The 260,348-nt window shown below is 42.3% G+C and overlaps 1 protein-coding gene across 1 annotated transcript; it reads left to right on the top strand.

Moving 5' to 3' along the window:
• The first annotated feature begins 44,325 nt into the window (after positions 1 to 44,325).
• On the top strand, positions 44,326 to 194,246 carry KCNH5 (potassium voltage-gated channel subfamily H member 5). The gene is made up of 11 exons (XM_066321624.1): positions 44,326 to 44,449; positions 56,765 to 56,888; positions 63,062 to 63,168; positions 67,447 to 67,575; positions 83,317 to 83,432; positions 87,460 to 87,852; positions 102,398 to 102,827; positions 142,539 to 142,738; positions 154,161 to 154,413; positions 164,979 to 165,175; positions 192,090 to 194,246. The coding sequence occupies exons 1-11, from the start codon at positions 44,377 to 44,379 to the stop codon at positions 193,035 to 193,037; spliced, it is 2,970 nt and encodes a 989-aa protein (XP_066177721.1). The 5' UTR covers positions 44,326 to 44,376; the 3' UTR covers positions 193,038 to 194,246.
• The last annotated feature ends 66,102 nt before the right edge of the window (positions 194,247 to 260,348 follow it).

Below are 260,348 nucleotides of genomic sequence, written 5' to 3'. Positions count from 1 at the left end.
TTAAATACGCAACGATCTAAATGTACACGAAGGGCAAAACTTCCCGATCTTTGTGCAGGAAAGATTTTGCAATTTCCAGCAGAAACGAGCCAGACATTGACACAAACCCCAGCGCAGCAGCCCAGCACATCCTGCTGGCTGCATTTCCTTCCAAGGGGTTGGAAGGCTTTGAGAGGGGGAAGCACCCCCCTGCTGGCACTCCACAGGTGATAAAGGCTTCCCCTGCCCCGCTCACACCTGGTGAGATGTAAATGCCCAAAAGTACACACAAGCTCGGGGTAGTGCAGACCTGGAAGTGCAAAGACCAGCACAGACTTAGAAAGGAAGTCTTTCAGCCCCAAACTGCACGAGTAAAGACAAACGCAGCCATAACGATGTAACTCTGTAGTCCCAAAATACGTGTCTTTCAATTTTTTGTGGTGTAGGGGCATGGCAGGCTTACCTGCAACCTCCCCTGGACAGGCTAAGTCTGTCAGGGCTCTTCAATGATCTGTCTGTGCTGGATCAGCTCTGGACACCTTCCCCAAGAGGTGGTAGAATTATAGAATCCTGTAATAGTTTGGGTTAGATGGGATCTCCAAGATCATCTAGTACTAATCCCCCTGCCACGGGACACCTTCCACTAGACCAGGTTGCTCCCAGCCCCATCCAACCTGGTCTGGAACATTTCAAGGGATGGGAGATAGGTAAACCATGTGAACAAGGTTTGTCTGTTCACCTGGAGGGCCCCAGGGAGCTCTGTTTGCTGTCTCTAACCACGAGCCTTGGTCATTCAATAATTTGTGTCCTGTGGCCTTCACCTCCTTCATGCCCCTCCCTGCTGACAACAGGGATCTGAGCAGGCAGTGTCAGGCCCAGCATCACACCTGCTATCAGAGGCATCACTAAAATGTTTCCCAGAATCAGGAGATCAGGTGCATCCTCCTAGCTTCAAACTGCATCCCAAGGATGAGCTTCATCCAAGAAAACCTGTGAGCTCTGGGCATCAGAACCCCATTCTCCAAGCATTTGCTCTGCTGATCATTTCCCCCGTCAGCAACCTGGCTGGATCATGCTGAGGTGCAGCACATGTTACAGGGATTTATTTTATAAGCTTATTTCTAATTGTAATCGAGGTCAAACTCCAAGCCTGTGCTCTGTTTAGTGGCTGTGCAGCTGAGTAGGTACCAGCATCCTGATCCTCTCTCTGCCTTTGCTCACCAGCCTTGGTGACCTTGTGGGGAACATTTGCCAAATATGTAGGTGCATGCTGTCTCAAGGTAATTGCAGAGCTTGAGGAAGAAAAAACATTCCAACAATTCATGGTTCAGCTCCCCACTGCCTCTACCAGGCAAAAACAAAAGCTGTCTTGCTTCCCATTTTGCACTGGCATAATCTGTCTGCAAGCTTTTCTCAACATCAGACATACTCCAGTGAAGGCAAGATTTAATAATACTTGGGCCAGATTTAGGCCTGCAACAAAATCCCTGTGGCTCATTCCTCTCTGATCATAAAGCTGGGCAAGTCTCAGCAGAACTCTGCCCACCTCCACTTCTTTCGCAAGAGTTAAATGATGAAATTTCCTTGCTGTTTTTTTCCAGAGGATTAAAGTGACTTTATTCTCTTTTCACCTTAAAAAAAAAAAAAAGGATCTTCCAAAATTTAAAGGTTTTCTCGTGCTATCAAGGGGTTGAACTAGAGGAGCATAGAATCAGAAAATCCCAGAATCATTAAGGTTGGAAAAAATGTCCAAGATCATCGAGTCCAACCTTTGCTCCCTTATCACATGTCAACTAAATCACAGCACTGAGTGCCACATCCAATAATTTCTTGAGCACTTCCCTGGATGGTGACTATACCACCTCCCTGGGCAGGCAATTCCAATGCTGGGCCATTTTTTCAGGGAAGAAATTCTTCCTGAACTCCTTAGGTCTTTGAAGACCCTTCCAATTGAAAGCTCTGATGCATGGGACACTTTGTGGGGAACCAGTTTTAGTTAAAAATGCATCAATAAAAGGCCTTATATCCCTCAGTATGAATAATGGAAGTGCAGCCCTGAAGCCAGAGCCTAAATAGTGGATGGTCTGGAATAAACCAACAGGAGGAGTTTTTTTGGAAGGTGAGGAAGACTGACATCTGACTTGCAAAACTCAGTGCTACAAGTTTGCTTCACCTAAATAGGTGGCATGTGCAGCTTTAAAGGAGTTATGATAAAGTTATAAAATAAGAATTGTATCCAGACTAAAAACACATGTTCTTTTTAATCTCATGACGTTAACTCAGTTTGGCACCATTTCCATCAGCGGGATCAAAACATTTTCAGAGCTGGTTTATTTCCAGCAAAGTTTGATCACGTTCTTTTACACAACTTTACTCAGGGGACTGAGAGAGCATTTACCCATCTTCTGCTCTGGGGTTGCTGTTCTACTTATCAAGTTGGCCCTGACTTGGCTGTGTGAATTAATAGGCCAGAGCTGTCATCTAGCAGTCTGGCAAAGTTCGAGGCAATCCCACTGCATTTTACAGAAGATTTGTTAACCTGCAAATGGCAAGTGGCAATTCTATAGGTTAAACTGACCCTTCTGCACTGCTGTACAAGTTTCAGCTCCCCTAAGAGCTCTTCTGAACAAAGGAGCTGCCTTCAAGCCCCAGCCTGGAAGCCACGGGGTTATTGGTAATCATTAGCAAATGTCAGAAGGTTTAATGATTTAGTATAGATCCAGGGCTTTTTTTTCCCTGTTTCACTAATCAGGTTAGAAATGGTCAGATTTTTGCACAAGATTTCAGTCATTACTATCTCACAACCTAATAAGAGCAGGCTGGTTACAAGCCACAGTTTGGGAAGAGGTGTCTGAAGAAAGAAAGGAAAGGAATGGAAAGGAATGGAAAGGAATGGAAAGGAATGGAAAGGAAAGGAAAGGAAAGGAAAGGAAAGGAAAGGAAAGGAAAGAAAGGAAAGGAAAGGAAAGGAAAGGAAAAGGAAAGGAAAGGAAAGGAAAGGAAAGGAAAGGAAGGAAAGGAAAGGAAAGGAAAGGAAAGGAAAGGAAAGGGAAGGAAAGGGAAGGAAAGGGAAGGAAAGGGAAGGAAAGGGAAGGAAAGGGAAGGAAAGGGAAGGAAAGGGAAGGAAAGGGAAGGGAAAGGGAAGGAAAGGGAAGGAAAGGGAAGGAAGGGAAGGAAAGGGAAGGAAAGGGAAGGAAAGGGAAGGAAAGGGAAGGAAAGGGAAGGAAAGGGAAGGAAAGGGAAGGAAAGGGAAGGAAAGGAAAGGAAAGGAAAGGAAAGGAAAGGAAAGGAAAGGAAAGGAAAGGAAAGGAAAGGAAAGGAAAGGAAAGGAAAGGAAAGGAAGGAAAGGAAAGGAAAGGAAAGGAAAGGAAAGGAAGAAAGAAAAGAAAAGAAAGAAAGAAAGAAAGAAAGAAAGAAAGAAAGAAATGAAGAAAGTAAGAAAGAAAGAAAGGAAGGAAGAAAGAAAGGAAGAAAGGAAGAAAGGGAGAGAAAGAAAGAAAGAAAGAAAGAAAGAAAGAAAGAAAGAAAGAAAAAGAAATTAAGAAAGAAAGAAAGAAAGAAAGAAAGAAAGAAAGAAAGAGAAAGAAAGAAAGGAAGTAAGAAAGAAAGAAAGAAACCCTAACCAGTCTGAATGCTTGAAAATCTTGTTTAAGTGTGTGTAGTTTTCAGGTATCCAGCCTAGTTTGTTTCTCACTGATTTTACAAGTTTCTAGCCAAGGGCACCAGAGCACAAACAGATAAGGGCAGGTGCTGTGAGCACCATGGAATGAAGATGTCACCTGAGGCACTTTCTGGTGTTTCTCAGGCAATCTCTAGTCTAGATGGAGTGCCTCTGACCTTTTGTTAATTAATGAATCTACTGGCAGCAGACCTATTCCTAAGACTGCAGAGTATCTCCAGCTCCCATGTGCTGTGGGGATGTATCACCTTCATCTTCATCAGCAGAGGTCAGACAGGGGAGCCTGGGACTGCTTCCCTGGGGATTAGCAAGTTCAAGGCTGGTGCAAAAAATTTAGGCGAGAAGATCTGCAGGACACGACGGACTTGCAAATTTTTAAATTAGCTCTTCAATTAGCAGTATCTTGGCCAATTAACTCTATCCTGCATTTCTGTGCAGGCTTACCGGAGGAAAAAAAGGGATATAATGCTCTGTCATGCTCTCCCTGCTCTCTTCCCCAGGCCAACCTGCCACCCTCACATTTCTTCAGTGCCTCCTGAAATGCAGTGGTCTAACTTTGTGCAATGTTATGAGTTTAAAACCTGACGGAGCAATGTTCTGCATTAGCTCTTTTCCTCACCAGACCTGACTGATTTTAAGGGGGTCTTATTCTTCCTTAGGTCTTGTTCTCCTAAATCCTCTCCTGGCTTAAACCAAGCAGATCTGTCTCTACATTCTCACCCTTAAGAAGCGCCCCAGGGTGGGGGATTTTGAAGGTGACAACGCTGCTGTGAAGCTTTTCTCCCCCTGTCTTGCTGCTAGAAATAGACACATTCAGCCACTCTCCTTCCACCTACCAGTGTTGATGAGGAAATGAAGTTTCTGGCACTACTACTGAACTGTAAATTGATTTCAGGCAAATCTTCTCACATTTTTCCTTATCCTTTGTCTAATCTTTTAGATTTTGAGTTTTTTAGAGCAGGGATTGTGTTGATATTGGACTGAACATAGCAGAACTATATTAAGCTTAACTATCACTGTGCTGTTCAAAACCAAGTTTCCCTGGCCATCAAATTCAGGACCTTGCCTGGACTGTGTTGTTGTAAGAGCCAGCCTTTTGCAGCAAAAAACATCTTTGGGACTTTTAGACATCTCCATAGTCACCATATCTCTCACCTCCAATCTTAGATATTGGGGTGGCTCCTGTTTGTTCAAGGATTGCCTGGATGGCCCTCCACCTTCAGCTAAGACTTAATCAAATGAGAGCATTTTAGTCTTATTCCCTCCATCCTCTCTTCCCCTTTCTTTCTGTCAGCCCCATTCATCAGCCTCCCACCCCAGTGGAGTGCTCACTGAGACCTCAAGTGAATTTGATATATTGAAAAGCAGAAGCAACAAATTCAGGGGGGAAAAAAAAGACAGTTTAACAGTGACCACAGGTGGGTTGGAAGTGCTCTGCGTGAAGCCTTTTTAGAGGCATCTTGCTGATGGGCAGGTGCTGCGAGTCAGCTATGAGGCTTGTTGAGAGAGAGCAAGCCTGTCTCCAGCCATCCCACCCCATCAGGCAGCTGCCACCAGCGCCACCACCGTGGTGGTCCATGCCAGCAGTGGGGGGTTCCCAGCAGCTTCAAGCTGCTGCCACGGATATAATTAGTGCCATTGGGTTTCTCTTTGCAAAGATGAGCTAATAAAACAAGAGGCTTCTGGGAGAGGAGGTCAAGCAAAGGAAGTTTCATGTCCTGTCCAGCAGAGAACTCTCTTGCTTCGCAGAGAGAGGGTTGCTGTAAAATGAGAGCTGCACACGTTGTATTTGTGTGTTTGTGAATGCGGAGGGCAGTTTTCAGCCTGGGCAGGCAGTGCTACCTGTTACCTTACAGTTAATTCTCCATCCCTGCTCTGCATGTGTCACCCACCCCACAGCTCGTGGTACTTATCCAGAACCTGCGTTTCCAGCTGTTTTCTGTTCACAGGTATTTGAATTTGGACTTTGAGGGTGAGTTTTCTTTGGATGTGTGAAAGTTCCCTCTGGATAGTGGAATATCTGCACCTGGTGCATACTCTCCCTGTTTGCATCAGAATTCTCTCATTTCCGTCCAGAAAATCACTGGCTGTTGCCTCTGCCTTCTCTGCTTTCTGGTTTTGTTCTTGCATGGCTATCCCATCCCTCTCCCTTTCCCTCTCCTCTCCTCCTGACAAAAGCTGTTTACCTCTCCCTATCACAGCGGGGAGAAGTGGACTTAGGTAAGAATTCAGCCTGGGATTAGCATAGCAGAAAAAAAAAAATCAGGCAATTTCTTTCTCCTTACCTATGATGTTTTCCGTAGAGATTTTTCTCTTAAATTACGTTTATTTTAGATTGAGCAGTACAGCAGGAGGTTAAACAAAGAGAAAACTCATCTATGCCTCTTCTGCATCTCGAAGTGGCATTTTCCTCCGCAGATGGTGGACTGCTGGGAATGTAAAAGGGCTGCAATCAGGAAATCAAGCAGCACTGAAGGCCCCGACATTGTCATCAATTAGCGCCGTGTGTGAAGGTACTCAGTGAAGTCATTACAGGGACAAATCTGTTTTGTTCACCTCTGAGTAATGCTTGGGACATAATCTGCAATTTCTTTAAAAGCAGAGAAGGTTCCCCAAGTTAGATGGGTCCAAATGTAATATTTCCAAAGAGGGGAAGAGGTTCGTGTCTCAAAACATGCCAGCTGGAATCTGCAGGTTTTCAGCTTCCCCCTTTCCAGCCCAAATTGCCAAGCTGGCTTTATCGTTGAAATGAACACACGTCTGATTCATAAAACATTCATGCAGAGTTTTTACTCTCTTGGAAAGGAGGGAGCAGGCTGCTTCCAGGAAGGGAATGTGCTTTTTTGCTTCATGTGATCTTTCTGCCTCCGCTCAAAAATAAGCAGAAGGCTGCTGCTGCCTCCACATTCCAGGAGCAGGCAGACGGGAGGAGGACCAAGGTGGCAAGCAAAGGGATGTCACGGTTTTTATGCCGTGTCTCCTTGCTGAGCCTATTCTCAGCGCAGCCCTGTGCCAAAGCGCTGCAATGAGACCCAGGAGCACCATTTCCAAACCTGCTGCTCAGACTGGCACAAGCAGAGTGCATCATCCAAGCAAAGCCCTTATCTCATGAGTGATATAGGAATGAGGAATGCTTCCTTTTTTCTCTCTATTTATATTGAGTGCTGATCTTCAGGGAAGGAACCAGCTCCTGCCTTGTTTGAAGGGTGTGGGCCCATGACACAACTAAACCAATTTGCTGATTGCCACCCAGAAAGTGCTTGGTCTAACCTGAAAACGAACTTTTTAAAGGACAAAATGCATTTTTTTTTCCCTCTTTGCATTGGTTTTCTGTAGGCTGACATCCCCCAGCTCACTGTAGGGAGAGCTTGATTTTCCACAGGGATGACAATTATGGGAGACATGCTGGCAGCAGCGGGTTACTCTGCTCCTTTTGTAGGAATTGTAGGTTTTATTTGCACTGCCAATCATGCTCTTGCTTTAAATGTGTCTGGGTGTGGTGGTAAAACGAGTGAGGAAGGTGGACACCCTAACCTAGGCTGCTGAAATGCCCAAAAATCACATGAGGCTTAAGGTTAAGGCCTTAGGTCAAAGCCTCAGGACCCACAAATAGCTGAACGTACAATGGAAGGAGGAGGGAGAAGTGGAAAATAGTCAGCAACAGAGGTTTTGCTGCAGGTAATGCAGCTGTCAGTGTACCTGTGGTGCTGTGTATGCTTTGTGTGTGGCAGGAGCTGCAGTCACAGCCCTGCAGACGCACCATGGTGGGCATCCACACGCTCTGGCTGATTTAGGAACTCTTCACCCATCTGTGCCTCCTCTTTCTCGTCACTGTCTGGCTCATTCCTTCTCTGAGAGGGCACTGACATCTCTCGAGGGGAAGCTCTGCTTATTTAGCAGTGGCCTTTTGTGAAATTCAGGAATTATGTGTCCTGGGGCATCTGTGGCTGCTGAATCCTGCAGAGTGGTGCTGTGCTCTGCACTGGGCTGCAATCAGCTGAGGCAGCCCCACAAAGTTTTCAAGGGCCAGGGCTCCCTTTCCCTGCTCCCTGTTCTCCCACAATGGCCCATTTATGTCAAATGAGGCTGGCTGAACATCAGAAACCATGTCAGAGCTCTCTGGGTTGCTCCCAGTGCCTGCCATTGAATGGCAGGAATCCCTGTGGGTTATTTTCCTTAGTTTGGGAGCGGTTGAGACCACCCTGTCTTCATGGCAATGTATTTTGCATTGGTGACATCATCAGCTGAGCCAGGAAACCCTCGTGGCAGATGCTGTTCATGTGCACAACAGCAGAGAAAGCAGATGGCTCCCAAGAGCATTTCAGTCCTTCCTGTCCTCTCTGCAGGCGTCTCAGCCATATCTCAGCCCTACCTGAGGAGGGAAAGGGCTGGAATCCTGGAATATGTTGTGATTTTCCCTCTGTCATGGGTGACAGCCCTATGCCTTGTTTGCAAATGAACAGCAGCAATAAGAGGCTTCATTTCAGCCTGTTGCTGTCACTGTTTGAAATCCTCCAGTGGCTTTTTGTCCTTCCTGTAGCTCATCTTCAGAGCTTCATCCACTTTGCAGATGCTCATTGAGACCAGTTTTCCTATTTTAGTTAGTGGTTAACCATTACAAATGACAATCCCCATTTAAAGCCATTCATTAAATAGCTGAATACTGGTGTGACATCTGAATAATGGCATGGTGCTTACATACATCTCACCCCTTTCTTAGATGTCTTGAGCACTGTTAATTTTTTAACCAGTTTGGAAATACCACATACATTGCTACTATTTCAATTCCTCTTTCAATTTCACCAAGATAATTCTGGGCTACCTTTTAATTTTTGGTGAAAAAGAGAGAGAGAAAAAAAAGAGAAATACATGGAATAACACAAATAAGCTTTATAGGTTTTCCCAGAAAAGGAGCTGTCAAGCTCTTCAGAAATCTGTCCTCATGAGATTTCCCAACTTTTTTTGACCAGGTTCTGTTAACAATCCTTTCCCAAATTTGTGCTGAGGTAAGGAGGACTGGAAAACAGTCCATTGGGAAATCATCTGAGAGTGGGTTCATGTGACAGCTCTTTCTGCGACTTGTCATGCCGTGAATAGCAGAGCAACAGCCTTTCAGCACTCAACCATGTCACTGCCTGCCTTGCTTCTGATGGAACTGGGGTGAGTGCGTGCTTGTGGAAACCAGGGAAAACTTAACCAGTGCTTTTTCATTTCCCTAAAAGGCCTGATTTGTGTTCCAGTTCAATGTTTGCATAACATCCTGATTTCAATGCCCTCCTGTCACCGTGGCCCCTGCTCTGATGGCTCTGTGCAGGGTTCGCACCCAGCAGAGCTTTGAGGATGGCAGTGGGACTGTCACACAGCACTGTGCAGAGGGACAGGGACACTCCCAGCCTCTTGCAGGCCAAAGGTGCAAGTGACAGGAGGGGAACCAGATGGGGAAGTGTTGTCCAGCTGACGTGTGAAGTTCTGGGGTTGCCAGAAATAGCAGCCCATGCCCTTGACCCATGACCACTGGTTATCTCTGGCTGAGATAAACGCCTCTGAGTCATGTACTGTGCCTAAAGCAGGTTGCTCTGAGTGCAAGCTGGGGGCCAGAGTAGCTGTTTATGGGATTTTCCTGCTGTGGGACCTGCTACTCTGCAGCACTTGGGAAGGACTGACTGTAAGGTGCTGAAATTGAAAGATACAGAGCTGTTGGAGCAAGGCCAGAGGAGGCCATGAAGATGATCAGGGGGATGGAGCTCTTCTGCTACAAGGAAAGGCTGAGAGAGTTGGGGCTGTTCAGCCTGGAGAAAGGAAGGCTCTGGAGTGACTATATTGTGACCTTTCAGTACCAAAAAAGACTCCAGGAGAGCTGGAGAGGAACTATTTATATGGGCACAGCAAGATAGGACAAGGAAGAATGGCTTCAAACTGAAAGAGGGTAGATTCAGATTAGATACTAGGAAGGAGTTGTTTTCTATGAGAGTGCTGAGGCCATGGCTCAGGTTGCCCACAGAAGCTGTGGCTGCTCCATCCCTGGAAATGTTCAAGGCCAAATTGGATGTGGGTTTGACCAACCTGGTCTGGTGGAAGGTGTCCTTGCCCATGGCAGGGAGGTTGGAACTAGATGGTGTTTGAGGTCCCTTCCAACACAAACTATTCTGTGCTTTCTGTGTAACTTGTCCTCCAGATGTCACTCAAGCAGAGCAGATAATTCTCAGGTCGGGGCTCCTCTGCTACTCTGATACTACTGGGTATGGAGAAGGAATGAACTTTCCTTAAGGACATTTCTAGGCAAACATCTCTGCTGTAACAAAGACTGCAAAGACATCAGCAATGAACACTTGATGACACTGGGGCCTTTCCTAAATTCAGCTCTTTCATTCTCCTGTTGTTGCTTCTCCCTGTTGAGACCATCCCATTGACTGGGCTTGAATTTGCACTTGAACTTGTTGCATCACACAGCTCCTACCAGCTGCCACCATTCTGCCTCAAGAGGCAAAATCCAAGTCTGGACACTTCCTGTGACTAAATTTCTTTGGCTGGCAAGTCTCTTAGTTCCCAGCCAACACAAATCAGTTTGGGAACCAACAAGCTGGCAGATTTTGGGGTTTTAGAAGTCTGGGTTCAAAATGGGCTTGGAGTACAAAAAGATATGACTATATAGATATGAGATCTTCTCAGGTGCACAATCACAATCACATCCCACCTTTTCTTCCTTCCGGAGTGTAGAAAACACATTTACATCTGAGCAGGAGGGATCTGTTGGGGGCAAGCAATTTCCCATAACCACGAGGTTACTTCTCACAGCAGGCAGCTGCTCACAGCTGCTCTTTCCCACTGTGGATACACACAGCTTTGCTGTTCAGGTGCAGGGGGAGAATTTGAGCTTTCAAAACCCTAACAAGCTATTTGCTTCTCCTTCTCTCTCTCTTCCCACAGCTGACCTCCGTGTCCAGCCGCGAAGGCATTTTCTGTTTTACGAGTAGCGGTGAGCAGAGTGCCAGCAGGTGAAATCCCAGCCCCTCCTGTCCCTCTGTAATTAGCAGCCCCAAATATGGAGCAGTGTCTGACCCTGTGACATTTTTTCCTAAAGCTTTTATTAATTTGACACCGGTTTTCATAGCAACTCACCAGGGAGCTGTAACAAACACTCAGCTGTACCTGACAGAAAATGGGGGGTTTATCTGCTCAAAAGGTTATTCCAAGCGTCAGAGGCCAACTGTGGTTTGGATCCTGGGGATCTGCTCCAACCGTTTGATGGAAAAAACATGGAGCACTAAAGTGGGAACATTATAGTTTGAAAACAGGGTTTGTGTCACCTTGAGCTACTGAGCTCTGTTATTGTGGTCTGTCCAAATTCTCACTCCCTGTGGAGCAGGCAGATAGGGGACTTCTAACACCCTTAATGCCACTGTTCCTAAGGGGACACTGCCTTGTCATCTTCAAAATAATTTAAAATAAAGGTTTTGTTTATTAATTTGTTAGCTGCTGAGGAATTTTTTCATTGTCTGAAGTAGGCTTTTCTGTTGTTTCTATAAAAAAACTGTTCTCAGTGGTCTTGAGATCACTTTGCTCCAGCTCTGCCCATTTCTGGTGGGAGCACAGTAATTCTTGGACACCTCAAATTGCCTGTGTTTTTAGGCCAGACACTGTGACAAAGGCCATGGTATATGCAAGGTGGGGCTCTTTTGGTGTGTTTTTGTTAATTTTTTCCTCCCCAGTGGACCCAAACTTCTGGTTTCATCTGGTGTTTTGTCTCAGGGCCCTTTATCCTAATAAATTTGATGGCAGTGCTCCCCCAGTGTATGCTCTACCTGGACAGGGGTATTTCCTTTCATCCTTTCTTTGAATAACCTGAAGTGCTCTGTTGGAAGATACTTCTTCATATGGAGTATCTTGACTTTACCCCAAATTCCAGTCATGATCTGGTTGCTACAGTCAAGGGCTCTGTCCTCTCCTTATTGGTACCTCATTCTTCAGTAATTTACAGTCTATTCTGTCTTTTCTCCTGTTGTTGCACATCTTGCAGACACCCCCTTCAGCGAGGAAGGATGTGGTGCTCAACACAAAGTCATCATTCAGTGCTCTCTGGTGGCTTGGGCTATGGTTCAGTGGTGACAGGGTGCTGCTAGGCTACCAACTGGACTCAGTAATCTCAGAGATCTTTCCCAGCCTTAATGGTTCTGTGATTATAGAATATGAACCAATTTGTTTCACATATCCCTTGCAAGGCTCATTTCTCCCATCTCTAAGGTGGCTTTAAAGGTATCATTGCATTACTGACATTTTCACCTTTTCTTAGCCCATACCTTGGTTCTTCTGCCTAAGAGTTTCTCCTCCAGCATAAATGAAAATCTCTAATTATTTTACTGTTAGGCATTGCTCTGGGATGTTTATCCCATGAGTCTTTTGTAAAATCCAGATTGTTTCTGAAAAGATTTGAATGCACTGGACAGTTGAGTGACGGACCAGTCAGCCATCAGTGTAGAACGAGACAATCACAGAATATGCTAGGCTGGAAGAGACCCATCAGGATCATGGAGTCCAACTCCTGGGCTTGCACAGGGCACCCCAAGAATCACACCATGTGCCTGAGAGCGCTGCGTAAATGCTTCTTGAGCTCTGTCAGCCTCGGTGCTGTGACCACTTCCCTGGGGTGCCTGTTCCAGTGCCCAAGAAACCTCTGAGGGAAAAACTTTTCCCTAAACCTCCCTCTACTCAGGTTCATGCACTTTCCTCTGTGTTTAAGCAGCACTGTAATTATTAATATTGCCTTCCCCCTCTGCAGGTGATGGCCTGAGACCTGTACACCCTAAATTTTTACTATTGTTAAACAGATAAATCTGACATTTAAATTCCCTTGAAAACTCATTATTTTCTGTCTCAGATTCACTTCAATTCTCAGCAAAGCTTCTATAAAATGGCCTGTGATCAAGACAGGAGTTCTTTCCTCTCTTCCCTTGTACGGGGTCAGCATATGTGGTGAAGTGTGCCTGTTAACTGCAGGTGGGGTGTTAAATCCACCAACACCTGCTGCTAATTCTGCTGAGTGGGTAAATACGCCCGTGCTGTTGTTCTTCCCTAGCTGCTTCCACCTGTAGTGAGGTGAAATTTGAGGGACTGCATCTTGCATTCGTTTGCAAAGCAAGCTCGTTCCTAGGTGTAGGCAGTTTCGGGAAGAAGGAAAGGACAAAGAACATCCAGACATCACAAAGCAGCAGTCTGTGTCCAAAGCATACCCCAATGCAGTTTCACAGCTGCCAGCAGAGAGGGGCAGCCAGCCATGCAGACAACAGCTGCATTGCCAAGGAACAAAATTACAGAGCCAGATGTTCCTCTTGAAAGTACATTACACTGAACTTGGTAAGTGAGTGCAGTAGCTGCCAAGTGCTTCTCTTATTTGGTCATAGGTAATGATTCCTCTATCAGGGAATGTGGAGGAAAAAAGACCACACAAAATATCCTCCTCAAAATGCTGTAGTTGAAACATTAACTTCTCTCGGACCAGGAAGATTTGGGAGCTCCATGGCAACCTTCACATCTTATTTGAAGGATAATGTTGTTTACTACCAGGCACGAAGTGAGAAACTTCCAGCTACTGAAGCCAAATGCTTTCAAGGTATTTGCTACTGAAAGGTGACTAAGAGACAATTTTTATAGCAACCACAGTTGTTTGTGGGCGCTGTTGTAGTTCTCAGCTCAGGCTGCAAGTGAGGAGAGCTGCTGGTTCTGTCTCTAAAGCAAATACCAGGAGGTCGGGTTTCTGAGGACGTGTCTGTACTGCAGACCCAGCCTAGGTTTAAAGAAGCCAGCTGAGGGTGAGTAGAGCCTGGCCACAGCAGTGCTGAGCACCTTCACCAGCTGCGTCTGTGTCTGCACAGGAAAATGGTGAAGAATGTATCTCTGTCTAGAGCTAACACTGCCAGTGTCCGTGGTGCTCTGCAGGGCAGCATTTAGGCACACAGCCTCAGATTCATGCCAGACAGTCGAATGCAGCTCAAAAAGTGGCTGATTTGAGGCTTCTGATTGCCAAGAGAGGATTGATGATTCTTTAGGGAGATCCACCCCTCCACAGACCCCAAGCACCCCTGTAAGTACTCATCTAGTGAGAACTTAGCTGACTGAGTCTTTGGAAAGAGGGACTATTGGCATCTCTGAGATAACTGGAGAGATAATTCACGGCTTGTATCTCTTCAGTCATCTTTCTTAAACTGTCTGAATCTGCTCATTCTCTCCTAGGACTCACAAGTTGCAAACCCAGTTCTTTTTAAAAGTACCTTTTATTTAATAATCAAAGAAATGCACGATAGTCCAAATCTCTCTGCCAAATAAATCTGTCGGTAAGGAACCCAACCCTAAAAATTACTTTGGCCCAACATTTCCTGTGCATATTAAACTTACTCCTGCACCATCAACAAATTTAAGATTCTATATCTCAGGGATTGCAACAGAGTCCAGAAGAGCTACAGATCATAAATGAAGCCTGCAAATCATACTGAGATGTTTTTTCTTTCTCCTAATCACATCGAGTTCACGGCCCCACTACTCCTCTGGGAAGGGAGGGAAAAGGTCAGGTTAAACGCTGAGGGTTTGGAGTGAGAGCTCACCGTGCTGCCTGCGCATTTTCCATGGGATTTAAGGACAATAAGTTTCTCTCCCCACCTAGTGGTCACTAAGAGCCCTTTAGCAGAACAGCAGCCTCAAACCAGGATGCTCAGCAGCAGATCCATTTTCTGATTTTTCGACAAAATGGGAAAATCAGGGAGGAGACGGTTGCTCCCTTTGCTGTAAGTTAGCTAGCTCAGATGAAAGCAGAGAGGAGGATCCCTGGGGGATTCCCTTTTTTCCCCAAAACACTCTTAAAATACAGCAAGGGAAAGAAACTGAACTGATGGTAGGAAATGACTGTGAACCAATAATTGGGCTGTGGCTGCTGATTTTTCCTTCTGCTGTAATTCTCCTTCTGTGGGTTTTGTGGTGAGTGAGAGCAAGTTTGAAATGTGACAGGCACAGAAACATCTTCATTACTCACCAGTGTGTTTGGCCTGGCTGTGGTTAATTCTTTCTGCAAATAGAGTGGCATCGGGTGAGGGGAGAGGAAGGTGAAATTAAAATGAATATGGATGTTAAACAAAGCTGATGCTGACTCACCTAAATATGAATAAGGAAGTCAGGAGAATAAGCAGTGAAAGCAAAGTTTGAATTCTTCCAATTCCAATGCCCTAAGTTATCAGTAATATGAAGAAAAATATATGTGAGGCAAAAACATGGTCATAGTACACAAGATATTCCACTACCCTCCCTAAGACAACTCACCACACATATCCTGTGGGGAGTGCTCCTTTCTGGGAAAAGGGCTTTTAATTTTTTGCTACCCCTCTTTTAGAGCAGGTCACAAGACCTCACAGAGAGGAGCTCTGGTGGCACTTTCTGCTGACTCTGGGTTACCCAGGGATGTCTCCCTGCCTCAGAACTAGATGATCTCCTGCTGTGTTTCCCAGAACTTCACTGCAGTTTTGTTAATCTGTAGCTGTGAAATGAGGGTAATGATTTTTTTTTTTGCTGTGAATAAAACTTGGAAAATGAAAGTCGAAAACTGTAATTAAAGACTGTAGCTATGCCAAAAGTGCTGACAGAGGCTTATCATTTATAGGGCAGCTCGAGTGTCTTTCTCTCCAGCTAGAAAAGGGAGCCTCTGTCCTGTCCCACCTGTGGAGGCAGGGCCAAGGCAGGGGTCTGGATCGTCAGCTCATGCCCCAACAGATAGGCTTCCCAGAAGAATTTTGTAGAAAATGCCTGGAACTTAAGGCTATACTGAGCTCTTTGTCCCCCACCTCTGCAGATCCAGGTGATCTGTGGAGACACTAGGCAGAGGAGGGACTCAGAGGTTGCTTGTTCACAGTGCTCCATCTCACCCTGGAATACCCAATTCAGTGCTGGCTGATGAGCTTTCCCCTCCTGCACACTAATCAAGTCTTTTAACTGAGATTTGAACTGCTCTCAGCTCTAGCAAATTGGGCCAAGCTTCCCTGGAGAGAAGACAGACATCTCCCCTCAGACTTCCCACCACTTGTCTCAGGTGTCAGACTGACTTTGTCTTTAATAATTACCTAAGCCAGGAAGAGAATCTGAAAGCTCATGGGAAGGGATCAAATTATCCTATGGCTCAGGTGAGAAGGAGAAAAAAAGGCCTGCCAGAAGGCTTCCATGTGTGACACCACGTTTCTGCAAGGTACAGTGGCATCAGTTTGGGATGGAGGAAGTGCAAGTTAAATTCCTTCTCGTCTAAAACCTAGTTATTATTTTCTCCACTTGACTCTACAGAGACCTTCATGCTGTGCCTTACAGTGGTATAATAAAGCAGATGGAGAGAAATGTGCATCCTCCCTCTAGCTCTCTTATCAATACCTCTGCTGAACAGTAAATAACAGGGAAATGGAGCTCACTTGTCAATGTTCCCAGCTGCCGCCGCTTTCTCTAAACATACAGGCAGGTATTTATTGCTAACTGTTCTGAAATATATAACAGCATGGGACAAGGCCGTGGACACATTGGCTGTCAGTAATATCTTATTTAAGCAAGACAATGTTAGATACCTCAGGGGTTTTATGTTCTCATTTTCAGTACATGTTTCCCTTACAGAGGGTGCCAGAGAAGCTGTCAAGGCAGTGAAGGGTAGATTAACTGACTAATTTCAAATTAGGTTAGGTAGACAGCTAACCCTAATTTACACCTTGAACACCTGAAGGGTGTGTTTGTAGGGCTATGTGGCTGATGATGCATCACGCAGCTCTGTAAGCCTGCAGGGGGAGTGCATCCCTTTCCCCACCAGCAGCCTGTCTCTTGGCCCTGCCTGGTCACACCCGGTTCTGGTCTCTCTGTGGGCATGTCCTGCCCTCCTTGGTGGCTAGGATCCTCTTTAACTGAGGCCACCTGCATGTTTCTGAAGCTTTAGGTCATTAACATGATGAATGGAAATACTGAGTGCAACTGAGCAGGACAGACCACTTCAGGAGCCCCGTGGCAATGTGTGCTCTCAGTCTGAGGACAGATTGTTGGGACACCTTTTTGCAAGCTCCTGGAAATTACACTTCCCATGTTTCTCATCACTGAAATCAAGACATCCAACATCTACCACCTCCTGCGTTCCCACTAATCCTGTCAAAGAGGAAAATGAGTTTGGGTTGCGTACAACATGTTCTTGACATTCACTCTAGCTTTTTAAAAGTCACTTTATAGTTCTCCTGGTGTTTATAAACAGATTGTTTAATAATTTGTGCTATTCTTTTTCCAGACTGATGGTTTTTTTGGTTCCCCAGACCCTCATTTTCCACCGTTAAAAGTGAGAGGTACTCTCTTTACTCTCCTGGTGCGCAGCACAAAACATTTTATGCAAAGAAACAGCAAACTAATATTGCATTGTAGCAACTATTCTGAGTCATCCTGAGGATTAAGCAGGAACAACAGCAGTGGTAGGACCTGAATGTTCAGAGAGATAACAAGGCAGCAGGGAAAGGCTGTGCCAGCAGCAGCATCCCACCTCTGCAGAGGGTGGGTGACAGCTCATTCAGGATGGGCTGCAGGGAGAAAAGCATCTGCCAGACAAGAATTGCACATGCTGGGGCATCACCAGAATCCAAACATTTGGGTATTTGGCTGCTGGTATTTTGATATTTTGGCAGAGGTACGTTGCTGTCCATCTCCCAGTGCAGAAAAGCCAAACTTGCCTTTTCCAGAATGCACTGATGGACTGAAAGAACTGACAGGCCAAAGTCAGACTTCTATCCACATTAATCCCTGGTGTTGAAAAAAATGAAAGAACCCTGCAGTTTAATAAAAAGTGAACCAAGTTCTCAAACAGTTTATTTTTAAAAAAAGTTTCTTTTTCTTCGGCAATGCTTGATTGACTTATTTTGGTGGATTAGGTACTGGGACATGATGCTTATATAAACTTTCTTAATAAGCTATGCTAGACACAAACATCCCTTACGAAAACTATTATCTTCCTGCTGTATTGTTTTTATTGTGCAGAACATAAGACAAGGCAAAAGTACAGAGACTTCAGAAGACACTTTTATCATTAATAACGTCATAATTTTTCCTTTGCCTGTCTTTCTATTAAGGAAAGTAAATGCTTAAATCCAAGTGTACTATTGCTATCTTGGATGTGTGCTTGTAATTTCTGTTCCTCACAGCTTAAAAAATGAAAATTTGGGGAAATTTCATCATTCTGGCATAATGAATTTCAGTTTCTAACACTCTTGATGTGTACCATCACATGGAATATATTTTTTTATTTAACATTAAGAAAGAGTCGTGATGGGATTGCAGTGGTTCCTGGGGTTCCCTCTTTACAGTGCAGGATTGTGTCTCAACCTTAGCCCTTTGCTATGAAATGTGAGTCCTGTGCATGGCCACACAAGTCAACACTCTGAAGGAGGCAAGGGGATGACTGAATTCCTGAAGGTGAGGAAATATTGTAGCCCAAAAATGAACCCAGGATTTGAGGTGAGGCCTTGCCAGTGCCCAGTGCAGGGGACTACTTCCCTGGTCCTGCTGGCCACACTTGCTGATACAGAGCAAGTGCCACTGGCATCCTTGGCCACCTGGGCACAGCTGGCTCATGATAAAAGTTGCCAAATGAGGTCTCTCTTTGAGTTCTACCATAGTGTTCTTTCCTTCACACCCCATTTTCAGTAACCTTTGCTGATGGCAAGTAGCTTTCTTTTCCAAGTGCTTTTCTGCAGTGCTTTCCCACGTGACAGACAAAATAATTTTTAAGTCATTATTTTTTTCTTAGTAGTAAAGCATCATGTACCTAAGTCAAATATCCTCATTATTTAAAACAGATCTCTTCTTCATTCCTTCAGTATTTGGTCAGAAGAAATTAAATCAGCAGAAAAAATGGTCACAAAGCCTAGTTGCCAAATATTTCCATTACAGAGAGCTCTCAGTCAAGTGTCTGCAGACTTAATGAACAGGAACTGCAGCCAAGTTCACAGCACATTGGGGACAATTTAATGGGAAACTCACAGGACAGACTGCAGCTCACTTACGTAGGTATACCCCTTCTCTCCCTAAAAGAGTACTTAAAATGTGGAAGATTTGACTTGTAGGGTCACTAGCACAATAAAGGAAAGTCCTTCAGAAAAACCTGTCAGTACAGTGGTGTGCAATAAATGTTTGGGATCAGCTGCAAAGTATACGCTCTACTCACCTTGATTCTTGGGGAAGTGACCCAAGGGTTGCTAAGGACAATTGATCCTTTGCTTTCAGTGAGATCAGGGGTACTGGCTTCAGTACTCGTGTCCTGGTGTTCCCTGGTGATGGAGAAACCTGTGGGACCCCATGGTTAGGAAGGACTGTGGTCACAACAAGACCTACTTTAAATTTTAACAAACCGTAGCTGGGGAGACATCTCACAAGACAAACATAATCTTTTTTTTCTTTCTTTTGCAGCTGACAAAATGACCCTGACTAAGGAAACAACATCTTGCATCCTAAGAATATATCTAAATAAAAGTGAGGTGAAAGTGGGCAGTGACAACAACATTACCCCAGTAGCACTGGTGAGGCTGGGTATTTAGGAATACTCTGGAGCTGTTGAACAGCCTTTGGTGCAAACACTCCTCTATTTTGGTAAAAACCTCACTGGCTTAGTGGTGAAACACTTCTAAAGCAAGTCAGGAGAGCATCTGTCCCTGTCAATATGAAACATTAAATAAATAAATAGCAGAAATCAACCATGGAGTGTTACTTGAAGATGATGAATTGACACTGATCACACAGAAAGAGCAGAGACGGAGCAAATTACACTTTATGAAGCAGGGTGTTGAAAAAGCTGGAATATATGTAACCTTTTAAAAATGGTAGAGAATCTGGGCACACATCATAAGTCAGTGAAAGGGACATGAGGAAAAGGTACACATTTCTTTTTCTCCTGGTTAATTGGCTGGCTTGCTCTATCTCATGGGGTTATCTTTTTTTTAAATAAAACCTAGTTAAGTGATATTTGAGCAGTCAGGCCATCCATAATTCAGGCTGGCAAGTTGCTGGCCCTCCGAATCTGGCTCTGAAGGTGGAGAGGACAGAGCAGTGATAATCTGCTGAGGAAACAGGAGATGTTTTTCTTTGGCTTTGGGTAGACAAAGAAATGCGCAGCTCCACAATACCCTACAAAACATAAAAGCTGAAGCCTTCTCTTTTGCCAGGGAATGGAAATTCATTAGATAGCTCCTGAATACAGGCAGCAAGATGTTTGCTGGGATTAAGGTTTTGCTTCATTTTTGCTCTCTTGGAAAGAGCTGATGGTGCAACAAAGACCAAGGGAGGCTGTTGGATGGAGAAAAAAAAATAAAAAAGAATTCTAGGATGTATTTAAATGTTAAATAATGTTTAATGTGTGGTGTCTGAGACAGAATGTGCTTAATTAGGGGAAACGGGAAATCTGTCTAAGAAAATAAATGAGTATTGACTGAAGATTTGAGGGGAGGCGACTGAACTGACCCAGGGTGTCATCTTTGTGTGGCTCTTGGGATGAGTTTGGCACCAACTCTATAAATGTCAAAAACAGGTAAAAAGATAATTGTTGGTATTATTTGCACTTAGCCTTGCTCATGGTGGTTGCTGTTCACAGCTGAGTCTCCTGAGAGGATTAGTAATACAGCTAATGAAGACTAATAATGCAGGTAAATTAGTTTGTATCTGATGTAATGGACTATTTTTGAAACTCTAATGATGTAACTGGGAAATCTGTACTCATTTTTGAGTTCCAGATGGTTTTAGAGCTAAGTCTGATTTTCTGAAAAAATGCCTCAGATGCATCATCTTCAGAACATCTGTATATAAATTATGTCTGTCTTGTCCTGTTGTGATAAGAAAGGTATGCCTTTTCCTCTTCCAGGAATTGTGATTTATGGTTTTATATTGTACAGCAGGAATAGCAAAATGAGCATCCAAATTAAGTGAGGAAGAGGCAAGTGTGGGTGCTGTGCAGGGATGGAGTGCAGATTTGGTTAATTACTTCACACTGAAGGAACAACCACGTAAGAAGTGAAATCTCTGCCCTGTCTGTGATTTGGCAACTCTTCTAACAATCGGTTCATACCCTGAACTGAAGTTTTGACACTGCTTGTCCATCTATGACGGCACAGTAAGATTTTTCCCTCCCAGTCCCTGTCTTCCACACGCACATGGTGTTCTTGGCTGGTGTCTGGGAGTTTGGTAAGACTCAGGCTGAACTTGCTTCCAGCTGAGTTTGGATAGTTCATCCCCCTGGGAAGTGGGGGGGGGGCAGGTGAGCAGAAGAGATGAGATGGCAGAGCAACACACTCTCATCTTCCTTCCTTCTTCACACCAAATCTGGGATTTGGTAGCAGAAGGTTGATATGGAGACAGGGAACACTCCCACATTGTTTTTCAAGAACAGGGTTTTTTCAGCACTTTTCATAGCCAGGTATCTCTATTTTTTTTTCTGTAAAGGTGCACTTGAATGCTCTGATGTTAGTCTTTTTCTCTCATTTGTGACCCCTTAAAAATGAATCTGCAGGCCCTTGGCAGCAAACTGAAAACCACCAGCTGGAAGATATCCCATACCACACCTTGAGGCAGCCAACACAGTGTCTGCAAGCTTGGGATGTCCTTCCCTCCTCTGAGCACCTTGCAACAGCACAGCAAATAAACCAGCTCTTGTGTGTGTTTAGATTGTATTCTTGGCTTCTCTTTGGGTAGAAAAAGTGTGGGCAGAGCAGTGTTTTGTTCAGGTGGGGTTTTTTTGAATGTGTACACGTGATGTCTTTATGAAAAACTCTTCTCCAACAGCCAGCAGCATGTGTGTGTGTGACACACATCCACAAAGGAACTTGGAACAGATTTCCTGGAGCTCTTGCTCATGCCAGATACCCTAGTACTGAAAGAAGGCTTCAGTGGGAACTCTGCCTTGCAAAATTCCTGCATGCTTTTTTGCCCTCCTGACTTCAGTTCACAGGAAAGCTTGTTGTGGCCCTCTGCAACATTAGTGTTTTGATTTGAAAAGACAGGTGTCTGCTAAGGAAGGCAGGAGACTCTTTTGAAAAGGAAAATGTAACCCCTCTCTTTCTGAATTATTATGCTTTTGAAATGAAAGGGCTTTCAGGCAGAGATAGGGGAATAGGAATAACAGCTTTTTACTAGGAAAATTAAAATAAAAATGCAGTAGTATATAAAAAAAAACAACCCAAAACCACTGACCAGAGGCAGACTATGACATGACACCCTGTTGGTCAGGGTGTTGGGAGCAGTCCAATTAAGTCCTTCTGGAGAAACAGATGTGGCTCTGTTGGAGCAATGATTCTGGAAAAGGGTGTAGTTTTCCTCTGAAAGTTCAGTGGTGGTGAGATGGGTTTGATCTTCCTCTGGGAATCCAGTGGAAACAGCCTACTGTGGTGGTTCGCATCTCAGATTTTATCCTAGTAGGAATTCTTTCCTCCTCCCTCTGGGTGGAGCATCTCCCAATGGGATGATGTAATTTTATCAGTCATGCAGTGAGCCCTGATGGTCCATTAACAGCAGATATCCCCCAGAGGGAAGATGTGTTGTGGAAGAGATAAAGAACGCTGTCCCACCTGGTTTTAACAGCTGGTAATAGAATAAATACTTTTGGTTGCATCTTCCATTGCAACCTGAGACAATTGGGAAGTTGTGGTGATTAATATGAGTTACCTGTGTGTTACCTCCAGTTTAATTTCTATCCCTGGCTGAAAACCAGAACAAATTATTGCAAGGAAACTGGTAAACTCCTGTGGTGTCACAGAACTGCAGCCAGCAGGTCACAGAGACTTTAAAGCCAGAGTTGTGATGATCAGAAGGTGAAACCTCACATGGAATAGCAAGAAAAAGTTCTCAGTGTTATGCTGTAGAATAATCCATGTAAGGAGTGCCAAAAGTCCAGTAAAAGGGGTATTTGATGGGCAAGAGGAACCTTGGTGAGTGAGTGGACACCAGGGACCAGCTGGGTACATGAAGATGTAACATGGCTTGTGCCCCTTTCTAGTGTGTCTGATCTTGTTCATGAACAATGACTACCAAACATCTTAATCTATTCTTAATTTTGGTTATTGTTAAATGCTTTCTTCTCTGTTGTTTCTCCAGGGAAATGTTGAATTATCCTTTTTTTCCCCCCTTCCCCATCTGTCTACTGCTGTTTATCTCTTCTTGGAAGAAATCCAAGTTTAATAATTAAGGTGCTGGAACAGTCAGAGGTTGGATCAGTAGATAAAATGTAATTATAATAGATCTATGAATCTCTCTGCAGTAAATATTTTAACACCTTAGGCCAAATCCTCCATGAATACAAACAGAGTTTTTGGAGATCACGCTGTACTACACCTACTGGGGATTGGTGTAAAACTGTACTGACACCTCCATTGTGGTTGTGTGGAGAAACTTTAAAAAAAAATTACCTTAGGAAGGTGATGAGGCGCAATACCCTGCCCAACAGGAAGTTCAAATGAAATCTGTGATATTTTTTTTTCACATCCTGGGATATATGCTTACTTATCTTTTTCCCTTGGCAGTTTTCATATACCCTGAAATACAATTATATCTATATTGGTAAAATCTTCAGTTCCAGTGGTGAGCAATTGGATTATGTATACTAACTAGACAAGGGTTGTAACTTATTTTCTAATTTGTGTGCTTTGTGGTGAGGCTTTGTGGTAGAAACATTCCACAGAAAATAAAACCACAAAAAGATCATTTTGGAGAACAGCAGCAAATTGCCTGAAAATCCCTCCATTTCTGGGCATCTTGTTTACCCTTCTGCTGAAGTCTGGAGTGGGTTTCCATGCCACAGCTAATGGCAGTCACTATTTCTGTCCTCTCTGCCTTCAGAAAAGGCTCCCGTAGGACATTGGCCTTGATGTCTTCCTCAGCTGTGAGCCTGTGGGAAACTGAGGTCAAGTGGTTATCCACTGAACCTGCAAAGTACCAGATGTTGTTCTGTGACCTCCTGGTGTGGATGAAAGGCTGCAGAGGGACAGTGAGGAAGTTGCTGGCCAGGGACATGGCAAGAGAAGGACTTTTGAGTGAGCAACAGCCCTCTAGGTGATCAAAAGTTTTTCAAGAGACTGTATGGATGAACCCCAACAGAAGACGAAAAATCAAAAAGTAATTGAGTATTAAGGTAATGGAAACCTGGTGGCAATTCCTGTTTGCCAAAACTGATGGGCACAGGTCCTGCAGGAGCAAATGCAGCAGCAGTTAGATGGGAGCAGAGAGCTTATTGCATAATGAAAGTAATTAATCCCTCAGTGTGTTTTCTTTCACAAACAGAACCAATAACCTCATGTATTTTAAGCAATGACAGTTCCACTAACTCAATAGAGAGTTTAAAGAAAGCATTGAATAAGAATGCAGTATTATTACAATAGGAAGAAAAACAGTCTCATTGAAATGCTAGGTATGCGCTCCATCTTTTAAGAAACAGATTTCAGGGACCTGAGAGCAGAATTTGAGTCTGTAAATCTTCCTGTATTAGTGTATAACATTAGGTAACATAACACAAAGTATAACATAATATAGTGATACAATATAAAAAATCTAAAAGGCATCTGTTCTTCAAAACCAGGGTCCAAGGCTCACCTGGGTGGCCACTTTCCTTATGCGGAATTGATATGAAAACTCTTACCTCAAGCTTGTGTTTGCACTGTGTGTGTGATTAAAGGAGAAATCACAACAATCTTTAAAGTCACCAGAAAGCTGCATGTCTATCAGAGACATATTTCATTATGATTCAGGGATGCCAAAAGCATCTTTTTCCTTCAAGGTTTGCCAATTCATCTGGAAGAAGACGTAAAGGATGCATCTGTGCAAAGGCTTGCAGTTACACAGCTGGAAAAAGGGGAAACCAGTTGTTTATCCCTTCAGAAGCCTTGCATTTGAACAAGTAAACACTGCACAGGCTGGAAAGGATGTGCCCCACGCCGTGTCTATGTCTAGCTGTGAGTGCTCAGAGAGGAAAAGCTGTGCCTGGCTCTGACCAGAAGCCTTTGGAAGCAATAATGAGCAGAGCTTGTGGCAGCAGCAACACATCTCTAAAACATTGTGATGTTCCCATAGAAATATGCTACTGTGGTTAAGTACACACCAAGAGAAAATATACCCCATGCAGATTTCTTGGTCAGTTGGTTTCTGGCAGGAGAAGACAATTAGAAGAGTTTTCAGGCATAAATCAGCCTTGTTTGGGCTGAGCAGCATTTGTGATGTAAGAAATGTAGGCCCCAGCAATGGCAGATGCTTGGTTGTCCTTGGCTCTTTCACTGTATTTCAGAGTTGAAGGGGCTGTCCCAGGAGGAGTCAGGAGTTGGGGGTTACTTGGGTTTTAGGGAACTACACCAAATTATTTTATTTTGGGAAAATGTATTTTGCAAACAGTAAATAAAGATCAAAACCCATGAAGTGACATTATCTCTGACAATCTTCATTTCTGTAGGATATTTTTGTCCTCTGAAGCAGAACTTGGTAGCGATGATTGAAACAGGGTGCTTTTGTTGTTGTTGAAACTAAAAAAACGTAAATACTGTCTGCAAGTAGAATTTTCAGTTGGGGTGTGGGTTTTTGACTATTTTTTCCCAGTAGGCTCAAGGATGTTTATTGGAAATTACCAGTAGGAGCTGCAAAAAATTGTCTTGCTATGTACAACTTTTCATTTATATGTGTAAAAGCTAGCTCTTTGAGAAATGCTTGTTGTTTAGGTCTGTTCATTTTGGTTTTGTTCTCCTGGAAGCCAAGTCCACGAATAAAGAATCACAGAATGGTTTGAAAGGGACCTTGAAGACCATCTTGTTCCATCTGCTGCTGTGAGCAGGAACACCTTCCACTTATCCCTGGTTGCTCCAAGCCCCATCCAAGACTGTCCAGCCTTGGACAGTCCCAAGGATCCAGGGGCAAACACAGCTTCTGTGGACACCCTGTACCAGTGCCTCACCCTCACAATCAAGAATTTATTTCTAGTCTAAACCTGTCCTCAGATTGCCCTGACCCATGTGCAGGATGTTGCACTTGGCCTTGTTGAATAATCAACCTTTGTGAGGTTTATTATACTTTTTGTATGGGACTTTTTTTTTCCTCAGAATCAGTCCTGATGGCAGCTGCTGCCCTCAGATTTCCTATTACAAAGAAAAATCCAGAACTTTTGGTTCAAATATTTGTGTCACTGTTCAAAGAGCAGCTAGATTAACTTAGAGAGGAAGAAGCTGCCTGTTAAATACAAAGGAAATACCTCTGGCTTAGGAAACTCCTGGAGTGCAAAATATCCAGTTTGGAGAGTAAGCGTGGACTGTACCTTCACTGCCAGTTACTTGTATTCCTTCCCATACACCTGTTCTCAGTCACTGCTGGGAACAGGACGATGTGTCTTTTATCTGCAGCAGTACCTCAGGTGTTTGTCCTTGGTTTTTTATTCCATTTCATGAAACCACAAAAAATTTGTTGCTTCAAAAATGTTTTTCAGCAGCAACACTCCTGCTTTTTGGAGCTACTTTGGCTGCATATCACAGCAGAAAATAAACCACCTTGTTGATATGGTGATCTGTGTTGTGAAGTTTGCATATGAAACAAAAAAACCCTGAATGTATTGAAACAGGAAGGTGCTGCAGTTCAGTGTACCCCAGGTACCTCTGGAAACTGTCACTTTTTGAAAGTAACCACTAAAAATTAAAAAGACCTGAAAAAACCTCATGAAAATCCCTTAAAAGCTTAATAGAAGCTTCATTAAACAACAATCAGAGCAGTAAATTATTTGTGGTTTGCTCTGGTCATATGAGCTCATTTGTGGCTTGACGTTCTCTTGATGAAATTCTTTGTGAGGCCTGCTCTCAAAAGCAGAAAAACAACGGGTTAGTTTCATATACTTGATTTAATCAGATTGCCCAAATTATCATATTTCACTGCTGCCAGAGAATCAGAAACAGCCTCATGTTCTTCTCCTCAGTTCTAGTCATTTTGGCATCCACAAAATGGACCAGGGAAGTGTGAAAGAAACACGTGGTAGCACTAGTCCAGTGGAAGGTTTCAAAAGGTGGTTCAGGCCACTGCAGCATTTACATGGGGTCATCTGGATGTAGAAGTCTTGGACAACTTTACACTAGAAATAATCAGTGGACCCCCAAGATGTTGTGACCTTCAGTTGTGACTTCTTGGTACAGCCACTGTCAGGACAAAGTGGGAGTTCTTTTGTGGGCTTCAATTTGGTTAAAGAAGAAATGACCTCTGCAAATGCCTAAATAATCTGGTTGATCTGTGCTGAGTGCCTCTTGCCCTCACCTGATGTCATTTGGATTAGCTCTGGTCACACTGATGCACCTGGAGGGGTGTATCTGCACCTTGTCTTTGTGGTAGCCTAAAAATAAACCTATACATCATTCCCTTTGTGGTGGTTTTTTTTTTTTTTTTGGGTCTCCTAAATTTTATACTCAAGACTTCAAGTTTGATAAGTGAAAAACTATTTAATCAAAACACCTTTCAAAAAAGGAAACAACAAATTAAGAGGACATGTTGCCTTAACAAATGTCTTCAGTTAATTTGAACCGGACAGCTGCTTGAGGAATCCCAGAAGGATGTAACATAAGGCTATGCCTATTTTTCACCAGCAGACTCCAAGTAAATTTACCGATTTTTCTATTATTTATTAAGGTCTTCTGTGTTCTTTTATAGAAATCTGCCCAGAAGGAAGCAGGACTCAGCTTCTGCCTCTGATGGCCCAGGCGGAATCGCGTGCTGTGTTTGACAAGCTGGTCCCTCAGAGCCTGGAAAACATGAAGAAATATGAGATGTCCTGCAGGAATGTGGAAGACATCATGTGCCTTGGAGCTTGGTGAATTTCCAGCAAAACTTACTTTTGCTCCAGATTCACATTAATTCCTCAAAATCTGCCAGTTGAGATACTCTTAGCTAAGAAAACTGAAGGAAATTGAAAATCAGGGTAGACCAGAGTCACCCTTGCACACAGGGTCTGAGTTACTTGAAAAGAATAGCTTTAGGTATTCCTGTGAAAAATGTTTCCACAATGCAAAGCAGCTGTGAAAGGCCAAGAGCATGATGGAAGCTGTGTTAACAAGGGAATAGGGAGTAATACAGAAAGTCCAGGGGCTTGACAAGTTAATCAGAGTTGGGCAGCAGTTTAAGAAACCTCACAAGGATATAAACCAGAGCTGCTCAAATGATTTCCACCAAGAGCTGCTGGATGGATGTAAACACTGCAAGGGGTTGGGTGGTTTCACTTCCAGAGGGATCTCAGGTTACACAGGAGCGCTGGGGAGAGAGAGTGGGATTTGCAGAACCGAGGGGAAGCCAGGGGTGATGCTCTGGGGGAGGAGAGTGACACAGAGCTCCTGTGTGCAGGGCACTGAGGGCATGGAGAGGGATTGGATCATGTGGGGAGATGGACAAGGAGGAATGGCTTTAGGATGAAGGAAGATAGATTTAGATTTTCTATGAAATTCTTCTCTGTGAGGGGGGTGAGGCCCTCACACAGGCTGCTCAGTGAAGCTGTGGCTGCCCCATCCCTGGAAGTATTCAAGGTCAGTTTGGATGGGGTTTTGAACAACCTGTCTAGTGGAAGGTGTCTCTGTCCACGGCAGGAAGGTGCAGTGAGATGATCTTTGAGGTCCCTTCCAATCCAAACCATTCTGTGATTTATGGGGCTGAAACAGGATTCAGAACATAAGGGCAACCTGAAGCTGCAGAATTTGAGAAATAAACTAGTAGGTGGAGTAAGTTAAAACATAGAAGATTTTAATAAAAGAATTTCAGGTAGTATTTTCTACACTGAGTCTCTGTTCAGACTGCACAATATAGGATTAGTAAATCTTATTAATTAAAAGCATAATTGTGCTATTTAATTTCCAATTAATAGGTGTATTTCAGCCTCCTAGGCAAAGACAAGAGTAAACTGAAGACAGACATGTTCATCCTGCAGATCAAATTGCTTTAATCTCTTTTAAGGGTGTTCCTTACTGAACAGCTTCTTGTTCCTCTGTCTGCTTATGCCAGCTCACAGATCACCACAGCATATTCCCCTTTCTGAAGTACATAATGCTTTGCCTGAAACCTTTTTAAAATTGGTGATGGGAAAAGATCATCATTAGATCCTGATCATTATTACTCATCCTGTGGAACATGAAAGAGGGGAGTGTTCTTTTCCCTTTGCAAAAACATCTTATCCTTGGGTAAGTTTGGTGGTTCATTCCGTTGCAGTGCTCTTCCCTGAATCAGTCGTGTTTGTTCTGAATCTGTTCCACCATTGGAGGAGGTAAGTGCGAGAAGAGGATTTTAAGAGATCAGGGTCATGAAAAGGAGGAAAATGGAGAGTGGTGACTAGAAGGAAGGATGAAGTAGAGGGAGAAAGGAAAGGCTGGAAGAGGAGGGAAAGTCACAGACAATCAGTGTGAGCTGGGGGGATGGGGGAGCCAGTGGAGCTGGCAGAGGACCCAGTACTGAGCCTAAAATGCAGGGCACAGGGAGTCTGCAGAGTCTGTGATTTGAACCATCAAGTGCATCCAACTTTCTTCTGCTCAAGGGACTGGGCTTGGGCATCACCTGGAAGGAGGTTGGAATCATGGAAACACTTTTATGTCAGGAGGTGATACTACCAGGCCAAAATAAAGGTTTTGAAGAGGCAGGCAGTTTTGCTTCACAGCAGAGATAATTCTGATTGTATTATGTTTTCTGGTTTTGTTGGCAAAAATCTGACAGCATGAGACAACAAATGGCTTTTAACTTATTGTTTTCTCTAAGGAAAGCATTATTTTTTAAAGATCTCCCCATTAAATCTGCATATACTTGGAGCCTGAAGAAAACAATCTGATGGAGCAAGGAGGGAGGAAGGGGATGGAACAGCTGAAGATCTATTTGCTAAGTCCTGCAATGGAGAATATATATTTTAATGTTAAACAGTGATGACAAGGGAAGCTTTAGACAGCTTCAAAGCAAAAGCATCTGGGCAGGCAGTCCTGCAGGACTTCAAAACCCTGCGTGGAGACAAAGGTTTTTGTACATCAGAGCTTGAAATTCAAATCAAGCAGAGAGCGAGCCAAGCCACTTTGAGCATTTTGCATTTCACTTGATGTCCTTAAAGGCTGCAAGAGTTTCTTTATCATTTTCTTGCATCACATGCCATTTTCAGCTCTGTTCTGCAGGTGTTTCTTTGCTCCTTTTCTTCCAGTTTCCTTGAGTGGTTACACAGATTTGTAGTGTATCACATGTGTTTTTCAAAGCTTTTGTTCAGCTGGATTCTCCTTCCCTCCCTTCAGCCTCAAAGGCAGATTTACAGGAATCTTTCAGAGATATGACACTGCATTATTTTAAAAACCTTGCTCTTCTTATCTTCATGGCCTTGCAGGTCACAAAGGACTACATGTGAGGATAAGCATCAGGTTCCCCAGCATGGAATAAAGTCAGACTGGATTGCACAAAACACTTTAACACATAAATCCAGATACTTTTTGCAGTGTCTCTCCTCTCTTCTAACACTGATGAGATTTCTTGAATTTGTTTAGAAAAAGACAGGAGGGGAGAGTGCCAGGAAGAGCAAAAATATCCCCAAACCGCTATCAAAGGACCTGAAATAACATTTTAGTTTCCATCCAAATAATGCTGCTTCAAGAGTGGCTCAGTAAAGATATTTTATGACAAAAGCAACAAAATAATTCTGTTGCCTAACTACTGATAGGGTTGATATTTCAATAATGAATATCCAAAATATCTAATGTAGAATGTTTTCAAAATAAGGCAGAGAGGAAATTACATTTGCTTTTGTTGAAGGAGCAACTGGATATTGGAAAATTGTTGCAGGCTTTGCTGGATTTGATTCAAATAAATGCTTACAGCGTGGTTCTCTATTGCCTGTGTTTTATGCTGTAATTTCAGCCATGCTGTCTTTCTCCATGTGCTGCTGAAATTAAGGAACCTGGAAGTTTTATAATGATAGTTCTGGTTCAGCTCAGCTGTGCCAGAGATGAGGAACTGGGAGACTTTGGGTATGAAAACTAAGGTTTGGCCACATCCAGAGACAGCTGAGGTGACTGGAGGGGTGGCACCCCAAATCTTGGCTCCCAGGATGCAATATCAAAACCTGCACCAGCTACCTCCTGATTTCAGTAGGATGAGAGCCAGGTGGTTGAATTAGCACCAACTCACCCTCTGCCTGGGACAAATAATAAAAACTGAATAAACAAACCTGTTTTTGCCAGTGGCATTTGTTACCCTGCAGGGCACCAAGGGGCTGGGTGGCACCTGGGGGGCTCATGGGCTCCCATTCTGGGTCCCCAGGGATTTCAGCACCCCTGCAGTGAGTGGGTGCCACTTACAGCCTGGCAGGGAGTGAGGAGAGGGGCTTGAGGAAAGCTGTGCCCAGCCAGGTGTGGAGGGTTGAGGCAGGCAGCAAGACAAAGGAGTGGTGCTGGTTTTGGCTGTGCCTGTTCTGTCTGAGGGAGATGAGGTTCATTTGGCCAGCAGTCACAAAATATCTCCTCGTGCTCCCCTGCATTTCAGTGTTCTGTCTACAGAGAGTTCAGTTGGTCCCTTTTGCTCCTAGCCCTGATATCACTGGCATGCTTTTAATCTGAAGACAGAAATTAGGCTGTTCTAAGGCAGCTACTCCAGGAGCTTAGGTAAGGGAATGAAGTGGGATTTAAGAGGCAATGGTTTCAAACTGAGAGAGGGCTTTCTTAGATTAGATATTAGGAAGAATTTCTGGACTGTGAGGGTGCTGAGGGCCTGGCACAGGTTGCTCAGAGTAGTTGTGGAAGCCTCATCCCTGGAAATGTTTGAGGCCAGGTTGGATGGGACTTCGAGCAACTTGGTCTGGTGGAAGGTGTCCCTGTCCATGGCAAGGGGTTGGGAATAGATGATCTTTAAGGTCCCTTCCAACCCAAATAATTCTGTGATTCTGTTACATTGACAGTCATGTCAGCTCTGAACAGTTTGTCCATCTCTCTGATGGACATCAGATGTGTCCCTGGGAAGTAGCTGCTATTGCAGATACCTATCCCTTGCCCTCCTTTCTCTGAGGAATCCTGGAGTCTGCTGCATCACAGGCTCAAACAAGAGGCGGTGGCAGAGGAATCCTCACAAATGTAACAGCCTTAATGGTGGCATTTGCAGTAAAATGCGAGAGGATGGAAATTCCTGCTGTGTGCCTCCAATTCTGATGCTATTTCCAGGTGAGGACAAGAGGATGATCTTTGCATTTTTGCTCTGCTGCATAGGTCTGAGCTATTTGTTGCTTCCATAACCTTAAAGCTGAAATGGTTCTGTGATTCCATGCTGAGTGGTGTCTTTCTGAGGGATAAGGTGCTCAGCCAGCCATAGAGGACTGGTCCAGCATCTCCTCTGGGGATGTGTCTGCCAAGTAGGAGAGACAGGGAGTTTTCAGCCATGGCTGGCAGAGGTTCTTGCTGAAAAGCAAAGGTACAGAAAGGGGTACAAGCAACCTCCTGGCACTCACAGGAGTGATTCCTGCCTCTGAAGATATTAGTCTTTACTGCTCCCGAGACCACAGGTAGCAGGAGTCTCTCAGCATCTTCTGCTGTGCAGAACCAGGTGCTCAACATTCACTCAAGAGAAAAAGTGCTGTTGGCCAAAGGAATTTTAGTAAAAACCCCCTTCACTTAATTTTGTGTATATTTGTTTAATTGTTCCTAAGACGTTTTTCAAGGAAGGGCAATTCCAAATTTAGGTTAAATTGACTACAGAATACACACCCAGATGGAGATGCTGAGTTTTCAGTTTTGAGGTCTTGTCAGAAGCCAGTGAAATATGTTGTGGAAAAGCTAAAAAACTGAGTAATTTAAGTATCAAACACCTGACCAGCAATTTGCATTTTGCCTTTTTCTGACAGGTAACACAGAAGCCCCAGGCTGTATGACTGCAGCTTGTTTAGTCAGGAGAAGAGGAGACTCCGGGTTCCTTGCTGCCCTCTACAACTCCCTGAAAGGAGGCTGTAGCCAGGTGGGAATTGTTCTCTTCTCCCAGGTGACAAGTGATAGGACAAGTGGAAATGGCCTCAAGCAGTGCCAGGGGAGGTTTAGATTGGATATTAGGAATAGTTTTGTTGCTGAAGGGGTGCCAAGCATTGGACCAGGCTGCCCAGGGAAGTGGTGGATTCACCATTCCTGGATGGATTTGAAAGATGTGTAAATGTGACACTCGGGGATATGGTTTTGGGCTTGGCAGTGCTGGATTAATAGCTGGCCTTAGGGCTCTTGGAGGTGTTTTATTCTGCAATTTCCATGTGCAGTGATTGAGGACAGGATATTGCAGAGCACTCTGATGGTATGGGCTGGTTTTGTAGGTACAAAAGCACCTTCTGCACCAGAATGTGTCTTTGAGCCTGTGAGGGAGGAGAGAAATTAATTCAGGAGAATCTGGAGCATAATCTCTGTGCCCATGTAAAACCTTAAATGTTCTGTGGGATGCTTTAGTCAGCAGTAGGAGATGAGGAGTCCTCGTGTGCACAGGCGAGGGTTTAAACTGTATATAACCAACAGGGGGCATTAGGTTTATGCTTATTAAATGTGTATTTCTATTCCTAGCAGAGAAAAATCTCCGAGTAGTTTGATTGAAAACAGCAGGATGTGAATCTTCTACCCTATAAAAGATGCAGGATTCTGGTTTTGTTTTTTTCTTTTTTTTTCTTTTTTTTTTCTTTTTTTTTTTTTCATATATTTTTTCCCCAGAAGATTTAGTAACCATATAAATCTGCTTTTCTTTAGGTCTATCCTGTGTCTATTCTGAAACAAAGATAAGTGAGATAGATGTAATTAACAATCAGATGATTTTTGCATGATTTGCAGCTCAAAAAGCACTCAAAAGATATAAGTGTTTCTGGTCCAAATTTGTTTGTATTGATAATTCCTAGTTTTCCAACCAGAAATTAATGTAAGGCTGCAATTATATCTTTCTGATGGAAATGAGATTCAGCAGTGCACAGTCAGCTGCTGCCCTTTATTTTGGAGAAATCCTTGCCCTGAATTATTTGATTACTGAATGCAAAGGACTTCAGTGAGGAGCTACAGTGGAAGCACAAATTGTGGTCTTTGGAAATGAAAGTAATATTTATTACAGAGATAATTATTATGGGTACAACCACTCATACTCATGTGCATGGCACTATTAATATCCATGTTACTTTTATATTTATATTCTGTATTCACAGCACTGACTGTAGGAGCAACCTTTTTCTCTTCACACATGAAGTGGAAAACTGTACGCTGCTCTGCACTCCTGTCACACCCCAGCAGCTGGAAAACTGTTTTAAGGAAAGTGATTTCTACAATCTATAGTTAACTTCAGCTGCATTTGGAAACATGGAAATAGATTAAGGAATTAGATGTCAAATAGTTAGGTGGTACAACTGTGACCTGCTTTCATAAAGCAATGCCAAAACAAATTATTGTCCCAAAGGGTCAGATGCTCTGTGTTTCAGTAAGTTGATTTAATTACCTGTCTTATGTTAAAATGGGTTTTACACCACCTAATAATTTCTTCCAAAGGAAAGTAAAAGCTAGGATTTTGAAATAAAGAAATGATCAACCTCCAGCAGTTGCAGAGTTTTTGCCTGGGATACTCTCAGCAACTCTTGTTCCCCCACCGTCAGAGAAGAGACATTCTAATGGATCATTGGCACAGTAACTCCTTTTCCCTGAGCCCTCTTTAAACCGCTGTCATAAAAAGGAAAAAAAAGGCAAGATGAACTCGATTCATTTTTATTCAGTAAGAAGTTGTTTGGAGGGAGGGTTGGATTCAATTAATCAGTGGCTTAACTCTGAGGGACACCTGATCTAAGACTTTTTCCACAGTCCAAACGTGCTGCAGGCAGTACAAGGTTTGTAGGCTTCAGGCTGGTCACCACTATAAACAAAGTGTATTTTATCTTACACTCTTTACCTGGCATGTTTGCAAACACAGGGAAAGGAACCAGATCACCTACAACGATTTTTTTTTTTAAATTGCTTGGCCAATGCCCTGGCATATCATTCCTTCTCACGAAGCAGAATTTAGTGTCCTTCAAAACTTAACTCAAGCTGAACAGCATTTTAAACAGGATCTCATCTGCTGGGCCAGTTTGTGTTAGTGAAGAGTGGTGTTACTCTGTGTATCCGACAGAACAGCAAATTAGGGGCACCTTTTCCATGCTAATCAATTAGTCATGTAAGATGTTCCTGCTTTGCAAAGAAGTGCTGGAGTAGCAGCTGTGTGACTTGTTATGAAAGGTCTGTGTGTCAGCAGATTCTGCCTCTGTGTTGTGTTTTTCTGCAGACCTAGCAGCAAATCCTAATAAAACTTAATGTGAGAAAACATTGCCAGTGAGGTGATAGGTTGAGATTAACTGCACTAAAAAGAGGCAATTCCATGCTAAGTCTTTTTAACTTCTCCGAAGAGTTGCTGTTATAAACATACCAATTTAAGGGCTTCTCTCGTCTTCTGTGAAAATCAATATGAAAACTCACACAGAATTAATCTAAAAAAGAAAAAGCAGCCAGCCAGCCACCACTCATCCTAAACCTGGACAGCTAAACTTTCTGGCTTTCCAGTAACGCAAGTTCCAACAAGTATGTTTAAACTCAGAATTAGACCCATGCTGAGCTCTAATGACAGTTTCTAAAAAAAACAAAAAGAAATTAAATTGCAGTCAAGGTAAACTCTGATGCAAGAAATTTCTTTCTCAAAGATAATTTTTATAAACAAGTGTATATAAATAAGTTTAAAATTGAAAAAAAATCCCCAACAGCTTGTTCTTAACTGCATCACTGTTATTATAACATATTCCCCCAAATATATAAAAAATCTTAACTTAGGTTGCAGGTGTTAGAAGCAAATGTTGTGTTTAACACTTTTTTTCTGGTGTTTGGGTTTTTAGGTACATAAGTTCCAGGACAATTTAATGTCACCCACTTATGTCCATCCTTCAGCTGCCAGAAAGTCTTGAGATTTTCTAGTGTACTTGAGGCACAACCCCCAGGCTCTCCCTGCAACATAAAATGTGGTGAGCACAGTGGACTTGTAGTTCTGGGGAAGTTTTTTCCTGCTGATTCCAGAAAAGGCTCCAAAACTGGCACGATTCTCACATGGAGAAGGGTCCAGAAGAGGTGTCAAATGTGGGAATAACCTGGACCACCTTGTGGTGGTTTAGCATGAATGTGGAAGGGTTTTTTCCTAAGGAAGTTCTAGCATGGATTGACAGCTTGGCTGACGAATAAGAGTATGTCTATGCCTCTGGAAACCAGTCTTAAATCAAAAGTCCCAGGTGACTTGGCCTTTTCCTTTTCCGGCTGGCAAGGAGCTAACATCACCTCGTGAGTCAGGAGTTTGGGCTGGTTCCCTCGGGGCCAGGCTGCCGGGCCTCGGGGGGTGTCCTGCCCATGGGACAGTGGCCGAGGCTGGCCGTGTCCCCTCTGTCCCCTCTGTCCCCTCCGATGGGAGAGGAGGAGGAGGGCTGCAGACCAGAGTCTGGCCCTGTGCCAGCACCACGGTGGCCGTGCTCTGGGCCTTGGCTGCCAGAGCCGCTGGGCCGAAGGAGGAGAGACTTTTGAGAACTTTTCTCCAGAGCCCCAGGGAGCTGATCTGAGTTTGAGTTGCTTGAGATCTGACCAGGGGTGGAGGAGATTTTGTCCATCAGTGTTCCTGAGCAGCTCCCTCTCCCCCTTCCTCCCCACCCATCACCTGCAGCCTTGAAGTTCCAGGAGTCCACTGGAGAGGAGAAAAAAAAAACCTCTGGACAAAGACTTTAACCATTTTCCCTCCTCCATGGAAGACAGAGTGATTTAGAATGTAGAGAGACAGCATTGAGACAAAGTCAGTGAAAGAACTGAGAAAGACTATTTTGGAAGATGGGATGGAGGAAGTGAACATTTTTGACCAGACTTCTCTAGATGTGAATTATGGGGGAATGGATTATTTTTGTAATATCCCAATGTTGCTTGGGGAAATGCAAGTTCTAGCCAAAGGGCTGTGTGTATTGATATACATGGGTTTAAATTGAGAATTTTGATTAGAATATGTCCCCGGCTCCTGGGAAAGAATAAGGAGGTTTCTATTTCTTTTGAGATATAGGTGATTTTAGAGATGGAAGAGAATCCCTGTTTTGTACTAGAAAAGCATTCTTAAAACTATACCCCAAACATGCGGAGGCCCATAAGCAGCTTGGTAAACTGTTATATGGGTGAGACTGCACAGAATCTGCAGAAATTCCGGGCGGGTGCAGATCTGTGAAAGCCACCAGACCTTTTCTTGTGGTGTATTCTCCATAACCCTAGAGAGGCTCCTCTCCCAAGGTAATGTAGGATTGTGTTTAAATGGTGGCAACTGACTGAAAATCATAGTTTTCTCTCTGTGTTGAGTGGGAAAGTGAACAGAAGGAGGTGGGGGGGGGGGAAAGGTGTTTGAATGTCTCATTTTTTTCTCTCTCTCCTTTTCTTTAGCGTATGTTAATAAAATCTATCTGTTTTTACTTTTTAGTTGTGCCTGTTTCGCCTTTTTCTCCCAAAATCATATCTCTCAGTTGGTAAACGAAATTTGGTGAATGTGGAATCACAACATAAATGGTGCATTGGCTGGGAAATGCAAACTGGAACCACAACACACCTCTTCTGAGGAAAATGAAGTGTCTCACTTTGCCATAGGTAGCTGTGATGACTGACTGGTCTGTCCCCCTTCCTGCCAGGGCAGCTTTCCTCTCTGCTTCCCGCATGTGTGTGCTACCACCTGTGAAAGGACAAAAATATTCATCATCCAAAAAAAAAAAAAAGAGTCATGATCAGAACTAGAGCTCCAGATCATTGAGTCATAGGACCAGGGACTCTCTGCTTGTCCTTCTTTAACAAAGAAAATGTCTTCACTTTGGATTCCCCCAGCAAGCCTGGAAACCCTGTCAGACCACAGCCTGTGGAGCAATTCGTGTCTTGGAGTCTGCAGGAAACCTGAAAAACAACTCTGATGCAGAAAATGGCTCTATTCTCCAGCAGGGTGCTTGCTCTCATCTCCCATGTGTGGCCATGGCTCCAGAACAGTGGGGGCTGTTTGCTGCTGCTCCTTTCACACTCTCCAGTTCCCCTGTGCTGGGATTGTGACCTTTGAGGTGCAAGAGGGGATGTCATGCTGTTTGGGGCTTCTATCAGACTTAATCCAGACTATTATCTGCTCCTGCCTGAAAAAAAATCATCCCTTTCTTCTACTAGGATAGCATTTATGTCTGAATTTCCTGCCTCTTTGGGGCCAAGGATTTATGGCTGGTTTAAGTAGCCCAAGGAGTCCCCAAAATATGGAACTCTAGAGCCAAGGGTAAGGTTTTTAAAGTGTGTTTCAAACTGCACCTAGGAAGGACCTGTGAGCCTGTGCAGTCCTTGCCTCTGTCACAGATGTCCTCTGAGCAGCATGCTCACAAGGATGATTTTGGGGTAAAAATCCAGGATTAGTCAAAAAAGCCAAGGAGAAGCAAAACGTGCTTCTGTGATGTGTTCTTAGATGGACACTACTTTAAATGCAAAATGCTTCTTCTAAGATAAACCAGTGGATTGCTTCCAATTCTGAATCTTTTCTGTGATGATTCAGCTATTGGCAAAAATAAGCTGAAGAGTATGATGTTGAAGCACTGTCATCCCATCTTCACATGATTATTATTTCAAGCATTACCTGTTCAGGGTAAAAATATTTTCCTCTTAAAAAGAAAATGAAAAAATCCCAAACAACCAAAAAAACCACCCCAAAACAACAGCAAGAAGAAAAGGGCATGAGTACATTTTCTTGGTCTTCTGTAATTAATACAGTGATTTATCTCTGTAAAGCCTGCCAGTAAGTTACTGGCTGCTTTCAACTTATTTCTCAGGATGAAACCCTTGGAGAGGAAGTTGCCATAGACTCATTAGAGCCCCCAGAAATTAATGTGGGTGCTGATATTGGCTGTCCTTACAATGGAAGAACATTTCCACCCCTTATTCCACTTTCCCCTTTGAATACTGAACATCAACCATTTCCTTTTCACATCTGGCTCTGTGATTTACCCTTGTCCCAAACATTGTTTCCTGGGCACCTGCAAGCTGCCATCCTGTGTTAGTGGTCATACTGAGGTTTTAGGTTAAATCAGAGGACTCTTCTTTCCGAGTAGGAGTTTGATATTTCTGTCTCTTCTCTCCTGAAAAGTCTTGAAGACATGAAAACTTTCACTCTTAGCAGTGTATGCTTCCCTACCCACAAATGTGCTGCAGCACGTGTCAGGATTTCCTTTCAGGGTCAAATTGTGAGCTCTGTACCCTTGAAAATGAGGGATGTCCCTTCTTCCAGGGAGAAAGTACACATGAATCTTGGCTTGGACATTACAGCACTTGCCAGATGCTGTGATAATGGACTTTGAAAGTTTTGATGCTGTTCAATCCAAGGTGTTATTTTAGGTCATTTCAGAAGCTTTAATGGCTCCCTGTGACTGCACAGCTGGACTCATGATAACTGAAGCACAGACCTTGCAGGTGAAGGAATATGGAAAACAACATTAATAAAGTGATAATGTTTTAAAGGCTCTTTTCCCAAGTGTGATTCTGGCTTAAGAAAAGGCTGTGGAAAAGAAAAATTGGATTTCTAGGCACTCCAAAGGGACCCAATGCCTATTTAATGGCTTGGTTGCATCTGCCCTTATGCCTGTACATTGCAACACAGTCTTCAGCTACATTCCCCACAATATTTCATATATGTGTGTGTGTATAAACCTATTCCACTGACTTCTTCTGACTCGTGTGCAACTTACGCCTGTAATATCTTTGGTGTGCCCACAAAGAGAAAATGAAAGCTATGAAATAATAAGGCAAAGGCTATAAAAAGTGTCATGTTAAAAGCAAGCAAGAGCAGTTATTTTAAAATCTGTTAAACAGGGATCTTCCATGAACCTGTGCAAGTTGTTCAAACCTAGGGTCTCCCACTGCCCATTCTTCCTATAATTTGCATAAGCTCATGGGGCATGCAGAAGCTGTGATCAGGAGAAGTGCTTTGCTCTCCCAGCTGTAACCAAAGCTTCCAGACACCAAATATGTAAACTTCTGCTGAACTGGGACCCCACTGCTAAAGGATCCTGGATGTCTCAAGTTGGACACTGTGATTTCCCTGACCATTTTGACCTTAATCTCCCTGTGCCCCAGTTTCCTGTCTGATCCTGGTATGACGAGGTAAAATGCAGAAGATATTCAATGGTGCCTACAAAGCACCAGCAGATTAGTGATGAGCACCACACAAAAAAAGAAAAATTAATCATGCCATACTTGAGCAGAGGTTGGCTGGGGTCCCAGGAACGTGGCACAGGGCCATGTTGAATGAGAAGTGTAAAAGGGAAAGGCTTAGGCATTATCCATGCTCTGAGCCATCCTCAGTGCATCCCAAGTGCAGGATACACAGGGAGCCTTAATTCTTCCTAATTCCTGTGTGCTTGACTCAGCTGAATGCTGTTGCCTCCCATAAGTTCTGCATTCCTTTGCTTTGTTCTGCCAAAGGGACTGAGGGACGGGAGATTTATAACCTCCAGGTCTAGTTGTCCAGACTTAACTTGCCCAATACAACAGAGAATAAAGAATTCTCACCGGTGCCAAATTAGAATCCAGCGAATACTTTAGGTCTGAGGTTTCATCAATACTTTCCATCAATTTTTATACCAAAAGCAGTGACTTTTGTCAAGTTTTTATTGATTTCCTGCCTGCCAAAGTGCTTTTTCAAATTTGTAATGGGGTAAGAAGCAAAATCCACCCAAACAGGAAAGGAAAGAAACTGCAATTTTTTATTTTTAGGAAAGAAACAGCAATTTATTTCCTCCCCCTCTTTATTTTTTGTCATCTAAGTTTTTTGTTGGTTTTTTTTTTTTTTTTTATATTAGCAGCTGCTCCTATGAGCAGAGCTCATTTCTTCCTTTCTCAAGGCTACTGTCTGAAGGCAATACAGAAATGCAGATCTGAAGCCATCCCCTCAGTAATTTTCAGACTCAGATTCCACCTTTATGGTGAGTAGGATGGTGGGCTCAGAGATGCTGCTTTGCTTCCTGCAGATTTCTGACAACCCCTGCCACAGTTCTTGTGTAGTGTTTCTGGAGCCAGCAAAAAACCCCCTGACCTTATAGTTCCCCCTGCTGAGGAGAAAAAGTTGCAGTATAAGCTCCTCTGTTGCCCCACTCCAGTATCTGACAACAGATGTAATTTACTCATGGAGAAAGATTTATTGAGGGTTTCATGCCTCTTAGCAGAAAAGTCTCTTCTGTCACCTTCTTTGGTGCAGATTCTTGGAACTTAAGGAGAAAACTCTATCTGCTTTTCCATCATTGAAAATCCTTCAAATGTCTGTCTCTGGCATCTGTTTCCCACTTGAGCTGTTGTTACAGTAATACCTGAAGGTCATTGGAAATCAAATATTGCTAATTTGGAGTTCGTATGTACAAATCACATTGTTTATAACAAAAATCCCATCTTGATGATGGTTTATAGAATGGGAAGTCTTCTGTGTGGACCTGGGGCAGAAAACAGCTCTGAGCCTTGCCACGGGTATTCCATGACTCAGTTCTGCTCACAATATTTTCAGATCTATGCGGGTGAGTCTCACTGGGTCCCCAGGGTGGTCCCAGGGAACCTGACTCACCTTGTTACACACAGCACTGAGAGCACAGGAAATGTGGATCTGTTCAGCAGCTTGGATGTTCCAATGACTCAGGCTATTGCATTGGATCAGTGCCTGACCTGCTTATGCCGGTCTGTGTCTCCCTCCTCTTCCAGGAGCCCTGGGAGCGATGATTCTTCAATTCATAAATTCACAGAAGACACATTTAAAGCTCTGTGCTGTGAATAAGAACCAGTTCTGAAATGTTTAATAGTCCCTGAAGTAATATAAGCCTCTCCTGTAGGTTTAGATTCCAAGGGTCAGCTCTTCACCACATGCAGCTGAACTTCATAGTGTGTGCTCTCTCCGCTTACTGTGGGAGCTACTGCTGGGTGGATTTGGGGTATTGTGCCTTTTGAAGGAATTACCAGAAAAAAGGTAAATCACCCTGAGTTGGTGCTTCAAATTTCAGAAGAAAGGAAATGGTGCAGCAAAGGGGAGGGAATTGGGATTACTTTTACTCTGGTACAGCGATGTGCTCATTCACTCAAAGTTTTGCCTTTTTCCTTTTAGGAAAGGAAAACTCGTTTCTTCCCTTAAAGAAATAAAGTTTGCAAGCCAGGAAGAAAGAGAAACTAGGAATGCTCTGATCATCCATCAGGAATGTTGTTACATTTAGCTTAGACCTTCTTTTTTCTTTTTAACGTTTTAACAATTAATTAATTCCTTAAATTTGAAACTGTTTTGACTTACCTATTCTAGGGGAAAGAAAAGAAAGCATTTTGAATCACAGTGGGTTTTCTGCCACACTTAAGAACAGCTGGTTGAGACTGGGGTATTTTTGCTGTAGAAAGAAGCTATCTAGTTGTCTTTTTCCTGCTTAGTCTGACCTTTCTGACAGTTTCCTGTGTGGTGGCTTGATGCCATTTCCAAGCGCAATTCGAAGATTCCCAAAAGAAGACAAGAGTCTCTTTGCAGTTCCCAGTTTGCTTTCTTTGTCACACTCTTCTTTTCAAGGTTATCTTTAGCCTTATCCAGCATTCCAGGAAAAGAAAGAAGTGTCCTCTGGAGTTTTTTGCAGCCTTGGTATAGAAACATCCCCCCATGTCTTGCCGTTTCTAGCTGACGTCTGTGACATTTAAAGATATGTTTCTGGAGCTTGTCCCTCTCCATAACCTCTTGTTTAATTAGTGCCACTGGAAATACAGCAACAGAACTCAAAGGAGGGATCTGAAGTTGAGGAGATGGAGCAGAGAGGATGGAATGACTCTTGGGCATGGCTGCCACATCAGAACAGAAAAGCTTGTTGGAAAGGGTGAAAAAGAAGGGGTTTGATGAAAAGGGGTGTGGGAGGGCAAGTAGCAAGTCTAGGTTTCAAAATGAGGTTGGGAAATCAGTAGAAAAATTCAGATTGGTTGGGAGGGAGCGAACTGGGGAGCAGAGGTCCTGGCAGCACTGTCCAGACAGATCAATCACACAGTATTTGCCTATGCACAACTGGTTAAGGTGAGCTACAGCTCACTTGAAACAAACAAATGTGTTGTCCTCCACTCTCCAATTACCTGGAGCGAAATTTCCCTGTACCTCGGGGCAGTGCTCAGCAGGAACATCTTTTTAACCATACCACTCTAAGGAAAGCCCTGAAGATGCCAGAGCAGGGGAGAAACGATGAATGTTTGACAAATCGGGTGTGGTTTACACCTCAAACTTGTTTTCTGCCAGAATTCTCAAGCTTTTTGTAATTGAGCTTCTTCCTGATTTGCATTTGTTTCAATGAAATGAAATACAGACATTTTCCAGGGACAGCAGTACTGGTACCCAGGAGAGAGCTGCTCCAGCAACAGCTCCTGAGTGGCAGAGATTTTAAACTTTAAGCCGTGGAGTGCAGGCGACTTCAGTGTGACTTGCTACACCAAGACTCAAGCACAGGAAGGCGCAGGTGCTGCAAGCAGGATGAAAAAATAAATAAATTGATTTTTCCACAGTGGAATGATGTCCTCTGGGAGAAGTACTGCTGCTTGTGCCAACCAGGGCAGGAGTGTGCGGCGCACGGGGATGTGCTCTGCAGAGCACGCTCCTGCTCTGGACAAACACTGATTTTCCATGTCTTCGTTCCTTCTAAAATCCTCCCCTGTCTGCAGCAGCACGCAAAACTAGCAGAGGCAGAAGCAGTAGCTGGAGAAATTCCTCCCAGGATTTTACTGTCCACAGCTTTAAAAAATACTGTCCTAGTCAAGAAACGGCTGGAGGGAGGACGGCGGCTGGGTCAGGAACAGGGCAAAGCTCAGCCAGAGAACCGCGGGTGTGGCGGCACTGACTCACCTGCTCCTCTGGGGCTCAGCGCAGCAGCGCCTGCTCCTTCAATACGCGGAGAAAAGAGGTTTCCAGCCCCAACCCCGCCTCCTGTTGCCTCGCACGGAGAGAGGGGGGAATCCTCCAAGAAATATCTTGATGGCTTCAAGCGAGGCTAGTGGCATTTAACACTGTACGTCGCACTTGGCGTTTATCTTTTTGCGGGCAAAGTGCGGCCGCCTTCCCGTGCGCCACACACAAGCATGCCCGGGCGTTTTCCCTCGAACCCAACCTCTGGGGAAAAAACCCACAATACCAAACCACCAAAAAACCCAAAACAAATAAAAACAACCACAAACAAAACAATGTCTAGATGCAAAACCGGGGGGTTGGGTGAGTTTCGCTCAGGGCAGAACTTCGCAGGGGATTAGAGGAGGGCGGGGAGGGGGTGATGCTCGGGGGATGCTCGTGGACTCCGCGCCGCGCCCCACCCGCATCCTCCCCATCCCCTGCGGTCCCCCGCCGTCCCCGCTGTCCCCCGCCGTCCCCGCTGTCCCCCCCCGTCCCCGCTGTCCCCCCCCGTCCCCGCTGTCCCCCGGCCCGGCGGGGCGGTCGCGCAGGCGCAGGGGGGGCGGGCGCGGCGCTGGGAGCGCGGAGCGCGGCGCGGCCCCAGATCCGCGCTGCAGCCGCCGCGGGGGCGCCTCTACCATGAGCGGCCGCGGCCGCCCCTGCGCGACTCACGGGCACCGGGCGCTGCCGCCGCCGCCGCCGGTCCCCCCCCGCCGCCGCCGCCGCCGCCGCTGCCGCCGCGCACCCCCGGCCCCCGAGCCCGGCGCTGCAGGATGCCGGGGGGCAAGAGAGGGCTGGTGGCACCGCAGAACACCTTCCTGGAGAACATCGTCCGGCGCTCCAGCGGTGAGAGGTTCTCCCCCGCCCCGTCATGCATCCATCCGCCCGTCTATCCATCTATCCATCCGTCCCTCCGTCTCTCCGGCTTCTCGCCCCTGCGTTTGCCACGCTGGTGGGTCCGTGCCAAAGCGGTGCCTTCAAGGAACGGGATCCGCTCATCCCCTCCGGAGCATCTCCTCGCGGTCCTCACCCTGTCTCCCCGCGCTTCTTACATCTCAAAAGCCAATTTGAACCTTCTTCTATTTTATGAGACAATAAATTGTCATCCTCTCCGCTTTTTTCCGGGTCTTTTCTTTTCCTCCCCCCATTTTTCTTGTTCTTTAGTTTTTGTAATAATTAGGATTTGCAACCCTTTGCATTCATGGGGAGGGTGGTTCAAAGTTTTTTTGCAATTCCGTGACACTTTAAAGTCTGTGGTGATGGTGCCGGGAAAGCGGTGAGGGAGTGACTGTGGTTTGGATGATGGTAAATCCTGTGGCTGAGCAAATGGGTAAAGAACTGTCCGCACTTGGTCATTTACGGCTCCTCCGTTGGGTGAATATTTACAGGGCTAGTTCAGGACTGTGTGGCATCCAGTTATTCCTTGCTGCTGGAGTTAATTTCACCCTTTCTAGTGCAAAGCACTGATGAAGAGCACTGTACACAGCTCCACTAAAGTTACATTGTGTTTGCAGCCCACTGTCTCCTTGAGTGTGCTGATGTAGATGCTGCTTTAGGCAAGTCCTGTGCTACTTATATTAATTTTTTAATGTAGTTTTTGCACTGGCTCATAACTACTGAGACATAGGAGTGCTTGCAGGAATGTAGGAGAGCTCGGCTTTGGGTTTGCTGAAAGATAACTCCTTGGTCAGCTCAAGGAGGGTGACGCTGCCGTGGGGAAGCACTGCTGTGCCAGTGTGCACAGGGGACAGGAGTGGGAAAGGTGAGCAGAGCATTGAGAAGAGTTACTACATTTGATGTTAATCGAGGTACCAATGGGTTGTGAAATGATGCTGAAATGCTCCTTTCCACCTTTCCATACTGCACAGTGCTGGATGTACTGTCGCACCAGTGTGGTGCGGTGCGCTGGCTTGGGGTGGATTTTGACAGCAGGTAGTGAATTGGTGATTCATGGATTTTCCTCAGGAGCTGAAGTTGGATGAGGAGTTGGAATTTGTTTTAAAACGTTGTCTGTTAAAATGGCAGCTTTGTACTGAGCTGGTTTTGGGGGGCTTCCTCCCTCTGGTGTTGCCTCTGTCACTTCTGTGGTCAGCAGCTGACTCCCTGTCGAGCCCTGTAGCTGCACCATCTCCAAGAGCTGGTTCTCCGCAACAGTGTATTTATTTCCCAGAATATTAAATGCAGGCTTAATTAATAGGCATTTATATAGCACTTTCCCTCTGACAATTTCGAAGTGTTGGGTGGAATTTAATTACACTTCACGGCTCCTTGTGGAAGAGGACAATACAGAGGCTTTCTCAACCTGTTCATCAAATTGTGGCATAAATGAGGGCTTGGGGCATCACAGCTGATTTCCCCAGGCCATGCAGCATGTTGGTGGCAGGGCTGGGAGCATGGTTTGAGAATGCCATGGGTTTGTGTCCTGCTCTAATTAAATCACACATCCTCCCTGGTGAAAGCTCAGTAAAGCTTCGAGGTACCAAAAATTGGAAAAGCTCAGGAGGCTTTTGAACATTTTACTTTAAAAGCATGTATCCCCTCCAGTTTTTAACCTGGTATATTTTAGGAGCATAAATCATGCTGATCTGGTCATTCATTCTGCTTTTTCGGTGCCACTGATGATGTCTAAGCATGGTGCTAGCTAGAGAGGTAAATCTTCCCTGTTGGACACCAAGAGGAAAATAGATTGGGAATTTGTGTTTAACTCATGTAAGTTGTCAGTGTTGTGAGCTGAAACATGATTTAGTTCTTATTTTTGTCATCCAGGACATAGCCTTATTTATCATTTATAGAAAGAGTAATTTTCATTGGATTCAGTACTATTTAATCCAAACTAGATAGTATACAGTGGAGCAAATCTGGTTCAAGTATCTCCTGCCAGTGCTCAGTAGAAGACAAGGATTTGGTCTGCTGACTGACTGCTGGGCTTGTTTTTAGACTTGGATTTACCAGGATCCAAGGGATTTTTCATTGACAATTTGAGGAATAGGATGGCTGAAAGACTGATGAAGGAATCACTGACAAGTGATTGTTTTTTAAAGTAGATCTTCAGCCTTTCTATCACTGTTCCTGGTTCAGGAACATTCTCCTTTGAGCTTTGTCACGTTAATGCAATCCCATTGCACTTCTTGATCATAAACCTTTTCTTAACAACCAAGAGAAGGTTTGTAGATGCAGGTAATAGCTTCTGTTAGGGTATGGGTACTGCCGAAAAAAATCAGGCAGGTATCTCAGCAGATAGGCTCTCCTTCACGTGAAGTAGAAGCAATGGCTTCAAAATGAGGTGTTGATGGAGACAAATTACTCAGAGTTACAGGAGATGGATCCTAATAGCAAAACTTATAGAGAAAACTGTAATAATTTTAAAATGTGTAAGTCAGGACTGGGAGCGGGTGTAGTGGGAACACTATGTGCAGGCTTGGTGTGGTGTCTAGCCTGGTGTTAAAAGCAATCATATATTGAATTTTCAGCATTCTTTGGGCACTTTCTCTTTAGGAATGTTGTGAAGCCTTCCTTTTTACCTCAGCTCTGGCTCCTCATCATGTTAAAATTGTGAGAGAAGTGCTCACAGTGTGCAGCCATGATTAAAGCACCAAGGAGCTGAACAGAAAGGAACGGGGTGGCTGTGACCAAGGTGACTGTGAAACAAGGTGATTGTGGCTCTTTGCCCTCTGTGTTGGAGAGTGGGAGAGCTGGGCTGCCCTGCTGGATGCCCCTCTCCATGTCAGTGTGGTTGGGAAGGACAGAGCAGTTTGGGAGGCGATGGAGAGGTCCCACAGTGCTGCCTTGCCTGCGGAGCGTCCCTTTTGGAGATGAATTTACACCTTGGAGCTTCTGAGGTGTTTTAGGTCAGTGTTGAACTTCGGTGTTTGGCAGCATCACAGGTGGCAGGTGCTTCCCAAGGCATGAGGTGGTGCATGGCAGCCTCTGCTTTGCAGGGTCTTTGCCCTCACCACAGCTGACTTCCACTTCAGAAGTGCCAAAGCCCATGGGGTCTGATCTTAGGGCTGCTGTGGCTGGTGAAAGGGACAAGCAGACTACTCTTCAGGGTAATCTCAGTGCACTCTCTGCCATCTCTTTTTTTTTTTTTCCCTTTCTTTTAAAGCGCAGTGAAAATACATTGAGGCTTATCTGAGGCTCACAAAGATTGATACAATCTCGCTACAGCCTTGGCTGTGTCCTAGATCTTAAGAGCACCAGGTGTTTTGCTGAGCTGAAAGGTGTTTTGTAAGAGCACTGGGCTAAATCACATTAAGGTGACTGCCTTTTCCTGCCATTAGTATTTGGGACGTTTAATAAGGACCATCCTAAGGGCAATGTTCTCTCCCAAGATGTTCTCAGCAGGCTGTGCCTGTTATTAGTGATATTATTGTTCACTTATTGAGTGCATTCAGAGCTCCTACTGATACTGACCTGTGCTCAGCATTGTGGAAGGGCAAAGGGTACAGAATTGAGCAAGTGTCTAGTCAGGACTGGGATTTATGGACCTGTCCCATGGGCAGAGTCATCCAGTGAGTTGAGCTAGGCAAGTCTGTTTTGCCTTCACAAATTCTATCAGCAGACAAATTATGTATATGTTAATGGCATAATCTGCTTTTATGGTAGAGCATGAATTTGTGGAAAAGGTGGCTCTGGGACTTGGCACCAATCTTCAATTAAGACTGCTAACAGTTTGGAAGAGAGGATGAATTTAGTGAAAAGCTGTATATAATCTTATCTATGTGATAAGAGTCATCATTATTGGATATTGTTTCTGTTGCAATAACTCTTAGAAGCTTTCTCATGAAAGTGGATCTTTCACAAATGCGTTTTGACACCGAGATGAAATCTTAGCTCTGTAAGGCTTACATGGGAATTCCAGCATGACTTTTAATGAAGCTAGCATTTAATTCCTGGCCTTTTTCAGCTTTATTCCATGTTCCTGAAAAGCAGTTCCTTCACACAGACCTTTATGCCCTGCTGGGTCCCTTTGACTGCTGGGTGAAAGGATCAGCCCTGTTCACAGGTGATTTTTGTCAAGGCAGTTTACTTTGAAAGGGAGTGGAAACAATTGTCACATTTGTAGCAGTACAACACCTTTTTAATTTTTATTCCACTGGTATATTACAGATAAAATAAGTAATAAGTCTCTTGTCTCTTCTGTTCCTACTAGTTTGTGTAGGTTCCTGTCTTCCAAGCAGGGATATGGGATGTGATATGTGTGGGCTTCTCTCCCCTATATTAACACAAGCTGCATTTTTCATCTGGCACCAATGAAATCACACATGCTGTGCAGAGAAAGTTCTTTAAAGCAAAGTACTTCAGGTTTAGTAGATGCCTGTCACTTGAGATCCTCCGAGAAAAATGCAGAGCTCAGCAGTTCCCTAAGTCTGCATAAAAGCACCATGGGCTGGAAGTTTCCATCCTCCAGTTCAGCTCAGGAGTCAACGAAGGAGTCACTAAGGTGCTCATATCATTAGGGCTTTCTTTGGCATTTGAAGGCAGAGGGCTCCTTCTGCAGTTTCTGTGACTGCAGGGCACTTGCTGACACGTAAATCAATGCAAAGTGGATTTTTACACTGACAAGCATTACTAGATGACATATGTGAGGGGTTTGCAGTTGCAGACATCCGGTTTTCCTTGCTTTTCAAGTGGGCTGCTGAGCACAGATGGATTAGGAATCTCTGACTGCTGCTGAAATTGGGGGAGCTCTGCATGGTCTAAAATGTTTATTTTTACTTTAAAAAATAGTTAGGGAAGCTCTGTGCCATTTTATTAATTTAGAAAATAAAGAATGCCATGTTGTTGGTGAAAGGAAAAGCCGGATTTCCTTGACATATGATCGGCTACTTTGGGGTCTTATTTCTAATTGTGGCTCTGCTTTCCCTTCCTTCCTTCTTCATTTATCTTTTTATTATTATGTTTAATTTTCCTCTTATTTTTTTCTCCTCTCTTTCGTTCTGTGGTTGGTGGGAGAGGTATCCATCCTCTCACTTTGGAGAAATTTTGAGCGCTGCTGAGGACTTGCCACAAGAGGTCACTGCAAGAGTTGCTGCATTCCCAGGTTAATGTTGAAACCTGAGAGAAGGAAAAAAATTAAATGGATTTTTTAAGGAAACATTCAGGTTTTCTTATTGCAGTTAGAAGGAGTATACAGCCAAAGAATAATATCAGGAAGTGGAAATACGTTTAATTAGCCGGTTTTACAGGGTGAACTGGGTCTGGTGGTGAACTGGGATTTTAAGTTATTCTCTTGGATAGCTGACGGAAATAGGATTTTCTGATTTGATAACATTAAATAATAGAAGATTTTGGAGTTGGTGCTCTAATAATCTGCTTTCCAGATAAAAAAAGTGCACAATGCTTGTTCAATCAGCACACTCAGGGGACTAGATATTGTAACTGCTAAGCCCTGGGTATCCCAAGTGGCCAGGGCCTGACTCCACACCCGGGAGGGGTTCTGGAATCAGTCCTGTTGGAAGCTTTGCTTCAGCCACTGGCACAGAGAGGAGAGCACAGGGGATGAAGCCGATTTTCTCCCCAAACAGGTTTTTTTTGAGAAGCTGCCAGGCTCTGTGGAACTGCAGCCAGGACTCGCTGTGGGCTCAGTGTTTGCAAGAGGAGCCCCGTGCCTGAAGAGCTCTTGTTACCACAATATTCTCCTCTGGGAATGTGAAGGCAGCACTCTCGTTTGTATAAAGCTGGAAATCTGGATTCTGGTTCTCCCTGAGGGTGCCTGTGTGTCTTGAGTGAAGGCTACAGTGTGCTCCAGTTTAAATTTAGTCTCAGTACATCTGTGTTGTGTTCTGCATCATTTTAATAGAGAGCAGATTCAGCAGTGGCATTTAGATGATAACTGGGATAGGTGAAGGTTAGTTTAATTCTAGGATAAATAGATGTGTGAGGGAGAAACTATGATCAGAATTGCATGAAATGTCATTTTTTCAGGTAACTTTATTGCCTCAGAGCTCTTCCTGGGGTCAGTGATGTGTCACAGTAAAGGCAGGGGCTGTTCATGGGCTTCCACATTCCAAATGATTGCAGTTTATTTTCTAAGTTTAGAGAGGTAAATTTCAGGCAGACTCTAATTTTTCTTCTTGAACTCACTTGCTAAATTGCTAAAAGCTGGGTGGCTTACCTGTGAATTTAATATTTCAGAAATATTTAATATTTCAATGCTGGATTATTCTTCTTCTGTTTTATTTGGGGAGCATGTTTGGGGCAGGAAGTGGATAATTCAGCATAGTCAGTGTGATGACACCTTGCTCTGGGTTTAGCCCTCGCTGCATCTTCATGATATGAGTATTAAATAAAGACAACACTGGCACAGAAAGGTGATGTAAAGAGCCAGTCCTTTGAGAGTTTATGTTTTTTTTTCAAGCAAGCAAGGCTTAATGTACTGGGTAAATTGGATGACACTGATGTTTTGCATGCTTTAAAGACACTGGGGAAATTATAGCTTTGTTAGAAAACAGCACAGTGGTTTCACAGACAGGAGCACAAAGTGCTGGTGGAGGTTGCTGCTTCAAGAACAGAGGTTTGTCTGCAGCCAGCCCCAGAGTTGGAGGGATGCTGGTGCCTCTTGAGGCAGATTTCAGAGGTCTGTGCCCTCCAACAGGATCTTCCTCTATGTTCCATGAGGATGCAGCACATTTTGAGCCCGTGGTTGGAGTCACCACAGACAACACTGAGTATTGACAGGGCCAAGACTTACTCAGGAAAGTTAAGAAAATTAAAAAAGAGAACTTTTTTTAGCACACCCCTCCCAAGGACACCCACAGAGGTGCACCACCACTTTTCCAAGATGCTCTAAACAAGTCTGAAGCAATATGCTGACCCTGCATAGTTCTAAGGACAATCAACTGACAGCAGTTGAAATGATTTGGAGCTTTTATATTAGCAAAAAAAGGGTAAATTCCAGATATTTCCCAGCCCCCATGAGGCCTGAGCTGCCTGTGCTGTGCAGTGGAAGGGTGGTAGTTCTGAAGGACAGCTCTGTGTAAAGTTGACAGAGGTAGGGATTTCTTCCTAGATGGAAACATGGCTTCTTTTTGTTATTATAATTATCATTGTTGATTATGTTCTGCTACTACTTTATTTTCTCTAGAACATCTTTTCAGTCTTTCTAAAAAAAGGTCAGTTGCAATTTCCTTGAGAAGAGAGGGAATTCTCAAAAATGGTGATTTAAACAATTTTGGTTGCAAGTGGTATCCAAGCATTCTTGAGAAAAGATGATTAGAGACAGTGTTTCTCACTTGGTTAAGCATATCTCCGGGAATGATTTAGCTGTTCTTGCTCTCCTGTCATTACATAATGTGAATTTTACACAGCTTTAGGCATTTTGTTAGTTAAAAAATTGCTTGCACACTGTGGTCTTTTTATTTAGTTTTAATAACAAACACAAGGCTCAGCTCTGTGTTGAGTGCTAGCTACTGCAGGATAGAGTAAGATTAAAGGTTTGCTGCTCTACAGCATAGGCTGCCTTTATACAAAAGAGCATTTCTACAAAATAGAAGCGTGGTAACAGCGAATACAGTGCCTTTTAAAAAGTTGTTTTCCTCAACTGTGTTTTCCAACACAGTTTTGCTGACTGTATGCCTCTAACACCCTGTTTCCTTGCCATCAGCATTAAACCTTGTAAGCAGGAGAGTTATGTTAGCTAATAAAAAGCCTGCTGCCTTCCTGAGAGGAGTCTGGCAACTCTGAGACAGACGAGTCTGCTGGCAGATCCTGCTTTCCTTAGACAGACACTGGTGTGTAGAGATGTTTGGTCAAGGAGCATGCACAACCTATAGAGCTGTCATTTGGATTCCCTACAGTGCATCAGAAAGGGGAATGGGTGGAGAAGATGGTTGTTGGAGGCAAAGACATCAAGACAAGCCTAGAAATAATAAAAATTGACCTTTTATCTGTAAGGAAACAGGGAGTGGACTTGCACTTTCAGTGCATCGGAAAAATCCAAGAAGGATGAACACATCACCAGAGATTTCAGTGTAATCATTGAGTGAGTTTTGAAATTAAAGTTTTCAGAGCACAAGATACCACACCATGGTCATCTGGATCCCAGTTTCCTGGAGTTTCACTATATGCTGGGTCAGACGAGAGTCTGTCAGAGTTCCTGTCCTGCTTCCAGCAGTGACCAGTGTCTCGCTGACCAGTGGGAAAGTCCCCAGCTTTTCTAGAAAAATACTTGTGAGATTGAGAGCTTCACAGAGAAAGATTTTCCTTTCTGGGCCACATCACGGATATGGCACAAGTTTCATTTTACAGCACCTTACAGCTAAAGTCAGCTGTGTTAATTTTCTACCAGTCATAACTTTGGCTATCCTTGGCAATCCCTGTTGTGATCTTTCCATGAAGTTGTGACATAATTATAAGTTAAATTCATGTTCTGGTGTAGCCGTAGTGGCTGGATTCAGTGATGCCCAGTTAGTAGTAACTAAACTCTATTAAGAAACACTTGTTATTGTTATTATTATTATTATAATTATAATTATACCTCCAACAGAACATATCCTTTCAAAAGACTAGCTTGCAGAATATAGTTCTTCTCTATTAGATCTGATAGGAATATGGCTATGGGGATCCCAGTGCTGCTGTCCTTGCCATGCCCATCAACCTGCCATTTCCAGACCTTTTGTTGGCTCCTTATCTTTTTCTTCTAAAGAAGGCACAAAACACCCCTTTTATCTGTTAAAGACTTGAGCAGGGAAGGGGAGGTTGCCTCTGCCATGAAGGCCGCCTGAACACTCCCATTCTTGGCTGCCCTTTGGAAACCGGAGATGGAGATAAAATGAGTTTTTTTCCAGCCCTTATCTCTTACACCTGGTTCAGGCAGCCAGCTGGAAATTGGACAGAATTTGCCTTAGACTCATGGAAATTGTAAGCAAAGATACAACTGTGGTGAACTTTCTTAGCCAGGAAATCATGAATCTGAACTGTAGGAATACGAAAGTCAGTCATGCAGGTGGATATAGTCCAGAACTGGCTATGGATCCATCCTCATTGGAGGGAACTGCAGAAATGGACTCTCAATGAGTAGTCAGTGGTGATAACCAGATTTTATAAAATTATGGTCGAAAACATTGAAAGATATTCTCTCAAAGTGTCCTGTCACTTAGTACACAGTTTGGGTTTTTCCAGCTAGGTATGGACTGGTTCACGTAGAATTAAATCTGCCTGGAGTTATGATTTGTAACTGTAGAAATAGGGAAGAATTAATTGTGTCTTGGTTGAAGAGAATAACGACTCCTGATAAAATATAAGGCAGGTTAAATACAGAGTTCTGTGAATACTGGGATTTGGGAACCCAATAAAACTGGAGGGTCAGACACTGACCTGTTCTTCCTTCAATTTTTTCGAGTTGCTCAGTGAGCAGCAGCATTAATGAAACATGGATTCCTGTGGCTTTGTGCCTGGAGATGGATTTACTGGTCTCTAACAAGAGGCAAACATTGATTCAAGATTTTCCTTTGGCTGGAGTTGGACACACACACACAGACACACACGGAGATATTGGTAGTGGACCTGACAGTGCTGGGTTTGCAGTTGGATTCAATCATCTTGGAGATCTTTTCCAACCTAAAAGATTCTATGATTCATATTCCTGCGCTGACCATGGATGAAGGAGATTTGCTTGCTTAGGAGACAAGAGTAAAAAGAAGTCAAGTAAAGGAAAATTCAAGGGGACAAAAGAAAACACCTTCTAATAAGTGGTAAAGTTTCTAATATGAATATTATGGATCTGATCTAACCTTAAAAATTAAAAATACTAATATCTGCCAAGATGTTTCTGATGTCTTTTTTGTTTCAAATTTTGTGGGATTTAAAAGAAAAAACAAACCCACAACAATTTGTCAACAGCTTGGCTTTACGTTTTGTCCCTTCCTCTCAAGTTTCTTGTGGATTTGGTCAGTTTGGTGAATGCCTTATGAAATATTTTGAGACTCTCAGGTGCAAAGAAGTATAAAATCCACAGAAGTCAACCATTAAATGATATTTATCTGGCTGCACCACGTATCTTCTGCTCTGTGTCCTGAAACAGTGATGTGGTGGGAATACACAATACAGCTCATGTCTGTGGATGGGGAGGCTTTGCAGGAGGGTTATCTGCTTTTGGACTGTGTCTCTCTGGGGAGCTCAGGGATGTGCAGAGCATCCCTGAGTGCATCCATGACCAGGCTGTGCCCTTGGTGTCAAGATGTGTGAGCAGAATTTCAGCCAGAGATTGTTCTATAAAGACAGTCTTTCCAAATTTTACTTGAAACCTTGGGTTGTTTCCTTCTGGGATAGGAAATTCAGAATTGCTCATGCTCCCAGCATCTCCAGCTTCTGGAGTGTGGTGGTGATGGGGTGGCAGCCTAATGACAAAAGGAAAAAACCTTCCAATAGTGTTGAAGTTGTAAGACAAAAAACAATTCTTTAATGAAAGCTTTCAGGTAGGTGCACAAATGTGGCTATGTGCACACGTGAAAAAAGATTTTCACAATTTTTATTAGATTAATTAATTAGTATACCTAGCTAGTACATCCAATAGGAAATCAGTTACTCCAGTAACTCATCCTTGTGTCAGCCTTTTGGAGTAGGACCCAGGACTTCTTTGCCCTATTTTCTTGTTATGTCTGTTAAGTACTGGTGGAAACCAAAACGTCTTTATGAGAAATTCTCTCCTCAAGTATAAGATTAAACAGAATTTCAAGGAAGTGGTAGAAAAGGGTTAGCTTATTATGAGAAAGGGCAGGAAAAGTACTAGGAAGTATACAACAATGTAATAAAAATCTACAAGGCTACAAATATATGAGAATATGTAAAAAGCTAAAAAGTCTTTAGGCATCAGAGGAGATACAGGTTTGGGGGGAACTCCAGTAGAGTGAGATGAGCTCCAGCAAACCCTTTGGTCCCCAGAGGCTTAGTATGTCCCCTGAGCTGGGCTGAGTCCCAGCAGAAAGGGGCTGGTGGAATCCAGGGATATTTTATCTAATGCTCAGTCTTTATTCCATGTCTCCTGCTGCTTGTAGCAATGGTATTTCCTGTGGGCAGGAAAGGAAATTTTTAAAGTTGACATTCAGGCTTAAAGAATATTTGTGATGGATCTGAATAAATGCCTTGAGTGTAATGTTAGATTTCACAAAAGCTAAACTTCTATTTCTCCCATTGGGTGGCTTTAAAATATTTTAAAATCTGCTTTTCTCTAGAAAATGCAATAATCTCCAGATTATTTTTTTCAAAATTCATGCTTATAAAAAAAAAGATAGAAATACTATATTTTTTAGTACATGCTCTCTATTCAATAGAATAATATTCTCAGAATGTACAATCCAGTCACAGTCATAAACACTCTGAGTAGGGCATGTGTAGCTTATGTAAACTCAGTGTTACTTTTATGTTAAAATCAGTATGCACACCTGAGTAAATGCCTGTTGTTGTCATAACCATTCTTTGGCTATTATGAGGAAAATTTATAAAAATATACTATTTTTCCCCCACAAGAACTGCTGAAAGGAACAATTTCTATAGTTTTTATGCAGAGATGATTGTTAATAGTTACATTTTAATAGCTTTTTAACACCAGTGAATGGGACCATATAGTTCCATAGCTGTAGTAAAAATGAAATTAAAAACTAAGAGTAAAAATAAAGAAAACACTTAAGATTACCATGGACTAAAATTTTAAAACATTTGCTTTCCCCAGTGTCACCTGGCACTCTGTCCCTCATCCCAGGGATCTTGGCTGTGTCCTGCAAAATGGACTTACACCTGCCAGGAAGAAAAAATTACTTCTCTCAAGCAGAGGAGTCACTATCAGTTTTGGGCAGGCATACAATTCAGCATTTAAAACTCAGTTTGCATGTTAATTTAATGTTGCTTTCAAGATATATTTAAAACAAAACCAAAACCTGTTATCTTGCCCAGATGTTGTGAATAAATTAATGCTTTCTAAATTGTTAAAGCACTGGGGCTTATATTGGTGTTTTGTTTTGTAGGAAGCTACTTGCATTACCAGGAGTTATCCTGTTTTATCACAAATTCTTTTCAGATGTGTGTTTGGGTATCCCTCTGAAACGTCTAGATAGAAGTTACTGTCACAAATAACTCTGTGTCTGCTGTGTAACACAAGGAGGATTTCATTGCACTTTGCCACTGACAGCAGCCCTTTTTTTCTTTTGCTCTTTTTCCTTTCAGAATCCAGCTTTCTGTTGGGAAACGCCCAGATTGTGGACTGGCCCGTAGTTTATAGTAATGACGGATTTTGTAAACTCTCTGGATACCACCGAGCTGACGTCATGCAGAAGAGTAGCACTTGCAGGTATGTCCATTGCCTTTTTGCTTCCACCTGGTGTACTTGAAAACTTATAATCTACTGGGAAGAATGGTGAGGTTTTGGGTTTAGAAGAAGGAAATGCGGGTGACATTGCCCCTGATAAGTAACAGCTATATCCAATAAAGATAAGTGTGATAAAAGGTAGTGGGTTAGCTGGTGAGGAGAGGACCATGAATGGGAGAGGATGAAAAAGAAGGATTCTGAGGAGAGAGGATCACTGCTCTGGGGGGTCAGTCTGGGTCTGCAGTTAGAGCCTGTTGTTGGAACCTACAGTCACAGTCTATCTAGGTGAAAGCCTGCAGTCAGAGTCTGCAAACTAATACCCACAGTCAGAGTTTAGCAGGAAACAACCAGCAGTCAGAGGCTGCAACGGAAACCCACAACAGGAGCTTGCTGCAGCCAGAGTCAGTGAATGGTTGGAGTCAGGATGGCTGAGCTTTAAAGAGGAATAAACCAGGACCTTTTTCATGCTGTGATAAAGAAGAAGTCTGTGTCTCGGGTGATTTCTATCCTCCAACAAGAGGGCTGCTGCAACATTTTGGGAGAAAGGATTGAGGTAAGAAGGGCATTGTTTTGCAGATGTTAATGTCTTAAAACAGGCTTAAAATGAAACCAGCAACTTAGAATATGGTAAAGCACCTTGAAATTTATCCTGGCTAGAATTGGTGAGAATATACTCTAGCTAATGATCCAGTAAAGAGAGTGGGGCTTTAGGTAATGTAGTTCAAAGGCACTTTTGCTAGATTGTTCTGAGTTCTGCTGTTACCATGCCATGAGGCAGGAGCTCTTCTGTAGCCCTTTTTATTAAGCATACACAGAGCCCAGTAATGTACAAAGTGTATCTTTATTCCCAAGAGAGTGATTAGGCTGCTGATATATTTACTCTAAGCATTGCAGCTTTATGGCTTTTTTCTTTTATTGGTAGTCTTTCAGGAGCGAGCAGCTGTGATTTGTGGCTGGATGTGCATTTGAGCCTTGCCTGCTGCATCCTTTAGAAAGAAGTGCTTTTGGCTCTCTGATGTGAAGAGAATGTGTGTGTGAGCAGAGCAAAGGAGGGACAGAGGCAAGAAGGGAGGGCTGAGATACAAATTTGTGTAGATTTTCCATTTCTGCCTTCAGGGAGCAACCCATTCTAGGCACTGGGGACAGAGGATGGAAGTGTTCAAGGCCAGGCTGGATGGAGATTGGAACAACCTGGTCTGGTGGAAGGTGTCTCTGCCCATGGCAGGGGGTTGGAACAACATGATCTGTAAGGTCCCTTCCAACCCAAACCATTTGGGGATTCTGTGAGTTACATGCACAGAGTGATGTTTCTAACTTGTTAGGAGACATTCCAGACCCGTGAGAGTTTGACAGGTTTCAGATTAAGTGAGAGCTTGACAGGTTTGCAGTGTAGGTAATGTGGAACATGCAGTCTTCCAGAGCAGTTGGAGCTGCTTTCTGATTAGAGATACGGAGACGATTTGTCTTAAAGGCCAATGGTGCCTGCTTACACTACTCAGCAAATTGTCATTGGAGGGTTTTTTTTATATCTGGGGCTATTATTTACAGTATTTTCTGAGTCACACTCCCAGTCCAGTTTTTCTTTATTATGCCAAGATTATGTTATGTTATATATAAAATTTTCTCTATATGTAGGGTTTGTTTTATTGCTCTAAGACAAGTGCTTTGGACTAAGAGTGCTGTGGTGCCACTTCCTAATTGCATGTTTTGGAAGGGTCTGCTTTTCAATACCAAAAATACAATCAAATTAAATATACAAATGATGTAAATCTAGCCCCTGATTCAAGTTGTTTTTATTACTCATCATGAGTGTGATAAAGGACAATTTATAAATATTGCAATGTTTGGTCAATTTGCCTCAGGCTATAAGTGTTGCAAAATCATCTTTCATCCATACTTTTCTCCTGGTAGTCCAGTGAGAATTCAATTTATTCTCTTTCCCACCCCAGCCCCTACACTGGGACTGTTCATATGCTGTGTACCTGTGGCACTCATGGACATGGTTTAGTGATGGACTTGGCAGTGTTTGGTTAGCAGTTGGATTTGATGATCTTAAAGGTCTTTTCCAACCTAAATAATTCTGTGGTTCTGTGATTTTAAGTCCCAGCTGGTCTTGCCTGATACAGATCACAGGGAGGGGTGGATCAACTGAAGGCACTGGAGGTATGAGTGACTTTTGTTCCTGCTCAGGCAATGAGTTAGTCCAGTGACAGGCTGGTAATTCCTTTGATTTTGCACCTCTCTCATCTTTTTAATCAGCAACAATATGCCTGCTGGCAGGAAAATCACTTAGAAATCCCTCAGTATGAGTGTCAGTCTCCTTAGTTTCACAGGCACTATATAAATAGCACATTGTACATAGGAGTCAGGCTATACTGGGTGATGGGAGTTGATATGTGTTCTTTCTGAGCTCACGTGGCACTCAAAATTGCATGTGTAGCTTGGGCTGATATATAGAATAATTGGTATAAGTGAGTCTGAAATGCATAGAATTTTTAGGTGGAAGAACTTTGATCTGCTGTGATGAAAGTGAAAGTGAGCTGGCAGTCCAGGAGGAATGGGGTAGGTGTGATTGAGACACCTCTAACCTCCATTTAACCAAAAAATACCCCTGCCTGGAGGTGTATCAGTAGGTGAGCCAGAATCCAGGAAAATCACTGGTTTCATGCCCAGTTGTCCACAGACATGACCATATGTGTCTTGATGCCCACATTGAAAGAATAAACAGTTGTTAAATACTAAAATGGAGTTTAATGTTGCAAGTTATATCAGTGTTTTCTAAATACTGCTGCTTATCATCTAAGCTCTGTGATTTAATCATGCCTTTGGAAAAATAGGCATCCTTTAATTGACCTACCCTGGCATTCACTCCAGGCTTTGCTTGACATTTGGCATTCACTCCAGGCTTTACTTTGCTTGCCTTTCCTTGCATATGAGATTTTCAGAGCCACATTCCCACTGGAACACTTGGTCAGCATCTCTGCTCTGCCTTGTTTTGATTTACTGCCCTGACAAGTGGGACTAAAAAACAGTCTGCAAGGGAAATCCTGGCTCTAGTGAAGCCAATGGCAAAATTCCTACTGTGCTCAAGAAATGGGATTATGCATGGTGGGTATAGCTGGACTTGAAAAAGGTCGGATTTGGTGCTGGGATGGCACCCCTGAGGCCTTAGTTTTGTGTGTGCTTGCAATGCAAGGAAGCCCCACTGAGGATGCCCATGGGAATTCACAAAGCTGCACCTCAGAAATAGTGTCTGCTCTTCACCTTGCAGGGTTTTGAAAGCTATTGATGTGTATCTGTATTTGCTGTTCCTCCTGGTTGGATGTTTGTCTCTTGCAATTGATGCCCTGACTTGATGCTTTTGGGTGAAGAGAGCTGTAAATTTGGTGCAGAGTTGGATGTCTTCTGTGCTTCACTTTTCCTCTGTCCTGGATAATTTCTCTCAAATAGCTGTTACTGCCCTGCAAACACAGACCTGCTCTGATGCTGCTGCTCTGCATCCTGGCAGAGGACAGAGGAGCACAATTTGAAACTTAAGATGAGGTTTTTCTGTGCCAAGAGATGCTTTAAGAGGGAGTGGGAGCCCAGGCATCTTAAATGACAACTAGTCTGTTTTAGAGGTGGAGAAAATATTTAAGAGTCTGCCTCTTTCTGTGCATTTCAGCATTTGATAAGTGTGTTTTCTATGTAGTAAGATTCCCAGTAGCAGAGTGGTTTTGATATTTATGTCTTGTACAGCACTGAAGACATTTGACAAATACTAAATAACAACAACAAAAAAGGCAGAAAAAGACAGTGATTGACTAAAGAAGTAGGAGTCCCTCCATGTGTACAAAATAGGACAGACTAAATTAAATTAAACTTGTGATAAGCAAAAATCTTATATAACTCATGCAGCAAAGGCTCTGAGGTTCCTTTGGTACTGTTAAAAATTGCCTTCTGAAAAATGCTTTTATTGTTCCAAAAGCCTTTAAAATGTCTCTTTATGTGTGAATATAATATGAGATTTAAGCATTACAGGTTTACTGCAACAATAAGCTGCCTGTAATTTAAAACATAAAGTTGATTGATCATGTTCTGCGGCACTAATGGTATAGTCCACCTCTCATCATCAAGTGGGATTTGTCATTTTAACACTAATTAATGATGATTTTCTGCATTATAAGTCGTGTAAAATCAAGCACTTCAACAAATTCTTGCTACTTTTTCCTTCAGGATGATGAGAAATATTGTTTTGAGTCTCAATAAAACAAAAAAAGAGATGCATCATAGCATTAAAAAAGGCATAGATTAAAAAAAAAATTTAAAAATTGACTCTTTTTTGTTGTCATCTCATGTAAAAAAGGTTATCAGGTGAAATGGGGAGAGAAAGGCAGGTCATTTGAAAACGAGCAGTAGGCTGTGTTCTGCATGTCCTTGAGACAGCTGTGCATGTTGATGTGAAAAAGGACATTAATGGAGCCTTGTGCCTGGGTAAAAGCATTTCCTGCTGTCGGCTGCTGTGGTGGCACCTCCTTTGCTGTCCCAAAGGTGACAGTTTTGCCATTTAGAGACTCACAGAATCATTTGGGTTGAGAAAGACCTCTGAGATCATGGGGACCGGCAGTGCCACCTTTACCACAAAGCCACGTTCCCAAGTGCCACATCCACGTGTTTTCTGAGCACTTCCAGGGGTGGAGATTCCACAGCATTCCTGGGCAGCCTGTTCCAGTGCCTGACCACCCTTTCAGTGATGTTTTTCCTAATACCAAATCTAGTCAATGTCTGTGCCTGTGTTAGCTGTGAAGAGGCAGCTGTGGTGACACTCAGATGTTGCAGCCGCTCTGATGCCTCCATCACCCAGAGCAGGCAGCACCTTGTTGTGAGAGCAGCTCCACTGCCTCCCTGGGCTGGCTGTGGGGAGAGAAGATTCATGGGCTGGCCTTCACTGAGTACTTTAATGCTTGCCGAGCCTCTAACCACTGTGTTGTTTTATTGTTTCTTTCAGAGCAGTAGACATAAAATAAATGTTTATTGAACCTTTGGAGGTCTGTTGATCAATAAGAGAAGCTGCACCGAAACCACAGAGGCACTGATAGCTTTTCTCTTTCATATTCTCAGGGTTTTGTGCTGGAGGGCTCAGCTAAGGCTCAAACTGTTTGTGAACTAAGAGAAAGAGGGGGAGGGGAAAGTCTGATCAATTAAAAGTGTATTCATCCAAGTGTCTGAAAGCTTTTATCTGATGTACCATTTTCTTTCAGTTCTGTAATTGGGAATTTGCACAGAGCAGTCTTCACTTATTTTTAATCCAGGGGAGAATGACAATAAAAGCCTGGCTGTTTCCTTACAAAGGATGTCAAAAGTAAGGTCAGCGGATTGGGTTTGCTTACACCACCTGGAGGTCTGACCTGGAAAAGAATGCAAAGATGAGATGGTTAAGTGGCAAGAAATAGCAGAGTTCAAATTAATTTTTTATATTCTCAGCCTGGAGAGGGAAGAGTCTCCAAAAGCTTTTTAGTATTTTCCACTGAACTATTAAGGAAATGCAGTATACAGTAAGGGAAAGGAGGATGAATTTGGTTGTTTGGTAGTAGGGCAGACATAGCTACACACTGCAGTCATTGCTCCTCACTGTTTAAATCCTACCTCTATTTGTATTGGTATTTAGTAAAAGAATTCCAATTATCTTATTGTCCCAGATGCATCTTGGCAAGATTAGACTTGCAGCCATCAGTTCAGCCAACAGCCTTTACCTGTAACAGCTAACATCCCTCATCCAGAACGATTTTCAGGAAGATCGAACAAAATTTGGGAGATTATAGAGGTTTTGTTCAGTTTTCTCTGTTTTGACAGCAATGCTACCGTGGCCTGCAGCTGTGGTGATAATGGTTTCATAAGCTGTCAGCTCTTTTTCCAACCATATATCCTTAAAGATATACTCAGTAAAGCACTTAATGAAGCATTATGTTGGATTTATTTGCAGTCATTTACAGTAAGAAGGTGGTCATGGTTACTTGATACTGTAGGTGTCCTTGTGACACTCTAAATATTTAAATGGAGTATAAATCATAATTAAACCTTGGTAAATGACAGTTCATAGCATCTTCAATGCTTTTGCTATTTAAGATGGCTGTAACAGTGTTGTTGCTTGTCTCAAAAAAAAATTTTTTTTTCAGTTTTATGTATGGTGAACTGACAGACAAGAAGACCATTGAAAAAGTCAGACAAACTTTTGACAACTATGAGTCAAACTGCTTTGAAATTCTCCTCTACAAGAAAAACAGTATGTATACATTTGTGTGTGGTGCTGGGAGTGAAAAAGCATATTTAAAGTGTGTAATAGACTGAAAGAAATTTTCATTCTGACATATGGGTAAATTGGGGGCAAGATTTGGAGAAGAAACAGGTATTTTGGTTACCACAGCTCAGGAAGAGAGCTCTCTTTTCAGGCCAAGCATTCAGATTGCCAAGAATAGTAGTTCTTCCCTGCTGTCTCTAGTCTGACTCCTTCTTTCAAAAATAAATTTAGTTTTGAGGATTGTTTCCCTGCAGGGAAAACTGACTGGGTTAAGTGAAAAGAAATGCAGAATGAGGTTCCCCCACATCCCTCAGGAAACTCCCCCATGTCTCCACAAGTGAGAACCCAGGCCCTGGCTGCCGTGAGTGGCTGCTCCCGGCGGTGTCGAGATGCCTCCGTGGTTGTAAACCAACACATACAAGCTCTGGGGAGAGTACTAGGCCTGGCACATAGCCCAGGGATTAGTTAGAAAACCAGGGGCTTCCACAGCTTAATGAGATTCAGGGCCTGTGTTCTTTCTTTCTCATGGCATTGGGTTTGCAGGAAGTTGCCAGAACTGGAGATTTTCTTTGTTTTGCCTTAACCACGAGCCTTTCCAGTCACATTTTCTGTCCTGGGCAGTCCTGGCTTGTTGATCTTAGATCACACTGTCAACACAGGCCATGCTGTTTTGTGGCCTCATGCTGGACTTATGCATGGTGGACAGATCTGCTGAGCTGCAATTCCTGTTGTTGTCAGTGGAATGTCCCTCACTAGCACAGGCCATCTTCCTAAGGTAGAAAGCCAAAACTCAGATTAAACAAGCTCCAAAAAAGCTGGTCTTCTACTCTGCCCAGAATAAGTCTAGTTGACTGGGTTGGTGGCCAAGAGCAGTCCAAGACCAATCCTGATGGGAATGTTCTCTTCAGCTTGGCTCTCAGTGCCCTGTGCAGGGTGCAGGTACTGTGGGGCTGGGGATCTTTCTCCCTGGTTCACCTGCCTGGAGCCCAGAATTTGAGGCCATGCTTCCCCTGGGTGGGCTTTGATGCTGGCATGGGATTACCACAGCTTTTCCCTGCATGGTGGGGCTGAGGGAAGGGAATGTTGTGCCTCAGGAAGGAGCTCCCTGTGCCTGACTGCCCCATTTCACTGCAAACTCACTTAAACTTTTCATGACATTGAAGGGAGTGTCCTGGACATCTCCTCTTATGCTTTACCTCTGTTTTCCCTTTTTAGACTAAATCTTCCTGTGTGGGCACTAAAATAGCAGGAAATACCTGCAGAGTTCTCCAATTCTGCCTGCATCAAGGCATTTTAGCCAAAATGTTAATTAAGGAGAGATGCCAGAGCAGCTCTGAAGTCCACCTGTTCTTGCAGGTGCCCAGGGGAGCCCTCCAAATGACCTTTTCTTGGTCCCTAAGCATATGGGTGTGTCTGTTCCACAGATTTTCTGCTTCTCTTCCCATTTCCTGTGCAGGTCATCTGGATGCCCCCTCACATCAGGGGAATTTCCTGGGACAGTCTCATATTGGGTGTCTTTGCTGGTGGTGGTGCCCAGCACTGTCATACCCTGTGTCCATGTGATTTGCAAAGTGAATCCCAGAGACCCTGTGCTCTCCCCAACCCTGGCTTCTCTTAGTAAATGCTGGAGCATCTCTTGGTCTACAATGGGCCTGAATTAAATTCCTTTCTATTTTATAGATGTATAAAAAAAAGTGTTCTCTTGGTGACTTTCCTGTAACAAGGCAGACACTTTTGCTTTGGGTTGTGGATTGTCTGCTGGAGCTTGATGATGCTGCAGAGATTTATTGAGCTGCAGTTGCCTTAATAAAATCTTCACCTTTGCCCAGATCCCCAAGCCTACACTTTCCATAAGTTATGCAGGATTACAGAAGGATTTTATGGAAAATTACTCAATGTTCCTCTTTGGGCTTGAGTCACTTCCCATCCATAACATCTGTTTTCAGCTTTCTTCTCCATCACCCAAAGCCCAGAACCTCAACCTCTCACTCATGCTAACAGGCTCACCTCTTGGCTCCAGCTCAGCAGCTGCTGTGCTCAGGTTTTTGCTTCCATTTGCCATCCTCTGAGCCTTGTGGGAGATAAGCCTTGTGGGAGGTCCTTCAAGACCCTGCCTGCTTATCCTCCAGGCTGAAAACTGGAGCAGAGAAGGAAATAAAGATTATCTGTTGGTATGAATGCACTTCTGCAGAGTGTAGGTGTTTGCTCTGTGGAAGGACTTGTGTTTATCACCCACATGAGGCTTGCAGTGCCTTCAGAGCACTCTCACACCCACATTTTCAAACTGTAGGTCCAGGTGTCCTGTGTATTTTGAAAATGGGGCACAGTGTGGGTTGTTTTTTTTTTTTTCTTTCCATTTACCCATTCCCTTTTTCTTCTGGCAGAGGGAGATTTTGAGGTTTTCAGGTTATTTTCCCATCCTTCTCTGCTGTGCTAGAGATGGTCTTTAAGGGACTGATGTTCTCCAGCAGCATCTGTTTGACTGCTGCATTCACACTCCCCTTGGTGTTCCAACCCCGCTTGCAGGTTCCAGCTTCAAGAAAGCTTGAAAGCCTGCTACAACTCTCTTCTGCTTTGCTGCATTCCCTTATTATTTAGTCCTTATCTCTGCCCACACAACTCATTAGGCATGCCTGCATATATATATATATATATATATATATATATGTCTTTGCATGCCTCTCTCTATATATGGTAACACTCAGGAAACCTATATGGTAATATTCAGGAAATCCCTTTAACTGCTTTTCCTCATTTTGCTGCTTCTACAGCAGTAGCCACCTTGCCTCTGGCTTTGATTTTTGTCAGCACCCTTGTACAAGGTGTTTTGCCTACTTGCTTTCATCTCAAGGGGTACAATGGATTCCCAGGTGTAAGTGCAAGTTACTTCTCCAGAAAGCTGCAGCACTCTGTTTTGGTGCTTATGAGAAGTCTTTTGTCCTGGGTTAGCAACTGGGAATTATGATCATCAAGTAATCAGCATAATGGCTTTGGAATTATTGCAGAAAGCAGTCCCACATCTCTCCCACTTCTCCAGTTTACTGGTAGTGAGTTACTGGTTTAATCCTAGTTGAATTTCAGTAAACGCTTGTGGGTTTTAATCTTCCCCACTGTAGTCCTAGCCCAAATGGTTTTCTCTGCCCTCTGGGGTCTATGCTGCAGTTCCTGGCACAGCTCCCAGACCTGGTGCATCAGAGGAGATTTGAGGGGTAAGCAGTGCCCGTGTGGGATAACAGTGGGCAAGAGGCTCATGTCAATGTGTCAGCTCCCAGGCAGCTCAGGAGAAAAGCCTTTCTGTCAACTGGCCTAAAGCACATCAAATCCCAGAGGTAATTAGCTGGCTGTGAAGGCATTTATGGTGCAGTGTGTGTAGGTGCTCTTTTAGGAGGGAGGGACACGGAGCTTTGCTGGATGGAGAATGTCTGACATTCACAGCCCTGCAGGGGAACAGGGTGTTTCTAGGAAAATTCCTCCAGGTGTTCTGGGGTTTCACCCTTTGTGGAGCACACCTGCTTGTGTGTAGGGACTGCCACGTGTTGCGTCAGCCTGGCTGACCAGCTTCAGCTCCTGAGCACCTTCAGGAGTCCTCTGCAAACAGGGAGGATTTACCAAAGGCCAACCTGACCTCTCCAAAAGCAAGGGCTGTTTTTGGCTGTTTATTTGATGGGTAGTAGGATTTGAAAAACACTTGGCTTCATTTCAGAAGTTAAATAGAGATAACTGTGCTGGGAGAGTGCTGCACTGGACAGGGCAGTAAGGAGGTGTGACCTGAAACACAAAAAAGAAATCGAATCAGATCTGTCCTGATAGGACATTGAGAGTCCAACTCAGGTCGTCTAAAATATAAAATTTGGAGCAATTCACAGTATAGCCCATCATTTTTGGATTTGATAGTTCCATATTATGTAAAGAGGGAATAAAAGATGCCACCCATCTGGGTTTTTTCTCACCTTTCTACCTTTCAGACCTAAGTTTGTGTGACATGCTGGGAAAAAAAAGCAAGAGAGGAAGAACAATGTATTTCAGAATGAATTTTTATATAGCTTCCTGTCTCTGTTTATCATCTAGTTAGATTAATGAAACTGTAAAAAATGGGAATATGTTGTTTTACTTGGAGGAAGTAAAATTAAAAACTCTGGAAGATGCAGAAATACTGAGATATACATCTAAACTACACGTGTGTTTTAATAATGGATAAATATTATGGGTTGGGGGTAGTTTGTGTTACACCACATACCAATGTAATTTTTTTCTCTGCTCCAGGAACCCCAGTTTGGTTCTACATGCAAATTGCACCTATAAGAAATGAGCATGAAAAAGTGGTTTTGTTCTTGTGCACTTTTAAGGATATCACTTTATTCAAGCAACCGATCGAAGATGATTCAACGAAAGGTAAACTTTAAATACATTCCTATTTTTTGTGAATGATAGAAGTAAATGCTTGAGCTCAGACCTGTCACAGGGATGTGTCATGTCTGTGATCTGTGTCTTGAACTGAGGAAATGTTTCATGACCTGTCAGGGTTTCAATACCACTGTCCTAATTTATTAAAAAAATAAAAAAATAGGATAAATCACCATGAGTGGAAATTCCCTACCAATGTTTTTCTAGAATCCCAAGCCTTCCTTTTTCTTTGTAATTCACTTCTTCGTCACTACAGCTGGCACTTTCTAAAAATTACACAGTTTTCAGTCGTTTGAATGCTGTGCTGTTTTGGGAAATCTTTCTGTTATGGGACAGGTGTTATCTTTTCAGGAAAAAATAATTCCAGCTCCTTGTGATGAGATGCTGATATTTCTTCCCATTCTTCCTCTTGGAGGTGAAATGTGAAAGAAACAGCTTGCCTGAGTCATTTATTGCTACTCAGGAGTGATGACTGCATGGCAGTGGGCATCGTGCTTGTTACTTATCAGCTGCAGGGCAGGATTTTGTTGGAACGCTCTTGTCACTGAACAGCTCATGGCCAGACCTGCAGCCTTGCAGCAGAAATTTGTGGGGAAAGGTACAGAGGATCTGGCAGCATCATCCTCTGCTTTAGTCACAAAACACGTGTCTTGCGTCAGGTTTACATGTGTATTGCTCTGGGTGAAACAATGCGTGCTTACATAAGGAAGGATATTATCCACATCTCTTGGAAGTTGCCTCCTGGTGATTAATCCTTTACTATGTTTTTCCCTTCATGCTGGAAGAGGGCTTCATACCTTACTTGGAGCTGGTGTGCTCTGAGCCATCTTCTTTAGGATAAAGGTGGTGTCATTTGAATGCAAACAGCATTTAAAGTAATTTCTTAATATCTAGATAGCACTTATACAAGTGTTTGGATAACTGAAAAGTCAGTTTATAAAGGCAAACTTAAAATGAAAAACTCTCCTCCCAGCTAACACTAAATATGACTTTTTTTTTTTTTTTTTTTTTTTTTTTGCCTAGAGGGTATTATCCATAAAATTATAAGATCCTGATATAGGAATACCTCCTCAGACATCATAAACTTTATTGCCTCTACAATTTAGCTAGCAACCTGCACATGTTCTTTATTTCACTTTCAGCTCCATAATGTGGAATTCTTCTGCCTGGAAGTAATCTGAGTTTTTTTAGGGTAAATGACAATTAATTAAAAGGGCTTTATAGGTATCTAAAGGCATGGGACCGGCTCCTTGCTGCAGTGCATGTGATACACAGGATGAGCTCATCAAGGAAAAAGCCAGTCTTTGCAAGAATCCTTTTGTAAAGTTTCCTATTTGATGCTTTTTGGGGCAACCAAAATGTATCTCATATGGAACCAGCTCCCAAATCCCCCCTTTTTCCCTGCTCTGCCCCACTTCCTGCAGGACTGAGTCACACTGAGAAGTGTTGGACTGCAGCACAACAGAGAAAACGTACTGAAGGTGGCTCTCAAATGCAGAAATGATGAATGTTGCTTCCTTTGGATTTTCAGCCAGAGAGATTCAAACTCTGCTGCCTTCCCTGGGGAGGCAGGGATGTGATCCAGGGGCTGAGCTCTTCCCCTCCCCATCTTGTGGCTGAGGAGGAGCAGAACCCGTGTGGAATCCAGAACAGGAGGAACAGAACCCATGTGGAATCCAGAACAGGAATATCTGTTCCTATGGGAAAGAGCAATAGCAGTGAAATGCAAGACTTGTGTGCTGCTGCACTGCACTGAAGGGCACCATTAGTTAAAATGTCAGGTATTAGTGGTGGACATCACAAAATGTCGCATTCAGCAGCCAAAGAGGTTTGGCTCTATGTCTAAAGAGCCCTTAATTCTGTCAAAGTCATACTCTAAAGCCCCCAAAACTCAAACAGAACATCACAGAGGCAGTGCAGCCATAGAATGTTTCCCACATTCTATGCCTTTAAAGCATAGAACTGTAGCCCTAAGAATCTGCTCAGGGTGCTTTGATTAGAGCATTGAAGAGCATTGATCTGTGCCTCCAACAAACCTCATCCTTACAAACCACCAACCCGAGTTTTCTTCTGCTTCTGTATAAATTAAAGCTCGTCTTTTGCATCCTTGATATAAGGAAAACATATTCAAATATTTGCAGCGTTTTACTACAGGGGTGGGAAAACAGCCCTGTTGCATTACCCTGTGGGTCTCTGGGATCCCACAGCACTGGGATCATAGTGTTTTTGTGTCAGACATGGTGCTATGAGAGATACATAATTCATTGTCCCTGCAGATAACATTACAACGTGCTTAGAAGCTGCCAGGCCACTTTCTTTTTGAATTATGAGATTGGTAAACATATACATTAAAATGTAGTGGAGAATTTTTAAAGTCTTGTGGAAAAGAGTTTCGATAAAATACTGCTGTTGAGTGCTGGGATTTGCCATTGAAAGGACTATATATTTTTCTTTTTAAAGAAGGATATTTTTTGAGAAATTCTGCCAGGACCATGCAATACATAATACATAACTGGTGCAGATGAGTTACTGTGTGTTACTTATGGGAGCAGTAAATCTGAGATAAAAAATTCAGCAGGAATAAAATATTGATGTCATTATGCAATAATCTTTCCATACCAAAAAATGTCCTGCACTGTTCAAAGGTGTGTTGCTTTGTTGTGATGCTTCAGTATATCACACTTCTGTGAAGTATTTAAGTCATGCCACTGATTGTATCTACAATGCAGAGTGTCTGTGTCCCCCCACTCCTGGAAATTCCTGGTTGGGTTGGCCAGATCTGGCATCTTGTGGGGACCTTGCCAGGGAACAGCAGGTTTGGGGGACAGGGAGTGGTGCTGAGGATGCAGATCTGCCCAAAAGTGTCGAGCAGATTGTGGGGTTTCTGAAACCAGGACAGGCAAATGAAACAGTTGTGTCACATTGCCAGAGTGAGGTGGGAATTTTTTTTTTCCTGATGTGGACTTAAAAACATGTTTGTTGAGTGCAAAAAAATGCAGTTGACTTCACAGCGACAAGCGCCGTGTGAGCAGGGGGAGTCAGAGAGGTCTGGGACACTGTGACAGATGGTGTGTGTCTCTGCTTACCTGTGTGCTCACCACTTCCCCTGTTAATGCTGAAAGGAGGAGGATGAGGAGGAGGAAGAAGGAGCTTTGGTGCCAGAGGCAGTAACAGTAATGAAAATTTTTCCTGGGCTCACCCAGGAGGCTGTAAATTTGCTGCAGACCAGCAGGCTGTTGAAACTTACTGGACTGTAAGCAAGACTGGAGAAAAGGGATATTTAAAAGCCACCTTCCTCTCATAAAATGCAGTGACAGAGATCAAAACCCTTGTTTTCTGAGAGGGTACAGGCAGTGGATGCTAAAGATTGGGCTGACTTGTTTTCTTGTTACTTGTGCTCCAATCTATTATTGCTGAGTGATGCGTGGGAGACCTATGATGTATGGCAATGTAACAATGACCAGAAAGTGCTGTAAAGCCATTCCTTGTAAATGGAAAATTCCTTTAAAAAGTGTCTAACCAGTCAAAAGTGTCAAAACCCCCCAGCAACTCCACCAGAAGCAGCGAAAACGATAATGGGAGGAAGGATCATCCTCCTGGTTGATGTGTTCTCTCCTGGGTGAAGGACCCAACAGCAGCTGTGTGGGTCTGGAGGATAGAGAGAACACCCTCCATTGGTTTGGTCTTTGATTTATAGTGTCCCAGCTCCTGAGCCAGGGGCTGATGGGCTGTGCATGAGGGCAGAAGAAGAAGATGTGTGAGAATTTGTGGTGAGGCAGGAGGCAAAGCCTGCACTTGGTGGTCACTGGGCCAGTGCCTTATTTTCTGGTGAAGGAGCTGTGCTGTGTTTGTCTGATCTTTCCTTTCCTTTTCCTGCTCCTCTTAGCTAATAAGAACATTTGTCTGGATTCAGAGGCAAGCAGCAGGTCCCACCTGTGGTGGCAGAGGGCCAGATCCCCAGGTGTCCTGGCTCGAGGCCCTGCACAGCAGAGGTGGAAGGCCATTACAAGCATATGAAAGATCCTATTATGTATTTTCTTCAAGCGAATAAAACCCAAAGAATCTTTTTTTTTTAAATGTTTGTACCATTGTCGGGTCACAGTTGGATGCTTTTATCGGCTTGCTGAGCTTTTATTCTGTCTTTACCCAATGGCCTTTTAAAAACATCTGAAGACTTTCAATTCCTCCAAAGACACACAGTGGTAATAATCTTCTGTTTATTTGTCAGGAAAAAAAATGAAACCTTTTTTTTTCTGGGCCTTAACTATTAGAAGGGTGAATGGAGCCACTTAAAATGTTAACACCATTTGAAACCAGGAGTGCTGTAGATTCTATTGAAAAGAAGGTTTAAGTTCAGAAAAATTAAAAAAGACCAGCATTTTTGGTTAATAGTGGGGTTTCACCTAGTTGTGCAATGTTTTTATTCCCTTTGTTATCATCAGTGAAGAAAAAACATGACCTTTGTGTAAACCTAGAATATTTTTTGGCTAGGATTCTCTGGTTATCTGGACTCTCTGTGGAGTGAACTATCAGCTTGTCACGTCTCTAGTGATGGGGAATTCTAGTGAATAACGATGGGATGTTAAATCAGGATGCAAAGTTGTGTTAACGAGCCCCTTACAACTCAGGACTGTGTGCTGTTAACAGATGGGATCAGGAAATAGCACAGCAGGATCCTGAAGTTGCCTTTTTTTTTTTTTTTTTTTTTTTTTTTTTTTTTTTTTTTTTTTTTTTTTTTTTTTTTTCTTTACTTGATAGAGCCAGACTCTGATGATCAAGTCTGTCTGGGACAATGCTGTAATGCTTTCAGTGATATAACTCTTTATGATTATATAACTCCATATAATGATACAACTCTATCTCAGAGTGTGACAGGGCTATAAAAAGTGTAGTAGTTGCAGAAATACTCACTTATGGTTTGCTAATCCTTGCTAAGCCTATAATTCTGATCCTTTTTTATCTTTAATAGGTGCAAGTTATTAAGCATATATAACTAGTTGCACATGGGAACCTTTTTTTCCTCGAGGGGGTATCAATCCTGGTGATAATAGAAGAAGTGGGTGGAGGGATTAGAGCATGAAAATAAGGTTTCTACCTTTAGCTGAAGCACAGTGTACCCTGTTGAGTACATCGCCTTGACAGTAATCCATCACAGTAATTTCATAAGTTACAAATTGTATATCCTTAACATGTTTTTATTGCACTTTTCTGTGGCTGTAATAACAAGGGGCTCACTGCAATAGAGACCCACTTGTCCTCATGCTGTTTCCTTTTGCTGGGATCTGCAGTTTCACTCCCTTCCAGGCAGCAAGATCAGCTCCATTTCTCCATTCTCCCCTGGGTCTAGAGGGCAGCATCCAGGGACTCCTTGGCTAGGGGAAAGGATTTTGGTGGGAGGGGGGAATGACAAGAATGGGCATTTGCCAGGACACCAGGTGGGTTTTCAGTGCCAGGAGCAGACAACTCCATGCAATGATGCTGAGAGATAATCTCTTCCAGTATTTAAATAGTTAGATAATATTTAGATAACATACTGTTTTAGATAGTATTTTAAACGGTCCATTTGGGATGGGCACCACCTGCCAGTAACCTGGAGAACCTTCCAAGGCTGGTTTTTCCCGTTCCTGCACTACAAACATCCCTGTTACTCATCCCAGTTATGTCTTCAGTGACATGCCGTTGGCACTTCCTGCAGACACTGCACAGGCTGAATAGTCACAGAGAGAGTTGTTTCCTCACTTTTAGGCATGATGCTCCAAGGCTTTATTTTTCACTCCCCCTTCCCGCTCTGTCTCCTTTTTTGCTTTACTGCTGCTGGAGACCCACCGTGGTGAAGAAGAGGGAATTTTCATATCCAGAGTTGATTAGTTTCTTCCACAGAAATGAAGTACTTTTTTTTCTGAATCTGATACAGCCTTTGGAGCCCTTTGTGTGTTCCATCAGCAACCCATCAATGCACATTAACTGTCTGCAATTTTCTGGAAGTTTAATGTGCAATGAAAATGAAATCCCATTGAAATGAAATCTAACCCTGTGAGAGAATGAATTAAACTGGAAGCTGATCTTTGAAGCAGCAGCTGTTCGTAGATGGATACACTTTGTATGTAGAAAACTGAACACTCATCAGCCAAATCTAGAATAAAAAGTATAAATGTAGTGGAGTTTAAAAATCTGATCTGTGTAACATAAGGCATTCCACTTCACTAAGTTGCTTCTCTGCTGAACCCATGAACTTGTGTGTAACTAAATCATTCTCTCCAGGGAGGCATCCAGTATTGATTTAGAAGAGGCTGAGCATCCACTACATTACTTAATATTTTTTGTGCTTCTCCATTACGCTTCTGGCATTAAAGAAGTGTCAAATTAGCCTGGCTTCAACTTCTTTCAGTGGCATCTTCTTATGTCTTATTTTCCAGTGTATTAAGAAAGTCCCACTAAGGCATTTACACATATAATCAGCTCATCACTGCGCCTTCATTTGATAAAGTAAATGAGTTCTGCTCCTTAAACCTCTGTCTAGACTGAATTTGGAGGTCTGGTGATGGCAGATACGTGGATGTTTTAGCTGCCCTTTAATCCATCTCATTGGCAGCAGTAGGGATAGAGCCGTGGTGTCCTGGATTTCAGCCTCACAGGTCCCCAGTGAGGTTCTGCAGCAATTATTGTGGCTGGGAGGGTTTTCAGCTAATTCCTCATTACTGCCCATCCTCCAAGCCCAGTTCTTACTGTTATGTATCCAAGGGGCAGGTGACTATTTGCCAAAGCCAATTACATGCTGAACTGCTCATCTACCAAGACCTGTGGATCCTTTCCATAACTGTTTTTTGCTTGGGACATTTCCCACTCCTGTGCTGGAGTTACACTTTTCGTTGCTTTTCTCTGTTTTCCATTTTAATAGCATGTGCCCAGTTATCAAGCACACCATCCTGTTTGACTGTCCTCAGTGCTGCTTAACATTCTTCTAATCCTCCTGTCATTTGACACTTCTATCAGTCATTTTATAAGGACTTTCACACCCTGGAGACAAGCACTGAATAGGACGCCTGGTCACTGGTGTCCAGAAGGCTCCCAGTATAAATTTCTATTTTTACCGCTGCTCCTTGTTTGATACTTGCCAAGTAACAATTGTACATTTACAAAAATTTCATTTAACCTGTAATTTACTGAACTGTGTGGCCTCAAAAGCTTGTTGAGAGTGTCACACACAAGGGTCAGTTTGGTGAAGATTGCTGTGCAAAAGGCTTTGGCCTCTGTGTCTCTGGGTTGATTCATATGCAGAACCAGGATGAGGTGATGTGATGAGATGAGCACTTTCCTATATGACCAACTCCTAAAACCCAGTTGACTGACATTTACCGTAATTAGTATTTTCTTTTCCCCCCCTTCTTCTTCCCCAAATTTGCACCTTTTCTTTTCTGAGAAGAAATTCCGCAGTGGCCCTGTGTTTGTGTACAAAGTTTAGCCTTATTTGAGAAAAGTGAAATGTAAGAAGTTTGGCACAGTACATTTAAGGGTATTTCAGAATTCAATTAAAAAAAATATTGTAATTTTAAAATGTGCACCTAGTGTAGTCTACAGTTATATAAATCTTAGCTCTTCTTATCAGTAGATCTCAAAATGGATTGCAAATTAGGTAATTAGCATTATCTTCATTTTAAGGAGGAGAAACTGAAGCTCAGAAAGATAAAATGATACGCCCAAGATTACCCATTAGTTCTTCATCCATACTGAACTCCCCAGCAGCTGCAGTGGGTGGATGGTAACTGGGAAGACAACACTGAGCAAGAAGGGAGGTTGGATGTAAAAATTATCCCAAGAGTACAGTGCATTATCAGACAGTGAAACACATAGAGTTTCAATTCTGAAAATGTATCCCAATATTTTGAACTTCATTTTAATAGACTCTAAGTCCAGAAATATTTTTACTGCACCATGGGAATGGTTGAACATTTTTAACTCTTAATCTGTTAATCTGTTTATTCAGGAATCCTGTTTATTCCTCTCTTTCTTTAAAAACCCAATACTGGGATTAATAAGTTTTTCAAAGAGACAGTGAGCTCTTTCAGACATACTTTGCCTGCAGTAAAGAACAAACATCCAGCCATTGTCATGATTTTACTGCTTGAAAGTCTAGAAATAGTTGGGATTTATACGTGCTAACTATTTATGCCAAAAGATGATCCGTGTTACCAACTGAATTCCACACCTCCTAACTCTGAGCAGTGCTTGCTCTTGTGGGTAAGTCATGAATGATATATTATTTAAGCATTCTGCATGTTAACTGCTTTGTGCTTCACAATGAGATCAGAACAATCTTTCCATGGTTGGGATCTGTTTCTTGTGCTTCTGCAGGCAGGAATCAACACAAACACTGCTGGAATTGTCCTCTGCAGTTATTTTTTTCACACATAATATAATTCTTAACCCAAGTGTATTCTCGGCAGTCTAAGGTAGGGGATAATTCCCTGTTATACTGGTTTAAAAGTCATCATTATTTAAGACCAGACAAACCCTGACAAAAAGGTTAATTGCAACCCAGTAGAACTACACTGATGCTTTATTAGGGGGAGCTAGTCATGTCTAGGTTTTTCAGAGCAAGTGCACCATAAAGGACATTAACTTTTCACCTTGAGACTTTAAACTCTTCATAAACTCTGATGTATGAATTCAGCTTTAAAATAAGGTAATATAGTTCAGGAACTAATTTTCTTTTTCAGTGTGGCTGCTAGCTGGGTGGTTAAAACTGCACTTGGAACTGTACACAAACCCAGTCAGAGAGACTGCAAATTTTCAACTCCTAATTAAATTATGGTGAGAGTTCTAAAAGTTTTATCCCTTTACAATATTTATCCCATTGAGTTATATTTGAAAATACTTTCTGTTTTGTGAGCTTGGAAATCTTTCTGATTCCAAGGTATTGTCTCCACATAACCTTTAGGGAGGAGCTTTAGATGTCTTTTCCAACCCAAAGGATTCAATGATTTTGTCTCATCCGTTCCAGCATCACTTCTGCTTGGGAAAGCCTCCCTTGCTGTGCTTTCTTTGGACAGATTTTGCCCTAGTTCTTTTTTTGCCCTGCCATAATATCTTGGACCTGGCTGGCATTTCTCCTCACCCAGGGAAAGCAGCAGAGACGAGGAGGGGTGCTGGAGATGGGTGGGGGTGTTTGTGTGCTGCATCCATCTGCAGGGTGTGTTGTTGGGAAGGAGGCTGGTGACCCAGAAGGACAGAGACAGGTCTCTGTGGCAGTGCAAGGGCCCAGCTGGCAGAAATGTGACAATGTGAAGTCTCTAAAAGAGTCTGGAAAGGATTTTGCACACAGAGGAAGCAGTGAGCGTGGCAGTGGAGGGGAGGTCAGTGGAGAGCTGCTGCCACAGAGCTGAGCCCATCCCAGGTGTCCAGCGTAAAACAGAGTGATGGATTCGGGATCTCAGGGACAAAGATGTGTGGGCATACTGCTCTTGTTGGAAGAGTAGCTGATGAAAAGGCACCTGCTGTTGTGAGTGGGATAGTTTGGACTTAATGCTGGTGGAGGGACCAAAGGTTTGAATTCTAACCTTGAAATACCATTTCCCCCTCAGGAACCGTGTAGTTTCTTTAGTGGTGTGTGAATCTATACATTCATAGACCACTGAGTGGCTAAATGAGGAGGTGTTTGGGTGCTCTGTCTGCTTCACCTGACTACTGCCTACCTCCCCCCTGTGCTCCTGCACTCCCCCAGGCATCCTGTCACAACATCAACAGCTTCAACCAGTGTCACAGCATGTAAGGTTTAGAAAAAAATACCTTTTTAAAATAATTTGGTATTCCTGTTTTTTATTTCTCTTCAGAGAAACCTCTGCCTCAGCTGTTGTGTGAAGGATGTCACAAAGTCATCTCTGTCTCAGTTAGACCCACAGTCAGAGGACTGTCAAATTTGCAGTCTTGTTTTGGGCAAGAGATGTGGAAAATAGTGGATGTAAAATATTTAATTGTGTCTAAAATGCATGGAGGAAGAAGGAAGTTGCCTGCTTGGAAGGGCAGCCTTACAGCCGGGCCATATCTATCAGCATGTTTGCCTTCTTCATGTCCTGTTCTTGTTAAATGTCCAGTTTACTGAGAATGCAGTAATTTTACTTTGAATAATGTATAGTAACAGGCAAATATTTTGCTAGGTTCCTTTTTAAGAAATCATTGTTTTGGATTCGGAGAATGAGTGCAGATCATGAGGATTTTTTTTTTTAAAGCAGAGGAATAAATACTTCTTATTTCATCTCTGGATAAGAAAGTAATTAAGAAGAACCAGGGGAAACAATCATTATTTTTTATATGCTATTCCAGAATTTTCCATTTGAGGTGGCTCACATCTTCATGTGGAACACCCAGTTTAACTGCTTGTAAGGAGAAGCAGCCTGATCTGGTGTGTGATCTGATGATGATGCTTTTTTTCCCAGGAATCTGAGTGCCATGGTGCAAGTTCAGGGTGCTATTTTTCAGGCAGAGCTCTGGACAAAAGATGCAATCCAGCTGAGCTGAAGAGAGCATCAAGAGTGTTGCATTTTCTCACAAGTACATTTTTGGTTTTGCTCCCCTTGCACCTGCTATTTGTGCATCTCCTTTACTCCTTCCAGACCGAAAATATCTGTGAGGACAGGCGGTCACTAATACTTGGGATAAAATTACCATTCTTTTCAAGTGTCTGTCTGTAGAGGAAAAGAACGGAGAGAATCGTTTGAAGAACCATTGACAGCAGTAGGCAGCTATGCAAATTTCCCCTGGTCTATTTAAACATACACATTGGTTTTAAATATAATTCTGAACTTGTCTACTCTACAACAAGGTCAAGAAAGAGAGAAATGTACCCTGTGCAGATTATTTCAGACACGAGGCAGCCTGTATACATTTTCACCTTCCCACTCATAACCCAGCATCTTGCTGTTGCTGTGTTTTTAATTCTCTTGGGTTGTAAACAGGAGACAAAAGATCCTGGTACTTTTTTCACACTATTGCAGGTGGATAGATTGGGGCAGGTAAAATAATGCTGGACTTGGTGCTGAATTGGAGAAAAAAGTCATGTTAGTGTATTCTATGCTTCCAGTGTCCAGAATCATGGGCTTCACAAGGCTGAAAGAAATGTGAAAATGTGAAGCCTCTAAATGAGGCTGGAAGGGTTTTGTAGAAGGTCTGCTCTGGTGCAAAGCAAAGCTTTGGTCTTGGTGGAGAAAGGACACAATGAAATGGTTTGTCCTGTGAAAAGAAGAGGTCAGAGCAGATGAGCAAAGTGGTAACCTTGAATGCTAAAATGTGTGTCTTCTTCCTTTCACATGCCATTGATGATCTCACATGGTGGTAAAGAAGGATTTGAAAGAAATTGTAGTTTTTTCTTTCTTTTTATTTTTTGCAGCAAAAGGGTTGCTGTTGTCTGGTATGCAACTTACTGCTCCATCTTCCCTAACTTCCCCAGGAATTCTGCATTTGTGGTTAATGCAGGACAGATGCTTTTCTTACCTAAATCACTGACAAGGGATTTCTCACCAGTTCTGCTGTTATAAGAGAGGTATTTTAACCTCCCTATTTTTATGAGTGGGATCTCCCAACCTGCAAAGCACCATGACAAAGGATTTCTAGAGAGTACACAAAGTCACCTCCTGTCATTGCCAGCCTCTGACTCTTCTCCAAATCCTCCTCTAACTGGACACAGCACTGCAGGAACTGGCCTCAGAAGTGAGGAGGAGATGGGAGGGATCACCTTCCTGGACCTGCTGGCAGTTCTGTGTCTCATTCAGCCAAGGATGCCCACCATGGACAAATTCAACTAGATCCTCTGGGAATCCCCAAAGCATTTATGACCTTATCACTCCCTTCAACTCCCTGAAAGGTGGTTGTATCACGTGGGCACCAACTGACAGAATGAGAGGACACAGTCTCAAGCTGTGTCAAGGGAAATACAGGTTAGATATAAGGAAAAAGATTTTTACAGAGAGGGTGATAAAGAACTGGAATGGCCTGCCTGGGGAGGTGGTGGAGTCACCATCCCTGGATGTGTTTAAAGAGAGACTGGATGTGGCACTGGGTGCCATGGTTTAGTTGAGGTGGACTTGATCTTGAAGGTCTCTTCCAACCCAGTGATTCTATGATTTTCTGCCAAACCATTTCCCAGCATGTATTGGTGCATGGCATTGCACCTTCTTAGGCACAGGGCTTTGCACTTCTCCTGCTGGACCTCCTCACATTCCTGTCAGGAGCTGGAGTAGCTGACAATGCGGAGACATAACAGGAGAGAGCAGCTGAGACCATATCCAGCAGTTTGTCTACAGTGGTTTTGTTTTTGCTGAGCACTTTTCCAACACTCTCCTATCAGTTGTGAGGCAGGATGACAAAATAAAGGTGGGGACTGGCCTATATTTGTCCTTATGTGCCACAGGAGAATATTTTTCCAGGGGAAGAGGAGCATAACTGAGCACCTGCCCAGGTCTGGAAGTGGATGAACACCTTTCTGGAGGAGAGCTACTTCTTTTCCCTGGTTCTTGCTATGTGTTTGCAGTTACCCAAAATAAATTACCTGGGTGCAATGTGGCCTCCAGCAATTACTAGAAATGCTGGGGCACAGCTGTCACAATGCTGTTACCAGGCTCACTTGGTCTTTGAAATTGCTGGTTTAGAAAGACAAAGAACAGTTCTGACTTCTGTCTTAAAGCTGTCTTCTTCCTGCAGTTTTGTAGACAATTAGGAAAAGGAAAAGCTCAAGGGTTTTTTCCTAGCAATTAATAGTTCATAGATCACTGTAGTCTGCCTTGACCTTCTTTAATAGAGAAAGTGCATATTCCTAATTGAATATCCCTGTAAGCTTCAGAAGCATGAGACATATCCAAAGCTCACACTGAAAGTTTACATTTGAAAAGTTATAAAATGCTTAATAAAATGCTTCTATTTTTTACCTTTTCCCAGTGAATTTTTTATGTGCATTTTTGAGGTCATGTATAAATAGCCAGACACAAATGTTTGTGCAGTGCTGGTGGCATGTCATGATATTTTAAGCTGTTCTCTTGTTAAATGATGAACAATGGATTTACATTTCTGTGGATGCACTATGTATGTGGTAAATGGCAGAGCCAAGTTTGTACATAATTTTTTTCTTGAGGTTTTACTGTATTTTCTGTTCCCTGCTTGTTATTTTGTCTCCCTCGGGGCTTCCCTTTACATTCCAAGTCCCTGACTCCTATCACAAAAGGCATTTAAAAATAAGCCTAACAGTGGCACAGGTTGCCCAGAGAAGCTGTGGAAGCCCCATCCCTGGGAGTGTTCAGGGCCAGGCTGAATGGGGCTTCAGACACCCTGGTCTGGTGGAAGATGTCCCTGTCCATGGCAGGAGGTTGGAATGAGATGATCTGTAGGGTCTCTTCCAACCCAAACCATTCTGTGACTCTGTGATTGTAGAAATGCTATGTTATGGGATATGAATATTTTCCCTAATTTTCAAACTCAACAAACTCAGCACTCAAATTAAATGAAAGTTAAACCTTTTCCTGAACCCCTTTTCTGTCTGTTACTTGTTTGATATTTTATCCATAACTCTCTGGTAAAAAAAAAATTACATTACATTATACCTGGCTAAACTGAATGCTCAGCATCTCCTTCCGTGTCCTTAGGATTGTTTCCATCCTAAAGATCCTTGGATTTTCAATTTTCCTTTTCAGTAATGAGGTGCTACAGTGCTGAAAATCCTGGTGTTTTCTTTGCTGCACTGATCTACCCCATCCAATGATGCATCCACACCATCACAAACACTGGGGTGTTTTTCCAGCAGGAATGATTTGCTGACATGTTCCTGGGTTGGTGCTACTGTCAGGAACAAACTGCTCCTTGCGGGGTGCTGCAGGAAAATGTTCCTCAGGGACAGCGCAGTGTGTGGGTCCCAGGCTGCAATTAAAGCAGCTGTTTATCATGAGTATAATAGCTAAATGTATTTCTTGATGCCGTTTAAAATCAAGTTCCTAATCCGACTTTAAATTCTTTATGATTTTTTTTTTTTTTTAGTTTGAAGATGGTGCAGGTTTTTTTTTTTTTTTTTTTTTGATGGGGGGCGGTTGGTGGGTTTGGTTGGTTGGTTTTGGTTTGTTTTTTTCCCCAGTTTTCTATTTTTGTCCCTGAAGTTTAGTTGGGGCAAAACCCAGTAAAGACTTAAGGATCAGACTTCCAGGGCTGCTCCAGTGGTCCTGAATCAGCAGGACTCTCTGTATCTGGGAAGGATTTTCCCTCAGCAGGATTTGCAGACTTGAGAAGCTTTTGCATGAACTTCAGTGGCTTAGAACTAGATTTCAGCAGCAGTGTATGTCCCCAAAAGGCTGAAAACAGAATATCATCCTTCTAACACAATGTCTCTAGAAGGCAGAAGAAAGCCAGTTTTGGTTCCTTTCACATTTACTTGTGTTGCCTTGAAGCAGCAGTATTTTTCCTCTTTTGCAAGGTCTTCAAGCCCGGAACCTGAAGCTGCTCTGTGCAGCAAGTTGGAGAAACCACTCAGGTCTGAGACAGGATATCACTGAGCAGAAAGGAGATTTACTTATGGGTTTTTTCCATAACCTCTGAGGGTCCAGCCTTTGCAGAGAAGTGGCTAAAATAAATTAGTGAGACGGCATGATCGAGTGTGTCTTGAAAAATCAGAAAGGTTTTAATAAAGAAAGAAAATAATACAAAAACAAAGGCAAAGCTGAACACAGTATAGAGACAAGTCTCCTACTTGCTACAACACCTCGAAAAGCCTGGAACTTCTTTGTTCTTTCTCTTTAGTACTTTATAGTTTAGGTGGGCTCTTTGGCTCTTGGCCCAATGAAATTAATAACAGGCTTTGAGTTACACTCAGAGCCCAATGCATGCTCCTGTGCTGGCGCTGAGCCAATTATAATGAGAAAAACACAGCACTTTCTAGTTAAACTTCCTAAAATGTCTAAAGGTACACTGAAACTCTTTCCCTATTTGGATACACCTGCTGGGGGTGTGGGATGCTTTACCACACTTACTAGTGAATTGTGAAAAACTGATATGATCACAGACAAAGACTCTCTAACTAGTTAAAGTTGGAAAGTGATGTGTTTTAGTAATCTCCTAAAGTTGTGCCCGCAAATTACAAGGCTCTTTGCCCTCTATTTACTTCCCAAAGTCTTACATGCACAAAATGCTTATACATATGCATCATCGCAGCACCACCTACTCCCTGCTTTGTATTAAAAAGAGGTTAAAAGTCCTTCACATGTGCACAATTCTTCTCTTGAATTGGGTTGGTGGTCTTGAATTGGATCAGTTGTCTTGAAGAATGAAGACAGAAAAGTCTTCATCATAATGACCTTTCTACCTTCTTGCTGCTGGCAGGCCTTCATGACCTTTTGGCATGATCCAATCCCTCCTGCTTCATGATCAATTAGTATTGAATCCAGGTGCAAGTCACGTCCTGTTGGTTTCCATTTGTCATTATGATGGTCCATCTATTTAATTGTCTTCTGTATGCACAACTTAAAACAAGCAATAATAGCAACATAATACCAAGCAATGCATCATCTAACTCTAACTCAAGATCTAATAGTCATTAACCTTTTTTTATTTTTTTCCTAACTTGCATCCTAATCAATATAAATTGCTCTTAACCCTTGGCTAAAAATTTATCCCTTTAAAATCACGATTCAAACTAGCACTGGATGAGGCCTGAGTGGTTCTGAGGTGATTTCTGACACTGTTTTCCTTCCTTTCCTGCAGGCTGGACCAAGTTTGCCCGGCTGACACGGGCGCTGACCAACAGCCGGAGCGTCCTGCAGCAGCTGACGCCCATGAACAAGGCTGAGGTGGTGCACAAGCACTCCCGCCTGGCAGAGGTAAGTGGGGTGGACACCAGCCTGCTCCCTTCCTAGGGCAAGGGGGAGGGAAGAAAACCCACCCTAATTCCCATTGGTGAAGGATGTTCTTAGAGGAAAATATTTCCCGGCTCTGATTTTTTCAGCCTCGCCTTCTACTTGTCCTAAAGCTGCACCATGTGGCACGCCCACATTTTTAGGACATGTCATAAAAGCACTTTCTGTAGGTCACTTTTACTAGAATAACCCCATCTCTGTGCACACAGTCCTCAGCTTCCTGGTTTTCCTTAACTTCAGGTGCACAGTTTGTTTCTCTGCTGTGCTGTTTCACAGTAATATGGAACAAGGATTGATGTCCTTGAATCCCTCTCCCAGGAAAATAGGATTGTTTGAGAAACCTCTTTGAAAGCATCTCTGTCTGAGTTCCCATGGACTGCAAATATATCCTGATCTTGACTTTCTCTTGCAAAGCCATTCCTACAATATTTCTCTCATCGTTTTTATCTTCAGAACTGATGAAATGAACTCTTTGGCAGGTTGCAAATATCTCCTTAACAGTGCAGGTGGTGCACCAAGTGAATACCTTCAGGTTAACTGATGAAACAGAGGTACTGCTTTCATCTTCATGTCCTCTGGTAATGAAAAATAAGTGGGTCAAAAGTACAGGGTCAAAATATATGAGCTACTGGAAAAGACAGCCCTTGTGCCAGAGAACTTGTCCTGTAAAACTGACAGTGATTTAAATGTTTGGTTTTTTTTCTTTCTTTTTTTTTTTTTTTTTTTTTTTTTTCACTCCCTCTCTGGTTTTAGTGAATTTTGATAATTAAAAGATCAAATTAAATTATGAGAATGGAACCCAGAGTTTTCAGGATTTAGCAGCGTTATGTTTTCCCTTGAATGATCCCATACTAATAGCTTGAAAAAATGCTGGATTACTGACACCTCACACTTTTCAAATGAATGATGTTTCAGTGTCCTGTAAATCCAGTTATACCCATTCTTGGTTTAGTCTGGGGAAGGGAAGGCTGGAGAAGATATGGCAACAATATTCAAAAAAGTCCAAAGCAGCGTGGAATAAAGGAGGAAGTTGTTCACCAGGACCACTACAGCTAGAGGAAAAAGAAATGGCATTAGGTCACAGCAAGGGAAATTTAGATCAGGCAGCAACAAAAGCTCAGGTAAGGGAGTAGGTATGCTCAGAAATAGGTGGGATAAGGTTATACTCAGGAATTGTTCCTTGCAGGGTGTGAAATCTCCTCTTTTACAAGCAGTTTATGGGTGGAAAATGCTTTGTAGGCAAAGTGCTGTGAGGAAGGCACTCTGAGGGGAGGTTCACCGTTGCTGTACAGGTCCCATTCTCCATATTTCTGTATCTGAGGAGGAGCATTATCTTCATAGCTCATCCTTTGCAGAATGTGCTGCTCACCTTATCAGACTTAACAGTTACCAGTCATTTTCATTAGCTGTACACAGGAATAATGCAGACAGTCTGTGGTAAATGCAGCTGACTATCAAAGTATTGTGTATTCTTTGGCGATTTAAAATTAAAAATCCATGCAGCATGAAAGAAATAATCATTATAGTTCAGTGGTCTCCACAGCCACTTGCCACCCACTCACCATGTCAAACTCAGCATGATATTATGTTAAGAATAATAATTATGCTTTTGCAGTATCGTGGGAGCTTCCAAGCACTCCACCACCAGAGGCACAGGGAACCATCAAGCACATGTTAATAGCATTCTGCTTGAGCCCTAAGTAGCTTATTTTTCCATCTCTAGTGAGGACGTTTCCAGCTCCTGCCCCAGTGAACAAGGCAGGGAGCAAACAGGCCTGAAGAAACCAAGGAAAGAAGTCTCAGTGCTGATTTATCAGCGAAGTGTTGGGCACTGATGTGTCCAAAGAGATATCTGGAGATAACAACCAAATTAGGAGGCAAAGCCAAAATGGTGTGTTAAGTGCAGGTGAAAATTTTCTCTTTGAAAGAAATTTTCACAAGGCTGCTGTGAGGAAATGGTTGTATTGGTGTCTGCTTTAATTCCAGGGAAAACCTCATAGACCCACCAGCAAGTTCAGTGTGCTGCAGTGGTTACAGGAGCATAGAAGTGCTGATAGTGAGTCTGTCCTGGGCACTGGGGGGAGGAATGCCTGGAGTTTGATGTTTTTGTAAGTGTCACCAGGGGTTTGCATCTGTGGGTGTCTCTGACAAGTGCCATTGGGACCACACTGTTCCGCAAGGGTTCTGTGTTACCCTGGAGCTGGTACGACACCAGGGTTGAGGCAGAGGGAGCAGCCATGGGCTCCTGGAGGTCTCTGCTACTCTCTCACTGCAGCCTGTGTAGTGGGTCCAGTGCTTTTCTGTTCATGGCATAAATCTGTGCAGTTCACCTGACTCTGTAGAAAACAAATGGCCAATTAATGTAACAAATTAGTTTTTTGTTGTGTCAGCTCAACTGACTTTTCTCATGGGTTGTGATTGCCAAATATGACCTTAGGGAGGGTAGGAACAGGTAGGCAGAAGCAGGTTTGCATTCCTTCAGCCTGACATTGGCCCAGATATGGCATCTTGGGAAGCCACATCCCCCATCACAGAATGAGGGAGGCTGCTTTTATTGTCCCTTGGTGATTCCTGGAGAACAGATTTTCAGCAGAGCCAGACATTTGCTGTCCGATCTCAGTAACAGCTTTCCCTTAAAAACATCTAAGAGACAAGACTGCAAAGAATTAATGGAGAATCTCTATCTGTGGTACTTAAGTTCACGTTCTTAGCTATTGTACACTTTATTCAGAGCCATTTACTCCTCTACATTGAGGAACCATCCTGTGTTTGATGAATTTTACACATCTGAGGCTGCTGTTTTCCAACTGTCCCTGGAAATATGGTACATCAGCCCCAGTTCGGACAGGTGTAGGGCTGAAATGAGTTTTAAATTTGCTGTAATTATTTATTTTATCCCATATGGACTTGAGATCCCCAAGTGTATCCCCAAATGGATCTTTCAGTTGTCAGTGCAATAAATTCCTTTGTGCCTTTGTTTCTTGTGTTGGACTGAGATAAGAGGTAATTAGATTAGCTGGGAATGCCTTAAGTGACTTTGGCTTGGTTTTTGCAGTGCTTCCAGTTCCACAATTTTACAATACTGAGCATGCAGGAGATTATATTCCTATGGAAAAAAAAAAAAAAAAAAAAAAAAAAAAAAAGGAGTAATTACGAGAAATAAAAGAGAACCCACTAGTGATATTGAGCTTGTGGGAGCAGCAACTTTTTTGAAGAAAATGCGAAGGAAATGTGATATTGGCAGGGTTTTAGGCAGAAAGTTGTGCATACAATGCCTCATTTTAGGAGGTTGGCCAGCAAGGCTGGGGTCTTCTTCACCTTTGATAAGGTGTTGCTCTGTCTCAGCAGTGATTTAAAGAGGTTGGGCACAAAGAATTAGTCTTGTAACTATTACAACTATTACAACTATTAAATCTGAATGAGTGTTCATGATCAGATCACGTGTTCGGAAGAAATTCCTTACTGTGAGGGTGGTGAGGCACTGGAACAAGTTGCCAGAGAAGCTGTGGCTGCCCCATCCCTGAAAGTGTTCAAGGCCAGGTTGTGTAGGGCTTGGAGCAACCTGATCTAGTAGAAGATTCCCTGCCCATGGCAGGAGGGTTGGAGATAGATCATCTTTTAGGTCCCTTCCAACCTAAGCTGGTCTATGATTCTATGTTCACAACTGAAAATCATAAGCTGCTGTGTTAGTACCCAAAACTTCTTTATGGAGCCTCTCTTCCCATGCTCTTAGAGTGATTTTCCCTCAATCCATCTGCAAAGACCTCCCTTTTTGCAGGAATATCCTCAGATGCCATGCTGCTCCCATTCAGTGGGTGATAGCTGCCTCCACACATCCCAAATAAATCAGATTATTTAGAAACTGTGGATTGCGTTGCAACATCCAAGAAGCACAATCCTGTCTCTGCTGCCCCTCACAGGAATCTGTAATACCCTTCAAGTGGATCTCAGCCCCTGAAAACAGTAACATTTGCCTCTCTGCCTCTCACAGGTTCTCCAGCTGGGATCTGATATTCTTCCCCAGTACAAGCAAGAAGCTCCAAAGACCCCACCACACATTATACTCCACTATTGCGCTTTTAAGACCACCTGGGACTGGGTCATCTTAATTCTCACCTTCTACACAGCAATCATGGTTCCATACAACGTGTCCTTCAAGACAAAGCAGAACAACATTGCCTGGCTGGTGCTAGACAGCGTGGTGGACGTTATTTTTCTGGTTGACATTGTTTTGAACTTTCACACCACCTTTGTTGGCCCCGGGGGAGAGGTGATATCTGATCCCAAGCTCATACGGATGAACTACCTGAAGACCTGGTTTGTGATTGATCTTCTGTCCTGTTTACCATATGACATCATCAATGCCTTTGAGAATGTGGACGAGGTAAGTGATTGTAGTCTGTCCCTAAAGGATTGTTTTAACTAAGGATTTGTTTAGAAGCTTGTTTCCAGTGAGGCAGCTCATGCTCTGTGCAAATGCTGAGATTTATCAACAAGGCGTTCCTGTGTTGGTGGAGAGGTGTCTTAGAGTTCCAGTACCATGTGTGGGTGCTTATTTTAGTGACAGGGGGTTTAGAATGGCTTGAATGTCATCCATAAGCATTGGTGCAAGTCCCTGTCAAAGTGGGCTGGGCCAGCTGGGATGCCCCCTGTCACAGCCTCCCTTCTCAGCTCACTCTTTGGGCAGTTCTAACCCATTGTAGGGCTTGATTACACTCTTCTGTGTTTGCTCTGGCTGAAGCTGGTGACAAATTTGCCCCTTATACAAAAGTAAGGAGTGGCTCTGAATAAGCATTTATTTTAAATCCTGCCCTAGGACTCCTTTCTGAACCTGTAATTTTTTTAATGCCATTTTAAATGTTTGATTGAGAGGGAGATTTATTTCCTTTTTTTGGTACAATTCTTCAACTACTGCTAAAATTTGAGAAACTGTTTGAAGAGAGAAAACATAAATATCATAGACGGGTGCTGAATTAAAGCTTTTTAAATGCTAAGTGTGTTAACATTTATGCGGTTGAGCTTGCGGCCTAAGCTAATACAGAAAACAAGCAATAACTACAACAAATAATGCATACACGAGTCAGTGTACAGAAATTCATTATTAAAATGGAACTGTAATGGCTTTAGGACTTGTTTTAATTTTTCTCTAGAGCTTTTTATCTTCAGGGCCATAAACAGATGAAAAAGCCTCTGTTCATTTTTGAACATTTTAGCAGGTTTTTTTTCTTAGAACACCATTTAGTGGGGTTGATTGTTTGTTTGTTTGTTTTTAATTCTCAATTCTGCATATCCTCAATTACATATCCTCACTATATAAACCCTACATTGGTTTTTTTTAACACAGGCTTTGCTGCAAATTTTGTAGACCTCCTTCAAAATTCCATCCCTGCCTCTGTGTGCTGAGTTGCATCTTTTTTTTGACATTGTTCCATTTTATTTATAGCAAATATGACAGAAGTGATAATACTTGCAGCTTAAATTCAAGATCCTATGAGGGTTGCCCATCTGAAACCAGGTTGTACAGTCAGGCTGTGTAAGAAAGTGATTTTAGCAAAGTTGTAGACCTAATACCTCTTTTTAAGATAACCAGTTTCAGACTCAGAGAAACCTATTTTTTATAAAAGATGCAGCCCTATCTCCAGATTTTAATGCTTGAATATGTAAAACAGAAAATTTTGCCCAAGCAAGACAGATTTAAAGGATGAGGTGAACCTCTTTCTCTAATATATACATGGGGAAAAAAAAAAACCCCAAAACCATCGGCAATATTTGTGACAGGGAAGAGAATCTTGACACAGCACATTATAATTGAGACACACCTAAAATGACAAACTTTAATCAAAATGTAATAACAGCAGCAAGGTATCATGAACTCCAGTGATCCTAGAGAAGCTGTCATTTACTTTCAAACAAATGAAACATTGACTCCTTTTTAATAAAGGAGCCAACAGTAAGATTCCCTTAGGATGAAGTTGTCTGTTATGGCTCTGGAGCCTCCAGCAGCTACTGGTTTATATTTACTTGATTTCCACCCCCTCCAACTCCAGCTTCCCCTAGTGTCTGAAAAGAATTGAAGTGATTTTGAAAACAGGTATGTAAACAGTCAGCCTTTCCTCTCTGGGTTTGCATTTTCTCTTTTCCCTGTCCTTCAGGGGAGATATTTTTATTTTTTTGTGATATATCTTCATTTGTAACATTTAAGTCTTTTGGGCTGGTCAATGTATTCTCTGGGTGGTTGCAGTTATTAATGCTCTTTATCTTCATTTGGTTTTTAACATTTATTTTAACTGGTGCTTCTTATTCTGGGATTTAACTTTTTGGCCCCCCAGCAACAGTATGTTCAAACACAGTTCATAGGTAAAGAGTAAGTAAATCCATAATCTTAATTTGGGAGAGATGCTCTGATTAAAAACAATGTTTCTCGTTAGAAAGTGGGTGCCTTATTAAGACAAGTAGGAGAGAGAAGAGTTCTTTTAGCTCTTGATTCTGCTGGGTTTTAGCTCTCTGTCTTGGCCCTGGGTGTTGGATAAAAGCGTTAAACTTGATGATTTCAGTGGCATTTCAGATAAAGTTGCATAAAATGAGCTTAGCGGAAAAGACCTTGGGTGCAGGTCCTGGTGCTCTTTGAGTTCTTGGTATAGTGGTGAGAGATGGACCCAAATCAGAGTGAGCAGTCCTAAAAGCCAGCTGAGTGAAAGGTGACTTTCCAAATTTCACTTGTTTTTCCCCCATCTGACCCTTGTTGTCTCACATAAAGCATCAAATGCTTTTTTGCTGGTTGTTAAGGAGCTAGATGAGAAGGGAGAATGCCATTGGAGGGAATTTCTTTCCCTCCCTATGGGCAGATCTCTCACTCATGAAGAAAGAGGTTTGGGATTTTGTCTCTTTGTTGTATATGTAGACAGCTCTGTGTGATACAGGTGCTTGAACTGAATTAAGATGCCTTAAGCACTAGAGTGCTATTCATAATCCCAAAATTAAGGAGGTAAATTGAAAGATTAAAAAAAAAAAAAAAAGGTTGAAAAAAGGAAATGTGTGTTTTCTTACCAAGGGCTGTAGTTCTTCAAATGCAGCCAGTCTTGGCCAGAGCCAGATCCAGAATCTTGGAACCATATAATTTCCTTCATAGACGTTAGGTGAAGGCTGGAGCTCCCACCTGAGGCAAACATGACTGCAAATCAAAGGTATTTTGTTGTTGAGTCCACGTAGAGCCTCGGTAGAAGGATTTTATGGAGAGGATTATGAAACACAAATTGAGAATTGAGGAGGATGAAGACGATCTGAGGCAGAATTAGAGGTGTAGGTTTCCAAGTCTGGAGTTACAGAGCCAGGAGTCTGCACAGGGGGATTGGGATGTGTGAGAGGAAGGGGAAAGGTAACAATGAGAGACACCTTGTACAGCACAGAGTGATCTAAGTTGATGTGATGGATGAGGAATTATGTGGCTAAGTGCTGTTGGAAGGGAAGGAAAACAAGGTAAAATAGGTTGGAGAAAAATGAACTAATGGAGAGATAAGTGGAATCCTTAGTGAGATATTTGAAATAAGAAACTTGCTAGAAGGATAGTCCCAGAAAATCAGAAAAATACATGATATCTTTTCATCTTTTCTTTCAGGGCAGTTTATCCTGCACTGAAATATATTCTGGCTAAATCAAAACCATACAGAGAACGTTTTCTGTACAGAAGGGTGACAGGGAATAGCACAGTACACACTGGGGATTCCGGGCAGTTTTCAAGGAATAAACCAGAACAGAGTGTGTGTGCTCAGAGTCTCTGAAACTTGGCTGATTCCTTCTTTTTTAACATAAGAGTTCTCTGAAGCTTCAGATTTTGTCTAAAAGTGTCTGTCTGTCTCTTCTTTAACATTATGCAAAAAACCAAAACAAAGACACAAACTTTGGGTTAATGGGGATTATGGTATTTGGATCCAAAGATTTTGGTCCCATAAAGTTCCTGTAAGTATTAGGATGTGAAGTGTGTAGTGACTAGAAATTGGATTTTTGATTTGGAGTTACGTGTTGCTTGTAGTGCTCCTAATTTTCTTTTCCCTGAGTTATGAGCTGTATGTAACAACTCTTCCACTGCTGTATGCATCAGTTTATAAAATTTGTATAATCATGACTCCCTGCTTTTGAAGCTGAGAAATTATGTTACCTCAAGACTTAGCCTTTATTTGTGTTCTGCCTATTAGAGAGAGAAATATCTGACCTCTCTCAGTCTGAGATACCAAAAAGTTTTTTGTAACCATTTTTTCCATACAAGTCAGAATTATCAGACTCATATTGTGATGAAATTGTCAACAAATTTGCAGGTGCCCAAGGATGCTGATCAGGTATGGTCGAACCATGCTAAAATCTCCCTTTGGGACCAAATACATTGTTTGGCATCCTAGGACACCAGGATGCTGAGCAGATGTTTGACTCTTGTCTTCACATGCATTTGAGCCTCTGGAAATAAGTATTTTGAGTAAATATTCCCCAAACTAGATGGATGGACAAGCTTTTGGTCAAAAGGAAAATGTTTCCACAAAATAAGGGTTAATTTCAGCTGAAAAAGCCTCTTACTATTTTGAAAAATATGATTTTTTTTCTGGGAATTTTAAGTGAGATTCACTAATTTCTGAGTTTGTCATGAAATAAAACCCAGAAGCTGGATCTCCTCTCTGCTAGAAACATGGTCCTGAAATGACATGTCATGTACTGTGAAGAAAGGGACATGAAGTCAGGGTGGTATCCAGATGCTTTTCAGATGAGTTGTATAAAACCTCATCCTTCTGCAGAAGTAAATTTTTGCAAGCCAGTGGCTGGAAGTGAAAGCAGAGAAATTTAAATGACCTAAACCAAAGTTCTGGGCCTGTTGTTTAATAATGTAAGACTACATGACCCAGTGGCCTTTAAAATTAAGTGATCTATGCAGGGCAAATTAAAGCATGGACTCCTTATAATTGTAATTTGATTTAAATTACTATTATCGATCTATTTCAGCCCTGTCAGAAACTTCTTTGTATCACTGCAACTAATAGAAACTAAAATTGTAGTGTCTGTAAATTGAAAGCAAATAAAAGCTGATTAAGGTGGTGTAGCCATGTTCACACCTGCAGTGCTTCACTGCAGACATTCCCTTTGTGGGAGGTATTTGAAGGAGGGTTTTGGGCACTGGGCTAAGTGGTGTACGCAAGGTGAAGATAAATTGCTGTGTTATAACAGTGTGACTTTGGCTCTGAAGTACACTCTATGGCTAGCTACCCTTTTTAAATCTAGGTGGCTGACATGGAGAATAATTCCCAGAACTAACACTTGGCTGCAACCAAGTGTTAAACCACGATGCAAATTCCTAGCAAATAATGACAGAAGCACTAACACTGGGACCTGTCTTTTCCCCCCTTGTTATGCACATATTAAATATGAAGAGTCATACTGTTGCAGTGTGTGAAAACCCACAATAGAACAGTACAGTTGCATGGGTATGGTATTAAGTTATAAATGTGTCCACTGGAGGCATATATTTTGTAGATTTTCAATCATTTTCACCCCTTTCACTTATTCCCCTCTATCACCCGTTGCACTGACTTGCAGAATGACACCTCTTCTCTTTGGCTTTTATTCTAAGGTTTTATTAAAGTTCTGCCACTGTTTAATTAATCAGCTTTTAGTTCTCTTTTCTTAATTAATTAACCATCTACTTTTATGCTGTACAAGGTCTGCAGGTTTCCCTGTGGAGACACCTGAATGTCTCAATGATGTGAGGGGCAACTTGTGAAAGGAAAGAGCTGAGCCAGTGCAGGGGGTGGTGGGTGACCACCTCGTACAGCTCTCTGATGTGTGTTATGGCATGCTGAACCAAAATTAGATGTCCCAGTGGTCTTTTTTCCCCCCCCCCCCTTTTTTTTTTTTTTTTTTTTTTTTTTTTTTTTAAATAATGTGATGTATATATTACTGGGAAGCAGATGTTGGGTACAAGCCATTAAAATCGAATCTTCAGTCAGAGCCATATAAGCTGATACAGAGGCCAGCAGGGGAAATTTGTTTGTGGAGCACTTCCATGGGAAGGTTGGAGTCCTGTGTGATCCCTGTTGCTCACGAAGGAAGGAAAGGCTTACTAAGGAGATGAAGAAGTGAAATAATCTGATCAGATGCTCGCTGAAGTGATGCTGATGGGAGTAGGACAAACTCCCATTTTGTCCTCTACCTACCTTCCCTTCATGAGTGAAAATTATCATATTTCATGATATTGTCTTTTTTCCCCTTTTCTGGGCACTAAAATATAAACAGTGCACTAACTGATGCAGTAACAAGTAAATAGTGGAAGATGCCACATCCCCCATTATCTCGCATCTAGAAGAAATACTTTGAAATCACCCTTCTCTTTATAACCTCAATTATTTACTGTTTGAAATGTGCTGCACTGTATAGTTGTGCCATAAACAGTTCACTGGAAGTTTATTTATAATGTTACAGCTTATTGACATTTGTGTTAGAGGAAAAAAGAGGAAAGTTTCTCCATCCTCCTGGTAAAAATCCAGAAGATAAATTCCAAGCAATAAATTTAGGAGTACTTTCAGAAAACATACAAAGAAACCTACTTGCTAACGTTTTGCTGTAAAAACTCAAAGTTTTGCTCACTGAAGCCACTACTCCCTTTGCTTCCATTGGTATAGGACAAAGTATTGATTGGGCTTTGCTTGTATCTGGACGTGGGATGTAGATAGCTGGTGCAGAAAAAGCAAAGCCCTTTACTCCTGTGTGTATCTACATAATTGAATACAACTCTAAATTTTGCTCTTAAAGTGGTGATAAATCAGAAATATCACTGTTTTATTTTTGTCATTGGCTCATTTTGATTTGTAACTATGCATCATGATTATATTAATTGTTTGCCGAGAAATAAGTATTTCTGCTACACGTTGGAAGATTTATTTCAACATTAACTCCAGTAAAGCAGCATTAAGGAGCTAACCAGGGATTTTGGAGCTAAGCTGTATTTAAGTAACTAAGCTTGAAAATTTCTTTTGGGAATGATTTGCTGGTTGCATTTCAAACAGCCTTTACCTCCTCCAGGATACTCCTCCTGCACTGCACAGAATAGGAGTTTTTGGTTGTGTGCCTGCAGGCTCACCTGCTCGTGTTGGCAGGGCTCACCATTTCAGTCATCCCCAAAATCTGCAGGCACTTTGTTTTCTCTTACATTGTATGCCATCACTTAACAACTGTTTGGTGGAGATTGCCCGAGGTTTACAAAAATCTTGCCTCTTTCACTGCTTCAGTACTAAACTATGAAGAATCAACTATGTGATATATATATTTATTTTATTTTATTTTATTTTATTTTTTATTTACTTCTGGTAAAAGAAGTAAATAAAAAATAATTTCTTTCTGGTGAGAGAAAGGTAAGGAAAATTTTGCCCACACATCATTTAAAGTGTTTGGACTGTATTTCAAAATGTGATAAATATGGGATTCACCTGATGAAACACGGGGCCAGGCATTGTCCACAAGAAGGTAGAGGCACATTTGGGGCATGGCTCCCCATGTTGTAAGATGCACCTCCAGAGTAGGTCTGAGGAGTCATTCTGCCCTAAAACTTCTATTTCTCACCCTTGAATGTAGTGACACTAGTGTGGCTAGATCAGATGCAAACTCCTCTGTGGTCTAGTTTAGGCTGGGGTGAAATATATCTCCCCTTGAGACTGTATTTGCCTCACTTCGATTTTTCAAAGGGTAAAAACAAAAGCAGAAGAAAAATAGGTGTAAAAATCTTGGGGTCTTTTTTGAGTCTCTGAGTCATCAGCTTTGGTGAGCAGGTTCATCATACCACCCATCCTATAAACCAGTCTAAATCCACCTTTCTTCATGATATCTTAATAAATCTCTCTTGATTTGCAGTCTGTGCATTCCTCTCTGTGCCAACCTCCTTGGTTAAATATTTCTTTTCCCTCCCTCATGTTTATCTCCTCGATGTGCTTAGAAAGAAGAGTCATCTCTCCCCTGCATAAACACGCCTGCTTTCCTTTCCTTGGTTTAAGCAAACTGATCTTGTCTAGACACCTCATTTATGAAATTTTATGAACATATTTGTGGCTGATCCAACTGCCTCCCTCTGCAGGAAATGAAGTTCAAATACATCTCTTTAGGGCAGGGCTTTACAGATTATTCCAGGTGGAGAATTCATCTTCACTTTGCAACTGGAGTTTGGCTTTTCCTGTTGATGGTGGAAGCGCTCAGCTGATCTGTCCTGGAGCTGGATTAACCTCTTCAGTGAGTGCAGCTCACTGATTGCTCTGACTCATGTGGGATGGGTATGTGGGATTAACCCACATACCCAAATATTTCTTTTTCTAAGTAATCTCCATTTAAAGATCCTTGTAGCTGTAGACATTTTTGTTAATTTGTGCTGTAATGGACGCCTTGGAACTCTGTATAAGCTTTATCACATTTTCCTTTATTCCCACATGGTTATTCTCTGTACCTGACAGTGTGTTACAAAGGTGGCATTAGCAGATTCTGTGACCATACACTATTCCTGTTTATGCCACTAAGAAACCATCAAAACGACTCGTAACCCCTGCTAGACTCCCTTTTTATGATTTCTGTTTTTCTACCCTGGCCACAAGTTCTTCAGTCACCCCAGCATCCCAGTGGTGGTCCCTAATTTCCATGTGTTTCATAATAATTTCACCTATCATGTTACTGAAATAACAATATAGTAAGAGGTGAAAACACTGCATTTCTTCTATTTAGAAAATGGGCTGTGTTATCAGAGAATGCTATCAGGAAACCTTGGATAGATCCTAGCTAGCCTAAGCTTAGCTAACCTACTGCTCCACTGATTGTATTTTGATTTATCTCAAAGTTTCTAATTATACTTTCCCTTAACATTTGTTCAAGTAATATATCTGTTTGTTTCCTTCTTGATGCATTAGATTTTCTGGGAAATATCAGCATCGTTTTTGGAAACTAATGGTCAGAATTAATTTAATTTTTAGCCTAAGCCTAGATTAATTTTACTTCATTGCAATTTTATCACTTAAGGTTGTTGTTGTTGGTTGTTGTGTTGGGGTTTTTTTGTTTGTTTAGATTTTTTTGTAGGGTTTTTTTTTTCAATTTTGAATTTGAAGGATCTTTGGGTAGTCGTTTTAGTATCTCTACTTCCTCTCTAAGGTGTAGTTTTCTGTTGATCAAATTTTTATATCTTATATACTGTCTGTTCTCTGTTTCTGTTTTCTTCCACTGGGTGACTATTTACTCATTTATAACTGATGCCCAGCTTTACCAGTTTTCCCCCTTGTTTTAGTTACACTCTTTTGTGCCTGTTGATGTAAGGGCATTCCAGGTGTCCTCTGCTGCCAGGTGTCTGACTCTTCTACCTCTCGTAGTCCACCTGTCTTCACTTATTACTATCTTTAGTTCAATATTTATAATTTACCAGCTCTTGCCCTTTTGAGAGCAAAAACCCCCAGTCCAGTTTACTTTGTGATTGTTCACTTTTTTATGAACTGATTCAACTCAAAGTCCCCCAGTGGGGACTTCTGCAAAACCCTGCCAGAGCTGAGGGTAGTGTAGCATCACATTATGTGAAGTAATTGGCTGTTGAATGAAGAAATAAGCATGCTGTTGCATCTGCAGAGCATCTCAGCCTCCTGTTATTAATAGCATTTATTCCCCAAGCTCCTCTGGAGCAGGATCAGTCTCACATTGGGAGGCAGTATCTGTTTCTCTGATAACACAATACAGATTGGGTTGCTCTGCAGATCCGTCTCTCTGGGTTTCTAAGGATGGGTTGGATTTCTCCCCACAGCAGCTGTGCAAGCCACAGCCCTCAGCTTCTGTGTGCCCAGTGGGAGGGGAGGGAGCTGATTCATCCCCTCCCTGACTGTCAGAGATGGATCGGGTCAGTCACTCCCCTGACAATCCCCACTCCTCGTCTCCAGGGAGGAAGAATGGACTCTCCAAATGGAGAGCCCATTTTGCTCTTGCACAGATGTGAGCCCTGGCTGCAAACTCCTCTAGGGATTTTATCCCTTTTATGGCAGTTTTGCTGTAACTGCTTGTGTCCAGCATAAAGATACCAGCTTAAATTTAGTTTAACATTTGTATATGGTGCAATTGCCCTTTGACTGCAGTGGCAGCATACCCTCCCAACATTTCATAGCTCCAGTTCTTGGCCACCTGTGCTGGTTTTGTAATCTCAAATTAGCAAACAAAACCACTACACTCTCCCATAAATTCTTCAAAACCACAGTGTGCTGAACTGTGGTTTTAAAATTGAGTGAAAAGTCATTCCTTTTTTCCTCTGACCTTTTATGAGGCAGTATTTCCTATTAAATGATGCAGTACCGATCGCTATTTTCAAAGCTTAGAGTTTTTCAGTTTTAGAACACATTTAAAATGCGTGTTTAGTTTCTTTTTGTTGTTGCTGTTGCGTGCATACCCAGAGCTAGCAACAAATAAATAAAAAAATCATGGAGTGAAATCTAATTGAAAAAGTGCCTAGAGTTAAAAACACATTGTTCCGTAGTAGAAAGAAAAAGTTATGCATGATTTACCATTTCAGCATACTGGGATTTAATTTCAAGGTTTAAGCAGATTTTTGTATATTTAGAGGGTTGAAATGAATGGCTGTTTTTGTTTTTATTTTACTTTTAAAAGAAGATTTATGCAATAATTTCCAACTCCAGGAAAGATTAATTACATTAGCAAGTAACCAGCTATTCTTTTTCAGATTTTAGAAACATGCAGCTCTGCTATTCTGCTGCTCCTTTAGTGTAGAACAGGCTCCACTCTCTCTTCCCTCCTTGAGGAGGTTTTAGTCATTGCGGACTCAGATGATATCCTGCCATTGTTAACCTTCATTTTCCTTTGGTGACAGTGTTCCCTTCATCCTCTTGCATGTTTGGCTCTTGACCCCTGCATCACACAACTTTATCAGCTTCGTTCTTCCTATTGCCTGGCTTATCAGGGATTCATTAAGTGCAAGAGAAATTTGCTCCCTGTTCTTCCTGGAGGTGCACAGATCTGTTCCCATGGTGTGCATGGCAATTTTGGGAACCATCTGTCTCAGTCCTGTGGCTGGAAAAGTTCAGCTGGATGCAGGCACACAGCTTAGACACTGCTTTTGTCTTGGGAGATGGCAGTTTGACAGTGTGGTAAACATCTTGGGTCTGAAATGGCAAGAGTCAGGTAGTTTTATAAGAAAGGATTGGTCCCTCTGCATGTCAGACTGAGTGCTGTTATCAGCTGTGCCTCCACTATCAAATTTAATTTCCCTTCTTAGTGTATCAAGAGAATTTGAGAACACAGACTTTGCAACGTGCTTGTGTCAGGAAACTTGGGCTTTGTTTAATCATGAATGTCTGATTTAATTCCAAAGTTAAACATCCATCCCTCAAAAATATCTTTCTGGATAAATTTGACAGTGTCTACATCCTTTGTATGGCCTCAGCTGTCTCCTAAATTGAAGTGGTGATTCAAAAATGGCTGGTTCAGAGCCACTGCTCTTTCCTCTCCTGATGCAATCAATGGCCTTAGAAGTTTCCTGGGAAGGACTCCTGTGACTCACATTTGGAAGAATTAAGTTGATAATATGTATCAGATGAGAATTTGGTTTCAAACCTATCACCCAAAATGCAGCTTTGAAGTAGGTGGTTTTTCAGTGTAAAGATTTCTGCAGCTGAGATGATGGATGATGAGCAAGCTGAGTGTCCTCATCTGATTAGGATGTGATAAAATACATTAGCCAAAACTCCAAGGGGCTGGAAAGGATGGCTGATAACATAAGGAGATATTCTCAGTTAGGGAACACAGTCCAGCAGCTGTTACAGACAGTTGGCCCAGTTGAAATGGCAACGGAGCCACAAATGCTCCTCCCAGAAGGTTGGATCTCCAGTATCCAAAATGTGCTTTATTTACACCATGCCAGTGCCAAACTGGATTACATACCCCATTCACAATTCCTAATCACCTCTCTGTTCCTTGAGTGCTGAAGTTACTTCTGTTAGAGCAGATGCTCATCCTGGAGCAGAAAGGATTCATTACAGAGCATAAATATAGTTAAAAGAAAAATGAAATTAAAGGCAGCCTGCAATCAATCGAGTTTAGAAAACTGAATTTCTTAATTGCCCAAACGTAATTCAAGGCAGTTAGTCTTTCACATAGCTTCTATCACAGACATTGTTACTGAATCTGAGGCAGAGCTTTGCATATTAACAATTGTGTATTCATTGCTGGCAATTTTATAAGTATGAAGGTACCAACTTGACCCAACCAGTACTTAGTGCATGTGATTGATACATGCATATATATATATATCTGATGTACTCTGATATATCACATATTCATTTAGCATTTGTTTATTTGCTCTCTCCTATATAGTGCTTTATGGAAGAGGCTTTTGAAGCTTCCAGTATTGTCTTTCTATTTTACAGAATACAGGAATATTAGATATGAAATGTGAATGTTCAATGCATCTCTTGATTTTTTGGCCTTAAGGAAGGGGTCAAACTGAACTGGCTTTAAGGTTTATCATGAAACTTACTTAAGTTAATTACTCTTTGGAAATAATACATTTCAATGGCAGCTAAAATGAAACATTTCTCTTTGTTTTATACATAAAGATGTGATTGTTACCTGTGATTAGGGAAAAGATGACAGCACAAATTTTCTCCCAGACTTTGAAATAAATGCTGTATTTTTAATTGTTTGTATAACTGCTAAATTGTCCCTGTATCTTAGAGAAGATGAAGTGTGGATGGCGGATGGAGGTCACGCTATAAACTCTTCTGTTCAAGGGTTATTTGTGCAGTAAACAGTGCAGTGTAAGCTGTGCCACTGGGACAAACTTACACAACTGGGTATAAAAAAAATGGACCCACAAATTTGAATTCCAGGTCTCTAACTCCTTCCCGAGCATTAATCCTGTAAATAATGATGAGCCTTTAATTAAAACAGAAATAATGCATTTCTGCTTGACCAATGCAAGAGGATTTGGTCCTACAAGGAAAACACCCTGCTGTTTTCTTCCTCTTTTGAAAGTTGTAAACTTTCAAAATTAAGGTTCACTCAGTGAAAGGTACTTTGGAATAGCTGTTAAACTACTCTGAAGTTCTTTTATCTTTTTTTAAATGTAGATATTGTTTCTGTGAGGTTGGACCCTCATTTGGTAGTTCATTGGCCACTGTCCATTATGTCAGGAATACTGGAAGGGGCTTCCCAGTTTATTGGAAAAGTTGGCTGTTCAAGATGTCTCCCAGCCATATATCCTAAAGCAAATAAGTATATATACATTTAGATGGAAAAAAGGACAATAAACTAGATCTCTGTCTTGTGTAAATGCAAAATGCAGAAATCGAAATGGGAAAATTCCACTTCCCTCTGTGGTATTAGTCATCATGAGAGCTTGAATGCAAATATAGAGCTTCAATTTATTAAGGATTTGGGGATCTGAAACACATTCCAACAGGATTTGAAAAGCATACAAGAACTATGCCAAACAGATTACATCTAGAAATATCAGATGTATGTTACCCTTCAAATGTTGGGCAAAGGGAAAGAAGGTGCAAAAGAAGAAGAAACAGAGATGCAAAAGAGACAAATGTTATTCTAGTATGGAAAACTCCAGAAACTCCAGTCTTTTACTGTTTGATAATATAATTAGCCAGTGTTTTGACTAGACTGATTTGATAATGATGCATAGAAAAGGGCAATTTAATCTTGGCACAGTAACTAGGAGTGTTTGCCTCATTGCTTTCTATGTCTTAATTTCTACTTTAAATTAAATGTCTTCAGCTTCTGAATGTTTTATATTAGAAGCCTTCTTTACAAACCTTCTATTTTGAGCTACTAATTAATTTAATGCACAAGTTAGCTATATCATGGGATTGCAGTAGATCAAGAGTGTATTTTTGTTCTCTTTCTGCATCTCTAAACTCCCAAACCTTTTGTGCATTGAGAAGGACATACACATTTCTTACCCTCTCTCGGATGTTTCTATTAACTTTCTGATGGTCCTTGTGCTCTTATTCCCTAAATATTTGTATTTCCATTTATTTGTATGTCATCTATCTTACGTGACAGGAAAAAAAAACAACACTGCACCAACATTTGTTTTAGGAAAATATCTGCAATATCTGTTGGTTGGAAATGAAATTTAACCCTGTATGTAAAGGCATGTGCCCTGTGTCTGTATTTCCCTGGCTCGGGAAGGTGATGTGCCCACAGTTGTTTAATTCCATGTTCAGTCAGGGTGACTTCTTGTAAATAACAAAATATCCAGAGTTACATTTGAAGGATAATAAGAGGTGGAGAGTGTTGTACTGGAGGAAGTTATTCAGCTCCTGTTTGGTGGATGAGAGTAACAGTAGGCAGATTTCTCTGAGTTTCCCACTGCAATTATGTTCTGACGTGTCTCTCAAGCATCTCTTAGAGTTGAGGGTTGTTGAAGTAGGTGCGCCCCTGTTTTGGCCAGAATAACAATCCTCTGCTTGGATTTAACAGAATGCTGTTCTCTGGGAAACTTCAGGAAGACTCCACAGGGTTGGTGGAGTTCCATCTGTGACTCCTCTTCTACCTCCTTTTATCCTCATGAGGTCAAAGCAGAGTCTCCAATTCACTTCAGACTGGTGAAGCATTGAACCACTCTTTTGTGTAATAAACTTGCTGTTTCCACTTTGGATTCTACAGAACCCTTCTGTTGCTTTGAAGGACTGAATTTGAACAAAGTAATTTATCCACCTAGTGAGTGCCAAACTCAATTTAGCCTGACGAGGACAAAAGCACTGGAGGGGGGGGAAGGGTTTGATCTTGTATTCTGTTACCTGAGGCCTGAAAAATTACATAGAAAGGTTTTAAGCAGATGTAGGAATTGCTGTACAGCCTTCTGTGCTAATCAGCAGGATGTTTCAGACCAAATAATGATTTTTTTTGTTCCTTTCCAGGGAATCAGTAGTCTCTTCAGCTCCTTAAAAGTGGTGCGCCTTCTACGGCTGGGTCGGGTGGCCAGGAAGCTGGACCATTACCTGGAATATGGTGCTGCCGTGCTGGTGCTGTTGGTGTGTGTGTTTGGGCTGGTGGCCCACTGGCTGGCCTGCATCTGGTACAGCATTGGGGACTACGAGGTCATAGATGAACTGACCAACACCATCAAGACAGACAGCTGGCTCTACCAGCTGGCCCTGAGCATCGGGACCCCATATCGCTACAACACCACGGGCTCGGGGCAGTGGGAAGGAGGGCCCAGCAAAGACTCCTTGTACATATCCTCTCTCTACTTTACCATGACAAGCCTTACAACCATAGGATTTGGGAACATAGCCCCGACCACTGATGGGGAGAAGATTTTTTCGGTGGCCATGATGATGGTTGGCTGTAAGTAAAATCTGATTTTTTCATGTTTAAGGGAAGTTCTGTGGCAAGTGCCGTGCTTGCAGAGTGCACTTGCTTTAAGCTTTCTTGACATCCTAAAAAAAGCCTGTGAAACTTGTGGTACCTGCAAATAATCATGACATGAACTTGGAATCCTTGAAAACAGATATTGAAATTATACAGTTGCTGTATCTTTTAAATTGCTTGCAAGGCTAAGTGGTCTGGGTAGCTAAGTGTGCCCAATGGCAAGTTTATATCTGGGGCCTCATCTCTACACTTTAAAGATGGCTTTTATCATTTTTGTAACGTCTTTGCTAGAATTTGGTTTAAAGTTACAAAGTGTATTTGAATTCAGGTAGTCTGAGTTTTGCTTATAAATTTACACAAGCCTGGAATCTTTTGATGTGGTTTTATCCAATTCTTGAAACATTTAGTGATTCCATAAATTGATTGGTTACTTTATGGCACTGCTTTGAGGTATAAATCTTGATTTTATCTTTTAAATGTTGTGGCCTTTGTCACCAGCAAAGCTAGAAGTGAAGGAAATGATCAGACAATATATCGCACCTTTTTTCCTGCTTCCTACTGTTTCATAGCTCTGCTGAAATAATCCAAAATCAGGAGTGGTAAGGCATAACTCTCATTTCATGTGCTGCCAAGATTACATCACTGAGGGGCTCTAGGGATAACCAGGAACCTTCAGAATATAGTAGAGACAACTTAAAATGTTAATACCATTTGGGAGAATTATTTTTCTTTTAAATCAATAGCTCCTGGTATTTCTCTGGTGCTTTCTATTTTCTGAGCACCATGCAAACACAAAGCAATTATGTAGCAAGAGAGCAAACAAAACCTTTTGATAATAAGATCTGCATAATCTCTCTGATAATTATCTCACCTAACATCTCTGAGAAATACGAACTATTAAAAGGAAGTTTTCTTGCCCGAGTATTTCTAGATCTTTAGAAGATTAAAGACATTCGTTTGGAGGTTTTAAAATGCTTATTAAAAAGAGAAGTTGCAATTTTTGGACTCTTGCAGTGTGGCACAATTTCTGCTGAGCACCATCTTTACGTGATGGGTTGATGTGTTGCAAAACATTTCTAAGTCCGTAAAAATGAATCCCCAAGCCAGAGCATTAGTGAGCTATTGCAGATAGGTCATCAAAAGCCCATAGGAGCTGATATGCTATTTGTTGACACTGATTTGTGGTATTTACAGAAGCTGGGGATTTGGAAAATAAAGTGGATATAAGACATTTTTTTAACATTGTAATATTTGCTTCCCTAGTTTGGTTTTTTGTTTGTTTGTTTGGTTGGTTTTGGTTTTTTTTTGGGTTTTTTTGTGGGAAATTCTGTTGTCCTGTTGAGAGGGATTTGTCAGGAAAAAACTAAGTGGTAAATGACTTAGGGTGTGATGAGACCCATAAAAACATAATGAATGCCACTACTGCTATTTATAATACCACCACCAACAAAATGCATGCATGGTCTCAGCAGGCAAAAAGGAAGGGGAGATTGTAACCTGCTTTGTGTCTGGTCTAGGTGGGTTGTATTCTTGCTTTTTTCATCTCTAGAACTCAAGTTAAACATGGGGAATACAGGTAGCAGGATCAAAGCTGACACTGCCAACAGCCTGTGTATGTGGCACTGGCAAAGAATTTCTATAAATGTTACCTACAAAATTAATTACTAAAAGTTCACATCAAATTTCTAAGTGGCAACTGAGAGCTTTGCACTTGGGAAACTGTGTGTAGGATTATAGGCTGTTAGAAAAAGTCAAAAGTAGTATCTAAAATTTAAGAAGCGTGGCAAAAGGACTACTGAGTTTCTTATTGCACCAAAATAATAACACCAAAATGAATGTGCCTTCTCTTGAGAGCGGGCTGAAGAACACTGTGGCAGGCAGAAAGGCTACAGACAGGAGAAACCTTTTTGGTTTATTTACAAGTAAAAATTACAAGTAAAAATGCTCAATTTTCATCAAATAGTGAATCTTTTGTAATGACACCAGTGCAGATTTGAAGATTTCTAATCCATGCACATCAGTGTGATGAGTGCTCCTGACTGAAATCCAAACCTTGGTTGATCTTTTTCCACTGGTTAGAAAATAAACCAGCTTTGGAACAAGGCCCCGGTCATTGGCTTAATATATGCAATATTTATGCAGAGAGATCAGACCTGCAGGATTGTAGAGACATGTTTTGCAGAGCTGGCTGCTGAAAGCCTGCCACTCTGAGCTCCAAAATGAAAGAGGAAAGTACAACGAATAGTTGATGGAAAATGCAATTTCCCAGGCATTCAGAGTGTCCACTGAGCTCGGGAGAAAGATTTGGCCTCATGAAAAGGTGTAACTAAGAACTGAGTTATTTTCGAACCAAGATATTTTAGTTTCTCTTTTGAAACAGTGTTTTGAGATAAACATTCAGTAAAATTCAATTACAGTTGAGTCAATAAATTTGTCTGGTCCACAGACACACTCCTGATACAAGCAGAGAGGGGCTGTGAAATACCTTTGGTAGTTCTCTTGAAGAAATTTGCTAATACCAAGAGCTGATATTGGCAGTGAGGTTTTTTTTCCTAACAGACTATGCCAAATAACTGTTTTAAACTTAGCACTGGAATCAGAGATAGTAATTCATCACAATCCCAGCTGCCTACTCATGCAAACTGCAGATAGGAAAGGAAATCTTCCCTGCCTTGTCAGTGAGCTGCGGCTTGTTCTGAAAGCCCCAAGTTTCCTATTCATGCTGGCAAAGTTATCAGGACCTGGGAGGAGTATTTGGAGAGATTTGCAAATCCTTCTGGTGGGCAGGACTGCAGGATGGTGTTCTTGTTATAAATAGGCAGATTCAGATTCTGTAGGTGCTGATAAAGCATTGCTTGGTGCGGGCAGGGGCGGGGGAAGCCCTGATGGATGGGGAGCTTTTCAGCTGGATTGGCAGTTTGTCACTTGCTTGTTCACTGAGGGCAGATCGAGTGGGATATTTAAGCTGAAATAGCATCACCTGTCTTGCAGGAAAGAGAGCTTTGAATAACTTAAACTCATCTTGTGGAGCTTGCTTCAGATTTCTTTTTAGCCTCACTTGTTTTATCTTGATGTCCAGTGCTGTTCAGCAATATTTTTTTTCTGTTGCTTCTTGACACTTGAAAAGCTAAAAATAGCAAACAAAGCATCCTATGACAAGGGAGCAAGGTTTTTACAAGTGTGATTGTTTAAATACCTATTGTGCATTTGCTGCCTAGAGTTGCTGAATATGCATTGAAAATCTGATTTTTGTAGCGCCTTTTGTGTTGATCTAGGTCATTTCATCCGCTGTCTGTGCAGAGCAGAACAAATAGGTAGGTCTGTCAGATACTTTGAATGCACCAGGAATCGTTTATCATTCAGGAAGGCCCTTTGTTGTAAACCTCCCATTATCTTCTGTCAGCTCAGAGCCTCCAAACAAAATCTCAACCTGTGCTGTTGCTCTACTTCTGTCCACAAGCAGCTTTAAGGCCCCTGCAGCACAGCCATAGATGCAGATGGAAAACTGACTGGGTCAGTGTCTTTCTCAAAAAACAAAACAAAATGAGAAAAACAAAAACAAATGTATGAAGAAGGAGAACAGAAAGAAACTTTTAGTTAATACCCCACTACCACTGTCTTGCAACTCAACACAGCCAGCCCTTTAGTGAGCAGAGAATAAAAGGGAAAAAGCATTTTGGGGAAGGTGGAAGTGTGGTTGGGTGAAACAGCTTGAAAAATTAGGGAGAGATGGGTTTTTTTGAAGGAACAAGTGTGAATGTTTAAACAACAGAAGTACAGTCATATGCTTTCTTCCTTCCTTCACTGTGAGAACAGCAGCCAGCTTCTCAAAGTCCTTGTTTAGGCAGGGATAGAGTTAATTTACTTCTCAGTAGCTGGTACAGTGCTGGGTGTTGGATTTAGAATGAGAATAATGTTGATGAAACACTGAGGTTTTAGCTCTTGCTGAGCAGTGCTCACATGAATCAAGGACTTTTCAGCTGCTCATTCCCTGCCAGCGAGGAGGCTGGGGGCCACAGGAGCCGTGAGGGGACACAGCTGGGACACAGCTGACCCAAACTGGCCAAAGGGACATTGCACACCATATGGCATCATGCTGAACAATAGAACTGGGGGGGCTGCTCAGCAAGTAGCGAGCAATAGCATTGTGCACCACTCATTTTTTGTATTCTTTTATCATTATTATTATTTTTTTCACTTCCTTTTCTGTCCTATGAAGCTGTGCTTATCTCAATGCATGAATTTTGCCTTTTTTTTCCTGATTCTTTCCCCTAATCCAGAGGGGGAGGGGAGTGAGCAGGTGGCTGGGGGAATTTTAGCTGCCTGCTCGATTTAAGCACAACAGGCAGCCTGGGGCTCAGAGGCTCTCTGACACATTTCATACTTCTGGTGTAACCTGGAGTAATGGGCTTGCCCCTGTCCATGTACAAAAGTGAAATGGCTCTGCATGGCACAGAGCAGATTGTAGCATCAGTCTGGCCCCATAAATACAGCAATTACAGGAGTTTATTTGTCCAGCTGAGTGGACCTGGCATGTACATCCAGGCAGTTGATGAAATCCTGTATATTCCACCAGTCACTGAACTGCTCCGATGATCCTTGCAGCAAGGGAAGGTCAGAACAAGATACTGGAGGCAGGAGTGTCAATGAACATTGAATAATTCACTGTTTCTCAGGCTGTGAAAAATTCAGAAGAATCTCAGTTATCCACTGGTTCCCTGAGCAATGTTGTTGTTCTTCCTTTAGGGAATTACTTTTATCTATATACATAATTACTTTGGCTTGTATTTACTCCAGTTTTATGGGGAGATGGTTGTGGGAGAAATGATATTTTTCAGTGACTGGTTTTAAATTATGGTGGAAACAGGCCTAGCAATTCACATTGTTTTTGCATGTGAGCAGAAGAATATGTTGTAGTAAATGTACAGGATATCTTCTCTGGAAACTGGGAGTAATTTCTAGACTCTTCTTTCCAAAAGTTTCTGGTTTAATGGCTCAAAGGGCTAACTTCTTGTTTTCCTCTTAAAATACCCAGGTTCATGATTTTCAGCTTTGAAAAGGAGACAGATGTAATTGCTGTCACTTTGACCCCAAGTTATTATTGTTCAGGGGAGAGATGATGAAGGAGAGTGTGGGTGGGTTCCTCCTGATATCACAGAATCATGGAATGCTTTGGGTTGGAAGGGACCTTAAAAGATCATCCAGTAACAACCCCTCTGCCACGGGCTGGGACATATTTCACCAAAAGGTGTCTGCTGGACAAATAAATACATATATAATTGATGCCTTGGTTATCTATGCTGAACACATAGATGTCCTGCCCTCCTTTTAATTTTATTGAACAGAAAGAACAGGACCTGTTCTTTCCTTTTTAAAATCAGTGAGATGCCCTAATCTGAGCTTCCTCTGGTCCTAAACTCTCCCGTATTTGGCAAACAATGCTGAAAGGCTGCTGATTGCTCATGGCAACCCCCTTGCTGCTGCTCAGCTCCTTGGGAGCTGTGACGTGGGGTGCCAGGGGCTGCCAGTCAAGCCCCCACTGATCTGTCAAACCTAATTCATTATTTTCAGTGGGTCCTTTCATTGTTGGAGCAGCATTCGTCAGTTCCCTGCCAATAATATATAGTAGTTAGCCACTTGGATGCCGTTGGGATGAATCATGGAAGTTTATCTGGCAAATTTGTGAAGCAGTGGCTGAGCCCACGCACTGACACAACAGTGTAACATTGTAGGAAAGCGCTTGTCTGGCAGGCTCCCAGACAAGCAATCCCAGGAGCCCATAGGATTTAATTTTTGATCCTGAGGAAAGTGTATGTATGTTAAGATAGCACCTTCCAGCAAAAGTCACTGCCGGCACCGTAGATTAGATTGTACTTTTCCTAGCAACAGATACTAATAGGAGAAGGGTTTGCATCTGTGGGAATTCATAGGCTTGAGTGTTTAGCTATGGTTGAAATCCAGCTCTGCCTCAAAGGGTGTCCTGAAAGAGTCAGTCCTGTGGAAGGGCAGTTTCTTTTCCTGAAGAAGTCTGGGATGTGGGAGAGACGTGGCTCTGCATCTGCAGAAGGGTTTGTTTGATCTCTTCAGCAGTAGAGGGCTGGTGCCAGTTTTTGTGCTGCTCCCAAAGTTTCTTAAAATACAGGCCAGTGAGGGGAATGTCTCTTCCAACAACAATACAGTCCTGCTAGCAAGCTCTTAATTGTTTCTCAGAATCACAAGATGATAAAATGACTTGGGTTGGAAGGGGCCTTAAATATCACCTGGTTGCAAACCCCTGCCACGTGCAGGGATCTCTTCTGCCAGGTTGCTCAGGGTCTTGTTCCTGGCCTTTAACCTTTCCAGGGATAGGACATCCACAATTTTGCTGTGCCACTGTTAGCGACACGAAAGGATGAAGCAGGCAGCAGGAGGTCAAGCAGGAAAAGCTCTCTAGTTTATTTTTCTGGCTCCATATATATACAGTTTTACAAGCAGGCCAAGACACAGGTGGCTACACAGGTAGCCACCTCTTCGACCTCATTGGTGAACATCACCATGAATCCTCTTCTCCTCCCAGAGGAGAAGTATGTAAATAAATCTAAAAATATACATAGTTTACTTGAAGCTGTGTGGGAGAAAATGTGAATGGTGAAAAGCAGGAAAACTTGAGGCAACACATGACCTGTTCTGCTACAAACAGATGTAATCCTCAGGCAATGAGAAAGGTGGTAAGTTCTTCAACATCCAAATCAGGGGAGAGTAAAACTGTTCATTCACATTTACCTATTAGTGCAAAAAGAAGAAAGTGGCACAGAAAGTTACAAGAAGTTGCCTTGCAAGTGAAAATTTCCCCTCTTGAGTGCCATTGAAAAAGCATTTTGACACTTTTGGATTGCTGAACCACAGCCTAAGTGCTATTAGCTTTACAAAAAAAGGGTATCAGGGTCTTTCTGTGATATCTTTTAGTTGTTGCTAATCTTACTTATGTCTCTCAGCTGGGGCAGATGAAGCATTTGAGCCAGGTTATTGGTGTCTGTGCAGCAGTTGAACTTGGCAATCTCAATATTATCTGAGCAGCTGCATGGAAAAGCCTTAAGAGTATAATCACATCTCAGTAGCCTACAGTAAAAAAACCCCAAATTACTCTTAGGGAGTAAAAGATGTAGCATCATCCACTTTTTAATGGAACTTGAGTGTAAGAGTGAGATCATAAAATCGTCATTTAAGATGGAAAAGACTTGTAAATTGAGCCAAACAATTACCCCACCACTGCCAGCCCACCACTAAACGTCCTCAACTACCACATCTACACGTGTTCTAAATATCTCTAGGGATGGTGACTGCACCACTGCTCTGGGCAGCCTGTTCTGGTGCTTGACACCCTTTCAATGAAGAATTTGTTCCTAATACCTGACCTAAACCTCCCCTGGTGCAACTTGAGGCTGTTTCCTCTTGTCCTGTCACTTACTACCTGGGAGAAGATACTACCACCCTCTGGCTACTACCACCCTCCCTTCGGGGAGTTGTAGTGAGCAATGAGATCCCTCTCAGCCTTCTTTTCTCCAGGATAAACACCCTCAGCTGCTCCTCATCAGATTTGTGTTTCAAACCCTTCCCCAGCTCCTTTTCCCTTCTCAGGGCATGCTCCAGCACCTGGTTGTATCCACCAGACTGGGGCCATATGTGCCTTGTTTTGCTGTAATTCTGTCAGAGCAGGAGATTTTTAGATATTCAGGTTCTACTTTATAGCAAAAACATGTGCCTTTATATAAAGAGGTTTAAAACTGTAAAACAGCCTCCTTGGGAAGCTTTATGGGATCTTTTTTTTTGTCAAGGTTATAGCTAGCATGTGTTTATATAAGATTTACTTTTATTGTCATTGGCTTGATGTGTTTAAAGGAAATTTTGGTATCAAGAGAGATAGGACAGTGAGTGGGAGAGGTAACAATGAAGGAGGAAATGTTATTTCATGCTGTTGAACTATATTATTTAAAACAACTGAAAATTGTTATTGAATAAATGATATGTAAATGTTCAAAATGAACCTTTATGCTCACACACAGAGTGCAAGCAATCACCTGAGATGGTCCCAGAGGGATTATCAGGTAGTCCTGGATTACTCACAACAACTGTATCTCTCAGGAAGCAGAAAGCTTTAATTAGCCCAGCTAGATCAGCAGATATATCTGACTGGCTAAGAACACAACACAGCCCAGTTTTATAGCATATTGTGCTAGAGGGATAAACAAGTCTGAGATAAAAGATAACCCCCAAGGTATCACACTGCTTGGATGGAAGGGGCTCAGGAGATCCTTTGTGTTTGTCTGTTCTGAAGTTTCAGAGGGCCAAGAGAGTGATCTAAGTCTGTGTCTGCACAGAGATCCTTGGTTAATTTTGTGTACCCAGGAGATAATACATCTGTGTGTTTGGCATTTAGAAGGGAGAGTTGCCTGAGTAAGTCAGTCCAGTTAACAGGTAATTCCTGCCTGATATCAGTGGAGATGTGCTCCTCACTGGGCCCTGCTTTCAGTGGGAAAAAACAAGTATTTTCTATTAAATCTCATTAGGATTGACCCAGTTTTGCTTGGAGATAACTGCTGTGTTTTATTAGCTGGAGTGAAAGTTAGGATGGGCAGTTCAGCGAGGATACAAGTTGTTTCAACAAGTGTCCTGTTGTAGAAAATTTGAATCATGCCACTGAATCAGGCCTTAAAATACTATTTTTCATGCCCAGCAAGAGATTTCCATGTCTAAAATTTGTTAGGTTGACTTTTAGAACTGGAAAAACCGTGCGACACTGTCATACATCCAGTGATGCTGGCAGAGCTTGGGGTTTTGTGTTGTTTTTGTAAAATCTATAAAAAGCCCCAGTCTCTGGGAGGTTTCATTATCACAGTGCTGCCTGTGGTGCTGTAACATGTTTGGTGGTGCTTGGGGATATCAGGTAATTAGATGAAAGATGACAGATACCAGTTTCTCATTGCTTCCTTTCTGTAGGTCTGAAGTAGTACAATGTCATGTTCCTCTTGAACATTCTGAGAGCACTAAGGACTCAGCCTGTGTGCCTCTCATCCTTGTTCGTCCTTCCTGTGGTTTTTTTTTTTGCAAGAACTTTGGAAAAACTGGGAACAATTTTCTGCTGCTGGAAGCATGCTCTGTGTGGGAGTATGACTGCGGGTTCCTTCTTAGAGAGCTTTGCTCCTTTCCCTTCCATTTTGGAATAGGACAGGAGAGCATCCAAACTGGCATCCCTCCCCTGGGTACCTGTTGTGCGTCCCTGTGAGTGCTGAGTCAAATCCAGTTGCGTTTCATTGGGAATATTTTGGTCATGAATGATTAAGACTAGTTTTCTTCCACTGGCCGGCAGCCAGTGTGGATTTGTCAAGATGAGTTCATGGCAAATTAATCTGATCTCTCTCTTTGACAAGATAACTGCCTAGAGAATAAAAGGAATTGAGTAGATGCAATATATCTGAACTTTTTAGAAGTCTTCTGACAGTTTTTGCTTAGTGGCCTCACAGCGAATGGGTGAAAGATGATCTCAACACAGTCATAACAAAAGTTGGCAATAACTGATTGAACAATCTCTCTCAAAATATAATCAAGGGCTTCACTGCCAGGCTTGGAGGGAATTGCCAGTGAGATTTTCTCCCTGCGTGTGATTCTGTTCAACACTTTCATTAGCAGAGATGAGTGACAGAACAGAGAGAGCACGCTGGGAGGGTTATGGGAAGGGTTGCAAGCAGTTTGGATGACAGCATCGGAATCCATAATGATCCCAATAAATTGGAAAGGTGTCCCCAAATGTGCAAGGTGAATGTCAAGGGAGGGAAATGCCCCACATGCAAAGAGGGCAAATCAGAGGCATAAGCACAGTCTATGGAATAACCGGGTCTACTGCTGCAAGGCTGGAGAGGATTTTGGAAGATATTGGAGGAGGAAAGGGGTAGGTGACTGCAGACTGGATGTAACAACACAGCATTGGGGTAAAACCTGTAAATTTCACTCCAGAAAGTATCAGGAGCAGTGCTACAAACTAGCTGAAAAGATATTTATCCTGCTGGGACTGGGACTGGGTAATCACCTTTTTCCTTTCTTTTTTAGATACAGCACTTTAAGGAAGCTGTAGACCAGCTGGAGGGAGAGGAGATCATAAAAATATGTTACAAGGCAGGATCTCAAGGGAACAGTTGGGAGAACTGACTTTGGCTTAATCTGATGGAAGCTTAAGGGGAAAGATTGACTTCTACCATGGAAAGAGTGTGCTTGAAAGAGAAAAAAATATTGATCTTCTATGTTTCCTGGAGGGCACTTAGGAGGGAAAGAAAGACTGATGTTGGAAACAGGGATTTCCAGCACCAGTCCACCAAAATTTTTTAGCTTGGGCAAAATTTTGCAGATCATGGGCGGAGCCAGGACCAAATTTGGTAGACTCCAGTTTATTGATGAGCTACAGGTACCCTTGCTCCTCCCTCAGGATTGCTCTCTCTTGAGGTCCCTCACAAGTTACAAATTTCTGATGCTGGAGGGAGAGTAAGGTACAGCTACAAATCCCTGTTATGTCTTAGCAAGGCCACGTTAGCAAAGCACATTTTTTCTAGGTGGTTGACCATCCCTAAATATCTAGTGATTAATTTCAGTAAAGGAGTTCTGAATTTTATTTGGCTTTAAGAATTTTTGTAACTGAAATATAGTTCTGAGCTAAAGCTTCTTGCCTCTGTGTTTTCATACTGACTTTTTCATTAATAAAGATTTACACTAAAGAAAAAAAAATGCTATAATAGAAATTTTGTTTGTCCCCCCTCCTTTTTTCCCCTTGTCTTTTTTTATTTAAAGTTTGGGTTCTTTTAAATGCTGCATTTTTTGGTATAAAATACTGGAAGTATAGTAGAGGATCTAAGTAAAATTTTCCTTAAAGACTGAGGTAAACAAGAGAAATTTGGGAGCAATTTTCTTGCTTTCAGCCATTTTTCTCTTTTTCCAGGAGTAATTAATCAAGCAGGTAAAAGGCAGAAGACCAGCAGATAGAAGAAGATACTTTTAAAAAGTTGAAAGAATAGCAAGCTTTTATCTTACTTTGTCTACATTTTTGTTGCGTAACAACATGAAGGATTTTCTAATAGAGCAGAATATTTAATTTCTTCTAAAGTGTCTCATGAAAGTTAAAGCACATTTCAAAGCTCCATTGTGAAGTGTAATCAGAATTGAAATAAGATAAAGTTGATGGAAAAGGTTTATAAATATCTGCAGCTGATTTCTGCATGGTTATGTGACAATGGGAGATGGAGTGGAGGCTGCATTCCTCTGCAGGAAAAGCCCATCTCTGTAGGAATGGCATCGTGTTGGGAGAGTTGTGTCAGTTTTTCCTCAGTGGAAGATGGTCAGTTCTGAGGTAAAAGCCCCTTAAATTGGATTTTTCCTGAAGTTGGAACACTGGGAGGAGCAGCCATATCCATGGCCCTATGAAATTTGTGGGTTTGCATGTACAATCCAACAGTAATGGTGGCAGCTACAGAAAAACCGTGGTTCTTCCATTGTATTGGCAAGGTTGAACAACCTGAACTCAGCCTCAGTGTCACACAGGCAAACACTGTCACCCTCTGAACGGGTGTTGCATCCCTTAGGTCTCATCTCACCTCGTATGGGATCAAATGATGTTAAGTTAAAGGCTAGGAGGGCAGAATGAGGTATGAGGATAGAAATCCTTTCTATTTTTAAAATTCATTTTACCCAGTCCTTCAGTGCTTCCTGAACTGGGAACTTTAAACTCCTGGTGTGTTTTTAAGCACTGGATTGGTCCCACTGACCTCAATGTTGCTTAATGAGACCTTATTTTTAAGTGTTCTCTGGCCACAAACCATGATGAAGGAACATTTCTGACATTTCAGGTTTATTGATGTATCTTAGAAATATTGGCAAGGGAATTAGGGGAGTAAGTCCCATTTGAAGGTCACTGAGGCTCATGTCTAAAATCCATGTAGGTGTATTGTAAAAACCTCAGCATCCATTTCAATGAGGTATCATGTATAGATTATTTTTTTTTTTAACATTATATGTTTGAATGGCACCAGATTGGTAAAGACATGGGAACAAATCCTCATTCCTGTGTATGGTGAAAAGACAAACTTCATTTGCCCTTCTCCCTCCCTGACCAGGAACATTTCAAAGCACAAAATTTGATGCCTGCTTCCACTCCCTAATTTTTGAATAGGAGATTGAGGCATAAAGAAGGTAACTACTGAGCTTCATTAATGCAAGCATTTCTTGCTGAAATTGATAACCCACCTTACCTACAAGAAATGGAACTTTCTAGTTAATCAAACACAATCTTTCTACATTGGCACTTGAAAGGGGGAAAAAAAGGCAAGTCAATAAGGTAAGAAAGAAGTTCAGAATAAAGCTGCTGGCATCAGTGCTGTATTGGAAACTGTTTAATAGCTGTGAGTCTGGAATGTGGGTGAAGACTGGTCATGCAAGATAGATCTTCTAATCAAATCTCCTGGTCTGAAGATAGATGAAGGAGGAAAAAAGAGGAAGACAAGTGTGAGATCCCTACAAAACCTGTGGCACAGTCACATGGAGGTTCTTGTCCAACCCCCCCCTTGCCCCATGCACGCAGGGATTTTAGCAGAGCCTGTCCAGTGAGGTGCCAGTTTTGTGTGATTCCATGGCTGTGATGCTGTGCTGAGTCCCATCACAGGTTTCACTTTCTGTCTCCTCTGGGAGCTCAAGGGGTGACACTGGCTGTTAAATGGGATGTAAAATGACACAATTGGGGAAATTTATCTGAAACATTACTCGCTTTCAAAATAATAAATCTTCATTGGCTGAACTTCTTTAATATTTTTCAGGAGTTGCAACAGATACACCTTATTTGTGTGTGTGCTTGATGAGCTTTGGAGCAGGGTTATGGTTTTACTTCATAGATCACAGGCTGTTTTGGATGTTTTTGAAGAAAGTATTTTTTTCCCAGGCTTCTGAGTGGGGCCCAGCACTGCAGCTCTTTTTTTATGTTCCACCAACTGCTAAGGGAGTAAAGCAAATGAAAGCATGAACTTAGAACATGTTTCTGTTTACCCTGGTAAAAACCCAAACAAGCCCAGGAATAGCAGAAAGTATTAATGAATTAAATCCTGAGTGCTTTGCTAAACAGAGGACTTAATGATAAATGTTGGGGCCCTCCTACTTCTTCCTGTCTTAGGAACAACTGAGATTTAAACTCCCCTGCATTACAGACAAAACAGCGAGAAAATTATTCATATGGTTTAAGCATGGGTGTGCTCTTGTTTAAATGCTTCTTATAAAAAAATAAACAAATGTTTCTAAATTTTTACAATATTACACGGGGTGATTAGAGCCTTTGGAAGGAGTTTAATGGAAGCTGCACCAGTACTGAACACCCACATGAACACCCAGAACAGGAGGGACAGGAAGCCAAACAGAGCAGATTTGATCCAGCCTAATTAGTCAGGTTGTTGTTTTTACAGTCTATTATTGATACACAAACATGCTGTTGACGAATTACTAATCTAAAACACTGCAGTTCATTAGAGTTTTTAGTGGTGCTCTAATAGCCACGCTCCATCTGGATGATAATCAGAAATAATGGGCCATAGAGAAGTTATGCATCTTCACCTTCTAATCCATTTTTAGCCAGCTGAGAAGGCAACAAAGAGGATGTTTGCTGAAATATTATAAATTCAAAGGGAGCAGAGTCCTCTGTTCTTTATCTCTGCAGAAGGCATTTATCCCTTTCTTCCTTTGTGTGCTGCTCTACTGTTTCTAACCAAATTTCTGCTGTGGATAAAGGCAGATCATTGTGTCAATATGTCACAGACATCTCTGCAGTGGCACGATAGCTTTAATATTTTTTGTGTTACTTCAATGAGAATGTCAGAATTAATCAGACTTTTTCATAAATTTGTTGTTTGTCAGGTTATAATTGCAGCAGCCGAGCATGGTCAGGTGTAATGGCTACACATGGAGGTTGTTTACTGATGCGTTTTCATGTGTACATGAAAAGGAGAAGGACTCAGCTGTCATTGCTTTTAATTGGCAGCATTTAATATAGAAACAAGAGCTTTTGGGTAGAGATATCTAAAGGTTGGAGCTTTCATCTAGGAAAGTGAAACGTTTTGGTTTCATTTCCAGATCTGACATTTGGTAGAATCGTGAACTTTGGCATTTGATAAATATTGTGGCGCTTTATTCCTCTCCAAACACATGCATGATTTGTTAAATGTTAAATGGTTGGGGGCAGGAACACCACATGTTTTTGTTAACTGCCAATCAAACCACATTCCGAGTTACAGGGAATGAAGAAAACCAAATTACAATATTCCAGGAATAAAAAAAAAAAAAAAAAAAAAAATTCTGACTCCACTGAATTAATCTGAATTTCTGTGGCTGACTCCACATAACTGGTTCAGACCTTGGGCTAGATAGGTTAAATTCCAAGAATCCAGGAGACAGTTAATTTTTGCCAATCTACAGCTTAAAAGCTGAGGTGAAGGCAAAGGTAAATGTAGGATACTGCGCATTACTCTGGCTGGTCTAATTGTTTGCAGTCAGCATATTCCGTGATAGCCAAGAGTTCATGTGGTCCTGGGCTGTAGCATTTGTGGGAATAAATCAGGTGAACCTTGTAGTTCATCCTAATTTAAAATATAATAAAATACATACATTGTTTTGCTTCAGTGGATGGAGCTAACAAGTAGGGCTGGAGGCAATTCTTTCTACCAGGAGCAGTGTGTTCCATGGTAAATAGTTCCAGGATTAATATAGCCAGGGTACATGGGAACAGTACAGATCTGTGCTGAAATTAGTCCCTGTCTCATGCTTCTCAGACAAATGTGATGAACATATGTAGGCATAAAGGCAATGGTCTGATACATCTTGATCTTTTAAATTGATAGAGTAACTTGTTTAAGGCAGAGCCAATGTTATTCAGTAGAATGGTGAGAAATACCTGGCTAACAGGGCAAAGCCACAACAGGAATCTGCTATAAATATGCCAAAGTCTCCTAATAGATACTGGAAATGGAGTTGTGTAGGATAATATACACATATTGAAAACACCAACACAGCTTTGGGGAGTTTTATGTCCCTTTCACTGTCAGAGAGATCTTGGCTTTAACATCATGTTCCTGTTTTCTGTAAGCCTTTCCAGTTGCAATCAACACAGAACATTTCAAACTGGTTTAGGATCTGCTCCTTGCTCTCCAAACTGATACAGAAATATTAGTCACAAAAAGGAAATGTGAGATAATAGCAAGGTTAAGACAAGCCATCAAGCTATCACTCAGAGGCCCCTGACCTCTGAGCATGAGGTCTTAGAGTGCTAAGCCTTAAGAGTAAATTAATACTAGACACTCCTGTTCTGTTTCATAAAGAACAGGAAACCAATTCACAGTCTCACTGGTTTTCATTTTTATATTGCTTTGCACTTTCTGCATTAGATTTTCTTGGGGTTTTTTGTTCTTTCAGCCTGTTTTTGTTTTCAGCCTTAAACATTTTGGATTAAAGTTAAAACCCCCCACAATAAATCCAGTTCTTCTGTAGATGAACAAATGTTGTTCTTGAATGATTTTCATATTAGAAGGATATTTTCAAAGTTTTTATTTGCATTTTATCCCAATGTGATCAATAAGGTGTGAGCCAATAGCTGCTGTTGCTCTTAGACATTCTTCCAAAAATTAATGAAAAAGTTTGTATTTTTCATGCAGAGCTACAACAGATGAAAATCAGCCAAAATAATTTTCCCTCAAATTTCCTGGGAACATTCACCTTGACATTGGAAAATATCAGGCCAAAACAAATTAGTCTGACAAAAGGAAGGAAGTTTAGAGTGGGAGGTGAAACTGTCTCATCTGGGGAATGCACTGTGCAGTCTGCAGATGATAGTTTAACTTCCTTACATTTCAATTAAAAAAGAAACCCCAATGCTGAATATACTTTTATGAGATATTGTATTGCCTTACTTCCATTTCCTGCCCCAAATGAAATTTGGCATTCAGCTTTATATTTTATATCCTTTTTCCTTTGTTTTATAGTTGCTTCACATTCAAGACACCTAAATAAAAATATCAAGAAAATTAATATCCTACTCAGAAGATTTGGTTGAGAGTGTCAGAAAAATGAGGACAAATTTAATTTTTTGACAAATCTATTTCTTAGGTTTTGAGTCTATTAGTTAATTTCAGAACGCAGTACTAAACAATGGACTTTAGTCAATTCCATTTAAGCAGTCTGGGTGTCTCATAGATCAGACTGAGATGTTTTGTCAGTTATTCTGTTGTTATCCTCAGAGGCTCTCTCCTCATATGCTGTTTTTCCTGAAATGGTTTCTGTGAAGATGGTAATTAATTTTTTTCCTAATCTTTCTCCCCAAAATGCTGTTGTAGCACAACTATGCATGCAGATACAGAGTTTTTGGCTATAATTGAGATCAGGCCATCTGTGTTGTCCCAGGGCAAAATCCTGATTTCCATGTTACCCCATTGTTTTTACAATGAGAGGAGACCTACAGGATCCATGGGCTCAGCTATGCAATGCTATAATAATTTCAGCTCACTTTTTGTGACAAGGTAGAGCATGGAGTGTGTTATCTTGGAGGCTGATTTGCAGGGCATCCTTTCAATAAAGCAATTAAATCCTCAATCCCCATCTTCCCTTCCCTTCCCTTCCCTTCCCTTCCCTTCCCTTCCCTTCCCTTCCCTTCCCTTCCCTTCCCTTCCCTTCCCTTCCCTTCCCTTCCCTTCCCTTCCCTTCCCTTCCCTTCCCTTCCCTTCCCTTCCCTTCCCTTCCCTTCCCTTCCCTTCCCTTCCCGTCCCTTCCCTTCCCTTCCCTTCCCTTCCCTTCCCTTCCCCTGTCAGAGTTATTTTTTATGGCTGATCTGTTCATACAGGCAGAAAGTGAAGCCTGTGTTGTGCATCACAGTAGAATATGGAATTGCATGAAAAAGACTTTTTTTGTTGTTTCTTTATGATATAATTCATGTGATCCCATCATGTAGTGGAAATAACACGGGAAATAATCGCTGCTAATTAAACCTTCCTGATTTAAAACCATTTCTGTAATCTAATTAGGCTAAGTATGTAGCTCAGTATTGTATGGATTAGTTAATGAAAATATTTTTGAACATGAATCATGATGAAAGTAGAGAAGGTTAAAATTAATTATGATCAGGAATTTTTCTTCCTCTTTTCCAACCCTAACTAGGTAAATGAACTAGGATGTGAGATTTGCTCCCTGTGTTTCTTTGTGCTAGTAGAGGAGAGAGATTCTGCTGTTGTCTGAAACATTTATTACAGCAACAGCCATAAGTATTTTCTTTCCTTTGGGAGGTGAGCACTCTGTGTTCTTTATGCAGGATAAATAAGCCTTTTCACAGAATTATGTTGTCAAAGTCTTTAAGTACAGACATTTTAAACATAAATTAAAAAGGCACTTTGGGCCCATTTCATAGCAGTCATTCTGTTTGCTTTGGCTTTAATCTTGCCCATTTTTCACTGGAAAATCTGATGCACGCTTTTCCCACACAAAGGACAGACTCCCACCTTTTTTGCAGTCAGTACCTACAGAGCTGTCCATTCATCAAGCACTTAGTAGCAAACTTACTTCAGAAACAAAAGACTCCTGCTTTTAAGGAAATACAAGTACCAAATAGCTGTGCTAAATTCTCCAAGGAGGAGGATTCAGTTTACCTCTTCCTTCCAGTGGTTGCATTGGCAGAGCTCATTTCTGTGTGTTTTGTGCAGATCCTTGGGTTTTCAGCTCTGCAGAGGATGTGCAAAACTGCAGGCAGAGATGGTCCAGGGGAAAAATGGCAGAAAAGTGTGGTTTTCCTCATCCAGACCTCATGGAGGAAGAAGAGCCCAGACTTTGGCATGTCATTAGTGACCTAGGTTCATGTTCAAACCTGGGCGAAACTGGACTGGTTATTCAGTGCAAGAGGCTTGTTTGCATTGGAAATGCCTTCATGGAAAGGACAGTGCGTTATTGTATTTATAATAAAATAAGTGCATTTCAATTCTGATATTTCTATAAATAAAACAAACAACACAGCCAGGTTGAAATGTTCTGAGCTTTTAGTTCTTTTATTGTCCTGAAAAAACAATGCAGTGGGGGAAAGAGGAAAAGAAAGGGATAACATCTTCTGCTTGGAGCATGCAGGGGGGGAATTTTAAACCATTTTCTTCTCCTCCTTGAGAAGTTTATTCCTTTACCTAGTGATCCTAATTCCATAGAAATTTTATTACTTGATCTCGTGGTTTTGATTCTACTCCAGGGCTCCAGGTTGAGTGGAGTTTTGTGTAAGCACATCTTTGAATCTGGTACAGTGGCTTCTTACCTTGATTAAAGGCTGACATGGGCGGGAAGAGAATTAGAAAAGCTTTTATGCACATACCCAAATACATTCCAAGGGACAACCAGCTATTTCTGATCCTAGAAGTTATTGTGAGACCTTTAGGGAAGGAAATGCAGACAGGCAGTGGCAGGTTACCTTGCCAGGGGTATCGTTGGCTTAGATGAACATTAAACTACTCCTGTGATGAGTCTCATAAACATGATTATCATATTATTGCACAGTGTCCTCTGGGAGGGTTTGAGTTAGGATGATTTGCAAATGAGTTGGACATTGAGGCTCAGAGAGTATTAGAAGGGTTTGGGTTCTAGTGTACTTTGCCTGTATTTGAACCCAGCCAGGAATATGGATTTACTGGCCAGCACTGAGCAGAGACTGAGGATGGAGAGATGAAAGCCTGTGTGTCCTTTAATTTCTCTCCTTTTGAGCTATTCAGCTTCCCAGGATGCATCAATTTTTAAAACGAGACTTCAATCTACAATATTTTAGCCTCTTTAATGGAGCTTTGATTTTTTCTTTACTTTTCCCTTTTTGCCAGTTATGTGAAACCATCTGGTACTTACATTTTGTCACTTTGAGTGCTCAGTCCCTTCCATTATTTTGTTTCCTTCTGTCTGTCACTCTGTGGAAATAATCATGGGATTCGGCAGGTTGATTTGGAAGTTGCTCTGTGTTTGTGGTGGGTCCAGTGGCTGGCAAGCACAGCAAGGCTTGGAGGTCCTGTGACACCCTTGTGCAGTTGATATTCAGAGTTGATTTTCCAAGGGCAGAGCGAGTGCAGGAGGCTGGGAATGGCACTGGCTCCCAGCATCCACATGAGCAGCTTTGCAGGGTTGTGCTGTTGTGCAGTTGTAGCCTGGAGCTCAGCATTGCAGTGATTTGTTTTCTGGGGCCTGTGAAGATCTGGTTTGTGTTCCTCCTTCTGTAGAAGGGAGGGAAAGGTTAATCTTAGTAAATATGGCATTTGATGTTTAACTACTGCTAAACAATTATTCCCACAAACAGCAGGAAGGCATTTTTTCAATTGCTGGTTTATGCTTTTACTCTCATTTTGCTGGAAAACCCACTGATTACTGCTTTACAACTTTTACATTTGCTTATCCCAGCTTTTGATCAGCTCTAGAGCTATATATTAAAACTGCTGACAAAATGTTCATCAAGGGTATCAAACAAAAAAGAGGAGGAAATGCATTGTCAAAATTGTTCCTCAACATCCTCTCCATCCTTTTCATCCTGATGACTGTTTCTTAGAAGCTAACTTGCCTGACTTGGGGTAAAATTCATCAGTGCAAATTATCACCACCATTATTATTTAAATAAAACTGTTTTTAATTAAAGAGAAGATTTTGTCTGCTATTCTTCCATGTCTCCTTTTTTAGTTTCCTTCCTCTTTTTAAAAAATTAAATGTCAGCTCTGTATCCACTCAACAGCCTCAGCAATTTAAACATTAAATACCTCACAGTACATTGACTTTCAGAGGTGATACATTGGAAGACCTGTAATGCAAAAAAACTCTTGGAAAAACTCCCCCAAACCAGGGATGTCAATGCACCCTACATTTTAGTGTTGGTCTTAGTTGTGTTTCATTTGTTAAATGCAGAAGCAGTGGTGGTGTGAAAGACAAGAGACCTGATGTTAGACAGCCTGGCCCTTTAACCATGTCTTGTTTTGTTGGGTGAAGCTGAGGGATCATTTAACCTCTTCCCCAAGATGATGTGATAGTGCAAAGAACGTATCCCTGTTTTATAGGAATATTCCAGTGAAAATAAGCTTTGATATTATGACAAAACCACAAATGCTGCATAACCTGATGTCAAAGTAGCTTAGATCATTTCTTAAACACAAAGAAGAATTGAAATGCACTGTGTTTGTAGTCTGATGGAAGCCATAGTTTAGTTATGCTGAATTTCTTTTTATTGCAGTTTTCCGAGGTGGTTCTCAGCCCAGAGTTTTCTTTCTGCTTTATCTTGTGGCAGACGCTTCACAGGCATTTCAATTGCTAAGGCTGCTATATTTAATGCCCGCATTATTGTTACCAACGATGGTGTTAATATCCATAATGATATTTCCTCTGAAAAAGCCAGCAGCATTTATTCTTGCTCTTCGTCTTTAAGGTGATTGTCAAGATTTCGCTAGGTCAGAGAAGGAAATTATGACATTCAAGCCACCTCAGAGTACTAATTCCATTAGAGCACTTTCAAATTCCTTAGCTATGGCCTTGGCTTCTTTAATTAGTAGAGAAATTTAATAGAGATGCATTAGAGAAAGGAAACTAGCTTTGGAGTGTTATCTGAAGACAAAAATAAATACCCACTTTCAAGGGTGAGTAAATTTGGACAGCTGAACTGGATCCACAGGATCTTCTCCAAGGATTTCTTTTGCAGGATAAACAGCAGAGGTTACAAAAACACCCCAACAGGACAAATCTTCAAAAGCACTGCCTGAAGGTACAGACCTTATAAATTCTGCCCAGGGAAAGGTTCCTTTTCCCTGCTTCCTGTATTGGAGCATGGGGCAGAACACTATGGAAATGGCCAAAGGAGTTTGCCAAAGTTTAGTGGATTCCTTGTTGAACCCAGTGGGTATTTAAACGTTGGGAATCCCATGAGCAGAGGATTATAAGGCAGGGTGGCCACCAGGGTCCTCTGCCCATCTAAGACCCAGCTTCACAAAGGCAGCTGGAGTCAGGAGTCGCTCTTTGAAAGGATCCAGGGATGATTCTCCATGGTAGAGTCACTGCCCACCCCTCTGTCCTGAAGGAGAGCTCCTCATCCATTTCCCTAGGAAAACCTCCCTGATGATCCATTGTGGTCTCAGGGATTTCAGTCCCTCATCACTCACCCTCCAGAGGTTCCAGCTCACCTTTCTAGCTTATCCCTCTTCCTGCACCCTGCCCTGGGTTCCTGCCTGTTTCTTCCTCATGTGTTCTCTCCCAGGTGAGCTCACTCATCTGTGGCCAAGCCTGGCCACTCTTCTGAGCTCTTTCTCAGAGTTTTCAGCAACCTCCACTGATTGCAGGTCCTTCTGCCTGGTCCCTCCCATATCTTTGCTGAGTCTCCCAGTCTCTGCAGAACAGCAGCATTGAAGGTGACTCGGGAATATTTAGATTAAAGAGAGAAGCAGCTGATGGTTCTGAGTAATTCCAGGGTTAGTCCTTATGGCAATGCAATGATGCAGGCATCAGAATTTTCTTAAAGTTTGTTTTCTGCTTCTGTTTTATTCTCTGGATCTGTTCCATGCTGTCCAAAGACCCTAACAATGATTCAGATTTCACTTTGCAAGGCACTCATCCAAGTGAAATTCTGTGTCCTGAATGTTTATGCTGGAATATCCTGCCATGGCAGCAAAGCTATGTGAACAGACCAGTTTTGCCTGCCCAGGCTTCTTTTTTAAAAATAATTTCTGTGACTAAGAGAATTTAATACAATTACATAATTGCATTAGTAGAAAAAGTAAATTTTTCAAATGGAATGCATTTTCCAAAATTGGTATTTTAAAAGACTTTAAAAAAATGCCTGCTTCTTGAAAAAAAATCAAATTATCAAGATGGTATTTTTTTGTGCAAATGCTTCCTACGTTTGAAGGCTTTATTTTTCAACTTTTGCAAAAACAGTTAAGTACATTAACAAGCAATGGAAAGAACATCTGAAAACATTATAGCCATTTTATACTCCTTACAAAGAAGGGAGAAAATGAATATAATGTTTTGTCTTTAAAAAGGTATACTTTTTGCATAAGTTAATAGGCTTTTATTTGTAAATTGCCTTTCACTGCATGTTTACTGCTACTTGTGGGAAAAGCAGCAGCTATGGTACATTCCTTGAAAAGAAAAGCTGAAAACAGGCAGCTTAAAATAATCATGGTCAGGTGTTTTTTGAGGATACAGGCAGAGAGAATATTGCACCTGTGTTTGCCATCCCAGTGCAGCTGACTTCTTAAAATCTTTGATCACCCAGTTGTCATTTCTTTTCTCAGTCAAAAATAGTGCTTGGCTAGCAAAGCAAAGCATTACCTAAATTCTTTTGCCTTTTCCCTTTCATTTCCCCTTTGCTTCTGCTGGTGCTAAAATCAATACTCAACTCCCAGATGTGTCTCTGGAGCTGCCTGGGGCAAAGGAGTCAGTCGGGAGGTTTGTTGTCAGAATGGTGTTAATTCAGCACCTCCAACAATGCAGATAATGTCAAACTATCAGCGTACAGGCACTTTTTTGGGTGCTCAAAATGGGTGGCAGCTTTTCTGTATTGATTTTGAATGGATCATGAAAAGTTCATGTAAACAAAGATAAAAAAAGATTCTAAACCTATTGCTATCAACAAGAGGAAAAATTATTACATATTTTTAGTCTAATCTCAGTCCTCCTTGTTGATCTTTTACCCTTTTCCATTCCTTTCCTTTCTTAGCAAGGGACTGTTGAAAAGAAGTTCTGTCAGTTCATATAGGGAAGGACTTTTGCAATCACTGGAGTTTGATTCTTCTGATTCCACTTTTATGTAACTTTTTTTTCCTCCCGAACATCTATTGTCACTCTTCTCTAAATAGAAGGCATTACACTTAATACAGATTCTTCTTGTCTTTTTGTCATTTAAATGCAAAGCCCGTAAATTTAGAACCTGTTAAGAATTATTTTTAGTTAGGAAAAGAAAGTGCTGGGTAATGTTCTTTTCTCTGACCAACTGCTGGATACAAAGAGCTGGTGAACAGCCTCCAGAGCCTCCAGTTCATCAGTGGCAGTACAGTATTAAGTCATCTTTTAGATCCATGCAGAGGACAAAGCCACAGCTGCTCTGCGGACAGGTGTGCTGCCCCTGTCATGATTTTAACAAAGAGGAGTTTTAATGATTCAGTTTCTATTTGAAATAAAGTAGGTGAAACATACTGAGAAATAGACTTGTTTCTGAAAGACTGTGCTGTGTATTTTTAGAAGTTGGTACTGAGAAGTTCTATTTTTTAATTTTTCTCTAAAGGAAAGTGAAAAATGTCATGTGGGGATCAGTTGTGGTAAATGTGTTCAGTAGCCTTTCCCAGATGTCATCTCAGCCTGTGTGAGGATCATGAGATCAAAAAGAGAGGAATTTTCTTCTTCCAGTAATTGAGAAAAAACAAGATACTGGATGAAAAATTGCTTTCAAATCACTTATAGTAGTAATATAGTAGTAATTTAGCACTAGACTGTGCCACAATGGTAACTGGCCTGAACATCATCGTGATTTTCAATACCAAGATATTCAGTGTGAATATCTTGTGAATCTGAATGCCCTGAATGCAAATACCATTGGAACATTGCAGAAATTCCTTCCCAGGAAACAAATTGGGAGATTATTGGAGCCAGTTAAAATCTTTGAGGGAGAATATTATTTCAATAGAAGAAGCTAATAATTTGTCAGAGAAGGAGGCATTCAACTGATCTTGCCAAAACGTCTTTTAAAAACTTGTTAGCACCCTGTGTCCCCTTCATTCCATTATGGGCTGGTAAATCCCATATGGGACAAACTGACCTATTGATTTTGTCATTAAGCATCCTTAGCTTTGAGTTTTTTATTGTCTCATGTTACCTAGTGGAATATAAAATAGTGCAAAACCAATTTAATTTTAATTCCTATCACCATAAGCCACCCCCACCTACCCACAGTTTTTAAATCTAAAAATGATTCTTTCTCTCCTGTTTGGACTCAAAATCAAAGCTCCCTGGGAAGAAGAAAAATCTGAGCCATATCAATCTCCATGTATTTTTGGGGGAGATGGCAAAGGCAAATATAAAAATGTATATGGTACCTGTTAATTAGGAGACCATGAGAGGATGTGCTTTGCCATGTGTGCTTCACACAGACTCTTGGTGACATTAACTTCTTTTGCTTGTCAAATTATGGAGCAATTGATGACTCTATGTCTGCTTGTGGCAGGAGATTTATGGGGTAGGCACAGGTTTGCTTAAATTATCTGTGGGCCCTGTGCAGGGTCAAAAAAGATCATTTTTCTCCACCCACACAGTCCCTCTAAGTCTATATTCTTTGAAATACTTGCTGTTGGCTGGCTGCTTGTAGGGGAGGAACCTGGAAATGAGCTGTAGATTCATTTTGTGTAAATGAGACGGGAGATGGGCAAGCTCTTAGTAATTATAATCAGTAAATTGTAGCTTTCGAGAATTTTAATTTGCTGTTACTTTGGTTGCAGTGCTCGGAAATGCCTTTCACAAATGAAAATAAATATATTAGCTGAATAAATCAGTTCCTGAATCTGGTGTGAATCTGCCCCAAATAATAATAATAAAAAAGAAATTTCATAATAGCCTTATGCGTCTGAAGTGTGAAAGAGAAACATCAAGGACTGCAGATATAGTTTTGTTATTTGGCTTTTTCCTTAAGTTTTCATTAGCTTTTTATCCTAGCCTTGTGAATGAATACTCATCAACAACAATAAAAGCAGGTTTTGCTCAGCAAGTTTCTTAATAATGTATAAATGAAAATAAATGGATTTTTTCTTTCTGTGAAAAGGTTGGCTATTCCCAATCTATATAATTTCTGCAGTGTTGTGTGCAGTTTTGAAGAGCAGAACCACAGCTCTAGTGGTGTGTGTAAGTAAAAATAATGAATACAGTTAATGTTCTATTTTGCTAGAAACATTCAGAAGGACGAATACACTTATGTGCATGCTGTGCATTTCAGACTGCCTTAGGTACAAACTGTGGTCCTCTAAAACATTCATAATTGCCCAGATTAATTCATTGCCCAGCAATAATTTGTATTATTGTTGTAGTATCAGCTATGTGATCACTGTCCAAAGCCAGGCCAAAATGGATTGTAGAGATTGAGTTGTGAATGCTGCTTGGTGTGTACTTAACACGCTTTGGTTGCTTTTCATGTTTTTAAATGAATATCCTGATTGGAAAGGTATGGGTCAGGTGGTAGAGGAGGTTGTGAGAAAATCGGGATTAAAGTTTGGAGTGATTAGGGGCCAGGCAGGAGGGGTTGGGGCTGCCAAAACTGAGGGGAACTTGTACCAAGGATCACTCTTCTAAGTAGGATGTGAAAATAATCTGGAGCTCCTCACTGTGCCCCTGCTCTTTGCAGGAACTCCTCTCGATGTGGCCCTTTTTTTGTAGCTGTAAAGCTCCTCAAGAGCTGCAGAACCCTGAAAAGTATCTCAGCCTTTCGTGTCTGTTCTGAAATGCACTGTCTCAAATCACATTGCTGGAGTTACAGGAAGATTGCCTGAAACTTTGGGGCTAGGCTCCATCTTCTTGGGCATCTGTGCACTGTTTTTTTCCTCCATGTCTGATGTGGATGATGTGGGGTGGTTTTGCAAAAACACTCAGCTTGTCTCCTAAACCATTTCCTCATGAGCTGCTTCATGCTGATGGTGCTGTGCCTGTGCCACCTCACTGCTTATTGCCTTCCTCTGGTTGCCCTTGTCACATCAAGCATGGCTCATGTGCCTTCACATCCTGGCTTGTGCCAGCAGTGGTGTGGCCAGCAGGACCAGGGCAGGGATTGTCCCATTGTGCTGGGCACTGGTGAGGCTGCACCTCAAATCCTCTGTCCAGTTTTGGGCTCCTCATGACAAGATGGATGTCGAGGGTGCAGAGAAGGGAACAGAGCTGGGGAAGGGTCTGGAGAACAAGTCCGATGAGGAGGGAGCTTATGGATGTTTAGCCTGGAGAAAAAGAGGTTCAAGTGAAGACCTCATCACTCTCTACAACTCTCTGACAGGAGGATGCAGCCAGGTGAGGGTCAGGCACTGCTTCTGGGTAAAAAGTGATGGGAGGAAAGGAAATGGCATCAACTTGCTCCAGGAGAGGTTTAGATTGGGTACTGGGAACAATTTCTTCATGGAAGGGATTGTCAAGCACTAGCACGGGCTGCCCAGGGCAGTGGTGGAGTTTCCATCTCCGGTAGGATTTGAAATACGCGTGAACATGGCACTTGGGGACATGGTTTAGTAGTTGCCTTGGCAGTGCTGGGTGAAGAGTTGGACTTGCTGATCTTTAAGGTCTTCTCAAACTTTAGCAGTTCTGTGATTGCATAAAGCTTTGCAGTCTTGGTCAGTATCAGCAGAAGAAGTCTTTACAAAAAAGCACCCCCAATTTTAGCCCTATTATTCCAGTGAAATCTGCCTGTGAGGATTAGCTCATTAATTATTTTTTATGGATGTGTGTGAATGTAGGGAGCTGGTGAAGGCAAGATGTTCTGCATAAATTCTTCAGGAAGATCCAGGAATGGAGAAATATGGAGTAATTTCTTACAGTGTCATGGCAACCAGTTCTACCCAGAGGAGGCATCCTATCAATTAGGTTAAATAATTAGGAACAACATTGAGTAAAATGAAGAAAAACAGCTTAGAGTCATGTCAGGTGGGAGGCAGCTAAGCTACTAAACAAAATAAAAAATAAGCTGTTATCACTTCTGGAAGAATTCAGCAGAGGCTGAAGGGAGATGTGGAGAGGAGGAAGAAATCATGGGAGTTAATGAGATAGTGAAAAAAAAACTTGTGGTGGAAACTTACTCAGATAAAATGAAATGTGTTTGGGAAAATTCTTAGTTTTGTTGAAAAATTATTCTTAATCTAAATTATGTATTTGGAGGAAAAGAAATAATATACACAAGAGGGTTTTTTTCCATCCAAACTAATATGTCTCTGATTTCAAGAGAACTGAAAAGTCCTCTCTTGCTCTTCTCTTACTCCTCTGCTTTTCACATTTTTTTTCACACTACAATGAAACGAGAAAAATATTTCCCTTGGTTTTCTCCTAGAAAGGTTTTAAAAATTGAAGGAAACTTTATTTAATTTTTTAAAACTTCACTTGGATGGTGAAAAAGTAGAACATATTAAAAAAAAGAAAATACATTTGACTTCTACTTTCACTTTATAAGGTCTTCTATGCTTACAGATTCAGACTAAGACACAGATTTAAGGTGGATTTTTTGTTTGTTTGTTGAGTTGTTGTTTTTTTTCCCTAAGGTTTATTCTATTTCATAGAATAAAAGCAATAAAATAATGAAGTGGGGAAGAGTGATTTTTAAAACCATGAGTGCACGTCTCAATTTTATAAAATATTTCATTCTGAATTTCCTAATGAAAAATAGAACAGGGACAATTGACATAAATGATTAAGTGTGGAACTTAATCATAAATGTTTAAGTATGGAACAAAATTGAATAATTTACCTTTCTTTGTGAAATGTATTTATTAATGAGAAATGTGAAGTGACTGTGAAATGATAATGATGATTATTATTATTCCTAATTCTAACTATGAATAGGCATGAAGAAAATTAAAATTGTGTCCCAAAGGCCTTTTCTCCTGCCTTTGGGAAATTTCTCATACAGCTTCTCAAAGGAAAATACACTAATACGTGTTTATTGCCAAGCCTAAAACTCACTAACATCAGCAGCTACTTTTTATTGACCTCAGTGAATTATGGGCCACAACCTTTGGGAAAAATGACTTCAGACTAGTATCATTAAGAACTGAAGCAGGTTAGCTTGCAAATTTGGTTCAAAGTGTTTTTATTAAGTTTGGTAAACGTGTTTTAATGTTATGCTTACTAGTAGGTACTTGCAGGAATAAACACTTGCATAAAATGAGAAATACGTGAGAGATTGTTTCTCCCAGACCAACAGTAGAGGAGATGAAGAGGCTCTGCTCCATAGTTAGTTAATCTGAATGCCTGAAAAGATGAAACGAAATATTTGCAATATGATCAAACAACTGTGGGGAATAAGATGAACTCCTTTGGGATTGGGTTTGCGAAACTGAATAAAAAATGTAAAGAAAAGAGCTTTGCAAAGTCAATTGCAATTAATAGTTCAGTATGAAATTAATGTACCACACTGCAGAGGCTTGGGGAGAAGCAGGCTGGAAGGCCTGAAGAGATGTGCTAATAGATGGGTTGTTGAATATAATTTTCCTGGGGTTTGAAGACTCTGTCCTGCAGGGCTTGCAGCAGTTTCTTACTCACAGAAGTAGTTTGTGGCAGGACAACTCGACGTGAGAGATACCTGCTGGTGTTTAATAGCAGGCAGAAAATGTGAATATACTGTCAAACTCCCCATTCCACGTGCAATGCCTATTCTTTATGTAATTTCAGATGTCATTGTCCCTAAGAAAGGACATTATTGGCACAAGTAATTAGATATGAGTGCCTTGCAACAGCTGAGAAACTACTGAGGATGGCAAAATAAGTGGGGGGAGAGACTCTGCAGTCATTCCCTCAGCTCTTAACATGTGAACAAATATGTCAGAGGCATCAAGGCCACTTAAATTAACCTCTTGCATTCACGGCTGATCTCACTGTTGTGTGAATGAAGACAAGATGTTTGGTGTCAATGGCACACGGGCTACCAAACTAGAGGGTTGAACGTGTTTTTTTAGAAATTCATGTTTTCTCCTGCTGCTAAAGAGTAACTGTTTGAGAGCTATCCCACCCCATAACTGCTCTAACTCTTGGGTCAAATCTTGATATTTTTATTCTGTCAAATCTCTCGTTTATTTTCACTGGACTTTCAGAGTTGGCTTAGTCACTCTTGGTTAACATCCAAGAACAGCTTTTTCCTGCTCAGTACCGCTTGTAGTGGAAAGATGATAAAATCTTCCCAATTATTGTGACCTAAGCTGTGATACTGGCATAAACATAAAATATTTTTTAAACCAATTAAATTTTGCACAGACTTTTATTTTTAACTCATAGTTCTATCAAGATGCAGCATAGGAGAAGCATAGGAGAAAACTCCCTTGTGCTGCAGGTCTGCTGAATCCTGAAATTAAGGTTTCTGGTTTGATCCAGCAATCCCACCACAGAAGTGATTGTGAAAAGGACTGATGAAATTCAGTGTCAGTGCATACAAATGAATGGGTAGCTATACTTACACAGTAATGTTTTCTAAATAGGCAGTTACCACTGAGGAATGACACCTGACTCTTACTGCTTGAAAATATGGGTGCAATATTCAGTACCAGTCAACAAAAGGCAAATAGGATTCCTGGGCAGGCAATTGAAATTAATGTTGTTTCAACCACACTGCACTGCTCTGCAGCAAGATGCTGTAAGATTAAAAAGGGTGTCTAAAAGGTGACAGGAATGAGGCATGGGATGACGACTGGAAAAACACAGTGGGCGATGGCTTAAAAAAACAAGAGTGGTGCGAAGGAGTAGGAGAGGAGCAATTACTCACTTTCTAGAAAGGATGGCTGAGGGTGGTCAGTGTAAAGACTGGGGCAGCCAGGTTTGCAGAATACCACCAAAAATAGTGCTTTGGTGAGGAAAAAAAGCCCAAAAACGGATTTGTGGAGCAGTACTAGGTATTCTTGGTGGAGATGGTCGGTGGCTAATACATGACGTGGGTACAGGTCCTGGGCTCTCTGGGTTTGTGGAAACTGGAAAGGAGTGGCCCAGGGTGGGGATACACTCTGCATCCTCTTTCTTGAGCTCTTCTCATAAATATCTGGAGGGGGCTGCAGTCAGGGGATAGATTTTGGCTGGATGAGCAATACATGTGCCACATTTATCACTGTACAAATCTTTGTGTTCCCGTCCTGGGCATCTTCCAGGCAGTGCCTGGAGCTTTACAGCAAGAACTTCATAGTCCCAAGAGCAACTTCATGGAATAAGTGCATTTTAGTGAAATGGGACATTTGAAAATGCCATGAAACAGTCACTAAAAAAGTCGAAGGAAAGTGATAAAATACACTCAATTATTCTCCTCAGACACTCTCCAGACATCAGTGTAATTTCATTGACTTCAGTGAAATTAGTGTTAATGTAGGAATGGAAATGCAGCAAATCTAATTCCAGCATCTCCTTCCTGGAATAGTGAGCAAGAAAACAGAGAGGTAATCGGATAGAAACAAGTGCTGATCAGAAGGAGTTTGACAGGGAGGAGAAGAGCTCCAGGAGCTGGTGCCAGGAAATAAAGATACTTTTCCAGTCTCATATAGTCATGGAGAGTTCAGCAATACATGCACTGAGGCCAAAATGGAAAGCCAGGCTTTTTTCGTTTTTTTGGTGTTAGTTTGATGGTTTACGCAATCTTTTGTTGCTCTTTTGAATATTCTCAAACCCCCACTGCCAGGACAACATCGATGGCTAACAATGTTTCCAGGAATGTTTTTTTTATTGTTGGTATTATGGAGAAGGGGATAAATGGTGCAGAGCTGTTGGACTGGTGGAGAGAAGTGGAGGTAATGTGAATGGTACAGTATCTGGACAGCTTGTTTCACCTGAAAAGAGGTGTTTTTATAGCCTTTGGAGTGCTGATGTCCAGTTCTCCATATAAATGTATAAATAAATGAATAAATAAATAATAATTTAAAATTATATGTTACTATCTGGCTTTGTGATCCTCTGATGAACAATGCAAAAGCATTTTTGGGGTGTTGCCTGCTATTTTGCCCTTCACAAGGGTGGTTTGTGCCCCTTTGCAAAGGTGAACACAGGGAGCTTTCATAGGACCGTAGGTGTTCTCTGAGGCAATGTAAAAACTATCCAAATATGCTGCAATCCAAATCAGCATTGTGTAGGGAATGGAACCCTTTCCTGAGCACATCCACCTTCTCCAAAGACCCTGCTCCCCTGATAAGAAATGGTTTTGTGGCAGCTCTGAGTGATTGCCAAGCCACAGACCTGTGCTGAACATGGTCCCACCAACGTGCCAGGCAGGGGGGTGGATGTGCTTTGAACACACAAAGGGTTAATTGATAATGCTGAGCGCCAAACTGAGAGGCCAGCTTCATCCTCATCCCAGAAGGATGCTGCAGAGCAGGACACATGATTTCATAGAGTATAAAAGTGGGAAACGTGCTTGTTTTCACAGTAGGGTTTCACTTGGCTATTGACTGCTTTACAAGACAACCACAGAGGAAGCTCTGAAGAAGCTGTCAGGCTCGGTGACAGCTCAGCATCTGCCACAGCTAAATCAATACTGCCATGAAGGGCAGGTTCCCAAAGTGAATAATCAGAGTAGAGTAAAGCTAATTCACCTTGAAAGTCTGAAAAATGTTGATGTGAGTTTTTTTTAGACAAAACCAGCATTGTTCCTGCAAAAGAGGAGAGGTGCTGAGGTCCAGCCCTGAGCTCTGCCCAAGCGTGGGAGTGGGGAGCAGGCTTCACACCAGTCATGTACACAAATGTGCTGATAAAATGGAAATCTGGTGCTAATAAATTAGGCAAAAAGGGGTTTGGATTGCCCCTTATTGCTAGCAGTGCACTAGGAACTCATGGCTTGGTTTTGTGGAAAATATTCCATTGCAATAGAAACTGAGGGTATGTGTGAAGATAATTAATGTTCGACTTTTTCTTAGGCTGTTAAGAGTAATTTTTTTGCATCAAAATGTGATTTTCTTCCGTTGCTCAGGTTTCTAATAGTCAGAATCAAAAGACTCGAGGAAAAATGTTTTGCTGTGAATTATTTTAGTTTTATAAAAGCTGGAGGTGAATTGTTTAAACTTTTTGTGAAACCCTTTTCTTTATTTTCCATTGGGTTTAGTGCAAACATGTCAGGGAAGAGAAACTTTATCAGGGCTAATCTGTCAGCATCAGATGGAAAATTTTGGATACGAAAGTTTGTTGAGCTCTGTCTAGAAGTGCTGAATTTGCTGGATGGAAGATTAGAGAGAAAGTGCTTCTGTAGATGACTTAGATGAGTAAAAAATATTATTGTTGAGTTCAGTGAATCAGTTTTGTGGTCATTTTATGAAGCAGAATTACTCTGAAAACAATAGGATGGAAACATCATCTCCAAATTTGAGGCTTTTAATATTAAAGGTTAAGTACTTTACTTGTTCCTAAAAATACGCTATAATTACTCACAAAAATCCATCTTCACACAGAGTTCAGGCTGAGTTCTGCTGAATAGAAGCAATATTGCTTTACCTGTTCTCTGTCTCATTAATATTTTCAGACAGATATTGTATAAATATCTTGCTGTTATGGTAACGTGTGTTTACCACATCGCTCAGGGCTGTACATGGCCGGTATTTTATAGCTGGAATAATTCCTTTAATTGACCCAAATCCATTCTTGTTATTTGTGCTGAGATAAAACTGAACATTTAATTAAATGAATGAGCAAAATTGGATTTGAAAGAACTAGACAAAACGAGCAAATTATAAGACTCAAAGGAAAATTTGCAGCTGGAGAAATTCTGGGCCCATTGATACTGTACGTTCACCTTTACACTGTATATGTATATTTATGAGTACCTAAACCACCCCAGCACATAGATTTATACAGCACAAACTTCTGCACTGGCATACACATAAAAAAAGGACCTAGGAGCAGAAAGCTAGAAGCATCTTTTCATACAGTGCAGTACTTTGAAGGTGTGTTTACAAATTTTCCATTATATTTTAACAAGACAGGCAATTTAGGTGGTGTCCCTCAGTGTGCTAGTGATGTTCTGGCATCTTGCCTCCAGCAACATTGCTATCCTGAGTTCGTCTTAATGTGACAAGAACTTGGTGTCCCACTAAAAAATAATAAAAAAAAAATCCCTTAAAAGCATTAAAGAGGAGAAAAAAAAAGTTAACAAGAGAAAAAAGCCTCATGGCCCAAATCCAGCACGGAGCTGTAAACTCTTTTCACACAGGGATACTGACAGCTGCCAACTTTGCTCAGGGAAGTTTATTTTTGAGGTGTTCCCTTTGGTTCCTGTGCTGCAGTTCAGTAGTGCTGGAGACCCTTTGTGTCCTGTGCTTGTTATTGGTGACAGTTTTGACACACTGAGGCACAGTGAGGGAGGCACAGGATGGTTTTGATCCCTGGGTCTTAGCTCTGGATAGTAACAACAGTAAAGACAGCACTCTGGGATTTTTTTTTTTTTTTTTTTTTTTTTTTTTTTTTTTTTTTTTTTGTGGAAAAAGGAAAGAGAAAGATTTGTGTGATAGGTGGATGATTGTCTGACAGACACTATTCAGCCTTTTCCAAAATACTGGAGAGATTTGCATGGAAATGAGGCAGAATTGGAGATAATATTCAAAATGGAGAAAATGATAAATAAGGATAGAGCAAAGTGTGCTAGAGGCATGGAAGTTGCTGGAATTCATGGTAAACATAATTCTCATAAACTTTGATTAACTTCTGCTTCTCTACTTTCCTTCTGCACCCACTGTAATTCCTTTAAGGAAGTGATTGTGTTTTATTTAACATTTACCTTTGCACAGGACGTTGTGCAGCTTGTGAAATGCCATCTGGCAAGGAGGTGATGGGTTTCCGAAGACCCAGGAATGATGAAGCATTGTTATAAGAAATGGTTTCTCTCATTTCCCTAGTTAATCCTTATCTGTATTTCTGTCATAGTGTTCTGATAAATGGAAACTTAAATATTCCTGCCCCAGCTGTTACTATCAAAAGCTGTGACCCATTAAATCCAACTTCCACTGCATATGAAATGTGTAAAAGAAGCCCCAATAAGCCTCTTAATTCAGAGCTCTTAGAGGAAAAGATTCTAGAATTAAGGCCTTTTCACTGCAAAATAAGGATTTTTCCAGCAAAGTGATGCTTTTACCATTTAGCTAACACAGGGTACTGCTGTTTGCCCTGCTGCCTGTTGTGGTGTAATTGCCACCATTTTTCAGGCTGTGCCTTCCTATATGTTGCTTAACACCCTTGACTAATGTGATGAGGAAGAAGCAGACCCTGGCAATCCCAAGACCTGTAAAGCCTTCTGATTGAAAGAAATGCAGGAAATTCAGTCCAAATACCAACAGGAATCCCCCTGAGCCTGTGCAGGGCTCTCTTTCTGATGGCTGGCACTGTTTCTCAGGTGAAGGAACAAAGTAATCTAATCACATGAGGTGGCTGTGGAAGGGGATGTTGAGCAGGGAATGTGTGTGCAAACTGATCTGAAGCTGCTTAGCATCAGACCTTTCTCCCACATTTGCCCTAAACCAGGACAGGACCCTTGTCCCTCCATCCTCAGGGGGTTGAAATGAGGAATTTTGTTATCTGTGCTGCTGAATAACCTTAGCCAGCTCCAGTTCTTGTCCATCACTGCCACAGGACTGGAAGCCAAACCCACTGATAGCTATGGACAATGTTATCTTTAATTTAAGATTGTGTTTTGCAATACCATTTCAGCCAGCCTTGGCTTGCAGCTCTGTGCAAAAGTGCAGGTGGACAGGTCATCACATTTGCATGGCGGTGAGGCACTGGAGCTTTAAAGCAAGTATTTTCCATTAGCTGAGTGTGCTCATGAAAAAAAAAGCTCCCAGGTTCACCATTTAAGAATTAGTGACCCACTGTACCACCTTACAAGTGCAGTTGAAAGCCTTCATTTTAATAAGGATTTATGCATATGGAATGTCAAATGCTCAACTACCTCCAAAGTAGCTGTCCCTCTCTTCTGTGCAGTGTCCCATGCGAGGGGAATAACAGTGAGTGTGAGTTCCTACATTTTACCACTGATAATCATCTAATTTACATAATAATTTCATTCTCATCAAGCAAATATTAATGTTAGCGGGGATTTTACAGGCTGATCTTTATTATAACTATCGTCTTAATTTAGGGTTTACATTACTGTAGTATCAGGAGGCTGCTGGGCCAGGAAAGTGGGGCTGGATGTCAGCTGGACCCAGGGAGGAGCGGTGCACCTTGTGTAACTGCAGAGTGGGATGTAGGAATGCCACCAGCACCCAGCAGGGACGGTGCAGGACACACAGCTGGGGGTGCCAGGCTGGTGGTGGAATCTGAAACCTGCAGTTGTCGTGGGCTTTTGGCCAGACACAGTTGTGTGCAAATCCCCCCTGATTTCAGTGCTCAGATGGTTTTGGTGAGGAGTTCAGAGCTGAATTTCACTGCTGAATCCAGACCTTTGCCCATTAGCTTCTCCTCTGCAAAGTGGGTGAGAGAGTGCACTCTTGGGGCTTATAGGAGGATAAATACATTGGATGAATTGGATGATGTGTCAGTGATCTGGCTACAAGGGAGGAAAGTTTTTTTGGTTTGTTTTTTTGGTTTTTTTTGGTTTTTTTTTTAGTTTGGATGATTTTGGAAGAAAAATGTATAAGTGTGCTCTGGTGTTGGCATCTCCCTGTAAATGCGGGGAAACAGTCATTGAATACTGATGTTAAACATTGCTGGGATGGGGGAGAGTATTTTAACAGCAAAATAGTGGGGACAAGGATTCCAAATCAAGGGTGGGCTTTTGAAGAGCTGTAAAACCACAGGGCTATGTTGGTGCTTTCACTGGCACAGCTGGCAGACAGGAGTGTCCCTGAGGGGGAGAGGTGGGAGGCTGGGGCTGTCATCAAAGAAGTGCTATAAAACAGTGATGGAGGAGGGGGCTTAGGAGGATTATTTTCTCCCAAGTAGTAACTTGGTTGAAATGTGTTGGTGGATTTGAGGAAAGCTATTTCTGTTAGGAAAGCGGCAGCTTTTTCACTGCTGCAGCTTCTCAGCAAGGCTGTTTGACGTAGGAGATGGCCACTGCCTGGTGTTGAACCAAACAGTGCCTGCAAACATTTTGCAGTCTGAGCAGATGTGTCAAGGTGAGGTCAAAAGAAATAACAGAAAACTGCTCAGCTTCTGAAATCATAAATAGGATTTTTGGGTAGTGGGTTTCTCTCTATTTATATTTAGTTAATTGTAGTGTTTTGACCCTGTGTGGATGCCAGACACTCGCCTTAGTATCTGCAGAGCTGTTCTTCTCACACGTTCTCACCCTGCTCCTCTCTGCCTACAGTTATATCTGCACAATACCTTTTTTTCCTTATTATTCTTAAATATGATATCACAGAGGTGTTACCATCATTTCTAATTGGCCCAGCCTTGGCCTGTGGCACATCTGTCCTGGAGCTGCTTGGCATTGGCTCTGCTGGACGTGGAGGAAGCTTCTCACAGGAGCCACCCCTATGTACACAGAAGCCACACCCTCAGTACCAAAATTAGGCTGTGTAAACCCAATACTGAAATGTATATTGGAATTTATATTGATTCTCTCCTGAATGATAGAACTTTAACAGTACTGATCTAAAAATCTTGCAGGAATAGTTAATATCAGAATTAGTTGAAGAAGTTGCAGCTCAACATGCAGAAATGAAAATCTCTATTTTTCATCACAGAATTGTTTAAGTTGGAAAAGACCTCTATGGTCATTGAGTCCAACCATTAACCCAGCACTGCCCAGCCCACCACTAAACCATATCCCCAAGTGCCACATTTGTGTGTCTTTTAAATCCCTTCAAGGATGGTGACTCCACCACTGCCCTGGGCAGCCTGTTCCACTACTGGACACTGCTTCAGTGAAAAATTTTTTCCTACTTTCCAATCTAATTCTCCCTTGGCACAACTTGGGGCCATTTCCACTTGTCCTGTCACTTGATTTTTGGGAGAAGAGGCTGGTATCCCTTTACTAATCTTCTTTACAGTTACAGTTTAGAGGAACGTTGTATATGCTTGGATTAATAATACTGTAGTGTAGAGCAGGACATAAGGAAAATCAGATCTCTCAATCAAGCCTTCAGTTCCTTAAGGCAGATGTTCCTATCTGGATGTATTTAACATATGGTCAGGAAAATAAGAGATCTGAAATGCTTTGGGATTATTTAGGTAGCTCTGAGTCATTTTTTTTTCCAGAAAGTTCCTTATTTTTAAATAGGCTAAAACATTTATGTAACACCATTGCTAAATCATTCAGAAATGTTGTATAAAAGTACCGATATAGTAACAGATTTTATATGTAAAAGTATATAGTACTTGGGTTCTTGTATGTAATTTGGGGGAGATTTTGGAGAGTAAAAAGAGTAAAAATAGAAACAACAACTGCAGTTGGACCACTTACCTCACCTTTAGAGCTGGGAAAAAATATTTCTGCATCATTACATCAAATTTATCTCTATAAAATTTAGTGAAGACTGTTCCAGATTTACACACATAGAACAATTGAGTTAATGAGCATTGCATGACTGTAGGAACATAACAGGAAATGTTTGGAGAAATTCAAGTCATTAAAGAGAAGGTGAATAAATGCAGTTTGACCTAAGCAGTCCTTTCACGAAATTGCGTAATTTCACCTTCAACCTCATCTCTCCTGTTTATTGTAAACTGAGAGACTAAATAAAAACTATTTTAGAGTATGAATAACTTTAGAGATTTCTTTAGATGTTGCTTGAACATTTTTACTGTAGAGAAAGGCGCAGCATTTTATTTTCTTTCAGAACCTTTTGAAAATATTTTTACTGCCAATTCCACCTGCCAAAAATAATTAAAATACAGCATAAGTGAAATGCCCTTGGTAGCACTCATCTGCCTTTGTTTTTTTATAGGTGAGAGGTAAGGCTCACACTTGTCACTTCAATATTTGCTCATTAAGTAGAGATTCTCTGAAATATCTTCACTTGCTCATTATGGACAGTATGGATTATTGATGGAGAGCCTTAACCCTTTGAAGGTGACAGCAACATTAGGTGCTTGTCAGCATCTCTAAATTTTGTTGCATACCTAGACCTGCAAAACAATAAAAAAATCAGCCTTTTATAAATTAACTCTTTTTCTAGTTATTATGTAGAAAACAGTGATGGGGAGAGACTTTACAGTGAGAGGTAAATTATGAAAAATCTTCTCTCCCCCCAAAACCTGCAAACCACCCTCAGCAGCTACTGGTGCGGGCATGGGGGAGCACCACGAGTGAGCAGAGCCTTTGAGGCACAGCTCCAAAGCTGTGAAGATCTAAGTAGGTTCCCTTTAAGTCTTTGCCAAAGATCCCCCATGCAGTCACCTGTGAGAGGAGTGGAGTGTTTGGATGAACTCAACCATTTTTACCATTTCCAGTTCTAAAGGAAGGCTTTAGTTTCCAAGAGGGAGACAATGCTGAGTTTGTCTGTGCAGACTCCACAGGCTGGTGGATTCTGACTTAGTGAGGTTTTGCTGAATGGTCCACAGGGGTTTTGTGTTCTTGATCCAATGGTTTAGTCTACCCTTAATTTCTTGAAGAAACTTTTTTTTTTTTTTTAAAGTACAACTTTTCCAGGACCCTATACTATGAGACACGGGACTAGAATTTCTTCTCTGTCCATATATTTTTCTACAAACCCTCTCTGCCAAGAGGAGGAGACAGGTGCCAGTTGCTTCAGACAGGCTGTTTTCATCATGGCATTCTTAACTGTTTCCAACCTGGCAGGTGTCACAGTTGAATCTCTTTGTTCAAGCCTTACAGGGCACATTTTCAATCAGCCTGTCTCCTCTGAGTAGGTCTACATGGCCAGTTGGGTTGTAGGCATTGGATTTACAGATGCAGTCTAGCTGTAGTTACAGATGGTAGAAATTCTGCTCCTGCATAAGGACAGCATTTTGGGGGCAATTAGGGCTTCTCTATACATTTATGAAGACTTGCAGTAGCATCTAACATCAGAGATATTTGTGCCCTCACATACCTGATGAGATGAGTGCATGATAAATCAGCAGCTGTTCAGAAGGATGAGGGATGTTGCACTTAAGAGAAGTGATATTTCACCAGGTTTGTCCTGCTGCAGAAGTCCAAAAGAGCAGAGAAAGCTAAAGAAATAAAAAAGTTACGTGGCATTCATCTAAACTTTTTTATAATCCATATACTTGTACTCTTAAGTGTTGATATATGTCTGAATGGATACAGAGATATAGAAAATCTTTCTGTAGCTTGCAGATATGATGCAGCAATCAGAAAAGCAAGGAAAAAGTCTGCCCTTACAACATCACACAGACTGTTATTCTGCTGTGTTTTCTTGAACAGAAATCTTGTGTTCATTTGTGCTACACATTGTGTGACCTAGTTTGGTGTGATCCTGTATTTGTGATGAACTTCGACATCTGATTTCTACCTGGACATATCAAAAGCACTGTGTGAAATTGAAGTATAATTCTTCTATTGGATAGGTGTTAGGAGAGCACCACGTTTCTTTAAAAATGCCACCTCTCACATAGGGGTGATGTACAATAGTAAATTGATGGGAAACAAAGTGAGATTTCTGGAATGAGGTAGAAATGGGTTGTGTAGAGGAAAGACATTATGCACTGAGCAATGGAAGGAATTTTTTCCTTTCACGGTGGCTTATTTCTTATCATTTATAGGCTGCAGTTGTTTTTTAAAAAAAGCAGTATGGAAATGCATAGCTGAATTCTGTTATAAAGTACCTCCAAGCAAAGATTATTAAAAATTACAGGCACATTTCTGTGTATTTGATAATGTCAAAAACAGATGTAGTGGAGCACACTGGTATTATGAGATACCAGAACGTTTCTCTTTTTTGAAATGTCTGTAATGTCTAATGTAAGAATGTAAAACACAAAATTCTCTGACATTGTCCTTGAATTATGATTAGCATTTACTAGAGCATACATATTAATTTTCATCTTTGATTTTTTTTTCCCCAGCTCTTCTTTATGCAACTATTTTTGGAAATGTCACCACCATTTTCCAGCAAATGTATGCCAACACCAACCGGTACCATGAGATGCTGAACAACGTGAGGGATTTCCTCAAATTATATCAAGTCCCAAAAGGCCTTAGTGAAAGAGTCATGGATTACATTGTCTCAACTTGGTCCATGTCTAAAGGAATTGACACAGAAAAGGTAGGAACACCCAAGGTAACAGTTTAGAGAGCTAGAGTTTGTGTCCATTGTGTTCTTTCTCAGAAAGTGGGCTGTATAGCAGCTTATAATTTTCTAACAATTCTTAAGTGCATGTTATGCTTTTATTATGTTTGCATTTGGAAAAAAACCTGGTTGTTTTAAAAATGTTTTAAACGTTTTTAGAACTGTTTTGCTGCTTTGAATGTATGCCTTCATTTTTCATTGTGGTAATTTTTTCTGCTTTCCAGTCTTAGTTTGTTTAAATATATAACAATTTTAGTGTACTTAACTATTGAAATCAATGGGAAATTGGTCTTCAAATTAGCCCAAGAACATAATTTGATGTCTACACTACATCTGTATTATCCTGAGAAGTATTGGCATCTGTGCATTGCAATTAAATGAGTTTGATTGGCTTGGACCTTTTGCTGATGCCCAGGACATCGGTGTATCCATCAGCATAATTAGTATAGGATTTAATGGCAGTGGAGATTGATCTCCCTGAGCTCAGATCTGTGGACTGGCACTTCAGGCCTTTGGTAGGGAGGTACAGAGAATGTGATGCTGTTGACATCCATGCCAGGGTGGAAGTCCTACAGTACTTTAGCCCTCAGAAGGGACTGGTCATTTAGGCTTCTTCAAAAGCTGATTTAAGAAGGGCATCTTTGGAAAGTGATTCACCATGGGCCGGGACTGACCTCACGACTGCTCCTCAAGAGCTCTCTTTCTGCATTGCATGTGCAGTGAGTCTGTCCAGCCTTGGAGGTTTCAGAGAGCTGAAGTCAGATGAGGGAAGGGTTCTATCTGTAATGCCTTGAACATAAGGCAAGATAAAACAGTTTTAGGTGCAGATTCTTGTTCAGTGAGGACCAACAATGCTCCTGTGGCTCCTGTGGACCTAGTACATGTCAGTTTAAATTAGACATTCAAGCTCCAGTATCCATTATTTCCCTCCTAAGGACTTAAAGGCCAAGGGTCCAAAAGAGTTATGACAGATGACAGATGACTCTTGAAATGTGCTTGCAGAGCTTTAAAGTTCTTTCTTCAGTTGAATCTCTGGTGCAACATGGGAGGGTGATGCAGACTGTTCAGCTGTGCCAGGATGAAATCTCTGCACTTAAAAATTTAGTCTTACATCATGCTGATGCAACACCAGTTCTCTTATTTATCATCTGCTGTGAAATTCAGTTTACCACCAGAAATACAACTACTTTAAGTGGCAAAAATTTTTATTTCTTTGATTCTTGTGCTTCAGTATTCCACATTTTAATATGTTAACTTCTTATACACTAATACCCTAACTTCCTAATCCTGATTCACACGTGTTAAAAGTAGCTTTTCTATTCTAAACTACTGTAAATGCATTCAGCCCTATTGTATTAACTTCAAACTACATGGAAATTGAACTCCCATTTGCATTTATCTCCTTGCAGTTAAGCCAGAGTCCTGTGTTACTCCACTAGCGTTTCATTAGATTTTAATGATGCTTTGCAGTTAATTAGGAGAACCTACGCTTTAATTACTGAAATTTCCTACCACAGTTTCCGCATGTCCGGTTTTATAGATGATAAAAATGCAGTTAGAGCCACAATCTCTGACTCATGGCAAGCATTGTTCTCTGGGCTGCAAGATGGAGTGGCTGCTTAGCTAGATAATTAATTTACCTGTAAAATCTGTGAATTAGGTTTTTTTAACAATTTTCCCCTGGTGAAGACTTGCCCACACGTAGGCCTGGATCAAAACCCAATTTAAAACAGTGGAAGGATTTCAGGAACCTCTGCATGTGTTCATCAGTAGCTGCAGCTAGTTGAGTTTCTCAGAAAAGCCCATGGTACAGAAGGACAGAGACAAGAGAAATGTAAGAACCTGAGCATTGGGTTGGATATTTTGTTATTTTGTGTCCCTTACAGCCTGCAAGTCTGCAAAAGCAACAGCTCCAGCAGCCTGTAGTGCCGGCACAGAGCATCCCAGGGTCTGTATGAGGGCAAGGATCAGGCAGTTTGTTTTCTGCTGCAAAAACCTTGCCTTTAGCAAAAGCTTGGAAAGCTGTGTTGCATTGCAGTCAGTCTTACATTTATCTCCGCTCAGGAAGGCATTACAATATATGTCACCCAAACAAATGAAAAACAGTTGGAAACTCCAGCTGAAAAAGCCATGGAAACAACAATACAGTTCTAGAGATTGGTCATCTAGGGTGGGTGGTTTCTCTTGCCTCAGGTCCTTCATTAACCCTTCAAAGTCTTGCTGTAAATTGCATCCATCTGCACCAAACCTAGAACAGCAGGAGGATGGGAGCAGAGGCACCCCCAAGGTACCCAGATTTATTTTTGTGGGTACAGAGGGGCCAGTGGGATGCACTGCAGCTACAGCTGAGCTGCTGAGTCCAGACAGTGCTCCGGCTTGGAAAAGGTGATCATTGTTCCAGGTCTTGGATTGCTTCTCTGCAGTGCTTTGTCTGACAGCCTGGACCTGACTTTAGAGGTTTCTGCCAGTTTCATTTTCAAAGCTTCAGTAATGACATTCTGAGCAGTCTTTTGTGAGGATATATTTGCATCACATGATTTCCCATTTTTCCTTAATTTTTATGAACTTTTCATTAAGCTTCTTATTATCCTGCAAAACACACATGCTCGTGACACAGGATAATTACTGAGGAATTTCAGCTTTTCATTTTCAGACAGATCAGACAGTTTCCATCATCCAAGGATTTTTTTCAACCTAATACACACTATTACATCCTAAATAATTCAAAATATATCTCCATTGTCACACTGGAGTGTGTTTTGTGATGTCATTTGTCCCAAATTTGTAATACATTTCATTCAGTCACTCAGAATGTTGAAATCGGTTTGTTTTGAACTCTAAATTTAAAGAACAAGGAGGAAGAATGAGGTTTATTAAATGAGTATTATAGGTAGGTTTCTATGGTGTTAAATAGTCCTAGCATTGATGGAGGAGGAGTTAACATGTTTCTTTAATAACTGAAGTTTTTGAATTAAAATGCTTCAAATAAAAACATAAATTTAAAACTTGATTGAAATTATTACCACTTCACATGTGTTGATTTGTTGCCTCAAATATTTATCCCCGAGGGACACATTAGGTGTGTAGTCCCAAGGAAGATCTTGGCCAAAACTGACGAGTCCTTATGTGAGAACTGAGGGCAAAGTAGAATTTAGAGAATGCAAGAGGCTAAGTGAAGATCTAATCTTTGCTGCCTGTGTAGCAGGATGTCCTGAAAAGGATTTAAAACCTCAGTGTGTTTTCCTTGTATGTGGAAGAGGACTTGGTCTCCCACACTAAACTGGAGGTGCTTCAAGCTCAGAATTATGGCTTCCTTCATCTCCTTGGGAATAGCTTATCCTCAAATCCTGCCTTCAGACAGCATTGCTCCAGCCTGCCTCTGAGTGCTCACAAACAAGGAATTAACAATGACACTAAAAGCATTAGCATATTTATTATTATTACCTAAGGGGAAGCAAGTGGCCTCTGATCCATAATCTTAAATCACTTAAACATGAGAGCGCTCCTCTGACAGCTGGGATGAGATATGTAATACATGGACACTTATCTCCTGGTGTAACAGTGGCTCAAACAAGATGGGATTTTTTAAAATAATATTTATTATGTTTAGTGATGCAGATTTTGGGGTTATTCAACTAATAATGAGAGGGATTAAAAACATGACAAAACTGAAAAGCCTTTATGCATTAAACAGTATCTCTTATCCATCAGAACCTGGGGGGGGGGGTTTGTGAGAGCTAAAAAAGAGGTGTTATTTTCTGTGTATATGACCATCTTTAAGTAGACTAAAAAATCTTTGCAGTAATAATTTGCTGTGTGGAACACACTGAATTCAAATATCTTAGCTTTTATTAAAACATCTGGGCAGCAAATGAGAAATTTACAGATATTAGCTCTTCTGTAAGAAATAGGTCATTATCCAGGAAAGCAGAACAACCATTAACTAACATGCAGATGTCTCAAGGTCTTATCTAATGATAACACTCTGAAATGTCTGTAAAACCCAAAGATTTTCTCATCTTGACCTCTGTGCTGTTGTATGGCTTACAATTTGCTCAGAAAGCAATTAAATAAATGTCTGTAATGTTTTAACAATAGTTTCCTTCCGAAAAGCCATAGGTTGAAAGAGAAAAAAGTCATCTTATTTAGTTTCAACCTGAACATCAGTGGCAATTGGGATAATGAAGGGCAATTCCACATTGCACTGACTGAAATGGAAATCACAGGAACATAACAGTATTAGAATTATTCACTGCTGGCCCACTAAGCTTTCATAAAGGAGATGGGTTTATGGTAAATAGACACAGGTTGTAACTTCATTAAATATAAATCTATGTGAGGACAGTGCAGTTTATTCATGTTTGCTTCAAGAGCTGTAGAAATAATTAGTGATACTGTGAGACAACAAAGAGGAATCAAGCTGCCATTCCTGCCATGTCCCATCGCACTGAGGGGTCTGTAATGCCGGCTGGACTTCCTTGTGGATGACCAGGAACAGAAGGCTGCCAAGCTTCATGGCCAAAGAAAACTTCTGCAACATTAGCTGTGATAGCTGCACACAGTTCCCTGCTGGAAAGGGCAGGTAAAATTCCTTTGGAGAAGAATTTCTGTTTTGTAGAGGTTGTTGGTTGTTCCTTGCAGATTGGGACAAGGTCAACAAGGAGTTGTGCCTCACAGAGCTGAGCTAGGATCAGGTACAGTTGGAATCCATGGATCTCTGGAAAGTGGGATGCAGAAGAGATGCTCAGGATCTCACTGTCCTTCCTGTGGGTCCGTGAGCAGGGCCTGTGCACCAATGGGGCTTTCTGTTTCTCCTTCATGGATTGCTTGGAGGACCAGGAAAGATAACTATTAACAGTTATCTCTGCCTCTTGGATGTAATATCTTGGAATTAATACAGAATAAATGGTGAATTTACCATGCCTGAGGAGATGCCAGGGCTATGGAGAAGCTCATGGGCTTAATTCCTGGGGGAATAAGTCCTTGAGTGGATGGGCCAGGTAATTTCCTGAGCACTGCCACCAAAGGGATGGAGCAGACAAAGGCGCTGTCAGTTCCAGACCACATCTTGGGGAAGGTCTTCTCCACATCTGTTTTCATCCTTCATTTCTGTGAGTCTCTTTACATAATGCTGTATGTGAGAAGATATGTGAGAAGTTTCATCCAGAAGAAGCACAAAATAAAATAGTGCACTGAACATTTCCATTCTTCCAAGGGTGACCTTAAATGCCAGAAAGTTTTGTGACTTGGAAAATTCTTTGATGTATGACACATTCTTTCTGATGCTTGTTTTTCTTGTTTTATCTAAAAAGCTGTTTTTTAAGGACAGATTTCTCAGTTGTGGTCTATCCCTTGCCCCATTAGAAGGCTGTGCAATAATTTTGCTTGCTGTAGACATGACAACAAAACTGAGAACAGTAAAACTTTTAAATATGCAGCCTTTCGGCAACCTGGGATCTACTACTTGGGGTCACCTGTGGATGTTATTAGTGTGCCACTTTTCTGTGCTTTAGACAGACCACTAGCCCCTGTGCTGGTGAACCACATGATTCCTTAAAAGACATGTTGTTGCCTCTCATCTTGCCCTGATTTTTAAATCCTTAGCCAGATTCTATCTGTGTTGAAAAAACTGAATTTAATGGTGTCTGCAGCAAATTTCTTGGGATTTTTTAAATGTCTCTAACAGGTTACTCAGTTTAAAAAAAACAAGTTAATTTTGTTGCGATACCACTAAATCTATCCATTTTAATCATTGGTTGAGCTCATATCTTATTAATAAGAAAACAAGCCAAACTCAGCTTAGATATGATTTTCAGATCTCAATTTCAGAGCATTTAAATCCAAGTGACCTTGGATCTTTCTGCAATGAAAGCAGAGCACACCATTGCTGATGACATTCTGTTCTTAGTGCCAAGATACTCAGTGATGTATTAAAGACTACCCTAATGCATGCAGGGTTAATTACTGCTCAGCTCCATACATCCTCTTTGAGAACCTTTCAAAATTACCTGATTATTACAGAAAAATGCTGTGATTTGCCAATCAGCTGTTTTCTTACCTTTGTCTCTTTGGTCTCCATCCAGTGCCAAATGTAACACTTTTAGCCAGGCCTGAAAAAGAATTCCATACTCAAATGAGCCAAATCTTTCTAAAAATCTGAGCAACTTGGTCAGCTGCCTAGTGAGTATTGTGGATGTTTTGTAAATAGCTGTCATTGATTCTGACTGCTGAATACGTCTGAAAACCCGGAGTGGCCTTTCTCCACAAAATAAACAGACCTATCTGTGGCCTCAAATGGGTTTGAGGTTGGAGGAGTTTATTTTCTTTATTTTCAAAGCTGGCATTTTTAGTATCTCTGATATTTATTATAGTTATTAATTTAGAAAACAGCCTGAGTTATTACTCCACAGAATGTTAAAGCCCTTGGTTGGTTCTCAGTCAATATGTTCCCTACCTACAACCTCCAAAATGTGGGAATCCTGTGTGCTGAAAGAGGATTGATAGTTAATGTTCATGATTCATTGGCCTCTTTGTTGACAAGTCTTAAACAGATTCTCTAATACCTGCTAAGCCATCCTGTAGTGTTTTCCAGCTGGGGAAGATTTTTTAACAAATACATAAACCTGTAAACCCATCCTAAAAGATGTTGTTTGGGCACGTTCTTAATCTGTGCAGTTTTTGTTTTGATTCATTTGCTTCTGTTTGAAAATTTTATAATCTCTGCTCCCTGTAGAGCTGTTCAGGAAGCTTATCTTGAACTGCCTGTACATGCTGAGGAAATGGATGAGACAGTTAAAAAAATCAGATGGAACCTCCTGGGGGGTTTAATTGCCCACCCCTACAGGTCTCGAGCTGAAAAGAATGTGAGATGTTTTGTGCCAATTCCCTGTGGGTCTTCCAGAGCTGGTTCCTGCATTTCCCAATCTCTAGCAGCAACCACAAGCCATTCTCTCACTGTCAGCATTTTCCATGTGAGATAATCTAGAGATGATGGTGCTGTTGAGTCTTTGCTTTGGGAATCGTTGTGCTGGGGCCTGTATGAGCTGGGTGCCAGGCGGTGATGATGGCAGAGCTCTGCAATTGTCTTAAACTGACTTTGAGGAGATTCAGTTTCCTGTGCAAAGAGGGCAAGTGATAAATATCACTCTGTGCTTTCCTTTCTCCTCCCTCAGTTTTGTAGTGGTTCAGGTCTTTGTGGACACCTGTGTGCTGTTCAGGGAGCCTTGCTTCCTTCTTGGTGAAATCAGACTTGGTATAGTCAGCAAAGATTCTCCTCTGTGTAGAATTCAGCTTTCTTCTCTGATTTTGCACTGATAGGTAGCAGCTTCTGTTCTTTCATGCTGCCTGGACACATAGGGGAGAGCTGGCTGGGAAGTCTGTGGCTGCAGATTTATTGCAGAGCAAATTCTGCAGCAGCACAAGCACCTGGCCCCTCCAAGTGCTCCAAACCCCTCCCTTAGCAAAGCATTGCCAGCAGTGACCTGAGCACCCTGCCTCCCTTACACACTGCAGGTTTCACTGCAAAAGGCCACGGAACCTCCAAGGAAATCTCCTCTCCAGAAATTTGTCTTGGTGGTTTTTGCTGCGCTGCCAACAGAGCACACGGGGCAGAACTGATGTCCCAGCTGAGCTTTGGTTCTGCTACCAGGATGTGTTGGAGGTATTTCCTTCACAGTGAAAAGATTGACTGAGCATTGCAGGATGTCCTCTCTCTTAACCTAAATTTTCTTTTTTGCACCCATATGTGTGCATTTGTACACAGTATGGACGCAGGGACAGCCATGGTGATACTAGTTTGCATTTCTTTGTTTGCATGCTGCCCTAAAAATGCTGAGATCTCTGTGAGAGCAATTCACAATAAGAATGTCCAGAGTCTTGTATTATCTGTAAGGGATCATTTTCAGTGAATATTTGTCTGAATTTGAAGTGCTCATTTGAAGAGCATGCAGTAAACCCATAGCTGAATGTTGCAATTATCCATCTTTGCTCTCTTTTTTCCTTACCTATATCTACATTTATCTACAGCAGTCAACAATATCTTGCCAAATCTTCTGATATTAAATATTTGTTTTACTTGTCATCTGTTTCATCCTCTGTTCTCAATGCCTATGTAGCAGGCAAGAAAACTCAAATTAAGCATATTTGTTTCTGGCTACCTCTTAGATCATTACTAATTTACTGCTGATATTGTTGGTAACTGAGATCTCAAATTATCTCTCTATGGTGATTTATCATTAGGAGAATCACTTTATCATGACATCAAAAAATTCCTGAATTATGCTAAGAGTGGCTTTTCTCTGTGCAATGGAATTTTTTTCTGTTTCTTCATATTACAGTGTGTAATGATAGATATGCTGCTTGTGTCTATAAAAAGAGTAATTCTTTGAGTGTTCACTTTTAATACTCTGTATTTAGGTCTGTATTTGTGAGCAAATGGTATGCTGCTTTGCATCCAAGTGTCTTTTATTCTTGAGGGACACAATTATTTTACATTCCAAACAAACAAAGGGTCCTGGAACATCTCAGAATCTTACAGGAATAACCTCTGCAACAGTTTAACTGATTTTTTCTGCAGTTTGGAAGCTCAAAAGCTAAAATTTGGTAATCAGTCATGTATTTTTCTTAAGAGCAATGTTTGAGAATTCCTAGCTTGTGGCCTTGTTAAGTCAAAAGTACTTACATTTCTGAAAGTGTTAAAGGGACATAAAAAACTTATAACCATGATTCAGGCCCAAGAGTAGATAAAAATGTTAAAAATCATAAATCATGGTAGAAAAGAAAGCAGAATTTTTCATTAAGTTACTATTGAGATGAAGAAAGATGGCATGTTTCTGTTTTATTGTAATAAAGACAAACTTTCTGTTTGATCTAAAAGTGAGGCTGAGGTGAAACAATCACTCTCAAAAGTATTTTTTTTTTTTACTGAGAAACTAAGGTGTGCCCATATTTCTATTTGTAAATGGAATGACTCAAATAGACATTTGTAGAATTGACATTTGCCCCTACTAAATTATGGAAATGTGATGCAGAATATGGTCTATAGTGACTCAGACAAGATACTATTACTAATGCAAATGATGGCTTAGAGAGAATATACCTTGTGAAATGTGTTTATTACAATTTTTTATGATAAAACTTACATAGAGGATTTTAATGTGTTCTGTACAACATCTTGTTGCAGAAAAATATCATTAACCCAAATTTACTTACTCTGTGTAAACTAAAATAAAAACTAGTTATCTGGTAGCTCTTGGAAGTTGGTTGTAAGTGAGAAAACCTCATGCAGGGGGAAGTTTCTAAAGAAAGCCTGTGCTTCATAATGTTAGGCAGAAAAAGCATCTTCTATCTCTCTTGTTTTTAAAGATTGAGAGGTGACCTAGTCATATTCTACGAATACCTACATGTGGAAGAGATTTATGATTATTGCAGGTCTTTTATCTCAACAAGATCATAGATTCTCTATGATCTCTGGCTGTTGGCTGGAAATTTAAAAAAAAAAAAATCAACAATACATTTTGAAAAAGAGAGTAGCTGTCCATTGGAAAAAGCACCCTTTAGCATTTGAAAACATTAAGTTTAGGCCTTCTAGGCTATATTTTACCAGATATTCTGGGATTCATAGGAGCATTTGGAGTGGAAGAGGTTAGTGCACATGGTTACGGCGACCCCTTCTCACCACACACTGCCATAGTACAGAGAATGGGAGAATAACTTCTATTTCGCCTTTCTGCATTCATTATGTCTTTGATCTGAAAGGAACTTTGATCTATCTAAATAAGAAAAGGACTAAATATTATTATAAAAATAAAAGTTATTTATTCTTTTCACATTCTTTGCTTTAGGAGCTTTAGTAATGCTTTGCAGCAATTTGTTTTATACCTCTCTTGCATTAAACAGAAATTAAAATCGTGGCTTGAGTTCATTAACATGACCATTTGCCTCAAAGCTTAGTCAGGGTTACCAGAGTCTCCCTCTGCTATTATTCCATGATAGTCAACTCATTAACCCAGTGTCCCTGTCTCCTGCACTGTCTGCAGAGCAAGCTGCCAGATTAATTCCATATGGCAAGAACTTAATCAGTACTATTGATCTGCAGTCTTCTGGATATGAGACTTCCAGGGTGCTCTTAGTCTCATGCTCTTTTCTATCATTTATCCTAGAAAAACATTAAAAGGCTTTATGCTTCTCAGTGCAATTAGCTACTGTGCATTTTGGGGCTATAAGGATGTTAGTGTGTTTAGGAGGGTGTACAAATATTAAACACAGTTTACAAACCCAACAGGACCCACAGGTTTTCACTTTCTTTCTTCAGGTGTATTTATGTTACTGTTTCAATAGGAAAAGCTATTTAAGGTAAAAAACCAGTTGAAGGTCTTACTTAATTGATCTACAATGAAGATGTCTTCATAGTGGACAGTTCTTCAGTCATCTTCACTTTACATTTTGTGAGGTTTCATTATACTTCCTTTTTCCTCCAATCTCTGGATTTTCTAGTCTGTAAGCCCTCCTGGGCAGGTAATTCCTTGTATATCTCACTGAAACTGAGCCCTGGGCATGTTTGGACACATGTTGGTAAGTGGTCACCTACATCAAGGCTGCTGAAAACTGGTTTTTCTGAGTGTGAACAAAATGTGGTGTTTTTCTGTTGTGGATGGTCTGTCTATGCATGTCCTCCAGCTCCTTCATCTTTGTGTGTCTGTTCTGTGCACCTGCAGGGATTGAGGATAGCAGCAGGCAGATATCTGGGCACCAGGTCTGGAGGGACACTCACAGACAGGACAGAGCATTTCCACCTGCAACTCTGGAAAACGAGTGTGAAAACTGTTAGGAGTGAGCACAGTGTAACAGAACAGTCCTGTCTTCCACGTCAGCCTTTCAGACAAATTGAGAGCAGTAGATGGGTGGGAAAAGACTACCCAAAATCAGGATCAAACTCCCACCAGGAGCTTTATGAAATGACTGGATGGATGGATGGATGGATGGATGGATGGATGGATGGATGGATGAATGGATGGATGGATTTGAAGACCACCCCCCCCCAGGCACATCATCCAACCCATCCATTCGGTTATTTCATACAGCAGTGGCTTTGGCATCACATCCTGTCCTAGAGTGACATTTTAATGCTTGTATCCTTAATTGGGGTTTTTTTGTGTTTATGTTGTATATTAGCTTTTACACTTTTAAGATCAGTTTTGAGAGAGAAGGAGGGGAAAAAAGAAGCGTGTAGTTAGTAGTATTCAAACCTGCACAGGGATTAGGCTTTAGTTGGGTGAAGGCTTGTTAGTCGCTAGCCAGTTAAAGTCATCTACTGAGTTCTAGTTGTTGCTGTCTTTGTGTCCCTATACCAGGACACTTCCCCAGCTGATCATGTTTTCCCATTTTTTCGTTTACCCAGGTCCTCTCCATCTGCCCAAAGGATATGAGGGCAGACATCTGCGTGCACCTGAACCGGAAGGTTTTCAATGAGCACCCCGCGTTCCGGCTGGCCAGTGATGGCTGCCTGCGAGCCCTGGCTGTGGAGTTCCAGACCATCCATTGTGCCCCGGGGGACCTCATCTACCACGCTGGGGAAAGCGTGGATGCTCTCTGCTTCGTGGTCTCAGGATCCTTGGAAGTCATCCAGGACGACGAGGTGGTGGCTATTTTAGGTACTGTGATCTCTGCTGGAGCGCTTGCGCCTTGTGTGTGTGTGCTTTCCTTTTGCTGAGGTTTGAATATTAACGAGCCTTGCCTAACATCAGCTGGGACTGCAGTTGTCATAAGATGGAGATGCTGTGTCTCCAGAGATCCTTCTCTGGAAGCAAATCCCTCCTCTTTTGTGCCATTGGGAGTGCTCTTTCTGCCCAGTATGGCTCACTGGTCACAGCCACAGTGTCTCTGAGCAGAAGAGGATGGCATCTGTGTGCTTGACATCTTTTAAATGGCCTGCTGGAGGAAATGCACATTTTTTATGTTACTCCCTCAGGAGGATTTCCACATTAACCTTCACGCTGGGATTTTCATTTGTCTGTTTTCTAGCCCAGAATAACACCTGCAAACAGTCTCTGCAAGGAGACAAATTTTTTGCTTGTAGTGAGCTGGCATTACAGAAAATAAAGAGTCTGATCTGAGTTTGCAAAGGGATGGGGTTACACCATGTATCAAACCACAGTCCTGAGAAATCTGAGTAATGGGGGAATTTAGGTAAATCACCCTGTCACTCCACTGTGCTGTCTGGTTTTGGGAAGGAGCCCAGTGTAGACCCTCGTTAGCCTGTATGGGATTGGGGAAGGTGTGGCATGTGGTGGGACTGAGTGTCAGCACCAGTGTGGAGGCAGGAATCCTCCTCAGAGGCAGAACCGTGTGGAGTAAAAACTGGTGGCTCTGCAGAAGAACTACCCAGAGCCTGTCTTGCCTGCTTAAAATAGACCCATTTACTGTAGAACTCATATCCTGATGATTCCTTAAGCTGGAGCTGTCACTCCCTGAGGGCAAATCCAATGGATTCCTGGGTCCTAGGGCTGCTGTCAGGCCCCACTGAAGCTCTGCACTTCTTCTTCCCTCTCAGGGTGGCTCCAGAGGGCTCCAGATGAGTTTCGCTATAAATGTGTGAGTTCCTGGCACTGGGATGGGGTTGGGCAGTGTGTGGATGGAGCTGCATGGAAACAGCCCCCCCAAGGCATGACTTGGATTCTCCCAGCTGGACCATGAGCTCAGGAAAACACACATCCATGCTCTTTGAAAATACCTGCTGCACCTTTCTGTATTCTAGTGTACACTAACTTTTTGAAAAAGGGAGATTAATGTAAAACTGAATCTGTTTCCATATTCAGATGTGAAATCATTACAATGAAAGCTCCTAAATCAACAATTTCCATAAGAAATTATTCCTTGCATTCCAGCTCACTGGACCATTTCATTTTTATAATTAATCTCAGTGATGATATCTTATGTTTGCTTACAATTATTTAAAAAACAAAAGACTGAAGAGGAAGTAGCAGTATTTAAACAAATAAGTGGTTTTAACAATGAAAACAATAAATGTGTAATTTACCGAACTGAGAGCTATCACTAAATGGATTACACACAAAACTTGATTGCATTTATTAATGAATATTGTGAGTTAGGAATTACACGACAGTAAGAAATTTTTGTTTCTACCTTTTAGATGTATTAACTCTAGTGTCTAATGTTAATCCCTATTTGACCAAAGAGACTTTTAACCGTATCTGGTTAAATGAATTACCTTTAATTATCAAAAGCGACTTCACTTCTTCCGTGACTCAGAGCCGTGTTCATCATGCACTGCAGGGATTGGCAGAATGTGTAAATGTAACTTAAAGCAAGATAAACTGCTTCCTCTAGTCCTAGAACACACTGAAGAGTTTTTTCATGCTCTGACAGATTATTTAGCAGAACAGTGAACTGAGGGATATTGTATTAAAAAAAAAAATAATGGGATATTGTATTCAAAAAATTCACTTGTTGGAGAAAATCTCACCCAGATGAAGTTACAAAGACATTTTCTAGTGGCAGCTGTGGCACCTGAAACAGCAGCTGCAGATCTGACAGTGAAAAACATAATTTTTATTGATCTGTTCTGCCTTGAGACGTTCAAGCACAAGGAACGTGAATCTGCCTAAGGGGGAGACCAGGTTTAAAAAAACTGACTAGTGAGAAAACCTCACTACCTGCTTTGAATGCTCCAAGCATCTGCTGCCTCACCGGTATTCCCAGGGAAAGTCAACTCACAGGATTGTGCTGCCAGTCTGTCCATCTTTTCCACCCCCCAGCAGTGACCTAGACTAGAGGAAATGCAATAAGTATCCTTGGGAAACTTGTCCTCATTAATTTGCTCTATGAGAGCAGGAATGAACAGGACGTGCTGTCTGTAGCCTCTGCTCCTTGCAAGGGAAATAACAGTGCAGTGTGGTTCAAACAGTAATGTGCTATTTGCCATTCTTCAAGAGAGAGAGAGGGAGAAGGGGTGGTTTGGGTTTTTTTTCAACCATGCTCACCTGCAGATGAGTATTTTTAAATGTGGAATCTATTAGAGAAGTGAGTCAGGTAGGGACATTAGGCAGGTTAAGAACCATCATGTCCTGTCTCTGACATTCATGCTTCCATCCGAAGTGCAGGGGTTCATCCTCCCTCAGGTGCTGGCATGAATCGCTCCATGATCATCCTGCTTTTTCTCTTCGTCCATCTTCCCATATCATGTTGCCTTGCCTCTCAGCCAGGCTGAGTTGGCACATCCAGCTTCCCTGCCTGTAGAAAAGGTGTCCTCAGGAGACTTGGCATCCTGTCCAGGTGCTTTTCTTTTTTCCCATCTTCATGGAACAACCATTCTTTCCTTCAGTAGCATTTTTCCTGCCTCAACAGCACCACTTTGGTGTTTCTTGTGCTTGAAATCAGGTGGAGCCTGGTGATTGACAGGGCAACTTGCAGCACTGTGACGTTTTGTTCCCCCCTGGTTTGATTTTGTTCTCATTTTTGGATAATTAAATGCCCAGCTGCTGCAGTAATCAGCATTTCAGAAACAGTAACAGTAAGAGAATTACTCCAATTGTAGACCTGCAGTTTTTAGGACTCATTAATGGAGATATCCAGATGCTCCATGATGTTCCCCTCATTAGTTATCTCCCCTCCTTGAGGGCAGTGTCCCACCTTTTGCAGGTCCTGGCTGCAGCAGGGAGCACTCCATGTGTAGAGCTGAGGTGCTGCCACACTGGGGAAAAAGGGACACACACATTTTAACATAACTCATCTGCAGTTGCCAGGAGAATGGAGAAGGGCGAGCCGTCTTGTCTCTAATTATCCAAACTTCCCCAGCAAGCGAGGTGACCCTGAGAAGGCACATCAGTAATTTTCCAGCGTCTCAGGCAGAAGTAAACAATTTAAGTGCCACTGCTCTGCATGGGGACATGTTACCAGCAGAGGATCTCAGGGAGGACCACGGGTTTGGAGTCCCCAGGCTAATGAAAAGAGGCATCAGGTACCAGAGGCCACCTCATAATTCACCCTACTGCAATTAACCAGAATTTGCTCCTGATGAGGAGTTACACATCGATGGCAATGCCAACCAAGTGGCTCTGAAAGTTGCTCTCCAGCTCCTGCTATTTGCACAGCTGGCTGTGTAAGCTGTGCAGTAACTTAAACGGGGCATATTGATTAACAAGGTTTAAAGAAGTTGTTTTTTCAGCAGAAAAATAATGGCCCACCGCGTTCAGATGTTGATTGTAGGAATTGATCAAAAATATTGCTCAAGCTGCATAGCGATAAAAATATATTGAGCAGTGAAATCCTGGGGGGGGGTTGCTGCTGAGTGAACTCAGTATGTTAGTCAAGCCAGAATGAATATAAATTTAATTGTTCATGTTTCAGCCACATTCAGGGTCCTGATCTCATAGTATTCGGTTATTTCCCTTTATGTATTACATGCTAATTCTCAGCATGTTCTGCATATAGTTCCACAGTAACCCATAGTTAATTGTTATTAGACAAACCGCACCTTATTAAAGGTCTGCTTCATTAATTATTTCCAAATTTTTGAAGGGGATATGATGCAGTATCAGAGGACTAAGGCAAGAGTTTTCCTGAGTTTGGTATGGCAGGTGAAAATAGGGATGAGTCTTTTTCTGCTCTTAATGCTACTTGTGTTTGGAGGTCAAATGATTGAGTCTCCCAGCAAATCATTGGGAAAAGATTTTCTTTAGAGGAAGAGCAAGTAGCAGCTCCCATTTGGGTGAGCAGGAATCCCAGGAGCTCCATAGCTCTCATGCATGGGCATTAGCAAGAGGATATTTGGTATCCACACATCAGCACTTGGAATTTCCATGCTTGGGCAGCTGGGCATGTGCTCTGTGGAGGACGAGACTGACTGTGCATGTGATGCACTTTGTGACATGAAAACCTGTCAGTCCAGCTCCATCTCACACTATTAGTGGCTAATTCCTTGATTTTAATTAGTTTAGTTGCAGCTTGGGTTTCTTCTCAAGTGCAATGAAGGTGGCAGAATTGGCCTCTGTGTCAAATCAGCTCTTGTTAATTTATACTGAACTTCTGTGTTGTTTTCAATGTGAAGTCAACCAAGGCAGACTAATTGTGAACATTTCCCCAGGTTAGTAGCATGCACCTGGTTGCAATTTACAGAACAGGCTATGTCCTATTTCATCTATAGGAAAAGTCCCCTGTGTTCCAATGAGTTAAAGCTCTAAATTAACTAAGAGGAAAATGATTCATGGAGGAAAGCGCTGGGTTTTTTCAGCGAGCAGAACTGAAATAATTAATGTGATTTAGGCTGGGTTTTAAGCACTGAATCTGAAAGTATTTTGAAAAATATTTGAAGGGTTACTGGTCTGAAAACAAGTGTGATTTCCTGGTCTGTACTGTGCAGTCCTTCTTAAGTGCCTTGGAATCAGTCAGATCTTGCAGGTATGGCTTGACCTCTGCAGTACCATTGTAAGATTTAGTCCTACTGATGCTCATTCAAAAGTGTCATTAGTTCCTACTGACAAACCTGAATTTTTCATATTATTTTTGTAAATTTAATTTAATTTTTGTGTCTCTGCGTGATGGTTAATTATGATAAGAAACATCAGTCTTAATTTAGTGCCAGCTAGTGTGTTACAGATTTGATCCATGGCCTCTAGAGTCAGAAATATTGCTTTCTCTGAATTGATATGTTTTTGAATTAGACCTGCATGCTTCACTGCCCAAACTCGAAAGTCTTGCCAGCACAAGAATAGGAAAATTATTAAAAAATCGTGTGGTACAGCACTTTTAAATCTGACTAACATTTTGTGGCAATCTGATTTGCCCTATGAGTTTTCAAGGTGGTGAAAAATGCTTTCAGGTTTATTTCCTCATTCAGGAAGGATAGAAACCTATTTCTATATAAAATCAAAATGGAAATAACCTGTCTCCAAAAGCTGGGGCTTCTAGAAGCATGTGGGACAGTATTATACTTGCACTAAAAAATGAGTGAGATAAGAAGAGAAATCTTTCTGGACATTGGGTCCTGCTTGCAGCAGTCCTGAATGGTGGAAGAAAGGTCAGTCCCTTTGTGTTTCCAGGTGCAGATGGGGAAGGTTGCACTGTGTTAAATAATGCAAAGCACCTTTGCCAGCATGGACCACTGTTTTGGCACAGTGTGTTGTCATTGCTGCTTTACTGACTGTTTTGACAATGCTTCAGAGGCTGGAAATGCTTTTTTCTCCTGTCATTCTGCCCTTTCACATGCAGTCCCATCGAGGTGGATTTATCAACTGCTTTGATCTGATTTTCAAGGCAGTTCTGGCCCTTCTGGATGCCCCAGAAAAAGACTGAAGTTGAGGATTTAACATTGGCAGGGGCAAGAAGACCTCTCTCACAGTTCAGTGTCATCTCTGTACATCTTGGGCTGTGCTTGCAGTGATGTCCCACATGGGAAGTGCGCCTGATGGATTTGCATCACTGCATCACCCCCACCTTCTCCAGATACCCTCTTAAGGCAAAAACAACCATTTCAACTAAGCCAAATGTCTTGGGGTGACTTCATGGTCCAGTATCTCCTATTTTTTTCCAAATTTGCTTCCTCCCAAATTTGTCATAAACTTTTTTTTTTTCTGGATTTGCCAGAAATCCAGCCAGCCTAGCAGCCTGTCTCCAAAAGTGGTCCAGAGTAGATGTGAAGGAGAAAGTAGGAAAGTGAAGTGAGAAGACTGTGATGCTTCCCCAGAATATTTCCAACCCTCCACTGGGCTGTATTTCACCCAGAAGAAAATCTTCTGTGTTTAGTAGCCACAGATGGATTTTATTCCATGAATATATTGCATCATTTTGTAAACCTCTGCAACCAGTCCCAATGTGCCATGGTGAGGAGATGCAGATCTGGCCCATCACAGGGCTGCTCTGGGTGACAGGAGGTGATTCACTCCCTGCTCATTGGGATTCTACATCCGTTTGGGACATGTCTGTCCTGCAGCAGGAGGTTTCACTCCAGATACATAGAAATGTGAATTTGTATGAATATAGACATCAATACATGTAATTATGACCTTCACTTGTGTGCATGCTGTCATCACTTCATGGTATTTGGCACTTGAGCTGATTGGATGAACATTTTCTCTCTGTGAAACAGTTTTACTGATCCTCAAACAACATCAGCCTTTGCTTTTCATAAGCAAGGTAAGATTTGAGTGCACCCTGATGGAAAGCCAACATAATTCATCATGTCTGGCTTGTGCTAGCATGACTGATGAGGCTTTGGAGATATTTTAAAATGGTTAAAGGGTAGCTGGTCTATTAGCTAAGACTGTACATAAAAACATCTCCTTAAGAAGACTTGGTCCCCTTTATGTGTTTTTACCCAGTGCTATTTCCCACCAGGAATTTATTCTTTAGCTGCCTGTCTAAACTTTCTTCCAAAGGATCCATCAAGTTCTTATGTCTGCTAAGATATTTATTAGCTCAGTTTCTGTCCCCATCTGAAGAAGGATGAATTTTGTCTTTACATAAATACACGTGTGGGTTTTGAGATGCTGTTTAAAAAGAATGTTTCCAAGTTCAAGCACTTTTTCATTCCATCTGCAAGCTCCTGGAGGGTTCCATAAAGCCCTTAAGAGTTTTTCTGCCTGAAAGGTCCAGGCATGAACTCCTGCCTGGCAAATTGGCAGGTCAGTGCATGGTGTAAGTCTGCAGAGAACATCTGTCCCCCCAAATCTGTTTGGCAAGGTTATCAGAATAGAGAAGATAGAGCAGTGCATAGAAATATCCCGACCTGTTATACAGCTGCATACCATATGATTTCCCCTAAATATATTTATGTGAATATGCATGAATACATATGTATATTTTTTATGTATAGGCATGCAAACATAGTATTTAGAATGATAGCAGTGTAGCTATTTCAGCAGAAATTATGCCTGCCACCAACCCCCTTCACAAGTCCTCTTTTTGTCCATGCTCTTTTCAGTTGCAAAATCTGAATTTTTATGATCTTTGTGGTCTTTTCCAACCCAATGATTCCATAATTCTATAGGTGTGGCATTTAGGGGCATGTTTTAGTGTGGATTTGGCATTGCTGGGTTAATGGTTGGACTTGGTGATCTCAGAGGTCTTTTCCAACCCAAAGGATTTTATGATTCTGTGATGTGTGAAATGTATGCAAGTAGCTCCCACTCTATTTTACAGCATTCCTTCTTCCAGCAATGCTTTGGGCAATGTGAGCAGGGGCAGGAGGGTTTCCCAGAGCTTTGCCTCCATTATTCAGGAGGTGCTCAGGACTCAGGGCAGATTTGGGAGGGAATGTACTGATGCCTCAATAAATCTCCAAAGAGAAGCTTTGGAAATTATGCAGGCTGTATCAGCACCTCTGCATTCCCAGCCCAGCCTCAGCAGCACTTTCCCTGGAGCTCTGAACATCCCCTGCAAGTGAAAATTACTAGTATGTGTCTCTGGGTAGCTGTGTCAGACCTAGCCTAGTTAAATTTTCTGTTTTTCAATGCTGAAAATTTTGTTTTTATTTAGTTGCAATGCAGCTAATCATAGAATGGGTTGAGACACCCTTCCACTAGACCAGGTTGCTCGAAGCCCCACCCAGCCTGGCCCTGAACATTTCAGGGACGAGGCACCCACAGCTCCTCTGGGCATCCTGTTCAGTGCCTCTCCACGCCCTGAGTAAAGAATTTTTTTTCCTAACATCTGATCTTGTCCTGAGTGAATAATTGCCTCTCACTGCACAGTGAACTAAAGTTAGTAGGGATAAAGTACAGTACATTAATCCCCATATTTATGAAAAAAGATGGGGTGTTTTGGAGAATCTGGTAGGTTTTATTTTCATTCTGTACATTCCTTAGCACATTTATAACCAGCAAACAAGCTCAGAAGTGTATGTGGGAAATGTCAAATTCAAGATCCCTTTAAAGGCTTCCAAGATTTTATGCTTTCTGAAGAGTGTAAACCACAATGTAAGAGGAGTTTAGAGTTTCACCCTTCAAATCCAGTGAGTAGTGTCTCATGAAAGAGTGAATAAGTTCAGTTCTTTGTGTCCCAGCCCTTAAGTCCCAACCAGTGCAGTTTCCTGCCACATTGAAGACAATGGGAGTATCTTCTTAAGCTTATAAATTTTGGTACCTTTTATCCATGATTTGTGTGCAGATTCTGTAACACACTGTTGTCCTGAGTTTCGGGGTGATTATCCACTTCTTACAACCTCTTGGTTAAATTAACTACATATTAGCCTAAATTTGAGAAGAGGACAAGTGGTTTGCTCAAATTCAAGGGTAAAACCACTGTCTTTTAACTGCACTCTGCACTGAAAGCAGGACTCAGCTCTGTCCTGTGTCCACCTCAGAGAGCAAATCCATTAAGCAATTTTCTGCATTTCAGAAATGGTCTATTTTCCATAAATTATGTAACCGTGCTGAGTATGTCTGTAAACTGGGTTTTGAACTCTAAGTAGAGACAAGGACAATTAACTGCAGAAGGTAATTTCAAAACAGTACATTGGATAAATTATAATTTTACTAGAAAATGCTCTGTATTGAGGAAAACATTTTAAAGCACCTTGTTTTATAAATTATACCAGCTGTGTTATGTATTGTAGTTGATTTTAATAACATAAAAATATGTAGAATTAAAAGCAGCTCAATGAGATGCAGTTATAACCTTTCTAAGGGATGATTCTGTTATAGAGATATTTGTTAGAAAATGAAAACAGAGAAAGGGAGATAAAGACTTGCACATTTTGTTTCACTCTGCCTGAAAAATGTTAGATATGTTTTACTGTATACAATACCAAAAGCAGAAATGGAAATAGAGAAACAGAGTCTCTAACCCCTAAAAGTAATAAGGTTGGATAGATTACCCCTCTGGTTTGTGTTTCCACAATAGAGTGGAGCAAAATGTTAAAAGTTCTAGAGAGAGGAAATACAATAATTCATTACCTTTTTTATGCCAAAACTATAACATCTCTAACTTTCACCAAGGGGCTGCTGGAGGTGCCAAAAATCAATAGCCACTGACTGACTGACTGATTTGAGTTCTCTTTTAACAACTGATAAAATAGAGAACTGGGATGTCTCTGGGGGACTGAAACAAAAAATACCCTTTGTACCATGGCTTCTGCTTCAGTTTTTGAGGTGTCAGCCACAAACCACACACCGTGGTCCTTGCCCAGCCCATGGCCAGGCAAAAGACAGCTTTGGAATGTTCCAATGTATGTTCTGTTGCCTCTTCTCAGAACAACCAGAAGGTCCAAACCTGAAAGCATATCTCTGATCTGCACCCATGCTGGGGTTCTGGTTGGGTCAGAAGTGTGATTTTGAATCTGGTGTCCTCATTCTCTTCTCCTGCTTGGGTGTCTAGCACAGGTGTGGGAGGTGTGGATTCCTTGCAGAGGGAACAAAACTGGGCTAAGTCAGAGCACTCCCAGTCCCTAGAGCTCTTCTGTCCGTGGTACTGGACTATAGCCAGTCCAAAGTCTGCAATCAGCTGTTCTGCTACACTGCCTGCCAGTGCAGAAGTAGCCCTCAGGTGTAATTTTCCCCTCTGGTTGAAGGTATTTATACATGTACGTGTCTCAGGTGTCAGACCCTCTCTTACTCAGCAAACATTGAAATACAGACTTAAGCCTCTACTTAAATGAATGAATTTGGGTTTAGAACTATACTTTTAGATGTGTTTAAGATTTAGAAGTGGCTGTTTAAAGGTTAGAAGTCTCAGTGAGGCTTTCGGTGGGTTTTCCAGAAGGAATGTTACCACTGACACTGAATTAAAAATGTTAAAACATCCTCTAGAGTGTGGTCCTTGGAAGCTGGCTCCTGCCCCTCACTGGACAGCCATGAGGATGAAAGAACCTAGATGTCAGAAGGTTTTTGTAAGAGCAGGACTCCTAAATCACTTGGGAATGGACACCTAAAATATTCAATCACTTGAACATTAGTTAAGTGCTCATTATATTTGGCACCTTTGAAAAATCCATTACTTGTATCTTCAGCTAAAAGGAGACCTTTACAATCTGGCTCTTATGCTTTGTGACACTTCACAGAGCAATCTATAAATACCTAAAAAACCTGGGGCTACTGCTAAGGATGGTCAAGTACCTCAGCTAATTTTAAAACTTTTACTCTTGTTAGTTTTCACGGTTGGGCGCTTGTGTTGGGATAATTGGGAGTGTAAGACAGGTTGTGAAAAAATCATCCGTGTGCTGAGAAACTCTACCTTTTAACAAACGTGCCCTGCCGTTTTTCAGGTAAAGGTGACGTGTTTGGTGATATCTTCTGGAAGGAAACCAGCCTGGCCCATGCCTGTGCCAATGTGCGGGCTCTGACCTACTGCGATTTGCACATAATTAAGCGAGAAGCCTTGCTTAAAGTGCTGGACTTCTACACTGCTTTTGCAAACTCCTTCTCCAGGAACCTCACGCTCACCTGCAACCTGAGGAAGCGGGTAAGCTCTTTATTTTCCCCCTTCTCTCACCAGGAGGCTGCACAGTCCTGCTGGCAGTGTTTAACAACGCCCCCCTCCCCCCATTTCCTCCTGATGTTTTCAGGTCATGGCAGATTGAGTGGCCTTTCGATAAGTGCTGTCAGTGTCGGTAATGATGGCTCAATAAAAGTTACCTGTAGATTTGCAGCTCTGGAGAGCAGTCCTAGCAGGATGACATATGAATTGCATTTCTTTTCCTTTTCTTCATAGTTGCTGGTTTTCATTTCGTTGGGTTTTTTCCACCCCATCGCATAAATGTGTAAAGTTATATTTTATAGAATCCAGATTCTGGATTTCTCAAAGTTGAAGTCTCTAAGATACAGTTTGGAGGACAATCTGATGGATCTCCATGTTTTAGACCAACTAAGAGAAATTTATTGATGTTAAATAAATAAAATACACTCATCAAAGGTACTGTATTAATACCTGCTTCTCGCAGTTGCATCATCTAGCATTTTAATATGGCACGGTTAATAAAGCTGGGTAGGGATTTTACATTCACAGCTCACTTTTTAAACCCCCCTGCTCATTTTATAATCAATCAGCAATGCTCACTATCCATTAGTTCTTTCAAAGAACAATCCATCTAAAAATTAATTAGCTATAAAGACGTATCTTGAAAACAGGTTAAGGGATCCTTTAATTCACACTGCGGCTGCAAAATCTCATCTTTATGATTTTTTGTTACGATTGATGAGGGTTATATAAATTTCATTTGCATAGAGAAATCTCATAACAGTGATTTATAGATTACTGAGCATTAGCTGTGATCCTCTAGCGGCTGAAACACGTTTTTCTGCAGATGTACCTTGGGCATCTCACCTGATAGTGTTCAAGGCTACCTCAGTATTTTACTAGGCAATTCCAGCTTCTGCAGTAACAGCTCAACACAACTAGAATTTTACTTTTTAGAAGTCGAATTTCTCCCTAGCTGCTGCAGCATTGTACAACTGCTGCTTTCAGAGGAGGTTTCATTTTTTGTGCTTATCGATACCCCGAGTATGGCACAAAATACCCATGGCAAGGAGCAGATGCAATGGGATTACAGTGTCCCTCTGCCTGTGCTGGAGCCTGAAGGAGCTGAGTTATAATCAGGTTTGGTTCCAGCTTGTCAGCTTACCTCTGACTGGAAGGTTGTTAACTCCACTTCAGACCTGAAGGAGGGCTTTGGGGCTTGAAAGCTGGCTCATAGTTTCTAGCTTATCACTTCTCTGTTGATAAGAAGTGCTCCAAGCCTTGACTCCAGCATTCCTCCCCTTGCCCCCTCCCCAGCTTACAGCCCTGTAATGACAGCTCTGCTCAGGCATTGCTGATGGTGATTTCATGGGACAAGATAATGCCACATACGTTGCACCAAAATGTATTCTTTCCTTCTTAAAACTGTGAACCTGTCACTCCAGCTGGCTTCCTGAGAAAAACATGGACATGTCTATTCCTGACAGGACAGTGTGCTGGAATTCATCTGTGCAGTCCAGGGATGCATATGAGGAGTAGCCTCCTGGCTGAGTTGTCACAGAATTTCTTCTCTCACACACACCTTTTTTAAAGAAAATTGGTTTCTTTGCAGGGCCCTGGCGTGGGGAATCACCCAGGTGGAAAAATTCATGGAACTCACATTCCCAGCAGAGATACCTGCTGTTTAGCTCAGTGTCAGGTACATGGACTTTGACATGGGGGCAGGGACTCTCCAGTGAGCAGGAAGAGCATTCCTAAAGAAACATCAGATTTTGCAATAGGAAAGGAAATGCTGTTTGGGGGAATGTGTGGGCAGTGTGAGAGAGCAGATGAAGAGTCCAAGAAGGATCGTGTCAATGTGGGACATGCAGAGTGGAGTTTATTTCATTAAAAACTGGCTGATGATGTCCAGGGTTGTCACCAGTCACCTCCATAGCCCATGAGAGATGGTTGCTCCTGGAGGAAATCATCTGGCCCCTCTTTGGTGCCCAGTCTGAGGTGGGAAAACCATCCCCTTTTGATTTCACAGAGCCCATGATGACTAACTTTTAAATACCTCATACACATCAGATGAACTCCACCTGTCTTCCCCCAAAGTTTCAGTCAATAATTGCCTTGGAATTGCAGTCAGATGCCCTGAGCCAGAGTTCGCTTTGCGGAAATTCTGTGTTTTGTTCCTGGGCATGAAACAGATCATGCTACATTCAACACCAGGGACACAGTCCAAGTCCTGTTACCTAAAGTTATTCAGGTGATTGCTTCAAACCTACTGTCTGCTGGAAGGATCTGTGATTCCCTGTTGGGAATCACAGAAGCGTTTGGTGGTGAGTTCATCCCTGAGGAGAATTGGTGCCATCCAATATGGTTCCATCAGGTGAACAGAAAGCAACTGTTCAGGCAGTGAGGCTGGGTGACAGCTGCACTGTGCTGCAGCAGCTTCTGCTGGAGTCGTGTTACCTAAATGGAAAGAAAATAATTGTCTCCTTTAATTGATTTCTATAGAAATATATACTTAGCACTTTTTCCACGTAGTCATCACTCATACGGTTTGACATTTAATGATGACATAAATACACTCCTTGGGGGTTTGTGCCTGAGAAAATGGCTGTTCTCACTGTCAAAAACACATAGGCAGGAGTGTTCTTGCACCAGGTCTGCTCTTTGAAACACACATCCATGGATTTGGGTGCACACACCATGTGTTTGTGCTGCCCTGTCCCTCAGCCAGCACTTTGATGCAGTCCATGGACTGTAAAACATATAGACGTTCAAAAGGCTAATAAATTAATGATAGCACCAAGCACAAAAGGTTATTTCCACATGACAGGGAAGCGAAAGTCTTGTTGAAGTGGGAAAATAATGTTTTCTCACTCCCAAATAGCATTTAGAGCCTGGCATGTTGAATGACCTCCTTAAGGCATCTGCTCAGCAAAAGTATTGCAGCATATCGTGTTTTGTGCTCTGATATCTTTACAGCATGTCTGGCATCACTAATGCACACTCCAAGGCAGAAATATGACTTTGAACTTCTTTCTTTTTTTTTTTTTTTTTTTCTTCAATCAAGGAAAATAATTATTCTGAAATGATATTCTTTAAAATCACAATGAGATTACAATAGCTGCCTCTGAGGATTGAGTAATAAAGCAGGGCTTGGCATGGGTCTTCAAAGAGTTAATTACTGCCTTCTGATGCTGGAAGAAAATATTAATAATATCTAATTCATTAAGCACGTCTCAAGATTTCACACAGCTGGAGGGGGGCCCTCTCTGCAAGCTTGAGCCATGGAGCTTGGCCCACGGAGGGGACTCCTAACTGATTTTTAGGAGGTTCTGTGACATCCAGTTGTCAAAGGGAAGTGAGCACCCTCGGTGGAAATCTTGGCTTGAAAGGAACCACGGAAGTCAGAGGGTCTTCAAAATGTTTCATTAGCAAATTACATACTTGGCGTAGGAATTTTTATGCATAAGTCCCTGCTCTCCCTGTGTAAGCACACAGCAGTGGGTTTTGGATAAAGGAGTGGGGTGAAAGGGAACAGAGAGAGAAAGAGTTGAATGAAAGCAAGCAAACAAGGGAAAGAAGGGTGAGGAAGAGAGATCACCAGTCCTGGCTCCGGTATTGCTCCAGCTGGGGTGTCCAGGGTTATGGGGTGCACACATGCCTGGGCTTCTGTGGGGTACCTGTTTATAGATAGGTTTTCCCCATCCTGGAGATAAGTTTGTCATTTTTTGTGCAAATTAATTGTCATGCAGAGTCGGTTCTTCCAGACCTTTCTGGAACTGTGTTGGAAGGCTTTGAGGGTCTTGGGTGATCTTGTTCCCCTGCTACTGTCCATGCCCGCATTTCGACCTCACTCCTGCACTTGTGCTGTGCTGTGTTTATTTCCAGGAGCAAGAACAAGGATGTTTGTCCTGGAAAACTGCTGCCCTACCTCCATATAGCCCATGCTCCAGCCACATTTTGGGTTTTATTTTTCCTTTTCTCATCACAGCTTCCATTTGTACCAGCCAATGTACCCCCTCTGCTGAGCTGCGAGCCCAGCACAGCCTGTGCAAGTGTGGAGAAAAACCCAGATGAAATCTTGTCCCTCCTGAAATCACAGCTAAAATCCTCCTGTGCTTCCCATACAGCAAAGATTTCAGCCACAGCTTTTAAGGCACACAGTCACCTCCTGCTGTTTCCTACCGTGGGCAGAATGAGCTGTGCTAAAGGAATGAGTCAGGAGCAGCCGGGAAGAGGACAATTGTTCATGCCTGACCCCGGTGCGTTTGCTCCTGGAAGGTGTGCTGAGAGCGAGCCAAGGAGATGTGAGGAGAGATGAGTGCCTTTAAGGCAGCAAAATCCCATTTGGGGAGGCTCAACTCTCTTCCCTGTGATGCTCTTAAAGCCAGGGACAACACTGTGAGCAGCTGATGTTGTCTAATACCTCCAGCACACTGAGTCTCTGGGGCTTTTTAGCGGACGAGGCCATCAGACTGTGTTAACACACACGTCCTGTTTTCCTTTTTTCCTTCAGATTAGAATAATTCCTTTTTAAATTGCCTTCCTCTTCTTGCTTGAGGTTTTAATGCATCACATGTGGTTTCTTGACTGAATCACTCGTTAGCTCTGTGTCACGTGGTTTTAAGAAAAGCTTTATTTTAAGTTGAATTCTGCATTCATGTGTCCTAAAAGTGAAGGTTGTCTCAAGGTTCATTCACCATCTCTATTTTCATTTTCCAGACCCTCCCAATGATGTGCTGTATTAGTGATGCAGAAGCAGTGCCAGAGGGAGAGAGCATTGTTCAGCTATCAGCCCTTGCCCCTGATGGTCACTCGTGTTCTGGTGATCCTGGGGACTTTCACAGGTTTTGAGCTCGGAATTAAGCTACTCACAATTGCAGGAGCTTAGTTCAGAGCTATTTGCACTTCACCAGCTGGTTCATCATTTGTGGGGAGTGACTTGGTTACATGGAAAGGGGTCAGAGTATCATCCTTGTCTCAGACCTTTTCTCTCCCTCTCTGGTCTTTAGTTGTCTGGGTCTTTGTTTTTGTTTTTTTGTTTTCTTTTATATGAACGTGTCATCCCAGAAAATTAGGTCCTATAGCTATAGTTTATCTTCAGTGACTGTTAAGGGTGATTACTGAGTAAGCAAGTTGCACCCTCAAAAATCAATTTGGTTTTATTTTTTTCACATCTTAGCCGACTTTGCAGCTGCCATTGTGCTTGAAAATATTTTCACTTTGGAAAATCTTTGAAGATTTTTTTATTGTTTAGCTTTATTGCATTCACCACTCTCTCCAAACACTTTAATACTCAATTGCAATATTTCTTAAAGGACTATTCCACTGGTTTATATCTAATACCACCTCTGATGATGTCTACACTTGTATGTTAAATGTGTTTGGGTGAGAAGAGCCCACTCCAAGCCTTCAAATAAAGTGACCTTGTCCAAATTGTTGATTGGTGGCCATGGGCTGGAAATTTCTCGAGAAACTGCTCAGGGATCTGGGCCAGACCCACGTGAGGAATTTATCAGTACAGATAATGCAGCAGTTCCTTGTGTATTTGTGGCTGTGTGGTTACAGACAGCCCGGCACATCTTCCACCTTCTGCCACTGAGAGCCCCACGAATCCTTCCAAGTGAGAATTGTGGATCTGAGGTGAGAGTTTTTCTGCAGCTCTTCCTTCCCATCTCCTGCTCCTCTGAGCAATTCCTTGCATCTTCGGGGACATGGGCACTTGAGTTTAAGGCATTCAAAGCGAGGAAGTGAGTCCTTGGAGGACTGTGTGTGACTTTGCTAGGTAGAAGAGCAGCATAAAAATTGAAAGGGAGAACTGCAGCAGCCTCAAGTTCAGCCCCTGCCAGACGGTGTGGGACAGCTGTCAGAGCAGGGTGAGTGCTGCAAGAGCTGGCCTGGGTTTGCTGTCTCACTTCTGTAGCTGTGACCTGGGCTCTTCCCCATGTGCCTCACTCCTTTCCCTCTCCTTTCTGCCACTTGTTCATCTCCTGTACACTCATCTCCTCTGGGTGCTCTTCAGGTCATTCTGACCGTGGGAAATGAGGTCCAATTGAACCTCTAGATCCCTTCCCTGGAGGAGCAGAGGGAGAACAGAGGTTTTCTCTCTCTTGGCTGTGGCTGAGTGCAGAACTTGGTGATAAGTGTGAAACTCTTGAATGCATCCAGGGCAACAAAGCTGGTGAAAGAGCTGCAAGGAGTGTGGGGAGCAGCTGAGCACTTTGGGCTTTTCTGGTCTGGAGGAAAGAAGGCTGAGGGGTGACCTCATTTGCCCCTGCAGCTGCTTGAGGAGGGGAAGAGGAGAGAGAACTGCTGATCTCTTCTCCCCTGGGATCCAGTGACAGGATGTGTAGGGATGGTTCAGAGCTGCTCCAGGGAAGGTTTACTGGTAATTAGGAAGCATTTCTTTTCTGTGAGGGTGGTCAAACACTGGAATGGGCTTCCTCGAGAGATGGTTGGTACCCTCAGCCCATCAGTGTTTAAGAGGCATTTGCACATTGCCTTTAAGATCATGCTGTAACCTGTGATCAGCCCTGAAGTGGTCAGGCAATAGAATTAGATGATGGTTGTAGATTCTCCTCTCCTCTCCTCTCCTCTCCTCTCCTCTCCTCTCCTCTCCTCTCCTCTCCTCTCCTCTCCTCTCCTCTCCTCTCCTCTCCTCTCCTCTCCTCTCCTCTCCTCTCCTCTCCTCTCCTCTCCTCTCCTCTCCTCTCCTCTCCTCTCCTCTCCTCTCCTCTCCTCTCCTCTCCCTCTCCCTCTCCCTCTCCCTCTCCCTCTCCCTCTGGATCTTTGGGAAGTTTAGTGTACTTTGGATTCACAGCACACTCTGGGTTAGCACATTTTGCCTTCTGACTGCAGGCAGATGCAGAGATCAGCCAGTGCACTCTCATCTTCAGTAGTGTTTCAGAGCCACATTAATCCCCCAGGGTATCAGCAGGCCAATATTCTATTCTGGATATAATCTCTGAGTTAAATACCTTCCTCAGACGTCCTGACCATGCTTCTGTAGGAGCAAAAAGGGACAGATCACCAGCTCTGTTAAAAGCAGGACTGAACCCAATTCTGATAATCTTTTGGCATTACAGGGGTAGACTTATTATTTTCCTGTAGGTTTATCTTCCCTGTCTAAATCTAAATCAAAATGTCGTTTTATGTTTTTTGTCTGCTGGTCTTTATTGAGAAATGCAAGGCAATTTAGGATACTTCTCATTCAAGGATCTTTGAACAGCATTGTGTGGCTGCAGGAAAAAAGAATCCTGTGTGCTGGTGTGATGCTCTCTGCACACAGGGACTCAGCAGCTGATACTAAAGGCACTTAGCTGATCTACCCCAGCGAAAGGTATGAGCGTTCCTTCCTCAGGCAGGCAGTGCAATCTAGGTGATTTGTTTGTGTGTGGAAAGATCATTAAACAGGAATGGGTAGTGTCCACAGGGAGACAAAAATGTGACTGGCAGTGTTAGAGTGAAGATCCAGACTGATTATTATTTGCTATTGTGCTTTCTGTGAACTAATACTATTGTCTTATTTAGAAAGCTCTCATAATTAAGAGGCAGACACAGAAAGCATTCTGCAGACTGTCTGCTAATATCAGTTCAAGGTGGCATTGCTTGCACAGGACATGACTGCTAATAAAAAAAAAAATAAATCAAAGGTTTGCTATTTTAAATCTTGTACATATTAAAAAATGAACATTTTGTGTTTACCTCCTCTCATGGATTAAAATTGATGCTTTTAATCTCTTCCCACTGCAAAGGAAGGGGAGGGAATGTGCATGGTGCAATGGGAAGAAACATTGCCATTTCGTTTTTGATTTCCAGTTAAGAAAGTTTTTGCCAGCAGGCAGGATTTGCCCAGAAAGTAGGGACAGAGGTGTTTTGTGTTACCTCACACCCCTCCAAGCAATTATTCCAGAGCAATGGATTTCTTCTTATAGGGGCTCCTGAGCCTAACTGCTGTGTAGATCTACGATTTTTTTTTTAACCTGATAACTAACTTCAAGAAAAGGGGGAAATATTAAAAAACTGAGATGATTAATTCTGTCATTGCTTCCTGGAGCTGAACACCAGACATTTTAGCAACAGCATAGTATGACTTGAGGGTATAAAATGAGCTTCTGCCCCAGACTTCTCATTCCCTAAACCTTACTTCTGCCAGACTGGGAATGCTGGTAGAAATGCACCCAAAGTCATGACTGGGGAAAGAGAACTTCTGCCTGCTCATTGGGATCATATCAGTGGATCCCCATGGGCTTCACAAGGCACAGGCAGAACATTCATCCACCTGTGAGTTGTCTGGCTCTGCCCAAAATGGTATCCAGGAATGATCAGTAACAATTTCACAGCAGTTTTGCAATAGAGACAGCACTGATTTCATTTATTAGGTTTTTGCCTTGACTTAACCAAAAAGGCTCCTCAAATAAGTAAGTAAGTAAATAAGTAAACGGCTTCTAAAATGCTAAATAAAACTCCCTGTGTAAGGCCTTTCTTTACCGTGGAAGTATAAATCCATTAATCTATTACTTTTCAGCTCACCCTCCACAGATGCATTAATACCCAAACGTGCTGGTTCTGCACATAATAATCATTGCAGTCCTGCAAATCCCAGATTTACCTTGTTTCCAGTGGTATTTTGGGGCTGCTTTCTAGAGTACATGTAGGAAAGTATTAAATTGTAAACAAAGTGCTAGAGAAACTTTGTGGGAAAGTTTGCATGAATCCCACTAGTTTTAGTTAAAAATAAAACCCAGCCTGTCACTTCCAACTTAATGATGGCTGATTGACTGTGCCTTTTTTTAATTGTCTGCCAGTGGCTGTGATTAGCAATCTGGCTTAGTTTAGGTCCCATGCAAAGAAAGTCTGAAGGAGCAAATTCTGGAGATGCTTAAATATATTCCAGAGGTGGGCATAGCTGTCAGGAGGGACAGGGACATTCTGGGAAGCACCTGAAATAAGTTGAGTTCCCTACTATTGCACTTCTGAGCAACTTACTAAAAGCCAAAAATATTCTGTGTGTTTAGGAAGGAATATATATTATTAATTCATTTTTCCCCCAAATTTTTACTTCTCAGACCTTACAGCCCTAGCTAATTTGTTTCCGTTCCTGAAGATAACAAAACCATCATACAGTTTTTAGTTGCAGGTTCCTATCAAAAAAAGGAGCAAAGTGTGAACAGTTATAAAAGCCTCTGATTCTCTTAACTCCATTAATTAAACTGTCAGTGATCTTTTGATAGTTTGAACTTTGGGACCTCCCCTCTGACTTCTGGGTGAATATCAGATTTTGTATTAGTACTCCACAAAGCTGTGTCAGCTGCCAAAAAAAGTGCTATATACTCTTTCCTATATTGAATTTCCATCAGTCACTGTACATCCAGAGAAAGGGGACTTACCTCTCTGTGCTCTCTGAATACATATCTCTTCAGAAGCAGTTCCATTGTCCTCTTTTTTGTTATGAACAGCACTCCTGTTACCGCAGGAACAGGCTCTGGCTTTTTCTGGGAGCCTAAAACACTTCACACTCCCTTAAAAATCTGAAAATGGGGACCTAAGCAAGATGACAGCAGCAAAGAACAGCCATTTCTAATCAGGATATTTCTAACTGGTCAGATGAAATGAAGCCTTTTTATTATAATTAAGTTTGCTTTTCTATTCATGCCCATTGCTTCCCTCTCTGTGCACAGACATCCAGTTTTCCTTGTCTATGTCCCTGACCTTAACAGAACACCCTGTCATTTCCATAATTAATTTCTGTGTCTAACCTCCCTATTTTCACCAATTCAGCCTTCCTTGACTCCATACCACTGTAGTGAATTTCCATCTCCATCGTGTGTCTGAGGTAAATCCATTTTTAAATTGAAGAGTTGTTGGTCAGAGCAGCTCAGTTACAAATGACCATTCTTCTCCCAGGCTGTATCGGCCATCCTGCCAAGGAAGGCTACACTGGTAATGTAAATGGACAAACTGAATCATGCATGTTTTTCATGTGTGAATAATTGTCCCTGTTCCCATTTACTGAAGGACTCAGCCAACAACCTCAAGATGTTCTACAGAAGCACATGAATAATAACTCACAAGCTCAGTGCAGCCATGCATTAATGTACCAAACAGATGCCTGACTGAGCCCGATGAACCATCAGCTGTAACTTAAAGCATTTGTTAGAAATTTTGTAGTACGTGTCCCATGAAGAGCTTCCTGCCAGACCAGTTAGGCTCAAATTCAATCCAACATGTCAGACAGCTGCTAATAGGGATGGTAAGGCATCTGCTGGGACAGAGACTGGGTTTGCAAAACTCCAACAGCGTTCTTCAGCCTTGCTGGCCTTTTTGAGGGCAAGATGCTCTGGCCCTGTGGATCAGCCCTGCTTCATAGGGAACACAGAATAGTTTGGGTAAGTTTGGCTTTAAAGATCATTTCCACACCCCCTGCTGTGGACAGAGACACCTTCCACTAGGGCAGGTTGCTCCAAGCCTCATCCAGTGAAGCCTTGAACACTTCCAGGGATGGAACATCCATAGCTTCTCTGGGCAACCTGTGCCAGTGCCACCCTCACTAGGAAGATTCCTTCCTTAAATTGAATCTAAGTCTGCCCTCTTGTAGGAGAAGGGAATACAGGTGACCTTGCTCCTGGTAAGTAACAGCTGTGTTTATTATCCGATACACTCACCCCTGATGAGTCACAGCTATATCCAATAAAGATACCTGTGATAAAAAGGAGTGGGTTAGCTGGTAAGAGGAGGATCATGAGTGGGAGAGGGTGAAAAAGAAGGGTCCTGGGGAAGAGAGAATCACTGCTGTGAGGTCAGTCTTGGTCTGTAGTTAGAGCCTGTTGTTGCAACCTACAGTCACAGTCTATCTAGGGGAAAGCCTGCAGTCAGAGTCTGCAAACTAATACCCACAGTCAGAGTTTAGCAGGAAATAACCAGCAGTCAGGAGCTGCAAGGGAAACCTACAGCAGGAGCTTGCTGCAGCCAGAGTCAGTGAATGGTTGGAGTCAGGATGGCTGAGCTGTAAAGAGGAATAAACCAGGGCTCTTTTCATGCTGTGATAAAGAAGAAGTCTGTGTCTTGGGTGATTTCTACCCTCTAACAAGAGGGCTGCTGTAACACCCTCTGGCAGTATAAAGACATTTCCTCTTGTTCTATTACTGTGTGCCTTCATCAAAAGTCCTTCTCCAGTTCTCTTGTAGCCCCTTTGGACACTGGAAGGGGCTCTCTGGTCTGTTTCCTTGGAGTCTTGTCCAGGCTGAACAAACCTGTCTCTCTCTGCCTGTCAGCATAGGTGAGGTGTTCCAGGCCTTTGAGCACATTCATGATCTTAACATCTGACATAGTTGCACACTTGTAGGTATCCCCCAGCATGTAATGCCAATGGCAAACCCCACTGAGGAGAGTCAGCCTTCTGGACAGGGCCTTCCTGGGAGAAGGTGACAGAAGAACTGCTGTCTTGCATGGGAGGCTTGGGGTTAGCTGGATTTTTTGGACATCAGAAAAAAAAATCAAAGTGAAAAACAGAGAGATGATTTAGCTAAAGTTTCTGAGCTCAGAAGGAGCTCTGGGAGGCAAACAGAGCATCTGAGATGGAAAATAACAGAGGTAGAGAGCTGTACTTTTGTGTAGTGTCTTTTTACATCCCTGCAGCAGTGTTTATCCTGCACCAGCTGGTGTTTCATTAATTGTGTGTGCACAGGGAGTGGTAGAAAGCAATACAAACTCTGTGTAAACATGAAGCATGGTCACAAATAGGGAAATACGGAATTGTCAATGTTATTGATTGCAAAGACCTGTTACTGGTGCAGGTACAGGGTTTTCTTGTAGCCCCAGACAGGAAGAGGAGTTTGACTGCAGTTTTATGTGAGGAGGTAATTTCTGATCTCTTTTAAAGCTAGGTTTTCTAGAGTATACAACACTGAGGATTACAAACTAATTTGTTTAGGTCTGGAGCAGTGAGATAAGCAAAAGTTGCAAAAACAGGCTCAGCCCCTATGGAGCATCCTGTGTCAGTGCCTGAGTACATGGATGAGAACAAAAACATGCAAATGTGGATTTCTCTGGATCTCTCTAAAGCTGGTGAGCTTTACAGAGATCCACAGCTAGAAAAGAGGTGATGGCTGTGATACAGATAGTAGGGAAGATCACCAAGAAGCACATGAGAAAAATGGAAGAAGCTTTCCCCAAGAGTGCATTAAGTGTGGCAGCTCAATAGAAGGATACCCACAAGTAGGATATGGTCAGATTGTCAAAACCCTTCACAGCACAGCCTGAGCGCATTGCCACGAAAACCCAGGGATGGATTTAATGCAGTCAGTGTGCAAGTGAGAAGGAAATGGGTCTTCACCACACCATCTGTTTGCGCCATCCCCATAACCCCACCAGTTAACTCTCCTGCCTCTTCCTCCTGAGGAAGCCCTACAGAAATAAATGCAAGGTTCTGCAGAGTCCCCACTTGCCAAGTGCCTCAGCCACTTCTCCTGAGCTGGGAAAACATGCAGTGGTCCCTTTGGGAGAGCACTTCATCCTCAGAGGGGTGTGTTTCGTCAGCAACTCCATCTCTGCACAAGTGGCTTCAGGGAGCAGCACACTGAATTTTCACATAGCTGATGTTGTGTTTCCATGCTGTTGTGGAAGGCTCACTAGCTGGTGGATAGCTCTCCTCCTGTCTTTCTTGGCTGTGGGTGATTTCCCTTGACTCCCTGCCCCAGAAAGGAAGAGCTCTTTGCTGCTGCACATTCAAGTACGAGGAAACATTAGCAAAATGATTTAAATGTGGTCTTTGTTCTTTAAAAATTAATTTAATTTGATTATGCCATAAGTAGAAGGCCTTTGCTCTGCTGACAATTACAGATGCCTCTAAAAAACTGTAATTCCATCAGTCTCCTGAGCTAAAGCACCCTCAGTGTCAGAGCTATGCCAGCCATTAAAGGGACAAGTTTTAGGTGAAAGTAGCACATCCTCTTCATGGTATATTTCTTCTTGACAGCATGCTCTTTAATGTTTCCGTGTCTCGGAAATGTCTCGGGTCTTTTTTTTTCCTCCCCAAGTGGTTCCTCTTCACTGAAGCAGTGGCTTGTCATCATATTAAAGGCAATTTCAGCATGTTCCAACAGCCAGAACCCCTTAATCACACACTGCCAACCAAGAGCTCCCAACTGGGAAAAGCTTTGCTCTTGCTGGGAGAGATGTTTCACTTGAAGAATCCTTGGGACACTTTTTAAGGTTATTTCACCAAGCTTTCTATAGTTAAATGAAGTAGATACTAAAAGTTTAAATAACCTTTTTGATCTTCTTTTCCTGACAAATTTGGATTTCCCAATGGTTTAACGGAGTTATTTCACATCTATTGCACAGTGGGCTGACCCTGTCTTTCAGAGATGTTAATGCTTCCAAGTCTTGATTTCAAATTTAAGAAATTGCCAGGTCACCCTGCCAGTGGGTTTTGTGCTGTGTCTCTGAGTTCAGAAGCACAGATGTGAGTTGCTGAACTGCCCAAACTCATTCTCCCTTGGCAGCATCCCTGTGGCTTTGTTTGCCAGGCAACCCATGGGTAAGGTAGACACTGAAATATGGTCAGTGGTCATTTGAGCTTGGGTTTCATCCCAAAGATCTGTAGAAAGGGAGTGAGCACTGGCAGAAGTGTCCAGCCTTTGGTCTAGACAGCTTCAATCTTCTCTGATATGGCAATAGGCCATATAGGAAAGGAATAACTGAGGTAATTTTGGTGTAGTTGGCTGGCTGAATGAAGAACCATGGTGCAGTGTGACCTTTGGGCTTGAAAACAGAGACAGATGAGAGCAGCTCTGAATGCAGCCTCATCAGAGAATCACAGAATCCCAGGGAGGGTCAGGTTGGAAGGGACCTCAGTGGATCATCTGGTCCCAGCTCCCTGCTCAAGCAGGACCATCCCAGAGCACAGGGCACAAGATTGGTCCGGATGGTTCTGGAATGTCTCCAGTGAGAGAGACCCCAAACATTCTCTGGGCAACCTGTTCCAGTGTGCAGTCACTCATAAGAAAGAAGTTTTCCCTCATGTTCAGGTGGAACTCCAGAAAATGGACAATTTCTGTCCATTTTCTCCTGCTTGGCACCACTGAGAAGAGCCTTGCTCCATCCACTTGGATTCTGCTTTTCTGCAGGGGGACACTGCTGTGGGACAAAAGGAGTCCTGGTGCCCTTCCCTGTGATGTGCCACAGGCAGGCCCTCACTTTTAGCCCCAAAAGATCAGGTCCTTGACTGGGATCTAGAAGCAAATGGGAAAGAAACAAACGACTCCCAGACCCATTCTAGCACTCTAAAACTGCTTCCAGTATTTCAGGAATACTGGAATGTTTTTGAGTTAGCTTAAGTCTGGAGTCAGTGACTCTCTCCACTAAACTGGTCTCTGTTATTAGCCCTGATTGAGGTGAGAAATATCTGGCAGTGCCTGAGCAGCATGTTTTACCTCCCTCTTTTATAATACAAGGTGATGATGTCTTGGCTCTTCTAGGTACAGAGGCTGCCCGTTGTCCCTTCCATTTGGGTTTTTCAAATTATTTCTTCATTTCTGACTTACCACTTCCAAAGAAAACGGATGGTGTTCTACATCGTGTGGCAATGGAAGTGCATTGTTTTAATTGAAGCTCCTGCTGTAAAAGCTTTTCAATAAATTAACAAAGCCTTGAAAGTGATGAAGTGAATAGAATGGCTTGTGGCACATTCCATATAAAACCCAGGTTTCTGAAAGCCAGGTAGAATGTTCTCAATGTCAGAAGCAAGGCTGATAGCAACGGGTGTTATTTTTTATTTGACCAATGGATATAGCTGGAAAAAAATAAAAAATCTTTCAGCTGCAAAATGCTTTTTCAGGTCTGAAGACTTCAGATTAAATTTCAGGCACTTTATAGTCTGCTACAGTAATATTTAAGTTAAAAAAGAAAGCCATAATGATTCCAATTAATTTAAATTTCCACTGAAAGCAGACAGGAGAGAGTAGTACATTTGGGGAACAATTTGCAATTCTTTTGCTGATGTATTACTTTGTAAATGGAGAGACTCTCTTAGGCATTTAGTGAGACCATTTAGTGTTCAGGTAAAAAGCAATAAGTAGCAAGAACACAGAGAAGAAAACACAAATTCTGCAAATCCTCTGTGCCTTTGGCTTTGTGCTGGGGATATGCAGGAACACTGCACAAGCAGGGCTGGCCAGAAGCCAAACATTAAGATTTTGATATTTTTCATTGGAAAAAAAGCACAACCTTCTGAAAATTGTCACTAAATAAACAGAAATAGTTCTGCCTCCCTCCTCAACTCTCTCCCAACACAAACCTCAGCAGTAAGTTGTCCTGGTCTGGATTTAATTCCAGCAATTAACTACAATTAAAGCTGAGCCCTTTCAACTATTTCAAAACCAAAACTCTACACACCATACAGGACAGTGGTGAAATGAAAGGTTGGTATTATATTAATGATCTTATTTTAATTCTAAGAATGTATTTATAAGTTTAATCTTTTTTGCAGTATGGATTTTCCTACTATAGGAGCTTTAGGTTGGAAACCTTGGTTCCATCCCCCAGCTTATCCACTAAACAGCTTAATGACCCTGGGCAACTGATGCATGACCTCTCTGTGCCCTGGCGTTGGCCTCTGGCACAAATGGCAGCTACGTAAGTCCAGCTTCCTCCAAAACAGAGAAAGGGGAGTGGTGGATTGCTGCTGCATATTATTATTGATGATTGATTTTCTGCTCCAAGTTAAATCAGGCTGAAGAGCAGCTTGTAAAGTCTTTTGGCACTTTTCCCCCATTTCTGCAGTTTGCCCCAAGCTCAAAACACCCTGCTGTCATCTGGAGGCTTTGAACAGTGTTTCCCTCTCCCTGCCCCAGGAGTGTGTCCCCCTTAGGACATCCTGGGAGAACTGAAGGCTGTTTTCTTGTTTTAATCATCCCTGGTAAAATGCAGAGACAGTAACTAACCCATCTGAGCAGGGATGCGTGTGGATCAATTGGCAGTGCTGCTGACTGACATTTCATTAGGCCAGTGCCAATAGCAGATATTGATCCAGTGGCCAGTTGATGGAAGTTTGCAAGGACCCAGCCTGCCTGATGGAGTTGAGGACTGTCCTGTGGATGGGGGCATTGTCTGGCAGTGAGCACAGCACCCCTCAGCTGGGCTGGGAGGCAGTGGGAAGCTCCCTCCAGCTCTTGGGCCCTGGGGTACCTGATGGTGATGTTCCGGCAGGATTGGTGGTGACAACGTGGTCATAGTGTGCCACGTGGTGCTACGTGTCACCATCTCTTTAAATCAGTGGGGTTTTCTGAAAGTCGTGAGATGGTCTGGTTGGGGTGGGCGGAGGTTGTCTTTGCTGGGATTCACTTCCACATGCAATGAAAGACCTTGGGTCTAATGGGCTTGGATTTTTAGCTCCTCTGTAAGTACCCCGGCTTCCCTTCTTGCAGGAGAGAGAAACATCTGCAAAATGGAAAACAAAAGAAACCCCATCAAGAGAAATCTACTCTTCTCTCTGCCTTAGTGCCAGACAAAGAAATAGGAGAAATATCTCCATTGCCCTTTGCTCTCTAATAATTGCATCAGCAAAGAAGAAAAGAGAAAGGGGAAGGAGAGATGAATATGTGATACTCTCTGTCAAGAGCACATCTGCAAGTAGTTTGCTCACCCACCAAATGACCAGTCCAGATTAGACTTGTTTACACGGAAGAGTTGTTAGGGAGTGAAGGAAGGCAGGAGTTTAACTCCCAAAGTGGAGACCTAACCAGTGAGAGGGAACAGTGTCCCCATGGGACACTGCTCGGTAAAAGTTACGCTGCAGCAGTCATACTCAAACTGTTCTCTGCTCAAGTTCCCCGTGTTTAACCAAGTCTGTGTTACATACAGAAAACAGATTAGACTCTGATTCAATGCATTATTTCAGCTCCCCGATCCAGTTTAGTCTTTTTATTGAGTTCAGTGTAGGATTTAGGGTCCTGAAAAAGAATTAGGAGGATAAAGCTGGGTTTCTTTTCTGCCAGTTGTGACAGGAGCCCAAGAGGGGCTGTGTGGGTTTGCACCATGGTGACAATCCTTGTGAGGGCACACAGATCAATACTTCACTCTGCAACAGATTGACCCTGAACAAGGCCAAGCAGCAACAGACCCTGCTTGAAACCCACCATAAATCATAAAGTAGCCTTTCTGGATTATTGATTGAAATAATTTTGTATGTGGAAGGTGCATTTTGCTCACTTGGATAGTATTTCAGAAATCATTCTGAATCTGTCTGCTCTGCAACATGCTAAAGCATCTGCTGTTTGGTTACAGCAAAGAAAACAGAAAACAGTGAGTGAAAAAGCAGCAAAAATAAGCAATCAATTCCAACTCCAGAGTCTCATTAAAAAGAGTGGCAAAGCTCCCCACTTCCAGAGGTGCACAGTGCCCTTCTTCAGCATCCTTTTCCAAGCAGAGAGACCCCAGCAGACATCAGAGACAACAGCTGAACCTGCAGCCACAGGAAATCTATGACTTGTTTTCCCCTAGGGTATGAAAAGGTAGAGGCATCTCTGGGCAGGAGGTGCTCAGGCCTGGATGACTCAAAGAACAGAAGAGCTCCTGGTTCAGGAAACTGAGCTGTTCTCAGATAATGCTCTTGTGGCTGGTGAAAAACTGTATAATTTTGCCAAGGGAAGAAAAGGTTTTGGCATTCCATTGGGAAATCTGACTCCTTAGCTCAGCCCACACTTGGCCAACATGTAATCACACTATTTAAAGAATGAGTTTCCATCATGCCAGCTGAGTGATCTGGCTGGATCCTTCCTTGCACAGGAGGGGGTCAGTAGGTGTTAGTACCTTTAATCAATCAGGGGATTGATGTCTCAGGGGATGAGGACAGAACTTCATGTAGCACATCCATGGTGCACTGCCCTAAATGTCTTAGGACAGCTGTGCCTTCAGCCCTTGAGCTGAAACCATGAGAACACCTGTGGGCATTTTTTCAATAAGTGGTTGTTGCTTTTTTATAATGAACTTTCTCAGTTTTGGCAACAGGCCAGCACAGTGACCTCTCTCTGCTGTCAGCCATGGGATTTAGTCTCTCAGTTGTAAATAGTTAGCAGTGATAGAGGGATTTCCAGTTAATTGGGGAAATGAGGGCAGTGTCATTATCCTCTCTTACACTGAGGGAGATGGAGACATGAGGAAAGAGGCAGAGTGATTTGTACAGGACTTCCCACTTGGCTGAAGGTCAGGCCAGCAGGATAATCTATCCCTGTGAATCCCAGCCTGGTGCTCTCTGTGTTTGGCCACGATGCTCCAGGGATGTGACAAATGAGACTTGGATCTCTGCCCACTTCTCTCCTCTTTCTCCTTCCATCCAGACATGTTTTAAATTAAATCACGATGATGTCAGATCCATACCAAGTATGAAGGGAATGGGTTGAACTCTCAACCACTTTCTTCTTAATATTCATGTTTTTCACAAATGCAGATCAGCCTAATTGGCTGCCAGTGTGCACAGATGCCTCTCTGCAAGAGTACTCAGGTGCTGTGAGAATTGATTGCGAACATGAAATGGAACCAGATTAAAATTTGACCTACAGTAATCAATTTCTAAACCACAGGACAAGCAGCAAAGACATGATGGAATTTCTGGCCTTTGGAAATCAGTTATTGGCTGTTGTTGTGCTCTTCTGAAGGGTCTCTCCCTCATTACGTGCCCTGTTTTGTTTTTTGTTTTTTTTTTTAAGATGAGCAAGTTGGGGGACAAAGATCTTTATTAAGTAATCATAAACGAATAAACCTCTTCCTTGCACATAAAATGTCATTAAATATCCCTTAAAAGGGCTTTTTCAGCATCATGGAAATAACTCTCATTTCCTTGAAGATCACTTTGTTACTTGGATTGTAAATCTTCACATCTTTTACAGGTCAATTCTGCAGTTCCTTAGGAAGGATGTATGTGAATACAGTTTCTCCAAAGCAAAATTAAAATGTGCTTGGTAGGAAGCTTTTGCTGTAGGATGTTACCGTGTCTGTGAAGTCAGGATCAATGGAAATTTGCAGAAAGGCTATTATTTACTGTTTCTTTCAAGCAGCTGGAAGACTAACCTACAGAAATCTTCTTTTCCTCCAAAATCCAGCATGAAAGACTGTTTAGTGAAACATCCCTATCCTGGAGATTAACTAATTGCACAGCAGTCAGTCATTCTCACTGCACAGCCAAGGACAGCGATTCCTTTCTCACACGCAGATGGAGCAATGGTTTAACACAAAGCAGTTCCTGGGACAGGAGGATTAAGGGGAATTTACTGGAGAGCAATTAAAAGAGTTGTTAGAGCAGTTTGTTTTTGAGGCTGAATTTCACATCAAAGCAGAGCTATCTGAGGAGTGTACAGAGCAGAGGAACAATAAAGCCATCATTTCAAACCATCTACTCTGCCTTGGAGTGCAGATTAATAAAGTGAGCTAAGAGTTTGTGGAGATTGGCAGGAGTGAATTAGGGGAAGCAACCAAAAGGCTTGTATGGGGTCACTTCCTATTAATGCATTTCTGTCCAGTTTTTCATACTATAACTTCTTAAATTCACATTTTAATTCATGTAAACAAAAAAGGAAGATTGTTTTACTATCATGGAAATTTTTGGGGGGTTTTATTTTTTAAAGATAGTATCTGAAATGTAAGATTTAAAAGCATTTTCACATCAAGTATTAATTATGAGTCTTGTTCTCTGGGATCAGCCTAGATTTTAAAAGCACTTCAATTTTGGATCAAGCTTTTCACCAAGGGTTATACATTAGGAATTGGGCTTGACTGGCCTAGTTTTCAGAATATCAGGAAAGAGGATCCCAGATATGCCCTGTTTTGACAACTAAAGGCTCCTAGAGGGGAGCAGTCCTCAAGGACTGAGGGACGAAGCATCCTAGACCTCCCTGAGGCCATCAGAGCAATGGCCTGGGAAGGGTTTGCTGGGTTTGGCAGTGCTTGGTGTCAGTCGTGGGAGTGATCCAAGTAAGATCTATCCTACAACACCTGGGAGTGGGATGAGCTTTGCAGTGCAGAAGGGTGGGTGTGCAGGACAGACACATCTCAGGTGGTCTCCAGTTTCCTAGGGGCTGTGGGAAGGACATCTCCATTCCCCTGCTGGAAAGTTTTTCTGGAAAGTATAGTGAGGACAAGGGGGAAGGGGTGGCTTTCTTTTCCCTGCTGGAGGTTCATCCATTTGTTCCATGTAGGCAAAACCATCTGATTTTCCACAAGTTCTCACTGAGAGCCACCAGTCTGGCAGGGTCTCCTGGGCAGTTGTGGTTTGTCCTCCTCCCTCTGCAGCTTTTGAAAGAATAATGTTTGTCTGCAAGGACTGGCTGAGCCCTGAGGCTGTGGGGCAAAGCCCCAATAGGCTGGGCTGGAAATAAAAATGGCATCAGATGAAGAGTGTGGAACACACACATACACAGAGTAAAACTTTACAGGAGGCTTTTTGTACACAGTCTGCACCAACCCCTGACATCTGCACTGCCAGAGGTAGGGATTTGGGTCCTCCATCCCCAGCATGCACAGAGGATGTCTGCAGACAGGCCACAGGCACAGAGCTCCCTGTGCAGACACCAGAGACAAACAGGCACCAAGGGTACAGTTTGTCTGACCTGCTTTAACATCCAGCTGCAGGTGAGATGACTCACACCTTCCAAGTGCTTTTGTCTTCTCCCTCCGCTGTGCAGGGCTCCTGGAGAGTGAGTTCAGATGCAGATAGAGGCTTTGTAGGTGAGCCCTGTTCTAAGTGTCTCTGCTCTGGAAATTTGGTGTATTTCATGGGGCAGGAAATGTATTGATGTGTTATATATTTTCAGGAGCGGGAAATAGCTCACTCATCTGCACTGGGGTATCCTGTGTCTTAGTCCTGAATCTGACACAAATCTGCCTTCCACATTAGCATGACAAAGATTTAAATTACTTTTGTACAGTGCACTCCAAGATGTGAAAATTAATGGCATTTTTTGCAGACATCTTTATGGAAATTTCTGTTGTACAGCCTTGCAGCATTATTCCCAAGGAAAATGAGATCTGTGTTATTGCAGTACTGGATATTTGTTATACCACTTAAAACTTTTAAAATCCATTTACCAGCTTCAGATAAGCTTGTGTCATTTCAGGCCAAGGAGGCAAGGGAAGGCAGCTCTTCCATTACCAAAAAAAAAAAAAAAAAAAGGGGCAAAAAGGCTTATGTAAAAGGGTGCCAAGACCAACACACCTTGTGAGGACACTGTAATTCCCTTTTTGTATGGGAATTAGACATTCCTGGAAGAGGTGGACCAGTCCAAATCCTTCTGGTGGCATCTGAAAGCTGGTGAAGGAGCTGCTGGGTGGGTCTCAGCCAGCTGCAAGCCAGCTGTCAGCTCTGCAGCGTGGTCCAAGGAAAGGTGCATTTCCCTGAGATCCTGCCTCCATCACTTGGAAAGCTCCAACTCTGTCTGCTTATCCCACTTGCTCCATCTGCAGTGTTTTCAAGTACTGCTCTGGACCTGTGCTGTTAGATGAGTCCAGGTTAAACAGAGCCCTATATTTCTTCAAATTTATTAACCTGCTTCAGACTTGATGGTCTTGATTCCAAACTTAATGATTCTGTGATTCTGTGATTCTTATTTTGCTGATCTCAGATGGCTTCTAAGACGTCGCTGTGTTAAATAGGAAAAAAAAAAAAAAAAAAAAGGATCTGGACAAATAAACTGGGTTGTGAACAGTCAGATGCAAGGGAGATGGGGCTTCTACAAGACATTGATGCAGACAAGATAATTACCCCTGAAACAAACTTTTGAGAGTTGATCAGCACTGACATCAGCCTGGTCTGTGCTTTTATGACAGTGGCCTGTGGTTACTGAGTGGATGTAGCTGTAGGGACTGAAGGGTGGTGTTTCTGCTGCAGTGAGCTGAGTCAAACCGGTTCTCCCAGGACAGGGCCCTCACACTGTGAAAATCTTTGCTTTTCTGATGGCTTTGTGTGAATCTCCCTCCCTCCTTCACTCTCTCCCTCCTAGTCAGTGCGCACACGCTGCATCCATCACCATGACAACTGTGTTCCCTTTGGATCCCTGGCTGTCCCTTCCTGTGGATTTCTGTGGAGAGGAGCAGGCACATGTTGAACACCACTAACAACAGCATGGATATTCAGGCACAGGACAGGATGATCTCTGGTCAAACACCTGCCACTTTTTATGAACTCACTGTAATTCTTAAAGACTTTTACCAGTTCTTTAATCCCTTCACGTACCTGCCTCAGAGTCACTTATTAAGGGGCCTTTGTGTAGATCTCCTGTATGGAGCAAGGTCATGGAGGGATGATTTTCACAGCACTGCTACAAAAAAAGGCAGCAGGCAAGGGATGCATTTCAAAGCACCTGAAAAGCCCACAGCTTTACTCATTAATTCAGTGTGTGTGTGTCAGCCTTGAGCTGGCTCCTTGACTCCTCATTGCTGCTGCTCTCATCTATACCTGGCTTTGGGGCTGGTTATATGAGCTGGCACCTCACAGGAGCTGCTCCAGCAGTGACATATCCATTGCAAGTACCTTTGGTGAGGTCCCCCTTTGGAAGGGACACAGTTCACACTCACATGAGTTACCTCTTGTTTTGGAAGGGAGGGAAAGGAGGCTGAGGTTGAGATCAAATGGAGAATCTCAAATTGCTGTTGTTTTCTCTCTGCCTGTCTCATAAATAACTGGAGTATTTCAGTCCCCGTGGTTAGCTATCAGTTAACTTCTGCTTCATCTTTGCCAGCTCAGTAATTAATGTCATCTTTGCTGTGCCTTCTTCCCAAAATAAATACACTAAAAGAAATCCAGGAACCTGGTCCCATGGGACAAAATTTGTGCCACATGGAACAGTCTTTCATAATCTGATCCATAAAGGAAATGGAGTCCTGCACCTAATGTTTGTTACATTAATGTATTTAACATTTGGTATGAGACAGGAGTGTGGCTCTTTACTCCTTGAGATAAACTCTATACACACTTAATTCAGCTTCTTCTGCTTAACTATTTGAAGATTATGTCTGTTCCTGGGGCTTACATTTGGGCAGGCCTATGTGTAACTTCTCCCAAAATGGTCAGGGACAAATGAAATAGCTTATCCAATTTAAGATTTTAAAATAATGCTCTCCCAATCTGCATAGAAATGTCAGATTGCCTAAGATGTTTTTCTACTCTTATTTATAAAGAAAGAAAGCTGGTTCAAGTTATTAGACATCAATAGAATTAAGTCTCCATGTAAAGATTTGTAAATGTAAACACATTTTAACTATTCTGGTTTAGTTTAAACCACTGTGGAGGTGGATTAAACCCAGCCACATGAAAAAACTCCTAATATGAAAAAAATTGGTAATGAAAAATAACTATTGCTTAGTGCTAGAATTTACATCTTGGGTTTTTTCTTCCATTCTTTGTCTGTATAAAATCTTTCTTTTCTTTTACTTGTACATATTCTACTGATCTCAAGTACTCCTGACCAAAACTAGATCCTTGCTATGCTAAGGGTACATCTTCTTTGGCCGAGGGGAAAGAACAGAGGGAAGTTCTCCATGGGGTGAAATGATTTCCTTGGCAGAGTAGTTCAGTGGGAGAGTGAGGACCAAGACCTCGGTCTCCATCCAAAGTGCCACTGACCCACAGGGTCAGTTTGGATCTGAGAGTCTGCTTGGTTGTTCATTTCAGAGTGAAAAAGAAAGTAATAAACAGCTATGAACACATACAGGTTACATGAGAAAGCCAAGGGGGAGCATGCCCAGGGCTGTGCATCAGCCCACCTTTGCTCCACTGGAGATAGGGCTCCACTGAGGGAGATCAGTCCTGAATTTTTGACTTTCAGCTAACCTCTGTATTTCTGAGTGCCTGGGTGATTTCTGCACTAATCCAGCATTCAGCAGGCCTGCTTTTCCAAAGGAGCTGCCCCTAACCATTCCAGGCTGTAGCATTTTCTGTCCCAAGAGAAGAAAATGGAAATGATTCATTGAAGAGCTCTGTCAGCTTGTGTTCTGCAGGAAGCTGGGAGAACATGTTCTGAGGAGGTGATAGCAGAGCTTTGGGTGTGTGTCTTCTCCACTGCATGGGCATAAAGTTGGAGTAAAGCTCATAGCTGTGAGTGGTTCTTGGCCTCACACAGCCAGACCAGATTTGCATCGTGTATCTGACGGCACTTGCCACCTTGGTCACCCATCCCTTTCAGCTTCTCCCAAAATGTTTGCTCTGCTGTGAGTCACAGCAGCACCAGGCTCAGATCCCCCCTGCCACTGGGCTCAACCCATCACCTGGCCAAGTGGTTCTGGGGCAAAGAGCTTATGAAAGTTATTTCCTGACTCTTATAAGGACACACTTCAGGAGTATGAGGTAAAGGTGGTGTCAGGTTAGAGACGTTTTGGCTTTTCTTCTGCCAAACCCAGCAGCAGCACTCACTGGTAATTATATTCTGCAGGGAGATAACCTTTGTCTGGAGAAGGTTTGAACTGAGTCTAGAAGAGGGACAAAAGAACCAAGATTGAACTGGGGGAGAAAGGGAGACGAGGGTAATTTTCAGTGAAGTGAAAGCTTTGGGATAGAAATCAAAAACCTGCTGCTGTGGTCTTTGTTGCTGTCATTCTGGTTATTATATACCTGCAGCAGGACAGAAGTTGTCAGAGTTGCCTGGTGCCTTTCCCAGTGGCCCTTCCAGTGCTGCACTGGCCATGGAAGCACTGCAGGCCCATGCCAGGCTCTGGCAGCTGCCTCCCTTCCAGCATCCCCTACTCCTCTGGACAGCAGCTGCCAGGCACAGGCTGGCTGCAGGAGGGCAGGGTGCTCAAGTTGTGAAACAGATTCATGGCCAGAAAGCAGAGGAATCACAGAAACACAGAATGGTTTGGGTTGGAAGGAACCTTAAGGATCACTCATTTCCAACCCCCTGCCATGGGCAGGGACGTCTTCCACTTTTGCAGGTAACACAGAGCCCCATCCCACCTGGCCTGGAACACTCCCAGGAATGGGGCATCCACAGCTTCTCTGGGCACCCTGTGCCAGGGCCTCACCACGCTCACAGTAAAGGATTTCTTCCTAGCGTCCAGTCTAAACCTACTCTGATTTTAAAGCCATTCCCCCTTTGACCTATCACTGCACAACTTTTTAAGTCATTGGGCAGAAGATGTTTCTCCCTCTGCAGATGTTTTCAGGGACTCAGAGCAAGGCAGAGCAGCACAGTCAAACAGGGACACCAGCAGAGGAACCAGCCATGTACCCTTGGGGGACACACCCTGGGGACACATCCTTGCAGCTGGTTGCTTTCACTGTTGCATCTTCTGCCAGAGGTGCTGCGCTGCCCTCCGGGGAAAAAGAGGCACAAACAAAACATCACACACAACCTACCATCCGAATCTGCCTTTAGAGACTGTGGCTTCAATTAAAGGTAATCACTCAATTTTGAATCAAGGGCAACTTCTCTTGCCATCTTTTGCTCTCCCCAGTGGCCTGAGAAAGAGAGAGCAGCTCCATGAGAGCAGCTGCTGATGAAGGGGAGCTCCAAATGAGGGAATGTGTCACTGCATCTAGGTCAGAGGAGTCAGATGAAAGTAACTTCCATGGTTATCCCTTGGTTTTGTTTATATTTTTTTTTAACTTGGCTTCTAATAAGCAAGTTAAACCAAAATATTATAAGCAGCTGCATCTATCAGCAGCAGGCAAAGATGTATCTACTGCAGCTCTCTAATGAAGCTTTGAAGTCCAGCTCATCCCAGATTCATGCAGTGAAGGATCTGTAGCCATTGTGGCACTTCTCTGCTGACTTCTGAAGATGGGAGACTTGAAAGTAAATAGATACTCAAATATGGATACTCAAGTTGATATTTCAAAAACCTACAGCTGACTGACACAGGGTTTTGTGTATTTCAAATAAATACACAAATGTATTCCTTTCTTTTTCTTTTCTTGCCACACTATCCCTTTACAGTCCATACTTGTATTAAATCATAGGCTGTTTTTCACAGTGTTGTCAAACAGAACCAGTTTCCCTACTCTGCCTCAGTCCCACATTCAAGAAAACTGGATGAACCTAAAAAAAAATCATATGTGTAACATGCAGAAAATCAACAAAAAGGTTTTTCTCTGTGGATCCTCCCCCAGCTTGAGGCTCAAATTCCTTTTTCTGTAGCAGCCTGAGACGTGCTGCTGGGTGAAATAACTCAGCACTAAATAGTGCATGATGAGATGATGGATATTTCTGTGTTTTAGAGCCACACACAGCTCTGTTATGCTACTTCTCCTTGGTGCTCCCTGTTCACCTACACATATTAGACATACTAATTCTGCAGTAAACACTTGTAAAGTTTGTGAAGCCACACATGTGGTCCATGGGGAAGCAAACTACACCCTCCAACACTCCTAAAAAACCCTAACCCTAACAGTAAAACCAGAAAGTATTGAGCAAGTTGGGATTTTCCAGCCTCTGGAAGGGTGTGTACATTGAATTTATCTTGCAGCTGTGTAGTGCCTGCTGAATTACTGTTTCCTTTTGATCTGTATAAAGATAATGATGGAGCAGGTATGAGTGTGAGTAATGGGTAGGTTGGCATCACAGTATTTGAGTTCTTTGTCGACTGCTTTCTTCTCTTTGTTGAGTTTCTTTCCTTCTGTTGGTGTTGGGGTATTTTTAGTTCTTCAGGTAGTAGTATCTTCTGCATCAAGAGAAAAGGTGAAACCCACTTTTAATGTATTCTGTTAAGAAAAGGGGTGGGGGGTGTATGTACCCTACCTACTGTGGTTAATCTTAAGGTTGCTGCATCGTGATCAGCTCCATTTGAATTAACTACAAAAAATAAAGATGGAAAGGGAGATCAGAATTAGGAATTAAGAGAGAAATGACTGTTCTCAAGACTGTTTACCTATCCCGCATTAATATTTTCGTGTGATGTCCTTTGGGTCCTGACTCTGCTGTGGATTTATCCCCCACAGATCATCTTCAGGAAGATTAGCGATGTCAAGAAGGAGGAAGAGGAGCGCCTGCGCCAGAAGAACGAGGTGACACTGAGCATCCCCGTGGACCACCCTGTGCGGAAACTCTTCCAGAAATTCAAGCAGCAGAAGGAGATGCGCAACCAAGGCTCCACCCATATCGACCCCGAGCGGAACCAGCTGCAGGTGGAGAGCAGGAGCGTGCAGAATGGGGCCTCCATCACAGGCACCAGCGTGGTCACCGTGTCCCAGATCACACCCATCCAGACCACCCTGGCCTACATGAAGACCAGCGAGGCCGTCAAGCCCAACAACCGCGACGCCATGGAGCTCAAGCCCAATGGGAACGGGGACCAGAAATGCCTCAAGGTGAACAGCCCCATGCGGATGAAAAACGGGAACGGGAAAGGCTGGCTCCGGCTGAAAAACACCATGGCCACCCACGAGGAGAAGAAGGAGGACTGGAACAACGTCACGAAGGCCGAGTCCATGGGGCTGCTGTCTGACGACCCCAAGTCCAATGACTCGGAGAACGGTGTAAATAAAAACCCGCTGAGGAAAACAGACTCTTGTGACAGTGGGATAACAAAAAGTGACCTTCGCTTGGATAAAGCTGGTGAGACTCGCAGCCCCCTGGAGCACAGCCCCATCCAGGCGGATGCTAGGTGTCCCTTCTACCCCATTCCTGAGCAGGCCTTACAAACCACGCTGCAGGAAGTCAAGCACGAACTCAAAGAAGATATCCAGCTGCTAAGCAGCAGGATGGCTGCCCTTGAGAAGCAGGTGGCAGAAATTTTAAAAATATTGTCTGAAAAGAACGTATCCCAGCTCTCTTCCCCCAAGTCTCATTTATCACCCCAGTCTCCTCCCCAGATATCTTGTCAGGATATTTTTAGTGTTTCAAGGCCTGAATCACCTGAATCTGAAAAAGATGAAATCCACTTTTAGCATATACCTATGTGTATATATGTATACAGTATATATGCAGAGGTGTATATATACCTTTATACATATATATATATGTGTGTGTATACGGTAAATATATATATACCTATATTTTCACTTGCATCCAATATGACTTGAACACACCAAGGATTTTGATATGTAAATATTGCATGTCCAGCTGGATTCTGGCCTGCCAAAGAAAGCAATTATTAACATAGATATTGCTTGTATAATATGCAGTTGACTGCATGCACACTTTACATTTATTTATAATCTCTATTATGTAATAAAAGAATGACTTTTGTTTAACAAAGGCAATGTACTATTTAAAGAATCAGGGTCTAACCTGCCAATATTGCCATGACAGTTTTGATCTCAGGCTGGGTGAATTGAGCTTTTATTTCCTCACTGTCTTTTCTGCCGAGTTAAACAGTAGATTACTATGATGTGAAGGACACGTTCAGACTCCTGTTAGTATTGTTTCCTGGTATCATTCCAAGACAATATACTGTATATTTGGTGATGAATTCCCCTACTCCTCCTAAAGGGAGGGCTCAGCTCAGTGGGCAGGGAAGGGCACCATGCTTGGTGCTAGGGTGGATCACTGGAATTTATTTGTGTGGGTATTGTGCATGCACAGCCTTTTATTTCAAATATCCTCCTGCTCTTTGAACATCATAAGTAAGAAATAATAATAATGATAATAATAATAATAATGGTGATTTATGTAACAAAATGAAACTAACAGAAACTCTCTCAGTTGCACTCCCTGAGTGTTTGGGGGTAACTTCTCTCTTGAAAGCCTCTTTTTACTGATTCCATTTTTATTGAACTGTTAGAGTAACATTATGTAAATTCTCTTTGCAGCACTCAGTGGTGGTGTCTGGTTCTTGTATCTTCGTTAGCATGTCCCGTTTTTGTGGGCTTGAGGTTTCTCTCCCACTGTTCCCCCTGTTGCCCCTGGCAGAAAGACTTTGCACGAGGTCTGAGCAAGGGAGAGAACTTGTAGTTCAGCTCCTTGGGAACCACGTGAGCAAGTTTGAAAACCTGAAGTTAAAAGGCTGCGGTTAATCCCCCTCCACTCTCTTTCACGAGGACATTTATCAGTCTGCAGCTGCCTTTAGAAAGAGAGAAAATAACTGGTCAGGATGTAATTCTCTTTAGTCCAAGGTGCTTGGATGAGAATGTGTGGGTGGGAGAGTGGTGGGTGTGCTGGGGAATGGAGTGCTGCCTGCAGTGCTGTTCATGCCTTGGGCTGGTGGAGGGGTTCAGTGCATAGAGGGCATGTTTCAAGAGCAGACTTGCAGCACCCGCACAGCCAGGTCCCACACATCCTGAGTCCCCCACGTCTGACCCTCCTCTTAGCTGACTCCCATCAGCATCTTCCAGCCTTGGGCCATGCTCAGACCCCCTCTCCCCCTCCTGGGCTGGAGCTGCTGGCTTTGCAGGGCTGCAACAGGGCAGGCTTTGCACTGGATCTTGTTTGATCTCCTATTTGGAGCTGGGCTTTTGGACTCTGCCTGGGTCTGCCCCTGGGTGTGCTGGGTGTTTTTGCCTCTCAATTTGCACTGGTTTGAATCCAGGTACACAAGATTAATAGCACAAATTCCCATTGCAGCTTCAGAGATGTTCCCTGGTGCAGCTTGAGGCCAGCCCAGCAGAGCACAGTGGCTCCTTCAGAGAAGGATTCCACCTTCCCCCAGCTTAAATGAGCTCTTGTATCAAGATCCCGTGTTTTCAAAAGTGCCTGGAGTATGTACCACAAGGCATTACTATCAATCAGGTATATCAAATACATGGTTATAATTAGTGAGCATTCCAAACACACACCAGTATTAGATCTAATTTTTAACATTAGAAAACTAGACTAAATGAAATCACTTCCTGAAAAACTAACAAAATCCCTAAAACTCGAACAAACCATCATCTGCAGTAGTGGCAATTAGGAATCTACATCTTAGGGTGAGAACTTATCTTTGAATGTGAACTCCAAACCCATAAAGCTCCAAAAGCTCATAAGAAAGCCAAAGAAGTTATTGCTTCTGTTGTGTCAACTCATGGGGTTTTTTTGGGTGATGATAGTTTTTTCTGTCATGTTTCTGCCCCTTTCTTTAGGAAATTAGATATATAAAAAAAAAAAAAAAAAATAAAAGGGGGGAGGGGGTGGGAGTGGGGGGACGTAGAACAAAAAGCCGTACTAAGGGACAGCTCTTCCCAAAGATTGCTGATCAAGCCACCTGCTCATTTTGGTTCTCTGCAGCTGCAATTTCCTCTGTCAAAATTTTCAGCTGTGTTTTGCAGCTGCTGTTCTGACACAAGTGCAAATCCATGACTCTGCAGCCATGGTTTGGACTGCAAGAACAACCTGCACCTGCAGAGCAACAGGACCTCCCATTCCTGTGATAAATCCCACCTTGAAGGACTCTGAAAGAATGGTGGGGGGAATTATGGGGTTAGGGAATTACAGGATTGCTGCAGGAGTCTGCACAGACCTTGTGAGTACAGTTTAAGTGCCAAGGTTTCAAATGTTGAATGTTCTTGCCTGACTTGGTCTGCTGGTTAAGACAGACACACAGCCACTGCCCAGGGCTGCCTGGTGAATAGCTGAGTCACACAGGTCTGGGGGCCAGACTGCGTTGTTAAAATTCCTGGAATGCATGAACCTGCCATGAAGTGATGCTGCGAAAGAGACAGCAGGATAATGGGGGTTGGCTTTGTTAGAAAGCTTTGGCCTTAATGGCATTCCTCTGCCTTTGTGACAGACTGCTTTTCTTTCTCTATAACTGATATTAATTCTAGGTAGAACTGCATGGCATGCAAAGGGATCTCTGTTTAGGTTTATCTTGCAAGTCAGGTGTAACTTTGTGCCACTTTACAATGAGAGTATGTGTTAACAGGATTAGTCTGACCTTGAAAATATTTGGGTGGGCCCAGACTGTCTGTTAAAGTTCAAGTGCAGCTTGAGTGGTTCAAATATGTAGTGGCTAAATAGTGTAAAATATCAAGTTCATGAAACAAATACAGTGTCTCCAGGTCTTTTTCTAGTGCTGCTTTGACTCTGGTATTCCAACACTGTCCCTTGCAAGTTCAGTGGAAGCAGCTCTTGCCTTGCACAAAGCAGAGATGTGATGGGTGCCCTGCAGGCACACTCAGTGCAGCCTGTGGATGGGCTGTCCATGCTCTGTGTGCAGGGGGAGGCCCAGTTTGTGGGGTTGACTCTGGCTGGTGCAATTCTGAAGGACTTTGCCTCCAAAATCCATGTTGGGAGCATTACATGTTGTTTCATGGAGTTGTCAGCGGTCCCCTCCCATCCCCTCGCGTTGTGCATGATGTGATGAGTGACTGGGGCTTTCCTTCTCTGTTAAAAAGCATGAGTCACAGTCCTGTAGTCCAGGCTGGACTGAAAGCAACCACTTGTAGTCATTAAGTGCAACAAGGACACCAAGGTGTCACTTCCACCCAGGCCAGTGCTCAAGCAGCGACAAACCAAGTGGAGGGAGCTCTTGGCTGCATGCTTTCCCTTCCTTTCCTTTCCTGTAAGAGCTCAAAACCTGTACAGATGTTCCTGCAAGATGCTGGGAACAGCATCCTTAGCACCTAACCTGTGCTTTGTGTGTCCAAAGCATTTTACCTGCACACGAGTGGATTTTATCTTTCAGGACTTTGGAATAGAAACAAATGTGTATAGAAAATGTAAACACTTCCCAAAGCAAATGAACTAGATTACTTTTAATAGCTTTTTTTGTGTAATGTTGCATATAAGAGATAGAACAGCACTTCAGGATAATTACTGAAAAAATATATTGTTGTCGTGAGGATTCAGTTCTGAATTTGTATTTGTAAATCCTTTTTTTTTTTTTTCTGTCTTTGCCAGGGCACAGGGGTTAGAGCAGAGCTGATTCTGGAAGTGAGAGACTTAAGCTTTGTCCATTTTCCTTTTTCCTGTTTTGCAGAAGTAGCACAACTATTGGGGCTTGATTCTGCACCAAAGTTTGGGCTCATTGCTAGGCTCAAATTCAGTCTTCATTTACCAGCACATGGACAGAAACCAACCTTGTTGCACAGGTGTGAAGGTTGAATCTGAGAATCAAATTGGGCTTTAATACATATTTTGAATCCCAGGACAGTTTCAAAGGAGTGGAAGCTGCAGAAATTATGTTGTACTCTTTGCAAAGCCAAGAGCAGTTGCTCTGGAAGTAACTGAGACCGTTCCACAGACGTCATCATTGCCTGGGTCAGAAAACAGATGTTGTGCTCATGAAACAGCTTAGAGGCTTTTGGGGGGAGAAAAGATGTCCTGAACTGGGAGGGAAAACAAAAAAAAGGCCAAAGGTTTTAATATGGAATTTTGGAGTGAGGACATAGAGGGATATATTGTGAGAAGTTTATACTTTTTTATTAGGATTTTGAGCATTTAGAAAACCCAAGCCTATTTTTTTGGATGTCAGAATTGGATAGATTGTTTCTTAAAATAAATATTTTTTTCCCTAAGTGAGATGGTGTCAAAGTGATACCTGTTTTATTAAAAATATATATATTTTCAAATACCATTTTCCTGCAGAGGAGGGTTTTGATGGGTTTCGTTAACATTGCTCTTAATAGGGTGTAGGAGGAAAAGTTTGATCCATGTGGATTTCCACATCTGGGAATATTTTTTGTAACTTCCCCTCAATTTTTTTGGTGCAAGCGTATAACACAACCTCTACATGATGTATTTTGTTCAATATGCTATGATGCATTTCTAAATGAAATACGTTCTTAAAGCAAAGTGCTGAATGGAGCTAAAATTGACAAAAAAAATCCACATTTCTTCTGGCAGAGAGGCAGTGCATGTTCTTACTGACATAAAGAATATTGTGCAAAGAGCAGTGCTGTGATATCTAACAAATGACAAACAAACTAAAATCATCCTCACTGAGGCTGCATTTAGTCAGACAGAAAATTGACCTTGTAGTGCACAGTGGGACAAGAAGGCACATATTGATTTTGTATACTCAAATGGCAGAAGCATTCAGAAAGGGCTTGGCCAGGCCATGCTGAATAAATTGTATTTATTTCTTACATTATGTTAATCAGCCCCCTGATGCATGGCACGTGGAACCCGGCAGTATTCTCACAAACCTTTTTATCTGTTTTCTATAAAGCAGATAAGTTCTTTGTTATTTTCTTCTTGGAGATGCAAGCTTGCTTGGCCCACAGGCTGAGACTACTGGTGTGCACCAACTCTGTGTCTGGCTGTAAGCCATGAAAACATCAGTTAGCCTTAATTAAAAGCCCTATAAAAAGGATTTTGTACTAGGTTGGGCTCAGCCCTCCCTGCTCCAGGATGAGGCTGGAAGACTTTTCTGGTGTGACATCTATGGGACAGGGAAAGTGCATTAAAGGATACTCAATATATGCTGTTAGGGGAAAATGTGGGCTTCAGAAAAGCCAAATCTCTTCCAGTGTCCCAAAAATCTGTTGGAAAGAGGCATATAGTATCTAAATTATGTATTATCAGTGTGTGGACCCTGTATTTGCAGCTGGCCCTGCTATGAACAGAGGAGGTTGGACCAAGTAATTTCCAGAAAGTCCCCAAGTTCTGTTTTATCATTTGGTAATTCTGTAGATTTTAATAGCACAAACAGGAGGTAAAATTTGAAGGTTCTTAGTTATGTCCTATTTTTTTCTGGTTTTCAGTTTAAATACCATGCTGATGAGCATGTTGCCAATTTTCAAGATAACAGCTGTGAGAGCCAATACTCATCAAACAGACAGCAGAGAAATCTGGCATATTCTAAAACTATGGCATATAAATAAATTAAGCATTTCATCAGGCATCAGCTAAAATCCACACTTGGTGCCAAACACTGAGAATAATGTCTCAGTGACTATGCAGTTTCTGGAAGCAGTGGGCTGGTATGGATACATCAACAACACCCACACCCACTTCCAGCCTCTTCCTCAGTCCAGGGAAAAGTGATTACAGTGTCTGAATATGCCATCAAAATATCAACAGCATTTGAGCTGGTTTTCAGTGCTGCCCTGGCAGACGTGCACAGCCAAGGCTGTAGGAAATGTGCAGGTTTCTTATTAGTGGCTGGATCTGGAGGTGATTCTCATCCCTCTGGATTCTCATCGCTCTGGATTCAGCCTGGTCCTCTCACAGTCCATGTGTGGACACCATCGATGAAAAGGCCTGGGCATGTCCCAAGGGTCTGGGCACATCCATGGAGTCTGTCATCCCAGGCTCTGCCCAAGCCCCATTCCCAGGCTTATTCCCCGCTTGTCTAGGCACATTCAAAGGTTTACACCTGGCTCTATTATTAGATATTTTTCCAGGCTCTAACCTCCTCGATCTCTATGATGGCTCACAGGGTTACTCACAAAATCCTTTCCAGTCTGTGACTTAACAACAAGTCTCCAAATTAAAGAGGAATAACAGGGCAAGCCTTCTGCCATCCTTGGGGCATTATTTTATTAAACAAACCTTTTATTTTATTTTATTTTATTTTACTTTGTTTTATTTTTATTTTTGCTTTTTTAATTATTATTTTGTTTTATTTTGTTTGTGGCCCTTTCTTACACTGTAGAGCAGCACACTGTTCCATAGGATGGCAGGGACTGGGTTTTAATGAGCCACTTTGAGAAGGGGAACACGAGTGAGACACCAGCTTCTGCTATGTATGTGACTATTCCTACTCCAGTTACACTTTGGGTGAACTTTAGCCCCAGCAGCAATTTGAACCAGCACCATGTAGTGACAGTAAAGGTTCTCTGTATTTCCTCAGGCAAACCTAGGGGTCTGCTCAGCTTCTCCATGTGTCCTATGCCAAAGACATGTGGGCACTTTCCTCTCCTGGACGTGTTGTCAGTAGAATTTCCTGACATATTCCACCTCTTTTCTCTGTCACCACTTTTATTTCCTAGAAAAAGGAAAAGAACCCGCCACTTTCTGACTAATCATTGGGAATTCACTCGCATCCAAGGCTGCTGCCAGGACCGTTAGCTGGAGGTCACAGTTCAGTTTGTAAATTGGGTGTCTTATCTGAGCTCTCATGAAAAAAGGCATTTTTTTTCTAAAAGAAAACAAAATTTCTGCTCTGCTTCTAATTAGTTGTCTGTTGTCCCTGCAGGATTAATTACTGCCGCCTTCTCTCGAATCATCAAATGCTATTTGGCAACATCTTTTTTTTTTTTTTTTTTTTTTTTTTTAATTTTATTTTAGGTATAATTAGGAGTCCTGGCATTACAAACAAGCTCAGTCAGGTTGTACCTTAAAATTAAAGCTGAAATGCCACCTCAACTAGCAGTTTATACCCAGCTTTTGAACACCAACAACCCTGTTACACTCAGTGCATGTTCAGAGCTCATCCCTTTGAGGTCATCAGTGTGAATCTCCTTCTCCCGAAATCAGTCACAGAAGGGGTTTTATTCTGCAGGGTCCTCCCACCATGGGACTTTTAGAAAAGGATTATGGGTGCAAGGAGGCAATGGCACCTCCCAACTCCTCCTACTGCCTGTTGATGGTCTGTAGATTCTCAGACACATCTCTTTTCTATTTAAAGGGAGGGCTGAGAGTCACCAACTGCCTAATTCTATCAAGTGGTAAATTGAATTTATCAGGTGAGAGAGGCAGTAGCCAGCAATAAAGGCAGGATTTGGGTTTTAAAAATCTGCCTGGTGGGAATTGGGCAAGCTACCAGGAAGACAATAAAGGATTTATCTGGCAATGCATGCCAAAGGAATGCTAAACATGTGAGCAGGAGAATTTATTGGTACCAGTGGAAAAGCTCATTAGCGTTGAAGTGCAAAGCAGGTCTGTAAATGTACCTTTCAGCTGTCCCAATAAAATCCCTGCACTCAGACAAGGGGAGCGGGGGCTCCTTTCTGTGGAGGGTAGAACTGGCTAATGAGCTTTCCCAGAAAACCTGCATACAAACCATATTTTCTCAAATGTAATTGTTGGCACTATTTCACTGCCGTGGGCACATTTCACGGCTGACCTCAGTGTCAGCCTCCCCCTGCCCCTGGTTTCACAGGGATTCAAAGATGCTCCTAAAGCTGCTGCTCCAGCATTTCTCCTAGGGCAGGTTTGTTTCCCCCCTTACTTGTCACTGACTTTTGATTTTTTTCCCTTTAAGAGATCTGCAGCCCTGTAAGGAATGTGGGACCCCCCAACAAAGCTGCAGCTTGCGGGGCTGCAAGCAGAAGTTAAGGTTCACCATATTTTGTCTGGAAAACATACCAGCCATAAAAATACCGTTGCTAACTGTTTAAAGCTCCAATGCCTTATCAGCACAGTTTATGTAACAAAATCCCATTAGTACTGCCAACCGTTCTCACATGAATTAGGACATGATATGCTTCATAAATCTTACATACCTATTGACTGTTCTTATGTGTAGAGACTTGGCTGGGCTCATGTGCAGGTGTAGCTGTGTACCTTGAGTTAATTTTTCTGTTTTGAAAGCTACATAATATGAAGCATGATATTTTCCACAATGAAATGCAGTGTTTTCCTTCCTTGTTTGTTTATACCTTTTCTCTTTCTCTCTCCTTCCTTCCTCCCTTGTTTTCTTGCCTAGATCATTAGGCTAGCAAATTGTAGAAATGGGGAGATTGATTAAGTGATGTTGCATCAGCAGATTTAATGAGGTAATGATCTGTTTTGCTGTTTGTGTTCAGAAGAAATAATATGCTAATAAGAATTGTAGCAAGAGCTGATTTTTTAATGTCCTGCTTAAATTGCTGCCAGTGACTGAGTGGTTCAGTAAAGTGGTCTCAGCAGATCTTCTAAACCGTGTTCTCTGTTTAGGAGGTAAATATTTTCAAGCCTTGAGCATCTTGTGTAAATATTCCTTCTGAGGTCAGTGGAAGTCTTTCCATTAATTTCTCTAGCTCCAACCCAGTTCTCGCAGAGGGACCAGGACTCTGAGTCCCAGCGTGGGCTGAGCTTTCTCAAAACAGAGCTGTGGGTACTAGAATTTTAATTTCAGGCCCTTGTCTAATGCAAATGGGTCCAAGATTTCATGCCCTACTAAATGCTACGTGCTGAATGCAGAAATGTAGAGAATGTGTTTGAAGATTGGGACAGCAAGGTGAATTGCCATAAAAATCAGCCGAACCAATCAGGGAAAGGGCACTTCTTAATTAACACGTATTTGAATCCAAAGACACATTCTTGGTGTCTGGACTGTCAGTAATTTCCATCCAAAGTAACTGCTCAAAATTCATGACTGTCTAGAATATCCTTGCACAAGGCAGATATGTACATAAGCTGTGCAAACTCTCTCTGGGGAGAAGCATGGTTAAAAATAAAGTTATTATTGCTGCCACAGAGAGAGACAAAGACAAGAGGCTGAGCACCAGGTGCTGTGAGACTGAGTCCTGCCACGCAGCCCTCCAGCTGGGCATTGCTGATCCAGGAGTGGCCAGATGTGCTCAACTTCTGAGTGCTGTTTGTGTCTCCTCCTCTCCATCCACACCTGGAGCAGAGCAGAGCACAGCAGGGAAGGGGCAGCTCCTGTGGGGGTTCCTGAAGTGTAACCCCACTCTAGAGCAGGCTTTGAAGGCTGAAGTCCTGGCTCTGTGAGGGACACAGGAGCTTTGGCATGGGTTTTAGGCTTCCTCCCCTGCCTCCCCCATCCCTTTGATATGCTTATGAGTTCCAACACATTGAGGCAACTAGTCATCCTAGGCGCCTAAATGAAGAAAAATCTAGGGAATTTATACTGGGAAGAAAGAGGAACAAGGGGTGGGCATGATCTTGTCCCGGTCTCTGCACCCTCAGCTTTGCAGTGGTGTCTGCAGAAGTATCCTGGTAGGAGCATGCTCACAGAATACTGACAATTAGTGGCAGGAGGAGATTATTTTTTAATGAATTGTCATCGCAGGGGACCTCATTACAGTCAAAACACTGTACTGTTTTTCTAGGTGTTTTTTCCTTAGGCTTCCCCCTCATCCAAAATGACAACTGAACACTAAACTGAGCAGGAGCTGCTGTACATGCCTGCACAGAGATGCTGAACCTAAAAAACCATCCTGCCCTCTCAAGGTTCCCATGGGGCTGTGCTGAGCACCCAACCTCGGCATAACCTGCCTTCTATTGCTTTTTCTTTATCTGCTGAAATGCCAGTGTGAGGTTTTTTTTTCTTCCCTTGTATTGCTAGCCCAGCACTCCCCAGCCCACATTTATGCTCTGGTATCTCTCTCCACCCTTGAGCACCTAATAACCAGGAGTAATCCCTGTTTGTGAGAATCTTTCCACTACCATTAGCAGGACGTTCAAAGCATAATGAGCTTTAAATCCCTATTTTTTTTTTTTTTTTTCAACCTTGAGGTCCTTACTTTTTTGAGTTCAAATTTTAAGGTGTCCCAGTAGCTGAAAAAACACCAGCTGGTATAATTGTGTCTGTACAACCCTCGTGGAGAAGTTTGGCAAAACAACTGGTTTTAAAAGCTCATGTTGGAAAACCCGATCTACAGAATGACTGCGGCTCTTGAATGTATGTGATTCACAGACACTGGACTGTGAGGAGAAAAAGTATTTTGAGAAAACTCTTTTTTTTGCAAGGAAGAAATTAGGGGAAAGGGTTATTGCTCGGGTGATGTTTCTTTTGTTACTACTTGCTGCTCTTTGTACACTAGCCAATGCAAATGACATTCATGTTCCCGACAATATTTTTGAACAGCCCAGCTATCTTTTTTGCTGTTGTTAATATACTGAGGATTTGGGAGGATTTTAAATGCCTCTGCCTTTCAGGATTATTTCTACAAAAGCAAACGAGAACTGTATTTTGACAGCAGGAAGCTTATAAAAACCTAGAGTAAAAAAAAAATAAAAATAAAAAATAAAGTGTTTGAAACAGAACAGCTATGAAAGGAATGCACCTCTGCTACCATATCTGAAACCTGCAAAGCAATCAGGAATTACATCAAGGAAGGACCATCTTTGTACTGAAAATCACACATCAGTTTGTCCAGAGTGGATGCTCCCTTGGCCACCAGTGTGAGTGCCCAGGAGGAGCTTGTGGGAGCACTTTTGGTGATGGTGACTCTCCTGTCACTTTTGGTCCTTGCTGTGAGTGGTGGGTGAAAATGGTTTATCTGTAGCAAGCTTCTTGTTGCACTTTTCTGTTCGCTAAAGTTCAGCAACAAAGGAAAATCGTGGGTCACTTTAAAGCATTGGCAGACAACTGTTTCTAACCCAAATGAAAATGGGTTTTAGCACAATGAACTGTACTTCTTCAGGGAGGATCAATGTTGATTTTTTTTTCCACACGTCTTTATTTACATGTGGCTATATTTTCATTGATACAGAATAAAAAGTGCATTTTATTGACCTTGAATGTTTGTGTCCTTATTTTTCTTGAGCACCATAAAAGGGATAGCTCTTGTTTTCCTGCCAAAGTAGAACACAGTTTGTTGAGATTAATGAGCAAAACATAATCTTATTTTTAGGTGATTTGGAGGTGAGGGAGGTACATAAATCTATTGTTAGAATGGAGATTCTCTACAGGACAATAGGAACAGTTCTTAACCCTCCTCCTCATTAGCCTGAAGACAATAGGAAATAAATCAAGCTGAGCTGGTCACAGATACCTCATCCATAAAAATTCTGTAGCATCTAATTCTCTCTCCATAGCAAATCAAGCTGAAGAGGGAATACTCTATCTAAGTAGGTAATAAGTATTTTCTTATAACCTTTTGTTCACAAAATGTTCCATTTTATTTGCTGCAGGTGCGTAACCTTGCTTCAAAAAAATTACACTTCATACATAAAATGAAGATTTTGAAAGAGAGTGGGATGGAGGCAGAAGTGTTTCACTTGGAAATTTAAATAATTCTAAGACATGTCTCCCTTTGCTTCTTGTATAATTTGCTTGGTCGTAAGTGGCATTCCCTGCCAAGGTACAAGAGACTTTTTTGACATAAACACAACATTGCTGACCTGTTCTTGAAACCACTGTTGCTTTGGTGCTCCTTCAGTGCAGAAACCAAAGCATGTGGAAATTGGTGGATATTTTTCTATTCCCTTGCTAGTGGCTTTGACCAGACCGTACAGGTTTTGTCCCAGCCAGGAATGGTGCCTGGGTGTGGAGCAATCACAGCCATGAGAGACAGATTCATTAATTAAGTCTGAGGATGAAGCATCCAAATCTAGTTGTCCAGGGATAGGTTTTGCCATCTGTAAGGACATCTGCAGAAAACTTCTTCCATTTATGGTGAAAAATATTCATTGGTGAGCTTTTAATTTTTCTGAGCCTACTCTCAGCATCCTCAGCTGGGGTGAAGAGACCTTGGGCTCAGGACAGGAGGGAGAATAGACTAAAGCCTTCATGGCAAACACTGGTAGAACAGGCCATAATATCCACTGCTGAAGAAAACAGCATCAAGATCTGGTCCTGCTGCTTGTCTCTTGTAATTGGTTTTGGCTTTTGCCAGATTGGGAGCTGGCAGCCCCAGCACAGAAGCTTCTTCTAACTGGGCCTTTGGGAGAGTGTCAAGGCTGTACATCCCAGCCCTAGAAGCCTCGCTGGAAAGGGAACTGTCAGGATGGGGGACGAAACAGGAATGGATTTATTTGCAGGAGCTGATTTGTTACTGGCTGACAGCACTGATTTGTGTGGTCTTGCAGCTGTGCCTGAGCAAGCTGGCAACTTCTGTCACTATCCATGGGATGAGTCCTCACCAGATCCCAAACTCCTTCTACAAACCGCCCAGACAGGGTTTGCATTGTGCCCTGCGGGTGGTAAGGTGCTCTCCAAAATGCAAAGATGCAGGATCAGTCACCAAAATTGCTGAGGCCCTGGAGGATACAAAGCACCCATTTTGCTTTGCAGATTGCTTTGCCTGTGCACATAACTTCTGCCTAAACAAGCCCTGTGGAAGCCAGGGAAACAAGGTAATATATGCACATCTCATTCCCTCTATGAGAGCATCATCCAACACACCGGGATGAAGATTTATTCTCCATGGCTGATGCTACTCCTGATTTAGGATCCAGAAATAAATGACATGTACAAGCCAACATGGGCAGGAGTACAGGGCAGAGACAAATGTTTAGTTTAGTCCAGCTCCTTCCTCACATCAGTGCATCCTTTACAGGCACCTTTCTTACAGAACCTTTTCCTAAATGTCCACAGTGATGTTAAACTGGCCAGGCTGGATGAGGCTGGGAGCAGCCTGGTCTGGTGAGAAGTGTCCCTGCCCATGGCAGGAGGTGGAACTGAATGAGCTTTAAGGTCCCTTCCAGCCCAAACCATTCTGTGATTCTATGATTCTGTTATTTGGCAGAAAATGAAGCTAAAATTATCATCTTACACATCTGATTAAGTGAAGTAATGAAGATGGACCAAGCAAGTTCTTCAGCACTGAAAATTCTCTGTCTGCATAGAAATAAAACAGCTGCTCAGTTCAGGGCACAGATTGAGCCAGGCATCGAAAGCCAGCCGAACTTTTGTAATGCACAACTCAGAAATGGATAAAGACAGAGATGCCACTGGTGTCAGCTATTTTTCTAGCCACATGAAGACCCTCTCCTGATCAATGATTTCCATCTAGACAGGTCTGTCTGAGTAAAGCCTCTTGCTCACTTGGTTGCACTACAGAAAGTTTATAAATCATTACTTTCAAGCATTAGCAGGCTGGTCCTGCAAGCCTGAGAGTGGCATGTTTGAAGTGTGTGGGCAGCGTGGGACAGAGGCATTGAGGTGACCTTCCCAAAGAGTAGCAAAGCTGTCCCAGGGAGGATTCCTTCGCAAGTGCTGCTGCCAGGATTAGTGCTACTCAACACCTCCTTTAGCAAGAGCTGTTTGTAGTGTACACAGAGGGGAATTTATGAGGAGGAAGGGTGATCAGGCAGCAGAGCAGAGCAGAGGAGGAGCGGCTCTGAGTGGTCCTGACCTGGGAAGGTGCTGGCTGTGAACATTGTCAAGGACAGGGGCTGGCAGCACATCACCAAGCACTTAAAAAACATTGCTGGAGCAGAGCTGGAGTGTGCCCTGCCAGGAACTGCCACTGATTGGCAGGAAGATGGACCGACCAATTTAATGAACCTCTTCCATCTTGCCCCTCTGTAATCCTGCGACATTTTCTCCAGGAAAGTAAAATACTTCCAAATTAATCTGATTGCAGTGAAGCAGGCTGTCATCAGCCCCTGGAGAGAACAGAAGGGTGTGATCCATCCCAGCTGAGAGCAGGTGGAACTCCTGCTCCAAAGGTACCCAAAGGACAGAGGATGACCTTCCCACAGGGTTGCTGAGTCTGTCTACTAATAATTAGCAGAGAAATAAGAAAAGACAGGATAAGGAAATAGATTGACTCAATTTATTTCCTGCTAGGTAAATAAATCATGGGAAAGAAAAGAATTGAGATGAGAAATAGATGGACAGACAGAAATGAGGGATTAATCAGGCTTCTAATCTATTTACAGGATTATAAATCAGTGATACAGACAAAACTCAAAGGAAAGCACATCGCCGTGTGAGATCTAGGACTGCAGAGCAGACACTGTTCAATACGGGAGGAGAATTTGGGCATATTTATCTGAATTTCATACATATATATATATATATGTTGTAACATTCAAAGTCCTCAGCTCCACTACTCCACAGCTTGGCAGCATGTTTCAGGTGAGGCAGGAGGTAGCAGTGGGGCAGCTGCAGGAAGTTGGATGGATGCAGCTCTGCTTCCTGCCTGTTCTCAGGTTTAGTCCAGCCATTGGGAAGCATCAGAGTGAAGGGCTAGGTAGTGCAGACATAGGAAAGCCCATCTCTCACTTAACAGGCAGCAAGAGAAAAGCCAAATCTGTAATCATACAGCACATGAACGTTCAGAAGTCACATAAAGAATTCAAAAACAATGGCAAGGTTTTGTTTGTTGAGATATAAAGGCTGGAGGCAAGAGGATTGGAGAAGCACAATTCTGTCCCTGATGCTTTCCCTCTTATCCAGTTTCTTATATTTTTCCATTCAGGTGCCATAAATTAAGGTCTTCCATCAGGAGTGTGGAAAATACTCACTAGAAATAATTTTCCACAGAAACAGAACAGTGAAGAATGGCATCCCTGATTTCATGGATGGGAGAAAGTCAAGGAGTCTGAGAACATCTAGAGCCTATCAGAAGTAGCTCAGCCTGTTGTTATATTTCAAACTTTCTCACAAGGGTTCTGCTTCATGCTTGGGAATTCCTTCTCTAGCAGATTTTTTTAAATGGGAAAAGCCCTTGTTCAATGGGTATAAGGAGACCCTCTGAATCCCATTTGAGGCTCACAATCTGATAACACAAAATGAATTGTTTATCTAAAATGCCCTCATCATCCTGACCTGCTATGTACATTTTGCAACAGGGCCAGGAACAGCCAGATTTCCTGCAGTCAACAGATCACTCATCCTAAAGATTAAAAAATGCTACCTCAGCCTTTCACGGTGTAATTATTTAATTGTCTATGCAGTCAGCTTTTCTTAATGAAAAATGAAATGTGCCAAACCATGTTTCTAAGCCATTTGCAGACTTCTGCATCCCTGTGAGAGAGGAGGCCTGACTCAAAATAGACTCATTTCTAATAAACTTACAGTTCCAACAGGTTGGTAAACTTCGTCCTGGGAGCATATGGAAGTGCAGTGGCTTCACAAAAGACTTAGTTTTCCTTCAGTAATGTGATGTCTCTTCCCATTTCCCTTTCCCCATTTCTCTTTATTTCCCTTTATTCTTTCCTTTCCTCTCACTGTTTTTTTTTTCCCTTCTTCTTCTTCTTTAGCTTTCTTTTCCTCCTGTCCCTTGCTTTATCCTTTTGAGCTCCATGAAAAAATGCAGACTTTTTTTCAGGCCAGTCTGACCTGCAGCATTCAGCTTGGCTTTTTATTCTGGCCAGGTGACTTTCTAGCTGTATCAGAGAAAGGGAAAATAATGGAAGAGGTCCAAGACATCAATTGTGACAGCAACTCTATGCTGGCAGTCTAGCACACTCTATATTTCTGGATAAGCTTGCTTGAGACAAAGACAACTAGAGAAAACAAACAAACAAAAACCCCCAAACCTGTTGGAACTTGACAGAAGTAACCCCTCACCATATGATATTTGCTAATGAACTGCACGCAGTGAAAAACGTGTGAGAATCCTTCCCATGGCTTTTTGGGGAGGGTGATAAATTAATTCCAGTAATGTAATAAGTGAGTCTGAAAATGGGTTGTGGTGGGTGGTTGCTTGCCCCCCCTCTGCTAAATCATGCCATAAATGTTTCCCTCAGCAGATGCAGACGCACATAATTTCTTTCGGGATTTTATAACCATGACAACCAGTTTTAAAGGAACGTTTTCGGTTTCCACAGTTTAAATTAGAAGTGTGTCCAAAAAGAGGGTTGTAAAATGAGCAGAAGTAAGCCACATCTTCCTCAGAACAATGGAGTGTTGCATTTTTGCTTTTGTTTTTACATACAAATATGATAACACTGAAAATAAACCTTCTGTGCCCCCTTTTACTTTAAAAACATTTTAAAAAGAGAATTTTATTCCCATGCTAAAATGCCTTCATTTTAAAGATAGTGAAATTAAATCTTTCCCATTTAACTCATGTTAGATTTAATGATACTGTAATTTATAATGAGTAAAGCATGTTGACATTTAATGCATATGCCTTCTTTGAAGTTACATCCTTTTAGTAGAGATGAATTTTGATGAGTTTTACCAAAGGGGTTGAAAGAGTTTAGGCAAGCTAAAAATAACTCAGGAGCAAGTTTAATCTGGGTTAGACAATGTTCCTTTTATTTTACATTGAAAACTCATTAGCAGCAAGGTGCAGAGAACCTTTCAGGGCTTTCAAATAATTTAAAAATCAATGCCAAGCCTTTGGGCTGGTGTCACAGAGAGGACACTACATAAGCCCAACCTGCTGCCAGTGCTGGTGCCCTGGTGCCCTGCAGAACTGAAGTTTCACCCCAAGAGGCTCCTCTGTGCTCCCATTTCTCTGTTTCAGGCCATGTCCAGCTCCACCCAGGGCTTTTCAGCCCTGACCTGCTCCCCTGGAGCCCATCAGGGCTCATTAATACAGGTACTGCCCCTTTGAGCACCTGAAGGCCCAGGGTAATAGACAAAAGATTTCCGCAACACCCATAGAAAGAGAGAAGAGAGAAGATGATTCTGTTCCAGAATCCCCTAAACAAAACTTTTTCTCAAAATAAAACATTTAGATAGGTCAGATGAGCCATGCTGTATGAACATCTCTTCCTCTCTTGTTTTAAATCAGGCCTCACAGAGAGGCAGGTGCACACTTTTGCATGGATAAATCCCATCTGTTCTTTGAGGTTTTGATCTGGCAAAGCATCCCACTGTGACCAGCAGCGAACTTTTGGTCCCAGGGCCCTCAGAGAGCAGCAGCCTCTTGTTGCAGCAGCCTGGCTACTGCCTTCCTGCTTCCTCTTGTTTCAGCTCCATATTTTGGCTACAAGAACTTTTATTACTCAGGTTATCCACTTGATACTCTGGTGGGCTCATTGGGGTTTAAACAGGGTCCTCAGTAGCGCTTTCTCAGTGCTGCAGCTTTGTGAGTGCCTCTTCCCTCTTCATGCCTCATGTGATTAGCCCCTGGTGTGTCATTTGCAGCTCCTATTTCTAACCCACCTTGGAACAGTTTGCACAATGTTTCTGTGGAGCTGCTTTTGTTTGTCGTGTTGCCAGAACACTGTCCCAGCCTGGGTTAGTGGCGCAGCCCCTGCTCTTCTCCCAGGGCAGGGTAAAACTCACCTAAAGTGTCCTGGGCTATCCCAGGATTCATTTACCATGTGGCACATATGAAAACCTGCTTTCCAAACACGCAGCTTACAACATTCAGCTGATCCTTTCTACATGAAATCAGCATTACCCTGGCATTTCTAAGAGGTGCAGGTTGTTTTGTGCCCAGCCCTTGCAAACAGCAAATTTCTCACCCTTGCGACTGGAGATCCACCTGGGGATCCACCAGAGGAAGGTGAGCTTGTTGGGTTGTTTATTACAAAACCACTGAGGAATCAATATTTGTGTCACTTCTCCTCAGATACAACTAAGGTGTCTTGGTAATTCCACCCCTGCAGTGGAGGTCTCCAGCCTTATCCTGAGAAAGTAGTTTCAGCTTACGTTGCTGTCCAGGTTTCCATCTGAGGTTCTCCATCACCAGAGGGGCTTCTTCTTACATGCCCTGTTGCACACCACTTCTGGCTCTGCTAATTGATGGTCCACTCCAGCTGCCTGCTCAGCTGGACACAGGTCTGGGCAGCACACTGCATTTCTGCAGGAGCACCTTCATGGCCCCACTCCGCGCTGTGAGTGTTCAGACCTGTGCCTCGCTTCCTCAGGCTTGCAGTTGTGTGCTCCATTTAAACCCGGGTGTCAAGCCAAAACAAGCTGCTGGTACAGGGCTACAACAATCAGCTCGTATGTCCTTTATCCAATCACAGCTTTTCATGCTGAGCAATAAGGTCCCAAATAAATGAAGCCAAGAGTTAGTTCAGAGAGGTGTGGCAGACAATCGCGACTAGGAACTGATTATCAGGAGAGCAGCACACCAGGAAGAAGCAGGTGACACAGAGGTGTTCAGAGGAGAGGTGGGGTTTAATCAAGCACAAGGCCTGCTTAGGTGGTTGCAGAAAGTAATAATCTTGTATTTTTATTACTATTTTTATGGAAAATTTATTGACACATGGCAGCTGTACAAGTGTTAGACCCTACAGCTATATGAACACACCAGAGCCATCATTTACAGGCTCTCAAGGTAAATAAATGCTCACCAACCCTCGGGAATAACAGGCAGACACCAGAGGAAGTTATGACCTCGAACTGCTGCTTGCCCCCCCTAGAACTCTGAGGGGAGAGAGGCTCATGGATTTTGGCTGTGCAGTGCTCACCGTGGTGGCTACTGTGGATTGACAGTAAACTTGGTGCTCTGAAAGCACCTTGGAATTCTTTCCTGTTTAAACATAGATTTAGTCTGACTTTGATATGGAGAGAGACTCTGCACAACCGAATTTCACAGTGATGCAGATTTTTTTTTCTCAGAGTCCAGCTGAATTTTCAGTTCGCTGCTGAGCCCTCGCTGCTCCCCTGCCCTGCTGCACCCTCTCAGCTGTTGCTGGAGCTGTGCTCAGGGTACAGCATCAGACCTGCAACACCCTTGCCAAAGCCAGGAGCAGCAGTCACTCCTTTGTGAGCAGAACTGAACCAAACAAAGGCAAATTTTGCAGCCCCATTTGCCTTCCCTTTTAGCAGCAGGTCAGTGACGCAATGTCTCTAATTAGCACTCACAGCTGGCCATTGCTGGATTGCTGGGAAATGTTCAGCAGCCTGCAGGTATTTTGCCATCCTCCCCTTTCTCTGCTGGTTGCTTTCAGTGCTCCTGCTCTAGGCTGCTGTTGCTTGAGCTGCAGAGCCACTCTGGTCTTTGGATGAGGTCAGAGGATTTTTGTTACCTGAGTGAACAAAGGAGTGGGCAGAGCCCAGAGAGAATCTTCCCCAGATGCCTCTAACCTTTGCAATGTCAGGAATTAAAAATAGGTTCGGGTTAGGGGGGGCAATGTAAATTCTTTCCCCCTGCAGCCTAGATCTGGTCTAGTAAGAAAATGCTGGGTGTGATTTTCAAGCAGAAGTGAGTATGTATAAAAATTTACCATTTAGAACAGGGCCCTTATTCTGTGAGAGAAAAGCAGCAACATGATTTCGGTTCAAATCAAAATGGACACACACCTCTATATAAAAATGTGTGCTGCACACATGAACGCGTACCTGTGCACTCACATGCTCCCATGTGCATGCAAATAAAATTATTGAAGGCATGGACTAAAGGGAGAAGTAAAAAGTAGAGGAAGATGACAAGTTTTCACCCTCTGGAACAAAAGCTGGTTTTGGAATGACTGCTGAGGAGACAGCAGTGTAAAGCAGTGACGTTCCCAGAGTCTCTTTCTCCCCTAGCTAGTGCTGCTCCCTCCTCTTTGGCCTCTGCAAAATAAATTAAGCTTAAGGAAATGCTTCCCAGCCTCAGTGATACAGGACACCCCCGGGGCTTTGCTTTGCCTGTGAGAAGCAGCCTTTTCCACCACGAGCAAGCCTGTGCTGTGAAGGGCAAAAGCTGAAGACAGCCAAGCCCACTGCAGGGCTAGGGTCTGCAATCCCACGGGAAGGGAAGCACAGAGCTGTGAGCTGGCTGCAGCAATGAAAGGCTGGGCTTGTCCCTGGTTACTGGACAAAGAGCACCAGTGTTGTCACTAAGCGATATTGCACAAAAATATCATTCAATTCTATGAATGGCAGTACTCAGAAAGACAAGAACTCTTAAAAGAACAAAAATAGAACATTTTGCAGGTTGAGGGTTTTTTATAGGAATCATCCTTTCAAATCAGCTATGACACACCTAGCAAACCTGTAAGGCTTGATAGGGCTGAGTGGTGTATTAGACTCTCTTCCCAGGGCTCTTATCTTAATTTTATCACAGCTCTCAGGAAATTAAAACCATTTTATACCATTCCTTCATTTGTGATGTACCTGACCTTGGTCTAGATTTAGTTTTTTTCCAGCTGGCTCAAATTGGGCACTCATAATCCTTCCTTTCTGCTGTTGCTGAATCTGAAATATCTGAATTAATGAAGTCTCTTGTTTCGCTATCACATGATCTAGGCTGCCAAAATATTTACTTTCTCCCTGAGTGATGTACAAAAGAATGAAAATGTAAATTGTCTACGTGCTCCTTCAAGCTCTACTTTACATATAAACTACTAACCTTGCTGCCTTCTACTTCCCCAGCTGTACATTGCAATAAACAAAGAATGCTCAAATTCTGTCGAATTTAACCACAAGTATAAATATAATCCTGGGCATGATGGGCTTTAGACTCACTTAAACTGCAAAAATCAGCTTAACCAAACTATCTGCTTATACTGTATCTTTGGACTAAGTCCCTCAAATATATAGCTCCCAGCTCACAGGATAAACCCAACGATATATTAGGAACTCGAATGAAACCATAAAGATTAGGGGTAGCTAAGACTTTAAAGTCCTTCTAACATTAATTTGAAAGTGGAACCTTTCCCTAATGGGAGAGGAGAGATGAAAACTAATAAAAAAGGCTTGTACTTTATGCCTCATCTAATGAACGATGCCGTAACAAATGTTAATAGTTAAATAAGGCAAAAACCATTAAAGCGCTGTTGCTCAGGCCCTGCTGTCAGCTGGAATAACTCCATATCTTCAGTGGAGTGAAAGCCAACTCAGGAACAGCAGAAGATCTGGTCCACTGTGTTTGTAAGGAGGCAGACAAGCATCTCATCAGAAAAACTTTCCTTCAGGTTTTTTCCACACTTCTGAACATACGGATGGGCAGGAGCAACTTTCCACTTTTCAGCTTGCAGCCTGGTGAAAGGAGACAAATCCCCACCTGTTTGGTGCCACAGCCCTGAGGCAGGCAGCAGCCAAGGTACTCTGAGTCCCCAGGTATCCATGTTTCTGCAAACAAGCTGTGCGCCCTAGCTTCCAATAAATCTGTATTTAAGAAGACAAATAGTGTTTCTTCCACACCAGACTGTAGGAAATACCCTTGGGATAAGATAATTAGGTGCAAATAAAAAAAAATTATTTGGATCAAATAACAATAAATTGTATTAAATATGATTAATTAATTATATAATTTATATAATTAATTCATTGTAATTAAAAATCAAATCCCAATTAAGTTGTAAAATTCCAATAAATTGCATTGTATTTTGCACAAAATACACAGAAAAGAAATCTTATCTCTTGAGGATTCACTTCAGTCCAGAGGGATCTTGAGAAATTTTACTGGGACAACAGAAAACTCACGGAGTTCAAAGAAAAGATGTACAAATTTCTGCAGCTGGAATTACAAAGGCAGATCAAGTAGAAGAAGACAATGCAGCATGGGAAAATCCCCACAAATTGCTATTTTGGAGGTTCAGGGAAAAACCTTTCATCAGGAGGGTGCTACAGTGCTAGAGCAAGCTGCACAGGCAGGTGAATTTAGGCTCCTTCTTGGTGACTTTCAAGACACAGATACACAAAATCACATCTGACTGGTAAATCAGACTACAGATCTCCAGTGTGATTGCTGAAACAGATGTGCCATTCTTACCCACTTTCCTCTGCTGGTAAAACCTTCATTCTTGCAGATAAATTGAACTTCTATGGTATATCACAAAGTTCTAACAAAGCACAGGTGTCTTTAAGCCTCAGAGGAAAACTTTTGATCAGATGTTGTTTTTTTCTTTCTGGAAATCCAATATTGTTCTTCATGTCTTCTGAGTATTGAAAATGGAAAAAAATGAGTACTTCAAATACCAACACAATAATACAAAAGATGGACTGATAGTAGCATATCTTCTGCTTTCACTACAGGAACTTTGTCTCATTTGAAAGAGGAGTTCTAGCTAGAGAGCCAAAAATAATTTGTTAAGGGTAGGCATACCTTAGACCTTTGCTTGCATGAATCCAAATGGAGGATGGGCCACAGGCTCAGATGGTGCAAATTCAGCATCTAACAGTCAGCGGAAATATTGTGATTTACACCAGCTGAGATATGGCTTTCTGTTTCTATTTAAATAAATCATCCGAGAGAATAAGTTTCTCCTTACTAGTCTGGCATAGTTCTATTGAGATGTTTAACCACACTAACACAGTGACTATGATTTTAGTGCAAACCACAAATGAAACATCTTCTGTGCCATATAAAGGACATCTTCTAGCTCAGACTGATTTTAGAGGTGCTAATTATATTAATGTTGCAGGAACTGCAGTAATTCACTTCTAAAATCCATTTAATTTCTTTTTAATTACTCATGTTTACCAATTCCTTTTGATTCAGAAAAGCCTCAAAATTGCAGTTAGCAAAAGAGGCTTGAAGTGGAATGATTAAGAGCATCTGGCATACACGTAATTATACCAGGCAATTTATTCCACCATTACCATTTCACTATAGCCATGGAAATGAGCTGGAGCTGGATTCTATCACTTTTCTGAACATTTACAAGTACCTTACTACACAGACAGCTTCACTGATATGACTGGCAATAATTAAAGTGTATAACACCAAATCTTGGGAGAAACAGTGGTAGATTCTTTCTCTTGCTAAGTAGAGATGGCTGCTCCAGATGTGTGGTCAGGTTTGTCCATCAACAGATCCAGGCAAATTTGAGTTTATCTGAAAAAATGCTACCTGAATGTAATGAACTGTAGCTTAAGAAAAGTCTGAACCAATACTAAAGTCATGTTGATTCTGCAAAGGTTTTGTCTTTGGAATAAAACAAAAGGAAAAGTCAGGCTATCTCACATCCTAGTGTTTCAAGGATCTTTGAAGTTTAACATTTTATTCTTGCTTTAAACATAGAGAAGAATTTAGAACATGGACACAGAAGAGAAATTAATTACAGGATTTTACTTTCAAACCATGTTCAACTTAATTTTCTTTTGTGGGATGCTTAAAAGATTTACGTTACTTGAAATTTTGCAAGGCCGAATTTCCAAAGCAGCTCAAAGAAGGGCTCTGATCTTCATAAATATATTTCTGCCTCAGTAAGACTTTCACTATGCAAATGGTGAGACTGGTTGATCTGAGGGATTTCTCATGGCCAAGGATCTCTAAATTTTATTTCCTAACTGCCATCTTTTTCAATCCCTTTGTGCTTTGCAACCGCTGACCAGTCACAATTGAGACCATCTCCTGGGAAGTGCTCTGAGTCACAGGGCTACCAACAGCTCCTATTACTATGGCCCTGGGATAACATGGAAGAAAACATTGCTGAAAGTATTCCAGGAGGATTTAGCCAATGTCAGGAGTTGTAATAACCTAGGAGAAAACATCTTCTGAGAGTATTGCAGGATAACTTGACCAGTGTCAGGAGTAACCTTAAGACCCAGATGACTGCATAGAGCCTGCCTCCTTCTGTACAAATTCTTTACATAGAAAAAAGAGCTAAAAAGAAGCCAGTGAAATCTAGGTTCCTTCTCTGCAGCATTCCACAAGAAAAATATTGCCATCTCATTAATTTAGCATCTCAATAGTCCAATTTGAAATTCTGCAGTATGGATTTCCATGAGACATGTAATGGAAAAATCCAGCCCTACTGTACAGACAGAACAACCCCAGCTGCAGTGAGCCTGGGGCAAAGTAATGAAATTTGGGAAGGGATATTATTTGAGAATTTGAAAGTTTTGATTTGCTCTGTCTGTTTCCACCACCACAATCCAGGGCCACCACAGTTCACTCCTCTGACCAACCCCACCTGGACTGGTCACCTCATTTCTGTGCATCAGCAAGGGCTCAGAAGATGTGGGCTTGTGCATCCTCACAACATTATCTTCTCACCACAAAACTAATTACAAAAAAAAGTGCTGATCCAGGCCACCAGCCCCTTGGCTTTATTTTTAAGGATGGCAGGATACACTTTGTATGCTACTTATGTACTGCAAATAAGCAGAACTCTCCAGTTTAATAGGTAAGTGATATTGTCCGGGGCCATTTTCCTTGTGCCATTTCTTCAAGTTCTTAGCACAGGATCTTCCTTCTTTTGCTGTCTCCTGTTCTTATCATTCGTTATTGGCTCCTAGCTGCCACGTGGGACTGATTTCCTTTTTCATTTAGGCAGTCTGTCAATTCTGCCACAAAATTGACTCTTACTTATCTTTTCTTGTGGTTTTGTGTGCCTTTTGCTCCATCTTCCTGTTTGCTCCTTTGTGCAGTTTCAAAGCACCTCACTTTGGTCTATACTACTCTTGTGAATATGAGTGATGATTTTATTGAAGATTCAGCTTTTCTTCTGCGTTGCCTGTCTGCCAAATATTGAACCAAGTTATTTCAGAGACTACTTTTCAAATCCAGGCACCAAAATGCATATGCTTCCTCCAGACAGACTTTATAGGATTCAGTCCAAACTTGATTTGAGTTGGCCCAGCAGCTGCCTCTACACAGCAACATTAGCATTTCCCTGCATAAACTGAGTCTTAAAAAATTCATTGAAGAATATTTTATTCTGAACCCCCCTCCCCCTAAACCCAACCAAAACTCAAACAAAAAAACCCCTCACAACATTTTTATACAAGATGCATGTTCCTACCTCAAATTTAGATTTCTTTCCATATATATCTTGCCTGGGCATACTTTCAAATTTCTGCAAGGGAATTTCTTTCTTGCTCTTTCAAAGGCTGAATGGAAAGAATGTAATTTTTTTTTTTTTTTTTTTTTTTAATTCTAGTGCCTGATGTTTTCATGTGAAATACTTTATTAACGTATTTGCTGTTTCTTGACATGTGCAAATTTTGCATCTGTGGCCAAGTCATGATTCAATTCCTCCTTACAGAGTCAAAATGACTCTTTTTTGTTTTAGCTATGGAACCCCTGATTTCAATCTGTCTAATTGAGGCGTTATGTTCTAAGTCTGGCCTGCTCAGCTCAGTGACAGTCAGTTTTCCTGGTTAACACAAGACTGTGCACTGGTACAAATGGCGTCTTAAATCTTCCTTCCTGCAAGCCATCCTTTTGTCACCAGTTCTCAACCCCTTGAGACAACAAAGATAATTTCAGGACATGTCTGATGAAAATGCTCAAGCACAGAACTGTGCCAGTTATCCTTTACCATCGGGGTAAATATATAAATACTGTATTTTTTAATATTTTCATGGATAATTCTGGCTACAGTGTCAGTCCACTTAGCAGAAATTCACATGAGATAGGTCTCAACAGACTCATCAGTCCACCCTAATTTTTTTGAAACTAGAGTGTTGCTGTGAACAACTTAAGATGAAAAACAAGAGAAAAGAATTTTAAAAAGTTAAGGAGGGAAAGACACTGAAGAAATAGCAAAAATGGAAGTGCAAAAATTAGTTGGTCTAATGATTTTATTTTTATTACATGTTTGTAATAAAATGTCTTAGATAACCCTTTTCTTACCCTGTGTAAAAACAAGCATGCCACTACTGTTCACTCTATCTACTTTGCAGACAAAATGGAAATGTTAGCCCTCAACAATGACAATTTCCATTCTTCCATCAGATTTAAACATAACCTTTACGATATTATAAATCAGTGTTGGCATCAAACGTTGTTGAGGTGTGCTGCTTTTGGCTGGATAGAGTTAATTTTCTTCACAGTAGCTGGTGTGGGGCTGTGTCTTGACATTGTGCTGAACACAGGGCTGACAACACAGAGATGTTTTTGTTATTGCTGAGCAGGGCTCACACAAAGCCTTTTCTGCTTTTCCTACAGCCACACTGACAAGGAAATTGGGGGTACAGGGAGGGTTGGGAGGAGACACAGCCAGGACAGGTGAACCCAAGTGTTCCTCTCTGAAAATTCATATAAGGAAGAGTTGCTTGGGCTTTTTGTTTCTGTTTTGTTTATTATGGTTTGGGTTTTTTTCTCACTTCTTTTTAGGTAAAAAAGGTTGAGGAAAAAATTTAGAGCTTTGAAACAAGAATAAAAGAGAAGCGGAAGCATATTTTTCTTTTCTGTCTTAAAATAACATTGGCAAGCCTTTCTGTTTTGTTTTGTTTTGCTTGGTTTCAATAGAAACCATGAGCACACTTGGATTTAGTGCAGGTGTGTTCTTTGAGGCTACAGCTCTGCCTTTCCCTGCTGCTGTCAAAATCCACCAAGCTATAAGGCTCAGTTTAGTGGGGTTTCTTTCTGAATTTGCCTGCTGATACTTTTGAAGGTGGCAATTTTCACCTCAGAAGATTTTCACGACTCTTGCGTGCAGCTGGGCCCATGGGGCAGCACCTGCTGCAGCCCAGGGGTGGTGAATGTGGAGCTGGAATTTCTCTTCCATCACTGGTTAGTCTCACTGTGCAGCACTTCAGTGAGGGACATAAAGGACAAGGCGAAGGAGGTGAAAAGCACATGAAACTTGAAGCACTGGTGGGGCAGGAATTGGGGCAGGAAAGAAATGGGGAGATGAGTTTGGGAAGAGGAGCCTTCAAAATGACAGAATGGAGAAAGAATGAAAGAGGCAAGACAGAGTCTGAATTAAGGAGAAGGGTTTAAAGGTTAAATGACACAATAGAAAAAAGAGAAAAAAAAAACAGGTTGGAGGAAGAGAGCTGAAGAACTTAGGTTTATGGATGGAAGAACAGAATGATCCAGTTGGGATTTCCAAGGAAAAACAATGAAACTTTGGAAACTTCCATTATAACTCTCTGAACATCTTCAGACACTCCAAAATCTGGTTATGCTACTACAGTGATAATCCCAGTTGGTGAGGGACAATCCACTGGGGCTCTGGAGCAGCAGCAAAGAGGCATGAAGCCATGCTCTGCCCAGTGAGGAGAGGAAAATCGTGTCCACTCAGGTGCTGCAGAGTCGGGAGGATTAGATGGTGATCTGTCGATTAAAGACCATATCACAGAATGTTTGCAGAAAAGGCCTTGGCATGAGTGCTTTAACCCTTGTGAGTGCATAACTCTGCACTTGATGGTACTCCTGGAAAGTGACATTTTTCCCTGTCTCAAGGGATGGTTTAAGGGTTTTGAGGTACTTCATGGTGGGGGTTCCCCCCTGCCTGTAAGTGACCTCAATACCAAGCTGTGCTAAAAGTCTCACCATTATTTTACGTAAATTCTCCCAAAGGGAAGAAAGGCTCCTTAAGGTGTGGAAATGCAGCAGTATCAAAAAGCCCACATTGAGGTGGGAAACAAAGCAGAAAAGAAGAGAACAATCTGCAATTTTTTTTCCTAAGAAAATGCAACATATAACTTTTGGAACTCTAAGGGTATTTTAAATCCATTTCACACTGCACTTAAACTTGTTCCATTTAAGAATTAGCTGATAATAGAATTTTCTATCTGTCTTTTTCCTTGTAGCAGATGACTGGAGACAAGGAAGTCTTTATCAGTAAATAATAAACCAATTATTTTTAACAATTTCAATTTCTCAGTTGAAATAAATAATGAAACAATTATTTTTTCTTGAGTCCTTTACAGAAAATCAGCACATCCTGTCTCTGAAACATATGTGTAGGTCACAGGCTTTTACTTCTAATCACAACAAAAAGGCCTTGCTTTTGGTCTATCATTGCTACCACTTGCAGGGATGGTAAATGCTTTAACTTCAGCAACTGATCACCTCACATCAGCCTACAAGGTGAACATGAATTGCTTGGATAGCACAGCTTTTAGCTTAAATCTCAAGTTCTTCCTTGATTAAAATACTTCCTGCCTTCTCCTTCTGTACTGACGGTGTTCTGCCTGCCAGCACCCAAACTGCAAGTGGCCAGGTAGATAAAAAAGGACACAAACACAGCACAGCACAGCACATTTCAAACATGCCATCAGTCTTGTAAAAAGTGCCATTTTTGGAGAGATGGAGTGTGTAAATATCCTGTTAAATTCAGCTGGCTTGGTGTTGCTGATTTAAACAATAGGCCCGAAGAAGCTCTCCAGGTTATTGATTTCTGCCATGCATTTTATGCATTTACGTAAATCTAATTAAAACCCTGCGTCTAACCCAATTACGATCTATTCCCTTAAAGCAAGTTTTATATTTATCTAAGCCTAGCTGTGCCAGCTGTGAGAAATAACCCTGGATTTGCATATAGTTATTGTGTGACAGCTGAAATCAGAGAAACACATTGAGGATTTCACCTTTTTGCTAATGGATCACATACTTGTGGATCAAGACTCTTTTTGGCTTTATCAGGTCACTGAATTCTACTGCATTGGCATATTTCTGCTATCAGGTTGCTCAGGACAAGTTAAAAGTAAAACCTGAGATAAAGTTGCAACTTCAGGGTTAGGGTTAGCTGAGCGACAACAGAAAACCCTCTATAAACCCCAGTACTGTGCATAAGTACATCTTCCTACAGTAGTTCTATGCATCTTCCTAGAGTACTTCTACACCATGGTTCTGACAGTAATAGGCTACATATAATCTTTTCTACCATTGGATGAAATATAAGATTCAGGAGGGGGAAACTAGATGGAACTTTTCCTTCCAGGAGTAGAGCCAGCCCTGAACCTCCTTGTCCTATCCAGAAGCTCTTTGACGAAATGCCCTCACTCAAGGCTCAAATCTATGCTCTCCAGTTTAGGAAGAAGAGGTAGCACAGACGAATCCTTCCTAAGCTTGGGGAAAGGGAGAAGGAACCCTGGTTGAGCCCTGTAAGAGAAGGGGTAGTGAAGAAGGAAAGCCCAGGCAGGCGTATGCAGAGTCAGTGAGAGAAGAAGGGGAAAGGAGAAGACAGGGAGGCAGAGCACTGGTGAGGGTGAAACAGAGCTAAAGTGACTGTGAGCAGAGCATGACTGGGACAGAGCAGAGTGACAGTGGGAAGAGAGGACACAAGACTATCTCCAGTGAATATACACTCTTCATCACTCTAAGGCAGGAATTGATGCAATTGGTTGGAAAGCCCAGGTAAATTCTCATCAACGACTCTCAGTAAATTACTTTTCCTTTCTTTTCTCTGTCTCCATGCTCTTGGAGACATCTTAGCTGGTCAGCAGCTTAGAGACTATCCCAATCCAAGCAGCACTTTCCCAAGCAAGACCTCAGCTCCCAGCAGAGTGCCTGCAGAGGCAAAACTGCTGCTGCAGAGCAGCATGACAAGGAGCAATCTCTCCTCGTGCGACCTTTACTAAAGCATGGGCTTTAGCACAGTGCTGCAAGCATCCCCCTGGGGCAAATGAGATTGATGTGGCAGCTGAGCACATGTACTGCCCAGCTCCAGGATTTCAAACTACATTCCACTTCCTTCCAGTTGGAGACAAGTTTATGAGCTTGAGCAAGCAATAAAAGCTCCTCTCTCCGTGATAATGAAATGTCCAAGTCCTGATGGATTAGTAGTTTTCATATCAGATTATACATGCATTTTTTGCTGATAAAGACAGAGAAGCCACTCCTATTAGGCTTTCAGATTCTGTTAGTAAAAATGCATCTCAATAGAACTCAGTGCCTATGGGATGCAAACAGGACAGAAAAGGCAGTAACATGTGATGGTGGACTGCTCAAAAATTCTGCTTTCCTCCAGCTGTCCAGAACACAGTCAGGCAATGTACAGAAAGCTATTGCTGATGTGGAGAAACCCTGTGGACACTTTCGTAGAGGACCATGCACAGCCCAAGTGCCTGGAACTGTTCTGCAGCCATGGTCAGATGTGGGGCCCCTGGAGCCATGGAAAATTCTCCCACTCCCTTCAAAGAGTCCAGGCCCTATTGATTCCAGAATCTACTCCACGTGTCTCTTGGTGAAGCCTCTGAATGAGTAATGACCCCAAACTTAATGCTTCACTAGTAACTTTCCATCCTAAAGAACTGCAAGCATTATTTTGGGATACAACAACACCAATTCCTCCAGAAAGCTGTTTAAGACATGTCTGTGCTGCTGAAGGAAACAGCCTCAGACACCAAGCACAGGAGGAAGTAGTTGGCTCACATCTCTGCTGTTTAGAGCTCACTCTTTCTGTCCTGAATTTGTCTAGAAGCGAGTTGCATGGGTCAACAACAGAGTTGGAAAGTGAATTATCAGCTAAGCAGCACCAACAATATATGTCCAGCACTTAAGCTGGTTCCATGCCTTTCATTTAGCAGCACAGATATTCCATAGGAGCTGGTAAAGGGTGGGACAATTGCTGTGTGGTTGGACTACAGTGGAACTGTGATGCTGGAGAGTGAGGGCAGTGACCCAGCACAGCCATTCCGAGACTCCACTGGTAGGAGTGAATTCCTGGCTCTGTATCCCCCACCTGCAACTCCCCATAGGTGCCCAAATGCTGTATCTGAGAGCCTGAAATCCCCCCTGCAGCAGTGCCTTCTCACCTGTCCCTTGGTGCTTTGCAATCCAAACCTTCAGTGTCTCCCCTGTGGAAGTAGTTTAACAGTGTGCAGGACAAAATGACTCAACCAGAGGGTACTCTGCTGCTATTTTGTACTCATGGCTGTTTTTTTTTGTTGTTGGTTTTTTTTTGGTTTTGTTTTGGTTTGGTTTTTTGTTTGATTTTGTTTTGGTGTTTTTTGGTTTTGTTTTTTTAATTCTTCACCTCTTGGAAACCCTTGAGTTTCTTATTTTGGACCTTAATACAGTGATGCCATTTTCCATTTCAATCAGTGCCCCCTCTCGCTCCCCCTCTTCCATTTCTGACTGAGTCCAAGGTAACTTTTAGAAAGGAAGGAAAAGTGATAGATGAATTATGACATCTGAAGTCGGAGAAAAAAAAACTCCGAAAGGAAAATGTAATTAAGAAATAAATTGAAAAATGGAAGCACCTGTGATACAGTGACCAGGAATGATTATTTTAGGGGGGAGACCATCACAGGCTGCTTAATTCCATTTCATTCTGTTGCTTTGGGATTTGGACTGTTTGCTCATTTATTTGGATAAATGGTAAGCCTATTCTGCTTGCACTGTTAGATGTAATGAGTATTATTTTGCATTTAATTAAAATACTGACACATTCCCACCGATAGAAAAGTTTCTATTGCTTTTCAGAAAGTGCTGGGTCATTTGATTTATAAGACATAGTTATTAACTGCTCAGCAAACACCTGAAATGGAAATAATTTTACCTGCTGGGAAAAGCACTGCTTCTCTTGTAAAAACAGAGGTTTTAAAGAGACTGAAATGTCTGGAAGAAATTCAAAGTAGGAAGGGAAAATTCGCAGGAGAGCAAGTGCAAAAATGGTAAAGTGACATTTTGAGTGTCATTTGTATCAGTTATTTTGATCAATGACTGATACAAATGTAACTGCATGTGGAAATGTGAGTACACTGGGACAGGAGGCACTGCAGAACCTCTGCAAAGTTGGGATTCAGTAGCTGAAGTGGGATGAGTTGCAACGAAAGAATTGATATCTGAAGAATGACAGAAAGAGAGAGACAACGCTTCCCACAGTCTGAATTTGCATGGTGTAACAGGGAACCTTTTCCTAGGTAAGTTTGCCACTTTTACAGTAGCATTTAAAGCTGCTTCATTGCTGTGGGAGAGGGATGAGAAGAGCAAGAGACAAAGCAAAAATTGACCCAAAGTTCAGAATTAAAAGTGAGAGAAATTCTGCCCAACAGCAACCCTGTGCTATCATTCTCTTCCAGCTGCCTCCAGACATTTCTTTCTCTGCCTAAAAGCAAAACAACTTTTCCCAATACCAAGACTCTCATTTCTACCAAAGATTGGCTAAACATCTAGAAATCAGGGAGGAGGGCAGAAGCTCTCTCTGGAAATGCCTGCTCAGTTCAGAGCTACACCTAACAAACTCACAGCATTGAGGTCTACCTTTTCTGGTGATGTTTCAGAAATAAAGTGACTCCATTTTCCAGGTTTCTGCCTTTTGGAACAAGAAGGAACTGGAGAGCTGCCAGAGCTACCTCTATGCTACAGAGGAAGAATCAGGTCCCTTCATGTCTTGACAGACTCAATCATCATTTGGTGATGAAAGCATCCATGAGATACCTTGATATGATGGGAACAGACTTTATCCTGGGAGCTGTATGAGCATCAGAGCTTGTCCCTGGCCCCTCACACCTGCAGGTCCCACTCAAGGGACCTGGAATCAAAGTCCCATGAAAGATCCTAACAGCACAGAGGTACATTTATCAAATGGATCTGAAGCCATTCCATCACCACAGAGCGCTAAACCCTGACACCATTTCTTTCCAAATGTGCAGGAAACTTGTGACCCCTTTTCTTTTAAATTATCAATGGCACAGGGAGCCTTTGGTAGAAATTAACACAGTGGCATAAGAAAGGCTGCCAGAATGTGCCAATATTTTTACTTCCTAGTCAAGGTAGCTTTTTTATTTAAACCTCTAAAAACAGAGAGATCTCTCATGTCAAATACTAGTACCTCAAATGATTTCAACATGCCTTAGTTGAAAGGCTGAAGGAAAACATGATGAACAAATTAGGAATACAAATACAACAAATGCTATAAGTGATTTCAATTCACAACTTCTAACAGCACTTTCAGGAGGCTATTTACTTCTGTGCTGCTATGTGCTGCTACATACTTAGAAATAGAACCTTAGAACCTTAACAGCTGGGGAAAAAAAAAAAAAAAAAAAAAAAAAAAAAAAAAAAAAAAAAAAAAGGCTGAAGCTGCATAATCCCACCAAGGCACAAGGGAAACCAGGGAAATGGAAAGATGACATTAGTCTAGGTACTGGCTTTATTAAATCTAAAGACCTTGTAAAAATAGAGAGGAAAAATTTTAAAATTGCTGCAATCAATTGCTACCAGAACTCCGAGGCTTCAAGACTGCAACAATTCTTTATAAAGAATAACTGAGATGAATTTAAAATATTTATTTTTTCCTAAGCTTCCATGAAAAACATGCACAGAATCTACTTAGGAGTACATCTGGCTTGGAAGGAATCTAGAACTGGTGTAGACAGAAATGTTTCAAGCACTGATCTCTCTGCCTCCAGAGCTGGGCAGACTATCATGGATGTGGAAGCTTTTCATACAGCAACTCTGGGAATTAGAGCAGGTGAAAGTTTTGTGAAAGTGTTTTTACACTAGGAAAAATAACACTTTAGCAGATTGAAACCACTTTACCAGCATGAGGTCATACTGAGGGGAAAAAATTCCAGCAGCAAACCAACACACTTAAGTGTTTTCAAAACAAATGTTTCCATATTGTTTCAACTGTAGAGAATCACAGCCAATGGAATGGCTGAGACCATTCCAGGAAATATCCCTGGATACCACTTAGTCCCACACTCCTACACTCAGGAAGAGCCTCCTAGGTCAGGCTGCTGACGGCTGCCCATCTTACAAGCCTGTTTTTCACCCATTCCCTCAGAACATGACCCACCTGCATTTTACAAAAGTCCTCAGATGCTTCTGCAACAAACACTGATGGTCGGGACTGTGGATTTGTTAAAGTTACAGTATTAGGTTTTTTGGAAGCTCTTTTTCAATATATTTAGGAATTTATTGGCTGATGCCAACAGCTACAGCTATCCAAGGGAGTAGAGAAATCCTAGGTAGTTTTAAGGATTTGTTTCCAAGTATTTGGCTCAGTGGAATCATGGGAAGTGAGTGGGTGGTCCTCAATGGACTGCACAAAGTACATGCACAGAGTGGACACATCTATGAGTATTCGTTTTTGGTTCAGTTCCATGGGTCAGTGCTGAGCTTTTACTACAGTTTTGTGAGTCTTACTCTCTGGGCATCTGCAGGGCAGCCCAAGGCCACTGCTTTGATGGGAAGATTTCTTCAAATGACCACTTGATGTCACTTAACACCATACTAATAATCTTGTTGAAGTCCACTTCTGGGCAATAAGGTTCTTAGACAAAAGTGTCTGAAAATGGGAAAGCAAAGCATTAAAAGGGCCCTATACAAAGGTCGTATTTATTTTGCTTACTTGTTCTTGTAAACCAGTGTTGACAATTGCCAAATTACTTGAACATCCAGAATTTCTTTTGTCCAGAGAACCCCAGGATCATAGATAGTTTAGGTTGGAAAAGACTTCCAAGACCGTTGAATTCAACATTTAACTGATCACCACCTTGTCAACTAAGCCACAACTCTAAATGCCACATCCATCTGTTTCTTGAACAGCTCCAGGGATGATGACTCCACCAGAAGCCACTCCAATGCTCAACAACCCTTTCCATGAACAAATTTTTCCTGATGTCCAAGCTGAGCCTCCCCTGGCACAGTCTGAGGCCACTTCTTCTCATCCTGTTGGTGGTTGCCTGAGAGAAGAGACCAACCCCCACCTTGGTGTTGGTGTTCACTTTCTCCTCCAGAAACCGTTTAGAATTAATCACTTAATTAGTTCTAAACTAATTTGAGATATGCTCCTCACATTCTGGATGCCCATTTCTGAAGATGCATCAAAGAGACACAGATGGTTCTGGATTGCTCTTGCACAAATAAGATTCCATTAGCAATCCAGTGTCACCAGTCCCTTTAAAAATTTTGGCTAAGCCTTAGATTTTCTCTCCCCTACAACTTCATTCCTGGCTGACACTGAGAATTTTACATTTCCTATGTGTGTGAAATACCAGCTCTGAAAACTAATGCTAGATTCCATATTTCCTCATCTATCTAGTCCAAAGTAAAGTGAATTATTGTTCCCTGACAACATTTTTCATACATCAACATGACCTGAATCCTAATACAGTCACATGATCAAGGCCTTAAGTTCTCTCCTCTTCCACTTTCTATTTATGTGCTGCTGGGACATTGATTTATTTGTGACAGAAGCCTTTGTCCTAAGATTTGTATATGTTGGTTTTATCTGCTGGTATTCACCAGCCAGGTGGTCCTGCACAGAAATAGATCTGTCTGTAAAATAAATCTTAATCCAGAATTTTTTGAATCCCAGAGCTGATTGAAATATTTTAGCCAGAATAAATTTTCCCTGCAAGTTTCACTGCAAGTGAAATGTTTCTCTGGATACTGTTTTCAAACTATTATTAGATAGGGGAAAAAAAAAAGGAAACGACTTATTGAGGTTGTCCCATTTTGTTTTGAAAATGTCACAAGAAATTTGTTCTTACTTTAATCAAAGTGAAATGAATAAGCCATATTGAACTATATTTATAAAATATTTTATATTGGTTTTGATGTCTTCTTAATATTTGAGTGGTTTCAAATTTAAATAGTTTGGAAACCCTGTTATCCTAAATTTTGGAGAACAGAGTAGGTTCTGCTTCATGTTTGCCTTTCAAGCATTGGTATTTATCACAGGAAGAAAATAGCCAGCCTGGTCATATAAATGTTGGGCACTTGTTCTCATTTATGACATGTTTTATTTGGAACTATACAGTTTCACCCAGGTAACAAGGTTTTCCTTGGCAAGGCAGTCTAAATCTGTACCAACAGGCCAGTGACACTCCTCATTTCAACTGAAAAGAGCAGAAATCCACTCCTTATGTTTGAGGGCTGCCTAAGCCCCTCCAGGTATCTCATTTCTGATTTGCTGTGCTTTATCAGCTATCACTCTTCCTGCTCTGACCTTCCATTCTTGGCTAGAACCAGAATGAGCCGTGGCAGGTCCTCCTGTGAGGTGTGGTGGGTAAGAGGCTGGCCACCAGCTGGCAATGTGCATTTTCAGCCCAGAAAGCAAATCCCACCCTGGGCTGCATCCCCAGCAGACCTGGCAGCAGGGCCAGGGAAGGCATTCTGCCCTGTCCTGCTTTAGGGCAAATCTGGGAGAAAACCCCCAAATAGGGTCCCTCTGGGGGGCAAACCCAAACAGCTTTTCCCTTGAACTGGTCCAGGAAAGAACCTCCTCAGAGAAAAGTGGAAAAAACTATTTATTTAACAAACAAAGTGCCCACAAGCATAAAGAATGAATAATATGAAACAATAAAACCTCCTGTTCTGGAGTGAGATGGAAAATTGAGAAAGTCTTTCCCATGGGTGTAGCTTGACTCGGTCAGTCCCTTATTTGTCCCTCCGGAGGTCCAGGCCCTGGTGGGCTGCAGGTTCCAGCTCCTGGTGCTCCTCTGGGGTTTTCAGTCCAGAGTATGTTTAAACAGCCCCAAGAAAAAGGAAAAGAAATGGTCCACGGAACTTCTCTGCCCTAGCTAGCCAAAGCTAACTAAAAGCACAGGAGATCTCTGTCCCACAGTCTGTCCGTGCTTCAGACAAACACAATCCCAGAGGAGAAATGCAGAGGAGTCAGGCAGTTTCTCAGAAACAAACCTGGCACTTCTCCCCTGCTTCACTCTCAGAACCAGTCTCAAAGGCACAGAACTCAATATATAGCACAAATAGGGCAGGTGATTGGAGATACAAGCATCAAAGGGTCACCCCAGGACATGCTGCTCTGCTGAGAGCCCACCTGCAGTGCTGCATCCAGCTCTGGGATCCCAGCACAGGAGGAACAGTGAGCTGTTGGAGAGAGCCCAGAGGAGGCCACCAAGATGATCAGAGGGATTGAGCAGCTCTGCAATGAGGAAAGGCTGAGAGCATTGGGGTTGTTCAGCCTGAAAAAAAGAGGGTTTTGGGGTAACCCAAATACAGTCTTCCATATTCTAAAGGAAGCCTACAGGAAAGATGTGGAGAGACAGGACAAGAGGGAATGGCTTGAAATTGAAAGAGAGTAGGTCTATATCAGATATTAGGAAAAAATCCTTACTGTGAGGGTGGTGAGGCCCTGGCACAGGTTGTCCAGAGAAGCTGTGGCTGCCCCATCTCTGGGAGTGTTCCAGGCCAGGTTGGACAGGGCTTTGAGCAACTTGGTCTAGTAAAAGGTGTCCTGCTCCAAGACAGGGGAGTGGAACTGGACGATTTTTAAAGTGTCTCCCAACCTAAACCATTCTTGGTTTTTATGATTCTAGAACTCCTTCAAGAAACATGAGGGAAATGCAGAACCTTTCCATAAACCTTCAAGGTCATATGTGTAATGTCCATAACTGTCCATAATAAATTTACCTCTACTCAGTAGCTGAGGTTATCTTTTCTTTAATGCACATCAAGCCAAAAATTCCCCAAAGTTGGGTGCCTGTATGCACACCATGAAGTTTTCTGGAGGCCTCTTTGGTGGTGCTGAATGGAGCCACAACTTGGAGGCACCTTCCACAAATATGTGTTGCTCCAATACTGAATATTGCCATATTCACTACTACTAGGATTGTAGTAGGACTGTAGTTGGGACAAGGGGAGGATGGTCAGCAAGAGAGCCAAGCTTACAGGTTTTCAAGCAATCCAAAATAAATTTGTTGTATATTGAATCTGTCCTGTAAATCTCTGCTGGCTGTGTCTCCTTCAAGAGGACAAGATCACAACAAATGAACTTTACATAGCAGACATAAGCACTTTTTGGACATTTTAAACTTCTATACTTTCTACAGGAACAATAAGCTGGAGTATTTTGAAAGATCAAGACATAATTATCTTTGAGAGAGTTAGGAAAAGTAACCTCCATGCTCTTGTGTCTGGAAGGTGGTCTCTTTAACACCACCATTTTTCTATTTGGGGTAATTTCTAGATTTTTCTGCCTATACTCCAGCTCAGATCCATTTCCAAAGTTCTGGTCCCAAAAGAAATGAAAGAATAACTATGTAATTATCATAATTAACTCTCTTCCTTAGGGAGGTAACTTTAGAGACAGGCTGCCTTCCAGCACCATCCTCTCTAGCTGCCAGTGTTTGCAGTTCTCTAGTGCTTTATAATCTTAGTTTCCACAAACACGGTGCAGATACTGGTGATTTATTCCTGTAATTATTGTGCTCTTGAAGCTGTACCAAATGGAGTGTGCAGTTCTGTGCTAAACGTTGTGAGTTAAATCCCACTGGTCAGGAAGGAGAAAAGCGATGGCACTGAAGGATGCCTAAAGCACATTTCAGCCCTTGCTTGGCAGTCCATCAAGCAAGATGGTCTACAAGACAAAGATGAGAGGAGGGAACACACACAATCCATCTTCTTCCAGTGCAGGCAGTGCGTGCAAGTTATTTATCTTGTGCTTTAAATTGTGTCCCTTGGCCCATTGCTTTAAAATGAAAGCTTATGACAATTTCTAGGCCCAGGAAATTTTGCTATTTCATTGCAAATTGGAATGAGAGCTGCAAGTATTATAAGAAATCGTGAAAATAATTGGTAAAGCCACTTTGTTGCAGTCAGAGAGTTGGGTTCCAGTGCAACTGGAGATGTGATAACGGTGAAAACTGACAGAAAACAAAAGCTTAATAAAAACAACAGAGATAATGACCATATTCTACCAAAACAAGACATTCTGCAGAGACAGAAATGATCAAACCATCTGTTCCTATAGAAAAGCATATTTGCAGATATTTTTTTGTTAAAAGTAGATGTGAAAATGTTTTTATTTACTTAACTTGGGACTCCTGACTTCATGGATTAGGTGGCAAAGCAATATGATTTTAATAAAAAAATGAAAAGCAAGAGTCAGCCAGTCAGTATATTGGTGGAACAAATATCTTCAGAACCAGAGCATGGCAGGGTTCTCTTTCCTCCCACCAGGCTGGCAACCCAAAAGGAAGAGGGTTGGCACTTGCTTGATGAGTTATTCAGCTCTCTCAGCCTTTCTCCATGAGAGGGCTGCTGCAGTGCCCTAAGAGCCTGACCATAAATCCAAATGTCACTACTTCAGCTCAGTGATGCTGTGTATTGGATCACCAGTTACCCATAATTATTCTTCTCATTAGCAACCATTACAGTGCATTTTCCTTCACTTTTTTCCCCCCCAGCTATGTTTCCACTCGCATTAATTCAAAAAACTCTCAGGGCTAAATCTGGTCTCAGAGAGTTGTAAATTAGGCCAGCATCGTAAATCAGGTGTCCACACTGGTAAAACAGCCACATAAATGAGATTGGAAGAGACTTGCAATTTCGTTCTGTGGAGAGAAAGCTCTTTGCTTTTTCAGCAAGTTAACTTAGCCTTCCTTCTGAGAGATGACCACACTTAAATATGAATCTGTGAGGAAGTGGAATGAGCCCAAGCAACACACAGCAAGCTCTGAATGCAAAGCAGCCACAAGCAGCTCTCCCAGCAAGCCAAAAATATGAGGAACTGCACTAGCAATAGTTAATGTTCTATTGAACACCTTTGAACTGTGATGAAGCAAGCCTTGGGAAGACTATTGCTTTGGTTAAAAAATACCAAATTAAAATGAAAGATTGTGGCATAGGTTCACAGCTGTGTTTCCTGTCTGTGCTGATTTGAAGGAAGCAGACTTGAAGGCAGGGGTGGAAAGCAATTTATTTACAAGATGTGCTCTGGCTTTCCACCCAAAGGCATCAGGAAGGCACACAGGTAGTTCATTAGGGTTGGGGATATGTGGCAACTCAGTTGCAGACATTAACCTTACAACTTCTCGTATCAAATTCTTGCCAAAACTTCATATCAACATATCCAGTCAATTACTGGAGGTGGAGAGCAGGAAATGCCATCCAGAGTTCTCCCTGCATTGATCAAACTCAGCCGAGGGTGGCTCCACACAATTCCCACTCTGCTAGAATTTCAGAAGATGTGCCCAAGAGCCTCATTAGTCACCCTGGGATGGCATAGCCCAGAGCTCCAGTGTGCTGAGGGTAATGCCTCATAAGGAGCTAGTCAAAGGATCTTTTGGCTGGCTCTACATTGACAAGGGAGCTCAAAAAGGAAAACTAAAATAAATAGCTAAGTCAAGTCGCTCCCATCTCTGTAGCTCAAGAGGTGACCTGCACAATATTCACCATATTGCACATGTGAAGGAGTAATGTGTTGGGTCTGTGAAAGAATGGATAGAGCAGAGGGTGCTATGAAGTTCTGTACATCTGACAGTGCAGTGGGGTGTCTGTCACCTCCTGAAATGGCCCTTGGCTCTCACCCTGCTTCTGTGTGAGCCAAGACCCTTCCACCCTCAGAGTGACACTGCTCCCCACAAACTGTTTCAGGCTTAGGTACGCGTGACTAAAATCTCTTTATAATCAAGAATTTTCAACCATAAACCCCTCCACTCTGTGACAAACACAGGCTGGAAGTGAAATCCTGAAGTCACCCCTGAAAGGAGGTAGCTTTTGAGAGAAATTTGCAAATAGTAGTTTCCCTTTTCATTTGTCAGAATGTGTTTGACACATAGAGACAGATCTCAGTAATTAATATCTTGTGTCACGCTCATCTTACAGGACTGAAATAAATAATGTGAGAACCACTCTGATTCATTTGAACTATTGAACTCTGCATCATTTTCAGAAGGAAAATGCAGGCTGACTGTATGTACAGGACAAAAAGCACAGAAAGATACCTATTTGTTTTCCTGAGAAGTTTCCTAGGGCACACATCTCCACAAATTCAATTTACAAAGGATTTTTAAAAGCCAGGATACCACTCTAAAGCGAAGCACTATGAAGATAACAGACCTGCTATTTTGTAAAAGGATTACATATTCTTCCTGGCCCCTCTGGAGACAATCTGCTTTGTACCTGCTTTGCTCCTCACCTTTCCAGTGCTCCTCTTCTTGGACTCCAAAGACTTCTCAGATTTCCTTAACCTTGTCTAATACCCACAGGACCATGTGTGGGCTACATATTTGTCCCTAAAAAACACTCGACTGTTCATTTATTCAGGCCTTTCATGAGCAGCAACATCTGCAGTGGAAGAACAGTAAATGTAGTGAGAATCCATGCAAAAATCTACTCCTTTCCTTTCACAAAACATGTGATCCAAGGAAGTCTCACCCTCAGAATAGGGCTTCTCCCCATATGAGGAACTCCAGTTGCCTTTAAAGTCATAAAGCATATGTAAAATCCTGCAGTGAATCAGAAGAGGGAAGAGTCAGAGCAGTGGACACCACAGACTAAAAAGTCAGGCATTCTGCCCTTCACAGAAGTCCCAGAAAATGGAGATGAAAGCAATGAGAGAGGAGAGATGCTAACAAACTAAGGAGATCAGTGGTTTCCTGACTCCTTGCTCTATGTTGGTTGGCAAAGCTCAGCAGGATGAAGTCAGCCCACAGTATCCCCATTTTCAGCCAGACACAAAGGAAAATTTTCTGACTTTACCACAACTTTCGAAAGAGTTGTTGGCTCCAGCTGTCAATAGTTTCATTGCTATGTTTTCTTACAACTTGGTACATTAGTTTCTGAAGACTTCATCTTTTTGCCACAGGATGTGTCCATCCCCAAATGTGCAGAAACTGAGTGAGATTTCAGACAAACTCTTCCCAGACCCAACAGAGGGCTGAAAGCAGTGAGGATGGTTGGGGAACACACTTGTTTTGTCTCCTTGATCAGATCCTGCAGGTGACATCCAGGCAGCCTAAATTCTGCTCCAGTTCAGTCCTAGAACTGCTGCAGCCTGTCTGCTCTCCAGCACTGCTTAACCCTTGAGTCTCAGTGTGCTCTGAGGTAGCCAGAAAGTTCCTTTTGTATCCATAAGAAAAGGCAGCCCTTCCTTGACCAAATTATTGTGTTTGGGTCTCCAGAGCCTCAACATTTTATGTCTGATGAAAGACACACAGCAGCCAGTTGCCTCAACCAACAGTCAGAGGAGGAAATAACCTGAGCTGCACTTCTTTGCTCAGAGGGTTTCCATTCCACCTCAGCGGGCTCTGTAAGAGCATGAGAGCCACCTGGCTGCTGTGGGATGGGGCTTCTGGGTGGATGAGGATGGGGGCTCGCTGCCTTTCCTGGTGTCTGGGGTTCAATGCAAGATGTATTCTATTTCCCTTCTGTTGAAACTGGCTGGGGAGGTGTTTCTTTCCTCATGGCTCTTGGAGGAGGGGATGGGTTTCTTCGGTTAATGGGCCAGCTGTTAAAACCTGCTGGGGCAGTGTTTTTTATCTCTTCCATGACCCATCCTCCCACCAGGGGATATCTGCTGTTAATGGGCTATCAGGGCTCACTGCATGGCTAATACAATTACATCATCCCATTATGAGGTGTTCCACACAGTGGGAGGAGCCAAGCATTCCTACCTGGATAAAACCTGGGATTCAAAACACCAGGGCAGTCTGCACTGGATTCCCAGAGGAAAACTGGACCCATCTCACCACCACTCACCACTGGACCCTTCTACAGGATCATTTGTACTCCAACAGAACTACATCTGTCACTGCAGGAAGACTTATTTTAGACTGCTCCCAAGTAAGTCAGGTCATATTCTGACTCTGTCAGTGTTTCCAGGATTTTTGTTTGTTTGCTTGTTGTTTGTACTACTATATTTGTATTCCTCAATATTCCTAGTACAGAACTGCTATTCCTATTCCCACATCTTTGCCTGGAAACACCTTAATTGCAAAATTATAATAATTTGGAGGGAGGAGGGGTTCACATTCTCTATTCCAAGGGAAGCACCAGCTTTTCCCTGGCAGACACCTGTCTTTCCAAACCAAGACACCTGGCACATGGAATAGGCAGAAGCACAGGATTACAGGGCAGTGGAAGAAGAGCTTGGAGAGAAAGCAACCATGACTGCCAGGTTTGGACACTCAGATGCCTGTGTGTGGCCTAGAGCTGATCCAGATGGATTTTCTCTTGGCTGTGAGGGGCTCATGTCCAATGCTGACAGCTGAGCCACATCTGTGGTGTGAGGACAAACTTCATCCCTGCTCAGTAGAGATCAGCCCAATGAACCTATTGAGGGCAAAACACTCACATGGACCTGACATTTACTTTTCAGAAAGTATTTTAATAGATATTTTATATTTCTTCAGTTTACTTCCGACTAATGATTTGCTTCATGCCCCCAGAATTGGGGCTGAAATCAGACAGGCAGAAGCTAATGCAATGAAATTGGTTTAATGTCCTCCACAGCATTGGAATAAAATTTGAACAGAGTGCAACAAAACTACAGATAGTACATTTATATTGAAGTGGAAGAAAGAATATTCTTCACTCAACAGAACTGTCCTAAAATAAGCACAGCAATATCAAAGCCAATTATGGAGACAGGAATGTAATTCAAAGACAAAATAAAGAGCATTCTTTATTTTGTGATGTGGTTTATGAACAATTTATCACCACACTTTGGCTCCATCAAGAATACAGTCCCATAAGCTACTGGCTATAACTTACCTTTAAATCTCTGTATCTGACCCATAATGATGTAGCCAGGACCTGAGAGTGGTAATGAAATGTACTATTTCCAAGTATTCAAACTCAACAAAGGGTCTTCTAACAAACACATTAAATTAATTTCCTTTGACAGATTCCCAGCATTACTAAAAATCAGTAGATCTGTAGAGAGGAAAAAAAAATAAAAATCTGTGTTTTGAAGTGACAGCACAAACCCATAACCAGATAGAAAACTGCAGACTCCCAGCAGTGTGGGAAGAGAGCACATCAGGAAAAACAGAGGATGACCATTGCTGGAGGAAGGAAAGGAGTGTGGATATTGTGCACCCTTTGCCTCATGCACCAAGGTGACACAAAACCTGTGTTTACTCCAAAAGATCATTGCAGCGGTAAAAGAATTTGAAAATCCTGTTTCAGACAAGAGAATCCAAGGTAAGTGTGCTGGAAATGCTCAAACACATCAAATACAAAATGAATGGTCACTTGAGGAGGGCTTTAGCAAGGAATAAACAAACAAATGCACACATAAAATTACCCTGATCTTTCCTTGTACAAATTAAGATGCAGCAGGAGAGATTATTAGCCTAGGCCTGGTTTTGAGTGAGCTGGGGGTCCAAAGTAGGCCAAGAATTTTTTTGATTTCTGATTCCAGACTCATATTCCCGACTCTTAGGAATGAGGCTTCTCAGGGAGACATTTAAGAGCAGGAAACAGCAGCCAGAGCAGACATTTCTCACTCCAGAATTATAGAAAGTGAAATATCATCAGTGAAATGGAATTGCATCCAGGCCAAGTCACCCTTTCCTACTGCAAAGATGCTGTGAGGATTGAGACTCTGATGTTACTGTTGGAAAAACCCACAGACAGGTGGTCCCAAACTACCATCCAGTAATCTGCACACCAGCCCACCAAATCTTTGCTTACCACCAAAATTTTTCTGATGAATGACCCTGAGCACCAACAACATGCTCAGGGACACTGTGATCCAGGTCTTCCTATCAGTGTCATTACATCTTTCTTGTTCCGAACTTGATGAGACACACAGGAGGGCAAGAGGCTGCATGATCACCAAATATTCTTCACTTCTAAAGTTTGGAGCAAAGCCTAAACCTTGCCCTGTACTCAGTCAACCTCAGTATTTTGCAACTTGGCCAGAAATATTCTGCAATTGCAAAAGACAAAGCAATCCCCACTCCAATGACACGAGGAAGAAATGCAAACACTGATTTCCCCTGCACAGAATGGAAAGAGGAGCACAGGGGGATATTGATTGAGCTACAACACACAAGGAGCTGCAGGCAACCATCACACAGGACAGGGACAAATTCCTCACACCATGATAAATGAAGGAAGCAAACAACTACATTTGTTTGGAACCTTCAGCATCTCTCCATGCTCAGAGGATCCTCAGCTTCTGTGTCCCATTTCCTTTTGCTAAACTGCCCAAATTCTCTCTTTCCTCCTTCTTTAGAGAGATAGATCCTTTTTTTCAGATGGACTAATTGGTTATAAACCAAGCAATAATAACTTGCTGGAAGGTGGTGCATTCATTCTTTTGAGTTTATTAGCTCCAGAGCCACCACAAAAAAAAAAAACAACCCCAAAACTCAGTTGAAGAAGTAATAATTCTAGTTACACCAGCAAAGTGAGGGGATGATACATTCCCTACTGAGCAACAAATTAAAATAATCCTAAAGCACCAAGAAATTTCTGACTTTTCCTTGTGTGTTTTTATGTCCATGTCTCTGGTGGCTATCTACAAGGAGGAGTATGTCAAAAGCTTCCCCTCAACTCTGAATTTCAAGTCAATTATATTATTAGTGCCAGCAGATTCTCCACCATGCTTATTTAACTCATGCAGCATGCATCCTCCCTGCCAGACTTCCTGGGACGCCTGTCTGAACCTGGACACCACAATCTTCCTTCAGGAGGAACCCTGTGGGAATTGGAAAATCCTAAGCAGCACGAAGGGATCCAGCCTCAGTTGTGTGTGTCTCAAAATACAAACCCTCCTGCTGCAGTCCCTTCTGAGGACACACCACCAAATCTCACATCTCCTGTATCTCCTGCTGCCTCATTGTTGGAGTCCAGGAGATCCCCTTGGATGGCCTGGGACCCGAGGAAGGGAATTTGAACCCTGGACAAGGGGGTGTGGAGCCAGTCCAGGGGGCTCGGAGACCTTGGCACAGAGCCCAGGAAAACACCCGGTTTGATTTTAGTCCATGGGAGAGGCTTCCGACATTGAGAAAGGAATTACAAACCACTGGGATGTGAAAACAGTAGTTTAGTACAGTAGATGATACAGAATTCAGTAGTTTTAGAGTTTATAGAATAGAGGTAAATGGGGACAAGATGGTGGAATTTGGGTGGTACCTCACGTACTTCTCCTTCTTCCTCGTCCTCTGTCTTTTGGGGTGGTGATGGCACAAAGTAGTTAGAGTGGATTGGATCAAAGTAGAAATGACACTTTTAGTGTGGGCACTAGGTATTGGTACAAAATAGTAAATAACCGACCTGTAGTTATCTGTATAAATGTTAGGGGACATCCCATCGGGAGGCAGTCTCCTCGTGTCCCAGCCGCTGTCCCGACCTCAGCTGGGAGCAGAGAAAATTCTGAGATATCAAATAATAAACAACACGAGAAACCTGAAAACAGACCTTGAGGACTCTACTTTTTTTTACCAATTCGGGGCTTTTAGAGGGCCAAGGACTCTAAACCACCTAAACCTCGGGTGAGGAAACCCTCCCCAAGACCTCATTTGGCATGCTCCCATCATACTGCATCAAATTTTCACTGGGCGGTCAATCTAAACTAAGAGAATAATTAGCTCAGAGGGTCTTCCAGAAATGAAGAATAATCAGGCAGGATGGGAAGACTTACAGACTGTGCTGTGGCACTTCCGCACTGCCATGAGCCTTGTGTCACTGACGCCATCAGGATGTGCAGTCCTGTCTTCCCAAACTGCAGGGCCATTACAGCAGTGAATTTGTCTGTACACCTCTACCTGCCTCCAAGTCTGTGAGTAAATCCTGCTGCTCTTTTTGGAGGAAAAATTGTTCCCAGTTTTCAGCCTGCCACTCTACACACAGTCAGACCCCAACATCTGTAGCACTCAGCCAGCAGCAATCAAAGCTGCACACTATTCTTTGCCACTTCACTCCTCCATCACAGCCCCAGCCAGGCTTGTTCTCCACTCCTGTGAGTGGAAAAAGGGACAGAGAGCACAAGTTCAGCTTGGGGAATGTTTTTGCAGATAAGTTCTGCTTTGTAAGCCTGCTTGACTTTGTTCACTGCCATCTGAACTGCCTGAAAAGGAATCAAACGCAGCTTTTCCTAGCAACAGGGTGTTAGAAGAGGATCAGACTTACAATACCTGCAGTGCCTAAAAATGGAGTATTGTAATGACTACAGTCAGTGAGTTAAACCTAAAAATCCTAAAATTAGAGCCTACAATTCTAGTATTTAAAGGGATGATTTTCCACTTGAAGAGTTTTAGACTTTTCTCTCAGCCTGCTGAGGGAGCAGCATGTCTTATGAAGAAAACTGTGCTGCTCCCCAATTTCTCCTTCTGGGGGCTGAAATCTGGCTTTTCCTGACACCTCACCTTGCACTGCTTTTCTTTGTACAGTGACTGCTGTAAATGCCATATAAGAAGCAATGAATAGCGTATGGTTGTTTTTCTTCAGCAGTAGAAAAATTATTCTCCAAGGATAAGATTAGCAGTGGTTAAACTGTTCTAAACTATGGCCAAAGCCTTCAAAAACAACTGCGCCATGTATTTCTTCAGGTTTGGGAAAATCTAACAGCTTCCTTTTTCATTATTATTATTATTGTTTCTCAGCATTTTCTGAGTTCAGCCTTCACCAGGAGTGCTGAGGCTACAAATGCTTTTTGGCATCTGTAGACAGTAATATCCCTCATTGTCTGATGGCAATGTACTTTTCAAGCCTCATATTCATAAATCTCCTAAATGCCCTGGAGATAACCAAGTACCACTGTGTACCACTATGATAACCCAAGGCATAAAGAGGGTAAGAAACTTTTCATGCATTACCAGCTGAATCAGAGCTGGGGATGGAACCTCCAAGGCCCGATCCCTCATTTTTCTCCCTACCACTCACCAGCCACCCCAGTAACCAAACATGATTTCCAAACTTCAGCTGCCGGTTCTCTTTGTTACCTTCAGCAAAATTATTCACTGGCAAGACTTAATCCACTGCTTATGTAAATGGAAAAGGCATTTAAAACTCTTAGCATGGAGAACTTGGATTTTCATTAAGGAAAATCCACCTCCAAGCGAGGGAGAGATAAGGCTGATTCCTGCACCTTTCAGTTGCTCTCTTCCTTTCTACAGATCCACCTTGCAAAGAAATGTCTGATCCAGCAGCCACCCTGCTGCCTTGCAGCCACTTTTGGAGACTCAGCCTGATGCCAAGTGTGCATTATGACACCAGTGAGACTGTGGGAGGAGGTGAGATCTCACAGCAATGTATAGGGAGAGGAGGGGAGAAAGAAGGGAAGGCAGTGGAGTAGGAGCACCACTGACAGGCTGTATCTCCTCAGATGAAAGCAGCTTGGATGTCCCTGGTGCAGCATCAGCCCCTTTTTGAGCCCTCTGGCACAAAATGAGGAGGACAGGCATTTTATATTGCCTTGGCTCTCTGCCAGTGGATGGGCACACAGTCAGGCTGGACACCGACGAATTTGGCCAGAGGCCTCCAAATTGAATTCAGGCCTTTTCCAAAGCAATTTCTATAAGGTGACACCAGCTGATGTATTTTTCATTTTAAAACAAGCAGGCTATTTTAACAGGGATTAGTCCTGGACTGGAAGGAAGGAAAAAAAAAAATCTTAGGAATATAAGTTTTAGATATTGAACTTTTGAAATCAATGTGTGTAAAGGTCACAATCCACTGTATCTTCTTGGGCTGTGCCCTACAGCCACTCACACACTTGGGGTGTCCAAAAGGGAGGTATCCAAGGGATGTCTCCTCAGCTGAGGACTCCTTCAGAGGCTCCCCAGGGCTGGAGGGCAGAGGACAAGACTGTTTTGTGGGGAGCTGCTTCACTTTGCTAGATAAAGTGAATAACTGCACAACCCTCCTGGGGAAGAGGTGGCAGGACAAACAGTCCTGAAGACTTTTAAGCCTCCATGTGTTCAGTTGCTGCTCTGGTAAGACTGGTCCTCAGCCTGCCAGCTGCAGTCTCTGACATAGGAGGAACTGGGGCTACACGAATGGGATGGTTTGTTGCCATTTTTTGCTCTGTCCTTACAGGCAAAGCTGACAGAAGGAGCAGCTGAAGAAGGAAAAGCTGAAGACAGAAGGAGCAGCCAAATTTCAACATGAGATAGAGGCTGATTTTCTGGGGCTCTCAATGAAATTCTATTCTCTGAAGTGTGCAGGGCTTGCACTCCAACAGGTTTGCTCCTAGGAGGGAATTTTCCTCCTAGGTAAGATAAGCAGGAATTTTGAGGTGTTTCTGGCTTGCCATCTTCATGTGCCTTTTCTCTCTTCCATAATCTCAAGGAATATCTCTTTTTTGAGTTCTCTGGTATCGAAGGATTGTAAAGACATTGGTGATTCCCTCAATCTCTTCTGTTCTCTTTCTGTCATATATTTAGGGCATTTGCTTGCTTACTAGAGACCCAAATGAGACATGATTTCAATGCTTTTTGGTGTGAGGATAAACCTGTGAATTTTTGAGTACTTCTTGTTGTGTTGCTCTTGCAAAGGACTGAAATCAATGCCCTAGGGTCCCTCTTTCAAGCCTGTGCTTTTAAATTTCATTTACCTTTCATTAAATGCAAAACATATAACAAGTCACGTGAATGAGATGAAATATTACCAGGCTGCTGAAACTGTACAACAGCTATACATAAACCTGTAAGTTGTAGAGTATCACCTGAAGCCACCCTAAAAACTGGATTCTAAGAGTTAAAAAAGTGCTCCATAATATCTATGCTTTCCTGCAATCATTCTATTCTGACAGTGTCATGAACACAAAGGCTTGAAAAAAGAGGAGGGCCAAACTTTCACTAAAAAAATCCAGATATTGGTTGCTTCAGGCTATGCTAGCACCATTAAGTTTCCCTTAGTGCAAGAGCACTTTCAAGCAGGATTTTAACCATGCAGATAAAAAGGCCAGTCTTTTAGGAGTCCCAGTGTTTTATGAGGATTTTATTTGCCACTCATCCTGATTACCACCTCCCACCTTGCAGATTCTCTAGAGCAATGGCTAATGTGCCAGTTTATATAACATACTTTACAGGCAATTCAGTTTCAGTCTCTGAAAATAAAAATTGCATGGAAAAATACCTTGCTTGTTTTTCCCCTAAGAGACACAGCAGTGACTGTGCTGACTTTCTATTCTGATCATTTTTATTTACTTGTGTTTCATATTTGAATGATACTGCACCCACAAGGGCAGGACATCACAGAGTAATCAAGGTTGGAAGAGACCTTCAAGATCATCTAGTCCAGCTGTCTGCCTAATCATCCCTATGTCATATCCCCAAGAACATCTGGGTTGCTTTTGAGCACTTCTAGAGATGGTGACTTCACCACCCCACATGGCAACTTATTCCAATTCCTAAGCAGTCTTTCAGTTTTTTTGGGTTTTTAAATATCTGATCTGGACTTTCCCTGGGCACACCTGAAGGCCATTTCTTCTACTTTCACTTGGGCCACTCTCACCAGCCACTGTGTCTAGCTGGGCTCTCCCTGTCTTTGTTTTCCCCAGCTTCTGCCTTTCTGATCTGCAGTACCAAGTTCTATGGAAAGGAAAAAGCAAATAATACAACTGAAAATAGTCAAAGCAGTGTGCACAGTCTGTGCCCTGCAGGCAGACTGTCCAGTTTGACCAGAGTCCATTATTTGTTTCTTTAAAGAATGACACAAAATTTCGACCAAAGGTGAGAAGCTGTGAAGCACTCTGGAAATCATTGCACCCATCTGGCGCCATGGCCAGCAAGGAGCTTGTTTGCCTCACAGTAGGTGACAAATCTCAGGGGTTTTCAAGGATTACCAGTCTCAAAGACAGAGTGAGCAAGAAATACAGTATTTGAGCACCAGTCTTTGGAAATATCCTGTGGCAAGGCACTCTTTGGCCTTCTGCTTTCTTTAGATATGTACTGAAGTGCTCTGAGCAACTACACTGACAATGACACATCCACTCTGTCCTTGGGGTCACCACTGACTGCACTGGCCCAGTCAAGTTCATTCAAAGCAACATTTTTCTCACTTATACCTGCCAGTGCTGCAGGGCTGCAAGCAAAGGACAGCCTTGACAGTCTGTTAATCAAAGGCCAGGAGAAAAGGAATTAAGAAGGTTCAGGAGCTCTCATCAGCAGATTCTGACCTCTGTGTGTTGGGGTGAGCTTGTTGCTTGTGAAATAACATCTGCAGAATTTTTTATTTTGCCACAGGCATAAAATCAGTGAAGGCCTCAGCAGCATGTGGTTTCCTCTAGAAAACCCCTAGTTCCTATCAGTGTATCCTAGTGCTATGAATTCCCATGATCAGAAGATCTTAAAGCTTAGGGATTAAATCATTATGCTGTACATCGAGGCATTTTAGTGTATATGTAGCGTAACACAAAACCTTTCCTAAATGGACCCCACTTTAAACAGGCACAAATTTATTTGGATTGCAGAGTTTATGGTCTGAATGCACAGCACTGCACCCACAGCACTGTTTCTACATTCCTGGATTTGATCTCTACCTCAATACAAATGTCCTACCACAAGAAGTGGTTGAGGTCCACGAAGCACTCTGATATGATGTCTGTGATCAATATTTAGATCCTCCAGAAAGATCACCAAAATGTTGCCTAGCAGAGAGGGTCCTATTGGACAAAGGTAATGCAGTTTCTGAACAAATTCTATTCTTACAGTAGAAGCACAGTTGCCCTTTCCCTCAGAAAAATCATTTCCATCATTACATGTCTATGATTTTGAAGAAAAGATGCTGAAGAAGAGCATGTTAGCTCTCCACAGAGACAGCCTGAGTAGGCAGTCAACCCCAGCTATTTTCTTTTCATCAGGATATGAACCAAGGCATGACTAACAACAAATAACAACTAGATCGAAGCTCCTGGTTTTATATCTCCTTGTTCAAAAGATAGCACATACCAGTTAGAAGTGTGCAGATTGTTTTATTAAATTGCTAAATCTCCACCAGCATGCAGCTGTCCATTTTAGAGTAAAACTCTGTACTTCAAACATTACAGACTCAGGCAAGGATGCAGCATGTCTGCACAGTTCTCTATCTTGATTAAAACAGTATAAATTGGAGGCCAATTCTCTCATATAGTCAATTAACCCAGACAGATACTAAAGCAACTGAGAGCCCCAAAGCCATGGAATGTCTTTATAATGCTACTTTAATTATAATCATCTTTGTTGACTTAAAAGACTCATTGTGTAATTCCATATAATAGCAACATGTAAATTTGTTGTGGTATTATTTCTTAGTGTTTTCATCTGCAATCTCCCAAGACACAAATAGCAAAAGAAAACATCAGTTCCTAATGGTTAGAGATGCAAACAGAAGATCTGCTCTCTGGTTTCACAACAGATCATGTCTCTCCCTTATGTTTCCCAGCTGTACAAGGAGAGCCAAACCTCCTCTGCTCAGCACTGTGTAACCCACCTTCCTGTATTATCAGAGAAACACAGATCACAAAGTGGTTTGGGTTGGAAGGGGGCTCAAAAATCATCTGTTTCCATTCCCCTGCCATGGGCAAAGACACCTTACTCAAAACCCCATCCAACCTGGCCTGGAACACTTCCAGGGATGGGGCATCCACAATTTCTCTGGGCAGTGTGGGCCAGGGCCTCACCAAATTCACGGTAAAGAATCTTTTCTTAAGATCTCACCTAAATCTACTCTCAGGTCAAAGCCATTCCCCCTTACCCTGACACTACATGCTTTTGTATCAAGTCTCTTTCCTTGTAGGCTGATGTCAGGTGCTGGAAGGCTGCATTATTAAGGATAAACTACAGGAATTAAAACACATTTCACTGGAGCCTTGAGTGAAGGGGTTGTGTATCAGATGAACTTCTCCTGAGGTGTCTGATGATCCGTCATTAGAATGCCTGCCTTACCTCCCCCAGCCAGCCTCTCCCAAAGTTAATACCTATGGTCAAGTGATGAATTTTCTTTTCACGCATTTTCTCATTTTCTGAACTGTCTTTCCACTTCCAGCACCTTAGATTTCTGATCTCTGTGTTTAAATCCATCAGTAAATTAATTGAGTAATTTCATTTTATTATTCACTTCCTGCCTCACTAATGTGCATCAAACCTCCATGCTAACCCCAGCTTGCTGTGCCACCTTTTGAAGACATCAGAAGTTCTTGCAGAAAACTCATGCCAGCATTTCTGATTTGACACATTTAGGTGAATTTAACTACCAGCTTGTGTAACAAAAGCAAAAATACTCCTTTGACACAAGCGGAGTTAGAGGCCATACAGGCATTTCTGAGGTGTGGTCTGGCTGACAGTTTGCATAAGATTAAGTGTTACGAAAGCACAAACACTCGATGGCTGTGGAGTTATTTTACAATATCCCTATAGGGTACATAAAGCGTGGGTGCCTGACAACCTGGGCAAGTGACTCCCACTGGAGGAGTGAGTGTCTTCTTTTGAAGACATTACTTTCTATTTCAGTTTGGAGGGAGTGTTGCTGGTTTTTGTTGTTGTTGTTGTTGCTATAGCTGACTGATCCTATACTCTGGTGATATATTACTCTCCCTGGGCTGCCTTCACCAATCACTGCATGTCTGTCAAAAATGTTAGAATCAGTTGGCACAGCTGCATCATGAGTGGGAGCAGGCCAGGTCTTTTGGAAATCCTATGAATTTTCATAGCCTGAACCAGATAGCTACAGCACCTGGCTGAAATTTTAGTGCTCATTAAGGCATAGAAAAAAATGTTAAGCCAGTGCTTAACAGGTCTGAATTATTGAGGCCAGAGGTAAAAAAAAAAAAAAAACAAAAAACAAAAAAACAAAACAAAACAAAAAACAAACAACAACAAAAAAAAACCCACCAAAAACAAACACCCAATAACAAAGCACAAGCCACAGAGGACAATTGTGAATTCTGGAGAAAGCAATTGAAACATTTAATAGACTTTCTGAAAGCCCTGAATGAAGTAATGAAGTCTTCAGACACTGAATTAAGGTACCCACAATAGGTTCTTCCTAAGTGGAGCTTGGGATGTTTCAGAAACAGGATAAATTTCAGTCCTCATACTCAGTGCCAAGACTTCAATTCCAACTTTTAGTTGCTTCACTTCAATATTGTCTAAACTTACTTTTTTCCCTGTGTGTTGAGATTTAGAATTGATGCTGTGCTGGCAGGAACAGTTATTAGGTGCTGAAAAATTCAATCATGCAGAAGTGAGTATGGGGAATGAGCAACAGGTTATTTATTATCTCTCTATAGGTGCCCTGCATTTTGTCCAGGCAGCATCCTAAGGAAAATTTCACTGTGCTCATAAAGACAAAGCAACAATGAAAATCTAGTTATAAGTCTGTAAATTCTGGCAGCAGCTCTGCATCCAGTCTTCTTTAATTCAGCTACATATTTTCACTATATGCCAATCTAATTAAGAACTGGTGAGCAGCTATTAATAGACACGTATCTTGGATGCTAATATTGTGGGCTTTATGCTCCTGCCTAGCAAAGCTGAGATGTTAGAGGTAATAGGAGTATTAGTGTTAAAGAGCTGTCACACTTGCAAAGGCAGGTGAAGGGCTCCCTGTGGGAAGGATCTTCCTCTCCAGGAGGCCCTGTGAGCACTCGTGGTGCCCCTCTGCCCACCTGATGCAAAAACCCAACATTCATAGCTCCCAAGTGGTTCAAAGGATTGGTTGGTCTTCTAAAAGCACAGATCAGAAGGAGGTTAACCAGCAGGAGAATCACTTTGTGAAGCAGCATCTAATGGCTCGCACCTCCTCTACCCCTACACACCACCCTGTCTGGCTGTTACAGCCCCCTGAACTCAGTTCCATCAGAAATAAGTAAGGCCACAGCCTCCATCAGGAAAAGTGGAGCAGAGTGGGAATGGAGGTATCCTGTGCAAAGGCAGGCTCTAAGGGACTGCCAAAAAAAAGCTGAGCTTAGCAGACCTGGCCAGCAGTCCAGTCAGGATGGAGAGAGAAAATCTTGTCAGGCCTGGTGCCTGCCTGGTGCTGCAGGAACTCCATGCTAGGAGGAAGATGATGGTCACAGAGCTTTGATGGGTTTTGCTGTCATCATGGGCTAGATGTTCATCCCCATGCTAAGACAAATTCTTGAAAGGAAAAAGGAAACTCTGAGATTAAATATTTAGGTCAACTGAACAGCAAATCAGATGGGAAAGAGACTTGAATCTTTCTAAATGCCTTTCTCCATGCTAGTTATCAAAATCTGCCTTTCTGTCCATTGGCACTGTTTTACAAAATATCACAGATGACAGTGGAATAACAAGTCCAAGAGGTCTGATTGATCAAGTTTTACAACAATAAGTGCTTTTTTTTTGACAAAATTGGGAAATGCTGCAGGAAGGTATCAAATTCCATCAGTTCTTTCACCAGAAATTACATTTCACTGTAATAGGTTCAGTAATTTTGTTTCAATAGAATAATTTCAGCTACCATTGTGACAAGAAGAAATAAGAGCAAAATGTTCTAAATTACCATTGTGAAGGATTTCAATCAAGACATTTCAATATTTCAGGAACAAAAAATTCCCCATCTTCACTTGGTATTTAATTTTGACTTCTAGTGCTTGTTTGAAAATAAAATTGTAAGTTTCCTGCAGAATGAATATTTCATTTTCGGACCTGTCACGTTCAGTAGAGATATTTCAAATGTAATTCAGAGGAATAAAATGGCTCGATTTCCACACACTGCTATGGGACACTCTTCCAGTTCTCTTGGTCTGCCAAGAACCTCCTCCTCTTCTCACAGGGCATCAAATAATATTTCATGGACAGCAGCAGTGAGCTGCACACAGTCCATCAGCCTGCTAAACTAGCCAGGAGGTGTCTTCATCAATTTAAAATATTACAAAGGCAAATTCAGACAAATGTAATAAACCAAGGGAAAGGAAACCCATTTCAATGAGCACTAGAAGGGAAGAAAAGGAGAGGAAATAGAGTTAAAAGAACCCATTTACCCATCCCAGGATTTACGGTGGGTCTCTCACACAATTTGCAGAGATAGAATGGGATGCAGAGGTTTGGTCTCTGGGTTTGATAAATAACTCAGACTCAGACCTTCCAATATTTTATTTTTTTACAGTTATTTGTATCTGAGAAAGAGTGGAGGGAGACATCCCTAAGGAACTTTAGTTTGTTTGCATTTCCTTTACCCGTGTGCTTGGTGTGCACCTCTCTGTTTTTCTAGGGTGGTGAATGCCTTATGAAAAGGCCCTTGGGAAAGGATTATTTTTGTGGAGAACAGACCAGACAGGTATTTCTGTGGTTCCTTCTGTCCTGCACATGCTCATGCCCCACACCTGGATGGGGGCTGCATTGGACATGAAGCACCCTGGAGCACCCAGACAGATGAGTTTAATTGAAGAACCTCCTCCCATCAACATGCTCAAGGATTTGGACGGTTTGAAGACATTTAAATGTTCTAGTTTCTTTTCCCTTACTGATATATTTCACAGCTTAAAATAGTGCTTCTTCAGCTGAGGGATAGCATGGAGGGCTACAGAAATGAACATTGCATTCTGCAGAAGTCATGAGCATGTTGGCCTAAGAGAAAGGGGAGAAACAGCAGGTACATGCAGGGGCTGTGATGCACAGCTCTGCACTGGGGCAGCACCATGGCTTGTTGTTCCACCCCAGACACTTGGCATCATGGAGAAACCAGCTTGGATTCATTTGGACTGGGCTCAGATGGGTGCTCTCAAATGTCCTGCACAGCCCTGAGCAGGGAGAGAGGTACAGAAGGGATGTCCAGGCTGCTCCTCCTCTTTCTCTGCTTCCACATGTTATGAAGGCAAAAATCTACTGTTGGGTCACTTTCGCCACTCCAGAGAGACCCCTCAGTCTGCTGCCTGGCCCCTAAAGTGGGCTGTATGCCATGAAGTCAAACCACTAAGTTTGGGAGTGACCAGAGATGCGGTTAATAACCAAGAGGCTGCTAATGGAACCTTTACCAGCCCACACGTCCTTCTGTCTGCACTCTGCCTTCATGGCAAACCATCCCTCCCATCCAGCAAGGATCCAGGTCCTTTAGCCTGATCTTCTGGAGATCCTTGCACAGGGAGCAAGTTCTGTGAGTTGTCTAAAGCATCCCCTCTTTGCTGTGCTTTCCATCTCCTCCCTGAGCCACAACAGATAAAATAGGGAGGAAAAGAAGTGACTGTAAAGGTAAAGGGTCGGAAAAGAGACCACAAGAATGAACCTGGGGATAACAGAAGCCAACACACAGCCCAAGAAGCCAACATACAACCTTCTGGAGAGGCTGCAGAGCTGGCTGCACTGCACCAAACTCTGCTGTCAGCAGAGGGGCACACTGCCAGGATGTGGTCGGGGCAGACACGTCTGAGCAGTTCTGAGTCCTGTCTGTGCCTTTCCTGGTGTGAAAGACACACTCCTGCTGCAGGCTGTGCAGTAGGGGTGGATTTCATTTGCTTTTCATGGGCAGCTGTCCTGAGTATCAGCCAGCATGCAGAGACACGATGCTGACAAGCCAGCCATCAGCAGCGTTTTGTTTCCTAGCCTCCCTTTAACTGCAGTGTTAACTTGTCGAATACCACAAACACTGCTTTCCCATGACCTTTGCTGGTAGCCAGAGACTTCAGGGCAAGCTGGATTGCTTCTCATCCTCAGCAGCAGCTGTGGGGAGCAGCCGAATGCGTTCAGGCAATCTGCAACCAGAGGGACTGACTCCAAAGCATTAACTGAAGTGTGAAATTTGCCTTCCCCTCTTCTCTTAATCAGCCCTTCACATTTAAAACCCCTTTAACTACTTTGATGCCACCATGGAGGGGGAAGCAATAGCTGCCTGAATACAAATTATGGTTTATGCATTAACGATGAATATTCATTAAGTAGGCCAGCTAGAGCTAGTGTGCTCCTGTTTGGAAGGGCCTCAGCAGCATGAAGAAGGCTCTTTAAAGAGCCGCATTACTTTTAGGGGTCAAGGTGTCTAGGACAAATGAACAGTTGTCCCAAAGGCCAGAACTTGCAATGCACATCCACACCCTGCTGGGAGATTTTCTTGCAGGAGATATGTGAATCTTCCATGTCCATTAGGTCAAACTCTGCTCTGTTTGTGTTCCCTGCTGATGCTTCATGTCTGAAGCATGCAAGCACACATAAAGCTTGTGTTGCTTCAGGCCATGCAATAGCTCTGATTCAAAGAAAATCTTTTCTGTGGCCACATCACAGCTCTGCTGGATTTTATGTGCATTCCTGTTCCGAGGATAGGTGGTCCAGTTCACAAAATGAAAATATCATTCCAAAGAAAATTTAAATTTTCCACCTGAGACACAGTCAGTTGAAATTATTTTCTGAAACACTACCAATATGCTTTGCAAGAAAAAAACACTCCACACTGGAAATATTAATAATGCAGGATAATAATAAAATATAGAAAAACCCAGATAAATTAATGGCTTCAAAATTTCCAAAGGGCTTCAAACCTTCCAAAATCATCTTCTCTTGACAGACAAATGTAGCTACCCTCCTCACACACTCCTCAAGGAGAAGCTTCCAGAGCCAGACGTAGCTTGTGTTATCTTCTTATCTCTGCCGCCTTGAGCTTCAGATCTAGCACAGGAGAAAATACTTACACTTTCCATGAACAAAATGAAATATTCTGAGTTCAGACCACTCCACATCCAAACTGTATTGCCCACACTGCTCTAACAGGGCAATAGAGGCAGAGAGGGAGGGCTCCATGGCAGCAATGATGTGATGGGACTGGAGAATGACACACAACACTCCAGCCTGTGCTGCCATCAGCCTTCTGGGGCCAGTGTCCCCAGACTGTCTCTGCACAGGGATCATGGGGGAGTGATGACTTGGGTTGCCTGGTGCTCATTTCTTTTCCAGGCTCTGGACCAGCACACGAAGGAGAAGCACAGTCAAGCCAAGCCAAACTCTCTTGGCTGAAGCGTAGTGAATAGTATTTTAGCAATAACGAGTTGCAACATTTTAAAAATATTTCCCCTGTAGGCTTTTCATATGCTGTGAGCAGTGCTGCCTGTTGGACATCTGGGACTGATTTTGGGACAGGATAGGTTTTTTCTCAAAAAGCAAGACGCAGGTAAAGAACTACTGTGGTTTTGCAAATGTGAGGTTCCTTCTTTCAGTTATATTAAGACACATATAAGAGAACACCTGGTGTCATTTTAACACTTTGTCTGAAGTGAACTTTTAGAAGCTCAAATCCTGGCACAGTCCATTCAGTACTTCAGGATTCTTGAATGCAGAAATGTTTAACCCACCTTGGTCCTTCACATGAGAGCAAAATCCTTCTCGTGCTGCACAGTTATTCAGAAGCTCACAGAACATTGTGTCCTCAGGATGTGATTTTATTCTTGATTTGGAACCTGTCCTACAAAGACAGAGGACCTGGGGCAGTTCAGGGGAAACCTTAGAGCACCTTTCAGCACCTGAAGGGGCTACAGGAGAACTGGAGAGGGACATTTGACAAGGAGTGACTGGACAAAGAGGAATGACCTCATATTGAAAGAGAGGAGATTTAGACCAGATATTGGGAAGAAATTTTTCCCTGTGAGGGTGGTGGGCCCTGGTACAGGTTGCCCAGAGAAGCTGTGGATGCTCCATCTCAGAAAGTGTTCAAGGCCAGGTTAGAGGGACTTTTGAGCAACCTGGTGTGGTGGAAAGAGTCCCTGCCCATGGCAGGGGGAGTGGAATGAGATTATCTTTAAGACCCCTTCCAACCCAGACGATTCTGTGATTCTATGATACTTTTCCATGTATCCACATGCACACTTCATGCATCACTATTAAAAATGGTGACGCTAACATTGGTGTAGGGTATTTATAATGAAAGACAGAGGAATCTGAGGCATCTGCCTTCACTGCTCTTTGAACCAGCTTGTGCACACATAGCAAACACAGGGTAATCTTCAAATATTTCTATCTCAGGGCCACACAAGTGGGATAAGTTTGTGCAACAAGATCAGTAAAATATACCCAACTGATCTGAAAACTTTGGTTTATTTAGAGGGAGGTGAACTCTCCTGATTCAATCTTGGATAAAAAAGCAAGCTCCTCCATAACCTTCCCTGAGTGTTTTGATAAACCAGCACCACAGCTCAGCTGTTAGTCTGTGATCAGGAGCTGTTTGGGATGGCAACAGCAGAGGATGCTTCACGCCAAGGGATCAACACATCTATCTGGGGCAGTTACAACACAGCCCACAGTCCTATGTCTGGCTCATCTCAATGCTACTCATCCTTTGCTCCCATAAGAGCTGAGCTCCATCTGCAAACTTAAAAATGGAAAAAAAACCACAAGCAAACTTTTTTTCCTTCTCCCATCAAATTCAGTCTGAGCAGACAGCTTTCAGAAGGCTCAGCATTTTCTGAGTTGCAGGTTCCCTTTGGATTTCTCACAAAGTGGTTGCCCACAGTCATCAGATCTGCTTGAAAACCTTTGCCTTCACCAGTAGGAAATTAGATGCACAATTGCATTTCCCCGGGGTTTTGGAATGGTCTCCGTGGCTCACAAAGCAGAGTGTGAAAGAGGCAGGTTTATGTCAGAATTGCAGACAATAAATGGTAGCTCTCCGTGTGAAGATTTATTTATTTAGCAAAGTCTCAGAATGAAAAAGGACGACTTGAAAGGAAAGGGCAAATGTGATTCTTATTTTGTCCACCACATGGAGCTTCTTTTCGTAATCCTTCACCATTTGAATATGACTGTTCCTGGAGGCTGCCAGGATCAGAGAGATGAAAGGGCAATCCTTCATGTAAGCACCAGCCCTCCACTTTAAAAGCTCCCCATGCACTCTTTCAACTTTCAACTGCCCCCAATTATATGTTTTTAACATTTGAAAATGCTTTTAGGACAGCAAGTGCCTCTGTCACTCATGCATTGTTCACATGTCATCACCCTCTGCCTGCCCTCTCCCACTTTAAACCCTCTCCTTTTCATGAAAATCAGCATAATAGTCATGTATCTCAAAGGGGGAAAGGTGAGAAGACAGAGGAGGTGCAGTCCTCTGGTACATGCTACCTGTTTCACAGCCTGATCTCTGTGCTCTGAGGTGCTGTGTCTAATTACAACTGTTCTGCTACAGGAGAAGGAGTCAAGCTGAGTACACACCTGTATTACCAGGGCTGTGACTGCAAACCACTGGTCCCTCACCGCTGAGACTCTGCTTGCTGCAGCCAAGCCAAAAGCTGCTGCTGGGCTCCATTATTTGAGCTCCAGGTGGAGCTGGCAGAGCTGCAGAGAGGAGAGGGTGAGGTCCACACGACCCGAGCCACTGGGGGAACTGAAGATGGGGCAGTGAATCTCATCTGAGAGGATGAAGGAGAGGGAGCAGACCATGCAGGGCAGGTTAGCAGTTTCTCTTTAGAGTGTGAACACACGAGGCCACATTCTTTCTCTATGAAATGGGTGGATAGCTGGTGCAGGCACTCTGCGTTCTAAAATGCTCTGAAGATGATGTTGTGAGGTTCATGCCACTTACCAAGGAGGCCCTGTGCTTAACTTGAGTGATGGATCCCACACAAGGGGACACCTGGGGCTACAACACAGGGGGACAAAAGCTCAGCTTTGCTTTCAACTCCCTCTCACAAAAACTCACCTGAAGGTTCATCTAGTCCCACATCCATCCTTCTTGCTACTTCAAGCCAATAAGCCAAGTCTACCAAAACAGCCAGGCAGCATCTTCTGGTGAAGGCTGAATAGCCCATAAAAGACCCAGGGAGAGAGCTCCTGTACCTTAGGCTACCCAACAGTGCACTCTGTGTAGGAAACCAGAAGGTAATAAAAACACACCATTTAAAAATTCATATCTACATAATGAGTCCTGCAACTGCTCTCTGTACCCAGAGTGAGTCAGACCCACATGACTGGGGAGAGCTTTCAGAGCAATAAGGCAGCACTGCTTGCTCCAGGTTGCTCACACAGACATTAACACTGCAGAAAGAGTTTGTAAATCACCAGAAAATCTGCTGCTGCAGAGCAGCCAGCACAGCACAGTGTGCTACATGGGCTGCCATCTTGGTCATTCTTATTAAGAAATAAATCGTGTGCAGAAGGGGAGGGGTGTCTTTGCACTGCTCTGTAAGGGCTCCTGATTAATCACGCTGCTGCTTTTAATGACCCCTGAATCTGACCTCTCAGTGCCTGGCAGGGGTGCAGTGCTTTGATTTCACAGCATCAAGGGAACATGAAAAACAGATTCAGATGATTAAGTTAATCAATAAAACCTTTTGATTCCCATTTCTTTGTAGAAAACTGAATAGCTTAAGGCAACAAGAAGAGACAAAACTGTCCTGATGTGTCCTCATTACTTCGAGCCTCATCAGAGATCTTACACTCATGGCCCAGGCACAACCAGTGACTATCAAACACTCATTTTTGCCTTGGGTGGAGCCAGAGAAGGACTAATGAAAATAATAAAGTGGGAAGGAGTAAGTTTAATACCAGTGCACTTCCTGCGCTGTTCCCCTGGAATTTGTTTCTCCATTGCTGTCTGGAAGAATTTTACTGGCCCATCCTGATTAGAAATCACAAGAAATGGAAAAGATGTAATCCCAACTGCTTTCAGTGCTCACCCTCCTTCCACCTGAACAAAATGCCAGGTCTAAGCTCCATCTGGATATGAGGAAAGGAAGGGGAAGGGAATAGCTTTCCCAGTGTCTCTGATCCCCCTCAGCTAAGCCTTCAGGGGGTGCAGCTGCAAGATGTCCTTAGGGAACATTTCCCATCCAGGGGTGGCCCCTTGAGGCACATGGGAAGAGCAGGAGAAATGTGCAGGGCTTTTCTCTTAGCAGGGTAGCAGCAGTAAAGCCAGGGGGAATCTCTCTGAATGCAAATTCACAACAGCGAAAATCTCTAGATTCCCACTGCAATTCCTCTGCAGTGGCATGGCCCTACAAGGTGGTGTAGAATATATCCTCAGATTGTAAGGTCAGCAGAAAATACTGCAATTATCTAGACTGACTTTCTGTGTGATATATACCTTTCCCCATTTGAAGTTGAGCTCCATTTTAAAAAACACCTAATCTCATTTTAAGACATGCCAGCCAGCAGACAGCTGATGAGAATACTCCATACGTGCTCCACTGATTATCTGCCACTGCCACGAAAAGCGTAGTCTGGTCCTAGTCTAGTTTTGGCTTGTCTGGAACTCCCAGTGCCTGTACACAAGGCTCTGAAAAGGAAATGCAGGTTTAGCAAAGATGCACAAAATGTGATGGCCTTTTAAAATATCTACAGCATGAGGAAAAGCTCTTTTGCTTGGCTTGTAATCAATTTTTTCTCAAAGACCACAAGTACCAGCCCTTCACCAAGATATTAGACCCAAGTGGCATTTTCTACTCTCCATTTAGGTCTGTCTCTGTAGCAAAGATTCCCTTTTAAGAACTTGATCACAGAGGTTATTGCAGACACCAGTCTTTCAAATACCCTGACCTACCCATTAAAATGATAACCTCAGTGTATGTTCAAGAAGTCCTAACAGTTCTTTGAGTTCAGTGAACTTCTCAACTTTTATCATTTTATCCCATTTTTTAAAAACTGATTTTAGGTGTTTTGCTCATATCCCCCACTCCTTTTTTTTTTTTTTTTTTTCTTTTCTTTCTTTTCTTTTCTTTTTTTGAAACCAACTTGTTTTACATAAGAATATTAAAAATACAGCTTTGTGATACTTTTCTCTCACCTTCCAACCTGTGTTAGCAACTCAGGTTGCAGTGAACCCAAAGTGTCAGTTTTGGACTGCCTCAGAAGATGGAGTAGATGCAATTACTTGCATGCTTTAAAACATGATTGATCTAATGCTGTCACAGGAGAATTCACACTGGATTCTGATGGCACAGACACTGCTGAAATGAACCTGAAGTGTCAGTCTGTGACTGAGATAGTGAAAGGCAGAATAATTTTTTTTGAGCTTGGGTCAAAGATCCCTCCTGATGCCTCATGGAAAATTCTAAAACATGCTTGGAGGTGATTTTTCTGACAGATAATTTTCTATATTTTTCTGTTTATTTTAGGCACAATCTTGAGCTCTCTTTGTCATCAATAGCCTACATACTTATGCAATATCCTGGGTTATGCATCCTGATATCTGGATGAACAGATGATCTTCGGAAGATTCACACCACAGTTATTACAACTGGGTCTTAAACCATCTTTTGTAATCTTTTCTTGGATATGTAATTAGAAAACATATCGGGAAACTTTTGAGTGAGGGAAATAAAATTATTATGATTGTTTGTTAAAAAATGCTGTCAGACTGAAACCAAACTCTTTCAGGGATATATACTGATTTTGATGAGAGGTTTTTTAACTTTAGTGCAGAATTCAAAATTTTGCTCAACCCAAACACAAAATTATACTTCCTCAGTATGAGTGTGCCAAGGTATCAGTGCACAAGGTATCAGTAAATATTGAGAACCTGCAGACCTCCTGCAGTATAGGGAAAAGTCCTTACATCCAAGCATTTCTCTGGTTTTAACTCCTTTCCACAGTTCTCCTGTTGGAGCTGTTCCCTTCTGTATTGTACATAAAATGCAGTGGGGAAAGCAGCAGCTCTTGTGGCTCAGATCTAGGACACTCTCCCCAAGAACAGGGAGGAGTTTATGTGTCAGCAGAACAGCAGACATGCAAAAAGAAACCAGAAATTATGCTGAAGTAGCCATTTGTCACTTAGAAACTGTACAAATTCACCCTAGGAATAAAAATAGAGAGAGAAATATATTTTGGAGCTGGGAGCACACTTGGGCTGAATCTCATCTCATGGACATGGCTTTATCTGGAGTATTTCAGGTCCTTTCCCCTTTGATCAGACATTTCACAGTTCCCATCTGCCTTGGCTGATCAAAAGCTTCTGATGTCCTAAGAATGGAGTTTCCCCACAAGATACACATCAGCAGTGTCTGGGAAGAAAATCACCAGGGAACAAGGATCACAGCCTAAGTAGGGCAGCTCAGTGTCAGCCTTCAGACCCTGGTCCTGGGTTATAAATACAAAAACAAAACATGACAATCAAAAGAAATTTTATCGTTTTCCCACCAAAGATGCCAGAGTAGCACCTGTGTATAAAGCAAATGTGGCTGTGGGACCTTGGCAGGAAGACCCCAGTGGTTTGGTCTGCACCTCAGCTTCCCAAAACTGTGCATTGGGCCCATCTTCCCTCATATCCACGCCTCATAAGGGATCCCATTTCCACTGGGCTTCTCTGTTGGAATTAGGGAAACTTAGATTTTAAGATTTTAGTTTATAGTAGCATATGTGAAGAAATAGGGAGGGTTTGGGGCATTTTCTAAGTTCTTCTCCACCTTCTTCTTGCATCTTCTTTATGGGTTCGGGTGTTTTCTGTAACTGATTGGTAAAGTCCACATTGTGGACTTCCAGAAGTTAGTTATTGGGTTTAAAATAAAAATAATTCAGGTGGCATTTCATAATTGGACGGGTTGTCCTTGAAAAGACCTTGTAGAGATAGATAGGTACTCTGTTTTACCTTCCTTTTCTAACTTGTTAGAGCTCATAATAATATAGTAATATAGATAAGAATTAATAAATATCCAAGTCTGAACACAAAGCTATGATTGCTGTGTATTAATCCAGACCTTGGCAGAAAAAGAGGCCAGAACCATCACACTTCTCCATCCACATGAGAGGCTTATCAGAGAGACAACCATAAAATCAGCTAGTTCCTGGGCCTTTTTAGGATGGAGTCACTGCTAAAGCCAGACTAATAGAAAAGAAAGTACATGAAATTTGGAGGAGAAATTGTCTGGGGCCAAATTCTCAGCAGTTCCCTGCTGGGTGGAGCTCATCCACAGCACTTCCGTGGATTTATCTGTGTGTTGACAATCAGCTGTGTGCCAGGTGATAAGGGTAGAAAAGCACTCGTGAAAATATGCAGAGACCAAGGATACACAGATGCCTACAGTTTGTACAAGGAATGAGAATTGTTCATGAAGCAGCAGTTATTGGGATCCCAAGAGGGTCATGTCATGAAGCTGAGGGCAACAAGTGGCAGCGAGGCGGTTTGTTGGTTAATAAAATCACTGACAATGAAACCACTGAGCTGCATTTATGAAAGATGGATTAACATCACATTTGGCAGAGTAAGTGGCAGAAAGACTCGAAGCAAGGTGGCGTGGCAAGTCTAATCAAGTCAAACTCTGCACAGCAATGACACGAGCAGACAGCAAATTACTTCCCTGGCAATTCGTTTGTGTAATTGACCGAGAAAATACGGAAAACTATTGAAAAAGAAGCTGTTGCAAGAAAATTAACTAAGTGGAACAAAACGTTAAGAGCTCCTACAAGGTCTTTGTTTTTATAAAGGGGTGTCATAGACTCTGTTTATGTCTTCGCATGTGGAATAATAAAGCCATTGAGGGAAAAGTCTTCTAAAAGGATATTGAGAAACTGTTCCGTCTTAAAGACACATCTTGAAAGAAAAGAGAAGCCCAAGCAAAGCAGTAATTTGCCAACTGCATGATCTCACATCTGAAGCTATCTTTTCATAAGAGAAGTTTTCAGTGCAAAAATCATCTATTTAAATGCAATTTCCCTCAGAGACACACCAACTGAAATATTTGACTCACTTTAAAACATTGCAGTTTAATGTTGCTCCAACAGGTTACCTGCATTTCGCAGTAGTTTAATAGAAGTTGTGCTCTGACTCAATTAATGTAAATATTCCAACCCACTATCCTTCATGGAACAGAACCTTTTGATTTTTATTTATTCTGCTTTTTTTATCAGAAAGAAAATTAAGGTGTGATTTAAATTAAATACAGAGACAGGAAGAGTAGAAACAGGCCTCATGCAAAAGACACTTCAATCCTTGGAGATTAAATCTGCAAAATCCAAATATAGAATAAAACATTTTGAATGGTGACAATAACTAAGCATTGGAGCAGAATGCTTCACTATAGTATAGTATATCATCATCTGACCTTCATAAGTGAAAATAAGATATTTTAATAAAATTTATGCTCCATTTCAATCAGGAAGGAGCTGGCTCCAAGAAAAATAATCTTTTCTGTGAAGAGGACAAAACCAGGTAATTCCGAAAGCTTGAACTCAATGGAATCTGGTGGCAGAATGATACTTGTTGGTGGTAGCATCCCTTTGCTGGGTCATTTTGGCATGCTGGAGAGGATGAGACTCTCATCTGGGTGAAGAAGGGATTGAATTTCATACTGTGAGTGGAAAATTGCTTCTGGGTTCACAAATGTGTAGGTACAAAAATTTTTGGAAGGTTTTGCTTTGAACCAGACTCACTGCAAAGATCAGTCCTACACTGCAGGTTACAAATCCACTTGCAGTGATTTTGCAGCTGGAATGGTGCCTTTTCTCTCTGACCATGCAGATGTGCCAGCTGTGGGTCATCCCAGTGCAGTGGGCGCTACAAAGGGCAAGTTTGAATGCACTTATTTCATCAAAATGCTCCCCCTAAAGTAGTTTCAATCTGCTCATAAGAAGCATTTTTGGGGGGAGTTACTACACTGTAAAAACCTGGAGAAAAAAGCAGGCTCACAGGAGTGACAGAGGCTCTGGGAAACTCTGGTGGCATGGCTTTTAACTGTTTCTGGTGCTATAATTCGGTTCTGGATTATCATAATAAAAATGCCTTTTGCCTTGGTATCTCCACCACTAGAGACTCTTAACTGTGAAAGGGAGGTTGTGCTATCTTTGGGACTGACCAGAAATGTTTCCACAGGGAATTGGC

Source organism: Sylvia atricapilla, chromosome 6 (assembly GCF_009819655.1).
Source record: "Sylvia atricapilla isolate bSylAtr1 chromosome 6, bSylAtr1.pri, whole genome shotgun sequence".
NCBI lineage: Eukaryota > Metazoa > Chordata > Aves > Passeriformes > Sylviidae > Sylvia > Sylvia atricapilla.
Note: the sequence above shows the minus strand (reverse complement) of the source record. Positions and strands in the feature narration are given on the sequence as shown.

Bases quoted from the DNA above. Each gene is read 5' to 3' on its own strand.
- KCNH5 (XM_066321624.1), top strand. From the start codon at position 44,377: ATGCCGGGGGGCAAGAGAGGGCTGGTGGCACCGCAGAACACCTTCCTG. The intron at 63,169-67,446 runs GTATGTATACAT...TCTCTGCTCCAG, and splicing joins TCTCCTCTACAAGAAAAACA to GAACCCCAGTTTGGTTCTAC. The intron at 142,739-154,160 runs GTAGGAACACCC...TCGTTTACCCAG, and splicing joins AAGGAATTGACACAGAAAAG to GTCCTCTCCATCTGCCCAAA.